Source organism: Schistocerca gregaria, chromosome 4 (assembly GCF_023897955.1).
Source record: "Schistocerca gregaria isolate iqSchGreg1 chromosome 4, iqSchGreg1.2, whole genome shotgun sequence".
Classification (NCBI taxonomy): domain Eukaryota; kingdom Metazoa; phylum Arthropoda; class Insecta; order Orthoptera; family Acrididae; genus Schistocerca; species Schistocerca gregaria.
In genome coordinates this window covers 185,703,687-185,992,044 of record NC_064923.1, presented here as the reverse complement: position 1 = coordinate 185,992,044, position 288,358 = coordinate 185,703,687, and positions in this window count along the sequence as shown.

The window sequence follows — 288,358 nt, the reverse complement described above, 5'->3', positions numbered from 1 at the left end:
ACGAACGAATGAGTGACGTAGCGGCAGACACTTGTTTAGGAGTTTCAATACGCCACCGCTGCATCATGCTTTATTACGTCAGACTTTAGTGCCGCGCAGTCTACAACAACCATCGCCATATACGTCAGTATCGTCTCAGTAGATAGCCATCAATGCAAGAGCTGTATTAGACAGAATCATGAAGTAAGGCTTATAGCGAATCGTACTTGGGGAGAACAGTGTAAGGCTTATAGCGAATCGCACTTCGGGAGAACAGACTATTATCTTGTACTGTATCAAGTAATGCATTAGAGTTTAATGATAGTAAGAAAGTACATGATACTCTGGTGGACGTGCAACGTTAAAAGTTAAATACTTCGTCTTGTTCAGGTAGAATAAAGTGATCCAATACTTGGTATCTGTTGATCAACTCGGTCTCCTCCAGCAGTAAACTAAGAACTCACAATTGTCCCGACAGCTGATATTTCATCCAGCACAACACACTTTGTGATCTTCTCTATGCTGACTTGTAGAAACTTCTTACTCTTCTCCTTCTTCTTCTTACGGATAATCTGCGGCTGGAGCAGCTTCTCCGCCCCCGTTCACCATCTTCTCCTCTCTTGACATTCCTCAATGTTCAAACTCATTGTTCCTATTGCCTCTTCCACATCATTTTTCCAGTTGCGTTGTGGGCGACCAGTTTTCTTCGGCTGGGATAGTATTCATCGTAGTGCCCTATCTTATTACGGAAATACTGAAAATGTGAATCATTCCCGTGCAGCCCTTAAGAACTGCTGACATGGCCTCTATCTTATTACTTTTGCAAACGTTTTCTGTAATCTGTCTTGAGCAGCTAGCTCGGCAGCACATATGCAATGGAAATATCTTAGGCTTGTAACACAATATAGGCTAGACCATATCAACAGCGTCAGTACAGAAACGGGAATTAGATATCATTACGTCAGTCATAACGTCATTACAGCAACTATGAACAAGAAAGTTAATAAATCAGTCAAGAAGGCTACAAGAGAGTTTCCGCTAGATAGAGCAGGTAATCAGTTATTAACATCCACTTCGATAGTGATTTGGCGTCACTTAGATGGATATAGAGGAATTATGGGCAAAGTTTAAGCATACTGTAAATCGTGGTCTTGAGAGTTAAGTGCCTAGTAAGTAGATAAAGGATGGTAAAGACCCACCATGGTTTAATAACGAAATTCGGAGGATGCTGAGGATGCAGAGACTGTTGCAATCTCGGTTGAAAAGGAAAAGCGTAAACCACGGTAAGCGAAGGTTAGTAGAGATTCGTGCATCTGCGAAAATACCTATGCGTGAAGCATACAATAGCTACCAACGTCACATCTTAGCAAAGGTTCTGGCAGAGAACCCGAGAAAATTCTGGTCGTATGTGAAATCACTAAGCGGATCTAAGGCTTCAATTCACTCAATTGCGGACCAGTCTGACGTGACAAATGAAAATGGCTAACCGAAAGCCGAAGTTTTCAAATTACACGTTTTAAAACTCATTCACACAGGAGAATCTTTCAAACATACCGTCATTTGATCATAGGACAGACTTTCGTATGGACGACATAGTAACAAGCATACCTGGCGCAGAGGAACAACTGAAAGATGAGAAAGGAAATAAATTACCAGGTCCGGATGGAAGCCCAGTTCGATTTTACAAACAGTATACGGCATTTGCCCCTTACCTATCTTGCATATATCGTGAATCTCTCTCCCAGCATGAAGTCCCAAGCGACTGGACATATTCACAGGTGACTCCAGTATATAAGAAGGGTGAAAGAACGGACTAGCAAAATTAGAGACTATCATAAATGATTTCTGTTTACTGTAGAATCCTTAAATATATTCTCACTTCGAATATAGACACATCAAAAAACTTTTGCATCACCTCGGCTCCGAGGGTTCCGAAACCCTTACAGAAAATTAGAATAGAGATCAAGATAAACATCATTTCCAAAACAGCTCATGAAAACCACACATTGCATGTTTCTACCACAGTACTTTCAGAGGTGGTGGTACAGATGGCTGTACATACCGGTACCACTAATATCCAGTAGCACGTCATCTTGCATTGCATGCTATCAATCGGAGGTTGGCATTCACCTATCGAACAGCCGTTACGGCGTCTTCCATGACCACCAGCGGCTTACGTCAGTCCCATATATTGCCACCCCAAAAGAGCCGGGAACCTCCACGTTGCCCGCCGCGGTTCATAGCGGTTCTAGACACTTCAGTCCGGAACCGCGCGACTGCTACTGTCCCAGGCTCGAATCCTGCCTCGGGCATTTATGTGTGTGAAGTCCTTAGGTTAGTTAGGCTTACGTAGTTCTAAGTTCTAGGGGACTGATGATCTGATGTTAAGTCCCATAGTGCTCAGAGCCATTTGAACCATTTTGGAACCTCCACCTTGCTGCACTCACTGGACAGTGTGTCTAAGGCGTTCAGCCTGACCGTGTTGCCTCCAAAAACGTCTCCGAAAATTGACTGGTTGAAGGCATATGTCGCACTCAACCGGTGAAGAGAACGTGTTGCCAATCCTGAGCGGTCTATTCGGCATGTTGTTGGGCCGATCTGTACCGCGCTCAATGGTGACCTGGTTGCAAAGACGGACCTCGGCGTTGACTCGGCAGTGAAGTTGCGCATCATGCAGCCTATTGCGCACAGTTTGAACCGTAACACGACGTCCCGTTGCTGCACGAAAAGCTCGGAGCCATAATCGTTAGGTGACGGTCATCTGCTGCAATAGCGGCCTTAGCGAGGCATGTCATCCACAGTTCCTGTCTCTCTATATCTCCTCCATGTCCCAACATCATTGCTTTGGTTCACTCCGAAACGCCTGGACGTTTCCCTTGTTCAGAGTCCTTCCCGGCACAAAGTAACAATGCGCATGCGATGAACCGCGGTATTGACCGTCTAGGCACGGTTGAAGCCGGCCACTGTGGCAGAGCGGTTCTCGGCGCTTCATTCTGGAACCGCGTGACCGCTACAGTCGCAGGTTCGAATCCTGCCTCGGGCATGGATGTCCTTAGGATAGTTAGGTTTAAGTAGTTCTAAGTAATAGGGGACTGATGACCTCAGATGTTAAGTCCCATAGTGCTCAGAGACATTTGAACCATTTGAGGGTGGTTGAACTACAGACAACACGAACCGTGTACCTCCTTCCCGGTGGTATGACTGGAACCGACACCCTCCGTCTAATAGGCGCTGTTCATGCATGGTTGTTTGCACCTTTGGACGGGTTTAGTGACATCTCTAAACAGTCAAAGGGACTGTGTGTGCGATACAATATCCACAGTCAACGTCTATCTTCAAGCGTTCTGGAAACCGGGGTGATGTAAAACATTTTTTGATGTGTGTAATAAACGTTCTTGAGACTGAGAAGCCCATGTCCAGAAATCAGCATGGTTTTAGAAAACATCGCTCGTCCGAAACTCAGCTGGCCCTTTTCTTCATGATACACTGAGAACTAAGAATCACGGGCAACAGGCATATTGCATACCTCTACATTTCAGGAAAGTATTTGATACGGCACCCCATTGGAAGTTATTAACGAAGGTACGTGTTTATGGAAAATGTTCACAGACACATGCGGCTCGAAGGCGTCTTAAATAGTAGAACCCAGCATGTTGACCTCATCGACGAGTGTTCATCAGAAACAATGGTATTGTCAGGTATGCCCCAGGGATGTGTGATAGGACCGCTGTTATTCTCTGTATGCAAAAATGATTTGGCGGGCAGGGTGGGCAGCAATTTGCGGGTGTTTGCTGATGATACCGTGGTGTACCGTAAGGTGTGGGAGTTGAGTTACTGTAAGAAGATGCAAGAAGACTTAGACAAAATTTCTGGTTAGTGTGATGAAGGGCTGCTAGCCTTAAATAAAGAAAAAATTGACAAAATGCCTATTGGCTTCTGTCTCGGGTTCTTCGGCCTACGTCTATCTAATGATTTTTCTTACGTTTCGCCAGCACGAATGGCTGGCATTGTCAAAGCTTCACCCTCCATTGCCGGTGGTGAACTGGAGCCGCAGACTGTATGTACCTGGCGCGCCAACGTCCGAGGGCTTCTCCGCGGTCATTTCCGGTGCGGTTCTCCTCTTGCTACCTGCGACGGTCGTTCGCTGCAGTACGGGAAGCCAGGATCCGTTTACCTTAAGGCTTTCCTCTTTCTTCTTCAAACTGTTCGCATGTTTTTGTATTTCTACAGCTTCTCTGAACAAGCGCGTGTGATAGTGCTTCTCTACAGCCAGAACTTCCGTGTCGGCGAATTTTATTACGTGGTAGGTCTCATTCAGAGCCTCCTCCGCCCCCCCTCCCCTCCACCGCTACTGCAGTTTCAAGGCAATGAGTTTGGCTTTAAGATTTGGAAGATCTAAGTCTCTAATCAGATATCTCAGTGAACTCATTGTGATTTTGTGTGGTTATCCAGACGACGACCTTGGTGTAAATATAGGATCAGAGTAACAGGATGATGATTCCAATTGTTTGGCTATACATATTGGTTCAACACCATCGTTGACGGTGGTACATGTTGAAGAACATGAGCTGGCAATCCTTCGCCTTTAACCACAGCGAATGAGAGAAGGATGTCAGAGTACATTATATTCCTCTTTCTATTGACACCATTCCTTGAGAGAAGTAGAGTACAAAAATAGGAATCCGATGCACGACTTGTGATTTTACGCCACATAGCAGGCACGTCAAATTCCATGCAGACTTTTACTATAGTATTCAGTATACATAAACACAAGGTGCTACGCACAATTTACCTCAGTCACCAACTTGAAAACCGAATTACAAAGTATGGGTATGTTCTACTTATTTTGTCAATAGTCGACTTCTCGAAGCACAAATGACATCTACATAGATACAATAGAACTTATGAGGTTTGTTAATCCACCTTCCGGGAATTTTTGACACTCACAACATAATTCTTCAATTTCTATACTTCACATACGTTCATTGCCAACCACCACGACACTCGTTCCTCTAAGTGGTGAACCGACCGAGCACAAGAACAACCAGCCCTGACAACCAACTGTTTAAATAGCGTCAGGTTTCTACACCTAACTATGCTCACGTGACTCGATGGTGCCCACGTGAGTCATGGTGTGAGGCAGTTGTAAGGTGTCAGGCAAATCCAACACCTTACATGAAAACCCTGACATGATAAGCAAATCCAGTAGTATGTCACATAGCTCCGAATAAATCGTGACATTAAATTAACCAAAGTAATACGAGTAACGAGTGGGCAAATGGAATACCACAGATATGCCTCAATGCATGTCGTACCGTCCCACCGTGAGGCAGACGCAGTTCCGTGGGGAGAAACGAGGACAGAAGCCGAGAGCAGAACCGTCTTAAGCTAGAAGGCCCTACGATAAGGGAGGGGCTGGACACCCACGCCGCCAGCCTACCTGTACGACTACACAACCCGCACGTTTTAGCGTCAGGCTTTTTCGCGTCTCTGTTACGTAAAGGATCACCCCCCAGCCCATGTTAAAAGCTAGAGCCCTCCAGAAAAACAGTATAGATCTTACGATAACACAAAAAGGGCCACTACCACCCGCAAGTTTTAGCGTGAGACTTTTTCGCGTCTCAGGTACGTCAAGGAACAACCCCCCGCCCATGTTAAAAGATAGAGCCCTCCAGAAGAACAGTATAGATCTTACGATAACGCTAAAAGGACCACACTAGCTGCAGGTTTTAGCGTGCGACTTTTTAGCTTCTCTGTTACGTTGCAAACTTTAAAAACATTGCCCCACCACGAAAAGTATAACGTTTCTCATTGGATAGACAGAATTTTTGTAGACGGAGCTTAAGGTTAACATTGAGACCCTGATTGGTCAGATGAAAACATAGCCGGATAGTTTTTTTTAACTACCTTCGGTAAATTGTAGTAAGGAGAAGTTGAGAGTGATTTCCGAGACGGCGAGCTGGATGGCTGGTGCGCCGGCCGCTGTCGCCCTGACGCTGCCTAAACACCGACAAGGTAATGAACGCACGCGATGCCGCATTTTTGAGCGCATAAGGCTTCACTCAGAACTGCAGAAGACTCATCTGTTACACCCCTTTTTTTTGCATAATACTAGTGTCGATCGTTCATTAAAACTCATGGTGTTCACATTTGCCACTTGAAGAACAGATCTGAAACGCGATGATTTTTCTTTTATACAGTTATTAAGAAGCCACATCAGCCACTGTAATTTACGACAAGTTAAATAAGTAATTAAAGATAATTGAGGGTCACTGTAGACCATTTTGATAGTTTTCTCTTTTGTGAAACTTAAATTAAACCTAGATTATAGATGTGATATGGCATAGGTCATCCTTCGATCGATTGTAGAACTTGGAAACCCATTCAGGGAATATTCGTTCACATTTTTGTTGAACGCAGTTGGTTTTTACCATCCTGTATTAAAACATTTCCTTTTATAAATAGTGCAATTTATAAATGATGTTTTGTGAGTAGAATAAAATTTCCAATGGTAAACTTAACTGCTTTTTCGACGTTATTTTACCAGCTAACTAAAAATAGGAAAGCCTTGAACCCTTTCCACTATATTTAGTTAGTATTAATATTCTTTTACAGGGAGTGCAGTGGAGCTGACGCTGAGATCATTTAGTATTTGGTTATATCATCGCTAGTCTCACTGAACTCTTCTGAATTCTACATGTCATGTGTGGTCTGGCGTCTCCTTACCAGCAACAGGTCCCAGGTTCAAATTAGTTAATTCCCTAAAAAACACGCTCAGAGCGTCGTTGCGCGAAAGTGGTAGGGAGACACGATATAGTACAAACAGACACCACCATGAATGTTTAGAAAATGACTCGATGGTGCCCACGTGAGTCATGGTGTGAGGCAGTGCTGCCAAATTATACTGCAATAATCTACCTCACTCATTTACGTTACAATGTCCCTGCATGTAGTTCTTGTAATGTCCCACACTTGTGACTCTCAATCGTAAACATCCTATTTATTTGTGATTCTAACCTAGGAGACAATGTTAACCATCCTATTCGTGTTCATTACATATCAATATACACTCCTGGAAATGGAAAAAAGAACACATTGACACCGGTGTGTCAGACCCACCATACTTGCTCCGGACACTGCGAGAGGGCTGTACAAGCAATGATCACACGCACGGCACAGCGGACACACCAGGAACCGCGGTGTTGGCCGTCGAATGGCGCTAGCTGCGCAGCATTTCTGCACCGCCGCCGTCAGTGTCAGCCAGTTTGCCGTGCCATACGGAGCTCCATCGCAGTCTTTAACACTGGTAGCATGCCGCGACAGCGTGGACGTGAACCGTATGTGCAGTTGACGGACATTGAGCGAGGGCGTATAGTGGGCATGCGGGAGGCCGGGTGGACGTACGGCCGAATTGCTCAACACGTGGGGCGTGAGGTCTCCACAGTACATCGATGTTGTCGCCAGGGGTCGGCGGAAGGTGCACGTGTTCGTCGACCTGGGACCGGACCGCAGCGACGCACGGATGCACGCCAAGACCGTAGGATCCTACGCAGTGCCGTAGGGGACCGCACCGCCACTTCCCAGCAAATTAGGGACACTGTTGCTCCTGGGGTATCGGCGAGGACCATTCGTAACCGTCTCCATGAAGCTGGGCTACGGTCCCGCACACCGTTAGGCCATCTTCCTCTCACGCCCCAACATCGTGCAGCCCGCCTCCAGTAGTGTCGCGACAGGCGTGAATGGAGGGACGAATGGAGACGTGTCGTCTTCAGCGATGAGAGTCGCTTCTGCCTTAGTGCCAATGATTGTCGTATGCGTGTTTGGCGCCGTGCGGGTGAGCGCCACAATCAGGACTGCATACGACCGAGGCACACAGGGCCAACACCCGGCATCATGGTGTGGGGAGCGATCTCCTACACTGGCCGTACACCTCTGGTGATCGTCGAGGGGACACTGAATAGTGCACGGTACACCTAAACCGTCATCGAACCCATCGTTCTACCATTCCTAGACCGGCAAGGGAACTTGCTGTTCCAACAGGACAATGCACGTCCGCATGTATCCCGTGCCACCCAACGTGCTCTAGAAGGTGTAAGTCAACTACCCTGGCCAGCAAGATCTCCGGATCTGTCCCGCATTGAGCATGTTTGGGACTGGATGAAGCGTCGTCTCACGCGTTCTGCACGTCCAGCACGAACGCTGGTCCAACTGAGGCGCCAGGTGGAAATGGCATGGCAAGCCGTTCCACAGGACTACATCCAGTATCTCTACGATCGTCTCCATGGGAGAATAGCAGCCTGCATTGCTGCGAAAGGTGGATAGACACTGTACTAGTGCCGACATTGTGCATGCTCTGTTGCTTGTGTCTATGTGCCTGTGGTTCTGTCAGTGTGATCATGTGATGTATCTGACCCCAGGAATGTGTCAATAAAGTTTCCCCTTCCTGGGACAATGAATTCACGGTGTTCTTATTTCAATTTCCAGGAGTGTATATAAAAAAACGGATACTTTCGCTTCAGTAAAATGTAAAAAGTGAAATTTTGTGGACTAGTGTAACTGCTACAGGCGAACATTATCTGGAAATTATTATACAAAGTTTATCCACTAAGCGGAGGATATGGTCTTCAAATTAAAAATGCAAAGGCTTAAGTGATGACTGTAGATCACAGTAACGAGAGCAGGCCTGACATATCAATAACGGGTCGCGAGTAACAGCAAATACTCTGTTCAAGAACCACAAGCGTAGGAGGTATACTTGGAAAATGACGAGTGGCACGGGAAGATTTCAGTTAGATTACATCATGCTCAGACAGAGATTCCGAAATCAGATACTGCATTGTAAGGCGCACACAGTAGAAGATATCCACTAAGACTAAGGCTGAGGTGCAATACTGAGGAACAGCTCAGTAGGCAGTACAGGTGAAGACGAATGGACATCTCTGAAAAGGGAAATCACAGAAGTTGGAAAGAAAGTTATAAGTACAAAGACGGTAACTTCGAAGAAACCATGAGTAAGAAACGAAATACAAAGAAATACAAAAATGTTCACGGAAATTCATGAATACGTAATAGAAGTCTTTGAGGAGTGAAATAAATAAGAACTGCAGGGGAAACAAGAGGAATGGCTCCATGAAAATTGTGAAGAAATCGAAATACAAATTATTATCAGAACCACTGACTCGACGTACTGGAAAGTGAAAACAACCTTTGCTGAAATTAAAAGCAAGAGTGGTAACATTAACATTACGAGTGCAAGGTGATTCCCATTATTAAATGCAGAGGAGAGAGTAGACAGGTGGAAAGAGTACACTGAAGGCCTCTCAGACGGGGAAGATGAGATCGAAGAAGAAAGAGAAGTCGATTTAGAAGGTATGGGGGACCTAGTATTGGAATTAGAATTTCAAAGAGCTTTGGAGGAGTAAAGATAGATTAAGGCAGAACGGACAAATATCATTAAACCATAATATCGAAAATCATTGGGGGAATTGGCAACAAACGAAATATTAAGGTTGGTGTGTAAAATGTTAGTTCAGGTATACATTCTGACGTCGCAAGCTGAAGATGAAGAGATAGGGAATGTGTATGAGGATCATAAATGGGTAATACAAGGAGGATGAAAATCTAGTGGTAATGGGGGACTGAAATGAAGTTGTAGGGGAAGGAGCAGAAGAAAAGGTTACAGAAGAATATGGGCCTGGGACAAGGAATGAGAGAGGAGAAATTGTAATTGATTTCTGTAACAGGTGTCAACTAGTAATAGCGAATACTGTGTTCGAAAATCACAAAAGGAGGTGGTATACTTGGAAAACGCCGGGTGATACGGTAAGATTTCAATTACATTACATCATTGTCAGACAGGGATTCCGAAATCAGATACCGGATGTAAGGCGTACCTATGAGCAGATACTGACTCATATCACAATATGATAGTGATGAAGTGTAGGCTGAAGTCTAAGACATTAGTCAGGGAGAATCAATACCCAAAGAAGTGGGATACGGAATTACTAAGGAATGACGAGATACGGTTGAAGTTCTCTAAGGCTAAAGATACAGTAATAAGGAATAGCTCAGCAGGCAGTACAGTTGAATAGGAATGGACATCACTAAATAGGGTCATGACAGAAGTTGGGAAGAAAAACTCAGGTACAAAGAAGGTGACTGTGAAGAAACCATGGGTTTCACTTCAATTGATCGATGGAAGCACGAAGTACAAAAACGTCCCGGGGAACTCAGGAATACAGAAATACAAGTCGCTGAGGAGTGAAATAAATAGGAAGTGCAGAGAAGCTAAGACGAAATGGCTGCAGGAAAAATGTGTAGACATCGCAAAAGAAATGATTGTCGGAAGGACAGAATCATCATACAGGAAAGTCAAAACAACCTTCAGTGACATTAAAAACAAAAGTTTTAACATTAAGAGTGCAACGGGAATTCCACTGTTAAATGCAGAGGAGAGGGCGGATACATGGAAAGAGACGGGATAGATGGAAAGAATACACTGAAAGCCTCTATGTGGGGGAAGATTTGTATGACGTGATAGGAGAAGAGGCACGAGATACAGTATCAGAATCAGGATTTAAAAGAGCTTTAGAGGACTTAAGATCAAATAAGGCAGAAGAGATGGATAACATTCCATCAGAATTTCTAAAATCATTGGGGGAAGTGGAACAAAACGACTATTCACGTTTTTGTGTGTAGAACCTTCGAGTCTGGCGACATACCATCTGACCTTCGGAAAAGCACCATCCACACAATTCCGAAGATGGAAAGAGCCGAAAAGTGCGAGAATTGTCGCACAATTAGCTTAACAGTCCATTCATCCAAGTTCTTTACAAGAATAATATACAGAAGAACTGAAAAGAAAATTGAGGATGCGGCAAATGACGATCAGTTTGGCTTTAGGAGAGGTAAAGGCACGAGAGAAGCAATTCTGACGTTGCGGTTAATACTGCAAGCAAGACTACAGAAAAATCAAAACACGTTCATAGGATTTGTCGACCTGGAAAAAGCGTTCGACAATGTAAAATGGTGCAAGATGTTCGCAATTCTGAAAAAAGTAGAGGTAAGCTGTAGGGACAGACGGGTCATATATAATATGGACAAAAGCCAAGAGGGAATAATAAGAGTGGACGACCAAGAACGAAGTGCTCTTAGTAAAGAGGGTGTAAGACAAGGATGTAGCCTTTAGCTCCTACTGTTTAATCTGAACACCGAGGAAGCAATGATGGAAATAAAAGAAAGGTTCAGGAGTGGAACTCAAATTCAAGGTGAAAGGAAATCAATGATAATATTAGCTATCCTCAGTGAAAGTGAAGGACTATTATATCTTGTGCTGAACGGAATGAACAATCTAATGAGTACAGAGTATGGATTGAGAGTAAATCGAAGAAAGATGAAGGTAATGACAAGTATTAGTGAGAACAGCGAGAAACTTAACATCAGCATTTATGGTCACGACGTAGGTGAAGTTAACGAATTCTGCTACCTATCCCGGAAAATAGCCAATGACAGACGGGGCATGGAGGACATGAAGTGCAGACTGGCACTGGGAGAAAGGATATTCCTGGCCAACAGAAGTCTAATAGTATCAAACACAGGCCTTAATTTGAGGAAGAAATTTCTGAGAACTTACGTTTGGAGCACAGCATTGTGTGGTAGTGAAACATGTATTGTGGAACAGAAGAAAATCGAAGCATTTGATATTTGGTGCCACAGACGAATGTTGAAAATTAGGTGGACTGATAGGATAAGGAACAAGGATTTTCTACGCAGACAAGAAAAAGTAACAGGTGATAGGACCTCTGTTAAGACACCAGGGAATGATTTCCATGGTACTAGAGGGAGCTGTACAGGGTATAAACTGTAGAAGAAGACACAAATTGGAATACTACCAGCAAATCGTTGAGGACTTAGGTTTCTATTCGTGGCTAGCGGTATCAACAGTCTCCTCGAGTGTTTAACATCTGTTTCCACTGATGATTGCGAGTCTGAGAGGCAAGTCTGAGAGGCATGAGCACAATTCGATCATGAGAAATTTTATAGCAAAATCTGCTCCATCATTGTCAAGAAAAAGCTCATCCTCAACCGAACTTTAAATAATCCCTGACCAACGCTGCAGAAATTTGGACGATGAAGATGACAGAGCATCGCACGTTTGATGCTCACGAAAGGTGGCGCTATATACGATTATTTCGAATTCTGTGAACAATAGCCGGCCGGAGTGGCCGAGCGGTTCTAGGCGGTACAGTCTGGAACCGAGCGTCCGCTACTGTCGCAGGTTCGAATCCTACCTCGGGCATGGATGTGTGTGATGTCCTCAGGTTTAAGTAGTTCTACGTTCTATGGGACTGATGACCTCAGAAGATAAGTCCCATAATGCTCAGAGCCATTTGAACCATTTTTGTGGACAATACATCGAACTAATGAATGGATCCTTAAGCAACTCGGCATCATAGCAAGACTGCCAACCAAAATCAGTTGATATATCTTCGTCACATTGCAAAAAGACAACAGGCAATAGAAGGAACAGTCATATATATGGGAAAAGCAACGTGCGAAGACGAGATGATACTTACCGTTGTGGTGGATAGATCAGATTAAGAGCCTGAGTAGGATCGGCTCTCAGCAAGTAAGTCGCAGTGCCCAAGACAGAGCTTCGTGGACGCAGGTCGTCAAGGGGATTACGACGTGATGCCTCTACACCCTTGCATGGGTTACACAAAAGAGAGATTAGACTACCCATCTTGCTCCCTGTAGGATATATAGATGCTTCTCAATATAGCTTGATAACAGTATGGATGCACGCCATTGTATATCGGAATTAATCAGAGAAATGGTACTGTTGTGGATTATACATATGTAACTGTAACAAAGATAGCGGTCGTGATGTAAGTAAATGAAATGGGTAGTGCGTTTTCTTAATTAATAATTAAGAAGTTACTAATAAAAAAGGATAAGACTTTATTGATGTTAATTTAATAGTTATTCCGTAATCTTTGAAGAATAATAATACTGTATTATATTAAAATAAATTAAATAATAGGATTGAGATTTCATTACTCATAGAATACTTATTACCACTGCAAAAGCTGTACGTTCAGGCAGAGGCTGTGCCTATAGTTCCACAGTACCTTCACAAAATTTCTTTTAAGGGTACATTTGAAACAGTAATGCTGACCGGAGTGTCCGTGCGGTTCTAGGCGCTACAGTCTGGAGCCGAGCGACCGCTACGGTTGCAGGTTCGAATCCTACTTCGGACATGGATGAGTGTGATGTTTTAGGTTAGTTATGTTTAATAAGTTCTAAGTTCTAGGTGACTGATGACCTCAGAAGTTAAGTCGCATAGTGTTCAGAGCCATTTAAACCATTTTTTGAAACAGTAATGAGTTAAGCTCATGTACGAAACTGCAGCAAGAGAATGAGTTTTTACTCCTTCAACATCTAAAATGTTATCATCAGGGTCGCTGGTTAAACCAAAAAACTGTCGTCTTTCGTTTAGTTTTTACTGATTCACACTCTCATCGAAATCTTAACAGGTCGACGAAATATACTCTAAAATTTTCTACTTGTTCAAATGTGTGTGAAATCTTATAGGACTTAACTGCTAAGGTCATCAGTCCCTAAGCTTGCACACTACTTAACCTAAATTATCCTAAGGAGAAACACACACATCCATGCCCAAGGGAGGACTCGAACCTCCGCCGGGATCAGCCGCACAGTCCATGACTGCAGCGCCTTACACTGCTCTGCTAATCCCGCGCGCCTTAAAGTTTCTACTTATTTTAGGTTGTGAGCTGTGAAGTGTACCATATGAAAGTGGCCCAACACAGACGACTTGATGACAATAGATTATCTCTTTACAAGGGACCGACTGCACAAGCTTATACCAAAGCATACGAAACATCTTTTGAATGCCAGAAGAGGATGTTGCGGAGCGGTCAGATTACTGCAGTCGCGTCACTTCTTATACAGCGTGGCCACACCACGCACCAAATGCACGGCTCCCTCTCACCATGCAACCGTGTCTTGTTTCTCGTGACCCTAAAAGTCACTTGATTGACAGAGTCGAATAGACGTTGTACTAATCGTGTTTGTTTAGAGCAGTGCGTCGCCACAGGGCATACTCTCTTTGTCAGCTCGCTTCACTTCGCAGCTGGTCTGTGGTCTTACCCCAGTAAGAACCAAAATGCAAGTATTGTTGATACTGTTTCATGGTCCACAGGTGTCACGTCGGATACTGTGGTGAAAGTTGCATAATATTTCTACAGACAGCTGCACATCATCTTCAGGCGCTTACTGACGTGTTGCAGCAGTGGTATGCCAATATATTCGCTGGCTCACTAGAAAGCGCATGCGACAACATCCAGTGCCCACTGGAGGAGAAGCGGGCCAATGGCCTCCGCGAGCCCGACGCAGGGAAACGCTGCCGCCAATGGTGGCACTCAATCGCGCGGGCAGACTGTTGGCGCCCAAATCAAGCATTCCGACTCCGATTCCCTATCTGTGTTGACTCGGATTCCCCGTCTGCGCCCGGAATGCATTAGTACCGACAAATGCTGGTTTCCATGCCTTTCTAAGATAAATCCCGAGGCTCTAGTAAACAGGTCGTTACTCGTACGTATTACGACACCTTCTTTAGTGATGGAGTGCCAGTACGTGGAGATGGCTGAAAATATATGTTTCTCCGTAGCTCATGCTATGTCCCGTGTCAAGACAGCAGACTTTTCTGGCTGATGCATTCTCATATGACGCCTATGTTCAGGGCATCGGTCTTTAATGTGCGACACTTCTGGCCAGTCACACTGGTACGGAATTATTTACATCTGCGGTCTCCTTAGACCCAGGTTGTCTTTAAAAAAAAAAACTATCATATGGACCTGCGCTGGAAGGTGGAAGACACATTTTACTTGATGTTTCTTAAACAGCCGGCCGATCTTCAGGGACACCCTAATATAAACTAAAGCGCCGAGGAAACTGGTATAGGCATTAGTATTCAAATACAGAGATATGTAAACAGACAGAATACGGCGCTGCGGGTGGCGACGGCTATGTAAGACATCAAGCGTCTGGCGCAGTTATAAGATCGGTGACTGCTGCTGCAATGGCACGTTATCAAGATTTAAGTGAATTTGAACGTGGTGCTATAGTCGGCGCACGAACGATGGGACACAGATCTCCGAGGTAAGTGGGGATTTCCCGGCACGACCAATTCACAAGTGTACCGTAAATACCAGGAATCTAATAAAACATCAAATCTCCGACGTGGCTGCGGCCGGAAACGGATCCAGCAAGAACGGGACCAACGAGGACTAAAGATAATCGTTCAACGTGACAGAAGTGCAACCCTTTCGAAAATTGCTGCCGATTACAATGATGGGCCATCAACAGGTGTCAGTGTGCGAACCATTCAGCGAAACATAATCGATATGGGCTTTCGGAGCCCTTGGTACACAGCCTAAAGCCTCCCCTGCACGCTTCAACACCGACAATCGACTGTTGATGACTGGACACATGTTACCAGGTCGGACGAGGTTCGTTTTAAATTGTAATTGCGGATGGACGTTTATGTGTTTGGAGACATCATGTCTCCGCGGACGCTGCACGTCAGCAGGGGACTGTTCAAGCTGATGAAGGCTCTGTAGTGGTGGGGGGCGTGTGCAGTTCGAATGATATGGGCCCCTGTTACGTCTAGATACGACTCTGACAGGAGACACTTACGTAAACATCCTGTCTGATCGCCTGCATGCATGTCCATTGTGCATTCTGACGGATTTGGACAATTCAAATAGAACAGTGCGACACTCCACACGTCCAGAATTGCTACAGAGCTGCTCAAGGAACACTCTTCTGAGTTGAAACTTCCGCTGGCTACCGAACTTGCCAGGCATAAAAGTTATTGAGTGTATCTGGGATGCCTTGCAAAGTGCTGTTCAGAATATATGTCTACCCCTTCGTACCCTTACGGATTTACGGACAGCCCTGCAGCATTCATGGCGTCAGTTTCCTCCAGCACTACTTCAGACATTAGTCGAGTCCATCTCATGTCGCGTTGGAGCACTTCTGTTTGCTCGCTTGGGTGCTGCACGATATTAGGCAAGTGTACCAGTTACTTTGACACTTCACTGTATAACACGTTTGTTTACTTTTTCGTATTTTATGCACTACCACACCGTTCATGCGATTGCGCTAAAATTTCGTCAAGCTATTGCCTGGACTTGCAAGAAGGTTATAGTTATCTTGAATGAACTTGCATTAGGTAGCTCGCGTATCGCCCCGACAAATTTTTTTGGAGAGAGCGCGAAGTGGTGAGATGTTTCCACGTGACAGAAACAAACAGATCAGCGTTTTATTGTGGCTTCAAAATCTTCCAGTGATAACTAGATCGACACACGTTGATGTCAATTCTTGCCTCAAAGCATCGCATCTTTCGACACACGTGCGAAAACGCACTTATATACTTGCTCATATACTTGCAGCGCGAAGCATCGGAAGTCAGATTTTAAATACAGCCATTGGATACAGGTTAAGAGGAAGTATCAGTTAACGCTACCACAAAATTTATTTCACTTTCATTGAACTTTTTCACCATTGTGTCATACATCGAACAATCAATTTTTTCTAAAATTATGACCACTTATAAAAAAATCACAAATAGCTTTGCGAAAGTGCTATTTTGGCAGGAAAAAAAACACCGACCTCAATGCAATCAAACGCGCAGTGCAAGAACAAATTACAGACGATTCTGTTACCTACAAACTGAATGATATCTTCAAGAATGTTGATGAAGTTGTTAACTATCCAAATAGGTTAATAAGTTCGTTGTACGTTCCCGGTGTGGCACCGCACAAATGGTCACTCAAAGTCGGCGTCCCGTTCTCTTGAGGAACATTAATCCACACTGATTGTATAATGGAAGAATGCTCTCTGTGTAGAAACTGATTCAGAATGTCATCTAGGCTACTACGGTATTCTTAATGGCAAATCTAATGGAAAAGACGTGCTCATCCCACGCATTCGCATCATTGCCATCGACATGCAATTTGATTTCAAACAACTGCTGTTGCCCATTCGACTTGCATTCTCAATGACCATTAACAAGGCACAAGGTCAATCACTTCAAGTGCGTTTATTGAATCTACAATATACATGTTTTTCTCATGTCGCGTTGTATATTGCATGCTCAAGAGTTGGACAGACAATAAATATATTTGGTTTTGATGAAAACGGGAAAACAAGAAATACTGTCTACCCTAAAGTACTTAAATAATAAAGTCAACAAAATGAAATTAATTTCGTTCCTTTATATACCATGCCGTTTCAATAAATGTGTTCATGATCGACAATAGAATAAATATCATTCCTAATTAAACAAGATAACTCTTTCAAATTTCAAACCAAATTTCCACAATTATTTCTTCAGCGCGGTAAACGCACCGGCTGCCAGCTAGTAGAGTATAAATAAAAGCCAACCTCTTGGAGATCTCCATTTTCTTCTGGCTATTCTTGAGATTTAGTGCGTGCAGGTTGAAATGTATCTCGAATCTGTTTATCAGAGTATTCGTTATGTACAAACACAGACCGGAAAAACCTAAGCTCTGCTGCTAAGTTCCCTGTATCTGACATAACGAGAGTCTGAAATACACCTCGGCGTTGATATGGGTGATGGCAGCTCGTAGCTCGTAGATACAGGTCAGTGTGAGTTATTTCATGGAACACACTGCGACCCAATGAGACGCGTTATCTTCTGCGGACCGAGGCATCTAAGAGTGGCAATCTCTAACAAGGCGCTTAGTAAGGTATGGCCTAAGTGAGGCCTCAGTAGCTATCTGTCTGTAATTACATGTATGCAGCCAAGAAGAATCCTGTACAACCAGTTAAGTACAATGTATATTATTTTTTACCAACGACTTCTAATTATTTTAGTCCCTGCAGATGCAGGCCATTTTGTTCCAGGCGCACTGTTTGAAGTGCTTTTTTCCTCGTAACTTGCATGAAATGGTTAGCTGCTGTAAGAGACAAAGAACTACCCACAGCAACACCATCCGTTTGCTCAAAATATTGCTCATTAAATAAAAAGTAAGGCATTTTGACACGCCACAGCTTTCCCTGACTAGACGCAGTAAGCAATGACTCGTCACTTGTTCAGTTTCCATGGTACGAGTATTACACGCCAGTCATCGCAAGAACATAGACCACGTAGACGCGTCGTGTTTAATCTCACTGATAAACAACTGAGAGACGCTGCGATATAGGGGTTGGAAAAGGGCCTAAATTGTGCGTCCGCTCCAAAGACCTTGTCATCACAGATTTTAACAGTGCCGTTGGGCAAATTGTCTTGGAACTTCACAGTGAGGTTGCTGGAGAAATATGGAGAGAGACTTGTAGCGCCGTAAATAGGATGTACGCACCAAAGCAGAACATCAACACTGGAGACAGAAAAGCACTTCATTCTTAAGAGAAACAGAAATATGCCAGTTGTCAAGGGGAACGCTGATGGTCTTCTGCCTGCAACATCTTGCTTCGGCAAAGTGACGGATTTACTGAATGATCTCAGCGTATTGTCGACCCCAGAAGTATGCAACTGATACAGTATAACTGACTAGATTTATCATCCTCATATCCCGCTTGTTTCTTGGACAAGCGCCAGTGCCATTACAACATAATGGGCAGCCTAAGATACATAAGAAACGGGTTATACTTCGCACCGCTGTGAGATATATAGGAATCGCAACATGTTACCTAGAAAAAGGTCTGGCTTATCTTCTGAGCCCTTTGGTAGGAAAATGTGAACATCATTTTCGAATCTCAGAAGGTTTTATACAGTTACTGAAGACTTAGTGTCTCGAAGCAGTGACATATTATTAAGTTCCGATGTGGTCATTTGTTCACATGAGTACCTCTGGTGAAGAACCTGCAGGAGATAAGCTGGAGAAGGACATCTTACTTCTATTAAAATATCTGTCTACTGAGACTTACTGTTTATTTACTGAACAACATTTTGAGAAAACTGACGGAGTTGCTTTGGGTACCTCTTTAACTCCATAGTAGCTGACTTTTTAATAGAAGACTTCCAGGAAAAGAACTTCAGTCAGCGGGTTTCAAACCAATATGTTTCTGGAGATATGTGAGCCACCCCTTTGTAATATGGGCACATGGCACAGCAACTCTTCCAGCATTTCTAGAACACTTCAGCTCCTTCCATCCGAACATTTGCTTCACCATGGAAATGGAGACAATGGAAACCTCCCGTTCATAGATGTCTTGGTCCGTAGAAAAGAAGACGGTTCCTTGGGTCACAGAGTGTCCCGTAAAGTAACTCACACTTACATATATCTACGAACTGCCATCATACATTACGGACTGATAGTGCTAGAATTATCTCAGAGAAAGAGAGATTATCAGCAAAGGTTAGCCTTCTTCACTTTGTGTCTGTACAAAATGCAGTTCAACATGCACAAACCAAATCTGAAGAACAGTCAGAGGAAACGGAGCCCTCCACGAGGTTGGTTTTGATACGCTTTGCTAGTGACGTCTCCTCGTTGATCGGTCGGCTGTATCACCCTCCAGCGCGAGTGCAAACGATGCTGGGTTGTGTTACTGATAACCTAGGTCTAAGGAGACAGTGTGATAAAGCATACATTGGCCAGACGTCCCACTTTAAAGACAGATACTCTGAACGCAGGCGTCATATCAGACTGGGCAGCCAGAAAAGTCTGCTGTTGTTGAATCGTGTCTTGACACTGGATAAACACGAGCTACGGAGAGACAAAGGTCTTTCCTCCCGTCGCCACGTACTGGGACTCAATTATTAAAGAAACAGACGAAATACGTGTAAATAACGAACTGGTTACTAGATACTCGGGATTGCAACTTAAAAAGGCATGGAAACCAGCACTGTGGTGGTACTAAGGCACCGTACAAAGCAGATTCGAGTGAACGCAGACTGGGAATCTGGGTCCGAACACTTAAAATAATCACCAACATTCTGCCCGCGCTCGTGCTGGACGGCGATTTTTTCCGCACGTTCTCATGTTGCGCACTCGAATACGGGGGCCAATTTCTCCGACAGGGGACGCTGGATTTCGTCGTGTTCTGTGATTCGTCTCGAGGCCCACTAGAAACACAGGCCGCGGGGCGTACGTCACGACGGTAGTCCTAAACTCGCTTTCTCGCTCAGCTCAGCAGACAAAATGCGTTTCTAAACATGTTAACTCGCAGCTGGGCGTGTAAGTACTAACGAGAATTGCATCTTCCACTGGAATCCACTGTTATGAAGTCTTACTGATTAACAGTACTACAGCAAAAATAATTTAAGATCAATACGTGATATAGAAGTATAATGGCACGTTTATTGCATTTAGACTCTTCTGCTTAACAGTACTCATTACATGCTGCAAGTGGTGCCTTGCAACTTACACTCCTGGAAATTGAAATAAGAACACCGTGAATTCATTGTCCCAGGAAGGGGAAACTTTATTGACACATTCCTGGGGTCAGATAAATCACATGATCACACTGACAGAACCACAGGCACATAGACACAAGCAACAGAGCATGCACAATGTCGGCATTAGTACAGTGTATATCCACCTTTTGCAGCAATGCAGGCTGCTATTCTCCCATGGAGACGATCGTAGAGATGCTGGATGTAGTCCTGTGGAACGGCTTGCCATGCCATTTCCACCTGGCGCCTCAGTTGGACCAGCGTTCGTGCTGGACGTGCAGACCGCGGGAGACGACGCTTCATCCAGTCCCAAACATGCTCAATGGGGGACAGATCCGGAGATCTTGCTGGCCAGGGTAGTTGACTTACACCTTCTAGAGCACGTTGGGTGGCACGGGATACATGCGGACGTGCATTGTCCTGTTGGAACAGCAAGTTCCCTTGCCGGTCTAGGAATGGTAGAACGATGGGTTCGATGACGGTTTGGATGTACCGTGCACTATTCAGTGTCCCCTCGACGATCACCAGAGGTGTAGGGCCAGTGTAGGAGATTGCTCCCCACACCATGATGCCGGGTATGGCCCTGTGTGCCTCGGTCGTATGCAGTCCTGATTGTGGCGCTCACCTGCACGGCGCCAAACACGCATACGACCATCATTGGCACCAAGGCAGAAGCGACTCTCATCGCTGAAGACGACACGTCTCCATTCGTCCCTCCATTCACGCCTGTCGCGACACCACTGGAGGCGGGCTGCACGATGTTGGGGCGTGAGCGGAAGACGGCCTAACGGTGTGCGGGACCGTAGCCCAGCTTCATGGAGACGGTTGCGAATGGTCCTCGCCGATACCCCAGGAGCAACAGTGTCCCTAATTTGCTGGGAAGTGGCGGTGCGGTCCCCTACGGCACTGCGTAGGATCCTACGGTCTTGGCGTGCATCCGTGCGTCGCTGCGGTCCGGTCCCAGATCGACGGGCACGTGCACCTTCCGCCGACCACTGGCGACAACATCGATGTACTGTGGAGACCTCACGCCCCACGTGTTGAGGAATTCGGCGGTACGTCCACCCGGCCTCCCGCATGCCCACTATACGCCCTCGCTCAAAGTCCGTCAACTGCACATACGGTTCACGTCCACGCTGTCGCGGCATGCTACCAGTGTTAAAGACTGCGATGGAGCTCCGTATGCCACGGCAAACTGGCTGACACTGACGGCGGCGGTGCACAAATGCTGCGCAGCTAGCGCCATTCGACGGCCAACACCGCGGTTCCTGGTGTGTCCGCTGTGCCGTGCGTGTGATCATTGCTTGTACAGCCCTCTCGCAGTGTCCGGAGCAAGTATGGTGGGTCTGACACACCTGTGTCAATGTGTTCTTTTTTCCATTTCCAGGAGTGTATAATCATTTTAGCATGGTTTACAAGGAGGCCCATGGACTTCCCATCATTATAGGACTAATAACAGTAAGATTCCATAATAGTGGATTCCAGCAGAATATTCAGTTTTCGTTTGTACGGACACGGCTAGTTACGAGTTAACAGGTGTAGAAACGTAGTTTGTATGCTCATTTGGGCGAGCGAGCGAGCGCAGGTCTACCTTCGTGACGTACGCGCCGCCGCCTGTCTTTTCTATAATGAGCCAGCGCATGTATTGGGGAGCCACTGCAGCAACCCATCAGTGAGCAAGATGAAAAGCAGCTGTCTATTTGAAATATTGTGCAGCTTCCACAACATTATGCGACGCAACGGCCATGAACCAATGAAGCATTTATTACGTCCGGGAAGTTTCAAACAGTATAATGATGTTTGTCTTTTCTTAAATTATAGTTCCTACGCCGTTAAGACACCACTATCTTTGGTACTGAAACATGTCTGCGTAAAAAAAAAAAAAAAAAAAAAAGCTTGCTACAGTGTCTTGCATAAAGCAGAATACCACTCCAGTTTTTCTCCAGTTTCTAACAAAGTTTACAAAGTTTTACGAAGATTCACCCAGAAATGTCTCACAGAAAACATCAGTCCACAATTTTAATGTGTAATGTCAGCTTCAGTAGAGTACAGTCGTGGATAAAACGAGTGAGACCCCTCGCCTTTCGTTATGCTGATCCGCACAGCTTTAAAATCTGCTACACAGCATAACAGGCAAGGTGACGAAGTGCTACCAACATACTATGCACAGGCGTGAAATTGAAAAAATATCCGAAATTTGTCAGACTGTTTTCAGTCATGTGTAAGGCTATATTAATGCTGATTAGTGTGTTAACTACAACATCTAAATATAAGATATAGACGAAAGAAGAATCGCTAATTAGTATGAACTGTACTAATAAAATGAATTTCAGCTTATCGAGATACCATAACTGTTTTAGTAAGACAAAGTACCCCAGAACGTTATGAATTAGAAAAATATTATGCGCATTCTGCCGCGGAATGGTCTGTGTCAATGTTCAGACCAGTCACACTGGATTCCCGTTGCTGACCTACCATGAAAGTGCGCAAATTCAGCAGTGAGTAAAGATTCATAACGAAATTCAGTTAAAAATAATTCAGTGCCACACTTACGTCAATTCAGTTATTGGTAAAAGCGGAAAAAGTAGACAGTAACATGTAAGAAATTCTACAAGAGTTTCATATCGACATCCACAGGGCGCCGGCACAGAATAAAGGTAGCAATAAAACGTATTTGGGTTCGAAAATTTCTTAACATTCCTTTACTGATAGTCTATCTGCCTCCATCGAGATTAGAACCGAAAACAAACCAGACCTCCTTTGCAGTGGCAAACACCTTTCACTACGCTTGCAGACAACCCAGGCAAACAGCCGTCGATTATTATCCCAGACATGAATAAGATGGCAATTTCGCAATGGAAATGACAAAATGATCTGCAGTTTCTGTTGCATTGAACTTTCTGGACTCAAAAATATGAAACGTCTACCGCTTATGTGACAACCATTCGGGATGTTTATGGAAGGAACAAAAAACTGTTATTAGCGAGTAAATTTAGTAGGATAGTTCTGCATCACCAAAGGAAATAAACGGCGATGTAGCTGCCAATCGTATTCTGCAATGTTTCGAATTCGAATTAGACGTGCCACACCCAGGAAACGTTCATTAGTCGAAGTGTTCCTTAAGGTAGCTGACAATGGGAATGCTCGCACATCTAAAACGCGGTGGCATTAATAGTGGGACCTGACTTACCACGTATATAGGAAAATGGATTTTATTTGCATTCCTGTAAATGTGATTTGGATCGAAAGCGTAGCTAGAATGGTATCGAATGCTTAGATACGATTAATATGCTGATATATCGACTGCAACTGGAACATTTTGAATAAAGAGTAGGAGAAATTATTACGCGGCCCTCATCTTCAGTAACTGTGGTAGTTTTTTTCGTTGTTACGATTTCGTCACGTAAATAGGTAAAAATGGAACCCTTCTAGCCTCACTTTCTTGACCGTCTGTCTGTCTACCCAACCCTTAAAACCCGTTTATCTCGAGTACGGGTGGACATAATAAGAGGAAATGTGTCGCACTTCCTGCGGTATACGGTCCCTTGGTGGTGTAAAAAAGTGAGTTATGTCAACGCAATCTAAAGATACGGCCATTTATGTAAAGAAACTTTACGCGAAAGGTCAAAAAATGGCTCTAAGAACTATGCCACCAAACTGATTAGGTCATCAGCCCCTATCTCTAGAACTCCTTCAACCTACCTAACCTAACAGACATCCATGTCCGGGGGAGGATTCGAACTGACGGCGCAAGCAGCCGCGCGGTCTGCGATATGACGCCGCTGAGCGCACGGCTAACCCGCGCCGGCAAGCTGTTAGTATCATCTGGTGTTGCTAAATAGTTATTCACTTCTGGTGAATGATTTTCTGCGCAGTTCATTTAAGAAAGAATAACTAAAATACATTTGATGTTACGGAAGAGGAAGGACGCCTAATTCATTTCCCCTTGTCTTTATTCATGATGTTAGATTAGCAATCTGAGCATGCGTACTATCCATAACCACACTTTAGATCCTAGTAATAGTCACAGATATGTGAATACAGCACAATGGCTTATACTTGAGGTATTTCGCTTCCCACGAAGTGGTGGCAGACGATGCTGTGGCGCCTTCGAAGCTCGAGTTTCTCCAGTTCTTAGAGCCATTTCTTGACCTTGCTATCTCGGCACATCAGCTGAGCGAACTTGCATAGTGTGTTGGTAGCACTTCGTCGCCTTGCGTGTTATGCTGTGTAGCAGACTTTAAAGCTGTGCGGAGCAGCATAACGAAACGGCGACGGGGTCTCGCTCGTTTTGTCCACGATTGTACACGTTCTTTGGCCACAATTTTTTGTTATCCTGTACTTTAGACGTATAAGGTGCTTAATATGTTCGAGAACCACGCACACAACCCTGCATTTTTCTTAAGAACGGGGATTGTAAGCCTTAGTTGGGCGTTAGTTCGGTTAGTAGAGTTACACACGAATGGTAACGGATTCAAAATAGGGTGTTATGCACCAATAGCTTATTACAATACAACAATAAAATTTCTGTACCAATTCTGACCTATGCAGGCCACAGTAGTTACTGTACTCAAAACCGACGTTGCTGTACAATGATGCACAGCCCGTCTTTCCGGGCACTAGTCTAGTGGGGCCGTTCAGATTCCATTTTGTCTTGCCCTCGTGAACACAGCGACTTCATCGCGACCAACGGCAGTACTAATATCGCGGAGTGGTAAAACAAATTCGCCATGGGCCAAGATCCCACGGCTCTCGTACTGCGACACGCGCTGGTAGCCATTTCTCCTTCTTACACTTTCTTTTCACGAGCATAATTGTAATGCTAGTTCTGAATGAGAAACCCGCTGCCTAATCTTTCCTTATATAAAGAATTTAGATGCCATTATTCACCACTAATTCGTGTGATTGCGTTGAAATGGCGATCATTTGCTTATCCAAGCTTTCATTCCAAGCTCACCCGGAAGAGTGACGATTGTTGAATGCCGCCTCCATCGTGACACAGCTTTTTGCCCCTGTGTTGTAAGTAGACAGTGTTATTGTCGCTAACAGCACTCTGCGCTTTCGGCAAGATATTCTGTGGCTGGACCGACTAAGCGAGTGGATAGACCACTGTATGGATATGTTTTTCGTAGTGGAGACCCATTTTGATAGGACCCGCAATGTAAAGGAAGATGAAATTTCTTATAAGAAGAGATGCAAGGAAAGGTATGATAATGGATATATGGTTGATAATGTTTGGATAGTGGAATTATTGACAACTATATAGTAATCGGAACTGGATGGCATATGAATAAGGGAAAATTTTCTAAATGCATTGTTTCCTCTTCAACAAAATCTTTCTTTTGCTAATCATATGCCTCCTAGTAGTTAAGAGACTGTAGTGGTTAGAATATTTTTATTTAGCTGGCTGTTGTTGCAACATGCTGTAACCGTTGTAGTTCGCGTGATAAGATTTTCTGTGAGGTAAGTGACTTATGAAAAAGAATGGGGTCTTCACTGTGATTGAAATGAGTTTAGGCAAATAACAGAGTAGGAGGTAGTTTCATATTTCTTTAATTTCAAAATTTTTGGATTTGTATTATTATTAGGATTTCTTGTAACTCAGGGATGTCCTTTTGTGATAATTATTGGAAGTCATGTTGTTAATGTATAGCTGACAGGTTGCGTTGGGCTTGTATGTTGTGGGTAATAAATGAATAGGTTAAGTCTGAGTTGTCTTTGTCACGGAAAATTCTATTAGTCAGTGCTTAATAAAAAAAATTAAGAATTAGTTTCAGTGTTCAGCGTACCTGTCAACTGTAATACTATATAAAAACAAGTTTTAGTTTAACGTTGTTACCGAAAATCTCTGAAAGTTCTTGACCGATTTTCTTCCAATTTATACACAATACTCTAACAAACCTTCAGTCGGAAGCAAGCTGATGTTTCAATGTATATTTTGCATAAATATATTTGTAATACATAAAGTGAAAACATTGTTAATAAAACTTCTTGGTCGATTTATTTCCTCTTTTTACACTATATTCTAATAATCTTACGGACAGACATAGGCTGCATTTTTTAAAATGTATATGGTAAATAACTGTATATGTAATAGGACAAGGGGAAACGCTGTTAGCAAAAATGTCGAAAACTTCTTGCCCAATTTATTTCCAATTTTTACACGAGACTTTTATAAACGTATGGACGCACATAGGCTATTTATTGCTAAATATATGTAATACTCAAACAATATTTAACATGTAATAGGGGAACCTTATTATCAAAAGTTTCGAAGAGTTGTGAGCAGTTTCACCTCACATTACGTAATCTGAAACAAAAAAATGTATAAACAGTAGTGTTCTGTTTTGTTTTCTTAGTTGCAGTCGGTTTTAAGTGCAAAGACGAACGTAACTGGAAATTTATGGTAAGGACTATGTGACCTAACTGCTGAGGTCATCGGCCCCTAGGCTTACGCACTACTGAATCGAACTTTAACTGAATTACGTTAAGGACACCACACACATCCGTGCCCGAGGGAGAACTCGATCCTCCGACGGAGAGAGCCGCTCGAGCCGAGACAAGACACCCCAGACCGCACGGCTACCTCGCGCGACAAAGAGAAATGTATTTATGGCTTATCGACTTATGATTAGAATATTACTGCACAATGGAGTCTGAATCATCCGAAACGTCGCCTTCTTACCAGTTCAAAATTATATAAAAGAATAAAAAATTATGAGAAATACGGTCTTTGGAGCTACTATCCTCAGAGAGCCAGCAGCTAGAGATCTCTCTGCCGTGCCTCTTGTATTACTGACCCTAACCGATTTACCCAATCATATTAAGTACCTCGTTTGCCAGCCGTCGTTTGCAGCAACATTAAAACAAGATTCAAGGTCAGACAGAGAGGGGAGGAGGAGATGGCGAGGTGAGGGGTAGAAAATGGACGGAGAGAGGGGTAAGGAGTATATGGGATTAGAGGTACAGAGAGAAGGTTGAGAAAGAGATGTAGAGCGGTTAGAGGTTAGAAGATGATTACTGTGGTGGGGCAGGAGTAGGAGATGGACATAGAGATGGGGAGGGGGAGGGGAGAACATGAACAAAGGCTGGGAGGGGAGGAGATGGAGAGAGAGAGAGAGAGAGAGAGAGAGAGCGACAAGGGTATTTGGACGTCTATACAATTCCCATACATATTTAGCAATTGCGAAGCATTAACGGATTCATTACTAGGAATATGAAGGTAAACACAGCCTTCTTCTCAACACAAATATAATGGAAGGTTTTGTCACTGTGACTTAGCTTAGTTCGAGAATTGCTGTCTGGCGTTAAAGAACGAAGTACTGTCCGTTATCGACTTCGCGTGCAAGTCGGTCTGGTATCTTGTCTAGATAGGACTGAACGCCGAGGGAAAGAACAGGCGTCGCGGCAGCCCCCCAGCGCTTTCAGCACTGGCCGCGATAAATGGAGACAAACCGTCTGCTTGTTCCGATGCGGGCACCGGCACCCTGGCGTGCCCCGGCCGGCCGGCACCGCTACACCGCCGAATTCTGCGAGGCTCGGCTCGGCGCGGAGGGCCGATCGATCGATGGCACAATATCTGGCGAGTCTCTCAGCCGGCGGGGTCGGGCCGGCGGTGGAATCCCAAGAGCTCCCTGCCCCCGCTTCCTCGCCGCCGCTACCGGCTGATTTAATGCACAGCGCCCGCCAGCCCGCTTCCGGCGGCGATAATTCCAATTTGCTGGCCGGCGCGTGACCGGAAGTCGCAATAACAGAAATCGCAATAAGGGTCCGCCGCAGGGCGCTCGTAAAGTCTGCCTTTGACATGTGTTCCGGCCTGCTGCCGCGCGGCAGATTAATTTTTTGCGAAACAAAGGAAGTGTCCTCCTGCCAGTCTGCCCTCTCGCAAATACCGGCTGCGAGCGATACTCAGCTCGCCGGCCGGTCATAAAAGTTAGTGTTCCACCTCAGCGGAATACCTCCGCAGATCGAATGCCTCAGCCACAATCCTTGTACTGCACGGAAACACTATTTGTTATTTCTGCGTTTTTCGTCTATGCCAAGTTTTAAATGAATCTGAATACCTAAAAGCAGCAGATATTAGCGAGAACGATATTTCTTATCTGCTCCGTTTCCAAATACACCCTAGAAGGAAAATAGTTCAGAACATACAGGGCTGCATTCTTCCCCAACCAAGAACGATAAGGGAGTGAAATCAAGGGAGACGAAGAAAATCCAACAAGGAAGGCTGTAGTGGGGGCAGAAATGAACGGTGTGCCATTACGGGGCATGTTCAGAAAATAAGTGTACTGTGACCAATACGTTTGTGACTATTACAGCGCCATCTATCACAAAGCGAAAAAAGTGGTCCAACTAAAACATTTATATTTCTTTACGTACTACACGAATATGTAATAAAAAATCAGGGTTCCTATTTTTTAAAAAAAAACGCAGTTGATATCCGTTTGTCCTATGGCATCTAGTGGGCCAACCATAGCGCCATCTGGTTTTTCCCTTCAAGCTAGACAAGTTTCTTTCTTTGTAGCTTTTTCATTTGACGCTTATTTCGTGGCCCGGTCACGATGAATGGACCACTGTGTATAAATTCGCGTTGTTGTGTCCAGTTGCGTGGAAGTTATCGATAAGAAATTCCGTCATTTGCGATCCACGTGCTGTGACTCGTTTCCTGCTCACATAAGGAATAACACCTACTAATAATTTCTCACGAATCAAAGCGGTGAAGGCGTTACAAACAGAACGAGTGTGTTTAAATGGTGTAGGAAGTTTACTGGCGGCAGAACAAATGTTCATGAGGAACAGAGGAGTGGAAGAATTTCCGTTTTGACTGATGAGTTGGCGCGAAAAATAAAGTAATCTATTCGTGAAGACGACCGATTGACAGTGGGTGAAATTTCTGCGATATTTCTACAGATCTCCCTTCTCTTACAGGTGGCACACACACAAAGTCGCTGGGATACTGTACAGTGTGCGAAAGTTGATCCCAAAACAGCTCACAGAATTGCACAAGAAAATCAGATCAGCACAGCCCGCGAGTTCTCGAGTAACTTGAATTGTAAGATGAGGAATTTTTATCATGTCTGGAGATGATTTGCGGATGGATCATTGGACGCCTGAGACAGAAGGACTGTAGCAATAGTGTCGTCACGCCAATTCCTTCTCTGCTAAAAAGTTTGAAACCTCAATTCAGATAAAAAAGAATTTGCCTCAGTGTTTTGGGATCGGAAAGGCATTATTTTAGTCGAATTGCTGCTTCAGCGGAAGATCACCAACACACAAAAATAATGAGAGGCCCTAAAACACCTAAAAAGAAGCAATAAAGAAAGATTGGAATGCTGACGAGAGGTGTGTGCTTGTTACACGTCAGTGCCCACCGCACAGCTAAAGCCACCAAGGTGCTCTTGGACTCATGTGTTCGGGATGTTCTGTATCGCCACCTGTATTCCCCTCATTTGGCACGTTCCGATTATTATTTTTCCACATGCCTGATTTTTAACTGATGATCAGCTGCAGACCGCAGTTCTGCAATGGGAGAAGGAGCTGGGGGGAGAGTTCTTAGTGGAGGGCATAAAGAAACAGTTGCCACGGCTCACCACATGCGTTGAACGGGATGGCGAATATGTGCAAAAGTAATCACTAAATGTATCGCCAATATCCTGTAAGTTATTTCAAATGCACCTTTTTCTAAAAAAAGAATACAAATCTCGTAATCTCACATTCCGAACATGCCTAACTGCTTCCATCGGTTGAGATGCTGTACCTGCAGTAGAAATCACATAGAACACCTTATTGGGGGTTCAGAGTCAGTATCATGTATGCAACAGGCACCCAGTTAAGAGATGCTTTGCTTAGATCGTAACAGGATGCTATAGCCCATAAAAAATGTTACTATTGCAGACTTAAGTCGGAAAGCTTGGAAGAAAGAAGATGTTGTCTGGTGGAATCTCTGCTCATTACATTTAGAGGAACTGTATTTTAAAATGACTGTTCGACTATTATGCTCTCACCTGCGTATATCTCGTGTATGGAGCGAGAAAAATAGATAAGAGAAACTATAACAATTCATCCCTCGCTCACTTATCAAATGAAGTATACAGCAATTCTATAATTTTGGAACAATGTATCCTCCTTCAGACCCTGAACAGTGGCTACATGTTGATTTTGCTCAATAATACAATGGAAGAGGACAGACAGCATAATATGGGCACGATCTACCCTCCTCCATACATTGAACAACAGCTTATGGGATGTTTATATGGATGGAGATACCGTGTGGAAAACACCCACTGGATGTCGGCACTCGCCGCTTCAGGTGATCAAAGCCACGGCCATTTTATGCTCTCGGAGTCACGATAAAGGTTTTGTCACTCTGCCACGAAAAATCATTTCTAAGCCTCACTTCTGGCGTATATGTTTTAGGGCGCCCTATTTAAACAGAGCTGATTTTATATTCCTCCCTGAGGGCAGCTGAAACTCACGGGCAGTCCATCTGTTCAATAATCATAATGCAACTTCTGCCTCAGAACATTATTTTTATTTATTTGGCTCGGTTCAGTCCCTAAGGATCAAGAGTGACTTGTTCCGTATGGCTACTTTCTTCCCAGTACCTCTTCAATCACTTGCTGCTCCTGGATTTTCTCTGCTTCTACAATTTCAGTTTTGATTCATGCAGCAGTATATTATATTGCAGAATGTGCTCGTGGATACTTGTCCAATCACTGGCTAATGTAAAAAGGTAGATTATCCTTGGCAGGGAGATTGCAGATGATGATTTCCCTTTATTTGTGCGATTTGGCACTTTGCCTTTCCGGATTACGAGTGTTTGTCTTAGATCGGAAACAGGCGACGATTGAATGCATAAAATGTAATCGTCGGGGCTGCAGCCTAATTGCTTATTTTGGAAATTTTAGTGTAAAGTGATTTTAGCTTGAATGGAAATAGCCTTCGGTTCCCATTTCTGTGATAATTTCTTACAATACAAAATGGTTCAAATAGCTCGGAGCACTATGGGACTTTACTGCTGAGGTCATCAGTCCCTTACAACTTAGAACTACTTAAACCTAACTAACCTAAGGACATCACACACACCCACGCCCGAGTCAGGATTCGAACCTGCGACCGTAGCGGTGGCGGGGTTCCAGACTGTAGCGCCTAAAACCGCTCGGCCACTCCGCCCGGCTCCTTACAATACAGCCCATTGTATTTGTGCATATTAAGAATCGAATGACAGTAAACGATTATATGTCTTTATCTCTGTGTATGTGTGTGTTTCCGTGCTTGCAGGCTTACACGAGGCGGAAGCTACCCTTATGAGGAACTATTCTATGCTGACGATTTGTAGTTTAAATCTTGAACAAATTAATAATTGATTACAATACTTGGACAATGCACCAAAAAAATATATCAACAAAAAATCGAAACTCCGTAGTAACTAGATTGCAAAACTCAATTTTATTCCTACCTACGACGAACTTGGTCATCCGACAACATTTAATTCCTAGTAATTGCTAAAGGTGTTCTTCATTCCACACGACTCCTATCTCTTTGCAAATGATATCCGCGCATTACAACGATACATTTTGTACTAGCTGTGCTGCCTAAGGAGAATTTTACTGCCATGTTTTTCATTCATTTAGTTTACTGCTTGAAAGTAGCTACATAGAGGACATTTTCTATTAGGAGTCATCCTAGATCTGCCAACGGCCTTGTCACAGACAGCAGAAAAGAGGATAAAGTTTTACATCAACCTCTTGCCCATTGTGTGAGAAAACGCCACTAGAATGTGGAAGAGTCAACCAGATCAAGGGAATGAGGATGCAGAACGAAATGGAAAGCACTGTGTTAAAGCCAGATAGCGTGTATGCATAGGCCATTTGACCCATAATTGAATATGTGTCATGATCTCTCCACTGGAAAAAGGGTCTGCGTTACACTCCCATTCGACTCTCCGGTAGGGAATTGCGAAGGGTGAGGTGACAGTGAGGAAAATGTTCAATAATCAAAAGAAAAGTGACGTTCTAGCAATCGGAGCATGGAGTGTCAGAAGTTTTAATGTGGTAGGGAAGCTAGAGAATCTCAAAAGGGAAATACAAAGGCGGAATCTGGATACATTGGGCCACTGATGCAAAATGGAAAGAAGATTACTACATTTGGTCAGGTAAATAAATGGTTTAAGAACAGCAGCAGAACGTCGTATAATGAAAGGAGGATTGGTCATGCATAGGTAGGTACGAAAGGGTGCGAGTTAGGTGCTGGTTCATCTTCTGGGTATTGTTATCATGGCCCGTTCAACGTTTTTATTCTTGACATTTCGCCCAGAGCTGCGCTGGAAGCCTTCAGAGATGATCATTTCTCCGTTCAGTCTTGCCCAGTCGGCAGACTGGACGTCGGTGAGAGACGTTGGAAACGGACATTTTAGAAGTTTACACCTGATAGAGAGAGATAATCCGTCTCAAAGCAAAACGTCAGTTATCGATTATCATCTTTCTAAGACAAAAAATACATATCAATTATGCATGGCTACTGCATCTCTCTGTCTCTCTCTCTCTCTCTCTCTCTCTCTCTCTCTCTCTCTCTCTCTCTCTCTCTCTCCCTCTGTGTGGTTGTTGCAGATAACATTAAGTTTCGGAAATTCCATGTTTCTCTCACTGAAGAGCAAGCTATGAGACCGGAGATTTTTCTGTTTTCCCTGGTGGTCTTCATTCTGTATTCACACTTTTCTTGGTATCTTAAATGGCGAATGTTAAAAACAACCTATAATTTCTCAGTAGTTTTGCTTTCAAGAACTTGCGAATAGGTCTTTGTTAACATGTTGCAAATATGTTCTGTAGCGAGTATCGATAAGCAATATAATTTCACTGATTTGTGACTCTCTCAGACATGGCGGCGGAAGCATGTTACTTCTGGTGGTTTTTGCGTACTCCTAATAAATCACAATACAATTAGTTGGGCCACGGGCGCGTATAGAATTGAAACACTGTTGTTTGCCGCATCCTTAAGGTGAGTAGACGCACGCTGGAGACGGCAGCAGCAGTCGGCAAATTTAGTGACAATGTTCCTCTTTTTCAAGTGGCTGCTAATAGGCAAAGAGTCACAGTAAGTTTCCTTCTTGTGGGCACATGCATTCAGTTTAGTTCTCTGTGCTACAATTTATATCATTCTATACTATGCTGGACAGTGTGCACATACATTTTACCATTGTGATTACTGAAATTCTCGACTCATGTCCCACGTCGGAAGCCAAGTGTCTCTCGTCATTTGCTTACTTAATAAAGTACATTTAATTCAAACCGCTGTAACTAATTTTTATTTTTTAAGCTATTTATTTAATATTTACGTAGATTTCTGGTTCAGGATTTATCTGAAACCGTATGCGCATGCATGATGCAAGGCTCTGCCATTTGTCAAGGAAATGCAGATGAAGTAATTCGCATGTTCCATAGTTTTCCACCATTAAAGTGATAAATTCTCCATCGACTGTGCTAAAAATTTCGGTTTTGAGGCAAGTTTTGTCGTCAATTAATAAAAATTTGTTCTGGTAGATTTTCTACAGGTTGTGTTCATGTTCCGCGAAACAACCTGTACAGTGCATCGAGTTGATGTTTCCGGTTTTCTGTAATAGTACTTGTTGGTTCAGTCCCATCAAATCACGTGATTATTCATTTATCTTTCAGGATATTATCAACAGGTCGCCATAGCCATTTCCAAGTACTCTGTTTCTAAACAGTGATCAAGGATCCCATTGCACAGTGTTTGACTAAACGTTGGCCACTAATACACTCTTGTACTTTTTACGAATATTTTCACAGCGGTGTTCAGTTACACATGCTACATCTGTCTTTCAATAGCTGAGCGATAATTTTAAAGGTGAGTTGCTGAGTTAATTTCTTATTCTTTTTCAAAGTTTGACTGTAGAGGGAATCTGTTTGATGTGTTATTAAGTTGTTTGTAATGAGTCATTTTTGTTGTGCTTTTCAGGCCAAAGATTTGTTTAATACAGCTCTCCATGCTAGTCTATCCTACATAAGGCTCTTCATTTCTGATTAACTATTGTAAATTAACTACTGTAACCTGCATCCTTCAGGGTAGGCTGACTGTATTCATCTCTTAGCGTCCCTTTACGATTCCCCCCGCTCCCCCTCCCACACACACACACGCACACACACTCTCCTCCCCCCATACTAAATTGGTGATCTCTTGATGTCTCAGAATGTGTGCTATAAAGAGATCCATTCTTTTAATCAAGTTTTATCACAAATTTCTTTTCTCTCCAGTTACATTCACTACCTTCTCATTAGCTACGTGATCTACCCATCTAATAATACTTACCATTTTTCTGCAGCAACACATTTCATAAACTTCTATTCTCTTCCTGTCTAAACTGTTTACCGTCGAAGTTTCACTTCCTTTTGTGACTACACTCCATACAAATGCCTCGAGAAAGGACTTCCCAACATTTAAATCTACATTTCATTTTAACAAATTTTTCTTTTTCGGAAACGCTTTTCTTGCCATGTCTAGTTTACATTTTATAATATCCCTACTTCGGCATTCCTCAGTTATTTTGCATCCCAAATAGCAATACTCATCTACAACTTTAACTGTATCGTCTCCTAACCTAATTCACTGCGTTACACTGTCCTTATTTTGCTTTTGTTCATATTCATATGATATCCTCTTTTCAAGATTCTATCCATTCCATTCGGTTGCTGTTCAAAGTTCTTTGCTGTCTCTGACAGAACTACAGTATCAATGGCAGATCTCATCAGTGTATAGTAACACCACGCGGCTTTGTATTCTGATTTTCTAAAACACTAGCCCACATCCTGCGACCTTTAGGCATACCCTTTTTGTACAACACCCCAGACCCAATTCTTCACAAGACAATGCACGAACACGTGGGGTTCTTGGTGTCACAGGACTCAGTCTTTTGCCTGACCCGCTCGTTTACAAGATTTGTTGCCAATCGAAAGTGCGTGGGATACGGTGAAACGAAGGGTGCAGCGCTGTCATCCAATGTCAACCACCACAGATGAACTTTGGAACCAGGAGAATGCAGCATGGATAGCTATCCCAGAGGACGCCCTTCACGCCTTATACGCGTCGATGACATCACGCGCGGAACAAGTTATCAGGACCCATGGCGGACCCCGTGCCTACTAGGCTACTTTCAATTTACATGTGAATACCCCATGAAAATTCGTCTGTTAGTTTTGGAGATTACCGTATTCAAGCAAACAGACAGGAAGACACGACGGTTTTACAATTTAACTGTTTGACCATCCGTTATCCTCATGTACGTACAAAAACCACAGAAGTATGTAAACACAGAAATAATTTAATTCAGAAAAAGAAGAAACCTGGGAGCGGAGAAAGGAAAAGGTGCACAATACAAAAGCGGCTCGCTGTTCCCCTCGTTTCAACACTCTGCCAATGCCGACATTACCTACTCTTCTGCGTAATGTCGGAAACCGCTACAGCTTTCACCGGCTCCCTGTTGCATCCTCCTTACGAGCCGATGTATTAGATAGAATCTGATTTCCTAACCACACAAGTCAAATATATATAAATATAAGGTGATAAGCTATCCTTAAGAACTGACTACCAGACGCTACAAAAAGAGAACATTGCAGCAGATAAGTGCATTTTCTCAGCAACAGTTGCGGCTGTGCGGAACAGAAAACGGTACCAACGGCCAAGTAAGTGTAATTTGTTTATATAATCTATGAAGTACACATGATGCAAACATATGGAGTACAATCTAATTTTGACTATAACAAAATTAGAAAACACAAAATACCTATATGTTTTTACACACTTAATTAACTATCTCATATAAAAAATTCCTCGTGAAAAGAATGCACCAAATAAGTGTATGTGACTACATCTGCAGAAAATATTGAACTACATTACACTAAAAAGATTGAGACTATTCAGCTTAAAAGAGCACATTGCGGTGAGATTGCTGATACTTGTGTGTGCTTGTCTTATCCAGCTTGCAGCGATGTGAAGTTCTGCAGTGGGGATCGTACCGGGACTGCTCAGGTCTCACGATCAGACTCCACAAATTACACTCAACATAAAACACACACACAGTATATGCATTAGTACATTTACAAATTTCTGAAGTATATATATCAATTTTAATTGTTGGCTTTTCTGTACTCGGACGCCATTTTATTATATTATAATTAACTAATTTATTTATTTAAGAAATTTTGTTTAAGAAAATTCTCCGCTTCTTATTTAATTTTGGTATCTTTAGTTATGTTTTCCAGTGGTTTTTTTAGGCTTTAGCTGCAGTCTTTTAAAATCTAAAGAATGTAAGTCTTTTGCTTTAAGCACCAGAGGACAGCTAGATATATGTCCCGCAGCGTCGATCTCGCTGATACTCCTCCTGAGAACTGCTCCACCTGAAATCTCAAAAAATGTTTATTTCGCGACGAAGATCGTTCGGAACAACTAGGTTCTATGCTGTTTGATGGGTATGGACTGATGTGGCTAGCTATTTTATCACCGAAAAGCTTATTGATTCTGAGATATTCTCTCGAAGAATATTGGCCATGAAAAGACGCAGGCTTGCCCTTTCATTCCACACTGCACCTCCAGTCGACCTACGTCAGGTGATATCTGAAGAATGTTGGTCAAATCTTTTATAAATTCATAAATATACACTCTGAATGCGTATTATTTTCTTGAATTTGTTTCCTGTACCATCGACGAACTAAACATTCACAATGGAGCTTAATAGCGTAGCACAAGAATAGCAAAATCTCTACAACAAAAACAAGTAATCGCTTGACATCGCGTCCTCAAATATATTTGGTTACTAAATTCAAAGAAATTCGTCTATAGCACCGAACATCCACTTCTCGCAGGCAGTTTATACTACTCTCGGTATCAATAATTCGCCGCACCTAAATCAAAGTTCTCCACCATTTGATATCCATCACCATACGCCCCGTTTTGGGCTCGGATTTTTTCTATAGAACAATACGGCGCTAAAACTGTGAAGCAAAATTAATCCCACTCTTTCCTACAATATTATTTAGTGACATATGCCGCGGTCGATGATTACTTTTGCCGCTTATGAACTTCGTGTAGCTTACATAAACACTCGCTACTTCTCATAAGGTTAAATATTTTGACATTAGCCGTTCAAGTAACTCTGTAAACGGCTCATGTGGCCATGGACTTCAATCAGAAGATTCTTCCCATTCGGGCAAGGGTTCCTAAGGCAGACCGTGAAAAACCTGGAACAAGGCTAATTTAACCTTATGTTCCACCCAGTAATTTACAAAAATTAATTAAAAATTTAAATAACAGATCTGACATTGTCTTTATATAGGATGTTCTGGCATTGGTGGAGTCGGGTAAAAGTGGAGATGTCTTGGTAGCGACGTCAGCACGTCTGTTGGAAGTTGCAGGACAGGTGTGTGTAGAGACCGAGAATGACCCTCTTGCTAGTGTGTGTGGGATGGTAGGAATGGTCAGGAACAAGGTTGATCCTCAGGTAGCTGGATCATACATACCCTCATAGGGCCGGCCATTCACAGGGCAGTGATGTGTGAACATGTAGCATACCCCGGTACAAGTATCAATAATAATAATCACTGATGGGAGAGCGCTGTGAGATAACGGGTTAGTACATATACTCTTCATTCTCAGGCTGCTGGTCTATATTCAGTGATTCAGAAGAAGTAATGTACATTTTATTACTCAATATTTGGGTAATCTTTCGCCACAATTACCGATTCCCTTTCTCGTTTATACATTTGTTGATTAATATCAGAGTACCATGTCCACACTCGTTGTCCTTGGTAAACTCTAGTGATAATTCTCTTTCGTGGCTTCACCTTTCTCTTCACAGAAGCACAAAATCGTTTCCGAATATGACACTCATGAGGGTACCCTTGCTTATTATCACACAGAAAACCACTCTTGTGTTTCACCACTAGTTGCTTTATACGACACTTTACCAGCACGCGTTCGTAATTTATTTTGTACCTTTTGTACTACACATGAAGTTCGTGGCTGTTCACGGAATCCATCAATACTCCGCAATTCTATCAGTGTGCGAAATTAGATTTAACATTTAGAGAATATAACTACGAATTTATCTACTTCCCCGAATCCACACAAATGCAGCCCAGTGGTTTCTCTTCATCATTTATCATACTTCAAATAATTACAATTTAATACCAAACACCCCTCAACGATCACTCGTATCCCTCTCAATCTGGTCCAGCAATGACCTTCCAAATGCTTTGGTTGGTAATATATCTCAACAAAATTTCCTGAAACTCCACCCAGTGAATTAACTTTAGTCTTTAAAATAATTATATATATATATATATATATATATATATATATATATATATATATATATATATTTTTTTTTTTTTTTTTTTTTTCGGGGTGCACTCAGCCTCGTGATGCCAATTGAGGAGCTACTCGACCGAACAGTAGCGGCTCCGGTCAAAGAACACCATCATAATGACCGGGAGAGCGGTGTGCTGACCACACGCCCATCCTATCTGCATCCTCATCTGAGGATGATACGGCGGTCGGATGGTCCCGATGGGCCACTTGTGGCATGAAGACGGAGTGCTGCTGCTGAGTGCTGCTTTAACATGTATATTACCATGTACCTAATACTAACAATTACATGAAAACTGAATCAGATATCCAATATAACGATATTTTTTACTGAAATTAGAAAAAAAATCATAATTACTTTTCCTTAAGAGTATACAAAATCACTTTGCTGAAAGAAAACATATACATTTACATAATCATTATAATTCATCTCTTATGTATCCCTGTCGACCCATCATATGAGGCAAATTGTTCATGATTTCCTCAAATGTATCGAGATATTCTATCCATCTTGTCTGCTTCGCGTGCCAACATGTTCGCATAAATCTATTTAAATCGCGAAAAGTTCTCTCGATATGGTTCGCGCCCGTGTTTATAGCTGCGTATTAATGTTTGTGTGATGTTGGCTCGAGCTAATGCATGCCTCCACCTATAACCAGTGAAATTTGTTGCATTGTCAGGTAACACTGCGTTCGGCTTTCCAACGCGCGGAATGTGGTAATTGAATAAACAGTTCAGAATTGGCCCTGCTGTAGCTGTTTTCATTGGATAGAATTTGACATATTTTTTAAATATGAACAAGAAAGCTACAATGTATTTATAGTCTCCTCTAGCCCAAGTCAAAGGTCCACATACATCCACTGATAAAACAGCTAGCGGCTTTTCTGGAATATGGAATGTAACAGGCCTTTACTACCGCTGTTATTTAGTTTTGTTTTCTGACACATTACACACTTTCTCAGTACTTTCCATACTTTTCTACGTAAATCTGGAGAGCAACAGTACACTCTCAATTTGTTCGCACATTTTCCAACACGGAAGTGTCACCAAGTGTTGTGAGTATACATTGTTAACTTGTTCTCATATTCCTCGGGTGTACATACACACCAATTCTGACTCAAATTACTCTGACGATGAAACTGTACATCATTCACTACCTTACAATACTGGTTTATTTTATCTTCTTGTGGATCTTCTAATTTTCGTTGAATCTCCATCCACCTTGGGTCACTTTGTTGGAGTCTCGTCATATCACAACGTATCTCTAAATAGTATGTTCGGTTTACTTGATCTCTCATCAATAATATTGGAAACTCATCATCACTTTCATCTGAGATGATGCCTTCTTCTAATCCTTCTCGAAGACGTGATAACGCATCTGTTACAAATTCTCCTTCCCTTGTATGCACGCAATACGAAATTGGCATACTTGAAAATAATATATAGAATCTTTCGAAATGTGGTGCTACAGAAGAATGCTGAAGATTAGATGGATAGATCACAAAACTAATGAAGAGGTATTGAATAGAATTGGAGAGAAGAGAAATTTGTAGCACAACTTAAATAGAAGAAGAGATCGGTTGGTAGGGCATATTCTGAGGCATCAAGGGATGATCAATTTAGTATAGGAGGGCAGCGTGGAGGGTAAAAATCGCAGAGGGAGACCAAGAGATGAATACACTAAACAGATTCAGAAGGATGTAGGTTGCAGTAGGTACTGGAAGATGTTGAACCTTGCACTGGATAGAGTAACAAGGAGAGCTGCATCAAACCAGTCTCTGGACTGAAGACCACAACAATAACAAAGATGGCTCTTGAATTTATTAAATGCCCTAAGAATTTCATTTTCTCCAGGCAGAAATGTGACTTTTTGAGATAAACTGTTATTCTCACACTAGAAAATCTCTCTAATATTCCTGTCAGTAGATTCACATGTTCTTCCCATGTACTTGTAGCACTCAAGATGTCATCCACAATTAGTGTTATTTGCCTCCTTAGTTCCGGTCCTAATATTGCATCCAATCTGGATATGAATACTCTGCACTGATATTCAAACCAAATGGGAGAACCTTAAAATGATAAATTCTTCCGGCATATACAAATGCAGTATACTTTCTCGACTCTTCATCTAACTTGACCTGCTAGTATGAAGGACGCAAATCCATTGTTGTAAAATATTTCCCTTCAATGAACTTTTGGATCAACTATTCTATATATTCTGGGTGAGTACGTACTGGTACACTAATTGTCTTATTTACACAAGCAACGAGTACAAGACGTACCTTTCCACCTGATTTGGAACAACAAGAAGTAAGGACTGTTTGAAGGTTCAGTTAGATTCCAGTGTAACATACTCGGTATATCTTGGTCCACTGCATTGCGTTGTCTCCCAGGGAGGGGATAGAAACTATGGCAGTATGTTTTGTGTGGCTTTACTTTCAAATAACATGTATAACCCTTAATGATACCGGATTGTTCTTCAAACACTCTAATATACTTGTTTAATTGGATAGACAGTTGTGTCCCATGCTCGTCCTTAAGGTGCTCTGGCTTGTTCAACTTCAGTTTTATCTGCCCGGATATTTCTTCTACTTGGATGACTTTAACCAAACTTGTGTTGCATTGCTGGCGTTCTTTCATTATTAACCCCAACTTTACTCCTGTGTAGTATCTTCCATCTTTTCCTTCTTTCCTTAACAAATCTACCTGGGCAAGGGCTCCATCGATCCAAAAATTTACATTCCCGGTAGAGAAGTCTATTTTGCGTCCTTCTCCCGGATAGTTTCTAAGTCCAGAACACAGTTGACTATTAATTCATTCACTACTAGGAATGGGCATGTTATCACTGCATTTCCTAGATCCAATTTTAGCATCGTCTGTGTCTTCACAGGTTGTTATCGCATGCCAAACGCTCCTTGTATTTCACCATGTTACGCAAGAAATTTCGATAATGGGGTGTTCTTCAATTTTATTAAATAAATTCATTGATATTCCGTTTACTGATGCGCCCGTATCAAAAACTGCCGTTACTGGAATATCCTATATTTCAAATTTCATTGCAGAAATGGGTTCCTATGAGTATTCCTCCATACATTTAGTTGTGCCAGCACAAAGCTCCTCTTCTATTAATCGTCCTTTGTTGTACCTCATGATATTTACATTCTGCTCATAGCCCCTATACCTTTCCTCCACCGCTCCTCTGGGGCGAGATTAGGTTGGAATCAGTTTTCCGAGCGTGATACATTTGCATGAATCGCACCCTCTCTTCCTGTACTTCGTTACCTCCAGTCATTACCCATCGGCACAGATGACTGTGTTTGGCTATTATTGTTTTGCCAATTTCTAGTAATTGAGCTCACATGAGACCTAGATTGCACCTTCTGTAGTGTCGATTATGTCTGCATTTCCCATATCTAAAATTCTTTCCATTACCGATAAGCGGATTACGATGGTGGTCGTGATTATCGCAGTGAGGTGGAGAACGATTAGCGTTTGTCTCCTGAATCAGCTGATTCCTCACTCTGCCGCCGTAAGCACTATTCGTCTGCGAGTACGCACTGTCTGTCTTTTATTTCCTTAATATTTTCCTGGATCAAATCAATCGAGTCCAAGACTAACATGAATTCTTCTACGTTCTCCTCCGATGGGTGTATAAACGTCTCTCTCGTTTTAGCTGGAAGTTTCGCCTTCAAAATCCGCAGAATATCCTTGTGCGTTATAGGTTCATCCCAGTATCTTGCTTTATAGAAATACTCCTCAAAGTATCGCCGTAGAAATGGTTCAAATGGCTCTGAGGACTATGGGACTTAAAATCTGAGGTCATTATTCCCTTTGAACTTTGAACTACTTAAACCTAACTAACCTAATGACATCACACACGTCCATGCCCGAGGCAGGATTCGAAGCTGTGACCGTAGCAGTCGCGCAGTTCCAGACTGTAGCGCCTAGAACCGCTCGGTAACAACGTCCGCCTATCGCCGTAGAATTCCTGTTTTTACACAGAATGGCTCCGGGTTAAAGACCTGTTTTCTTAATCGTTTTTGCACACCCCGTGACCAATACTTAGCAAGAAACGCCTTCTCAAATTCCTCGTACGTTTCGCATGTATCCATCATATCCGTGGACCGTAACGCACCTTCACCTTGAATATATCCTGAAACGTAACTGATCTTTAGCGCTCAGTCTTTGCCTTTGGTAATACTCCACGAAATCCACGAAAACCACTGGGTTTATGGATTTTGGGTCAGGTGAGAACGTCTGAAAATGTCTATGTTTCAACAATTTTTCCTCGATTAGCATTACAACGTACACATTATTAGCTTGCGGCTCTGCATGCATTCCGTTGTAATTTATGTTTCCCTCCGGCGAATCATGTTCGTTACCATAACATGATTCATAGCTTGAGCCCTGCTTTCGTTCTACTTCACGTAACTCGTTTCAACAGTGTTTTACTAACCCTCGCATCTATTCCATATCTCTGAACATATTTTCAACATAAAAGACTATTTCGTTGTTCCATTGTTTAAAATTCGTCCTTAATAGTTCTTTTACCTCTTTGAAGTCTTCTTTGATATTTTCTGCAATTGGTAAGCTGTCAATACGCAATTTGCTTACCACTTCTTTTATACTTCCATCTACACATCCATTACATGGTTTTCCTTATCTGATGCGCATCCATCTAATTTATTTGAGAAATCCTGTTGACTTTTGCTGAAGTTCTGTCGCAACAATTAATCACATCCAGAAGCTATGGTAGTCACAGTTTCTGTTAATTCCACAACGTAAGTTTCTACTTCCTCCTGCATCGATTTCGTGTTTTGCATTTCCTTGGTAATTTTTTCGATTTCCAAAGGAAACTGCTTTTGCGCATCTCTCAACTCGGTTATCACAGTTTAGTGTGTTGTTGCTGGCTAACTAAAGCCTAAATTGCAGCTGACAAATCTGTTTGCTTTTGACACAAGTCTGCTTGATTTCGTAATACTGTTTGTACAGTCAATGACATAACAATTTGCTTCTGTTACGTGTATTTCTGCTTGTGTGATACTCCTTGTACCACACCTGAGACAGTCGTTACGAAACTGACAAAACTCTTAGTTGTTATAAGATTTGTCTCCTATTGAGACTCGTATTTTTACCAATTTCCTGAACATAAGGTACTCTCTATTTATCCATTTTACATTTTGATCTAGTTTTGACCATAACAAAAGTAGAAAATACAGAAGACCTTTATATATGTACATACTTAATTACACTACCTCATATAAAACTACTTCCAGAAAAGAATGCACAAAAAAAGTGCCTATGACTACTTCTGCTGAAAATACGGAAATGGAGTGAAAATATATAACTATATGACACTATAAAAATGGAGGCTATTCAGCTTAAAAGACCAGACTGAGGTGAGACTGCTGATAGTTGTGTGTGCTAGCCTTATCCAGCTTGCAGCGATGTGAAGTTCTGCAGTGGGGTCAGGGCTGCTCAGCTCACACGACAGGAAACCGCAAATTATATTGTACATGAAACACACACACACAATATATGTATTAGCAAATGCACAAATTTATGAATATACATATATATAAGAAATCTATTTTAAGAAAATTCTCTGCTTCTTTTTTATTTTTGGTATCTTTAGCTTTGATTTCCAGTGGTTTTATTTAGGTTTTAGCTTCAGTCTTTCAAAAGCTAAGGAATACAAGTCTTTGGTTTTGAATACCACAGGAGAACTAGATATATGCCAAGATATCACTAATGAAGACACCGTTGTTATAGTGGGTAGGGCAGGTAATAGTATTGACAGAGATCCTGGGTATAGTATAGAGTGTGACCTAGCAAAGAGTGCATCAGCATCGAAGCATACTAGTGTTGAGTTTGTATCTGTTCTTGGGCGCCATGACCGACCTCATTTGAACTCCTTTGTCAAGAGAATTTGGAGCTGAAACGGCTGCTTATGTCGGGTGCAGGGTCACACATTGGTGTGGTTCTTGTTGATTCTCTCAAATAGGTGGGAGTCTACTAGGCATGGCCTTCACCTCAACAGGAAGGGGAAGGGTAAACTGGCTGGGAAAATAGCAGGAAAGTTAAAAGGGGGAGGCACTGTCATGAGTGGTAAAATACCAGTGGTTATAGAGTTAAGAAAAGACCCTTTCTTATGGTAGGGAGGACAGAAATAAACCGAAGTTGCAGAGAGGTGAGAACTGAGACAAATCTGCCGTTGGAGAAAGAAACAAAAAATCATAATTCTAGCTTTTTACATCAGCATAAACAGCTATTGGTTAAGAATTTTCAACAGTCAGTAGATATTTTAACTCTACCCATTTTCAACTCAGACAATGTGAAATGTTAGGTACCTTTATTGCATTAAAATATTCGACGACTGAGAAATAAAATTAATGAAGTAACTATGTCATAGAAGAATAAGGGTCTTCAATCTCAGCTGACATAATCTGCCTCTCTGAACATCATGTGACAACTGGTATAGAACTTTCAAGTGTTACAGGGTTTAGGTTAGCATCTCTCTTTTGTAGCTCAAAAAGGAGAAAGGAGGAGTTGCGCCATTCATCAGGAACTGTCATAAATTTAAGAACATAGAGATTCATAAATTCTGCCTAGAACAACATATGGAAACATGTGCAACAGAAGTAGAATTTCACAAAAAATCCTTCATAATATTAAGTGTATATGGAGCACCTGCAGGTAACTTTAATCTGTTCATAAACCAACTTAAAGCTGGCCCATTTAACAACCAAAAACAAAGAAATAGAAGTTTCTGGTGATTTCAATGTAGGTTTCCTTAAAGACTCTCCCAATAAGAACTTACTTGAGTTAGTAACAGAACCATTCAACTTAATTCCCACTATAAAGTTCCCCACTAGGGTAGCCAATTCCCCACAAACAGCCATTGATAATATCTTTATAGAAAACTGCAATGAGCAAAATTGTATTACAAAACCAATAGTCTCTGACCTCTCTGACCATGACATGCAGTTCCTTCTGTTAAATGTTAATACTCAACAGGATATAAAATCTGTTAAATCTAAGCTCAAGAGGGTAATCAATAAGCCAAAAATTGATTGGTTTAGGACCCTCCTCAGAGTCAGTCACTGGACTGATTTTTACACTACTCATGGCATGAATGAAAAATATAAAAAAATACAACACTTTTGCTAATAAAGTGCTTACCTTATTCGAACACTGTTTTGCCTGGAAATGTACCAAGATTAGAGCAAAGTCTACAAAGAAGCCATGGATTAATCAAGGAATAGGGGTATCTTGTAAAACAAAAAGAAAACTCTATCTGTCAATCCGAAACAGTTCCAATGTTGATGCTACAGCACTTTACAAGAAATACTGCAAAATATTAAAGACTGTAATACGGACATCAAAGCAAATATATTACAAGTAAAAGATAGTCATGTCAGATAACAAAATAAAGACAATTTGGGATATTGTGAAGGAGGAGACCGGTAGAACCAGACATGAAGAGGAACAAATAGCATTAAGAATAAATGATACACTACTGGCCATTAAAATTACTACACCAAGAAGAAATGCAGATAATAAACGGGTAATCATTGGACAAATATATTATACTAGAACTCACATTTGATTTCATTTTCACGCAATTTTGGTGCATAGATCCTGTGAAATCAGTACCCAGAACAACCACATATGGGCGTAATAACGGGCTTCATACGCCTGGGCATTGAGTCAAACAGAGCTTGGATGGAGTGTACAGGTACAGCTGCCCATGCAGCTTCAACACAATACCAGAGTTCATCAAGAGTAGTGGCTGGCGTATTGTGAGGGGCAAGTTGTAGGCCACCATTGACCAGATATTTTCAATTGGTGAGAGTTCTGGAGAATGTGCTGACAATGGCAGCAGTCGAACATTTTCTGCATCCAGAAAGGCCCGTACAGGACCTGCAACATGCGGTCGTGCATTATCATCTTGAAATGTAGGTTTTCACAGGGATCGAATGAAAGGCAGTTCTACGGGTCGTAACACATCTGAAATGTAACGTCCACTGTTCAAAGGGTCGTCAATGCGAACAATAGATGACCGAGACGTGTAACCAATGGCACCTCATACCACCACGCCGGGTGATACACCAGTACGGCGATGACGAATACACGCTTTCAATGTGCGTTCACCGCGATGTTGCCAAACACGGATGTGAGCATCATGATGCTGTAAACAGAAACTGGATTCATCTGAAAAAAAAGGACGTTTTGCCATTCGTGCACCCAGATTCGTCGTTGACTACACGATTGCAGCGTCAAGGGTAATCGCAGCTATGGTCTCCGAGCTGATGGTCCATGCTGCTGCAAACGTCGTGGAAGTATTTGTGCAGATGGTTGCTGTCTTACAAACGTCGCCATCTGTTGACTCAGGTATTCAGACGTGGCTGCACGATCCGTTACAGCCTTGTTGATAAGATGCCTGTCATCTCGATTGCTAGTGATACGAGGCCGTTGGGATCCGTATTACCCTCCTGAACCCACCGATTCCATATTCTGCTAACAGTCATTGGATCTCGACCAACGCGAGCAGTCACGTCGCGATACGATAAACCGCAATCGCGATAGGCTACAATCAGACCATATCAAAGTCGGAAACGTGATGGTACGCATTTCTCCTCCTTACACGAGACATCACAACAAAGTTTCACTAGGCAACGCCGGTCAACTGCTGTTTGTGTATGAGAAATCGGTTGGAAGCTTTCCTCATGTCAGCATGTTGTAGGTGTCTGCACCATTTGTGAATGCTCTGAAAAACTAATCATTTGCATATCACAGCATCTTCTTCCTGTCGGTTAAATTTCGCGTTTGTAGCACTTCATCTTCGTGGTGTGGCAATTTTAAAGGCCAGTAGTGTACATTGGTGACAGATGTGTATAGTGTTGCAGAACTTTTTAACAAACATTTTATCACTGTTACTGAAAAGGAGGGGTTGTCAGGGTTGGTAGATGCTGCTATGGAATACCTGAGACTAAACATTTCAAGTAACTTCCGTATTATGAATTTGACCCTCACTACCCCAGCAGAGATAAAGTCCATCATAAAATCTTTAAAATCAAAAATATCTAGTGGGTATGATGAAATATGAACAAAGTTTTTCTGAGTGATTCTGAGATAAGTAACATATTAAGATATCTGTGTAACAAGTCGCTTATCAGTGGAATATGTCGTTAATGGTTGAGATATTCTGAAGTAAAGCCACTGTTTAAGAAGGGCAATATAGAAATAGCATCAAATTTCCGTCCAATTTCATTGTTGCCAGCATTCTCAAAACTTTTAGAAAAACTAATGTATAATCGCCTTTATAACCATCTTATTTCAAGTGACACACTGTCACAATTTGGATTTCTAAAGGGTTCTGATACTGAGAAGGCTATCTACACTTACAGTAAAAATGTGCTTAATTCATTGGAGAAACATTGCAGGTAACTGATATATTTTGTGATCTGTCAACGGTATTTGAGTGTGTAAATCACAATATCCTTTTAAGTAAATTAGAATATTATAGTCTAACAGGAAATGCTGCAAAGTGGTTTAAATCTTGTATCTCTGGCAGGAAACAAAGGGTGTTATTACGAAAGAGGCATGTATCAAGCTATCAGACATAATCCAACGTTGAACTAATTACACGTAGGGTCCCATAAGGTTCCATTTTGGGGCCCTTACTTTTTCTTGTGTACATCAGTGACCTTTCATCAGTAACATTACCAGATGCCAAGTTCGTTTTGTTTGCCAATGATAAAAACATTGCAATAAATAACAAATTAAGTGTTGTCTTAGAAAGATCAGCTAATAAAATATTTGTGGACATTAATCACTGGTTCCTAGCCAATTCTTTGTCACTAAACTTTGAAAAAACACACTACATGCAGTTCAGAACTTGTAAGGGGTGTCCTACGAGCATATGCCTAACATATGATGACAAGCAGATAGAAGAAGTGGAGAGTGTTAAATTCTTTTGATTACAGCTTGATAATAAATTCAATTGGGAGGAGCACACCACAGAACTGCTGAATCGTCTTAACAAATCTCTATTTGCAATGTGAATTGTGTCAGACGTAGGGGATATAAAAATGAAAAAGCTGGCATACTATGCTTACTTTCATTCCATAATGTCATACAGAATTAGTTTTTGGGGTAATTCATCAAGCCAAGCTAAAGTTTTCCGGGCACAAAAACGTGCAGTAAGAGTTATATGTGGTGTGAACTCAAGAACATCCTGCAGAAGCCTGTTTACGGAACTAGGGATACTAACTACTGCTTCCCAATATATTTAATCCTTAATGAAATTTGTCATTAAAATATATCACTTTTTCAAACCAACAGCTCAATTCATGGAATCAACACTAGAAATAAGAAAAATCTTCACAAAGATTTAAAGTCACTTAGTCTTGTACAAAAATGTGTGCATTATTCAGGAACACACATTTCCAATAACTTTCCAGCAGTCATAAGAACCTTAATAACCAATGATATTCAGTTTAAGAGAAGCCTAAAGGATTTATTGGTGGCCAACTCCTTCTACTCTGCACAATTTTAATGTAGTAATGTGTTCATTGTAAATAAGGATTATACTAGTTGTATTACACGTTTATTACCTTATAAATAAATAAATAAAGCTTTTTTATTTCAAATTCAGTGAATCTTTCATATAGTGTTCATTAAAAAAATTACGGTCATTCCACTGAGTACCTATGGAATGGTACACTAGCTTATTTATTTTAGTTGTAAATGTGTGTGATGTATTGTTGTTTTTCTGACATGTTCTTCATCCAGGAGGAACTCCTCACTAGGCATCAATTGGAATGAAGGTAAATCCAGTCTAATTTAATCTGTGTCACGCAGCATCGATCCCGCTGATACTCCTCGAGGGATCTGCTCCATCTGAAATCTCTGAAATGTTTATTTCGATACGAAGGTCGTTCGGCACAACTAGTCTCTATGTTATAAGATGCGTATGGGTTGATGTGGCTAACTTTTTTTATCAACGAAAAGCTTATTGCTTCTGAGATATTCTCTCTAAGAATATTGACCTTGGAAAGATGCAGTACAGCACTGTCATTCCACACTGCATCTCCGATCGAACTGCGTCACGTGATATCTGAAGAATGTTTGTCAAATCTTTTATAAACTGAAAAATACACACCTTGAATGCGTATTATTTTCTTTAATTTGTTTATTGTGCCATCGGCTAAATACACATTTACAACGGAGCTTAATAGCGTAGCACAACTTTAGCAAAATCTATTCAACATAGAGCACGTCCGATTTCTGTAATCGCTGGACACCGCATCCTCAAATATACGTCTCTGTTTACTTTTTCCGTAGCACGGAACATCCAGTTATCGCGTTCAGGTTATACTAGTCTCAGCGTCAATGATTCGCCGCACCTGAGTCAGAATTTTTCACCATTTACAATCCATTACAACGTGCAACAAGCGGACCACTATGGCACTTTCTCAGATTTACGTCCAACAGGTAGAAGGCCTGATGGTGTAGGGCTTTATGTACGCCTGGGCGCGGAGAAAGGAAAACCTGCACAATAGAAAAGCGGTTCGCTATTGTCCTCGTTTCAACACTCTGCCAATGTCGACATTACCTGCTCTTATGCGTAATGTCGGAAACTGCTACAGCTTTCACCAGCTCATGGTTGCGTCCTCCTTGCGAGACGATGTATTAGATAGAACTTGATTTCCTAACAATGCAAGACAAATAACACAAACATATATAATTATAAGGGGATAAGCTATCCCGAAGAATTGACTATCAGACACTACAAAAGGAGAACAGCAAAAGTGCGGTTTGTCAGCAACAGTCGCGGCTGCGCGGAGCAGAAAACGGTACGCACGGACAGGTAAGTGTAATTTGTTTTAATAATCTTTAAGTACACATAATGCCAACAAATACGAGTAAAATGGAAAGGGCATGAATTATCCTAAAGGAATAACGCAATATGTTCTAAAAGGAGATCACGGAAGAAAAGTTTTCGGCAACATGCGCGGCCGCACTACGCACAAACTGCAAAAGCAATGTTGTGTCTGCACCCATCAGCTGCAGACTCTACATCGCTTTTAAAGTATTCTACGGAAAGCAGTTCATAGATATTGGCCACTGATGGGATTGTGCATAGGATTGGAGTTCACAGAACAGCATCGTTTAAGGCATGAAGGCGATGTAATAAGTCACCGAAACTAGCTGCAATATAATAAAATAACATCAAAATAACGGCTTTAGGTGTTTCATTTTATTACGTAAATGAAGAGCCGGTGTCCCGCGAACGACCAGTCACAAGGACAGACAGGGGAAAACTAGACGGCGGAAGATCTGGAATCTGATCGCAAAAAAACGGCACACAGTGTAGCGAATCGTGGATCAAATCCCCGGGTTCCAGCATCATTTCAATTGAAAATATTTTCAATTCGCGAAGAGTGATGATTAGTTCAAGGGACTATTAAAGACTAACTACAAGTAAGATGGACGATCACTGTGATACAAAAAGATATGATGAACAAGTCGAAAAATAACAGGACGATTGAAGAAAAATCAAAGAGGAATGATGAGCGAAATATGAAACTCGAAGAGTAAGTTAAGTAGATGCACAATCACTTAGTACAGAATGCTGATGAACATGATCATAGAGACTGTGGCACTCTGGCATAAACACATGTTGATAATAAGGCCAAGAGTATTGAAACAGTTAGAGCATGGAAAGGATAATTCACAGAGGAGGTAGAGGTTGTCCAAAAAGTATCAAGCCCAAAATCTATGCAATAAAGGAAATAGATGAGCAAGTCTAAATTTTGACCGTCGACGTAGAAAGTTATCTATGAGTCATAACTCGTTGTCTGAGAGAACTATTCCGGCAAATTCGAGCCATCAGGAGTAGATCAAGGATTGCTGCAATTGAAGGAAATACATGTTCACGTCAATCGCTGGAACCAGAAGCGTTGAACGCATTACAGACGGAGAAACAGAGAAACAGCGACTTGGAAGGTAACGGAAAAGATAGCGATACGAGCATGGTGAAGCAGAAAAGAGACGAGAAGAAAAATTTTGAGACCGGACCTAACAGAATTTTTCCTATTAATGGCGGACATACACATTGATCTCCACTACCAAATTCAGTGCAACAGTTAGCGCATTATATTAAGACATCGACGAGAACCAAATAGGAAAACACTTCATTTCAGTACAAAAAAACTCTTTGTTTACGAGAACTTCAAATAGTTTATACCCCAAAATTCCGAAAGAACGTTTTCAAGAGGCGATGACGACATCATCGTCAGACGTATTAAGAATAAATTACGTTTTTGAGAATTTTTGTGAGAGGCAACCGCATAAACGCAAGTAATCACAGGATAATGTAAGACATATGAAGATATGAAGTGTGCATTCGCGAACGCGTACTGGTTGAAGGGTAAGCAACACGAAGTAGTTCGGAATTCTCATTGTAGAGACATACATAAATTTTTGATCTCCTGACCACATTCAGTATTTTAAAGACGTGGTTAGACGCAACCAATTTCTAAGCGACCATATGAAATTGAGTTGATTAGTATTTCTATAACGAAGCTGACCTATCACATACAAAGAGACATTACGACAGCAGGCAGAAATGTACAAGAGAGCAATATCTACTCCCGGAGCTTGGGCGTGACTCTGCTACAGGAGAGAAGGAGCCAGTACACTTTGCACACAGTGGCGCGTTGAGTAGCCCCTGTTCAATACGTCGGAGGAATATAACGTTGCCAATGGTGTTTCCAATTAGAAATTATGAACTTCTGGCCTATCCTATCCGTGCAGGATGTAGGTGGGGTCCCACGTGCCATTGGATATTCAGGGGCCATTGAGTAGCATGTCGTGAATTACGATTGTGTATCCATCTCTATTCCTCCGATTACAGCACCATCTGTTGCGAAACGAAGAAAATGCTTCAGACGAAACCTATGTAGATAATCGTAAACTGCAATAAAAAACGGGGGATCCCATTGAAGGTTTCAAAGTTGCCCCCGCCACTCAAGCACAGGGTGAGATGACGTGTCGATTGTAGTATCATTGGATGACCCACTCCGAGACAGACAAACTCGAATGTTAACTTCTTTTGATCCGATGCGTAGTTTTCGAGATATTTCAATGTCTTTAGTGAAAATGAATACCCTGTATATTTTGAGGAGTGTGCCATGTGCAAAGAAGTATACACGCTAATGTTATGGAAATGGAGAGTTGTGAAGCTGCAGATCCAGGAGAAGTTAAAATTTTTTACCTACCAAGATGTGTAAGGAGTAACAACTTTTGTAAGAATGTGCTGAGACAGTATAACCATGCTCATGTCTGTTAGAAGAAGTTGTTAGTGGGAACCAAGTAAACCGCAGTCGTAAAATAGTAGTCACTATTTTTACGTACGGGACAGAGCCAATCGTCGTCAGATGGTGTCATTGACACTGTGTGTGTGACGCCAGAGGAAAGGAAGAAGCATCAGATCAACATTGGAAGAAGCTGAAACGAGAATAATGTGTGTATATTATTGACGAAGATTTTCAGTAAGCCAGTCGTGAGTTAGAACTATGATGGAAGTACAGGAGATTAGTTGAGCCATTCTGATGCAGCGATGAGCTGTTGATCTGGGGTAAGTGAGCAAGTTGCGAGGTAACACAGAGCATGTAGATATTTCGTGTAAGTGAGCTAGCTGGATGTAGCACTGTACAAGGTTGATATTTGAGAAGATACGAGTATACAAATGTACGTGAAGATACGACAGTCAAGTGAGAGATTTTCTGTGTGTTGACGTTTTTATTTTGAGAGAGTTGGCTGATCTACTACTGAACGCACCTGAGGAAAAGGAACAGATGGGTGAACGATAAGGGATCAAGGAGAAGATCGTACTGCGACTATTGACAGGATGGACAGCTGACGTATTGGAAGAAACTCATATGAACTCAAATAATGAAAGGAGTTGTATTACAAGAGATGACATATTTAACATATAATTCATTCGTAGTGGGGAACATGAAACATCTCCAGCTGCATAATGGAAAAATAGCAATGATAGTTTCTGCCCAATCGAGATAAGAACGTGCATGGATTTCGAAAAAGACGGTCGTGTGAAACCCAGCTGGCGCTATTCGTCCACGAGACTCAGATGGCCATAGACACGGGTTCCCAGGTAGGTGCCCTGTTTCTTGACTTCCGCAAGGCGTTCGGTACAGTTACCCACGGTCGTTTAATGAACAAAGTAAGAGCATATGGATTATCAGACCAATTGTGTGATTGGATTGAGGAGTTCCTAGATAACAGAACGCAGCATGTCATTCTCAATGGAGAGAAGTCTTCCGAAGTAAGAGTGACTTCAGGTGTGCCGCAGGGGAGTGTCATAGGACCGTTGCTATTCACAATATGCGTAAATGACATGGTGGATGACATCGGAAGTTCACTGAGGCTTTTTGCAGATGATGTCTCCTTTTGTAGTGTCTGATAGTCAATTCTTCAGGATAGCGAATACATAGAAAGATAGATCCCTTATCATTTAGCTACAAAATAGCTGGTCAGCAACTGGAAGCAGTTAATTCCATAAATTATCTGGGAGTACGCCTTAGGAGTGATTTAAAATGGAATGGTCATATATTTAGTTGATCGTCGGTAAAGCTGATGCCAGACTGAGATTCATTGGAAGAATCCTAAGGAAATGCAATCTGAAAACAAAGGAAGTAGGTTACAGTACGCTTGTTCGACCACTGCTTGAATACTGCTATGCAGTGTGGGATCCGTACCATATAGGGTTGATAGAAGAGATAGAGAAGATCCAACGGAGAACAGCGTGCTTCGTTACAGGATACTTAGTAATCGCGAAAGCGTTACGCAGATAATAGATAAACTCCAGTGGAAGACTCTGCAGGAGAGACGCTCAGTGGCTCGGTACGTTTCGAGAACATACCTTCACCGAGGAGTCAAGCAGTATATTGCTCTCTCCTACGTATATCTCGCGAAGAGACCATGAGGATAAGATCAGAGAGATTAGAGCCCACACAGAAGCATACCGACAATCCTTCTTTCCACGAACAATACGAGACTGGAATAGAAGGGAGAACCGATAGAGGTACTCAGGGTACCCTCCGCCACACACCGTCAGGTGGATTGCGGACTATGGATGTAGATGTAGATGTAGATCTACCGCTTTACGTGAAAGGTCTCCTTAATGCTGCATGTCCAAAGGAACATTTTGTTGTACTTCATTACAACACAGGCACTGCAATTTCGTTTGATTTATTCAGTTAACGTTCAAATGGTTGTTTATTCTTTCGCAGTTCTAAGTATTAAGGAGTTAATGGATCTCCTGCCAGGTGGACAATGCTTACATTCAGTTTCCTCTACGTGATGTAACGAAAATGTTTTTCGGTGGTCAACACACACATCGGCGAGTACCGATACCAGCGACATCCATTGTGAAGCTCATATGTTAAGAATTCTTTCAGTGTTTTCTTGAACACGTTCCGATGATTTAGATGACAGGAATGCTTAGGTGAGTCTGGATAGTCACCGAGCAGCATGTCAAATACTTGGAATCCTAATGTCAAGTTCTAACCAGCGCAGCGCTTAATTGTAATTTGCGTAAGTGTTCATATTTGAGGAATGAAACAGAAAGTGTGTGAAATATCATTAACGCCCACGGCGCTCTTTCCCGATCTAAGCATTTAGTGGCCATCCGGACACTACATTCTAAAAGCGTTCTTTGAAGTATGGGCAGTTCTCGGCATCCTGAATTACTATACCACACTTCTTCCAAAGGCATCGCGAATTTCTGCTTCTTTACATCGCCTCCGGCGAAAAAATACTCTTTGCCAATGAACTGGAGAATGCGAAAAATCAATTCAAAAGTCGAAAAATGCATTGCTCAGTCGACTACACCTTATCAGTTTCGATCTGCGAAACACGGTAGTGCAGTTGATCCATCATCACGTGGATTAGGGACGGTTTTATCTCATAAGGTTGCAAATACTGAGCGACCAATAACATTCTCGTTCAAGACGTTGAACAAGTTCCAACTACAGTCTGCTCGAAAAGTAAGCCTTAAGCATACCTATTGCTTAACGGAATATCGTCAATATCTGCATGATGGAAAGCTGTCTCTGGTGACATCATAAGCCACTGACTGCTTGACTGCACAACACGAATGCTAAAACTTTTTCATTAGTTCTCTTAAACTGCTACTAAGAAATACTCTGGTGTCCTGCGACATAGCGTGCAAACTCAGTTACTATCTCGCTTACCTATGAGGGGCTATGATGAAATTTAGTGCATCAAAGGCTCTAGTCTACAAATTAAACAACCTCATCTGCATGCACTGCCAGATTCTCCCATTACCAAGAGATCGCACAAGTTACTGAACAGGATGACTCACTACGACCACTTAAACGTTGCATTCTAATGGGTTGTATTCGCAGTGCGTTATCACTTGACTTTACATGCAGTATTACTCGAAGAGAAGCAACAGCCTTTCTCTTCAGAATGATGTACCGTTACTGCACACTCCTAATGAACCAACGTGAGTCATAATTCTCTCATCATTGCATCAACTTTCCTTTAAAACTGTTACGTTGAGGATATTGTAAATCGTTAGAAGTTACCACATTGTACGCACTCGGGCTTGCCCAGCACATTCAATAGATGATTGCCCACTGCCATGCATCAGTGTTCAAATGGTTATTGGTTCTTCCACAATCCCGTGAACTGAGCAGCTTATGGATCTTCCAGCAGGTGGACGATGCTCACCTTAAGTTTCCACTAGATGCCTAACCAGGCAGCCCCGCGCTATGAAGTTTTCAGTTTGTTCGACCTGACAGTCCTCGGCAAGGCATCAGTTTAGCTTGTCCTTTCTGGAACACATCGTGGCTGATTATCGTCGATGCAAGCAGTACATATTCATTCTCTGAACATGAATTCGTCAAATAAAAGGACTCGCTTCTTCTTTTATGCAGAAGTTTTGCCATAAACAATCGTTTAGAAGAATTGTCTCGGTTTTATTCGTCGGAATTTCAAAAATAATGCACATCGAACGCTGAAGGCGAACGACTCGTTCGCACTTTCAAGGATCAGATGGCCAAGCGTCGTGCTTCGAACTTATGTGAAAATGATGTCTTGAGGTTTCTCATCACCTGTCACACTCTGCGTTTTGACGACGCTTCGTCAGGAAATTATTACACAGTCGTCGTCACTGCAGCCTGCTTCATCTGTTGCACCCTCTACAGCCTCATTTAGATGCCAACATCGCTACTAGGTTCCGCACGAAACACAACGTTCTACCTCACGTCTTTAACAGGCCTCAAAGATGGGATTCCGGCAGCATCACTCAGACGTCCGGGTGAGCTCATTGAACCATTCGCTGCCAATCTGTCTCACACTGACAGCGCCAGAATCAACTAACTTATTCTGATTATTATGGTACTGTCGTAGATATTTCATGCCTGCAACTCCGACTACTGCCACCGACCAGCCCATAACAGCACCTAACAGCAACTAACTTTTGCACGCTTGGGTCGTGTGGGGACTCTGGTGTGGAGGTCGATACCTGCCCGCCTTAGCGGTCGCTGCCGCCTCTGCCAGTCGCCATTCACAGGGACGTCAGTCTCTGATATCGAGCCTGCACCAGCCATATAGCCATACCAGCAGCTCTGCTGTTGTATGGGAGTACTGCCTACGGATTTCTGGCCCATTTTTCACGGTGGTTCGCGAGGTGAATGTTGTGAAGCCGGTTATTTAGTGCCATCGTGCCACAGCCTACTCCATCAGCAGAATCACTGCACAAACCTTCTCCACATGATCACCTGCTCACACACTACGCGACGACGGTGAGGAAGCGTCATGGTTGGAGGAGGGACGGGAGTAAATGCGGCACTGTCGGCCTCTTCGCTGACTGTACAAGGCGCGTTGCACACCGGTCTTGTTTCTGGAGAAGATACACTCCTGGAAATTGAAATGAACACCGTGAATTCATTGTCCCAGGAAGGGGAAACTTTATTGACACATTCCTGGGGTCAGATACATCACATGATCACACTGACAGAACCACAGGCACATAGACACAGGCAACAGAGCATGTACAATGTCGGCACTAGTACAGTGTATATCCACCTTTCGCAGCAATGCAGGCTGCTATTCTCCCATGGAGACGATCGTAGAGATGCTGAATGTACTCCTGTGGAACGCCTTGCCATGCCATTTCCACCTGGCGCCTCAGTTGGACCAGCGTTCGTGCTGGACGTGCAGACCGCGTAAGACGACGCTTCATCCAGTCCCAAACATGCTCAGTGGGGGACAGATCCGGAGATCTTGCTGGCCAGGGTAGTTGACTTACACTTTCTAGAGCACGTTGGGTGGCACGGGATACATGCGGACGTGCATTGACCTGTTGGAACAGCAAGTTCCCTTGCCGGTCTAGGAACGGGGAGAACGATGGGTTCGATGACGGTTTGGATGTACCGTGCACTATTCAGTGTCCCCTCGACGATCACCAGAGGTGTACGGCCAGTGTAGGAGATCGCTCCCCACACCATGATGCCGGGTGTTGGCCCTGTGTGCCTCGGTCGTATGCAGTCCTGATTGTGGCGCTCACCTGCACTGCGCCAAACACGCATACGACCATCATTGGCACTAAGGCAGAAGCGACTCTCATCGCTGAAGACGACACGTCTCCATTCGTCCCTCCATTCACACCTGTCGCGACACCACTGGAGGCGGGCTGCACGATGTTGGGGCGTGAGCGGAAGACGGCCTAACGGTGTGCGGGACCGTAGCCCAGCTTCATGGAGACGGTTGCGAATGGTCCTCGCCGATACCCCAGGAGCAACAGTGTCCCTAATTTGCTGGGAAGTGGCGGTGCGGTCCCCTATGGCACTGCGTAGGATCCGACGGTCTTGGCGTGCATCCGTGCGTCGCTGCGGTCCGGTCCCAGGTCGACGGGCACGTGCACCTTCCGCCGACCACTGGCGACAACATCGATGTACTGTGAAGACCTCACGCCCCACGTGTTGAGCAAATCGGCGGTACGTCCACCCGGCCTCCCGCATGCCCACTATACGCCCTCGCTCAAAGTCCATCAACTGCACATACGGTTTACGTCCACGCTGTCGCGGCATGCTACCAGTGTTAAAGACTGCGATGGAGCTCCGTATGCCACGGCAAACTGGCTGACACTGACGGCGGCGGTGCACAAATGCAGCGCAGCTAGCGCCATTCGACGGCCAACACCGCGGTTCCTGGTGTGTCCGCTGTGCCGTGCGTGTGATCATTGCTTGTACAGCCCTCTCGCAGTGTCCGGAGCAAGTATGGTGGGTCTGACACACCGGTGTCAATGTGTTCTTTTTTCCATTTCCAGGAGTGTATATTGGAACCAGCCACCGCGAGTTGCTGTTTTTGAGGGCTCCTCGTACGCCACCAGAAGACTCCGTATTCACATCAACTCACAGCCGGTTTCTAAATGACAAGTTCATCACCAGAAGGCTTTTCACAAGATACACTTAAACATAATCGCCAGTTTACTATTTTTATTCTCCCACTATAGCGAAATATTCTTGGTGTGTTGGTGACCTACTGTGGAAAACAATGTTAGACATGCCCTATGTGAACATAACTAATCTTCAAACTATGTAATACAGAGTAAACGAATATATGAGGTTAAGTGGTTATATGCGGATGACTTAGTTGTGGTGGCAGATTCGATTGAAAGTTTACAAAGTAATATTTCAGAGCTAGATCAGAAATGTAAGGACTGTGGTATGAAGATTAGCATCTCCAAAACGAAAGTAATGTCAGTGGGAAAGAAATATAAAAGGATTGAGTGCCAACTAGGAAGAATAAAGTTAGAACAGGGTGGCCAGTTTCAAGTACGTAGGATGCATATTCTCACAGGATGGCAACATAGTGAAATAACTGGAAGCGAGGTGTAGCAAAGCTAATGCAGTGAGCGCTCAGCTACGATCTTCTCTCTTCGGCAAGAAGGAAGTCAGTACCAAGACTAAGTTATCTGTGCACCGTTCAATCTTTCGACCAACTTTGTTGTATGGGAGCGAAAGCTGGGTGGATTCATGTTAATTGTACACAGCCACGATCTCACCACATCAGTTTTAGACAAACCAGCACTAAGATCTCTGCCACCTCTCTTGATATGCTGCGCTTCAGATCAGCTCATGTGTGAATGTACAACCAGAAATCACAGGGAGTAATATCAGGTGATTCTGACAGCCAAGCATTTGGCGTTTCCAAATGTGTTTCGGAGAAGCAGATGAAGTTCACTATCTATGGGCGGTGGACCCCTCTCTTGCTTGAAAACTGTTGAGCTCAATCGTCTATCTCCTGTAGGGCGGGTATGATGTGCTGGCGATGCATGCCGCAGTACGCTAGCCAATCACACTGCACGTCTTTGGTCCTTAAGCACCAGCCTGTTCAAGGACGAGTGAGACAATGATGAACGTAGACGTTAAGCCACACCATAAGGCAGGGGTGGGCAAGTGCGCTGCCCGCATGGTTGCCTCCAGGTATCGTGAGCCGCGAGGGATCGAATGGTTCAAATGGATCTGAGCACTATGGGACTCAACATCTGACGTCATCAGTCCCCTAGAACTTAGAAGCACTTAAACCTAACTAACCTAAGGACATCACACAATCCATGCCCGAGGCAGGATTCGAACCTGCGACCGTACCGGACACGCGGTTCCAAACTGAAGCGCCTAGGACCGCACGGCCACAATGGCCGGCTGAGCCGCGAGAGCAACCCTGAGCAGCTCTGTGGGAACGTAGTGCGGGTAGCAGAGCTGTACGATGTGGCTGGTCGATTGGGTATGCTCACTGCATGGGGGTAACCGTACCCCTGTGAGAGCGCTTCACGCACACAAGCGTGTATGGACAAGCTAACGTACGTGAAGCAGGTGGAACACACATACGTCCGAGTCGTTTCACGCGTATGTGGCATCCGTGAACTCGGCGCCGATGCATGGTAATCAGTAAGCCAATCATATCTGGCACAACATGCGTGTGTGGGACGTAGGTGTAAAACGTGCTTACCCGAAGTTTGTGTATCCTGTGCCACGCAGCGGTTGGCCATGTACGGAGAAACACAGTTTCGATCCACTGTAACACGTTCTACTTTCATGGCCTCAAATAGGATACAGACGTAAAGGGTTTACAAACAAACGCATTTGCATTGTAAATGTTACGTTATATTTACACAGACATGTGTATTTCAGAGGAGGGGTACTACGTATTAATAGGACATAGGTATCAATTTACAACACCTTGGATGTTTTTACAATGATTCTGAACTAGCGTCTCGATATCTGGTGTGAAATTACTGGTCATTAGGCGCGCTGCACTAGTCAGATGAACATCAGTAAGACTGCTCCTAAAAACTATACACACGAACAGCTGTTTTAAATAACAATGGAAACTGTTCAAGTGGGAAATATTTGTAGAAGCTTGCCAAGGTTTATGCAGTACGGAACTTCTTCAGCTCACGATTGCATTGAAAGTCAATGAGTTCCAACTGAATTTCAGAAGGCATATTTTCTACGTTACAAGCAAAAGGATTCGCAAAAAGGTTAACGTCGCATTGCAGTCGATTTAAGTCCTCAAATCTACTATCAAAAATGCCTTCGAGAGACTGTAGGACCGGTACAGACCCATCAAAATGTTCTTTGAGCCTTTCCTGTTCCAAATTGTTTTGACTAACAACTAGTGCAACCCTCGGGAAGTTTACACACGACATTTCTGACAGTTTCTTTGCCCACAAAAGCAGGTTTCTCTTTAATACCAAAATAGAGCCTTACAGTTCGCTAATTACCTTATTTCTACCTTGAAAAGCTACATTCAAGCTATTTAGATGCTTGGTTACGTCACTTAAAAACGCAGAGTCTAAAATCCACTGTGGGTTGTCCAATTTTTTCACCGGTTTTCCTGTCGCATCCATGAATAACGCTATATCTTTACATAAAATTAAAAAAATCGTTCTAAAACAACACCTCGATTCAACCAGCGTACTTCACAAAAAATATGGAACATCGCCGCATTCATATTTGAGATCTGCCAGGAACAATATGAATTGTCTGTGTCCCAATCCGTGCGACTGTTGTTATAACCACGTCCATGACGCCAACTACTTTGGAAAATTTTGCTAACAAATTAACACGGTGAAGAATGGAATGTATTGCTGGTATTACCTGTTCACCGACAGCTTTCAACTTTTTTCGTATCAAAGCAAGGACACCAGACTTACGGACAATCATTGCAGGAGCCCCATCTGTTGCAATCGATGAATGTTTTTCATACATAGCTCGTATTTCTCTATTATATGTTCTACACACGAAGGTATATCGTCGGCCGTTGTTGCGTATGCATTGGCACAAAATCGAGGATCTCCTGAATCACATTAAACTGAGCATCAATTCCTCGCAAAGAGACTGCAAGTTGAGCGACATCCCATACATCAGTGCTTTCGTCCAATGCTAATGAAAGGAAAACCAAATCTTTGATCCTGTTTCTCAATTGAGCTTCCACATGGTGGGCCATTTCTACAATGAACCTGCAACCCGTTCTCCGTGAAAGAAGAACGGTTTCAAAAACAGGAAGACTTGACGGGCAAAAAATTGTTGCGGCAGCAACAAAACATTCTTCCATAAATTCTCCATCGCCCAGGGCCGTGCTATTTTAGCTATTTTAAGAGCTACGTGATAGCTTACTGTCATCGCTGCATCGATGTTTATGATGAGCCTTTCGTCCTGTAAATACGTACAGGAAAAGGTAAAAGTGCTGGAAAACGCACATTATACGTTATGAATAACAGAAATTATGTGAATCAGTGTCATAATTATCTACATGTATAGGTATGCCTTTCAACTTTTTCTGCTTTAGTTCGATAAGTTTGGCTTTTCTTTCTTCATAATTCAGACCGACTATATCCTCCTCGTGAAGCAGTTGATAATGTCGCTTCACATTATACTTCTTCCATGAAGACAATATTGCACTGCAAATGAAATACTTAAGTCGACTTTGCGTACCAACAAAAAAGTATTCTTCTTCCCACTGTGGATTAACGAGTATGGATTGAAAGGACTTTCGTTTCAACGATTTTAACTCCTCCTTAGCCATTTTCCACCCACTAGTTCTTTTTTATCGCAAACACCGAATCCAATGTCTACAAACGACGTGAAGTAAACGGACCGAGAGGCTCCCGCGGTGCAGTGACGTGCGTGGCTAGGCGAGTAGATGGTGGGGGTAGTGCAGCTGGTAGAGTGGGGGAGAGCGGCGGGCAAGCCTTGCGGGCATCTGCAAGCGCCCGCGCTCGCTAAACGGTATTTACCCAGACCTGCAATAACGTGACACGTTTACGATAAAGTAGAACTTCATACGCAGTGGAGATGAAAATCCCCATACTTGGCAATTCTGTGTGTTCGCCTCACCAGTCAGAGAAAGATTTGCTTCGTCTGTCCGTAGGACGGTGAAGGGCTGGCGCTTGTCAACTTCAATCCCTACGCGAAAGTGAAGAGCGAGGTCAACACGTCGTCGTGTGTCCTGTGGTGCAAACTGCTGTACGATGTGGATCTTGTACAGATACAGTATGAGACTGGTCTGAAGCATCTTCCGTATATTGGACAACGGGATGTTTAACTGTCGTGACACAATACGCGCACTGCCTGTCGATCGGGAACTGCGCGAAGCTTTGTTTGCCATTGCAATAGTGATTTCGCCAACCACCTGTGGTGCAACCGGCATCTCCCCGGAGCGACGCCCAGTTCTCCAGTAGATTCGGTCATTATGCTCTGCACAGCAGGTGGAGAAACAGGACCCTTCCGTAATCCTTCCAGCCAGTGATATTCATGAAGTGCAGCTGCAGCATTGCTGTTGTTTTGATAATAGAGCTTTACCAATAATGCCCTGCTCCTCTTGTCCAAGCTCCTGTTGACATGTCAACAATTGCACCACTACTGGTTAGGTGTATGACACCATGAATCACGAGGAGTGATCACGACACTTGCTTGCCATAGTTGGAACTGGACGGAGGCGCTGTGGCGTATGGAAATCATGCAACCCATACTCCGGACATTAATGCTACCCAGTTTCGTACACGTACAGTAATTAGTTTTAGGTACAGTAAATAGTTAGGGAAAGTTTAATTATAACCACCCGTATATTCAGTATAAGCATACATAACTCTGCAACCTTAATCTCATTGCAGTGCCGTGGAAGATATGTAAAGTCTTACTGGCCTCGTGTTAGGATTCTAATATCTCACTGTACTATGGACATGATTCGTTCCACTGTGAGGAATGGAATCCTGCGCATTCACACTCTTCTGGACGCTCATGGGCGCCATATTGAGCCCCTTTGTAGCTTTAATGGTACCGGTATGTAATGGTCTTAGATACCGTAGTAGCACATTAAATTTGTTTTACCTGAACTGAATCTGCATTATTTATCTTCTCCATGTCCTTGAAATTTATGCTACCAAGTTTGGTCTGCATGCAGTAATTAGTTTCCGTGTTATAACGTGTTAAATATGGAAAGTATAATGTTAACCACTCGGCATTGAATGCATTTACGTTTTAATCATTTTGTATTGTTTCATGTGTTTTAGAGTTTTCATCCAGCTGTCGCACCGATAGACAGAGCAAGTAAACCTAACAACCTGCCAACTTAACAAGGCAATGCTCATTCCGACATGTCGGAATATGCCCGGAAAATTTTTTAACAGGGGGGATATGCGAAAAGAAAGGCGGTGTTAATGTATTAGCTGCTAAGACGCGCTGTAAGTATTAAATAAAAAGTTGAATATTTCCATATTCTTAGCTCGTCAGGTGGCTGGTGAAATGTACACACCTAACGGAGATTTAGCGGTATGTATAAGCGCAACACGGCGAGCGCATATCCGTGGTTGACAGCTCATCGACAAACCTATAATACCGTTCGCCGTGATCGTAATTTGTGAAGTGAATGTCTATTTTCAATTATAGTTTCTCTGAAACAAGTGTCCGGAGTTACTGTTCACTCAAATTTTAACTCATTTAGTATCCATCATGATTACCAGTTGCTCTTTTAGTAGCGTAAATGTTTGCAATGGAGATAAAACTGAATAAATATTCATTGTGTTTCAAGCTTAGTGTTAATCAGTGGTCAAATCCGGTGCTGCTTCGTAAAATCTGAATATAAATTGTTTAAATGAAAGAAAGACTTACACGAAGTAGTAAATTCACGCCAAACTGAAACTCGCAAAACTGTGAACACTGGCCGAAAGATTTATTGTACAGGGAAGGCACAAATTCTCATTATCCCCTCCCCTCCCCAAACAACATATACGCTTAAACTTCAATAAATAACACGAAGAACACTTCTTTAGAGGAGTTTCCTTTAATTACGAAGCACATAGAGAGGCACATGAGAAGCTATCTACCATTCCTGATGGAGACCTACGAGACTGGATCCTCCAAATTGCAACTGAGTTCAAGACAAGTGATATCAACTCTTCTTCGGTCTGGTTAAGCAGATTCAAGGAATCAAACAGTGTAGGAAATCGAAAAACAGCAGATTTTACGTAGAGTAAATGCCGTTAATCCATAGACGTTGTGATGCCGAAGCTCGCTGTTATCCCCACAACTGCGATGTCTGACGCCCCACACCTGCTGTTTCGTGAAAGTAATGCGGGCAAACCAGTTTATCATTACAGTGCGAAGAAAGTTCGTCTGTTGTTCAATACATTAATGCTACTACATATCCATAGATAGTAATAACAGTGGTAAGTGTGAATGGATTACTGTTTTCACAGGTTTAAATCTGCCTTCATTGACATCAACGTATACTGATTACGGAAATAGAAGAAAGAACAATTTTTTGTATTTCATCCGAAACTGTTTGTAACAACCTCCAGAAATTAATTAATTTTTATTGTTGGACTCTTAGCTTGAGCGTACCGATATAGCTGTCTTTCAAGAGGACGACTAAAACCCAAAGAACGAATGACACACTGGATAAAGAAGTTTCTCTTCTGTGGACGGTATTATTAACGAAATTGTTGTACAATATAATTTCAATCAGCTCGGAGTTCTCTGAGGCTTATCAGGAGAATAGTATTCTTAAATTTCACTCATTTGAGCATTATCAGTTTGCGTAGGCCAGTTTTACGGAGTACTTTAAGTATGCTCGGTTATCAGCATATAAATAATAGCAACGGCCAAAATCATTTCTTAAACCACCGCAGTTCTGTCCAAATAAAACTATTAATTGTTGCGAAGAGCCTGAGAGAATTGATTTTTCTTTAATCAGGTGTGACTGATGTAAGGAAAATGTTTGTTTTCCTCATTTAAATGGCATGGTCTTATTGTGAATACTATGGAGAACAAAGAAAAAACTGTTCCCGTGTTATCTAAATACAGGTTATTCACAAACTGTCATAAGAACTATCCTACAGAAATTACGTACGTGAAAGAAATATTTCATTTCACGATGGATAGAAGTCGTCTGTAATGTACCATCAAATCCAGCCTTGATTTATTTTCCTCTGCTAGTCATCTTTGAAAGAATTAAACATGCAACCTGTTATTTGTCGATACGAACTTTCTCTTATTCAAAACATTAATGACACGTGACATTTTTTATATGGTTTAGGTGTTTCAAATTCGCTTGTATCCCTTCGGATATTAGCACCAGATGGCGATACGGTCCCTTGTCACAGACTCTACATCTACATCTACATGTATATTCTACAAATCGCATTTAAGTGCCTGGTAGAGGGTTCATCGAACCACGTTCACAATTCTCTATTATTCCAATCTTGTATAGCGCGCGGAAAGAACTAACACCTATATCTTTCCTTACGAGCTCTGATTTCCCTTATTTTATCGTGATGATTGTTTCTCTCTATGTAGGTTGGTGTCAACAAAATATTTTCGCATTCGGAGGGAAAGTTGGTGACTGGAATTTCATGAGAAGATTCCGACGCAACGAAAAACGCCTTACTTTTAATGATGCCCAGCTTAAATCCTGTATCGTTTCTGTTACACTCTCTCCCAAATAGTACAAAACGTGCTGCCTTCTTTGAACTTTTTCGATGTACTCTGTCAGTCCTGTCTGGTAAGGACCCCACACCGCGCACCAGAATTCTAAAAGCGTGCAGACAAGCGTAGTTTAGGCAGTCTCCTTACAAGATCTATTACATTTTCTAAGTGTCCTGCCAATAAAACGCAGTCTTTGGTTAGCCTTTCCCACATCAATTTCTATGCGTTTCTTCCAATTTAAGTCGTTCGTTATTGTAATACCTAGGCATTTAGATGAATTTAAGACTTTTAGATTAGACTGACTTGTCGTGTAACCGAAGTATAACGAATTCCTTTTGGCACTCATGTGGATGACCTCACAATTTTCGTTATTTAGGGTCAACTTCCAATTTTCGCGAAATTGAGATATCTTTTCTAAATCGTTTTGCTATTTCTTTCGATCGTCTGATAACATTATTAGTCGATAACCAACAGCGTCATCTGCTGACAACCTAAGACGGCTGCTCAGATTGTTTCGTAAACAATTTATATACATAAGCAATAGCCTATAACACTACCTAGGGGAACGCCAGAAATCACTTCTGTTTTACTCGATGACTTTCCGTCAACTACTACGAACTGTGACCTTTCTGACAGGAAATAACAAATCCAGTCACCTAACTTTGACGATAGTCCATAAGCACGCAATTTCACTACAAGACGCTTGCCTTGTCAAAAGCCTTCCCGAAATCCCGAAATACGGAATTGATATGAAATACCTTGTCAATAGCGCTCAACACTTCATGTGAATAAAGTGCTGGTTGTGCTTCACAGGAATGATGTTTTCTAAACCCATGTTGACTGTGTGTCAATAAAGTTTTCTTCGAGGTAATTCATAATGTTTGAACACAATGTACGTTCCAAAATCCTGCTGAATACCGGATTTAACGATATGGGCCTACAATTTAGTGGATTACTCCTATTACCTTTGTTGAATATTGGTGTGACCTGTGCAACTTTCCAATCTTTGGGTACACATATTTCGTCAGGCTTACGGTTCTATATGATTGTTAAGTATGGAGCTAATGCATCAGCATACTCCAAAAAAAACCTAATTGGTATGCATTCTGGACCAGAAGACTTGTTTTTATTAAGTTATTTAAGTTGGTTCACTATTCGGAGGATATTTGCTTCTACGTTACTCATGTTGGCAGTTCTTCTCGATTCGAATTTTGGAATATTTACTCCGTCTTCTTTTGTGAAGGCATTTTGGAAGGCTATGTTTAGTAACTCTGCTTTGGCAGCACTGTCTTCGATAGTTTCTCCATTGCTATCGCGCAGAGAATGCATTGATTGTTTCTTGCCGCTAACATACTTCACATACGACCAGAATCTCTTTGGATTTTCTGTTTCGTTGTGTAAACTGTTATATGCATCTCGCATTGAAGTCCGCGCTAAATTTCGAGCTTCTGTAGCAGATCGCCAATCTTTGGGACTTTGCGTCTGTTTGAATTTGGTATGTTTGTTTCGATGTTTCTACAACAGTGTTCTAATCCGTTTTGTGTACCAAGGTGAATCAGCTCCGTCGTTTCTTAATTTATTTGGTATAAATCTCTCAATTTGTGACGATACTATTTCTTTGAATTCAAGCCACCATCTGGTTTACACTTATATTATTAATTTTGAATAAGTGCAGATTGTCTCTCAGGAAGACGTCAAGTGAATTTTTATCTGCTTTTTCGAATAGTTATATTTTCGCTTATTTTGGGAAGATTTGGGGATTGCAGTATTCAGTCTCGCTGCGACAACCCTGCGTCCACTAATCCCTGTATCGGTTTTGATGCTCGTCATAAACTCAGGACTATTTGTTGATGTGATGTCAAGTGTGTTTTCAGAACGTTTGCTGTTCGTATGGGCTCATGAACTAACTGCTCGAAACAATTTTCAGAGAATGCGTTTAGCACAATTTCGGATGAAATTTTATGCGTATCTCCAGAATTAAACATGTATTTTCGCCAACATGTAGAGGTTAAATTAAAGTCACCACCAACTATTATCGTATGAGATGGGAACGTGTTTAAAATCAAACTCAAGTTTTCTTTGAACCTTTCAGCAACTGTATAGTCTGAATTGGAAGGTCAGTAAAAGGATTCAGTTATTACTTTATTCCGGTTGCCAATATGACCTCTGCCCATACAATCTCACAGGTAGTATCTACTTCAATTGCGCGACAGGTTAAACTAGTTCTAACAACAACAAACACGTCACGGCAACCGTGTTAAGCCTATCCTTTCGGAACACCGTTAGGTACTTCGCAAAAATTTGGCTGAGCTTATATCCGGCTTTATCCAGCTTTCAGTGCCTATAACGATTTGAGCATCAATGCTTTACATTAGCACTTGGAGATCGAGCACTGAGCTTTAAGAGCTGTAAAAACCGCTGTCATAAGCGGTTCTTCGTGTAACAGAAACAAGTGACTCCAGCAAGTTTTAAAACATTTGACCAGGGTGTCTTAGGAAACTCTTGACAGTGCATTTTTTTCGTTGTGTTGCGCCTACATAAGAAATTTCATGGTGAGTTTCGACATGTTGGATTGGACGAAGGTAATGACGAACATCAGACATGCTATCACCTGTAAGTTCAGCGTCAAAATTGGTGATCAGGAGTTTCAGTAAGTTAAGGAGGTCTGCTGCCTCGGAAGTAAAATACAGCTATGGATGAAGCAAAGAGAACAAGAAAAGCAGAAAGAAGACTTCGAATATTAAACATAGATCCTAACTTGAGAAGCTATTTCTTAGGATGTACATATGGAGTGTAGCATTGCACTTTCATGAGTTATTGACAGGAACACCAGAACACAACAATCAATGTGCTTGAAACTTGGTGCAATAGGAAGATGTTGAAAACTAGCTAGAGTGATAAGATAAGAAATGAGATTTTCGCATGATCGATGAGGCAAGTCGTGGGACCCACTGACAATAAGAAGGGACATATTGATCGAACATGTGTTAAGATAGTAGCGAATAATTTCCATGATATACAGGAAGCTGTAGAGAGTAAGAACAGCAGTAGAATGTCGAATTTGGATCGCACTCAAAAAAATAATTAGAGACGTAAGGTGCAAGTCCTACTATGAGGTGAAGGGGTTCGCAAAGAGGAGGAATTCGTGACAGACTGCACCAAACGTGTCAGTTGACAAATTACTAAAAAAACGGACAAGTGCGAGTAGGGCTCGCACTCTGAAGTTTTCGTTCAAACTTAATTTTGCATATTGAAAGTTCATCACCTGTGAGTTTTGATGAATGGGTTTGCTAGTGTCAATATATATGACATAAACTGCTGTATCCTTTACTTTCACTCACTTAGAATCTTAAAGTTTTTACACTGTTAGCGGAATGTAAACCTCAGTATGTGTCATAAGTTACGAACGTTCATACCTCGACTTGTAACTGAGAAAAAAGGATGCACAGGCAGATGGACAGCAAAATGTTTCTGTGACTGTTCAGTTTTTACAGATTGAGATACGGAACAAAAAAAAAAATGTTACCAAGACTATATTGGCCAACGCACAAAAGAGCTCTGATCAAAGAATCATGCTAGCCGGATGGTTATCGCTTTAATGAGATTGCGGAAGCTTCATGTAGGAGTTGTCAGATGAATCAGTACTAGCGGTGTCCAGTAAAATAACTGTGATGGCAGAGATTTAATGATAGTCTGATAATGACTGATCGAGACGGCCACCACGGTCCTTGATAAGGAACCCTTGCACGTCTGCTGCTATATTTAAAATACGTCTAGAGTTTGATTGAAATATTTATTGTCAAATAAACGTTGATGCTAGCGAGTTACAGATGTATACCCTGTTTATTCAGACAGTGTCAACGATGTCTTAAACACGGTGTTTATTATACACTTTCTCTTCCTTTCCACATCCCTTGTGTCATCCGATCAATACGAAATTAATGTCGTTACCGAACTGAAGTGACGGTGTGTCAGCAGAGTTATACACACATACACACACACACACACACACACACACACACACACACACACACACACACACACACACATAGAAAGAGCAAAGAAGTGTACAGTAAAAGTCGTAAAGGCATCCAGAGAGTATCAAGCAGTCGCTTACTTATAGTTCATTTTGCTATCGGTGGTATGAGCTAAAGCACACAATGATGATATTAAACGTTCCATATTATCTTAGAAATATTGTTTATCGGAATTAAAATTAGATTGAGTGACTGGTGAGATGGAACACTGCAGTTTCTCATAGTGGTTCATCATTTCAAGCAGCAGCCTAAAACTGATATATTATCTTTCCCAGTCCGTAAAACGACTAGCTATAAGACAATCTTTATTAGGTGAAAGAAATTTAGCCCGAGGGCAAACCAGCTGAAGTTCAACTTCAGATTCAAGTGCGAACCATACAAACAGTCCCAAGGACACTAACCAAATGATATCGTGTGTCAATATATTAAGTTGTCTGAAACGAGGTGCTGACACTGTAACACAGTAATGAACCAGGTTCCTATGCTATACTCCATTGCATTTTCCGTAGTAAAAATATCGTCGTAGTGTCTTAGCAACACTATGGCGTTTCCTGAATTTTCTGGACATAAACGCCATAGGCAATTCTCATCAATCTATGAGTGGTCATTAGACCAACGTTTAGAAGGCCGAATGTCATGTAACAGCCAACCAAAGGACCTGGAATAAATGTTGTATTTCTCTCCTGTTTGCTATTAATTTAAAGTTGACAAGGTCTGAGCAAGAATCACAATGCCGTCGCGACTTCATGAGTGGGGTCACTTTGTGAAATTATTAAACTGCAATTTTCTTTCATTTATATCTACAGAGTCTATATACTGCTGATTCTGTACCAAATGAGCACAGCACCGTTTATTCAGGCACTTAATTCCAAAAGATCTTCTAAAATTTCGAAAAAGAGGTGGAAGCTGTATGGAACGACGGGTAAAATACAGTAGAGTCAAGAAGGGACAATATGAATCGAAAACAAAGAATCAAATGCTGGCAATGAAAAGTCTACAAGAAAGAGATGCACACTTCCTGAACTCCTTACTCTGCACATTGAAGATGCATTGCTGGAAATAGCCTCAGCAGTGCCACTAAAATTCAGGGTGAAAGAATATAATTCGCTGGCTGCACTGTTATATTCATTGTGGAAGGAAGGAATGAAAATGGACATACTGAGTCAATGAACAGTCTAATAAGCACGGTATAGCAATTGGGGTTAAACAAAAGAAAGATAGCTACGAGCAGTAGCACAAATTAAAATAGTGAAAAACTTACAATCAAAATTGGGAGCCACGAAGCTGACGAAATGACGTAAATTTGCTATATTAGAAGCAAAACAACGTATCCCGGTAAAAGCACGGCAGACTAGTAAGGGCAAAGATGGCATTCCAGGCCAAAAGAAATCTTCTGGTATCAAACACGTCTTAACTTGAGGAAAACATTTCTGACAATTCCACAATATACACTCCTGGAAATTGAAATAAGAACACCATGAATTCATTGTCCCAGGAAGGGGAAACTTTATTGACACATTCATGGGGTCAGATACATCACATGATCACACTCACAGAACCACAGGCACATAGACACAGGCAACAGAACATGCACAATGTCGGCACTAGTACAGTGTATATCCACCTTTCGCAGCAATGCAGGCTGCTATTCTCCCATGGAGACGATTGTAGAGATGCTGGATGTAGTCCTGTGGAACGGCTTGCCATGCCATTTCCACCTGGCGCCTCAGTTGGACCAGCGTTCGTGCTGGACGTGCAGACCGCGTGAGACGACGATCATCCAGTCCCAAACATGCTCAATGGGGGACAGATCCGGAGATCTTGCTGGCCAGGGTACTTGACTTACACCTTCTAGAGCACGTTGGGTGGCACGGGATACATGCGGACGTGCATTGTCCTGTTGGAACAGCAAGTTCCCTTGCCGGTCTAGGAATGGTAGAACGATGGGTTCGATGACGGTTTGGATGTACCGTGCACTGTTCAGTGTCCCCTCGACGATCACCAGAGGTGTACGGCCAGTGTAGGAGATCGCTCCCCACACCATGATGCCGGGTGTTGGCCCTGTGTGCCTCGGTCGTATGCAGTCCTGATTGTGGCTTTCACCTGCACGGCGCCAAACACGCATACGACCATCATAGGCACCAAGGCAGAAGCGACTCTCCTCGCTGAAGACGACACGTCTCCATTCGTCCCTCCATTCACGCCTGTCGCGACACCACCGGAGGCGGGCTGCACGATGTTGGGGCGTGAGCGGAAGACGGCCTAACGGTGTCCGGGACCGTAGCCCAGCTTCATGGAGACGGTTGCGAATGGTCCTCACCGATACCCCAGGAGCAACAGTGTCCCTAATTTGCTGGGAAATGGCGGTGCGGTCCCCTACGGCACTGTGTAGGATCCTACGGTCTTGGCGTGCATCCGTGCGTCGCTGCGGTCCGGTCCTAGGTCGACGGGCACGTGCACCTTCCGCCGACCACTGGCGACAACATCGATGTACTGTGGAGACCTCACGCCCCACGTGTTGAGCAATTCGGCGGTACGTCCACCCGGCCTCCCGCATGCCCACTATACGCCCTCGCTCAAAGTCCGTCAGCTGCACATACGGTCCACGTCCACGCTGTCGCGGCATGCTACCAGTGTTAAAGACTGCGATGGAGCTCCGTATGCCACGGCAAACTGGCTGACACTGACGGCGGCGGTGCACAAATGCTGCGCAGCTAACGCCATTCGACAGCCAACACCGCGGTTCCTGGTGTGTCCGCTGTGCCGTGCGTGTGATCATTGCTTGTACAGCCCTCTCGCAGTGTCCGGAGCAAGTATGGTGGGTCTGACACACCGGTGTCAAAGTGTTCTTTTTTCCATTTCCAGGAGTGTATTATGTGGTGGTTCGCATCAAACCGGTAGAGGGCTGATGGACACCTACCTCGACCCCCTCCCCCCGCCCCCCCCCCCCCAAAAAAATCAAAGAAAGGAAAGCTCTTCATTTATGTATCTTGTTAGATGGAAACCGGAACACATACTTTGACACTGGAGGAAAGGCAGAAGGCGTTTCGTATTCAAAAAGAAGAAAAAATAACCATCTCCTTAATGGAAGAACACTTTTGTACGCTTGATATTCAGAAAGCTGCTGTACTCCTAGACCTTATTTACACTCTTTCGATAGCGACAACTTGTCTTTAGAATATTCACTCTCATTAGCTGCGCTGAGTAAGACGCAGGACCTCTCAGTGCTAAGAGCTAATTAACAGCCACGTGGCACCCTTCAAGGCAATGTAAGAGTGCCTGAGTCACAACTGGGAAGAACATTTTCCTTCTACACTTGCCGAGGTAGGTGGAAGAATAGTGGCGTCTGTACCTGCTCAAGTATATTAAAATTACAGTCTACGTGGTTTTAAAAGGCTCTTCCGAAAGAGCTTTCAGCTAAGTAGTCAGGAAGGAGAAAACAACAAATAAGAATAAAACTAGTGCAAGCGAGTACATCGTTGACCTCTTACATTTAAAACTGCAAGCCACTGAGAACGGAGAAATCGGTAACGAATTTTAATAACAATGAACGCTGTCTTAAAACCTAAGGGCAGGCATGATGTACTGATTTCTACTCCAAATTTACATATACATGAAGAATCAATTATTGCTGGAAAGCCTTAAGAGCACAACAAAATTACACTTTTCTGTCACTGAATAGTCCTCTGTGAGTTTAAGTAAACATGTTGTATGTTTTGATTGTTTTTGTATTAATCTGTAAAGGTATTTGCTTATTTAATTATATCGCTTCCAGCAAGCATGATTATTTTTTCTTTCAATCATGATCTTTTTTCTTTCACTTTTTATCTTATTTACCCGTGAAGAGACGGTCTTCGGCGCCTGTCTTACGTGGACCCAGGTTTTCATTCAAACATTTTTTTACGTAACTATATTGTTATGATTATTCAGTGCTGTAGTAATACAAATGATTCCAGATTTCCGTGTATCAAAAGGCAGTTGGAATAACATGATCGTCTATGAGTGAATGATAATAACAACAAAATTGCTTGAACTACTATTTTTACTCCTAATACTATCAGTGGCAGTATAAAATGTTAACCTATTCACATGTGTGTAAAAGTGAGACACTGGTATAATAACAGAGCAAACTCAGAGATACAGAAATTAGTCAGAAATTCGTGTAGACTGATGTAGATAGGACCTTGGGAAATGACAAAGCTCTGATGGTCTAGTGGAATTATTAGTTTTGGGGGGATAATGAACTGAAAACGAGAGCTGGCATAATTACGGGACAATGTACTGATGCCTAAATCTGCAGGTTTTTATGACACCTGGCCTAACTTAAAAGTACTGTGGTGAAATTTGCAGGTAAGGATAGGATTCCAGCTAGAAACCGGTGACATAATACTCAAATCTGTTCTGATCCTTTAATTAAAATAACTTCTGTATAAAATAACGGCCCACAGCCTTGCCACGGATACGGGACATGCGGCTCCGTAAAATATTACAGGTAAAATGTTTACGTGATCCATTGAAAGCTAAAAATATAAAGGTAACTCTTATAAACCCAATCATGAGAAAATATCATTCGTGGGTGTCATGTGGCGAAATGTTGTTGTCTCTTCGTAAGGAAACGTAAATTATTTATTATTTTTTACCGCAAATTATTGTATCTGAAATGGTAATCGATCGCCTTGAAGTGAATCACTAAACTGGTAGACCACAAATTACGTTGTCGAATGTTTTGTAATAGTCTGGAACAGTCGGGAAGATTCCAGAATGTTCACCAACATCCCTGGAGTTCCCAAATCACTGTGAAGCATTCCAGAACACTCTTGAATGTTGTGGAATGTTCTGGAACATTGTGGACCATTCGAAGCCTTTTTGGCATGTTCTGGAAACCACCACTGGTAAGGGTGTATAAAGCAAGACCCGTCGTGGATTCCAACATCAGTTTCTTATCAGTGACGAAAGGAGTAAATAAAAACAAATAGTAAAGTGAGAGTAGTCAAAGTGATACAGTGACTGAATACAAATCGAAAATAAAGTGTGAAAAGTGTACTTATTATCTGTATTAATGCAAAGTTGATTTGTTTTATATTTTAGACAGTGCTCAGACGTAAAAGTTCATGCTAGTTGTGAAGCAAAGCTCCAAAAACAAAAAAACATAGCGAAAAAAACGAAACAGGTGAAGAGCGCGATGCACATTAAAGTTCTCAACGAACGACAATGGGCACCGTGGTAATCAGAGAAACCAAAGAACAAAGAACTGAATGCGCTGAAGAATCACGAATTGTGACACAGTCCTATAATAAAAGACTCTGAGCTCAAGCCAGCCACGAATATATCATCGTATGAGAAACCTGGAAGAGGACAAGTAAACACAACAGCCTCACGAATGAAGGATTCCTCTACTATACGATGAAAGAATATAACAAACACAAACAAGTCGTAATCGGGAAAATGGATAACATCTGCCAAATTTGCAGCGCAAAAAGTTCAATAGAGAAACACCAGGATTCTGTTGCAAGCATGGAAAAATTCTATTACTACCACTGGAAGCTGCTCCGCAGAAATTTTTACGTTACATGACAGGGGAAACTCCAGAATAGAAACACTTTCTTCCAAATACGAAAGCTTACAACGCCTGCCTCCAAATGATTTCTTTCGGTGTCACTTCGATCAACACATAACAGAGATGAAATCGATTATGTTTTTTTTTCATCCAATCAATAACAACACGGTATCATTACTAACACTACCCAAAGCAAACAATAAATTTCTGCAATTGTATTTCATCGGAAATCAAGAAATAGAAAACGATCAACGATGCACAAATACCAGTGGATTGACATGAGAAGCAGTCCAACCCGTACAGGGGATCTTACACAAAATCAACTAATTGACATAATCAAAACCGCACCAGATCCTATGATTTCTGATGACTATAAAGTTACAATTCCAGTCGACAAAAGACCATCTGGCGAACAAGGACTTCGATTTAATGCACCTCAGATAGACAAAGGCGCCATCATGATTGTGGGCAAGGACAACATAAAACCTGACATAATTCTTACAACGCTTTGCACAGACACACCGTTCATATGATGGCATCCAGTATCCATTAATATTTCTACACGGAGGGAAGGGATATCATTTTAACGTGAGACAAATCAAACCTCAATCTGGCGTAGGAACAACCTCTTATACTATTATAACAACTACTGTAAATAAAATATATTTCCAATAAAATTTTGTACCTCACATACTTTAAAGTTTATCCTTTTATTCCAGCTACAACACAATCTCTTATCAACTCCCTGAGCGAGGCAGGGTATCCCAGCCATTATTTCAATAACTCGCCATCTCTGCACCTGAGCCATGACCTAATTATGATTTTCTATTACACAAATGTTTTTGCAAGTTCATCAAACCTTTTGGGTTGGTATTAAGTGAGGAGAAATGGGTGTGCTGAGTTACAATTAGGTATCTGATTTAATTTGTGTTCATTTTGCTTTTACAATCGGCACCAGTAACAATAATATCCTCATCACTAAGTCGTTTTTATTTGCTGCAAGGATTAGAGCAAAGCTTAAAATTAAATTCTCATAGTTTCAACGTCATACAAAACAATTCTCTCTACAACAAACACAACGTATCTCCTCAAAACCATACTAAATATAAGACACAACAAACTATGTTCATCTAAAAATGTGACACATAATAGTAGCAGGATAAATGTAAGCAACATGTTATTTGCTACACAGTAGGCACACGCAAAGGGATGAGCAGAAGTTAAAAGGCTTAGAAGTCCCCTCTCTATACTAAGCAGTCACATTAAACAATCTGCAATAGTTTTTGATATTAGGGAACTGATCAGTTCGCACATAGAAACAGTAATAGAAGGGAAGATGGAGAAACAAGGCCAGAAAATAAAGATTTTGATGAACAGAAACACAAAATTACTGACAACATACACCTTCACACAAACATATAGTCTTTGAAAGATTTACTAATCTATGACAAACTGAGTTCACAATAAACGAAGAAGAACTAGTCTAAAAAATCACAATTTAAATTTGCATGTCACACAATAACAATAATATATTAGAAAGAACAATATTACTATCTATGACAACAAAAAAACTACAATAGATAAAATGGCCAAAGGAATGCATGAAAACCTGAACACACACTATGACTATGTAATAGTGACAAAAGCAGACAAGGGAAGAGTGTTAGTCGTCATCTATTTAACGAACTATATCGATAACACTGGGCTAAAAGAGACCCTACACAAGGATTCCAAACAGATGAGCTAAACCTAAATCAAATTCAAATTCTCACAAACGTGAATAAAAAGAACAACACAAGTAAACCCCACTGTACCCACATTCAGTGGTTTGCAAAACATTCACAAGTCGCATACGTTTATCAGACGTGTGGCATATCGTTTAGCCAGACACATGGATACTTTTCTACAAATACACTACACGTATACAAACAACGGAACCTTCGAAACCACCAGTTACCAAATCCACAGAAGCAAAGATATTCATATACCTGACACAAACACACTCCTCTCATCACATCGAAGTACACAAACATACCAAATGAAGAAACAAACAAGGTAGGTGGAAGACCACTGTGATCCCCAACCATTACAACAGAAGCTCAGAAATAATATGTCTCAACCATCTTGAAGGAAAACACAGATCAAAATGTATCAAGTTTGAAAATGAATTGCCGGCCGGAGTGGCCGTGCGGTCTAGGCGCTACAGTCTGGAGCCGAGCGACCGCTACGGTCGCAGGTTCGAATCCTGCCTTGAGCATGTATGTGTGTGATGTCCTTAGGTTAGTTAGGTTTAATTAGTTCTAAGTTCTAGGTGACTGATGACCTGAGATGGTAAGTCGCATAGTGCTCAGAGCCATTTGAACAATTTTTTAAAAAAATTTATTCTGTATGCAACACGAAGGACTCCCTGTGGAATCACCCATAGTTGCCTTAGTGAAAAATTTTTCCCTTACTTGTAATGAAAATAATCTTTAAGAAATAATGAAATGTAAACAGTAAAAAGTGATGTGTTGATGACATTGTTTACGTTGTAGGTAAATGCATGTCTGGATACTAATGTTAGACACAGTATCAGTGCTCACCAAAACTTTCATTTGTTACATGTAACTGACTAAAATGCTCTTCCTAGGCGTCACAATTGACAGCAAAAACCACAAACGTCTGTTTGCAGTAGACGGAAAATCTCCATCAGCCTGTACAGCAAAACTCAACAGATCAAACCATCTGACGGCACTCAAACATAACAGCCTCAGCATCTTCCTAAAGAGATTGAGCAGAATCCCCATGGATAAAGACAACTACAGATAAGAATCAAACATCATCGCACAGATTGACACAGAAAATGAAGACGGGTGATAGCTTGTACCAAAAACTAGAAACATAAGTGACACCAAACACACGAAACAAAATTACAACCCAACACACCAAAGTCACCATACAACAAAGAGCAGACAATGCACAGAAGACGAAGAATAGTCAAACAACTGTAAAATATGGCACACACTGACTTTTGAGAACTAAATATCATACAGAACAGGGAACATCATCAGAAAACAAGGAAAACATGTTGTATGCAGAACAAACAATACATTGCAGAAAAGACCAGAAAATTACAACACCGCTATGAATAAATTGAGGAAAGAAGATATATACGAAATAACGGGCAAACATCGTTATCCAGGACATACATGTAGAAATTTCAGAACAGTATACTCGGAACATTTAAGACCACTTAAATGTGACGACACACACTGCACATTTGCGGACCACCTAATTGAAAACACTCACCACCCTAGTGTCATAGAAAAAGACCTCCACAATTTGAAAGAAAACGGTAAACATTTGTTCACGTAATAATAATGGAAGAAAATCACGAAGTTCGAAAAATCTGTATATCAGGACACAAATGTTATCGTTGAACAAACAGTAAGCAGCAAGAAGCCTCATTCAACCCTTTAAGCGACCTACGAAACGGCAAGCAATGTAAATCATACACAGACACACAAAGCTCGAGCGAGTACACACACGCACACACACACACACACACACACACACACACACTCTTAAACACACATACGAAAATGAAAAAAACCTCAAAACAAATTCAAATATCACAGTCTACAGTCGGAAACGAACTAGTGCAACATGCGACTGGTTGCAGGGAATCTGAAAACTAAATTGTGATTGAAATGGAAGTAAACCACAGTACCATTTCTCCAGTATTCAGCAATGTAGAGGTGAAAACATAAGTAAACTCTGAAACTTCCTGGCAGATTAAAACTGTGTGCCGGACCGAGACTCGAACTCGGGACCTTTGCCTTTCGCGGGCAAGTGCTCTACTAACTGAGCTACCCATGCACGACTTACGAACCGTCCTCACAGCTTTACTTGTGCCAGTACCTTGTCTCCTACCTTCCAAACTTTGCAGAAGCTCTCCTGCGAACCTTGCAGAACTAGCACTCCTGAAAGAAAGGATATTGCGGAGACATGGCTATGCCGCAGCCTGGGGGATGTTTCCAGAATGAGATTTTCACTCTGCAGTGGAGTACCAGGAAGTTTCATATCAGCGCACACTCCGCTGCCGAGTGAAAATTTCAATTCTGGAAACATCCCCCAGGCTGTGGCTTAGCCATTTCAACGCAATATCCTTTCTTTCAGGAGTGCTAGTTCTGCAATTTTCGCAGGAGAGCTTCTGTAAAGTCTGGAAGGTAGGAGACGACGTACTGGCGGAAGTAGAGCTGTGAGGACGGCACATGAATCGTGCTTGGGTAGCTCAGTTTTTAAAGCACTTGCCCACGAAAGGGAAAGGTCCCGATGTTCGAGTCTCGGTCCGGCACAAAGTTTTAATGTGCCAGGAAGGTTTATATCAGTACACACTCCGCTGCAAAGTGAAAATCTCATTCCGATAGTAAACTCTGTTTATATGCACAATCTAAACTGTAAATAAGAAACAGCATCAAATACTTGTCCAAAAAGTTTTACAATTGTCCAAAGGTCAAATTAAATATAAAAAGAACAGAAATTCAGAATTTACAGAGAAGTACGACTACGAACAAAGTATAGCTCAAGGCAAGTTAATTACAACAGTGATTTGTGTAAGAAAGGAACAAAAATCACTATTTTACAGGAATATATAAACTTAAAAGTTGTAATATAAACAAGAAGTTAGATTTAGGTGTTGTGCTGTGTTGCAGATGACATGATGTAATAATTTAGACCTGTGGCTGAATTTTCTTGACAGCAGGGCACATAAAATGTAAATAGTTAACCATTCATCTAATTTAAACAACGAAATACCATGTAGCTTATTCCTAATCCAAATAAAATTTGTATGTATATATTTCAGGAACAACAAAATAGAAAAGAAAAAAAATTACCGAAGATGCCACAACTCTGGTGATACATGTTTGAATATCAAACGTTACAAAATCTCTGCTCCTGAAGAAGGGCGGGACTTCTCTAGTTCATTATTATTCCAAATCTGTTGGTCGGCGGGAGCAGCTATATTTCCAACAAATAAGTAAGGGTATTGGTTGATATACTAGAATAATCATTTCTGTTCGTTATATGAGCCACTAAAGTTTCTTGTTGCAGTACAGTATGTGCATATATTCATGTAAATAAGCACTATGAAATGTAGTAAGTCTCAGCTAGAAAAAATGGCACACTATTGAAAGCACCGAAGTGCATGTACATCTCTTGTGTTCTAGCTCTAGGTAGTCAAAATGAATTTCGATCTACATATGCAATACATGTCGCAACGTCGATTTACGTGTACGGAAAGCAGGGAGGGATGAGTATGTTAGGTACTTTTCTGTTGGTCTTCTGACACCATTTGGAATGAGTATTGGATATCATGAAGGACGATTCATAACGGGATGCTCCAGTAATTGCTAAGAAATAAATTGTTCCCATATAAATCATTTATAGCTAATAAAATACATCAAATCTCTTTGTGGTTACACGGAATGGAAACCTGTTCCTGCAAAACACCGTATGAACAACAGCAAAACCATACAAAGTTCGTTCTTTCTCAGATTCTTTTTTTCCATCAACGTTCTTAAAGGTTTTAGTTCGGCGGAGACTCCTCTTTGTGGGCCAAAACTCTTCATTAGCGTTTGCATCTCACTTACTCAATTATGTGTTGAATATCTTCCAAGCACTTCCTTTCATTATAGTTTTGTCCACCATGTGTTGTAACGTTCTTTTATACAAGTTTTGATGTTTCTTGTTTGTCAATGAAAATGAAATGCGCAATGTTTGTATTACACTTATTGTGTGATGTGTTGTTGAGCAGATGGTGTGCTTAATCAGTTTACTGTCATCAAAAAAATATTAAACAACTTAATTTGGAAAACCAATATACAATGCCTGTAATGAAATCAATCCCTCTGAAATCTATCCACTCATGAGCCCAGAGTTCTAGGGCCTTTACTTGAGAAACTGACAAAATTCCCTGTGCAAATACACAGTCAAATAAATTTTTCTTAGCTCTAGAGTCGCAACGGATGTAGTCATGGTATTCTGCTCTCTCCAAATTAGGCAAAAAAATTATGTAATTTTGGCACAGTGAATTGCAAAACCGGCCATAAAATAACTTCACACAAATATCAGTAGACTGGCTGATAAATGAATAACACTGCAAAAATTCAGTGAAAATACTCAATATTGGCTCAGCGCTGTGCAATGCTGCCCACATTGAAGCTGTTACAAGCATTAACACTTTTTCGATTCTGGTACATTAATATTTTTATGATTCTGATTGAAAAATCATTTCTTTGAAAAAATATTCACTGGGTTGAAATACACAACATACAAGAGGATGAGTACTGGTAAGGGGACATCCTAAGACCAAATGCTTAAGTTTGAAAATTGTATTCAGAATAAAGTTTCTGCGTCACAAAATATGATATGGAACACTTTACATTAACTTCAAAATCAGTGATATTCTCAGATGTTCTACAGTTCTCTCTTAGTATCATAATTAAAAACACTTGGATTGTTACACAACAAAAGTCGTTGGACAAAATAGATTCCAAAATTAACTTCTCTGTATCAGGATTACAAAACACGCATTTTAAATTGGGTTTACCTAATCGACCTATTCTCTAAAATTGATGGAAAATACCTGGTTCCTACATTCAAGGACCAGTACTGTAAGAATTAGCGAAGGCCACATTGCATTGCTGCATACTTCAAATTAAATATACAAAACAAAATTTCGTTACCTTCCAAATCTGTTTCCACTTGCTTTACCTTTGAGTTACAGTATCAATTCATTACTCTTCTCTAGTCCCATGAACAATGGTCAATATTGTTAATGATGTCTATCACTTCAATTCTTGATAATTTTATAGCATTACAAATTAATGACAGACCATACAGTTTTATAGAGACAACTACGATCTAACATTTACTGGCTCTGTGTGAGTATAAGCAATATCATTCGTCCATAGGCCAACAACTAAATTCTCCCAGCTAGCCACGAGCTTTGTCTTACATCACACCTTCAACAGATTGGAACGGCAAATGCTACTGTGCTCCGCGCGACCCTAGTTACAATCGATTCTGCCACTCAGGCAACATCTTTGGTTCAAAGATGATAAAAATACTATCTCGTCTACATATGACAATCGTTTTAGGTTATTTTTCATGAATTATATCACAAAATGTAGGTCGACGTATAAGTTGACGCCTCACAATGTGTGTGTGTGTGTGTGTGTGTGTGGATATCAGCATATCAGCATGGAAGAGCTTCCTTGCAGTCATAAGAAAAGTTCTGCAAGCATGTCCGTTCTTCTAGTCAATGGTTTCTCTCCTTGACGATTCTCTGGATAACCTCCTCATTTCTCATCTCATCAGCTCATCAAATTTCTGTCGTCCTTGTATATCACCACATTTCAAACACTTTGATTCACCTGTTTCCCACTTTCCCAACAGTTCATAAACAACCGTCTTATAACGCTGTGCTCAAAACTTCCACATTTTAAGTCCAATGTTTGACATTAGTAGATTTCTATTGGCAAGAAAGTAGGTCTTTCCCTGTAATAGTCAGCTTTTAATTCCTCGTTTCTTCGTCCGTCGCGTGTTACTTTGCTCCCAACATAATCCATATATTCGGCCCAAATTTTGATGTGAAGCGAATCATCAGTCACATTTTCTCTACTCCTCATTATTTTCGTTATTCCATGCATGCTTATTAATCTACTCATTCTTCATGTTCCTCGAAGACGGCACTGATACCATCAAATTGTATGACTTTTTTTTTTGAGTCATTAGTCTTCTGACAGGTTTGATTTGGGCCGCCATGAATTCTTCTCCTTTGCCAACCTCTTCATCTCATTGTAGCACTTGCAACATAAGTCCTCAATTATTTGCTGGATGCATTTCAATCTCTGTTTTCCTCTACAATTTTTACCCTCTACAGCTCTTTCTAATACCATGGAAGCCATTCCTATGTTTGATGCTAGTAGACTTTTCTTGGCTAGGAATGTACTTTTTGTCAGTGCTAATCTGCTTTTGATGCACTCCTTGCTGGGTCCGTCATTTGCTATAGTCTTCCTAGGTAGCAGAATTCCACAACTTCCTCTATTTCCAGGTTCACAGATCTGTGATTTTTCTTTAGTCTTGCTTCCATTATCAACTATAACCTAAGAACTGCCTCTATGGTACCTATAGCTTTCCTAATGACAAACTAATAATCGTCCAATGTATACTCAATTTTCTTTTCAATTCTTTTGTATTTTATGCTTGTCAGCAACTTGGATGCATGAGCTGTTAAGTTGTGCCGTAACTCTTGTCAGCTCTTGCAGTCTTCTGAACGGAATATTTGATACTTTTACTAAAGCCAGAGGGTATATATACAGACTCATAGATTCTACACACGAAAGTGAAAAGTCGTTTCCAGAAAATTTTAACAAATTATGATGGAATGTTATCCATCCCTACTTCCTTATTTGATCTTATGTCTTCCAAAACTCTATCAAATTCTGATTCTAGTACTGGATCCCCTACCTTTTCTCTGTTGACTCCTGTATCCTCTTCTATCAAATAAGACGAATCTTTCCCTTCATATGGGCCTTCAGTGTCATCTTTCCACCTATCCGCTCTCTCCTGTGCAATTAGCATTGCACTCTTAATTGTACCGAATGTCGTTTTCACTTGCCTATATTCGGAGTCAGTCCCTCACTATCATTATTTCTTCGATTTCGTCACTTGCTTCATGCAGCTATTTCGTGTTAGCTTCCCCGCACTTCCTGTTTATTTCATTACTCAATGGTTTGTATTTCCATATTCCTAAATTCCCCAGAACATTTTTGTACATCCTTCTTTCTTTGATCAACTGACGTGTCCTTCTCTTATTCACGGTTTCTTCGCAGTTACCTTCTTTGAATCTATGTTTTTCTTACCAACTTCTGTGATTGCCCTTTTTACAGATGTCCATTCCTCTTCAACTGAACTACCTACTGAGCTATTCCTTTCTTCAGTATTTTCAGTCTTAGATTACTTCAAGTGAATCTCTTCATTGCTTAGTACTTCCGTACCCCACTTGCTTATTGATTCTTTCTTGCTAGGCTCTTAAACTTCACTCTGCTCGTCATCACTACTACATTCAGATCTAACTCTATACCTGATACTGGTAAACCTTATAATACAATATCTGATTTAGGAATTTCTTTCTCACAAGGATGTAATCTAACTGAAATCTTCCCATACTTCCCGGCCTTTTCCTTGAATACCTTCGCTTCTTTTGATTCTTGAAGAGTGTATTTGGTACTACTACCCAAACGTTGCCAGTGTTGGTTTCCTGTCGATTCTAATGAGAACAACCCCATCATTGAACTTTTCACATCAACTCAGTCTCTCCCCACCTCCCTATTCATAACGAATCCCACTCCCGTTACACCATTATCTGAGTCTGTTAACATTACCCTACAAGTCATCAGTCCAGAAATCCTTGCCTTCTTTCCATTTCATTTCAGTGGCCCCCACTGCATCTAGAGTGAGCCTTTACATTTACCTTTTTAGGTTTTCTAGCTTCGCTACCACATTCAGACTGCCGACATTCCAGGTCCAGACTCGTGGAACGTTATCCCTTCGTTGGTTATTCGTCGTTTTTATTATGGTTACCTCCGTATTGGCTGTCCCCTTCCAGACATCCAAATGGGAAACTGTTCCAGAATCTTTTGCCAGTGGACAGATCATATTCACACTTTTTCATTTATATGTCACAAGTCCTATGAATACACATTAGTGTATTTAATGCAGTGGTTTCCATCGTCCTCTGCATCCTCATCGGTGAATCTTCCGCTTTTAGGTGGTGCTTCCCATCCTAAGGGACCTCTTTGATAAGCCGTTGGCAGCATGAGAGTAACTAATGCCGGAACTCTTAAGCCGCCAATGCTGATGATTTTTATTCAAAATCTACCCGGTGGTTGGGTTTCCGTCACTAATCAAAAACGCTACCCCTAGACCACGAGTACAAGTCCAATTCATCTTACAGATGAACTCTTTCTTTTTATTATTCGTGTTAGTAACGTGGATAAATTTCTGTTAAGCTGATTATGCGATACTTCCCCTCATTTTCTGCTCTTGACATAGTTTGTGGCTGAAACATTGTCAAAATCGGATGGCAATTTTAAGGTCTCATAGAGATACAAACTGGTTTGAATAATCGATTGGTTGCCAGTTCCCTACAATCACTTCGCAAATTCGGAAGATCATCTTCCCAATCCTTGCGAATCTCTGGCAGCCTCTGATTTTAACACTGGATTCCATGATTCTTGCAAATCGACATCCATTTCTTACATTCCAGCCCTCGTAGAGACCGTGAAGCTTCTATAGTCCGCACTCTCCAAGCATTTAATAATGTAGTTGATTTAGCATCGTTAATATTGACGCCTTTGTTTCATCTTCATAAAAATTTGCTTTTTGATATGCTGTATAGTGAATCTGTCATGGCAAAGCCCATTTCCGTTTCGATTTCCTGTATCCATGTGGCAACGAAAACATTGGTTCCTCCTGTAATACATGAATGATAAACCGTCGCACACTGCTCATGGAAACTGCCATCAGCTGGGTCTAAATTTCGCACTTCAGCGATAGTTTCCCAAACTTGAAAAATGGGACTAAGTGCGTCTTACCTGGAAGGCTACACTAACGCCATAAAATGTGTGGAACGTTCTTCAACGTATTCTCATCAGCAATGGCGGCCGAATATAGTATGAGCTATCCTGAATATGCCAATGGCCTTGTGAAAGAGGATAGAGGTTAAAGCCACTTTCATGCCACTGGGGTAGGAAAATTCCCGAAAATGCGGAAGAAACACTAATGATCGACACATGATGCTTTTCCACTGCATTAAAGACAAAAAAGTTTATAGACCCGGACACCTAATCTGTAACTGAAAAAGAATCGTGATCATCTCTCCATTCTCAAAAGAATCCGAATTAGTCCCCTACTCGCTTCTCCGGAAGGGACCGAGAAGGAGAATCTGACAACGAGAAAAAGATTAAATAGTCAATGGAAGGGTAACATTCTAGGCTTAGAATGTCATACGATTGAACGTAGTATGAAAACGAGAATGTGTCCAAAAGCAAATACAAAACTTTAACATAGATATAGTAAGGGTCAGCGTAGTCAAATGGAAAAAAATAGGCTAAGTGAGAGTATAATTCGAGCATTGAGGGCTCCCTACAAACTTAATTACACTGATGAGCCAAAACATTATGACCACCTACTTAACAGCTTGTTTGTCCGTCTTTGGAACGAGATACATCACTAATTACGAGTATCAGGTGAGCTGTGGCAGTGCTAACCACAGCTACTCAAAGCTCCTAGGAAGCTAGGGATCTTTCCTGATGGACAATCTTGTGACTTGCACATCATTTCAGTTTCAACTGAAGAACAAATTTAAGAATAACAATATAAAATTTTAATTCGAGGGTTTCTCCTCTGAAGAAAATATACAACTACCTTTCACAAATTGCAGAAGTTCCTAACTTAAAATACTAAATTATTTACACACGTTAAGCTAATGAATCTACCACTTGTAAAAGCAAACGAATTCGGTACCATAAAAACTTTGATTTAAATCAGTTGCTACCTGCATCAAAAAATGATGAGGTCAGCTCTAAAAGACGACTGGATGAAGTTGCTTTGTAAACATATTCACGAGAAAGGTTAACAACACCAACTGAAAGACAGCAATAATAAAATGTTTCAGCGAGTTGCTTAGTTGCCCAAGGCGCCACATGGAACCACGGTGAAGTTGCTGTCAAGTAGATCGCCAACAGCATGGCAGGGAAGCAACGGTCGGGTCGGCGCGGCAAGGGAAACCTACAACCGACCAGATTACCTTAAAATAAAAGTTTTAACAATTCACACAAGCACACCAACTATGCACCCAGTAGGAGGGATAAAAATGGTACAAAACAATAAATTTAAAAAAAATAACTTTGCCACCGAAGGTGCAACTTGATTTTAACTTCTAAGAAAAGTCTTACGCCGAAAAGGTGGCAACTTTATATACTGAAATGAACATTTAAATAAAAACCCATAAAATGCAATTTTATATAAAATACTACAATGTTGGCCAAAAAGTTTAAGATGCTCTATAGTACTCAGATACCGCCTCTCCAGATGATAGGCAAGATCAAAACGTATTTCAGAAATTGGGCTGTTACACTCCAAGCAATAAATTCGTTAAGACACCAAATCTGACAAACATGACAGAGGCAGCTCCGAACGACAGACAGACACTAGCAGCCTAACAGTTGCGAACGAGAGACAAAAATCGTTCAAATGGCTCTGAGCGCTATGGGACCTAACATCTATGGTCATCAGTCCCCTAGAACTTAGACTACTTAAACCTAACTAACCTAAGGACAGCACACAACACCCAGCCATCACGAGGCAGAGAAAATCCCTGACCCCGCCGGCAATCTAACCCGGGCGTGGGAAGCGAGAACCCTACCGCACGACCACGAGATGAGGGCAACGAGAGACAGAGGAGCAAGCTGGGGACGAGAGACTGACCAAGAAAGCAAGTAGAATTTAACGAGAGTAAATCACAGAACGTATCACCAATCACTTAACTTCTAATTAATTGCGATTTTTGGAGAAGAACTGGCGCAGCACCGCCAAATCGCTCTCCCGAACCGTCCGCTGCCAACCGCTTCAACGGACGCAGGAAAGCGGGCCGATCTCCCATGTTTCCTGGTGCGCACCAACCTACCGACTGCCCGCTGCTCCGTCCGCGACTGCTGCTCCTTCGTGATAGCACTGCTGGTGCGTCTCCAGCTCACTTCCAGACACACGACGGCAGAAATACTGACTTGGATCCAACCATTCAGAGGAAATACCCCACTGGCAAAACGACATCCCTGCACCAGGAAAGGACCAAACCAAGCTCCACAAGATGGCAACTGAAGGGACCCAGAAGCGCTCGGAGAACCAGTTACACCACGGCGTCGCAGCTCTCACCGGCCAGACTGATGTCGTGGGTTGACTCTTGTTGCTCTCGCGTCGACCGCGAAGCCACTATCCCTCGCTACACTGCGCGGCCCACTGGATTCACGTGGCGTCCTCACGTGCGCCGATGCTCAAGACGAACAGGGCATCTGTGTCTTAGTGCGCGACCGACCAACCAATCGATCCAACCGGCCTTAAAGGTTGATCCGAACCACAGACATACTGGCACTCCAGACGACAGACAGACACTAACTGCCGCACAAATGCGGACGAGAGACAGACCAGCAACTGGTGACGAGTGACTGACCCAGAACCTGATCAACTGACCAACTGGCGAGCTCATAATGCCCCTTAAATGGACTTGAACAGGCAACCTTTCCCCTTTCCCACCAGAGGGAGACACTAACGCTGCGATTGCCACAGCGGCGCCACCGCCAGAAAGGACGGCGACTGCTTCACAATACGTGCTGCGGCGCGCTCTCGAAACAGCTATTTTTACCACGGCTCAATTGTAACAGCCCCTGAGGAGCGCCCGAGTTGCGTTTCGCCCTTTTACATGCCTGACAACTTGCAACCAAACGACGCACGTCGCGATGCAGTGAGGGCCAGACAAATCTTACACTTACCTAGGTTAAGGTCTTATACATGTATCAACGAGCAATTCGACCGCTTTTTCGTGGCCTTGCCAGAACCCAGCTCAAAGCCTGGTTATCTGTCACCAGGAGAAGATACTTATGCTCAAGACGAAAGTTGAACTTTCCTAAGGCAAATATAATTGACAGGGCCTCCAGTTAATAAATATAGAACAATTAGATCCGGGACCAGATAAACGTCGTGACTTGTAGGCTAAGGGCCTCCTTTCTCTCTCCTCCTCCTGGAATAAGACGGCTGCAATATCCGCATGGGAAGCGTCAGTTTGTACGACCCAGTCCTTATCCAAATTCGGTACAGCCAATAATGGTGGATTAGAAATGGCAGCCTTAAGTTCTTGAAAGGCAATTTGCTGTGCCTCGCCCCAAACGAACCCCCTATTCTTCTTACGAAGGTCGTTGAGGGGAGCAGCTGTTTGGGCAAAATTCGGTATGAACGTGTGAAAGAAATGCGTCATTCCCACAAAACGGGCGATTTCCTTCTTGCTCCGTGGATGGTGAAACTCTTGCAAAACCTTAGTTCTTTCCTCATCAATGCTGACCCCCTTGACCGAGACCAAGTGCCCAAAAAACGAAATCTGTGTCCTACAATGGGTAATCTTCGACGGTTTGACGGTCTGCCCTGCCGAACCTAACCAGGCAAAAACTTGATCCAGATGATCTATGTGATCAACTAGGGGTCGACTATAAACCACTACATCGTCAAGGTAATTGACTCTCACAGACAAATTTCAAATCACTCAGAATGGGATCTAGTAAACGAGACAACACAGGTGCATCCGTGCGCAAACCAAAAGTAACTCGATTGAATTTGAAAAGGTTCCAGTAGGTGTAAAATGCTGTGATCGGCTACGGCACTTCCGATATGGGAATCTGGGAGTACGCCTGGTTTAAATCGAAGATGGTAAACACGGTCGCGCGAGAAAACCAAGTGAAACAATTGTGTAAATATGGAAGTGGCACAGATTCCAGACTACCTTCTTGTTAAGACGACGGTAGTGTATAACAACACGAAAATCTTTGCCTTGTTCTTTCGGAACCAAGAAAACGGGTGTAGCATACGGCGAGGTGGATGTCCTAATTACCCCTTCCTGAAGCATTTTATTAATCTTTTGCTTTGATATCCCCATCTTCGGAGGTGATAATCTATACGGCACCTGGCGGCCGGGAACACTGTCAGTCAAGATTATCTCGTACTCCAACAGTATCGTCTCACCTATCCTCTCGGGCAACACTTCTGGGTACCGTTCAAGGTCCTGTTTCAAACCCCGCATTTGCTCAGTGGAAAGATGACCCATCTCCATCTGTACATTAGCCAAATGGTCGACACTGGCCCACCTGGACTCATTACATGAAGAAAGCGACATGACAGAATCAGGAGGATATTTTAAATGAAAAACACCGGCTGCATAATAAATAACCAACCCGGTACGTCCCGCAAAATCGCATCCCAGTATCGCGGGTATCTTCAAATTCCTAACAATGATAAAGTTATGTGACCAGGAAAAGCCATATATATGCAAATAATGCCGCACCTCCTCTGTCAAAGGCAGCTCACGGCCGTCTGCAAACCGACATCTTTGCGCAGCAGGGAGTGGTAAGGAAAATTTACACAAATTTCGGAATTCTAGGTACCACGTATGGTCAACCAGAGAAACCGATCTACTGGAATCAACTAAAGCATAAAGCGGCGCATCTCCAATCTGAGTACAAACACATTGCAAGGGAGAATGACTCAGACCCTTAATCGCCTAACAGCTCAAAGGCAAGTTACGATCTTAACTATCCTTACCTCGCCCCTGGAGTCAGCTATTCGGCGTAGGGCTCTTGCACATGGGACACTGCCGCACCAAGTGATCGGTAGCTTGGCAACGAAAACATCGTAACACCCGACGGCTATAGGACTCCCTTTCTCTCTCACCACTAGAAATTACCACGCAAGGTCGTTTAGTTTGGCATTGCGGACGTTGATTATAAACTAAGGAGACCTTTTCTGCGCAATCAGTTAGCTGCTGTGACTGTGCCACAGAATCCGGACGTTGCGCAAATGTTAAGCGCGAACGATCATGAAGACGCATCCCCTCAAGCAGATGTTCAATATTATCTATTTCTGATACCGACATGTCAAGAGCCAGAACTGCAGTACTCACTTTATCAAAATATTAGGCTAGTGTCTCCTCGTCTGCTAGTATTCTCGAATAGAAACCACACTCTGCTACCAGTTGAGCTGTTGTAGTGCTAACCACAGCTATCCAAGGCTCCTGGGAAACGAGGGATCTTTTCTGGTGGACAGACTTGGGTCTGGTACATCATCCCAGTTCCAAAGAAGAACAAATTTCATAATAACAATGTAAAATTTTGAGTCTGAGTTTTGTCCTCTTAAGGAAACATACAACTGGTAATCACAAATGCAGAAGCTTTTACTTAAAATTCTAAATTATTTACACCCGTTAAGATAATTAATTTAACAATTGTAAAATAAAACAAATTCAGAATTTCAAAAACTCTAATTTAAAGGAAATTCTAGCTGCATCAACAAATGAAAAGGTCAGCTCTTCAAAAGGATTCAATGAAGTTGCCTTGTAAACATACTCATGATAAAGGTTAACGACACCAACTGAAATACAGCAATAATAGAATGTTTAAGTGAGTTGCTTATTTGGCCAAGGCTTCGCATGGACCCACAGTGAGGTTGCTGTCAAGTAGGACGCCAACACCACTGCCAGGGAAGCAACGGCCGGGCCCACACGGCAAGACAAACTGACAACCAGCCAAACCAGAAAGAGAACGGCCAAAATCTATAAAAAACTAAAGTAAAGTTAGAATACACAATGAGAGACCAAATACACAAAAATGATTACTACATTAGTACAGGACCCAAAGAGGGCGTGAGAGTAAGACGGGCTGGCTCAAGCGACAATGTTGAGTGCTTCCAGTTACGCAAAGGAAAGATGTCCAGCATGAGATGACGGACCCGCAATCGTTTCGCAAGCAAACGCGCCAACTAATGAGCGCCGTCCACCCGGCCCACGGCAAAACGGCAAGAATGGCGAGGACGGCGAGGCCCAAGCACAGCCGATAGAAACGAGGGCCTGCCTTCAAAACATGTTGCCTCGTCAAACGCCTTCAAATCATATTGCCTCGTTGAACGACAAGCCGTAAAACCAAAGGCAGAACCGTCAGAGATACAAGACCAGACGGGTGTCAATGTCAGCGACGCAAGTGGAGCATACCTGGCACCAGTCGCTACTGCTCATCAGGGATCTAAAGTTTGTTATAGGTATGTTGATGTATGTTGCATTACATGTCTACGAAATAATGGGCCAGTGATATGCGTACGCGGTGAAGATGCTCTATAGCGACCCGGATGAGTTCCATAGGATTTATATCTGGCGAATATAGTCGACGAGAAATCAACAGAGTTCACTGTAATACTTCTCAAACCACTATAGCACGGTTCTGGCTCCGAGACAAGGACAATTATATTGCTGAAAGATGACTTCGCCGTCGGGGAGACACCAAGTATGTAGGGGTGCAGGTGATTCGCAACTGGCAGCGTGTCTTCGATTACTGCCCTAGATCTAATGAAAATGAAAAAGAATTTCTCCTATAGCGTTATACTGCTTGCAGCAGCCTGAGTTCGTGGCGCGCTGTATCCCATTGTTGACGGCGTTTGTAGAAACGACCATCGAGCTCATGTAGCATACATGTGACTCACCCAAAGAGCCGTCACGTCTCCATTGATCGTCGATCGAATCCCGATGGTCCCGTGTCCAATGAAATCGTCATTGACGATGTCGTTGGGTCAACATGTGAACACGTAGTGCGGTCTGCTGTGGTGTTCCATGTTCAAGAATGTACGATGGACGGTATGCTCCGAAACACATGTGCGTGCATAAGCATTGTGCTCTTTCGGCAGAGATGCCTCAGATCATCTATCCGACATTACGGGGCAGACAAGCTTCCGAACCTCACTTTCTGTGGAGAGTCCGCGACATCCAACCATTTCCCCATCTGCTGCCCATATCTTTCCTCTGGTAATCCGTTATCGGTGTCTGTTCCGCTTACATATTTTTGTTACCGCGTCATGTGTCCGAAAAGCTCCAGCATCCAACTGCGTAGTTGGCAGCACTCATAATGTTTTGGCGTGTCATTGTATGTATTTATATAGCTTTTCCATTCCGGGAATTTAACATCTCAACGATTTTTGCCTGTTATCGATATAAATGCTGGGAATATATTGGTTCCTGGAACTCCAAGACCGTATCTAAATCTCAACAGTAATTCTTCATACTAGGACGGATGTACAAAAACAAGCGACCAGGGGGGACTTTAGTGAACATATTTAGAGGGAGAAGATTAACAAAACAACTACTTACATTTTATGATTGCATGGAGATCATGGATTCTATGTACATATTCTCAAATGACAAAAGATATATTTTATTTGATGTAATTACAATTTAACAAGTTTCATACTTTTTACATTTGCTTTACTGTGAAACCTTCCTTCTTGCAGCGTTTCATGATTCTAGCTCATCGGGTTTTCATGAGTGAATATCAAAGAATATGACATACGAGGGACTCGTAAGTGGACCAATCTTTTGACTACATTTCCTTGGAAGCCTAATTTTCTACACCGCCAAGAAACCACAGACTTTCGCATTTGATATAAATTTGAACTCGATACGCCTAACTGCTCCAGAGAATAAGGGGTCTTAAACGACTGATGAAAAATGTCTAAAGAAATTTTTTCATTTGATATGAATACAAATTGACTATGTTCGGATTTTTTTCCTTACTTGTTCTGTGAAACCTTACTTCTTGCGAAATTTCATGATTCTGAGTAAACAGGAAGCACATAAAAGGATCTGAAGAGTGAGTGTGTGAATTTTAGTATGTATGTCATCAATGGCCAAGTCGTTTGACTGCATTTATTTAGAAGTTGAAGTTTTTACACTTCCAAGGAACCGTACACCCTAATTCCAGACATAAATTTGAACTTAAGCGTTCCTATAGAAAAGGGTTCCTAACAGTCGGACCTACAGACAGTCGGACAATAAAGTCATTCTATAAGGACTCTGCTTCTACAGACTGAGGCACGGTACCCTTACAGGACAAGGATTTTTCGTTAGAGGAATACAGGGTCAAATGAACAGTGAGTGAATGTAGTATAAAGACACTAGGATTCGTCATTACTAACGTAGGGTACAGACTGATTTACTGTGAACAGTTCAGTGATACGGTTGTCCTCAGCTTATTCGACAACAAACCAACGGCGACAACGATAGTTCAGGTATACATGATAATTTGCAAGCAGAAGATGAAGAGACAGAGAAAGTTTATGAGGAAATTGAACGAATTATACAGTGTGTAAATAAAGATGAGCACCCAATAGTCATGGGTAAATTGGGTATTGTTGTAGTGACCGAATAGAAGGAAGTGTTATTGGAATAAGAGAGGAAAAAGGCTATGTGAGTTCTCCACTATTTGAATGCTAGTGATAGCAAATACTCTGTTCTAGAAGCACAAGAGAAGGAAGCACGCTTGGAAAAGGATCGGAGACACGGGATGTTTCCCGGTGGATAACACCATGGTCTTTCAGAGACTCCAAGGTGTACAAAGAGGCAGATATGGATTTGGATCACAATTTAAGAATGATGAACAGTAGGCTCCAGTTTAAGAGAATCGTACGGAAGAATCAGTGTGAAATGAGGGATACTGAAGTACTGACGAAGGATGAAACTCGTTTGAAGTTCGCTAAAGAAGTGGATACTGCGTCAGGAACACCACAGTAGGCATCTCAATTGAAAAGGTGTGGACATCTCTAAAAAGGGCAGTCACAGATGTTGGACAGACAAACACTGGTACGAGGAAGGTAACTGCGAAGAAATCTTGGGTAACAGGTAAAATATCTCGACTGACCGACGAATGAACGAAGTACAAAAATGTTCAAAGTAGAACAGAAATACAGCAATATAAATCAGTTGAAGTGAATTAAATATGAATTGCAGGACAACCAAGGCGAAGTGGATGCAGAAAAAATGTGAATAAATAAATAAAAAAAAAATGCTGCCGGAAGGACTGACTCGGCGTAAAGAAAAGTCAGAACAAAGTTCGGTGAGATTATAAAACGATGGTGGAAATATTACATTGGATAGAAGACGAATGGATCAGGTGATAGAAGAAAGAGTTGAAGCTGATGATGAACAGGTAAAGAATCGATTATTAGAACTAGTCGAGGAGACTCAGAAAGCGGTACTTACAATCGTCCAGATAGTTGCTGTTTTTCTTGACTACGGTAAAGCATTCGATACAGTTGCGTACTGTTACCTTATGAACAAAATACGACAGTACTAAATATCAGACAAACTGTGTGATTCGATGAACGTGTTTCTAGCAAACGGGACGCAGTATGTCATTCTTAACGGAGAGAAGCCTTCAGACATGAAATGACTCACAACGTGCCGCAGGCAAGTGTTGTAGGACCATTACATTCGCAATATGCATAAATTTCCCAGTAGAGAACGTCGCAATTTCCATTAAGCTTGTCAGGGATGATGGTGGTGTATACAGAAAAGTCGCTAATTTGGAGATTTCCTGCGAAGCCAGGGAAGACCTGCAAAGGAGCGACATTTAGTCCACGGAGTGGAAATTCATTTTCAGTATAAATAAATGTAACGTACTGCGAATAGATAGGCAGATCGTATTTTAATACCGCAAAACAATCATTGGATCAGTTACTTAAAGTATCAAGGGGAATGTTTATGGGACGACTGAACTGGAATGATAACGTAAAATTTAATCGGGAGTAAGGCAGCTGCAAGCTGTAGAGGCATTCGAGGAGCCCGCAGTAAATGTAATCCGTCAACAAAGGACGTAGCTTACAAAATCAGTACTTCGGTGTTATCAGTGTGAGATCCGTAACTGACAGGACTGATAGAGGAAATAGTGAACATCCAAAGAAGAGCAGCGCTTTTCGTTAACGGTACATTTAGTATGAACGGGAAACGTCACAGAGACGATCTGTCAACTCCAATAGGAGACGCTGCAAGAGAACTGTTCTGCCCTACTGTGCAGCTTTTTGTTACAGTTCCAATAACGTACGTTTCTGGAAGAATCAACAAGTAATTCGCTTCTTCTTACGTACAACTCGCCAAAAAGGATAGGAGGATAAAGTTAGAGAGATTCGAACCCACGGGACGATTTACTGCCGTTCCTTCTTTCGGCAAAAATATTCGCGCCTAGAACAGGAAAGAGGGAAAGTGATTGTGGTGTACAAGGCCACACACCGCAAGTTGACTTGTGAAGCATATTTGTAGACTTAAGGTAAAGGGCATAGATAATAGTCCATTGGAATATCTAAACTCATGGTGATAAGGGGTAACTGAACGACAATTCAGATTGGTGTGTAAACTCTATGGGACTGACAAGATACCATCGGACTTTCTGGAAACGTTATCCACACAATTCCTCAGTTACCAGGATACGGGTAGTGTGAGAAATATCACAAAATCAGCTTAACAGCTCATGCATTCGAGTTGCTGACACACAAGGACTGAAATAAAAACTGAGGGTCAGTTTAGCTTTACGAAAGGTGAAAACATCAGTGAGAGTGCGTGGCATAGCGCTTGAGAATGGAAGGAAGACTGAAGAAAAATCAAGACTTCTAACAAGCATTCGCCAATGTAAAGTGCTGCAAGATGTTCGAAATTGTGACAAAACATTATGAATTATACGCAAAGATGTGTAACATACAATATCTACAATAAGCAAGAGGGAACAATAAGACTGGAAGACCAGGAAGGAAGTGTTCTAATTAAAAAGAATGTAAGACAGAGATGCAACTTTCGATCCTACTCTTCAAGCTATACGTGATGAAGTAGTGCTGAAAATAAAAGAACGATTGGAGAATGGGACAAAAATTCAGAGAGAAAGGATATCGGTGATAAGACTGAGTTATGACATCGCTCATATGAAACAAGGTGAATAAAAGTATTTGGATCATCTGAATGGAATGAAGAGTCGAATGAGGACAGAATATGAGTTGAGAGAGACCGAAAAAGCATGAGGCTTAGGAGAATTGAAAATGCCACGAAATGTAACATCAAAACTGGTGGTCACGAAGTACAAGAGGTTTGGGAATTCTGCTACCTTGAAATAAGATAACCTATGATCTACGAATCAAGGAAGTCATAGGAAGCAGACTAACACAGGCAAAAAGGGCATTCCTAGTCAAAAGAACACTAGCGATATAAACGTGCACCTTAATTTGAAGAAGAACCTTCTGAGAATGTATGTATAGAGCAGAAGATAATCGAAGCGTTTGAGATGCAGTTCTACAACAGAAAGCTGTAAATTGAGTGGTCTGATAAAGATTTCGGAGGTTCTCCGTAGAATCAGCGAAGGTAGGAACAAATGGGTTACACAAACAGGAAGCAGGGACTCGATGATTGGACACGTGTTAAGACATCAGGGGATGACATCCATTGTAGTAGAGGGAACTGTAGAGTGTAAAAAACTATACAGGGAGGCAGATGTTGGAATATACCTAACAAATAAATGAGGATGTAAGTTGTCAGTCCCACTCTGATACAGGGCGGGCACTAGGCAAGTGCAAACGGTGAAACCTCACAGGACCTCACGCTTTGAGGGGCGCCGCGCAAAACATTAATAGGTAATTTGGAAACTGTCATCAGTTGTTTTGTTATTACAGATAAAATGAAACAATAAAGTAAACAATAAAGTAAAGCCCACGCAAAACATTAAAAGGTAATTAGGAAACTGTCATCAGTAATTTTGTTATTACAGATAAAATGAAACAATAAAGTAAAGTGTATCTGAAACTACTTTTAACGAAAAGTAATTACATCTATTGTGACACGACTATGGCCACTGGAGTGCGTCTCGGAAAATTATGTCTCCATAGGACCCGAGGGAACCAAGGGCTATGATACTGATGTGCTTTAGCAATATCTATTGTCAGCACCTGACTGTTGTTCATGTGTAAATTAAGAGCTACGCGATTCAAAGTTTCTCAGCGCCTCTCAGCGCCCTTTCTGTTCATTATTGTGGCTAACAATCAAGTATTACATTCTTCCGCATGCAGGTGTTTCCCACAGAACGACTTTCGTTGTCGCCAGTTTAAAAGTACTAACTTAAGCAGTTCAGGCCATCTCACTTCTTGTGTGTGCATCTGTGTGAAGCTACATTGTTTTTGCCAGTCCTGTGAAGTTCAAAATACCAACAGGGAAATGTCTCATGAGAGGGACAGGTTTATAAAATACGATTGAGTTGCTCAAAAGATCAAGAGAAAACTACATACAACATGAAAAGTTTTTGAACTCAGAAAAAGGCGCTTTCAAAAATTTTTTTTCGACGAACTACTTCAGACAGAAATAGAAGGTAGAACCGATAGAGGTACTCAGGGTACCCTCCGCCACACACCGTCCGGTGGCTTGCGAAGTGTGGATGTAGATGTAGATGTAGATGTAGACAGTGAGGTTTGAAGTATACTTAAAGAACAGTGACGTTAACAGTAGTCTCTGATCATGTGTTGCTCTACATACAAATCAATGTGAAGCACTGGAATGCGAACCTCCTGCTCTCGTACATTCAGGTATGCGTAGTCACAAATTTGGACGCGGGCACTTAACCTAATACGTTAACATACTCCATCATGTATGAGATTGTACAGAAAGGTCCTACTAAATATTGTGTATTTTAGTACCCTTCAAGTGAGAAGAAGAGAAAATCTTCAGCTGATTTTTACATAATAACTTTATCAAATGAAAAAAAAAAACGTGGTCGTTAGTGCCCTAAGTATACAAAATCTACCAACAAAGTTTCTTTTTTATGTTGTACGCTTTTGAATCTCCTTCAAGCCAGCTGTCAAGTGATGGACGCTGTGACTGGGTTCGTTTAGGAAATAAGCTACAAGAGCATGAACAGTCACGTAGCCACATAAGCCGTACAAAAACTGCGTAGAATCTGAGATAAGTCTGAAACAAAAAAGTGGTATGGATCAAATTGACCTTGGACTACTGGAGAGAGCGAAGGAACATTGGCGTCAGGTTCTAAAAAGAGCTATACTCACCAACGGACAACTAGCTCCAAATAGTATGGCCTTAAGGGGAACCAGCGACTAGCTCTATTACGAAAATGCTAATTTTCTTGGTTTGATCGAAATTGTAGCAGAATTTGCCCCCGTTTTGAAGGAATATTTAAGGGGCGGGGGAGGTTCAATACTCAAGAGAGTCATGAGTATTGTCTAGGGGGAAATCATTCAAAATTAATTCATAAATTTGCTTGTCAAAAAAGTAAAAAACAACATTGTTAATTTTGTAAAGGAAAGTAAATACATTTCTGCCATACTTGATTTTAGTCCTGATACAAGACGGAATGAACAAATGACATTTATTGTTAGATTTTTAAATTTATCAGAAGAGGCAGTGACTATAGAAAACATTTCCTCGAGTACCTGAACGTCACTTCAACAACAAGAGAAAGTTTGATTAAAATCCTTTTTTTCAGAACTAGATCAACAAGTACTTGTTACTCATGACTGCAGATAATGGCACTAATATGAAAGGTTATCGAAGTGGTGTCCAAGGCAGACTCCTAAAATGAAATCCATTAGCAGTAACTGTAGCCTCCGTTGAAGGAGCTTTTCGCGTTTGAATTTTATTCAAGTATTATTTCAGCAGTAACACATCGCAAGAACTCATGTCTTATGCTGCTCTGCTGCAAGTGGAACACGATGTGGTTTCAAATTTAACTTTGAAGATATTAATGATGAATTTGCTCATCAAAAAGCAGTGAAATGATGTTTTAAGTAGACCGTGTAAAGCAGAAAACCCTTTGTGTTTATAGCATACAACTGCTCTAATTTCTTGTAAATATAGAGCACAGTCAGGTGATGAAAACATTTAGGTGTATATCCTGAACAGCACTTGTGAACCACATTTTATTTTGAATTTCCTGACTGCAAGGATTCGCATAGCTAAATTACTTTTAATTACTAACATTTTAGTAATTACCATACCTGGTAACATTCCTTCCCTGATCAACCATTTTACTATCACAACTGTAGGTCTGCTGTAATAACAGTCTTCTGATATATATAGTGTTCTTTCGAACGTGACCGAGGTGTATAACCTATGTCGCAGGAGGGTGTTATGTTGGAGTGGAGGGGAGGAGGATTCTGGAGAGCCCGGTGCGGGTATTTTGCACATGGCCCTGCTCCAGCTAAGGCTGGCCCTGCTCTGGGAGACAAAGGTTGGTACAGGGCAGGAATTCGTTGCGGTATGCATCAAACGACTCCGAAGTTGGTTAAATAAAACTGGTGCGAGTTTACCGTCGAAGCCTTAGATTTTCGATGGAACGCTATAAACGAATAGATGGATACACAGTGGACTGCAAATCTGTATGTCATTAGTTTGTCATACAATGTCAGAAGTATCGTTCATCTCATATATACTCCTGGAAATTGAAATAAGAACACCGTGAATTCATTGTCCCAGGAAAGCGAAACTTTATTGACACATTCCTGGGGTCAGATACATCACATGATCACACTGACAGAACCACAGGCACATGCACAGGCATGCACAATGTCGGCACTAGGACAGTGTATATCCACCTTTCGCAGCAATGCAGGCTGCTATTCTCCCATGGAGACGATCGTAGAGATGCTGGATGTAGTCCTGTGGAACGGCTTGCCATGCCATTTTCACCTGGCGCCTCAGTTGGACCAGCGTTCGTGCTGGACGTGCAGACCGCGTGAGACGACGCTTCATCCAGTCCCAAACATGCTCAATGGGGGACAGATCCGGAGATCTTGCTGGACAGGGTAGTTGACTTACACCTTCTAGAGCACGTTGGGTGGCACGGGATACATGCGGACGTGCATTGTCCTGTTGGAACAGCAAGTTCCCTTGCCGGTCTAGGAATGGTAGAACGATGGATTCGATGACGGTTTGGATGTACTGTGCACTATTCAGTGCCCCTCGACGATCACCAGAGGTGTACGGCCAGTGTAGGTGATCGCTCCCCACACCATGATGCCGGGTGTTGGCCCTGTGTGCCTCGGTCGTATGCAGTCCTGAATGTGGCGCTCACCTGCACGGCGCCAAACACGCATACGACCATCACTGGCACCAAGGCAGAAGCGACTCTCATCGCTGAAGACGACACGTCTCCATTCGTCCCTCCATTCACGCCTGTCGCGACACCACTGGAGGCGGGCTGCACGATGTTGGGGCGTGAGCGGAAGACGGCCTAACGGTGTGCGGGACCGTAGCCCAGCTTCATGGAGACGGTTGCGAATGGTCCTCGCCGATACCCCAGGAGCAACAGTGTCCCTAATTTGCTGGGAAGTGGCGGTGCGGTCCCCTACGGCACTGCGTAGGATCCTACGGTCTTGGAGTGCATCCGTGCGTCGCTGCGGTCCGGTACAAAGGTCGACGGGTACGTGCACTTACCGCCGACCACTGGCGACAACATCGATGTACTGTGGAGACCTCACGCCCCACGTGTTGAGCAATTCGGCGGTACGTCCACCCGGCCTCCCGCATGCCCACTATACGCCCTCGCTCAAAGTCCGTCAACTGCACATACGGTTCACGTCCACGCTGTCGCCACGGCAAACTGGCTGACACTGACGGCGGCGGTGCACAAATGCTGCGCAGCTAGCGCCATTCGGCGGCCAACACCGCGGTTCCTGGTGTGTCCGCTGTGCCGTGCGTGTGATCATTGCTTGTACAGCCCTCTCGCAGTGTCCGGAGCAAGTATGGTGGGTCTGACACACCGGTGTCAATGTGTTCCTTTTCCCTTTTCCAGGAGTATATATATATATATATATATATATATATATATATATATATATATATATATATATATATATATATATATATCGACGACGTGTCTGTACAGTGTAGCGAGTAGCGAAGACACACGTTCTCCAAAGCCTCGTGAGGTTTCCGCAGTGCTCGTTCCTTGGTATCACGGCGTATCAACGTGTATCAACAGTCCAGGCGAACAGTCTCTATTCTTTCAGTCTCCTGTGGCAGTCTACCTACTGCTACATTCGCCTGACTGTTGTGCAGGGAGATTATGCATACGCTTCGGCTCGTGGCCTTTACCATAACAGCGACATGGTTCTGAACGCTATAACTAATCGTCAACATCTTGTATCCAGAAACGAATTAGCAAGGCATTTATTGCGCGTTGGCGTACCTACCCGATGTTATAATTCGCTATATGTGAGAGCGACCCCACCTGTCACGTTTTTGGTCACGGAAAACAACTGCTGTGTCGCTTCACCCTTGACAGGGGCACATGAAAGGCCACGGCCTCGGCGTGCTCCTTGTGTCGGACACACACAAAAGTGCAGCAATGGTGTCCACCTACATCTCGCGTCTTGTATGTCGCCGATCGCCAGTAGGAAAGCCAATGAACCAGCACTAACGTGCTTCCACATCGAACGACTAGGCCTCAGAGTCGCTGCCTCGCCCCAGCCCCCTCCCTCTCTTCCTCTACACTTCCCCCAACCTCTAACTCTCTCTCTTTCGACTCAACATAATTAATCAATTGTCGGTGGATCTATTCTGTTCTCTGCAACAAATGCCCATTACTCACTAAATTCGTAGTCATATTCTTCGCTTATGCAGTGAATTTTCGTAACATCCACAGCCTATTTCCATTTAAACTCTGATATCCCCAGAGGCATCTGGCGGGACAATCAATCAGCAGTTGTGGAGGGTGCCCCAAGGACACATCCGGTCTGGTTACTGCTGTTCCCTCTTAATTGCCCTTATAATTGCCAAGGGCCTGTGGGACGCCCTACGAAATTCGTATCGGAGTATCTCTTCATGCCTATGAAGGGAGAATTAGTCACAGGTCCTTCACATCCGTCTCTGCTGTATTTACATTTGTTAATTTCTTGGTATGTTCACAATAAAGGAAATAAAAATGCGCAACATCTTTTTGCTCTTTCGTTACTTTCGCTTTGTAAAGCAAATCAAAATTATAAGAGAAGAACTGTTCCTTCCTTTAAAAATATTCCCCTTACCGGTAGTTTACCAACACTGGCAATTAATCATTTCCCTTTTCCATTCCAGGACAGCCCTCGCCCTATACAGCTCTTGTATGACATGTTGGCACTTCGTTGATTTAGTTGTACTGATAGAAGGCCGAGAGTACCATCCATGGAAACTTGAATCTGTAAGCGAATGATGTTCTGTGGAACATACCAGAATTAAATGCCTATAAACAAATGTTCGAAGGAATACAATTCGAAAATCCATATGCTTAGAGCCGACAAGTGAAGCAAAATGTTCAGGAACTCCAAGCATTTACGTCTAATGGGGGTCATTGAAGTGAAATGGAAATAAGACAAGGATTTCTTCCCAGCGAATGTAGGCTAATATCAACAGCAGCTGAATATGGTATAACGGAAGTGAGATTCGTTATGAGTAGGAAACTGGGTAGAGACCGGTTTACTGTATGCGGTTTCTTGATAGGCTTTTTTCACCGTATTCGACAGCGAGCCAACGACGATAACGATAGTGAAGGTATACATGAGGACGTCGCAACCAGAAGATGAAGAAAGGAAGCTTATGAAGATACAGAATGGGTAATTCAATGTTCAGATCAAGATTAAAACTGAATAAACGTGGTAGACTGGAGTGCGACTGAGTTATACAATAAATTTATGCAAATAAGTTTCACATTGTGTTAGCGAATACTGTGTTCAAGAATCGCAGGACGAGGAGCTGTTCTGGGAAATGACTTTGACGCACGGGAAAACTACAGAGATTACAAAATCAGATACTGACTTGTAAGAAAAGTGGTAATTGACCCTGAATAAAGAAAAGTCTGAAGATATTCACATGAGTACTAAAAGAAATAAGCTAAATATCGATTACGCGATATGCCACACAAAGCTGAGGGCTGTAAATTCAACTAAATGCTTAGAGATTAAAATTACAAATAACCTAAATTGGAGCGATCACATAGACAATATTGTGGGTAGAGCAAATCAAAGACTGCGATTCATTGGCAGAACACTTAGGAAATGCAACAGGTCTACGAAAGAGTCGGCTTAAACTACGCTTGTCTGCCCTATTCTGAAGTATTGCTGTGCGGTGTGGGATCCACTTCAGGTGGGACTGACGGATGACATCGGAAAAGTACAAAGAAGGGCAACTCGTTGTGTACTGTCGCGAAACAGGGGAGATAATGTAACAGACATGGTACGTGAATTGGAGTGGCAATCATTAAAACAATGGCATTTTTCGTTGCGACGGGATGTTCTCATGAAATTTCAATCACCATTTTTCTCCTCCGATTGCGAAAACATACTGTTGGCACGCATAGGGAGAAATTATCATCACGATAAAATAAGGGAAATAATGGCTCACACAGAAAAATTTAAGTGCTGGTTTCTCGCACGTGCTGTTCGAGAGTGGAACGGGAGAGAGACAGCATGAAGGTGGTTCATTGAACCCTGTGCCAGCACTTCATTTTGAATAGCAGAGAAATCACGTAGATGCAGATGTAGATGTAGTTGTAGACGTGCCCAAAGCTGGTTTATACTCATACCACAATTTAGGACTGATACCCACTAGACTGAAGTTTAAGGGAATCGCGCAGATAAATTAGTGTGGGACGAATTGGAATATTGAAGTACTGAGGAACGATGTGCCATTTTTGAAGATTCTAAAGAGGTGAATACTGCGATAAGGAATACCACAGTAGGCGGTTCTGTGGACAGAGGAACGCTCATCTCTAAAAAGAGCAGCAACAGATGTTGGAAAGACAAAAATAGGCGCTTTAAAGATAAATGTGAAGAAACAGAAGATATATTTGACCTTGTTGACGGAAGACGTAAGTACAGTAATAGCCAACGGAAGACAGCATACATTCATGGAGAAGAAATAAAAACTTTGAGGTTCGGCGATGACATTGTAATTCTGTCAGAGTCGGCAAAGGACTTGGAAGAGCAGTTGAACGGAATGGACAGTGTCTTGAAACGAGGATATAAGATGAACATCAACAAAAGCAAAACGAGCATAATGGAATGTAGTCAAATTAAATCGGGTGATGCTGAGGGAATTAGATCAGGAAATGAGACACTTAAAGTAGCAAAGGAGTTTTGCTATTTAGGAAGTAAAATAACTGATGATGGTCGGAGTAGAGAGGATATAAAATGTAGACAGGCAATGGGAAGGAAAGCGTTTCTGAAGAAGAGAAATTTGTTAACATCGAATATAGATTTATGTATCAGGAAGTCGTTTCTGAAAGCATTTGTATGGAGTGTAGCCATGTATGGAAGTGAAACATTGACGATAAATAGTTTGGACAAGAAGAGAATAGAAGCTTTCGAAATGTGGTGCTACAGAAGAATGCTGAAGATAAGGTGGATAGATCACGTAACTAATGAGGAGGTACTGAATAGGATTGGGGAGAAGAGAAGTTTGTGGCACAACTTGACTAGAAGAAGGGATCGGTCGGTAGGACATGTTTTGAGGCATCAAGGGATCACAAATTTAGCATTGAAGGGCAGCGTGGAGGGTAAAAATCGTAGAGGGAAACCAAGAGATAAATACACTAAGCAGATTCGGATGAATGTAGGTTGCAGTAGGTACTGGGAGATGAAGAAGCTTGCACAGGATAGAGTAGCATGGAGAGCTGCATCAAACCAGTCTCAGGACTGAAGACAACAAGAACAACAACAACAATGTATCAGAGATAATTTCATGACTGTGGTGAAGTTTGAAAATGGGGAATCGTTATATATGTCGAACCGTTCTTTGAATGGTTCACAGGTCAGTTTGTAAGAGTTTAGCGGCAATTACATGCTGGAAAATTAATTATGACGTAATCGGATAGTAGATCTGTGTGTCTCTGGCGCACACAAAGACAATGTCCCATTATGAGGAACAAATTATTGCAATAAAAGTTCGAAAGATCAGACATCACGCATTCAAATAATATTGATTCGCTTCAGTGGGCAATAAATCCCTGTCTCCGTTCAGCTGGTATCATTAGTTATTTCCCTTTTGCTTCCTTTCTCCCTCCTCCCGCTTCAATTTACCCAAAATTATTGCAGCACCTAGACGTTGTTGCGTTTCGATTCGTTTACGAATTTGGCAGAAATCGCATCCCATGAAAATTTGGAATGGAGCTGCACTCAACTGACCAATGTGCACGCCAATCTCTAAACTCTTCTGCTTCCAGTGGTGAAACGCTGTCGACATTGAACGTCGCAGAAATAGAAACGAATTGTCTGCTCAAAATGTTTGTTGATTCTTCCACATATTAATAATCAGCGCCATGCACCCTGTTAACTTTGCTAGCCTTTCGGGAGGGCAGTATTCAAAGAGCGATGGAAACGGGTGCACTTGTAATTGCGTGCTCCTTTGATGTGTGACAAGTACAACAAATCTGCAGAACTACGTGGAACTTTTTTCCCATCTCCTTACTGAAAATAATAGCATGACGGAAATTAGCACGCTTGCTGTATAACAAAAGTTTGCTTGGTATGAGGAACAATTAGGTGAAACTGACGAAAGACGTAACCGGTGTAGTCACACAAATTGGCAGACTTAACCGATTTATGAGAGAAGAAGAATAGGTGGATTGGGAGGAGACGATCATAAAGATGCAGACACATACATCTTATACTTTCTATAGCCTCTATGTGTTCCAGCATGTTCTTATTAAATGTATTTACTTGTTTTGTATGTCCATATTCAGTAGTCATTAGACTCTTACTTCTTTGCTGTAGGTCAATATTCAGTAGTCATTAGACTATTCATATCATTCAGCGTATCATGTAATTATTATTTAATTTCATTGAGAACAAAAATTTCATCAGCGAATTACATCAATGATATCGTTTCACCCCGAATATTAATTCCACTATTGAACCTTTCGTTTTCTTCGAGATATTGATTGAACAGTAGGGGCGGAAGACTGCTTCTTTATCCTCTACCATTTTTAGTCTCAGCACTTCGTTTTTGGTTTCCAGTCATACTATTTCCTCTTGGGTCTTCAACATAGGCTGTGTTACCCGTTTTCTCTGTAGCGTGCTATTATTTTCTCAAATCTTCAAACGTTTTGCACCAGTTTATATTCTCAAACGCTTTGTTCCAATGTGAAGCGCAACGTCAGAACTGTCTGTCTTGTGCCCACCTTCCTAAATCCAAATCGATCATCATGTAAGATCACCCTCAACTTCGTTTTCCATTCTTTCATATATTATTCTTGTCAGCAACTTGGATGCATTAGCTCTTAAGCTGACTCGGCGATAGTTTTCACGCTTATCATCTCCTGCGGTTATCGGAAACGTGTGGATGGCGTTTTTAGAAAACTCTGAACGCATGTCGGATCTCCCATACCTTCCACATACCAAAGAGGATAGTCATTTGGTTGTCCCCGCCCCAAGTAATTATAGAAATTCCAATGGAATATTATCTATCCCTTCCGCCATACTCGATCTTAAGTACTCCAAAGCTCTTTTTAATTGTTGCAATAATACTAGGTCCCATATCCCTTCCACGTCGACTCCATCATCTACTCCTAACACTCAGCGTTTAAAAGTGGAATTCATAAGGCACATTTCATGCTACCACCCCTGTTTATAATTTCACCGAAAAATGTCTAGTCATATAGGCCAGGTCTGTCATTAGTAAAAGTGAGAACATTTCTAAAATGCCTAAAAACGTTGCAGGATTACATTCATGAATCTTATAGCAGAGCTGCATATAAAACTGCTAACCAATAGACAGGTATGCGCCAATCTATTGTGGCAGTGTGCAATAAATATCATACCTGATCACTGGTTAGCAGTTTCATATAAAAGCTGTGTTATAAGGTCCAGAAAAGAAAGTCTGCAGCATATTTAGGCGTTTTAGGGATGTTTTCACTTTCACTGTTGACAGGTCTGGCCATTATGACTAGATATGCTTTCTCGATAGGGACGTCTATTTCGTGATAGCCTGATATCTTTTGACACGTAAATAATACACTCCTGGAAATGGAAAAAAGAACACATTGACACCGGTGTGTCAGACCCACCATACTTGCTCCGGACACTGCTAGAGGGCTGTACAAGCAATGATCACACGCACAGCACAGCGGACACACCAGGAACCGCGGTGTTGGCCGTCGAATGGGGCTAGCTGCGCAGCATTTGTGCACCGCCGCCGTTAGTGTCAGCCAGTTTGCCGTGGCATACGGAGCTCAATCGCAGTCTTTAACACTGGTAGCATGCCGCGACAGCGTGGACGTGAACCGTATGTGCAGTTGACGGACTTTGAGCGAGGGCGTATAGTGGGCATGCGGGAGGCCGGGTGGACGTACCGCCGAATTGCTCAACATGTGGGGCGTGAGGTCTCCACAGTACATTGATGTTGTCGCCAGTGGGCGGCGGAAGGTAGACCGTAGGATCCTACGCAGTGCCGTAGGGGACCGCACCGCCACTTCCCAGCAAATTAGGGACACTGTTGCTCCTGGGGTATCGGCGAGGACCATTCACAACCGTCTCCATGAAGCTGGGCTACGGTCCCGCACACCGTTAGGCCGTCTTACGCTCACGCCCCAACATCGTGCAGCCCGCCTCCAGTGGTGTCGCAACAGGCGTGAATGGAGGGACGAATGCAGACGTGTCGTCTTCAGCGATGAGAGTCGCTTCTGCCTTGGTGCCAATGATGGTCGTATGCGTGTTTGGCGCCGTGCAGGTGAGCGCCACAATCAGGTCTGCATACGACCGAGGCACACAGGGCCAACACCCGGCATCATGGTGTGGGGAGCGATCTCCTACACTGGCCGTACACCTCTGGTGATCGTCGAGGGGACACTGAATAGTGCACGGTACATCCAAACCGTCATCGAACCCATCATTCTACCATTCCTAGACCGGCAAGGGAACTTGCTGTTCCAACAGGACAATGCACGTCCGCATGTATCCCGTGCCACCCAACGTGCTCTAGAAGGTGTAAGTCAACTACCCTGGCCAGCAAGATCTCCGGATCTGTCCCCCATTGAGCATGTTTGGGACTAGATGAAGCGTCGTCTCACGCGGTCTGCATCTCTACGATCGTCTCCATGGGAGAATAGCAGCCTGCATTGCTGCGAAAGGTGGATATACACTGTACTAGTGCCGACATTGTGCATGCTCTGTTGCCTGTGTCTATGTGCCTGTGGTTCTGTCAGTGTGATCATGTGATGTATCTGACCCCAGGAATGTGTCAATAAAGTTTCCCCTTCCTGGGACAATGAATTCACGTGTTCTTATTTCAATTTCCAGGAGTGTATTTTGTACTTGAAAATGGCCATAAGCCGAAATCTGGATCGTATAACAATAAAATAAAAATTATTTCAATCAAATGTCGGCAGCATCATTTAAAAAAAGAACAAACCCTTATTTGGCATCAAGGACCTTCCTGGCCTCTGACTGTCGGAGACGTATGAGACAGAAACGCCAGTGTCATTGCTGAAAACAGTCGAGTGGCGGTGGCCATTCTAATCACATCATTATAAAGAAATTTGCTAAGTCCATTAAACCTTTCATTCAGTTAACTGCATCTCTAAGACTGATTAAAAAAGTGGAGCGGCTGCGACCACAGTGTACAGATTTGCAGCTTGCGGCTCCAGGAAGTTGTTGAGATACATTGCATTATTAGTCTCAGGAAGGTAGCTGAGTGCTGTCATTTAATATTAGTAAGAGCGTGAAATGGCATTCATTATTAATCTCATTCATGAGTATCACATCCTGTAAGTTACGGACTATGTAGCGTGTAAAGTTAACAATGCTGTGTTACTAAGTACAGTATGAAATAAATGAAATCCTTTTAAAGGTTGTTTAAATGCTCTTTACTGCAAGATAGTGCCAGGATTTCGGACAGTCCTAACGGATACACCATCACATCACCAATGACGCTATGTCTGAGCATCATCTTACGCAGTGAGAGGGACATCTTTAGAAGACACTAGATATCAGAACTAGAGAACAAAGATTCTTGTCCTAATATGCCGATCAACTTACCTATTTCTTCCATCAGTGGCTTACAGTAATTGCATTTATGTCTCCCTCACGCTCCATGTTTTGCATTCACGCAGAACATTGTTCCAAACATAGCTTCGTGTTAACGTTTTGTGATCGCAGTGTTTATATTTGTGGAGAAAGTTGGGGTATCTTTTTGCAGAAAGCCGTTTCGCTTTGTGTAACTCTTTCATCTTCCTTCTATTGGTCTCCAAAGACCAGTTCTTCAATAACCTTTTCGGTCTTTTAGAAATGCACCACATCCAATTTGCTGCACTTATCGGTGTGCAAGTTTTCTTTTTGTTTGTGTGCAAATTGTAGACAGCACGTGGTATACGTTTCGGCAGTCACAGCTATGTCGTTATCGAACACTTATTTTACGACCTTGCGAAACAGCTCCAATGTCTACACATTCTTTCACATCCATCCTTTTCTATTCACTTCACCAAATTAGTGTTAACAATGAAAACCATCTTACTTACCCTTTCTCTGATTTTGAGCTCTTCTATCATCCCTTCAGTTTTGACCACACAAGCCGCTTTCTACAAACGAAATTTGTATTAATTGTAGTAGCCAGCAAGAAAACGCCTTTTTATGTGCTACACATGATTATTATTTATATATCAAGATGCGTTCTGCCTATTTAAGAAGTCATCCTCAACGAGTCTCCTGTAGTATTAAACGATTTATTGTCTCAAATATTGTATCTTACATTTAAAATGGATCACAAAATATTTTGTAACAAAATGAAAAGGAACTTATAGCAAAACGTTTAATTCATTACTTCAAGATCAGGTATTTCTGGCCTTTTTGGAAAACCGGTCTAATGATGTGATTTTCCGTGTACCCTGTAATCTCATGGAATACCATTAATTGAACAGCCAGTTTTATTTCTGAAACTTCTGGACGCCCAACGGTTAGGTTATCAGCGGGTTTAGTTTTTATTAGTGATGCCAACTACATGATATATTTTGTTTCTGTGTACTGTTTGTCTGCCTGTGTGTAAGTGAATATGTGTGCATGTGCGTGAGTGCGTGCGTGCAGGTGTGTGTGTGTGTGTGTGTGTGTGTGTGTGTGTGTGTGTGTGTGTCAGGGCGCACTCTTGTATGTGTGTGTGTGTGCGTATAAACGTTTTTATACAAGAAAGAAAATTAAAGATTAATGAGATATACAATTTTTTATATGCACCTGCTTATTTAATAGTAGTTCCTTTCTGTCTTTGTTTTTGTATGTATTAGTTTTCTTATCAAGTCAGCAGGTATTTTATTTATATTTCTTTCTTTCTTTTTTTCTTTCTTTCTTTCTTTCTTTCTTTCTTTTTTGCATGAGGAAGTGCTATAAAGTAATGCCTCCTTATTTTATAAGTGAAAGCTCCTACAGATTTTCATTTAAAACAGAGGTTATTAACATTCTACATCTTATTCTTCATGTCCACATATTTGCAGCATTCTGTTGCTAGAGGGCAGCCTATTGTAGCATGTAATATGCGATGTGTAACATGACTTTGTCGGTGGTTCGGAAACAGTGTGCTGCAAAAATCAAATGTTCAGATGTGTGTGAAATCTTATGGGTCTAAACTACTAGGATCATCAGTTCCTAAGTTTACACACTACATGTTGTTGTCGTTGTGGTCTTCCGTCCTGAGACTGGTTTTGATGCAGCTCTCCATGCTACTCTATCCTGTGCAAGCTTCTTCATCTCCCAGTACCTACTGCAACCTACATCCTTCTCAGTCTGCTTAGTGTATTCATCTCTTGGTCTCCCTCTACGATTTTTACCCTCCAGGCCGCCCTCCAATACTAAATTGGTGATCCCCTGATGCCTCAGAACATGTCCTAACAAGTCAAGTTGTGCCACAAATTCCTCATCTTCCCAATCATATTCAGTACCCCCTCATTAATTATATGATCTACCCATCTAAACTTCAGCATTCTTCTGTAGCACCACATTTCGAAGGCTTCTATTCTCTTCTTGTTCAATCTAGTTATCGTCCATGTTTCACTTCCATACATGGCTACACTCCATACAAATACTTTCAGAAACGGCTTCCTGACACTTAAATCAATATTCGACGTTAACAAATTTCTCTTCTTCAGAAACGCTTTCCTTCCCATTGCCAGTCTACATTTTATTTCCTCTCTACTTCGACCATCATCAGTTATTTACGATACTGTCCATTTCATTCAACTGCTCTTCCAAGTCCTTTGCTGTCTCTGACAGAATTACGATATCATCGGCGAACCTCAAAGTTTTTATTTCTTCTCCATAGATTTTAATACCTACACCGTATTTTTCTTTCATTTCCTTCACTGCTTGCTCAACATACAGATTGAATAACATCGGGAATAAGCTACAACCCTGTCTCACTCATTTCCCAACCACTGCTTCTCTTTCATGCCCCTCGACTCTTATAACTGCCATCTGGTTTCTATACAAATAGTAAGTAGACCATAGCTCCCTATATTTTTTCCCTGCCACCTTCAGAATTTGAAAGAGAGTATTCCAGTCAATCTTTCTTCTAAGATTAGTCGTAAGGTCAGTATTGCCTCACGTGTTCCAGTATTTCTACGGAATCCAAACTGATAATCCCCGAGGACCGCTTCCACTACTTTTTCCATTCGTACGTAAAGAATTCGTGTTAGTATTTTGCAGCTGTTGCTTATTAAACTGATTGTTCGGTAATTTTCACATCTGTCAACACCTGCTTTCTTTGGGATTGGAATTATTATATTCTACTCGACGTCTGAGGGTATTTCGCCTGTCTCATACATCTTGCTCACCAGATGGTAGAGTTTTGTCAGGACTGGCTCTCCCAAGGCCGTCAGTAGTTCCAATGGAATGTTGTCTACTCCGGTGAACTTGTTTCGACTCAGGTCCTTCAGTGCCCTGTCAAACTCTTCACGCAGTAACGTATTTCCGATTTCATCTACATCCTCTTCCATTTCCAAAATATTGTCCTCAAGTACATCGCCCTTGTATAGACCCTCTATATACACCCTCCACCCTTCTGCTTTCCCTTCTTTGCTCAGAACTGGGTTTCCATGTGAGCTCTTAATATTCATACAAGTGGTTCTCTTTTCTCCAAAGGTCTCTTTAATTTTCCTGTAGGCAGTACCTATCTTACCCCTAGTGAGATAAGCCTCTACATCCTTACATTTGTCCTCTAGCCATCCCTGCTTAGCCATTTTGCACTCACTTTTGAGACGTTTGTATTCCGTTTCGACTGCTTCATTTACTGCATTTTTATATTTTCTCCGATCATCAATTAAATTTAATATTTCTTTTGTTACCCAAGGATTTCCACTAGCCCTCATCTTTTTACCTACTAGATCCTCTGCTGCCTTCTCTACTTCATCTCTCAAACCTACCCATTCTTCTTGTCTACTGTATTTCTTTCCCCCATTCCTGTCAATTGTTCCCTTATGCTCTCCCTGAAACTCTGTACCACCTCTGCTTTAGTCAGTTTATCCAGGTCCCATCTCCTTAAATTCCCACCTTTTTTGCAGTTTCTTCAGTTTTAGTCTACAGTTCATAGCCAGTAGATTGTGATCAGAGTCCGCATCTGCTCCTGGAAATGTCTTACAAATTAAAACCTGTTACCTAAATCTCTGCCTTACCATTATGTAATCTATCTGAAACCTGTCAGTATCGCCAGGCTTCTTCCATGTATACGACCTTCTTTTTATAATTCTTGAACCAAGTGTTAGCTATGATTAAGTTGTGCTCCGTGCAAAATTCCTTCAGGCGGCTTCCTCTTCCATTTCTTAGCCCCAATCCATATTCACCTACTCCGTTTCGTTCTCTCCCTTTTCCTACTACCGAATTCCAGTCACCCGTAACTATTAAATTTGCGTCTCCCTTCACTACCTGAATAATTTCTTTTACTTCATCATACATTTCTTCAATTTCTTCGTCACCTGCAGAGCTAGTTGGCATATAAACTTGTGCTACTGTAGTAGGTATGGGCTCCGTGTCTATCCTGGCCACAATAATGCGTTCACTATGCTGTTTGTAGTAACTTACCCGGACTCCTATTTTTTTATTCATTATTAAACCGACTCCTGCAATACCCTTATTTGTTTTTGTATTTATAATCCTGTATTCGCCTGACCAAAAGTCTTGTTCCTCCTGCCAGCGTACTTCACTAATTCCCACTATATCTAACTTTAACCTATCCATTTCCCTTTTTAAATTTTCTTGCCTACTTGCTCGATTAAGGGATCTGACATTCCATGCTCCGATCCGTAGAACGCCAGTTTTCTTTCTCCTGATAACAACGTCCTCCTGAGTAGTCCCCGCCCGGAGATCCGAAGAGGGGGCTATTTTACCTCGAGAATATTTTACCCAAGAGGACGCCATCATCATTTAACAATACAGTAAAGCGGCATGCCCTCGCGAAAAATTACGGCCGTAGTTTCCCTTTGCTTTCAGCCGTTCGCAGTACCAGCACAGCAAGGCCGTTATGGTTAGTGTTACAAGGCCACATCAGTCAATCATCCAGACTGTTGCCCCTGAAACTACTGAAAAGGCTGCTGCCCTTCATCAGAAACCACACGTTCGTCTGGCCTCTCAACAGATACCCCTCCGTTGTGGTTGCACCTACGGTACGGCTATCTTCTTCGCTGAGGCACGCAAGCCTCCCCACCAACGGCAATGCCATGGTTCTTGGGGGGACCACACACTACATAACTTAATTTATCCTAAGGACAAACACACACACCCATGCTCGAGGAATTCTCGAACCTCCGCCGGGACCAGCCGTACAGTCCATGACTGCCGTGCACGAGACCGCTCGGCTAATCCCGCGCGGCTAGTGTGCTGTAATCGAGTTTCGGATTCGAAGAGTTAGTCCACACATGGAACACCCTCTCCTTCAGCATGACAATGTCAGATGACACATGAGAACTGAGACAACTGTGACAATCCGACGACTTCAGTTCACTGTCATCGATTATCCCCCATGCAGTCCCGACTTGACACTATTCGTTTGCCATCTGTTTCCAGAAGTTAAAGAACACCTTCTAGGATTTCACTTTGATTGTAATGAAGTGGCGCAAGCTAAGCTGCGGCTATGGCTCGTTCAAAAAAGTCAAACATTCTACAGTGATGGTGCCAACAAACTGCTCTCACTTTGGGAGAAATGTGTTCATCGCCAGGGCGACAATGTTGTGAAATAAATATGTTGACATGAAGAATAAACACTTATAATGTTAATCACGTCTGTTTTATTTAAGAAACTTTAAGTGTTTGCACATAGAATTTCGGAAGCATTACTTTTCAGCCCGCCGGCGTATTTAGCCTATGACTGATTTCTCTCAAGTGTTCTGCAGACGTTGATTCACTGTGATATGATCTCTGTATCTGGTTCCTCTAGTTTATCCTCGATGCTTGTCATCACATGCATTGTATAGCAGTTGGTACGTTCCAGATTTCTGTTAATCTGTCTGTTTCTTTGTTATTTTTGGGATGTACTTTACACTGAATTCTTGTTCTGAAAGCTACTTTTATTCCTCATCTTTTCAAAATATATTTCTATGAGTGAGTTTGTGGTTGTATTTGGATGTATACCACCTTCAATATTCTTTCTTGATGTCATGTTCTTTTTCTTCTCGTTTCTGTTTTGACATTGTGTACGACTGTTTGTGCGGACTTGTGTTTCTGTGTGTAGCTGTATATTTATTATGTTTATTAATTCGATTTTTTAATATTTTTGTGTGTTATTACATCCTCTACAACCTCAACTGAACCACAAACGAAACAGGCATTCATTGACTACTTTATGACGGTGAACGACTGCATCTCCGAAAAATGCTATCTAAAGCATTTTACTTGTAACGCGGTCAAAAATTCTATCATGGTTATCGGATCAGCATCTACTGGACGTGGTAGGGTGACAGTCCAAATGTTGAAGCTTTTTATTGACGCACCATTGGGCAATATGATAGTTGTATTCAACCAATCCTTAACCAAAAGGTTTTTCCTGAGGCCTTGAAACAGGAACTAGTTAAGCTACTACTTAAAATGGGCATTGCCACAGAACTCTCTTCTTGCCGCCCTATTGTTCTTCACCTTGCACTGTCCCAGGCCTTAGAGTATGTAGCTCACAACCACCTAAAATACTACATAAGTACAAAAAACTTACTAGAGGAATACCAATCAGATTTCCGTGAATATCACAGCATTGCATTTCCGTTAATAAAGGTACCGGATGACCAGAAGCTTGCCGTGGACGCACAAGAGGCTGCTGTCACATGCTTCTTAGACTATAATGAAGCTTTGACAGCATCGACTTCGACATTTTACTGGCCAGACTTAACAGGCTAAATTTCTCGCCAACTGCAGTGAAATGGTTTCGCTCATACCTCGTATCAGTTTACCATCTCCTGCACTATAGAGCCACAATGGAGGAAAGTAACATCAGACGTCCACCAGCGTTCGGTATTAGAACGTATACCCTTTTCATTGTACATAAATGATGTGTAATCAGTTCTGGCCTGCTGCCTCTACCACATGTACGCTCATGATCTCCACTGCAAAACCAATAAACCTGAAGACAGCTAGCGAAAATTTGGAAGAAAAACCGAGCTCCTGAACTTCTAGGCATGTCACATCAAAGTTTTACATGTAAAGCCCCTTTAGCCATAAGAATGTTACTTATTTACTAGCATGGTCTGTCCGGAAGCCGAGAATTTTACCGCAGTCACCTAAGAAATTCGTATCACGGAAGTGGAACAACGCATTTCATATCGCGCAGCGCCGAGTACATTCGGAGGATGCGAGCAGACTTTGGGCGCTGCTGGTTGCCTTTCTTGCGTGTCTTCCTGGCATCGCTCCAGCGGTTGCAAAAATATAATGCGACCAGGGGCGCACAGCGGAGCGTTCTGTCTCTGGTAGTGGGAATCTCCGGCATACATACAGCAAATTCCAGGACTTTAGCAAGAGCGCTCCAAACGTATGTAGGTATTCAGCGTCTTTTGGAACATTATTCCTGGAAAACGGCGATCAAAAACCTAGAGTAAAAGTTTTGAGACAAATGTAACATAGGATCGTATGTAAGTTGTTACAACTTAAAATTTATGAAACAGGTGACCGTTTTCAATTGTGGTAATCATCATCTGTTTAAAAATTATAGTTACTACACTACTATACATGAATGCAATTATTGCAAAAAACATTTATAATGCTAAAGGTCCGAAAACAGTCAGGCGCCCTGATGTCTTGTAATGTAGTACACCAAGGCGGTGGGAAGTATTGCCTCACAAACTGCAATTCATGTCACTCCAACTTAAGCTTATAAAGATGTTTATTTATTTTTCTTTTCTTTTATTTTCATTAACAGTACAGAGAAACCCACCGCCTTGAAATGTAAGATGTGTCGAATGCTTCAAAATCTAATCGAAAAGACTTCTCATTGTTACAATCATATTGATATACAGTTTTAATGCTTTTTTGAAAATATAAAGCACATAATATATAACGATTTCTGAGGTTACAGAGAACTGAATGCTTAACAATTGTTAAAATGGTTCCACATAATTTGTTACTACCTAATTGATGAGAATATAATTTACATAATGCAAATTTCGAAGAAAAATAAAAAAAAGATAATGTAACACAATGAGCGTGGTGAAAATAATTTGTAATATGTAGAGGGAAGTGATATTCTGTGTATGGATGTGCAATACAGTCTAAGTAGCATGGTGGTTAATAATGGCTTATTTCTACGTATTTCAGATGGAAGGTCTCGGAACAACCTCGAGGTTTCCTCATCTGAAATGGTTTGTGCTAATGTATGCTTGCACAGATTATACAGATTAAATGCTGATAGATTATACAGATTAAATGCTGATAGAGCACTTCATGCATGGAATACATGAAGTGTACCTTTACATCAGAAATACACTTATGTAACTTGTTAGTACAAATAGATTAGTAGTTAGAACAATACATTATTACTTGAATTCGTTATTCCTTAAATAACTTAATACATTTCTGATATATATTGATCGTAGCTTTGAATAGAGAAGAGAATGTACTTCTGGCTCCACACAATAAGACGAGCAATACATTACTGCTTGTGTGCAATATACTTTAAACACTATGCAGCATGTAATTGGGGAGGAGGAGCCTGAGAATAAACGTACGTCGAGCCTTCTCGTCCCAAGCGACATTACCTTATTACTACAGTCTTAGTATGTGGTGCCGTTTCATGATTGTTGCGTTGTTTGTGACTGTGTTGTGGCATGCAGTGTCATTCATTGTTTGTTTTGGTCCCTTACATGTTGATCTCTTCTGAGTCATGTTCATTTAGTGTTCCTTCCTCGGTTTCGGAATCTGTGGTCGTGTTTGTGTAAGGCAACTACAGTCGTGTCAATTAACTGACGGAAGTGCTCAACGGAAATAAACGTTTGAATGGTAAACTGCTGCAAGAGCCTGCCGCTGTGACCCTGCGGCTCTAGGCGCTTCCAGCCGGAACCGAGCTGCTGCTACGGTAGCAGGTTGGAATCCTGCCACGGGAATGGATGTGTGTGATATCCTCCGGTTAATTTGGTTTAAGTTGTTCTTAGTCTAGGGGACTGATGACCTCAAATGTTAAATCCTATAGTGGTTACAGCCTTTTTTTTTGCTGCAAGATTCCTAAAATTGAGGCATTCAGTAACTGGGATTTCACACGATTTAACAGCCAGCTTCCATTTAAATGACTGTATTCAGTTGAAAACCGAGTGAAAAGTAAATTGCAATGATTGACCAACTAGATCTAACTGTAATGAATAAGAATAGCTAAAGCCTGAAGCACAATATACAGGCGTTATTTTCAATTACTGCGTAGGGATACCGGACAGCTGACAAGAGGTGCCATGTACGTGATCACACATATTTACTCATCAGATATAGCACTTCTGTAATACCCAGCAATATTAATTAATAACAAGAACACCGGTATCCTGGCTAGATAGTTGCTAATCGATAACTTCTGGGACTGCTGCAGAAGCAACAATGTGGCGTGCTGTAAAGCACTGTGTGTCAGACAGGAGCTTTCGGTTAATCACATGTATCGCAGGGATAGAACGCACATGTAGCGAAACATATTTGCCTGCAAGGTACAGTAGGGTGGCTGGCTGTCCAGCACAGTTGATAACAAAACATCAGACCTAGTATGTCTTGCAGCAACGCCTGTCATTGTTTGTCAAGAACTATCAGTACCTCAACAAATATAGTAGTGGTTCAAATGGCTCTGAGCACTATGGGACTTAACTTCTGAGGTCGTCAGTACCCTAGAACTTAGAACTACTGAAACCTAACTAACCTAGGGACATCACACATATCCATGCCCGAGGCGGGATTCGAACCGGTGACCATAGCGATCAAGCGGTTCCAGACTGTAGCGCCTAGAGCCGCTCGGCGACTGCGGCCGGCATATCATAGTGATAATGTGGGCTGCAAACGATTGCTCTCAAGTGGCCAGTTAAAGTTCTTCGTTCTGTAGTCGAGGAGAGCAGTCAGCTTATTCGGCAATCATGTTTCAGGAACTCATCCACCCGACGAGTACTGTGCGGTTGGGCATTGTCATTCTTGAGAAAACCCAGGTCCGATTGCACCATAAAAATACTCATACACAACTGTAAGGTACTACCATATACACGGCTGCTGCAACAGTGTGTGCTCCTAAAGCAAAACCGTACAAAAGGATACTGCTACAACCATACTGGTCTCTTCCCATGGCATTTGGAAAATATAAGGCCTTTCAAGTATGTATGATACAAATCAGGTTTCAGTCTCAACATGAAACTTCCCTACTGTTCCTCGGTGTTCTGAAGAAGGACTAGACAATACATTCGAACTGTCATTTTATAGCATCTAGCAAGTAGACACGGCAACCTAAAGGTTGTGTGACGCAGAGGTTTCTGCAAGTAATAAAGGTGTGACATAAGGTCACGTAGGAGGCTAGCGACCATTCTAGTAAATATACATAGATCTGTAGTTAAGCTGCCTAGGTCGCATAAAAAGCCATAGAGCAAGTGAAGAATAACTTTGTCGACCACAAAGTAATGCATGGCGCACTTCGGAATTATTTCCACGCTATAAATCTAGGTGCAAACGTGGCACAAGGACAAGACCGTTTCCAGTTGTGTAGCATGTGACAGACTTCTACCAGTCTTGAAGGGATATCCATTGTGCATGTTGAACGTCTCCTGAAACGTGAGACAAGATAGCAGTCCTTGAAATCGATTGCTACACATGGTTGACTTTGCCTACAATGTGGCTCAGCATTTCCTCCCTTCTGCGATATTTTCCGCAAAACTGTTGTGACGTTATGGGCTACTGACAACTTTTGTCACGTGCACACCTTAGTCACTTTGTAATCACCGCAACATCCAATGATATTCTACGTATATTTGCAGTACCATTATGTAATCATATCACGGCTCGAATGCTGTGGTCTACATACACTACGCCACTCAGAAACACAATACCGAAATTTGTATCGATACAGTCAGTACATACGCACTTAAGGCACGTGAATTCGGCAGTTAAACACGTTCCTACTGGAATGGAACATACTGAAATCTTAGGAGTGATGTCACCTACCTCCGCCGCTGCCAAGCATGTACTTCGGGTGTGTCTCGGCAAATCGCTTCCGTTGGATACAGCAGACCACTCGCTGTTCTTCCGACCATCCTGTGGCTTCATACTGCCAGAATGTTACTGCTGCTCCGAACACTATTGTGAAATGGAAAATTTCCTCTCCTCACATCCTAAGAAGGTCGATGTGGATTATCTACCATCAGTCGTCGATTCAACACAGAAGCTGCAACGTAATATCTGATCTTTATCTTGAAGCCAAAGCAAAAATGTAAGTCCTTGTGGAACACCCAGTTATTACATCTGTATAGGTAGTTAACTGTACATGTATCATAATCTGAGGTGTTCTGCTTGTCAAAGAGTTCGAAGTTTAGACACAGATATCGCTAAGAAACTATATGACGTCGGGTTCCACAGGTATATTATGTTTTACGAAAAGAGCTAAGTACTAAATTAATCTCTTCGTTGTTCCTATCTACACTCCTGGAAATTGAAATAAGAACACCGTGAATTCATTGTCCCAGGAAGGGGAAACTTTATTGACACATTCCTGGGGTCAGATACATCACATGATCACACTGACGGAACCACAGGCACATAGACACAGGCAACAGAGCATGCACAATGTCGGCAATAGTACAGTGTATATCCACCTTTCGCAGCAATGCAGGCTGCTATTCTCCCATGGAGACGATCGTAGAGATGCTGGATGTAGTCCTGTGGAACGGCTTGCCATGCCATTTCCACCTGACGCCTCAGTTGGACCAGCGTTCGTGCTGGACGTGCAGACCGCGTGAGACGACGCTTCATCCAGTCCCAAGCATGCTCAATGGGGGACAGATCGGGAGATCTTGCTGGCCAGGGTAGTTGACTTACACCTTCTAGAGCACATTGGGTGGCACGGGATACATGCGGACGTGCATTGTCCTGTTGGAACAGCAAGTTCCCTGGCCGGTCTAGGAATGGTAGAATGATGGGTTCGATGACGGTTTGGATGTACCGTGTACTATTCAGTGTCCCCTCGACGATCACCAGAGGTGTACGGCCAGTGTAGGAGATCGCTCCCACACCATGATGCCGGGTGTTGGCCCTGTGTGCCTTGGTCGTATGCAGTCCTGATTGTGGCGCTCACCTGCACGGCGCCAAACACGCATACGACCATCATTGGCACCAAGGCAGAAGCGACTGTCATCGCTGAAGACGACATGTCTCCATTCGTCCCTCCATTCACGCCAGTCGCGACACCACTGGAGGCGGGCTGCACGATGTTGGGGCGTGAGCGGAAGACGGCCTAACGGTGTGCGGGACCGTAGCCCAGCTTCATGGAGACGGTTGCGAATGGTCCTCGCCGATACACCAGGAGCAACAGTGTCCCTAATTTCGCTCAAAGTCCGTCAACTGCATATACGGTTCACGTCCACGCTGTCGCGGCATGCTACCAGTGTTAAAGACTGCGATGGAGCTCCGTATGCCACGGCAAACTGGCTGACACTGACGGCGGCGGTGCACAAATGCTGCGCAGCTAGCGCCATTCGACGGCCAACACCGCGGTTCCTGGTGTGTCCGTTGTGCCGTGCGTGTGATCATTGCTTGTACAGCCCTCTCGCAGTGTCCGGAGCAAGTATGGTGGGTCTGACACACCGGTGTCAATGTGTTCTTTTTTCCATTTCCAGGAGTGTACAATGCCATTATCAGGTGTCAATAATGATGTCATACGTGCATACACAGCATACTGAAAGAAATGTATTTTGCAGGAGATGATATGTGTCAAACCTAGAAAAACATACCCTACAACTCTATATTATCAAATATGTACTTTTTGGGAGGCGGAACATATTATCTGTGTCGAGAACGATCAGCACTCAGTGGCGTAAACTACCTCCCTCATGGCGTTCGTTAATCATTTTTCACTGGTTGTGATTGTCTCTGTCTTAGGAGGTGCAATCATGGACTGTGCGGCTGTTCCTGGCGGAGGTTCGAGTCCTCCCTCGGGCATGGGTGTGTGTATTTGTCCTTAGCATAATTTAGGTTACGTAGTGTGTAAGCTTAGGGACTGATGACCTTAGTAGTTAAGTCCCATAAGATTTCACACACATTTGAACATTTTTCGGCTCGAATTTAAGCTTTAATAACAAGCGGACCAATAGGTCTATCGCAAAATGATTTACACCAATAGTTTTTTTGTTTTATTCTGGGTCAGGTTATTGGAAGCAATTTTGTTTCAAAATTGAACACACATTTTTTATTTCAGATAATAGCGGGAATTATCTGGTTTTCGGCACCTGCTGTATAGCTTGAAATGTATTTATCCGATATTAATGAAATTTTAACAGGTTATATGTTTAAAGTTCTTACCTATTTCCCAAAGTAACTTTTCCTCAGCCCAGGATAAACATATAACAGAAAGCGTGGGTTTGTTTGAAGGTCTCTTTTGTAGTTGGAAGAAGCGACAGTCACTGTGACCCGAGAGTGTGATATGAATTTTATGAGGAGTGATATTCAACAATGGTTCTATGGGTTCTGGACAGTGGGAATAACAGTGGGTGCAGTAATGGAAACAGGTGCTTTATTGCTAGTCACAGGTAAACCATTTTCCAACAGCCAAGACGCATTTACTGTTTGAGCCGTGTTCGCTGTTAATAACGAGGTCCAGCGCGCGTAGAATAATTCTCAAATATCACTCGTTGATAAATCCACATCACATTGTATTATCACAATGGATAACGGTCTTAGAATCACAAAGGAGATCTTCAAGGCAAATCCCAAGCTTTCTGTTATGAGTTTATCCTGGACTCAGGGAAATTTAATTTCGGAAACTTATAAGTAATCGAAAAATTATGTAAACTGAGATTTCGACTACCAATACATGTGCCTACAGCCTATTGAAGTTTCAACAATATCGGACTAATACATTTCAACCTACATAGTTTTGAATTGAGCAGTTCGTACCTGAGACACCGAAAACTGGACAATCCTTACTACAATTTAAAATAAAAAATATATATTGAACTTTAAAACCAAAGTAGCAACGGCCTTGCCGCAATGGGTAAACCGGTTCCCGTCAGATCACCGCAGTTAAGCGCTGTCGGGCGTGGCCGGCACTTGGATGGGTGACCATCCGGGCTGTCATGCACTGTTGCCATTTTTCGGGGTGCACTCAGCCTCGTGATGCCAATTGAGGAGCTACTCTACCGAATAGTAGCTTCTCCAGTCAAAGAACGACTGAGAGAGCGGTGTGCTGACCACACGACTCTCCTATCCGCATCCACAACTGAGGTTGATACGGTAGTCGGATGGTCACTTGTGGCCTGAAGACAGAGTGCTGCTAAAACCAAAGTGTTGATATAACTCGTTATGCTGTAGGCCTGTTGGTTTGCTTATAATTAAAGCTGTCATGGCGACACGAGAGTCGTGAGCATAGAATGGAACCCACAGAGTCGCATTTTATGTGAATAAAAAATGTAAGTAGGTTTTTCTAGCAACTTGCACACACGCAAAAGGGAGACCAGCGAACCGTGGTCGATCTCACATAGTTCGGGTGCTAGACATGTAGGAGGTGATCCTTAAAAAAATGGAGCTCTAGACCGCATAAGACACACTGTTGCTTGGTCAGTTCTGGACAAGCATGTACTCTTGCCATATAATTTACAGAGTACGTGAGGTCTCAGGAAACAAGATCGCCGTGCCAGTACCATTTCATGAAGGAATATGATGCACTTTCATAAACACATTGTACAATCTAAAGTTCCAGTTTTGACATAGAAAACATAAACAGTGTCACGCGTTTGAGGATGAAATTCAGATGTAAATTTGACCTAACATATATTAACGATTGTTATTGGAATAAGGACGGATTAACCACACGTTTTGTGGGTTGGCGAAATCGATAAACATGAAGAATGACATCATTTTTTCCAGGCTGTTGGTTTAAAATAGCTGCACGGAGAACTATTAGCAAGTTCCGAGCTTTACTCATTGGAAAGTGCATGATACACACTGAAGAGTCAAAGAAACTGGTATACCTGCCTAATATCGTTAGGGCCCCCGCGAGCAGGAAGAAGTGTCGCAGTACGACTCGGCGTGCACTAGGCTACTGTCTGAAGTAATGGTGGAAGGAACTGACACGATGAATCCTGCACGGCTGTCCGTAAATCCGTAAGAGTACGAGGGATTGGATCTCATATGAACAGCACGTTGCAAGGGATCCCAGATACGCTCAATAATGTTCTTGTCTGTGGAGTTTGGTGGACAGAGGAAGTGTTTAAACTCGGAAGAGTGTTCCTGGAGCCACTCTGTAGCAATTCTGGACGTTTGGGGTGTCGCATTGTCCTGCTGAATCTGCCCAAGTCCGTCAAAATGCACAATCGACGTAAATGGATGCAGAGGTGATCAGACAGGACGCTTACGTACGCTTGTGTAAGCTTGGTATGAAGAAAAGTCAACTAGACTATGACCTAATATCTTCAATACCTTACAGTTACTGCATCTTTTGAGGACACTGATTTCCTTAAAGGAAGTAGTGACTGTTGGTCTCCTTGCGATCACATACCTTGCCGGCTGCTCTTGCTTCAACAACACATACATTACGGCAACCAACTAACAAGTGACAGTCGCTACAACGCAAATGGTTCCATGAAACGAAGGCATCAAAACCACTTACACCTTCGATGGAGAGCGTTGTTCGAGATGGCCTCGAGGGATGGGTCTCTCTGAGAAAATAGGCACCAAAGCAATGCGACCAGCAGCGCCCAGAATTGACGTCAGGCAGATGCACCACAAACTCGCGACCGTCCTGAAAGGCAGACCGGCCGCGCCGCTGCAGTCCGAGCCCGCGTGTTTTGCTCTTCGTCGCCTCAATCACGTCCTAGCGCCTCGTAGCGAGTCCGACGACCAACTAGCTGACCGAAAATACCCGCCGCCAGATCACAACAGGGGCAAACATCGTAGTACACCCAGGTAATCGATAATCGTGCCTAAGAACTTGTGTGTCAGAAAAGGTGCACCACGGCTCACTCATTTTCAGGAAAGACATAACACCTTGAACGACTAGAGTCAGGATCTTCATATTCACAGGACACGTAAATTAGTATGTACCGCAGAAATTATTAGCATTTCAGTAACTCGGTTCAGCATTAGTCCTGTTACCATGCAGACATAACTTGTTCTATGCGTGATGCCATCAACGCACATAAGGCGGGCATGGCGACCCTTGTTATAGCTATCAATGCTACAATCACAGTTTCAAAGTTCACCTACGGCGGTTGGCACTGGGTCACACCGCTACAGCGATCGTTTCGCCACATCACACACATTTTCGATTGGCAACAAGTATGGTGAGGTGGCGAGCCAGGGCAAAGGGCTGACATCCAGCGACATCAAAAAGGCACGTGGCCGTGCAGCAACACAAGGTCAGGCATTGTCTTACTGAAAAATTGGGTCTGGGGAGCTGTGCAGAAAGGGTATGCGTAGAAGTTGAACGATGTCATTCACGTAGGTCACACTGGTCACGCTGCCTTGGATACGTACCAACTGTGATTTGTGACTTTACCCAATAGAACATCACATCATAAGTCTTTGAGCTTGTGCTATTTGTCTTGTCCGAATGCTGTCCTTGTGATATCGCTCCCCCTGTCTGTGGCGAACCAAAATTCGGCCATCGTTTTCAAACATACAGCACCTAGATTCCTCCAGAAACAGTATCTGATGCCATTCCTATCGCCAGTCACGTCAGTAAATACATCTAACATCTTTCTGCAGATTCGTCAAAGGTAGGCAGAGAACTAGACACGCACACGTAACCGATGCCGTTATCAACGGCGACGGAGTGTCACCCTTGATACGGTACGATGTATTACACAGTTCCGCTGTTACGCTGGAGCCGAGAAGTACGCAGATCTGTACCGCATTGCCACTAGGATACTGTGTCGATCTTCTCGGGGACAGGTCTGGGTGGTACGACCTGATCCATCTCGTCGTGTTCTATGCCCCTACGTGAACCATTCTGGACGCACCTGTTGCACTGCCGAAACACTTCGTCCGACACGAGCAGCAATTTCACGGATAGATGCATCACAGTCTCTCATGTCAATAATGCGCCCTCTTTCAAACACACTGGTTTTATGGGATGGTACGGTTCTCGCATATGTCTGTGATGTATCTTGCACGTCCGCTCAAATCACACAGATCCATTACTGTCTGTTTACAGCGACAACAAGAGCCGCAAGCACATTTTACCGCTGGGTGGTGTTGCGCCGCGATATCGAAGTTAAAGTTGAGCCTGTGGGTCGACATGCTTCAGATACTAATCATTTATGCAGAGCATACAAATGTACACGTCCTACGAATATGAATGCCCTATCTCTAGTCGTTCAAGGAGTTCTCATTTTTATGAACTTTCTTTAGCTTTCTTTGTTTCTTTCTTTCACTTACGCCACAGTCCCGCAGTGATCGCAGGGTCGGCGTGATTACAACGGATTTGGCAATGTTAGTGTTAGGGATGGCCTTATGCCCTTCCCGCCGCCACCCCGTAACCCCCAGGACGGAATCAGTGTACCCCAACTGTCTGCGTCTAGTGTATATCGTGAAATAGTGCGGACGTATTTCAAGTGTTTGCGATGCCTGTAACTGAGGCGGAAAGTGGGGACCACCCCAGTATTCACCTAGCGTGATGTGGAAAACCGCCTAAAAACCACATCCAGGCTGGCCGGCACACCGGCCCTCGTCCTTAATCCGCCGGACGGATTCGATCCGGGGCCGTCACGATTACCCGAGTCCAGGAAGCAGAGCGTTTGCGCTATCGGCTACCCTGGAGGGTTTTCCAATTTTTCTGAGGAGAGTATAAATAATATTTAATCTTAAAATATAGGTAAGCACAGTCTGCAAGCACAAGAATCTGGGCGTAACGTGACAGTCCCTCTAACAGCGACTAGTTGCTTGCACTTTTAAGACAGCGACGTGACACGGAACCCCAGTTCGCCGCTGCGCTGTTGTCTCGCTACCCAGCTGCCGGCAACGGTTCTTCCAGACGGCCCACAGCCTTCCGCCCCCCCCCCCCCCCCCCCTTATTTTCCCTCTCACCCTCCACCACACTGTTCCACAGCTCTACGGCCCTCTAAAAGGAATTAGGGCGCAGCCAGCACGATTACAGCGCCCTGGGCGCGCAATGTTCACAAATTTCTCATTTAGAGACGTTAATTTGCTGCACGCCTTTACAACGTCATTCAGGCTACCGGCGACTCGCCATTATTACAGAAAAAAAGGTCTTTGATTCATTTGCGAGGATATTAAACTCTCGCTGCAGTCTTTTACCGCTAGGCAATTGGATTTTATTAATTAAATCGACCCTTCCTTAGAATTTTCATTACTTAGAATTAACTCGGTCCGTTTCTTTCAGATGCATTAAATACTTGCGTGTAAACGGCTAACAAATCTATAGCAAACTGTGTACATGTGAGTGTGCTTTAGTCTGAAATTCTCGACCGGCAGCAGAGCCGTGGAAACTTATTTATACGCGAAACACTCCAATCCCAACTAATTTTCTGTGGAATTAGTCAGATAGAATAGTTGACCAGCTTCATTACTAAATAAGCGTTCAAACAGGCAGTCTGAAACGGAAAAAATAATAGTACACATGTTAAACATTGCCCTTTAAGGAACTCAGGTCCATAACCCTATTAAATGTTCCTACTTCACGTATTTTCTTGTGCTCAGGTTATTCACTATTGTATGGTTTCGGACTGGTAATAGCCACACAAAGAAAAACAAACACAATAGAACTGTACGATTTTTTTGAAGATCTTGGACTGATAAGATAATGCACCGATAATAAACAAGTGAATCGTCAAGAGTTGAAGTGCGAAGACCAGAAGGTAATATGGAAGCCCGTGAGCAGTAACAACAAGTAAACGTTTATACGCTGTTGACAACGTTGTAGCTTATAAGTTAGGTTGTAACAACGTTCATAAAGGGGCCAAACTTCTGACTGACGTCCGTCAAATGCCGCTCATTAGAAGTCAGGCAAGTGTTGGTATAATATAGTCTTAAGGATTTCCCACGTCTTTTACATTGGAAGACCGCTGCCCCCAACAGTCATGTGTCAGGACCTGAGTCCCCTAACACGTACAATGATATGAAAGGTCATCAGTACCATTGTTGTTATGGAAAACTCGAAAAGAAAAGAAAATTTAATATAACTTTACAATACATATGCAAGTGCATTTGATTTACAGCGAGGGATTGTGCTGTGAAATCATTTTCCTTTCACATATTTCTAAGATGTGCAGCGCTCCGTTAATTGAAATCCTACTTAATCTTTCGGCAGGCTTTACAGCAGAAAGTGCAGACTTCTATTAAGTAGTTTTGTTTTTCACTACCAGAATACTTGTAACATGCGAACATTAGTTTATCATTACTGTTAATATTTATTTCTACATTTCCGTTTTCATGAAGTTTCTTATATTGATATAAAATTGTGTTACTGTTCCAATACTAATGACAATTACAATAACAGTATTAGAAACAAGAAAAGTAAACTGGTCACGCCCGAGAGGTAAAAAAATTCCTTTTAATTTTGTCACTCAAGTTCGCTGAAGATGACGGAAGGAAAATTATTGGACGAGAAGAATCCCAGGAAAAGCTACTCAGAAAGGGAAACTAATGCTGAAGGTGCGGACCATTATGGACGCAAAGATAGAGACGAACGTGAGTGCAGTCGTCATAATAACGTTTACGAAGCTGTGGTAACCGTTGATAGGATGATGTTTTTAGACAACAACATCAATTTCCCCCTTAAAAACTATGACAAAAGAAAAACTTTCAGTAGCCGTGATCGCACAAATTGGTCTTTATAGTTGAGAACTGGTGTCTAATGTTGTAACTGTAATATTCTGGTCATCCTAAAACTTTTGTTCCAAAATATGTTCCACTGTGAGTTAATAACCCATGCCATGCTGGCATGGACGTAGATAAAATACATCACATTATAAGCAGGTTAATTGCAAATAAAACTATTCACAATCAACAACCATATTTTACACATGGCCATGTTCGCACACGTGACCCAATATACACTCCTGGAAATTGAAATAAGAACACCGTGAATTCATTGTCCCAGGAAGGGGAAACTTTATTGACACATTCCTGGGGTCAGATACATCACATGATCACACTGACAGAACCACAGGCACATAGACACAGGCAACAGAGCATGCACAATGTCGGCACTAGTACAGTGTATATCCACCTTTCGCAGCAATGCAGGCTGCTATTCTCCCATGGAGACGATCGTAGAGATGCTGGATGTAGTCCTGTGGAACGGCTTGCCATGCCATTTCCACCTGGCGCCTCAGTTGGACCAGCGTTCGTGCTGGACGTGCAGACCGCGTGAGACGACGCTTCATCCAGTCCCAAACATGCTCAATGGGGGACAGATCCGGAGATCTTGCTGGCCAGGGTAGTTGACTTACACCTTCTAGAGCTCGTTGGGTGGTACGGGATACATGCGGACGTGCTTTGTCCTGTTGGAACAGCAAGTTCCCCTGCCGGTCTAGGAATGGTAGAACGATGGGTTCGATGACGGGTTGGATGTACCGTGCACTATTCAGTGTCCCCTCGACGATCACCAGAGGTGTACGGCCAGTGTAGGAGATCGCTCCCCACACCATGATGCCGGGTGTTGGCCCTGTGTGCCTCGGTCGTAAGCAGTCCTGATTATGGCGCTCACCTGCACGGCGCCAAACACGCATACGACCATCATTGGCACCAAGGCAGAAGCGACTCTCATCGCTGAAGACGACACGTCTCCATTCGTCCCTCCATTCACGCCTGTCGCGACACCACTGGAGGCGGGCTGCACGATGTTGGGGCGTGAGCGAAAGACGGCCTAACGGTGTGCGGGACCGTAGCCCAGATTCATGGAGACGGTTGCGAATGGTCCTCGCCGATACCCCAGGAGCAACAGTGTCCCTAATTTGCTGGGAAGTGGCGGTGCGGTCCCCTACGGCACTGCGTAGGATCCTACGGTCTTGGCGTGCATCCGTGCCTCGCTGCGGTCCGGTCCCAGGTCGACGGGCACGTGAACCTTCCGCCGACCACTGGCGACAACATCGATGTACTGTGCAGACCTCACGCCCCACGTGTTGAGCAATTTCGGCGGTACGTCCACCCGGCCTCCCGCATTCCCACTATACGCCCTCGCTCAAAGTCCGTCAACTGCACCTACGGTTCACGTCCACGCTGTCGCGGCATGCTACCAGTGTTAAAGACTACGATGGAGCTTCGTATGCCAGGGCAAACTGGCTGACACTGACGGCGGCGGTGCACAAATGCTGCGCAGCTAGCGCCATTCGACGGCCAACACCGCGGTTCCTGGTGTGTCCGTTGTGCCGTGCGTGTGATCATCGCTTGTACAGCCCTCTCGCAGTGTCCGGAGCAAGTATGGTGGGTCTGACACACCGGTGTCAATGTGTTCTTTTTTCCATTTCCAGGAGTGTATAATGCCTCTAGAGCAGCACGTTGTTGTGTTTGTCCGAGGAAGAATGAGGGAAAAACTACACATAAAGTGTTCTCGTGCGCCGACTGTTGATAAATTATCATGTGACAACAGCTTTCACTATTCACTAGATTGTTATCAAAAATTTAATAACAATATAACATGGTTTTCCATTGCTGAAAAAATGATTATAATTGCGGTATATCGAAAATTGTGGTATACATTGTCCCAGTACCGTGTTTGCGGCTAGTGTGCATAGGTGCAGTATAGTAGTGTTAAACTGGAAAGGGCTAATTTTTTTAAAGAATGACTTATTAGTTAGTAGGTGTTGAAAACACTTGATAGGTACGATTTTGTATATTTTTCTGTGAGATTAGGGTAATGGAAATTAGAAGTTATTCGTTAGTAAACAATATATTTTTGCATGACTATTTGTTATATAATCGCTACCAAATAAATTTTTATTTCTAGTACTATCCAAACCGGTATAGACCGACAGGTTATTTTGTATGAAGGTCGAAGCGTTGGTGGTTCATAAATTCCTTCCTATCTTAACTTGTGGAAAAATGTTTTGGGAGCACTGATTTCATTAATATGAGAGTTATACGTAATGTCAAGGTTAAGTCTGGTGATATCTTTGGCTGGGAGGTATAAGTGGAGTCAGATATTCGTTTATGGGGTCTGGTAGTGTTCAAACTGTCTACAATGCGCAGCTATAGAAAGCAATAAACTGGCCAATATCGCACAGAAAGCTGAAGTAAGTTTTTCATTGTGTTGCCTTCTTTTCGCCATAATATATTTCAACACATACTCAGTCACATGCTATTAAAATGTTAAAGAAATGACTGGAGATGGCCCGCGTGCCGAGTTTGTAATGATCAAGACCGCACTGCGCAAAAGAGGAATGGATTAATTCTCTTGCATCGGCATTCCTAGAATTGAAACACTTCTCTAGCACTCAAAAGAATCCCTCATGTGGGAAATAGTTCAAGGTTATACCCAGTCAAACAATTCCACGTTAAAATATGTACAGAGTTCCCTAAAAATTAGCATGAAAGAAAAGCTTTTCAGGAACATCAGGATCACTCGCTCAATGTGGTTGTTGTTTTTGTGGTCATCAGTCAAAAGACTGATTTGATGGAGCTCTCCATCCTTCTCTATGCTGTGTAACCCTCTTCATGTCCGAGTAACTACTGCAACCTATATCCGTCTGAATCTGTTTATTGTATTCATCTCTTGGCCTCCCCCTATGATTTTTACCCACGCTTCCCTCCAGTACTAAATTAGTGATCCCCTGATGGCTCACAATGTCTCCTGCCAACCGATTCCTTCTTCTACTCTGGTTGTATCACCAGTTCCTTTTCTCCTCAATTCTATTCAATATCTCCTCATTAGTTACGTTATCTATCCATCTCATCTTCAGCACTTTTCTGTAGCGCCGTATTTAAAAAGCTTCTATTCTCTTCTTGTCTAAACTGTTTATAGTCCATGTTTCACTTCCATACATGGCACCACTTCATACAAATAATTTCAGAAAAGACACTTAAATCTATACTCGATGTTTAAAAAAAGCTCTTTTTGTCATTGCCGCGCTACATTTTATATCCTCTCTACTTCGACCACAATCAATTACTCTCCTGCCCAAGTAGCAATACTCAGCTACTACTTTAAGTGTCTCATTTCCTCAGCATCATCTGATTCAATTCGATTACTTTCCATTATTATCGTTTTGCTTTTGTTAATCTTCATCTTATATCCTCCTTTCAAGACACTGCCCATTCCGTTCAATTGCTCTTCCAAATTCTTTGCTATCTCTGACAGAATGGCTACGTCATCGGTAAATCTCAGCGTTTCTATTTCTTCTCCCTGGAGTTTAATTACTACTGCAAACGTTTCTTTTGTCTCTTTTGCTGCCTTCTGAAAATACAGATTGAATAAGATCGGAGATAGGCTACAACCCTGCTCCACTCTGAACCACTGCTCCCTATTCATGCCCCCCGACACATTAGCTGCCATCTGGTTTGTGTACAATTTGTAAATAGCCTTAACCTCCCTGTATTTTACCCCTGCCAACGTTAGAATTTGAAGAATAGATGTTGTTGTAGACGGCAAGCTAATGCAGTGATCAAATCATGCCCGCGTTGTGTTACTAAACATTCGCGTGAGAATTGCCCGTCACCCCAAGCTGTTTGCTTTTATTGTAATAAAAAAGGACATGTTCAGAGCGTTTGCCTGAAAAAGCCCAGATCGGAAGCTCAAAACCGTTCCAGGCCCTTTGCTTCGCGCCGGAATCGGAATCTAACCAAGGCTACTCAGGCTCGCGAAACTTCGCCCATGGAAATTCATGTAGTTCATTCCACTCTGCTCAGTGCCACTCTCTCTAACAGTGACTGTGTTCGTCCCAAAAATAGTGTGCGTCGAGATCGCCGGAACTCCCGTCAACTCGCAAGTGATTATGTACCAGTGTCAGTTCACGCTGCACAGCCAGTCGCCCTTGTCGTCAGGAGGACAATAAACTTTTTGTAGACTTGGACATTAAAGGCAAAGTGATAGCATTCCAGCTCGATACAGGAGCTACAGTTTCACTGATCAATCAAGAGACTTACAAACTGCTGGGCACACCTCCGTTGCGTGCCGCAAATAATCGGTTAACCACCTATTCAGGTCAAGAGATCCCTGTGTTACGACAGTGCAGCCTTCTTGCAACATACAAAGGACGAACAAAACTTGTGTCATTTTACGTCCTTCGTTCTTCTTCTGCAGTGAACGTGTTTGGTTTCGATTTATTTCAGTTCTTTAACTTGTCTACAGTAAATAAGGTCCTATCAGTAAACCAGACGGTGCCTTCAGACAGTGTTTCTCGTCTAAGTGAAGAATTTGCCGACATTTTTGCACCAGGCCTCGGTTGCGCTAAGAACTATAAAGCACATTTGGAACTGAAACTAAAAGCGCAACCGACTTTTTCAGAGCGCGCAGTGTTCCCCACGCATTGCGTGATGAGGTCGCAAAAACATTACACGATTTGGAATAACAAGGTGTAATTGAACGAGAGCAGGCTTCTGTCTGGCCATCACCCCTATTGATTTTGCCAAAACCTTCCGGGAAGTTGAGACTTTGTGTGGACTTCAAGGCAACAGTGAATTCACAACTAGTGATTGCAACTTTTCCTTTACCCCGCCCGGAAGATCTTTTTGACAAACTGTGCCCGGGTAAATAATTTTCGAAGTTGGACCTCGCGGATGCGTACTTGCAAATACCGGTGGACGAAGAATCCCAGCACGTTTTGGTGGTTAACACGCATCTTGGTTTGTATCGATTCAAACGACTGCCATTCGTGTGTGCATCCGCCCCTGCATTGTTTCCGCAATATCTACAAACTGTTTGTGCGTCGGTCCCTACTGCAGCAAATCATCTGGACGATATTGTGATCTCCGGAAAGACGGAAGAAGAACATTTGGCCAATCTCCGAACATTATTTCAGGTCTTGCGACAAAATGGTCTTCGCTTGCGGAAAGACAAATGTGTGTTTTTTGCTCGGGACGTGCCATACGTGGGCCATGTACTCAATGCGCAAGGCATACATCCCAGTCCCACGCACCTTCGTGCCATACAAGAATTGCCGTCGCCGCAGAATTTGTAGCAGCTACAGATTGTGCTGGGAAAAATCAACTATTATCATAACTATGTTCCGCACGCCTCTTCTATTTCAGCTCCGCTTCATTGCTTACGCCGTTAGGGTGTTCCGTTCGTCTGGACGACGGAATGCGAACGCGCCTTTCGCCAGTTGAAATCGGCGTTGCTTTCCAATACTTGCCTTACGCCATTCGATCCCCAGAAACCCATTTTGTTGATGGTGGATGCATCGGATTTCGGGATCGGTGCTGTGCTTGCGCACAACGATGGATCGCACGATCGCCCTATTGCCTTTGCGTCCAAATTGCTCTCGTCTGCTCAAAGAAATTATTCACAGATCGAGAAAGAAACATTGGTTCTCGTATTTGGTGTTACAAAGTTTCACGATTTCTTGTATGGTCGTCACTTTACCATAATCACGGACCACAAACCTTTGACATCGCTTTTTCATCCGACCAAACCTGTACCCCCATGTACAGCGCAGAATTTCTTTCGCTGGTCTATTTTCCTCTAGCAGTACCACTACGATATCTTGTATCGGTCCACTGCTAAGCACAGAAACGCCGATGCGTTGTCCCGCTTTCCTGTTGCTGAGGATAGGGCATTCGATTAATCGGAACTTGCTTGCATGTTCATAGATGCGGAAACCGATGACGTGGTCGAATCGTTTCCGACTGATTTTCGTCGTGAAGCTACAGCCACAGCTGCCGACCCTGTCCTTGCTCCCGTTCTGCGTTTTGTTGCTGCACAATGGCCCTTGTCAAAGTCATGGATCGGGGACCCGTTGGTTCTCCTATTTTTTGCTCACAAGGAGAGACTTTTTGTTCGACGTGGTGGTTTGCTGTTGCGTTCTTATAATGATCAGTCCAGGGTCGTGGTACCACGTTCGTTACAGTCCTCTTACAGCTTCTCCACCAAGGACATTGGGGTATAGTGAGAACGAAACAACTTGCTCGTCAGCGCTGTACTTGGTTCGGAATCGATGCCGCGATTACGAATATGTGCTCTTCTTACATGGTGTGTGCCGAACAACGATCAGCACCACCACGGAAATTCTTTGCATGGCCAAAAGCCACTCCCCCTTGGCAACGCTTACACATCGATTTTGCTGGTCCATTCTGGAATGCTGGATGGTTGGTTGCGGTAGATACAACGGTGCCGCTGAACGATTGGTCAGGACTTTCAAGTCACAGATGTTGAAGTTGAAAGATTCGCATTCTTGGGAGGACATGTTATTGCCCTTTTTGTCCTCGTATCGCTCTCAGCCGCGAGATGGTTGCTCGCCGGAGGAGTTGCTCCACGGTCGGCCTCATCGAACCTTGATGTCTTTGCTACATACGCCGCATCAGTTTTCTATGCACCGGCAGACACCTGCTTTTTCTCCAGGCGACGTTCTCTACTATCGCCACTACCGAGGTTCACGGCGTTGGCTCGAAGGGCGCATTCTTCACTGCCTCCGACGTGCTATGTATCTGGTTTTGGGGGCCTCTGGTGAGGTGCGTCGGCATCTCAATCAGCTGCACCTCTGTCGTCGCACGGGATCTGCCGCGCGCCGTCTGCTTTCAGCGACGGTGCCGTCCGGTCCACGCCCTGGGGACCCATCTACTGGCTCGCCTCAGCCCCAGGTATTACCGACGCTGCCTTCCATTTTGCCCCATGGCGACGCGCCGCCACCGTCGCCGCCGCCGCCGTCTGTTCTCCCGCCGGCGCCGCCCGCAGTGGACGCGCCGCCGATCGCTTCCCGTGACCAGTTGTCCTCCGACAAGGAACTCTTGCCTGCTCCGGACCATATGTCGTCTTCGCCCGTCGGGTGCCCCGGCCAGATGGAGGTCGACCCTTCGGCCCCTCCTGTTTGTCTACGGGCGCATACACCGCATGTTGGCGTGCACCCTGGAGCAGGTTTTCAGGTGTTTCCTAGCTCCCCGCGGTCCGAATGGCAGGGTGCGGGTGGCACAGCCTCGCCTGTTGTTAGGCACCCCACATCGTCGCATACATCAACATGGGGTCCTTCCCACGACGGGCGGAAGCCTTATGCCACAACCGTACGCCGATTTGCGGGGGACGAATGTGGTGTCACCGCCAGACACCACACTTGCTAGGTGGTAGCCGTTAAATCGGCCGCGGTCCGGTAGTATACGTCGGACCCGCGTGTCGCCACTATCAGTGATTGCAGACCGAGCGACGCCACACGGCAGGTCTAGAGAGACTTCCTAGCGCTCGCCCACTTGTACGCTAGCGATGGTTCACTAACAAATTACGCTCTCATTTGGCGAGACGATAGTTAGCATAGCCTTCAGCTACGTTATTTGCTACGACCTAGCAAGGCGCCATGATCAGTTTCTATTGATATTGTAAATCATGTAATGTCAAGATCGACGTTCGTCATTAATGGATTAAAGTTAAGTATTCCACCAGCTACGTCCATTTTTCTCAATTCTAATTCCCTTGTCATGTTCCAGACCGCACTCCAGCCTGCGTGAGCTAAAACGCGTGCATTTCGGCCTCCTTTAGCAAAACGGTGTTGGCTCTCCTGCCAACCACAACAATCTGTCTTCCTTCTAGTGACACATGCTTCTAAATCCTTGCATTTGTCGTCTAGGCAGCCTTCTTAGCCATTTTGCACTTCATGTCAGTCTCATTTTTTAGAAGTTTCTACTGTGTTTCTCCTACTTCATTTACTACATTTTTATATTTTCTCCTTTCACCTGCTAAATTCAGTATCTCTTGTCTTACCTCAGGATTTCTATCAGCTCTTCTCTTTTTACCTAAATGCTCCTCTACTGCCTTCATTATTTCATCTCGCATAGTTACCCATTCTTCTCCTACTGTATCCTTTTTCCTGTTCTTGCCAGCCTCTGAAACTGTCTACAACTTCTGGTTCTTTCAGTTTATCCAGGTCTCATCTTCTTAAATTCCAACCTCCTTATAGTTTCTTCAGTTTTATTCTAGACTTCATAACCAATAAACTGTTGTCAGGGTTCACATTTGCCCCTGGAAATGTGTTACAATTTAAAACCTGGTACCTTTATATAAGCAAACTGAGACCTTCCGATGCCTCTAGGTCCCTTCCACATATACAACCTTCTTTCATGATTCTTAAGCTAATGATTAAATTATACTCTATACAAAATTTTACCAGGTGACTTCCTCTTTCATTTATTTCCCCCAGTCCATGTTCAACTATTATTTTTCTTATACATTTTCACACGATATAGATTCACTTTAGTGTTCATGTCTCCCAATGATTCGCAATGGTTTGTCACAAACAGAGCGGAATACATTTCTTTACCATCATACCATGTGCCGTTATTCTAATTTCATAACTGTTTGCATACTCTTATACGGCGAGAGCATTCACATACTTCATCCCACATAGGCAGTTTTTCAACATGTAACAGTTAAGTAGGGCGCCTGCGCGTGTATTTGATTTGAGGCATTGTCGCCTGTACTGTCACAAGACAGCGGACGTGTGTCGAAAACCACGTGATCAACTCGTCAGTGTTGTGAAGTAATGTAAATCGCATAATACAGAAACTGATATTATTTCCTCAAATGCTTAATTAATACGTGGTTTGAATACTGTGAAGCCTCAAACGAAGATCTTTTTACCGAATCGTACTTCATTTGCTCGCAGTGTTTTTGTTTACGGCAGCAAGAACTACTATCAAGATTTTTCTTATGTATCACTGAGAAGCTTCAGTAACACTACTAAACTCTACAACAAAGTAGTGTACAAATATGTTTAGCGACCGAACAACGCTAGTACCTATAAGCTTCATTGCTCTACCTGCTCGCAAAAGGTATTTGTAATTTACATTCTGACTACAAATGCACGCTTAATAGTGGCCAGATTTAAAGTGCAGTTGGTTACTTTCATGGAAAGGTATTCAGCACATACACGAGTGTATGTTCGTGTATGTGCTACCTTATCCGCGTATCGCCTTTCAAACCGAATTGCCAACACTTTCAGATACGAAATGTTACAGTGAGGACAGTGAACGGTGGCAGCCTATGTACTTGCAGACCATGTGCCACTGAAAAGTGAGTGATCGATATAATCTGTGTCGTATTCTACATGGATCTTGGTGAATATACAACTGAACTTCGCAAGTATCTTTTCGCAATTCGCCATGTGCAGGTAAGGACATAATGGTAAAATATCACAATGACAGCAATACCGAGACACGGATTGCTGATATCGATGCGTGCGTCGGCTGGAGACGTTCATGTAAAGGCTCAAAACGCATTCCTTAGGATGGAGTAGCGTTATTAGTCACACGTTATCCGTTACCCCTCATGAGCAACAAAACCATGGACTCGTCGTTGCAACTTGACTGCAGTACTATAGAGATACAGTCCTATAGCACCAAATACGCAAACATCAGAACCTGTGCTCATCATACTAATATTAAACTAAAAGCACCGTAACTTATGGGTCAATTACTTTCCAAGTAACCTAAGGTGTATTATATGAGACACCGTCTGACACTGTGCAAGATATTCTCATGCATATTTCAATTTTGTATCGAATGTTTACAAAATTAAATTTTTTTACTGCAGTTGTCATGCTCCGTACAAGCATAGTTTCAGCTCATTACCAGGTAAGGAGACTCTCCACCTGAACACAAACGATTTTCTTTTGCGTCTATCTTCTGCCTCGTTTGATGTAACACGACACCATTTCCTCTCCTGTTCCAGTCTCTTCATCTCAGAGTAGCATCTAGACACACAGTCCTGGATTATTCGTTGGTTTTACTCCGTTTTCTATGGTCTCCTACAGTTTCTGCCTTCTAATATGGAAACGTTTCCATGATGCCTTATGTAGGGTGTCCAGGCCGTTTCAAGAAAAATCAAGGGTAAAACCAAAGGTCTAAATCATGGGTCACCGTCTGTAGTCAGGTGTCCTCTACGATCGCTGGTCAGATTCCTCCTTGGGACATTTTGTTCATTGTTCTTCCGTAAATAACAATATGTTGTTTTTGTTGTGGTCTTCAGTCCTGAGACTCGTTTGATGCAGCTCTCCATACTACTCTATCCTGTGCAAGCTTCATCTCCCAGTACCTATTGCAACCTACACCCTTCTGAATCTGCTTAGTGCATTCATGTCTTGTTCTCCCTCTACGATTTTTACCCTCAACGCTGCCCTCCAGTACCAAATAGGTGATCCTTTGATGCCTCAGAACATGTCTACCAACCGATCCCTTCTTGTAGACAAGTTGTGCCACAAACTCCTCTTCTCCCCAGTTCTATTCAGTACCTCCTAATTAGTTATGTGATCTACCCATCTAGTCTTCAGCATTCTTCTGTAGCACCACATTTCGAAAGCTTCTATTCTCTTATTGTCTAAACTATTTATCGTCCAAGTTTCATTTCCATACCTGGCTACACTCCATACAAATACTTTCAGAAGCGACTTCATGACACTTAAATCTATACCCGATGTTAACAAATTTCTCTTCTTCAGAAACGCTTTCGTTGCCATTGCCAGTCTACATTTCATATCCTCTCTACTTCGAACATCATCAGTTATTGTGCTCCCCAAATAGCAAAACTCCTTTACTACTTTAAGTGTCTCATTTCCTAATCTAATACCCTCAACATCACCCGACTTAATTCGACTACATTCCATTACCCTAGTTTTGCTTTTGTTGATGTTCATCTTATATCCTCCTTTCAAGACACTATCCATGCCGTTCAACTGCTCTTCCAAGTCCTTTGCTGTCTCTGATAGAATTACAATGTCATCGTCGAACCTCAAACTTTTTATTTCTTCTCCATTGATTCTAATACCTACGCCGAATTTTTCTTTTCTTTCCTTTACTGCTTGATCAATATACAGATTGAATAACATCGGGGATATGCTACAACCCTGTCTCACTCCCTTCCCAACTACTGCTTCTCTTTCATGCACCTCGACTCTTATTACTGCCATCTGGTTTCTGTACAAATTGCAAATAGCCTTTCGCTCACTATATTTTACCCCTGCCACCTTCAGAGTTTGAAAGAGAGTATTCCAGTCAACATTGTCAAAAGCTTTATCTAAGTCTACAAACGCTATAAACGTAGGTTTGCCTTTCCTTTCTAAGATACGTCGTAGGTTCAGTATTGCCTCACGTGTTCAAATATTTCTACGGAATCCAAACTGATCTTCCCCGAGGTCGGCTTCTACCAGTTTTTCCATTCGTCTGTAAGACATTCGCGACATATAACAGTATGTCAACCACAATTATTTGTGACTTTCCCACATTAGTTATTGACAAATTAATGACATTTATCAACATTATTAATGATCTGCCACCATCATCTGATACCCAGTTACAACGATTTATTACCCTGAAATAACGATTATTTCCTCACCAGTCCCTTGGCCCCTCAGAAAGACTCCTCACTTGTGTCTTGCTCCTCATCGAAACTGCACGCACCCATCTTCCACATTATTTATCCTTATTTCTGTATGCATAGGGACTTGTTTCTTTTAACATTTATGTCAGTTGAACTGACGATGCGATCTGATTTTAATAGTTGAAGTATGGATTTGTAAATAATAACACTGAACTAGGATATCATGTTTTAATTTATTCATATTATTGACTTCGGCAAATCCTTGAATAGTAACAGTGTCTAGAAATTTTCCCATAGTAATTTTTTAAGTTATATTAGTAATATGCAGAAAAGGAAGTACTAAGTTCCCCATGGCAGTCTTCCATATTACTGTTAATTCATTGATTCAATTGTGGCTATTTGTTTGACACATTTTTCATTATTTAATACAACTGCTATTAACTCATATCATCATTCGTTGTTACAGAAGCCAGAACCTTTGCGACACTTATCAACCTTGTTGTAATAAAGGCTTTTTCTGTCTTTCTGTACCATACAAACACACACACACACACACACACACACACATATATATATATATATATATATATATATATATATATATATATATATATATATATATATATTCCTGGAAATTGAAATAAGAACACCGTGAATTCATTGTCCCAGGAAGGGGAAACTTTATGGACACATTCCTGGGGTCAGATACATCACATGATCACACTGACAGAACCACAGGCACGTAGACACAGGCAACAGAGCATGCACAATGTCGGCACTAGTACAGTGTATATCCACCTTTCGCAGCAATGCAGGCTGCTGTTCTCCCATGGAGACGATCGTAGAGATGCTGGATATAGTCCTGTGGAACGGCTTGCCATGCCATTTCCACCTGGCGCCTCAGTTGGACCAGCGTTCGTGCTGGACGTGCAGACCGCGTGAGACGACGCTTCATCCAGTCCCAAACATACTCAATAGGGGACAGATCCGGAGATCTTGCTGGCCAGGGTTGTTAACTTACACCTTCTAGAACACGTTGGGTGGCACGGGATACGTGCAGACGTGCATTGTCCTGTTGGAACAGCAAGTTCCCTTGCCGGTCTAGGAATGGTAGAACGATGGGTTCTATGACGGTTTGGATGTACCGTGCACTATTCAGTGTCCCCTCGACGATCACCAGAGGCGTACGGCCAGTGTAGGAGATCGCTCCCCACACCATGATGCCGGGTGTTGGCCCTGTGTGCCTTGGTCGTATGCAGTCCTGATTGTGGCGCTCACCTGCACGGCGCCAAACACGCAAACGACCATCATTGACACCAAGGCAGAAGCGACTCTCATCGCTGAAGACGACACGTCTCCATTCGTCCCTCCATTCACTCCTGTCGCGACACTACTGGAGGCGGGCTGCACGATGTTGGGGCGTGAGCGGAAGACGGCCTAACGGCGTGCGGGACCGTAGCCCAGCTTCATGGAGAAGGTTGCGAATGGTCCTCGCCGATACCCCAGGAGCAACAGTGTCCCTAATTTGCTGGGAAGTGGCGGTGCGGTCCCCTACGGCACTGCGTAGGATCCTACGGTCTTGGCGTGCATCCGTGCGTCGCTGCGGTCCGGTCCGAGGTCGACGGGCACGTGCACCTTCCGCCGACCACTGGCGACAACATCGATGTACTGTGGAGACCTCACGCCCCACGTGTTGAGCAATTCGGCGGTACGTCCACCCGGCCTCCCGCACGCCCACTATACGCCCCCGCTCAATGTCCGTCAACTGCACATACGGTTCACGTCCACGCTGTCGCGGCATGCTACCAGTGTTAAAGACTGCGATGGAGCTCCGTATGCCTCGGCAAACTGGCTGACACTGACGGCGGCGGTGCACAAATGCTGCGCAGCTAGCGCCATTCGACGGCCAACACCGCGGTTCCTGGTGTGTCCGCTGTGCCGTGCGTGTGATCATTGCAGTGTCCGGAGCAAGTATGGTGTCAACGTGTTCTTTTTTCCATTTCCAGGAGTATATTGTGCACACAGTCCACTTAAACGGTTTACATGCACACATAGTGTGCAGTCAGTTCACCCAAACGCACATTTACACACGCCTGTTTATAATATGACAAGTGGTCAGTGCCATTCCACATATACACAAGCATTTTAAGTTTATATACAAGAAATAGCTGTTTGTCTTTGTCATGTAACTGAATACAGCGCGTACGGGAAGACCTTGATACCGTTCTCACTTTCTCCATTTTCTTGCGTAAAACGGCATTATTCATGAACCCAAAAAAATCTTTCTCGAACTCAAAAGTTACAAAAGCCTTCTGTTCGGTATTAACATCAATATACTCCTTCAACTAGCATGACAGCTTGAAGGATATATCACACTAACTCTAACAAATTTCGTTCATAACTGAGGCATTACTGGAGGTTCCTGTAAGGAATTACACATCTCTGTTTAATCCCAGCGTTGTCGTCAGCTTAGGAATGCAACTGTTGAACGGGACTAGGCACTTAGGAAATAACGGCAAATAACGGTGTGCATCAAGTAAATGATCAGTATATGTCACTTCTCCCTCCACGACATATCCCTCGCCAGAATCAGCAGCCACACCCGAAAATTTACTTTATCTGAACATTTCCATATCGGACAGCCATCGAAATCCTCCAATCTGCCGAGAATATTGCATCGCGAGCCCATTTAAGTATCACTTGAGGGTACAAGATGTATCTCAAATCATCAGATGCACTGAGCTTCTGATCCATTTATTGGTTATTTGCCCTCTGTGAATCCCTCGTCAGGTAAAAAAAAAAAAAAAAAAACAACACGTCAATATCAGTCAATAGCTCGAATCTGATACATACCTTTTTTTTAACATGGTGTCCCACAAAACCCAAGCGTCTGTGTAAAAGAAGGCAGGATCCAGCGTGTACGTGGCCAAGCATACACTCTGGAATTTTTCAAAAATACCCGTAAGTAAACGTAAGCGCACATAGTTTACCATACTCCCTTAGATAAGGGATTTTAATTTCTACCAAACATTTATCACATGCCCATACTCCGCACATGTTATGGCATTGCTGTAAGATTAACGGTGAAAGTAGTTGTCAGGCAATGCTGCAGTGTTGAGCCTTTCCATCGAATCCAGGTATTTAAATATGAAGATCCATTCTTTCATCATCAGCTGAAACGTAGCATCATCAGGAAAAAAAATTGAAAATTTGTGGTAAGATCCTGTGGGACTAAACTGCTGAGGTCATCGGTCCCTAAGCTTACACACTACTTAATCTAACTTAAACTAATTTACGCTAAAGACAACTCATACAAACTCATGCCAGAGGGAGGACTCGAACCTCCGACGGGGGGAGCCGCGCTAGCCCTGCCAAGGCGCTTCTGACCACGCGGCTGCATCATCAGGATGTTCACATCGAGTAAGGTGCACGTCCTCCTGATTCATTATATCAGCAGTTTGTTGAAGTGGGGAGGGTATCAATCAGAGTGAGGCTAAGAAGTGCAGTGTGAGGCTTGTGGTGATTTTTTGGAGACTTTAATGCATTTTTAGATTCTCTCCGACAGGGCACTAACCTTTTCAATACCTATAGTGAAACTACCCAATTTGTATTTCAGGTTGCATGGATTGTGTGGTGCTATGCGGAATTTTCCTGCAAGATTACAGTGGTATGTATGTGAAGTTTTCACTCTCCTATATAACGTCAGACCACAGATATGACAGTGAATTGCTTTCTTGTATAATATGTAGTTCTCCTGCAATTTGGTCATGAGAATTTTGGCGAAGCAAATGTCATAAACACATCTTGCAAATAGTTTCAGCTCAGAAGGTAACGGTCTTGCAGGATTACCGCCAACGCATTAACGAAAATTATTCAGATTGTGCGCACAGACTAGTACACCACCTCGTGTGGTGTGTACCGCTTTGTGAAGGTTTATGGGAAGATCAGGGAGAGAGCATTTGAAGTCAGCAGATACGACGAAAGGACATCGCAACTGATAATGGATGTTTTTAAACCTTAAGAACCTTTCTGTCTCAGCAATGTACTGTATTGTGACTGGAGCAATCCATCACAGGCTTAGGTAAATACTTGCTCATAGAAAACTAGTTGAGACATCCAGGGCAATAATTCTTTCTACGCTCATGTTAATTGCTTTGGATGAAATAATGTGGGCCATGTTTTTGATATGCACATAGTGTTGATCCGCTCCTAGGGAGATAAGCAACAAATCTACATGTGTGTAACTCTGACCAGGTACATGGGAGAAGTGGAGGGGTCCGATGACTTTATGGCTTACTTCTTCCTGCACATTGTACTCTTCTTCTTTTGGCTTGGTTTCTTCCTTATTCCGGGACAAAATTGATGTTTTATGCAAGGATTCGGCCCTTAAATTTACAAAATTTAGGAAGGTCCTGAAGTTTAACAGAGCAGTTGATGACTTCTAATTAAAAAGGGAACAAATATTGGCAATGTACATCTTTTGGCGAATTTCTCTCGCAAGCTCGTAGTGATCAAGCAAATCAAGATTAGTTAGCTTTAATTTGGATATTAAGACAGAAATACTTTTCTGATATATCCTCTGTAAGAGGCATACTGAATAATACATCCCCCATTTTAACAGGTAACTGAGAAGAGAGTGGATGTCCAAATGTAGTACATGACAGTGCCTTACCAGATCCCCCTTCAGGCACATTGGTAAAATGGCCCTTTATGAAACTTCAGGTAAAATTTTTGGACCCACCGGGATTCAGGAATCCTTCAATATCACACCACTTTCCTCTGATAATAAATGGTTATTCTTCTACACCATTTCTGGGAATGAGTAAACAGCATATAACAGCATAACAAGTAATGATGGAGGTATCACCTATCATGGAGCACTTTGAGGATTACCATTTACAGAACAGGTAGCCACAAGTTCATGAAAAGAGTAGAATCTTGGAAACCTGCAAATAGAGTTACCTATGTGGCCATCTGAGGTCCTGTCTCAAATGCGCCTGCTACAACAGGGTAGCTAAATTGTCGGCTGCAGCTGAGCAGATGCTGCTGTGAAAAACCGACAGGAGGGACAGGGGAGTTCCTGTTGCCGTTAGCGTGTTCCATATTATTCTAGCTAGAGTCTGAGGAGGAAATGTATGGCAGGGGTGAGCAAGGAGACGGCCCCAAGCTCTGGAAACGTAGAAGTTCAGTGTTAGAGAATTCACACTATAGTTGGATGGGAGTGTGGTGTTGATGAAAGTCTGCCTATGGAAACCCTAGCATCTGTGGCATCTCTGAAATGAAAGAAAATGACGATATTGGCAGATGTCAAGTGATGATTCTGACAAAAATATGATATACACATTCAATCATAAAAAATAATTCATTGTCCTGCCCTGCAGTTTATCGACATCTGTATACACATGCCACATGGACACCATATCATCGCTGAGTAGTTAGAGTTTTGGGACTGCGGTAACCACAGCCATAATTTCCACATCAAAATCCATCAATCTGTTGCTGTTAACCTCATCATGTGTGCTTCCTATAAGGAAAAAGTGGAAGTCTAAATTTATAACACTTTTAACGTGACTTACACCTACTTATTCGGACGTCAACGACGAGGGGCCATCCTCAGGAACTATAGGTGGAGACGTGTCACAACAAAGTTGTTTTGATGTAGGTCCTTGGGTTTGGTTTCAATTCCCTTTGACCTCTCAGTGTCATCTACACTCACAAGACAAAGGAACATTCGGTAAGTATTAGTGTGCACGAATACAATATTTTTAACTGAACTTAACACCTACTTATTTAGTCACTAAAATCTGATTTATCTCCATCGAACTTAGGTGGAGAATGATGCCATTATGTCATTACAAGCATTGATCTGTTTACACAATATAAGGATCTTGTGTAAGTCTCCTAGAAACAACGAGAAAAACGATATAGTATAAGTATTGTGTGCATGTGTAAATTGTAGAAACACTTCTAAGGTGAATTGACATACATAATATATCCCTTCATTCTCGTCTGTATCATTCGGAGCCCCAGTTGATGTACGCTCGATGCTATGTTCAAATACAGTCGGCTCACACACTTTTTCGAAACCCAGCTGCTTAAGAGCTACACTAATTAAAAAACTCATGTACGTGTGAAGAGTAAAATGGATACACGCACACAATGTTACATAGCAATTTGACCTTCTGCATTTTTTTCTTTTGACTAGGCTCTACAGTAGCAATGTCCTAATTTAATAACCCTAAAAGAAACAATACAACGTCATACAACCACTGTAATGGATACTCACAACTAGATGCAAAAAAGGTGGCCAACAGTCTCCATTAATTCTCCTATAGTATCCTCACCAAAGAGTGTAGCTGCTACGATTTTGGTTACAATCGAATTTCCAAGAGTTTATATCTATGTACAGCAAAAAAGAATATATATGTAATGTACATAACACTAATGTGCACAGTCTGCGTACCATCGGTACTTCGCTAATCAAGGATATCCGCTGCTGTTACCTCTGTAATCTATGTGACACCAATTAACCAATTGCTTGATACTTGACGGCTCATTACGACCTCTGTCCACTGCTAGCTTGAATGCCTCCTGTTGGTGTTGTGGACATGCACTAAGTAAGGAGTGTGAGCGGAAGAGGGACGGATGGGAGTCATTATAGCAAAGATATGGATCACAAATGAAGAAATCCACAGATGTGAGCAGTTTTTGTTAAAGGACAGTTGTTGTGGAGCAGGGGCTAGAAAGGAGAATCTCTGAACCGGCGAAGCTGATCGCAAGTTGACGTTCTACTGTCGTGGGCACCTATGGAAAATGGCTGAAGAATGGTCAAACAACGAATAGGCCGTATGATATTTGCCGACCACGTCTCAATTTAGTGGTTGGAGGATACCCCATTGTGTAATGCAGGATAGGCAGCAATATGTGGCAGATCTGACGACAGAGTACAATGCTGGTGCAGGCAGAAGTGTTTCTGAACACACCGTTCAAGAACCATTTTTTAAACATAGAGCTCTATATCGCATGATCCCTGCGTGTTCCTTGTTTTGACCCAACAACATCGTCAGAATGGGCGCAGCATCACTGAATATTCACTGTTATGGGGCACTGTGAGTTGGGCTTCCTTCGGATCTGTGAAGGTCATCAATCATGACAGCAATGAGCTACATGTAAATTATTGCAGACCACCTGCATTCATTCACGCTCGAAGTCCGCCCCCTAGCACGATGACATCTTCCAACAGGATATCTGTCCGTGTTGAGAGGTCACAGTCGCAGTGGTTTGAAGGGCACTATAATGAACTCACATTGTTCTTTCCGCCAGCAAATGGGCCCGATATGCATCCAGTGAGATACATATCGAGCACCACCTGCGTGTACGTAAATCACCATCCCATAATTTGAGGGAATTGTTTGACCAGTGCATAGATATCTGGTGCTAGATACTTCTGAAATCCTGTCAAGGACTTTTAAAATCCATGCCAAGCATAATACCTGTTGTACTGTGTTTCAAAAGGGAAACAACACACTATTAAACAGATGGTCATAATGCTTTGTTTCAACAGCGTATACACTGGCCCTATGGGTAAATTGCGGGGAAGATAAGTCCGTAACTAAATCTGCATATTTGTGCCTGCTTGCGTCAAAATGTCGAAAATACGAATGAACCATACTAATTTTCGTGGTAAATACTTTTTCTTGTACGTGTCTGAAGTATATCAGTAGGTCAGTGTAGTGACCTAATAAAATTCGAATTACGTTGTTTAGCCTCATGAATGTGACATCTGCTTATGTTCGACGCCAAGATGCTGTAACCACTCATAGATTTCGGGTTGCATCTCTAGTCGTGGAGGCTATATAAAATGTAATGACGAACATGTAAAGTGGTTAAGTCGTTTTCGTAACGTGGAAACAGAGTGATTTATCTGACGTCCAAAACGGCACGATCATTGGCTGTTGAAGGACTTCTGAAACAGCTAAATTTGTAAACCGTTCGCCTGCCACCATGGTTAAGTATACCTTGCATGGCAAAACTGCACAATCTGAAATGGGCGCTGAGGAAACTATGGTGCCCTATGGCTGTAGCTGACAGGGTTGAATGACGGATGCTGAGATACGTATGGGCAGATAAACGTAAAGCAGTTGAGCAACTGACCACCTAGGGGCGTACCAGCAGTGTCTCCTCAACAACCATCCAGTGAACCTTGCAGCATACTGACCTCCACAGTAGTTACCCGATTCATGCATCCGTCCTGACTGCTCTCCATCGGAAATTAAGGCTGGAAGTAGCCCGCCAACGCCGCAACACGATTTCCAGTCATTGCCGACAGGTGACCTTGTAAGATGAATCACATTTTGTGCTCTATCAGGCAGATGGCTGCTAGGGTCTACGGCATGAAACATTTGAAAGAAAGCTCGCCAAATGAATTGTCGTCTGAGGAATTCATTCGTGGCATTCCCTGGATGATCTCGTGATTCTGGAAGGCACAGTGAATCAACACAAGTTTTTAATTAACCTTGGGCAACATGTCAACCCCCACATGTAGTTTTCTTTCGTCAGTACGATCGCATCTCCCAGCAGGAGTATGCAAATAGTCAAACGGCATGCAGTATACATGTGTGGTTCAAAGAGCACTAGGATGAATTTACTGTACCCCCCTTTTCACCAAATTACACGGATTTAAATCCAGTCGAGAATCTTCGGAACCACATTAATTGGACAGTTTGCGCTATAGAACCTAGTGCGGCTTGCCAAGGAACTGGAGCTGGCATGGCTCCAGATATGTGGCGGTACCTGAATCTGACTGAGTCTCTTCCACTACGTTTAGCACTAAAAAGTTACATTCAGGTTTCTGGTAACATTATTGTGACTGGGTAGTGTATTTCCCTTGCTACCTGTTGGAAAAATATTTACAAATCATTAGAGTGTTTTAAAACGCTTGAAACACACATCACACAGCAATGTATTATTAACTGTGAACAAAACGTATTAGAAGGTTGTGTGTTAAACATATCTCATTAGGCCACATCTCTGAGTTATGAGCTACAGCAGAATATCCTGACAGCGGACTGGCGTTATCTGCAGAAGTCACAAATACGAGACATCACAAAACATTCTGGAAGGGGACTGGGATTATTTTCAGGAATCACGCAACTGGATGTGTCCCGCCAATCCTAGCAAAAAGTTGCGGCCACCCACCTCATGCCGTTTACGCAGCTAGAGTGCTGCTGTAAGGGCCGCCACCAGCTTCTTTTTACGTCTCTGCAATGGAGGTCGGAATCGATACATCCAGCGTACAAATCAAGAGATTTTCTGATGCGTGGCCGAGAAAAACATTTTAGGCGCTCCGCCGCTCAGAACCGACGTGGAAGGGCCTTAGGGGGTGGCATATAGCATATAAAAAAACCACCCTTTCCCTTGGAGCGCTGATTGCCCCGCATTTCGCGGTCGAAATCTACAGCTAGCCGTGCAATGAGCAGTAGCATGACGTTCTTTACTAACTTTGCCACTGGTGACACCTTCCGGACGTTTCAACTTTCTCCATGGACATCATGGTCCAGAAACTCCACAGAAGGTGATCACACCCCTTTGGAGTGGAGTGCGACCGCAGTTTTTGCTCTGGTATACTGGGTGTCAAGACCAGGGACAGTTAATCGCAATTCTATGATATTTCAACGTGATCCGAAGCAGCAGAGAGTGCATATGCCTTTTCAACCCTCCTGTTTTCTGCCGTCCCGTGACTACATCGTAGAGGGGTAAGACGTTGAAACACAAGCGAAGTAAGGAGTAAAGCGTTATAAAAACCCCAGTTTGGGAACACTCTGAGTACCACCTACCTGTCTGTGTTCAGCACTTTAAATATGTACCTGAACAGAGACGACTCTTAGAAAGTTCTAGGCCGCTACATACAGGCAACCTCTTCGACAACCCCCTGATTTCACATGACCCACTACCAGATGAAAAATCAGCAATGCCTATAGGCACCCAGGAGTCTTCTCAATGTTCTGTCTGTATACGTACATTTATGTGGGGCTCAACAGAGGCGGGCGGATGGCACTGAGTATGTTGTCGAATGGTGGTCTTAGAGGGCCCCTTTGACATTCTTTATACTCTTGTGTCAATGATGCACACCTCCACGAATACCTTACAGCCTGGCACAAAGGACAAGGACTGCGAAAGCATGAGCACCCTTTCCTACTTCGGATCACGTTTATATTCCCTGGTAGTTTCACCCTGTACGTCAGAGGAAAAAAATTAGGTCTCGCTGCACTCGGAAGGGGTGCAAGGGATGCGATGGTGTTTCTGGCCCACGACGTCGTTAGAGAAGGGTTGAAGCGTGTTTAGGATTGTCAAGAGCGTCGTCCCGTTGCTAACCGAGCTGTGTGCTGCCGCTTTCGAGCACGAATCAACTGTCCAAAGGAAAGGGTTATTTCATTCATGCTTCTTATGTTACTGCCTAAGACCTTTTCGACTCCATTCTAAGCAGCGGTGTGTCCGAAATGTGTTCCTCAGCCACGCATCACAAAACCGCGTTATTTCAACGCTGCGCGTGGCGGTTCTGACCTCTATCACAGAGGGGTCAGAAGAAGGCTTGAAATGTGGATAAGAGAGGGTGTGAGGACATTTCCACAGCGTAACCCGTCCAGGATGTCACTGGGCACACTTATGATGAAATCTGATGTCAATGTGACCGTATTAACCCACTTCACACCTCACACGAAATTTTGAACTCAGGCCAATTTTTCGCACGTGACGACATTTCGCTGTTTGAACCGACGCTGAGCGCAGGATGTCACGTTTTTGCATCACTGCAGAAAATGGTTGTAGGCATCTTTGAATCAAATTTCAAACGCATACGCAACATTGGGAGACAATAATGCTACCTGAAAAATGTGATACTTTAATTGTTTTGCGCAGTGTAGATATTGAGAGAAAACATCATGGAGAAGACAGTTAACTCAAAATGAAACAAAATGTTAAAAGACAAGGATACATGCCAAAAATCGCAAAAAATCTGAAAAAAAACACAGGGTATGAGAAAAATATGGAGACAACATGAGAACTTCTTACTGAAACATAAATGCAGATTTAGCGGATGGTGACAGTGCAGGCGAAGGAACAGCGACCGTCAGAAATTGAAACTGCGAAACAACAAGTCGGGCATAGCTTATATGTTTTTGACGAGATTCACTCTATCCATGCAACCTTGTTCAGAACTGAGGTAATAGAATATGTTACAGCACAGGAACCACGAGTTACTGTAAAAGCGTCGTGTACAGTACGTTGGATGACATATTCTAGCGCAAATTGCATGAATGCTTGCACCATCTGGGCCTAGACAAAACTCGATAAGGGTCGTATATGTCGTACAAGTTTGAGATTAAAATTTAAATTTTTAGTTTTACTGTGTATTTTCCAAATTATTTTGATACCCAGACACGGTTTTTTTTAACTTATGTGCTACATTTGAACGCCCGAAGAAATGGCAACTATCTGCCATGGTTTAGTGCTATTATTGCTTTTGCATTACATTGTTTTATATTCGGCTTCCTGATGAGGTCTCAACCAAAGCATGTATACAATGAGCTTTGACTCGCTCATTAAGAAATGAGCTGTCTTGCTCTTTCATCTGAGAATGTACATCACTAAACTGTTTACGTTAACTGTACACAACCATCTTACTGACGTTAAACACCGAAGAGATTATGATACTGGGACAACTGCCCAATATCGTGTGGGGCTCACATTAGCACCGAGAACTGCCACAATACGACGTGACATGGACTCAATTAATGTCTGGAGTAGTTCTGGAGGGAACTGACACCATGAATGCTTCAGGGCTATTCATAAATCCGTAAGAGTACAAGGGGGTGAAGATCTCCTCTGAACAGCACATTGCAAAGCCTCCGGGATATGCTCAATAATACTCATGTCTGGGGAGTTTGGTGGCCAGCGGAAGTGTTTTAACTCAGAAGAGTGTTCCTGGAGCCACTCTACAACTCTTTACGTGTTGGGTGTCGCATTGTCCTGGTAGAATTGCCCAAGCCCGTCGGGAAGCACAATGAACACGAATGGATGCAGGTGATCATACAGGATGCTTTCGTGCGTGTCACCTTTCAGAGTCGCATGTAAACGTATCAGGATTCCGGTATCACTACAATTGCACTCGCCCCAAATCATTACAGAGCCTCCACCAGCTGGAACAGTTCCCTGCTGAAAGCCGTGGTCGGTGTCTTCATGAGGCTGTCTCCATACCCGTATACGTCCATCCGCTCGATATAATTTGAAACGAGATTCGTCCGACCAGGCAACATGCTTCCAGTCATCAACAGTCCAATATCGGTGGTGAGGGGCCCAAACGAGGCTTAAAGCTCTATGTAGTGAAGCTATCAAGGGTACGCGAGTTGGCCTTTGGCTCCGAAAGACCATATCGATGATGTTTCATTGAATGGTTCACACACTGACACTTGTTGATGAGCCAGCCGTGAAATCTGCAGAAATTTAGGGATGAGTTGCACTTCTGTCACGCTGAACGATTCTTTCCAGTCGGCGTTGGTCCCGTTCTTGCACGATCTTCATCCAGCCCCAGCGATGTCAGAGATTTGATGTTTTACCAGATACCTGATATTCACGGTACACTCTTGAAATGGTCGTACGGTAAAGTCCCAACTTCACAGCTACTTTGGAGATGCTGTGTCCCATCGCTTGTGCGCCGACTGTAGCACAACGTTAAAAATCTCTTAAATCTTGATAACCTACCATTGTAGCAGCAGTAACCGTTCTAACAACTGCAAGAGACACTTGTTATATAGAGGCGTTGCCGACCGCAGTGTGGTATCCTGTCTGTTTAGATATCTCTATATTTGAATACTAATTTCTTGACGCTTGATTGTATTTGATGGCGCGGCTTTAAACTGCCTGTTATTTGTAACTTGTGTCCCTCAGCTACGTATGTAACTTATGACGTTGTAAGTTGAACCTGTGAATTTATTTCATCGTTTGGAGTTGTTACGCATTTTATTTCCACAATTCTGAAGATGCTCGCCTTGGTCGAGTGAAATATTTCCTAGCAAAGAAAAATTTATGTGAGACATGTGGCTACCCTGCAATATTAATGAATGCTAATGATAGTCAGGGCTCCATGTGGCGCCATTGTATCTGCCCACGAACGGCACATGTGCAATGCTCTCGAAACATTGCTAGCGACAGCCGTGGGGAGAACATTGCACTGTGTAGTTGTGAGTACATGTTATCGGGGCTAAGTGAATCCCAACATGGTCACTTGTTGGTGATCTTATGGTGGGTGCTTCGATAACCAGGGTAGCTGGTGTGTTTGGTATTTAAAGAGACACAGTAGCGAAGACTCATACCGCATGCAGGAAAAGCGAAGAAATATCAGCCTTGAAGTCGCAATGTGGGCGAAAGTCTTTGTCGAATGATCCGACGGACGATCACTGAACAGGATTGTGAAGAAAAATGAGAGGACGACACATGCAAAAATCATTGCAGAACCCAATGTCCCACTCGCGAACTGTGTTAGCACCAAGGCAACACGAAGGGAGCTCCAAAAGCAGGAGCTGGAATTCCAAACCACACTTGAGACATCCAAATATCTGTACATGATAACATGGTGCCGAAGCTATAAACCCTAACTTTGGAACAATGGAACAAAGCGACTGACTCCTGTAAGTTTTGTTTCACACTGTCTCCAGCTTGTAGCCGAGTTTACGTATGGCGTAGGCCGTCCTTGGCTTACGATGCAGACTGATTACTGTTATGAGCGAAACATGATTTTGGGGGGGGGGGGTTCGATGATGATTTAGGCAGTCAAATGGTGGTATTCTGAAGTCATATTACGGCCGTAGATTATGTGACCATTTTAACTGATAATTTCCATCCTGTGCTCACGTGTCCGATACCTAGTGGCAATGATGTGTTCTAGCATGGTAGGTGCCCTGTTCATGCAGATCACTTCCACAGCCACCGGATCTCAATATTATTGAACGTTTGTGGTCTGCATTGGAGATAAGCGTTACCTGAACTTTCCAATAATTTTATTAGTAAGAATGAGATAAGATTACCTGCAAAAACATTCATGACCTGTATTTTTCTTTCCGAGACGATTGGACTGCCAATGCCAATGGTTTTCTTACACCGAATACGGAATGGTAATGTTAATGTATTTGGCATTTCCACCTTTTTGTCGACCCCCTGAAGTTGCTCGTGATAGTTAAGATATTCGGGATCGAATTCCCGCCTGTCATGAATTTTCAGTTATCATGATACAGGCCTAAAAATGCGATGGCTGTTACTGGAATGATTTCAGTCCTTTAATGGGGATGTTTCTGTGAGTAAAATCTACATATATAGGGCCTACATATCAGAAGTTTTCACTGCTGTAATGTAACGCAGCAGCAAACACGCATAAAATGAAATAGGCAAAAGGGAATGGTGGCTTCTGAAAATGAGATTGACAGGAAGTGCAATCTGGCAACGCTGGAATATCTAGACGAGAAATATAAGGCTGATTAAAGAGATATTTGGAACAAAGGGAAACACATGTATGAATATTAAGAGTTCATTACGCAGCACTGAAGGGAAAACTGAAATGCCTAAGGAATACTTTTTTTTTTTTTGCGTCAGCAGCCTTCTGACTGGTTTGATGTGGCCCACCATGAATTCCTCTCCTGCGCTAATCACTCCATCTTACATCTAAGAGTAGAACTCACACCCTACATTCTCATTTATTTGGTGGATTTATTCAAATCTCTGGCTTCCCCTATAGCTTTTACCTTCTAAAGCTGCCTCTAGTACCATGGCGGTCATTCTCGGATCCTTAATATGAGTCCCATCATTCTGTCCCTTCTTCTTATCAGTGTTTTCCATATGCTCCTTCCCCCGCCGTTTCTCCGGAGAACGTCATCATTACTTATCTGCTGGTTTTCACCACTCTTCTGTATCACCACTTCTCAAACGCTTAGATTCACTGCTGTTGAGGAATATGTAGGTGACCTACATAAGGAAAACAATCACAGTGAGAATATTATAGAAAGAGAAAAGGTAGCAAACGAAAATAAGCTGAGGGATATGATATTCTGAGAAGAATTTAACACAGACCCGACGAAAGTGAAGTCCAAACACGTCACAGGCTTATTGAGATCCGTACCCGAGACAGCCATGACGAAATCATTCCACCTTGTATGAAAGATATCAGAAGACGAAATACCATCAGACTCCAGTAGGAATGAAATAATCCCTATTCCAAAGAAGGAAGGTGTTGACATGTGCGAATATTCCATGTCAGCTTCTTAAGATGTAATTTCAAAATGTTGACAAAAAAATGGAAAACTTGGAGAAGCCGACCTCGGAGAAGATCAGTTTGGCATTCGGAGATGCGTAGAACATGCAAAACCATACTCACTACGACTTTTCGTAGGAGATAGTTTGAAGGGAATCAGACGTACATCCATAGCATTTGTTGTTCCAGAGAAACCTCTTGCCAATGTCGACCGGAGTACATACTTTGACATTTTGAAGGCAACGTGGACAAAATTAACAGGGATAAAACACCGGAACCGAAAACTTATCTACAACTCGTACAGAAACGAGACAACAGTTACAGGTGACGAAAGTCGTGAAAAGAGACCGTAGTTGAGCTGTATGTAGTTCCCCGAACATACCAGTTGGATATAACCATTAGATATCGGGCTTCAAGATATTGGCCGAAGTTGGATAGACCTCAGATAGTGTTGCAGATCACTGGGCAACCCATAGAACGTTGGAGTGTGAACACTTTGAAAAAAGAGTGGGACGACAGTGATAAGGGTCGTCCAATTAATTTTTCCGCAAATATCAGGGAGCGGCTACAATTGCCCCATACCAATCCCAACCGTGGCATGGTTCATTTTGCAACTGGGCATGGTGCTTGTCCCACGGACGTACAGCACAAGTCACTTGTAGAAAGCAATCGTTGAACATGAGGGGAAATTGTTCCCCAGAACACTTCGTTTTGAAATGCATTACATACAGACACTTACATAAGAACATAAAAAAATAACATAAATGCACTATAGGATGCACTGAAGAAAATGCTTCAAGTGCCTCTGAGCACTATGGGACTTAACATCTGAGGTTGTCAGTCCTCTAGAACTACTTAAACCTAACTAACCTAAGGACATCACACACATTGATGCCCAAGGCAGGATTCGAACCTGCGACCGTAGTGGTCGCGCAGTTCCAGACTGACGAGCCTAGAAACGCTCGCCCTCGGTGTGCGGACATTTGCCACGCCAGACATTTGCCGCGCTGGATATCTGCCACGATTTTACTTGCTCCAAAGGGTTGGGTCCCTTGTCTCCCCCCCCCTCCTCCTCCTCACCCCCTGCGCATTTAGTAACTTCACTTTAGTGGCACTGACATTAGTAACATTACCGTCGCTGTCGCGTAGAAAAGGTACTTACTGAGGCTATCCGTTGATTAACATAGGACCAGATTGTCTCTTTGGATTTTCCGCCATATTTCTATAGAGATTCGTTGTGGAAACTATTCAATGCTACTCGCATTGAAATCCGCACCAAATTGAGAGCCTCATAAAACTTCTCCAATCCTGGAGATTTTGCCTTCGTCTAAATTATACGTGCCTTTTTCGGTGCTCCTGCAGGAGCTTTCTGTCGTGTTTTGTATACCACGGGGGATCAGTTCCGTATCTTAATAATTTATTTCGTATTAATCTCTCGAGTGCTGTTGATACTATTTCTTTGAACGTAAACCACATATGGTCTTCACTTACATAGTTTGGAAGGATTGGAGATTGTCTCTTAGAAAGACGTCAACCGAATTTTTAGCTGCTTTTATAAGCAGATACATTTCGCGTTTAGTTTTGGTGAATTTCTTTGTTACGGAATTGAGCTTCGCTACGACTGTGTGTTCACTAACCCTGTATCCGTCGTTATACTTAGGATTATTTGTGGCTAAGAGGTCAAGTGTGTCTTCGTAACCATTTACAATTTGAATGGCCTCGTGAAGTAATTCTTCAAAATAATTTTAAAGAAATCATTTAGAACAATTACGGAAGCTGTTTTCTATCTACAGTAGGGTCTGAAAGGTATTTTTGTCAACATACGGAAGGTAGATTCAAGTCACTGCCAACTATAATAGTACGAGTATGGTACCTATTAGTGATGAGACTCAATTTTTCTTTGAACTGTTAAGCAACTGTCTCGTCTGAGAGCGGGGGTCGGTAAAAAAAGCCAGTTATTTAATTTATTCCGGTTGTCGAATATACCCTCTGCCCATACTAAGTCACAGGAACTGCTTCAATGTCGCTTGAGAGCTGGAACACATATTACATTATTTTTCCTTAAGTTGTGCTTCTTGGCCGGCCGCAGTGGCTGAGCAGTTCTAGGCGCTACAGTCTGGAACCGCGCGACCGCTACGGTTGCAGGTTCAAATCCTGCCTCGGGCATGGATGTGTGTGATGTCCTTAGTTTACTTAGGTTTAAGTAGTTCTAAGTTCTAGGGGACTGATGACCTCAGACGTTAAGTCCCATAGTGCTCAGAGCCATTTGAACCAATTTTTGTGCTTCTTGTTTCTGACGTACAAATCATTAGAATTACGGCTTTTCCCTCCAAAATCCAGGATGCTTTCTCTGTGACGCTGTAAATACCAGAGATAAAAAATGTAGAACAACTACGTAAGTTACAAGCACAGCATTCTGTACTACTTCATTTCCTAATTTCTAACATTTTAAAATTGTACGTCGACTTTGGATGACATGTATCATAGATGTTCTTATCTCTATTTAATGAACGTATTTCAGTCATCTTTTGAACATTGTCTCGCTACACCTAATTAACTAATGTTTCGCCGCAAGGGATATCGGATTTTCGAGAATAAATAATTTCAAACATTTTCATACCCATTTCTTCTTTCCTTATTGTCTTTTGGGTGTGCAGTTGTTGTAATTAAAGTAGGCACAAATGAAGTGATAAAAAAGAAATGATTAGCGTACATTTTCGTTCTCTTTACATTGTTCCTTTTTTGTTGCTCCAAGCCGGCCGCGGTGGTCTCGCGGTTCTAGGCGCTCAGTCCGGAACCGCGCGAGTGCTACGGTCGCAGGTTCTAATCCTGCCTCGGGCATGGATGTGTGTCATGTCCTTAGGTTAGTTGCGTTTAAGTAGTTCTAAGTTCTAGGGGACTGATGACCTCAGATGTTAAGTCCCATAGTGCTCAGAGAAATTAGAACCATTTTTTTTGCTCCAATGACGATGCACTATAGCAGTCGGTAAGCGTGAAAGGAAGCTACCGTACAGACAGAGGGATTTATATTTATACTTAGCAGAACTGATTACATACTGACATAATCGTCGGTATTGCTTTCGTTTCCCGAAAGGTATAGATGGTTCGATTTTGGAAAAGAAACACTGTATTTCGCCAAGTTGTTGAAGAAGAAGGTCCCTTACGTACTGGTTGTAATGAGTAAGATGTGGAGACGGCGGCTTGAAAGCGGACAGAAGAAGTACGAGGAAGCGCGTCCCTTACCTGAGGGATCGCTACTCAAGCTACCTGCCGATGGGGCAAGTCTGAAAAGGTCCGGCGTGGCAAAGGTCCGGCATTTCTCGACCACACCGGCCTGCTGCACTGAGGAACTCAGATACGTGGTCGCAATTGAAGCAGTCGTCAACATTTCTAAAGTACAACATAACACGTACAAACAGACTCATCAATACAGAAGGCCCATAAGACGAAGACAGGCCGATATAGATATCTCGTGTAGCTCCAATACTGACGATGATGTTAATGACAGTGATAACACTGACATAACATAGACACACAAAAGTATACTTAACATAAAACACAAAAAATCATACACAGCTATTTACATAAACATTAATCACAAATTGCAGTTTATATCTTATTATGAACGAATATAACCAAAGGTTTGTGCGTAGACGTTGTTCTAACGTGTACCCAACATTGTTAAGTAGTTACATAAATGTACACAGAATGTAATATAAATTTTTTATAGAGTAAGCAAGCAAAATCAAACAGTGTAGATATAGAACATTAACAGATCATGCATACTATGCAATTACACAAAATTAATGGGTCTAACACTTATAAAAGTTCTAGATTTATTCCACTAAAATGTTTTACAGTGGTTCATGGTGTGGGTTCCTGTAGTCATGTCCTAGTTCATGAACCACGGGTAACGTATGACTGGCCAAGTAAGTGGTCCCGACAGTCGGGATACCAGTTACTTTGAAATGCGGCTGGGGATCTAGGAGATATTCTGAGTCATGGTCACGTTTGTGCTCATACGGCAAAGACTACCAAATCCATCGGTTAGTCCCTCAACCGTTAGGGGTAAAACTCAATGGGACTCGGGGCAAGTAAGGCTAGCAACCTGCTTCCCTGGTACTTTAAATATGAAGCTGGCAACAATCAGAGCAAATAGCCTCGGACCTTTGGAGGTGACGGAGTCCCATTTCTAACTGACAAACCAGAGGCTCCTAAGATGCGACTTGGCAAACAAATGGTAATGAGATGGGAAGCGATTAATATCAATGGGGTCTACTCTGGGAAGAAGATAGAGCTGGCAGAGGCTGCAAGTAAGATGGGGCTGGACGTTTAAGCTGTTAGTGACATTCGGGTAAGGGGTGAGAAAGAAGTGGGAAAGAAGAGGAAGTGGGACAATACAAGGTCTACCTGTGAGGAGTCAAAGCAAGAATAGCACAATGGGTTGTAGGGTTTTACATCAGAAAAGAAATGGAACCCAGCGTAGTTGCAATAAGGTATGTAAACGAACGACTGATGTGGCTATGAGTGGCTAAAGAATGTCTTGGAACAGTAGTGTGTAAAAGTAGGATAAAGCAAACAGCTTGATGGAATGACACAGTCAAGGCAGCCTGTAAAAGGAAAAAGAAGGCGTATCAAAAATGGCTACATACTAGAACTCAGGTAGACAGAGAAAGTTATGTTGAAGAAAGAAAAAAAGCCAAACAGATAATTGCAGCATCCAAGAAGAAATCTTGGGAAGACTTTGGAAACAGGTTGGAGACTATGGGTCAAGTTGCTAGAAAACCATCTGGAGTGTAATTAGCAGTCTTCGAAAGGGAGGTAAGAAGGAAATGACAAGTATTTTGGACAGGTCAGGAAAACTGCTGGAGAATCCTGTGAATGCCTTGGGCAGATGGAGGGAATATTTTGAAGAATTGCTCAATGTAGGTGAAATTACGATCAGTAATGTTTCAGATTTCGAGGTAGAATGGGATAGGAATGATGATGGAAATAGGATCACATTTGAGGAAGTGGAAAAAATGGTCAATAGATTGCAGTGCAATAAAGCGGCTGGGGTGGATGAAATTAAGTCGGAACTCATCAAATACAGTGGAATGTCAGGTTTTAAATGGCTAGACAGGATAACTGAAATGGCCTGGGAGTCTGGACAGGTTCCATCAGACTGGCAAAAAGCAGTAATCACACCATTCTTTAAACATGGAAACAGAAAAGATTGTAACAACTACAGAGGTATCTCTTTAATCAGCGTTGTGGGTAAAATCTTCTCAGGTATTGTTGAAAGGAAAGTGCGAGTATTAGTTGAGGACCAATTCGATGAAAATCAGTGTGGGTTTAGGCCTCTTAGACGTTGTCAGGACCAGATCTTTAGCTTACGGCAAATAATTGAGAAGTGTTATGAGTGGAACATGGAATTGTATCTATGTTGGGTTCCTAGGAGGAAACTATTGTCTGTTCTACGAGATTATGGAATAGGAGGCAAAATTTTTCAAGCAATTAAAGGTCTTTACATCGATAGTCATGCAGCAGTTAGAGTTGACGGTAAATTGAGTTCATGGTTCAGAGTAGTTTCAGGGGTAAGACAAGGCTGCAACCTGTCTCCACTGTTGTTCATATTATTTATGGATCATATGTTGAAAACAATAGACTGGCTGGGATAGATTAAGAAATGTGAACACAAAAAATAAGCAGTCTTGCATATGCAGATGACTTAGTTGTGATGGCACATTCGTTTGAAAGTTTGCAAAGTAATATTTCAGAGCTTGATCAGAAATGTAAGGACTACGGTACGAAGATTAACATCTCCAAAACGAAAGTAATGTCAGTGGGAAAGAACAATAAACGGATTGAGTGCCAAATAGGAGGAACAAAGTTAGAATAGGTGGACGGTTTCAAGCACTTAGGATGCATATTATCACAGGATGGCAACATAGTGAAAGAACTGGAAGCGAGGTGTAATAAAGCTAATGCAGTGAGCTCTCAGCTACGACCAACTCTCTTCTGCAAGAAGGAAGTCAGTACCAAGACTAAGTTATCTGTGCACCGTTCAATCTTTCGACCAACTTTCTTGTATGGGAGCGAAAGCTGGGTGGATTCAGGTTACCTTATCAACAAGGTTGAGGGTACGGATATGGAAGTAGCTAGGATGATTGCAGGTACCAGTAGATGGGAACAATGGCAGGAGGGTGTCCACAATGAGGAAATCAAAGAAAAACTGGGAATGAACTCTATAGATGTAGCAGTCAGGACGAACAGGCTTAGATGGTGGGGTCATGTTACACGCTTGGAAGAAGCAAGGTTACCCAAGAGACTCATAGGTTCAGGAATAGACGGTAGGAGGAGTCGGGGCACACCAAGGAGAAGGTACCTGGATTCGGTTAAGAATGATTTTGAAGTAATAGGTTTAACATCAGAAGAAACATGCAAAATTTGTTTACTAAATAACCTAGTGGTAGCAGTTTTTATGTAAACTAACAAACTCAACTCACACTGCACTCTAACAAACAACAACGACTTATATTAGATAAGCATGGACTGAACAGATCACGTTTTCCTGGAGAGGGATGTTCATATGGATAGTTACTAAAAGTTACTTGAAGTTTAATACCAAGTCCCCTTCCCCAGGTAGGGTCGGTGAAGGTATCTCTACAGGGTGTTTCAGAAGTGATGGTCAATATTCAGGGATACGACAGGAACGACCAATTGAAACAAAAACGTCCAGTAAACATGGGGTCTCAAACACATACCTTAAGAGCTATTAGGAATTCTTTATCTTTGATACTGTGAACCAAATCTTTTCTACTACAAAGGCTTTGCTTTTCATATTTTGGGACGTGGCAGTATGGACCAAAACAAGAAAAAAATTGTCCAGTAAACATGTGCCCTAAAATGCATATGTTGAGAACTACGAGCACTCTTTCATTGGTACTTTGAAACATAACTCTTCTAATGAACAAATGCTGATAACGTTTAAGGTATGCACTTTAGAGCACATGTTTACTGGACGATTTTATCTTGTTTCGGTACATACTGCGACTTCCCAAAATATGGAAAGCAAGGAGCTTGTGAGTAGAAGGGACTTGTCACAGTATAAAAAAGCAAGAATTGCCAATAGCTCTTAAGGTACGGGTTTTAGACCCTATGTTTGTTCAAAAATGTTCAAATGTGTGTGAAATCTTATGGGACTTAACTGATAATATCAGGAATCCAGTATAACATCAAATCTCTGACGTCGCTGCGGCCGGAGAAAGATCGTGCCAGAACAGAACCAATAATGACTGAAGAAAATCGTGCAATGTGACACAAGTGCAACCCTTTCGTAAATTGCTGCATATTTCATTGCTGGGCTATCAACAAGTGTCAGCGCCCGAACCATTCAACGAAACATAATCGATATTTGCTTTCGGACCCGAAGGCCCACTCATGTACCCTTCATGTCTGCACCACAAAATGCTTTAAACACCTCCCGGACCCGTCAACAACGACATCGGACTGTTGATGACTGTAAACATGTTGCCTGATCGGGCGAGTCTCGTTTCAAATCGTACCGACCGGATGGACGTGTACGGGTACAACCTCGTCAATCCCAGAACCCTGCATGTCAGCAGTGGACGGTTAAAGCTGGTAGAGGTTCGATAATACTGTGAGGTGTGTGCAGTTGGAGTGATACTGGACCCCTGATACGTCCAGATACGACTATTAAAGGTGACACGTACGTAAGCGTCCTGTCTGATCATCTGCATCCATTTACACTCCTGGAAATTGAAATAAGAACACCGTGAATTCATTGTCCCAGGAAGGGGAAACTTTATCGACACATTCCTGGGGTCAGATACATCACATGAACACACTGACAGAACCACAGGCACATAGACACAGGCAACAGAGCATGCACAATGTCGGCACTAGTACAGTGTATATCCACCTTTCGCAGCAATGCAGGCTGCTATTCTCCCATGGAGACGATCGTAGAGATGCTGGATGTAGTCCTGTGGAACGGCTTGCCATGCCATTTCCACCTGGCGCCTCAGTTGGACCAGCGTGCTGGACGTGCAGACCGCGTGAGACGACGCTTCATCCAGTCCCAAACATGCTCAATGGGGGACAGATCCGGAGATCTTGCTGGCCAGGGTAGTTGACTTACACCTTCTAGAGCACGTTGGGTGGCACGAGATACATGCGGACGTGCATTGTCCTGTTGGAACAGCAAGTTCCCTTGCCGGTCTAGGAATGGTAGAACGATGGGTTCGATGACGGTTTGGATGTACCGTGCACTATTCATTGTCCCCTCGACGATCACCAGAGGTGTACGGCCAGTGTAGGAGATCGCTCCCCACACCATGATGCCGGGTGTTGGCCCTGTGTGCCTCGGTCGTATGCAGTCCTGATTGTGGCGCTCACCTGCACGGCCCCAAACACGCATACGACCATCATTGGCACCAAGGCAGAAGCGACTCTCATCGCTGAAGACGACACGTCTCCATTCGTCCCTCCATTCATGCCTGTCGCGACACTACTGGAGGCGGGTTGCACGATGTTGGAGCGTGAGCGGAAGACGGCCTAACGGTGCGCGGGACCGTAGCCCAGCTTCATGGAGACGGTTGCAAATGGTCCTCGCCGATACCCCAGGAGCAACAGTGTCCCTAATTTGCTGGGAAGTGGTGGTGCGGTCCCCTACGGCACTGCGTAGGATCCTACGGTCTTGGCGTGCATCCGTGCGTCGCTGCGGTCCGGTCCCAGGTCGATTGGCACGTGCACCTTCCGCCGACCACTGGCGACAACATCGATGTACTGTGGAGACCTCACGCCCCACGTGTTGAGCAATTCGGCGGTACGTCCACCCGACCTCCTGCATGCCCACTATACACCCTCGCTCAAAGTCCGTCAACTGCACATACGGTTCACGTCCACGCTGTCACGGCATGCTACCAGTGTTAAAGACTGCGATGGAGCTCCGTATGCCACGGCAAACTGGCTGTCACTGACGGCGGAGGTGCACAAATGCTGCGCAGCTAGCGCCATTCGACGGCCAACACCGCGGTTCCTGGTGTGTCCGCTGTGTCGTGCGTGTGATCATTGCTTGTACAGCCCTCTCGCTGTGTCCGGAGGAAGTATGGTGGGTCTGACACACCGGTGTCAATGTGTTCTTTTTTCCATTTCCAGGAGTGTATATCCATTGTGTATTCCGACGGACTTGGACAATTTCGGCAGGACAACGCGACACCCCAAAGTCCAGAATTGCTACAGAGTGGCTCCAGGAACACTCTTCTCAGTTTAAACATTTCCTCTGTCTACCAAACTCCCCAGAAACGAACATGATTGAGCATATCAGGGATGCTTTGCTACTTGCTGTTCAGATGAGATCTCCAACCCCTCGTACTCTTACGGATTTATGGACAGCCCTGGAGGATTCATTGTGTCAGTTCCTTCCAGCACTACTTCAGACATTAGGTAAGTGCGTGTCACGTCGTACTGTAGCCCTTCTGCGTGTTTGAGGGGTTTCCCTAACAAAAGTTGGCAGGTATACTAGTGTCTATGGCTCTTTATTGTATATCATGCTCTTACCAATGCGTAAAGCTCGGAACCTGCTAGTAGTTCTCTGTACTGCTATTTTAAACCAACAGTCTGGTAGAAATGATGTCATTCTTCGTGTTTGTCGATTTCGACAATCCACAAATGTTATGTATAATTCATCCGTTCTTATTCCAATAACAGTCTTCAATATGAGGTCAAATTTACATCCAAACTTCATCGTCTTGGTCGTCATACTCTTTATGTTTGCAATGTCAAAACTGTAACTAGAGAAGCAGACTTAGTAACTCTAATCACTTTCCAAATGACTGTGGATTGTACAGGGTGTTTTGGGAAAGCATCATATTCCTACAAGAGATGGTACCGGCACAGCGATCTTATTTCCTCAAACCTCACGTCCTCAGTAAATTATATGGCAACGGTACATACTTGTACAGCAACATATGGTCTTATGCATTCTAGAGCTTCAATTCTTCGCACATTGTTTAAGGATCACCTTCTACATTTCTAGCAAAAAAAAAGTGTCTGAAATCTTATTGGACTTAACTGCTAAGGTCATCAGACCCTAAGCTTACACACTACTTGACCTAAATTATCTTAAGGACAAACAAACGCACCCATGCCCGAGGGAGGACTCGTTTTTGTTTCAAATGGTCACTCTTGTCATATCACTGAATATTACTCATCACTTCTGAAACACCCTACATTTCTATTATTTCCTGCCTCTTTTATTGTCTTCCCAACTTACACCATAAATGTATAATTTCCTACTACCAAAATTATTGTATTTTTCCTTAAAAAGTAAGAGTAATTGCTGTAAGTAAATAAAAGATAACACCATAGTGCAGACAAAAGAATTCCATTCAGCCTCATCTCCAACACGAAGAACATTGTCCGTGCCCTGAGCTGCGTAGCACAATTTTGCTGCGCGGTGGTGGCCATGGGTACTGGCTAAGAGGTCTGCGCAGCGTACTACGACCTACATAAATTAATAAAATGGCAGGCTCTAGTAGTCATAATGTGGCTTGAAATTATATGGAGCAGTACTGACACAATGACCTTTACCACCTAACTGTATGACTTTCTTCACCTACGATATCCTCGACTTACTTTACCGACTGCGGCGCTATTTGACATAGCTACCTAGCGTCACGACAAGCATGGAACATTTGAGTAACGTGAGAGTGGCCACACCTGGGCGAACAGAGGGAAAAGAACATTAGGTTTAGGAGTGCCCGAGAATAAGGCAGTAGCAATCCCGTGACCTCCGTAACTGAAGACAATGGGCAGGAAGAACAATTACCGACCACCTTCTGGCAGCCGCAAGTCCGTAATGGTGATCACTAACGTCGTCTGAATGCAACGTAGGGGGAGGAGGTGAGGAGGAAGACGAGTGAGGGCAGAGAGGCGAGGGCGGTGAGCGCGGTGCTATAGCAGCATCGCCTGGGACCCCATTTTTCGAAGCCCCTCGGCCGCTCACCTCCCTCCTTGCTATTGGGGGCGGTGAGCGGCGCGGCGCAGGCGCTGGCCCGTCAAAGGGGCGGCGGCAGCGGCGACGACGACTGCGTAATTGCTTCCTCCCCCGGCGCGGTGCCGCTTCCTGCCCATTGAGGCGCGGCCCCTGGTCGGCGGCTTGCTTTACACCCAAAGAAGGCGCGCGAGTGCGCGAGGGTGGCCGCGCCCTCGGTCCCCGCGATAAGGTCGGCCGCCCTTCTCTGTCATCGGAACCGCGCCGGCCCGGCGTGTAGAGGCCCCGCTCACGAAACGTTTAACTCGCGGGCGCCCGGTGGACCCTTCATAATGAACGCCGCCGAGCGCAGGTGAAAGGGCTGGCAGTGGCGGCTCCAGGGATTTAACGAACAGCGCCGACCGGAAGGGCAGGCGGCCTTCTGACTCATCTCGCCGGTCGGGAGAGAAAGAAGCGTAGAGCACCAGCGGGGAAAATTTCGCTTGCCACGAAGCATGTCTCCAATTTAACAACGACGCAGAACAGAATACTCAAAAACATCAATGAGCATCATTTATCAGTGAATAATATACTGAAAGAAAGAATTTGCAAAACCGAAAAATAAGAAATGTAGAGTAGTAAAGTTTCGGGACTACATTTGTCTACGTAAAATATGTTAGTGATTAACACTGCAAAATCGCAGGTAAATATAAGCTTGGGATAAGCCATTACTAAGATAAAATGCTGTTACACCCGCCAGGTTAGCCGAGCTCACTAACGCGCTGCTTCCTGGACTCGGGAAGGCGCGCAGGATTAACGACGAGTGCCGGTGTGCCTGCCAGCCTGGATGTAGTTTTTAGGCGGTTTTCCACATCCCCCTAGGTGCATACCGGGCTGGTCCCCGCGTCCCGCCTCAGTTACACGGCTCGCAGATATCTGAATACTTTCGCACTATTCCATGGCTTACACTAGTCACAGACAGTACACTAATTTCTTCCCGGGAAAGGGGGGGGGGTTATGGGGTGGCGGCAGGAAGGGCATCCGATTAACCATGGCGACCCTGCGTATCCGTGGGAAACACGGCACAAGCGAAAGAAAGAAATGCAAAATGCTGTTACATTAATAACCGGGGAAATCGGCAGAATGGTGAATGCAAGCTTCCGAATCTGCATCCATAGTGTTGTACAAGTGCTCGATGTTGTTTGCAGGAGGAGTTTCACGCCTGTTGCACTTAGTCGGTCAGTACGGGGATGATGTCCCTTATGTCCTCGAATGAAGACAGATCAGGTGATCGAGCAGGCCAAGACAACATGTCGACACTCTGTGGAGCATGTTGGGTTACGAAAGCGGTGTATGGGCGAGCGTTATCTTGTTGGAAAACACCCCCGGTATGTTGCTCATCAATGGACAGCTCAAGAGGTCGAATCACAAGACTGACATACAAATTTGACGTGGGATAACTGAGACAGTGCTCCTGCTGACATACGAAATCGTACCCCAAACCACAATTCCTGGTGTACGTGCAATGTACCTAGCAAGCAGACAGGTTGGTTGCAGCTCCTCAACTGGCCTCTTTCTAACGACGAAACGGCCGTCACTGGCACCGAAACAGAACCAGATTTCATCATAAACTACGACTTACCTTCGTCCCTGCCCTCCAATAAGCTTCGCATGACTCCACTGAAGTCGCAAATAGTGGTGGTTTACGGTCAGTGAAACACATGCTACAGGGCGTCTGTCTCGGAACTGCCCTTGAAATAACTGATTGGTAACAGTTTGGTGCGTCGCTGTGGTGCTAACTGCTGCTCAGATTTCTGCTGCACATGCAGTACAATGTACCAGAGTCATAAGCCCAACAAGATGGATTTCCCTCTCCGTAGTGCACTTTGTCGTAGGGAGTCCGATCTTTTTGAGACAGTACATTCTCGTGACCACCACTGGCTTCTTCGATGGTGGGATCCCAAACATTCAAACAATATTCAAGAATGGGTCGCACTATCATTCCATGTATACGCCGTCTCCTTTGCAGGGGAGCTATACTTTCCCAAAAATCTCGAAATAAAACGAAATCGAATATTCGCCTTCCCTACTGTCAACCTGATGCGCTCATTACGTTTCATGTTACTTCCTCCGTAGCGAAAAATGTGTGTGTGAAATCTTATGGGACTTAACTGCTAAGGTCATCAGTCCCTAAGCTTACACACTACTTAACTTAAATTATCCTAAGGACAAACACATACACCTATGTCCGAGGGAGGACTCGAACTTCCGCCGGGACCAGCCGCACAGTCAATGACGGCAGCGCCTTAGACCGTTCGGCTAATCCCGCGCCCTCCGTAGCGCCTAGATGTTTAACCTATGTGGTTATGTCAAGCTGCGCCCTGCTAATGCTCTATTAGAAGTTACTGAATTAGTTTCCGAACTCATCCGCATTATCTTACATTCTTCTACATTTAAGCAAGCTGCAATCCATCACACGAACTAGCAAAATTTAGTCTAAGGCATCTTTTATACTCCTTTAACACTCAACAACGACGCCACAGTGTTCTCAGCAAACAGCAGTAAATTGCTGCTCGCACTGTCCGTCAGGTCATTTACATGTGATAAAAAGTATCCGCACACTCTCTAAAACATAAGTTTTTCGTATTAGGTGCATTGTGCTGCCACCCACTGCGAGGTACTCCATATCAGCGACCTCAGTAGACATTAGACATCCTAAGAGAGCAGAATGGGGCGCTCTGCGGAACTCACGGACTTCTAACGTGATCAGGTGATTGGGTATCACTTGTGTCACAGTCTGTACGCCCGATTTCCACACTCCTAAGCATCTCTAGGTGGCCTGTTTCCGATGTGATAGCGAAGTGGAAACGTGAAAGGACACGTACAGCCAAAAGCGTACAGGCCGACCTCATCCCCCAACTGACAGAGACCGCCGACAGTTGAAGAGGGTCATAGTGTGTAATAGGCAGACATCTATCCAGACCATCACACAGGAATTCCCAAATGCATCAGGATCCACTGTAAGTACTATGACAGTTAGGCGGACGGTGACAAAACTTGGATTTCATGGTCTAGTCTTAAAAATTTAGCAGGTAAATACAAAAAAAAACTAAGCTACAGACCTTTTTCCTGACAGTAATGAATAGTTGCCAGGTGGAAACAGCTAAGTATGTGTAAGTAAATTACCGTCACTCAAGTTATTCTTACAGAGTTATATACGAAATGCTGATAATTTCATTTCGAACGCGATTGTAAATGGTTGACTTAGGAAAAGTAGGCAAATGTTAGGGTTGTCCAGATTTTCTTTCTACACCAGTGACAGCCGAACTCCGTAGCCATGGAACTGCTCAGTTCGAAAGCTGCAGTATATGATCAGTCCATTTAATGATAGTATTGATAAGAATCTGTTTTATGACGTTTCTAGTGATAAAGCAGTGTTTTCACATATGACTACTTACTGTTAAGTCAGCGGGAAAGCAACAGGAGTTAACTTTTATTTCAGACTGCAATTCTGTTAGCGGAAGAGTTGAGAAAACGATATCATGAAACAAAGATTTTAGCATCAGCCACAGAGTACCTCCAGAGATTAGGTGAATAAAAATAAACAAGTAGGCCAGATATGCAATGAGGCGATTCTAGTTGGCTGCTCGCTTTTAACCTTGGAAAAAAGAAAAAGGGCACTGCCGTTTCCACTACCACCAATGCTGCCTGCTCTTTCTTAGCGTATCGGTGAAGTGTCAAAGTGAGACAAGGTCATATTAACTGCCACACTGAAATTTCAAGTCCACATCGTGCAACGAACGCAAATCAGAGTTGAAGTGTATGTTTCTCCCACGCACAACTTTGTCGTACTCTAGTACTGAAACCTGAACATTGTAAAAACCCTAAAATTTGCCCAATTTTCTTAAGGAAACCGTATACCATCATGTTCACAATAAAAGTAGTAAAATTTTGTCTGAAGCTATACGAGGAAACCTGATAAGCGTTATTTATTTACGCGAGCTTGCACGATCCGTTTGGTTTGGAAAAGACAGGCCACCTTACTTCGCCGCCTCATTTATATCTTTTACGCTTGATTGGTACTAAATTTTTTAAGAAACTGTATGAGAACAACTATCGAAAAAAATTACATTACGTAATTTTTGAAAATAGTTGTGTAGGCATATGGGACGGGAAGGCCGGCACGTTTTGCTCAAGTATACATTACATTGCATAAAATACACACTTTATTAGGAAACTCGATGAAGGAAGTTTAAGCTGGGCTCTTAGACGATGATGACGTGGTAGCACCGGTGCAACACGCCAGTATGTAGCACAGGTCTGTAACCAGATGTATATAGCGACAAGTAGGGAGCATGTGCTCCATATATGAGGGTGACGAGGTGCCCAGTAATCCTCCTGATACAGCCACTTTAAAGAAGAAAAATAGTTTGGGTCCCAAATTCAGAACTATTGCATGCGGAGGCTTGTTTATCGACAATTTTGAAGACCGAATGAAATGAAAACGAGAGCTCGACGTCCCACTTCTAATCACCACTTTGTAGTGTATTGTGTAGTTAGAATGGAAGACATGATTTGTCAGGGTTTCCTGAAAGACATTAACACAATGCAAATAACATAGTTATATTGTATGTCCGTATCATGGACGACTGAGCTTACAACATCGGTCTTCGTTCCAAAAAATTGTTACCAATGGACAGATAATTCACTCTTTTGCTTTAGTCCGATAGAAATTTCATAATTATTAACTGCATCTCCTACTAAAAGGAGAGGGTATTTTATAAAGAATATGTTTCAGATTTAGTTCCTCTTCGGATAGCTTTCTGGGAACGTTATATTTTGATTAACAAACCACAAAAAAGTAGAGTTTAAATTATATTTTCCGGATTTAATGACGTTTGAACATCACGGACGTTTACCCAAAGTATGCACTCTTCATAAATTGCTCCATGAGTAAGCTTTACTTAGACATTTCTTCATCAACATATATTACGTAAGTGTGCCTTGTAGTTTTCGTACTAATTACGCTGTAGGTAGTGGTGGACATCTGTTAAAGGCGAAGCTGATTACAAAAGGGTCTTTGTGACTTTGTTAGTGATGAATTGGAAATGGATCTCTTTGATGTCGTCTCCGTTTTCGAAAAGAGAGAGGTAAAAGAACACCCATAGGGTAACGCAAATGATTCCCCTGTTATGTCGTAGGTGACAACATCTATTTATTATTACTAAGTGGTGGTTTGTCGACACGAATTTCTCTGCGTTGGTGACATAAGAACCAATAAAAGGTCTGTGACCAAAAGTTGAAAGACGCAAAAAAGGGTGAGTAAAACTGCAGCGGTGAATGCGGAATGATAAGGAGAAACACAGGCTGATGACCAAGGTTGGTCTGCCCCGCAGGAGATACTGCATACATCAGCCCAAGGAGGAGAGTTAAAACACGACAGAGAGTAATTCAGAAGTGCGTCTCTGCAAGTAAACACGAGAGACAGTCACATGACCTCCGTCCCATGCTTCTTGACTCATTGTACAAATAATATTGGGTCTGTACGGTGCACAGATTTTCTGCTGTTTGCATTCCCTTAATGAGAAGAGACGTCAAACAGAATCTTCGTTGGTGCTGAGAGATGTAACATCCTAGCTTCAACTCTGTCCCTATACTTACCACAGGATTAACGATTTCAGACATTAAAGAAAATCTTTAATGGTTGTAAGAGATGCAGTATTTAACTACAATGTATAGAATTAGGGAAGCAATGTGTGTGCTACCCTGTGCAAAGACAATCTTCATATGTAAACCACAAATCAGAGCACCCTACTGTACATTTCATAGCTTAAACAAATGACATATGTAATGTCAACCATAAGTAAACTGGTCCGATTAATCAAACACAACAGGAAAGGGTAGAGCACATGAGCAGGGAACAATTATATACCTATTTCTCATGTTGCACATGACAATCCACCGTTCGATGCCACCTATAACACACTTTTTGGGGTACCGGCAGGAACGTGTAACCATAGTAGTGAATTATTGAATGGTGCGGGGGCTGTGCCTACTCTATCTTCAATAATGATGGAGGAGACTTCAGTCAAACAGCGCCAGTTTCAAACCTTCTCCACTGATAAGAAAAACTTTGACTCTGTAGTATTCATAAAACATTTTCGAAATATACTGCCCAGAGCATGGACCGAGAAACAAAAGATACAATTTATTGTTTCTCACATAGTAAGAGATGCTGCTCTATGGGCAACAAATGCGGCCGAAACTAGCTATACCTGTGAACTGTTTGAGAAAGGATTTATAAATAATAAATATATAATAAATTTATATAATAATAAGGATTTATAAAATAAAAGATTCAAGGAAGACTTAGAAAGGAAGTATACAGTCCAGAGGCATATAGTCGCAAACAATGAAGCTTAAGGAAATATTTCGAAAAATATATTAACAAAACGCGGTATTGGGACGATACGATCGCAAATCGTGATGTGATTAGATTATTAAGATCCAGACTTCCACCCAATATTAGAGAAATATTTACCCTTGTACGAGATAGTAATTTGGATAATTTTTTATCTGTCTTGGGTTCGATAGACCTAATCCGGGAAGACTTAAAGTTGCAAAATAACAATGGAAATGGTTACGAATATAAAGACAAGATCAATAATAGTAGGCAAAATAATTGGAATGATTGTGGTAATTGTGTTAAGGGGCGAAACCGAAATGGTAAACCTATGAATGGAAATCAGTCATGTAAGTCATCCGAACGATGATCAAGCTAATAATAATAGACAGGCTTAGAGAAACAGTTGACCTCAATATAGACGAAAACAGACATGAAGAGGGTTTGGCCCAGGCGGTGGCAATCAACAGCCAATGCGGGAAGCAGGGCCACAGGGAAACAACAGGTTTACAATGCCGCGGTATCAGAAACAGGCGAATCAGAATAACCCCGAAAGATACGCAAACAATAATAATAATAATAATAATAGAAACAAACATGGTCAAGCAGATACTTCAAACAACCCGGCTTGGCAGAACCAGAATCAAAGTGTGGAAATAGTGGATGTGACGAATGATAATGGTCCTAAATCAACTGATTCCACAAACTAAGGACGGCCGTAATTAGCTGTCCGTGGTTGGCTGTGGGACGGAGGATAGCTCACAGAAGACTAAGGAGAAACAGGATATAGTCAATGTGTTAAGATATAACGGTGGTTCCAGAATGAGATTTTCACTCTGCAGTGGAGTGTGCGCTGATATGAAACTTCCTGGCAGATTAAAACTGTGTGCCCGACCGAGACTCGAACTCGGGACCTTTGCCATATATTGTATGTTCTACTTGGAAGGTAGGAGACGAGATACTGGCAGAAGTAAAACTGTGAGTAGAGGGCGTGGGTCGTGCTTCGGTAGCTCAGATGGTAGAGCACTTGTCCGCGAAAGGCAAAGGTCCCGAGTTCGAGTCTCGGTCGGGCACACAGTTTTAATCTGCCAGGAAATTTCATACCAGCGCACACTCCGCTGCAGAGTGAAAATCTCATTCTGGAAACATCCCCCAGGCTGTGGCTAAGCCATGTCTCCGCTATATCCTTTCATTCAGTAGTGCTAGTTCTGCAAGGTTCGCAGGAGAGCTTCTGTAAAGTTTGGAAGGTAGGAGACGAGATACTGGCAGAAATAAAGCTGTGAGGACGGTGCGTGAGTCGTGCTTGGGTAGCTCAGATGGTAGAGCACTTGCCCGCGAAAGGCAAAGATCCCGAGTTCGAGTCTCGGTCAGGCACACAGTTTTAATCTGCCAGGAAGATTTATATCGATGGTGTTGGAATGAAGGAGGAACTTTTATTTGAGAACAAGAGATGCAACCAGGTAGATGGTGAGTTGATACCCGCTGTGGTTCAAGCTAAAGCTATTAGTTTACGTATTTACATTACAATTGATACAGGAGCCACTGTAAATGCGATGAGTTATGATTTCTGTAGGATGTGCATGAAGTGCCAGTGTTGCCAGTTCAGAACTGCAGAGTGTCATTGGTGCCCAAGCACAGGTAGTTAAGAGCTAAGTACAGGTGGACGCATTTATGGGAAATGGAGCATTTAATTTCACGTTCCTCGTTGTTGCAAAGGGATTGAGAATCACCTGTATTCTGGGTTGGGAGTTTTTGAGAGAATGGAAAGCCTATGTGAACCAGGGCTCATCAGTGCTTATACGAAAAATATTGATATTATACGACACAAAACATTTTGTAATGCTACTTACTCCGTTCCATGGTCGAAAAAGTAGGCAGTAAAATTAGAAAGAAGTAAGATGCTAGAATGGGGAATAATTGAGCCATCAATGTCACCTTACAGCAAACTGTTAGTAGCAGTTACAAAAGATATTAAATTTTTTTAGGAATAATGTGTATATATGTAATAGATGTAAGTTTAGATTAAGAATATTTCATTTCAGTAACAAATTTTCACTTTATTTGTTGTCAAAACGCAAGTTTCTTTCCTAGTATGTTTTGAGCAAGCAGTGAAGGAAACAAAAGAAGAAATAAAAAATTTGAAGTTCGCCGATTACATTGTATTCATTTATTTATGCATTTATTTTACCTGGCAAGATTAGGGCCTTCAGTCCCTCTCTTACACCTAACCAGGCATACTCAGATTGAACGAGTTACAGTTTCTAAATAACATTGAGGACATTTAACGCATTATGCAGTATTGATGTTAAAGAAAAAAATGGAGATTATAACAGTAGTACAATGATAATTATAACAATAAAAATAATTATAACAATCAAGAATAATAATAATAATAATAATAGTGACTATGTATATGAAAGTAAACATACTTTTCTTTTGTGAATGTCAGTCCCATTGTTAGTTGGGAATTTTCTCGTTATATTCTTGCAGCTTGTGAGTTATTCTTGTCGAGCAGAGACATAAGACGATAGAATGGGGTGAAAGAGATATATAAGAGGTAGATAGGTTAGAGGAAGAGAAAAAGAATTGTAAAATTCGAAGCTGTGATGGAGAGGAGAAAGAAAGAGATGGGAGGGGCACAACAATGGTGGCTATACTGTCCCTAATATGAAAGTTTTGAGTTCCCTCTTGAATGTTGAGTAGTTCTGGATAAGACGCAGATCACAGGGGAGTGCGTTCCATAGTCGTATGGCTGAGATGGAGAATGACACGGAGAAAGATTTTGTGTTATGTAAAGGTACAGCCAAGATGCTTGACGTATCCGACCTGGTATTGCGATTGTGGAATGATGATAGGTGTTTAATGTGAGAAGTTAAGTATTGGGGGCAACAGTGGCTAAGAAATCGATGAAGTAAGCACATCGAGTGGAGATCGCGTGCCTTATGTGGGCGTATCCAACCTACCTGGGAGTATGAAGGACTGATATGATCATACAAACGAATATTGCATTCATCACTAGCTCGAGGCATCTAGAATTTTCACTATTCGTGCCGTGTTGAACTACATCGCAGTAGTAAAGATTAGGCAAGACTAGTGTTTGGACTAATTTTTGTTTAACAATTGTAATTCTGTCAGAGACAGCAAAGAACTTGGAAGAGCAGTTCAATCGAATGGATAGTGTCTTGAAAGGAGGATATAAGATGAACATCAACAACAGCACAGCGAGGATAATGAAATGTAGTGGAATTAAGTCGGGTGATGCTGAGGGTATTAGATTAGGAAATGAGACCCTTAAAGTAGTATAGGAGTTGTGCTATTTGGGGAGCAAATTAACTGATGATGTTCGAAGTGGAGAGGGTATAAAATGGAGACTGGCAATGGCAAGGATAGCGTTTCTGAAGAAGAGAAATTTGTTAACATCGAGTATAGATTTAAGTGTCAGGAAGTCGTTTCTGAAAAATTTTGTATGGAGTGGAGACATGTATGGAAGTGAAACATGGACGATAAATAGTTTAGACAAGAAGAGAATAGAAGCTTTCGAAATGTGGTGCTACAGAAGAATGCTGAAGATTAGATGGGTAGATAACATAACTAATGAGGAGGTGTTGAAGAGGATTGGGGAGAAGAGAAGTTCGTGGCACAACTTGAATAGAAGAAGGGATCGGTTGGTAGTACATGTTCTGAGGCATCAAGAGATCACAAATTTAATATTGGAAGGCAGCGAGGAGGGTAAAAATCGTAGAGGGAGACCAAGAGATGAATACACTAAGCAGATTCAGAAGGATGTAAGTTGTAGTAGGTACTGGGAGATGAAGGATACAGAGAAGGATAGAGCAGCGTGGAGAGCTGCATCAAACCAGACTCAGGACTGAAGATCACAACAACAACAACATGTAGTCAAAGTTTTATGCACTTAATTTCATAACAGAATTTCTTAACAATATGTAATGACAAATGCAAGTGCATATCTAGAACTTCTGAAGGGACTCAAAAATTCATTAATCAGTCATGAGCGTAGTATACGTAACGGTACAAGCCATGAACCAGTCAAAAATGGGATCAATAGGTAGAACCTAGATAGTTGTACCTATCTAATGCATAAAAGATAAGATGTCACCAAGATCCGCTCACATTTTTAGTGAACTGAACTGTCAAGAACAGTGATTTAAAAAAATAACGCGGAAGCCGGGACATATTCAGAAGTCCTGTATTCAGTTAATATGACCATTTATTTGCATATATCCTAAGATGTTACAAACTGAGTTATTGAAGAAACCAGACCAGTGTCGAAAAGACCAAAAAATCTTCTAATTGACCCAGCACATTTAACAGGAAGGTTCTTCTGCTCGGGACCGAGTTCGAGTCTCGGTTCGGCACACAGTTTTAATCTGCGAGAAAGTTACGTTGTAATAAGTAATAATGTACATCTGCGTACACTGTGTATGTATTTCGCAATGTAAACCAAATGTTAAAGTGACTGTGTGTGAATGAGCGTGAGTGAACGTTGTGTCAATAAACTGTCTTCAGTGTGACAAAGAATAACGTCATTCATGGGAAATGTAGTGATGCACAGTGCTCATGAAACAATATGAACGGTACAACGCGAAGACGTTGGTTTCATCATAGTATAAAGTTTACATGTAGACCGTGACGAACTAAAACGTCTGTTTCGGGTAAAGACGTTATTTAACGTAGTCGAGACACATATGATTTAAAAGGACGTCAGCAAATCAATGAAAGGACTGGAAGAAGTCAACAATGGGAATTCGCCCGCGCAGCAAACATAACAGCTGATCTGTGCAAGCGTGTCTATAGAGAACGATTTGTGACCATAGAAACAGTATGGTGTGTGACCGAAGTAGTGAGACTGTATAAACAGCCTACTCTGCGGCACAGCAACTGTGCAAAGCTAAAGTTAACGTGTGACAATCTGCGCATTGAAACAATGTCATACAGCAACACAATACTGAAATATAAACTTCAACAAACGTGTGACAAACTGTGCTTTAACAGTGTCATACAGTAGATTTCGTATGTATTAATAAATAAACAATTAATTAATACGAAAATCGACATAAAATGGTGTTGGACGACACAATGAAACAGGACAAATAATCATGTGTTTTCCCACATCCACAGCAATAAATATCTATTGATTTGTAGTGAACTGATGCTTCTGTTTTCTGAATTCCATGAAATTTTATTGTGGGTCGGTGGCGAAGAACCGATTTTCTTTTGTCAAACATTTTCATTCCATGTTAACGGAACATTTTTCCTCTCTTTCGAAAAAGGTAAGTTAGGCGATACTTTTTGGTTTTCACCCGATCATTATGTTCTAATAAACCAGCTCTTGGACGTAAATGCATCCGGAACAATTGCACTAAGGCACAGGTTGCCGCTGAACAATTTAACAGGGGCCTTGTGGTTAAATTTAGATGTTAACTAGTTCAATTCTTTGATTATAATTGTATTCTCAGCCATTAGTAATAATCTGAACTACCTGTTGTACTAAGTTGTGAGTTGCTGTATTTAAAAGACCAGGTCGCTGTTGGTGTGTTTTAGCTGGATCTTGAGATTCCGCCGAGTGAGAACTCTTGTAATTAATAACTGACAATCAGTTGAAAAAATCAGTTTAACGTTGAAAATATTAACAGCCAACTGTCACCAGGGCTTTAGCCAAATTAAGATTGCCGGAAGGGACGGGTTGGGATCCAGTCTCACCTTGGTTGCCGAGTGAAATTAAGAGGTTGTATGCTTTGAGGTAAGCCTTAGCATTGTCATGTTTTTTCCTAACCTGTTTAATTTTTAAGCACAGGTGGGCATATTAACCGTGAACCTTTCGACATACAGCTTTCATATTAAAAGTTACGTCATGTGTTTCGAGTAATTGAATCACCCTTGTCATCAATGGTGCTTACATAGTTTTCATGTGTTACAGAAGGGCATTTAATAAGAGACACTGTATCGAGCGTGGTAATAAAAACAGTTGTTTCACCCGACAACGCGCGGGCAGCAGGTCCGGCCGTTTTGTAAATATTGTAATATTGTTTGCTGTTTCGATTTATCTTGCAAATGTTTATTCATTTTGCAATTTTTTCATTTTATATAAAAGAACAAATTTATCGTTATATATTGTTAAATAAATAGATTGCGTAAAAAGAAAGTTATATTGGTGGGTTTTCCCTTTCACTTTTTCCTTAATTCCCACATTTCAAGTTGCATTCCCACTTATTTAACTTCCACACTTACACTATTAACAGAACAATAGAAGTACTTCGTTCTGCCACATAACACTGATGTGTTGTGTGATTGATTTTCTGTATCAGGAACCCTACTTTGGAAGAACATTCGTCACAAAAATCAAATTCCTTTCAAACCTCAAAAGGCTGTTAGTTGCCCACCTTGTATTACAATAGCCTTCTCTCCCATACACTAGTCAGAGGTTCACCCTTATGAATTCCTACTCTGCTATAAGTTTCTCCTTCCACATGTTGGGAAAGTTCTTCGTTTAAATTCTGTTCTCTTCTAACCACATCTGTCACTGTCAATTCAATCTGTCCCTCTTTGTTTATCCCTTCCGCTTCTATAATACTAAACACGTAATCATATGTAATTAAATATTCTCATTCTGATAAAAATGAAGGGCGATCTGTTTAAGTGTTGAGAACTATTCAACAGGCGAGATCTAATATTTTTTATTTTTTATTTTTTTTATTCCAGACAACTGATTTCATCAGACTAAGTTGTCATCTTCCGGTCTTAAAATCTTTTGTTGTAAAGACGTTCATTTTACGATGACCTCACACACAAGATGTCAAGTGGATAAAAATAGCACATTACAATAAGCTTGATAAACTATTTAAAAACATAAACCACGTTGAGCAGTAGGCTATGTTCATATACATGTTGCTCAGAGCTGCTTGTTGCATCATACAAACATGGTGCACAATAGCACAATTGCCAGCATATGTAGATAGATGGGCTATTATGTACCGTGTTTGTACGATGCAGCACCAACTGTGAGCAATATGTATACTGACATAGCCCGTTACACAAGGAGCTTTATGTTTAAAATACTTTAACGACGAGAAAAATTGTACAATCTTCTATTTTTATCCACGAGACATCTCGTGCGTGAGGTCAGCGTAAAATAAACAGATGATTTTAAGACACGAAGTTCACAGCATAGTGAAAACGGTTGTCTTACATAAAAAACAATATTTTATGCGATCTTTGCTCTTAAATCATTTCTAATAATCAAATTTGCTAAAGTGGAATATTTTATTCTTAATACACTTTTTACTACTACTATTACTACTATTATTACTATTGCTATTAGTGCCAGCTACTATTTTCGTTACTATTATTATTGTGAATTACTATTATCATTATTACTGTCAGTTAATACAAATTTATTACTGTTACCACTATTGTTGTTGTTGTGGTCTTCAGTCCCGAGGCTGGTTTGATGCAGCTCTCCATGCTACTCTATCCTGTGCAAGCTTCTTCATCTCCCAGTACCTACTGCAACCTACATCCTTCTGAATCTGCTTAGGGTATTCATCTCTTGGTCTCCCTCTACGATTTTTACCCTCCACGCTGCCCTCCAATACTAAATTGGTGATCCCTTGATGCCTCAGAAAATGTCCTACCAACCGATCCCTTGTTCTGGTCAAGTTGTGATACAAACTTCTCTTCTCCCCAAACCTATTCAATACTTCCTCATTATTTATGTGATCTACCCATCTAATCTTCAGCATTCTTCTGTAGCACCACATTGCGGAAGCTACTATCCTCTTCTTGTCTAAACTATTTATCGTCCTCGTTTCACTTCCATACATGGCTACACTCCATACAAATACTTTCAGTAAAGACTTCCTGACACATAAATCTATACTTTATGTTGACAAATTTCTCTTCTTCAGAAACGCTTTCCTTGCCATTGCCAGTCTAGATTTTATATCCTCTCTACGTCGACCATGATCAGTTATTTTGCTCCGCAAATAGCAAAACTCCTTTAATATTTTAAGTGTCTCATTTCCTAATCTAATTCCTTCAGCATCACCCGAATTAATTCGAATACATTCCATTATCCTCGTTTTGCTTTTGTTGATGTTCATTTTATATACTCCTCTCAAGACACTGTCCATTCCATTCAACTGCTTTTCCAGGCCCGTTGCTGTCTCTGACAGAATTACAATGTCATCGGCGAACCTCAAAGTTCTTATTTCTTCTCCATGGATTTTAATACCTACTGTCAATTTTTCTTTTTTTCCTTTACTGCTTGCTCAATATACAGATTGAATAACATCGGGGAGAGGCTACAACCCTGTCTCACTCCCTTCCCAACCACAGCTTCCCTTTCATGCCCCTCGACTCTTATAACTGCCATCTGGTTTCTGTACAAACTGTAAATAGCCTTTCGCTCCCTTTATTTTACCCCTGCCACCTTTAGAATTTGAAAGAGAGTATTCCAGGCAACATTGTCAAAAGCTTTCTCTAAGTCTACAAATGCTAGAAACGTAGGTTTGCCTTTCCTTGATCTTTCTTCTAAGATAAGTCGTAAGATCAGTATTGCCTCACGTGTTCCAAACTGATCTACCCCGAGGTCGGCTTCTACTAGTTTTTCCATTCGTCTTTAAAGAATTCGTGTTAGTATTTTGCAGCTATGACTTATTAAAGTGATTGTTCGGTAATTTTCACATCTGTCAACACCTGCTTTCTTTGGGATTGGAATTATTATATTCTTCTTGAAGTCTGAGCGTATTTCGCCTGTTTCATACATCTTGCTCACCAGATGGTAGCGTTTTGTCATGACTGGCTCTACCAAGGCCGTCAGAAGTTCCAATGGAATGTTGTCTACTCCGGGGGCCTTGCTTCGACTCAGGTCTTTCAGTGCTCTGTCAAACTCTTCACGTAGTATCGTATCTCCCATTTCATCTTTATCTACATCCTCTTCCATTTCCATAATATTGTCCTCAAGTACATCGCCCTTGTATAAACCTTCTATATACGCCTGTTTTCCCTTCTTTGCTTAGAACTGGGTTTCCATCTGAGATCTTGATGTTCATACAAGTGGTTCTCTTTTCTCCAAAGGTCTCTTTAATTATCCTGTAGGCAGTATCTATCTTACCCCTAGTGAGATAAGCCTCTAGATCCTTACATTTGTCCTCTAGCCATCCCTGCTTAGCCATTTTGCACTTCCTGTCAATCTCATTTTTGAGACGTTTGTATTCCTTTTTGCCTGCTTCATTTATTGCATTTTTATATTTTCTCCTTTCATCAATTAAATTCAATATTTCTTCTGTTACCCAAGGATTTCTACTAGCCCTCGTCTTTTTACCTATTTGATCCTGCCTTCACTACTTCATCCCTCAAAGCTACCCATTGTTCTTCTACTGTATTTCTTTCCCCCATTCCTGACAATTGTTCCCTTATGCTCTTCCTGAAACTCTGTACAACCTCTGGTTCTTTTAGTTTATCCAGGTCCCATCTCCTTAAATTCCCACCTTTTTGCAGTTTCTTCTGTTTTAATCTACAGGTCATAAACAATAGATTGTGGTCAGCGTCCATATGTGCCCCTGGAAATGTCTTACAATTTAAAACCTGATTCCTAAATCTCTGTCTTACCATTATATAATCTATGCGATACCTTTTAGTATCTCCAGTGTTCTTCCATGTATACAACCTTCTTTCATGATTCTTAAACCAAGTGTTAGCTATGACTAAGTTGTGCTCTGTGCAAAATTATACCAGACGGCTTCCTCTTTCATTTCTTAGCCCCAATCCATATTCACCTACTAAGGTTCCTTCTCTCCCTTTTCCTACACTCGAATTCCAGTCACCCATGACTATTAAATCTTCATCTCCCTTCACTGTCTGAATAATTTCTTTTATTTGATCATACATTTCTTCAATTTCTTCGTCATCTCCAGAGCTAGTTGGCATATAAACCTGTACTACTGTAGTAGGTGTGGGATTCGTATGTATCTTGGCCACAATAATGCGTTCACTATGTTTTTTGTAGTAGCTTACCCGCATTCCTATTTTCCTATTCATTATTAAACCTACTCCTGCATTACCCTTATTTGATTTTGTGTTTATAACCCTGTAGTCACCTGACCAGAAGTCGTGTTCCTCCTGCCACCGAACTTTACTAATTCCCACTATATCTAACTTTAAGCTATCCATTTCCCTTTTTAAATTTTCTAACCTACCTGTCCGATTAAGGGATCTGACATTCCAAGCTCCGATCCGTCGAACGCCAGTTTTCTTTCTCCTGATAACGACATCCTCTTGGGTAGGCCCCGCTCGGAGATCCGAATGGGGGACTATTTTACCTCCGGAATATTTTACCCAAGAGGACGCCATCATCATTTAATCATACAGTAAAGCTGCATGCCATCGGGAAAAATTACGGCCGTAGTTTCCCCTTGCTTTCAGCCGTTCACAGTACCTGCACAGCAAGGACGTTTTGGTTGTTGTTACAAGGCCAGATCAGTCAATCATCCAGACTGTTGCCCTTGCAACTACTGAAAAGGCTGCTGCCCTTCTTCAGGAACCACAGGTTTTTCTGGCCTCTCATCAGATACCCCTCCGTTGTGGTTGTACCTACGGTACGGCTATCTGTATAGCTGAAGCACGCAAGCCTCCCCACCAACGGCTAGGTCCATGGTTCATGGGGGGCTGTTACCACTATTATACTTATAATAGTCATTATTCCTTTGACGCTTTTTATAATGTCTTTGGTATGTATTGTTCCAAGACAAATGTAAGAGAGGGTTTTAAGTACCTAATCTATTCAGGCTAAATAATCACTAAATAAATCAGTAATATGGAATTATTTCCGAGTAGTGCGAAAACTTCTCAAGTAACAGAATCTCGTAGTTGTTCTCAACGGCGAGTGCTCATCAGAGGCAAGGGTATCGTCAGGAGTGTCCCACAGAATTGTGATTGTACACTACAGTTTTCTGTATACATCAATTATCTGCCAGTCTGTGAGTGTTTGCTAATGGTGCTGTGATGTACGGCCAGATGTCTTTCTTGATGGGACTGTGTAAGAATACAAGATGACGTAGAAGAAATTTCTAATTGATGAGATCAATGGCAACTAGCTCTAAATGGAGAAAAACGTAATTTAATGTATAAGAGCTGGAGAAATAAACACAGATTGTTTAAATACAACGTTAGTAATGTGCTGCTTGACACAACCACGCCGATTTGATATCTGGGCGTAACGCTGCAAGGCGATATGAAATGAAATGAGCATGTAAGGATTGTAGTAGAGAAGGCGAGTGGTCGACTTAGGTTTGTCGGGAGACTTTTAAGAAAGTGTGATTCTTCTATAAAGAAGACTGCATATTACAAACTAGAACAATCCATTCTTGAGTACTAGTTAAGTGTTTGGGATCCGTACGAGGTCCGATTGAAGAAAGACATAGAAGCAATTCAGAGGCAAGCTTGTGTCCGGTGGGTTCGAACAACGCGCAAGTATTACAAAGATGATTTGGGAACTCGAATGAGAGTCCCTGGAGCCAAGGTGATGTTATTTTCGAGGAACTCAGTTTAGAAAATTCAGAGAACCGGCATTTAAAGGTGACTGCAAAATGAGTCTACTGCCGTCAACGGACATTCGGCGTAAGGACCAATAAGGTAAGAAAAATTAGCACTCGTACGGTAGCATACTTGAGGGCAATATTATGGAAATGGAAGAAGAAGACGAGAAGTGAGATGTGATACTGAGTGAGGAAATTGACAAAGCACTGAGAAACTCAAGTCGAAACAAGGCTCCAGGAGAAGACGTTCCGTTAGAGATGCTGATAGATAGCCTTGGTCGAGCCAACCATGACAAAACTCATCCATCTGCTCAGGAAGACGTACAACAAAGACGAAATACCCTCAGACTTCAAGAAAACTATAATAATTCCAAGTACAAACAGTGCGGGTGCTGGCAGGTGTGAAAATTACTGAACTATCAGTTTAGCAAGTAACGGCTGCAAAATACTAACATTAATCCTTTACAGAAGACTGGAAAAACTGGTAGAAGCAGACCTCGGGGAAGCCGACTCTGGATTTCGTTGAATTGTAAGAAAACGCGAGGTAATGCTGACCCTACGATTTACCTCAAACCTACGTTTACAGCACCTGCAGGCTTACAGAAGCTTTTGAAAATGTTGAGTGGTATACTTTCCTCCAAAGTTTAAAGGTGCCAGGCGCAAAATACAGGGAGCGAAAGGCAAATTAAAATTTGTGTAGAAACCAGATGGCAGTTACAAGAGTCGTGGGGCACGAAAGGGAAGCGGTGATTGAGAAGGGAGTGAGAGAGGGTTTTTGCCTATCCCCGACTTTATTCAGTCTGTATATTGAGCAGGCAGTAAAGGAAACAAAAGAAAAATTTAGAGTAGAAATTAAAGTCCAGGGAGAAGAAATAAAAACTTCGAGGTTTCGGATGACACTGTAATTGTCAGAGACAGTAAAAGATTTTGGAGAGCTGTTGAACAGAATTGACAGTATCTTGCAAGTAGGATATAAGATGAACATCAATAAAAGAAAAAAGAACATTATGGAATGTGATCGAATTAAATCCGGTGATGCTGAGGGAATTAGATAAGGAAATGGGACACTTACAGCAGTAAATAATTTTTGCTATTTGGAAAGAAAAATAACCGATGATTGTCGAAGTAGGGCAAATATAAAATGTAGACTGCTAATGGCAAGAAAAGCGTTACTGAAGAAAGGAATTTTGTCTACATAGGGTATAGGTGTTAGCGTCGGGAAGAAAGTATTTGTATGGAGTGTAGCCAGGTATGCATGTGAATCATGGACGACAAACAGTTCAGACAAGAAGCTTTCGATAGGTGGTGCTACACAAGAATGCTGAATATTAGATAGGTAGATCACGTAACTGTTGAGAAGGGTCTGGGAGAAGATAAATTTGTGGTACAAACTGATTGAAAGAAGGGACCGGTTGGCAGGACACATTCTGAGGGATCAAGGGATCAGCAGTTTAGTACTATAGGGAACAGCAGGGGGCGAAAGTTGTAAAGGGAGACATAGAGATGAATATAGTAAGGCCAGATGCAGACTACTGGCCAGATGCAGAGGCATGTAGATTACAGTAGTAACTTGGATATGAAGAAGCTTGCTCAGGATAGAGTAGCCTCTGGAGTGAAGACCATAGCAACAACGTTGGCATATGACCAGTGGTTCCTTGCTTGCTCTATATGCGAGTGGAACAGAAAAGGAAATGACTGGAGGCGGTGCAGGGTACCACGAGTAGCAAGTATGTTGATGTAGAAGGGTATATATGTGAGCTAGCACTGGTTAGTATGTCTCGAATGGCAGCTTTCCCAGCCCCAGAACACAGGAGCGACACGGGGTTGAGAATGGTCGGAGACGATTTCGCTCTCTCCGTTTTCTTGTCTAATCAGGTCACCCAGAGCTCTGGTTCAACTTTAAGAGTATTAATGCACTCTGAATACCCCATTCGCATAACAATGGCTGTATGTCAGTGTGACACCTGTTTCCGCCTATATGACGTCGTTCTGCTAATTGATACAGGACATTACGTCACCCCTGTAGAGCTGTGGCCCAACAGTACACTACTGGCCATCAAAATTGCTACACCACGAAGATGACGTGCGACAGACGCGAAATTTAACCGACAGAAAGAAGATGCTATGATATGCAAATGATTAGCTCTTCAGAGCACTCACACAAGGTTGGCGCCGATGGTGACACCTACAACATGCTGACATGAGGAAAGTTTCCAACCGATTTCTCATATACAAACACCTGTTTACCGGCGTTGCCTGGTGAAACGTTGTTGTGTTACGTCGTGTAAGGAGGAGAAACGCGTACCATCAGGTTTCCGACTTTGATAAAGGTAGGATTGTAGCTTATCGCGATTGCGGTTTATCGTATCACGACATTGCTGTTCGCGTTGGTCGAGATCCAATGACTAATAGCAGAATAGGGAATCGGTGGGCTCAGGAGGGTAATACGGAACGCCGTGCTGGATCCCGAAGGACTCGTATCACTAGCAGCAGAGATGACAGGCATAATATCCGCATGGCTGTAACGGATCCTGCAGCCACGTCTCGATCCCTAAGTCTACATATGGGGACGTTTGCAAGACAACAACCATCTGCGCGAACAGTTCGACGACGTTTGCAGCACCATGGATTATCAGCTCGGAGACCATGGTTGCGGTTACCCTTGACGATGCATCACAGACAGGAGCGCCTGCGATGGTTTACTCAACGACGAACCTGGGTGCACAAATGGCAAAACGTCATTTTTTCGGATGAATCCAGGTTCTGTTTACAGCATCATGATGGTCCCATCCGTGTTTGGTGACACCGCGGTGGACGCGTGTATTCGTCATCGTCATACTGGCGTATCACCCGGCGTGCCATTGGTTACGCGTCTCGGTCACCTCTTGTTCGCATTTACGGCACTTTGAACAGTGGACGTTACATTTCTGATTTGTTACCACCCGTGGCTCTACCCTTCATTCGATCCATGAGAAATTTTATATTTCAGCAGGATAATGCACGACCACATGTTGCAGGTCCTGTTCGCGCCTTTCTGGATTCAGAAAATGTTAGAATGCTGCCCTGGCCAGCACAATCTCCTGATCTCTCACCAATTGAAAACGTCTGGTCAATGGTGGCCGAGCAACTGGCTCGTCACAATACGCCAGTCACTACTCTTGATGAACTGTGGTATCGTGTTGAAGCTGTATGGGCAGCTGTACCTGTACACGCCATCCAAACTCTGTTTGACACAATGACCAGGCGTATCAAGGCTGTTAAAAAAAATTACGGCCAGAGGTGGTTGTTCTGGGTACTGATTTCTCAGGATTTATGCACCCAAATAGCGTGAAAATGTAATCATGTCTGTTCTAGTATAATGTATCTGTCCAATGAATACCCGTTTATCATCTGCATTTCTTCTTGGTGTAGCAATTTTAATGGCAAGTAGTGTATTTTACGACGTTAAAGCTGAAAGTGGTACGAACACTGCGCCATATGCAGAAAATGAAGTTGCGGTACCGTTCAGCTGGCAGCCTATAAAGCCGATAGGTTCAGTACCTCGGTTGCAATTTTTATTAGTTCTTGTACCTCTCAACCGAAAGTACAGTTCTAAATGTTTGTTAATTAATTAATAATAATTAAGTTGAGTTTCTTCCGACGATGAATTCACACCCTGGCACTATTTAAACGTTTGTTGCGATGCACAAAACAAGCATGCTCTTTCTGTTCCCAGACGTTACCTAGCCAAACATCTTCCAACATTGTTGTTACTTTAATGGGAAAGCTCTCTATTGACTTGGATGTAGTGAAAAGTATCGTATTACAGCTGAGATTTTTATTTCATTTCTCACATTGCTCAATGTTTCTTTGTGTTGCACAGCAAAGGCTACGACTAGTTGCTCGTCACAACTGTGAAGTAGGAGAAAATGTATCTAGTCCCCAATATGTTCTTACCTCTTCACCGCCAGTGGAATTTACGTGTAGAAAGCACTACCTAGCAGACATACCCGCACACACCTTTGCCTCATAGTTTTGGATTCTAAGGATGAACAAAGTGATAAGACTAATTGCTGTACTCAAAACAAACGATCAAATAAAAAGCGAGATAACGTAAGCAGCAGCTGAGAACTGAGGTTCTTCCAAATTAGCGGATTCCATTTCTCTTCCAAGTCCTCGGATTCCACTGTTCCTTCGTTTAATGCTCTTAAATCCCATAAAGTGACTGTAAAATTTTGGAATCGGACCAGTCAAAGTGGTTCCATTGTTAATGTATTTTTCGTCAATGCTTGGTTAAATAAATTCTTGCTTGCCTTTTATCATACGAACTGTGGATAATGTGTGAAACCTAGACTATTTTTATTTTCTGCGAAGAAGCATTTCATTTTCGCAAATTCTAATTTTAGCACGAACAAGTAGGATGAGAGCTGATCCATGAACTGGATCGCTTGATAACAATGTACACATGTCGATAGCGCTCTCGTGAGACAAAAGAATGACCTGTGGTACCGGTTTGACAGGCAGCTGACCGCTAGCTGAGGAGATGAAGAGCGATATAAACGTAGCGGCGAGAGAATCGTTAATCGATTGCGTGTTTGATGGGTTCAGGATTTCGACATGCGTCACACAGATTAATATCGCTCCCTCACTCTCCGTTCCATGGTCGGCGACCATGCAAGCGACCAGCGCAGTTAAAGATTTTCATGAATGTAATGGTGACAATCCACTTTGTTCACAGTTGGGCTGTTTGCTTCTCTTAATACCTCTCACACGTTGTGCAACACAAATTTGATATTGGCTTCCCACGAAATGAAATTAATGTCGATTATGTATATGCAGCTGAAATCAATATCATAAATGACGCAATAAATGTCTCTTACATTTAATCGCTCGTTACATAAGGATTAAGGTATTTCAATTGTCTCGTACACGCAAAGTGTTACGAGCAACCTGCTGTCATTTTAGTATACATGTTTAGCATGAGCTCAAATTTGTAGTACTTGTTGTTGCTGTCATCTGTTTGAAGGCTGGATTTATTCAGTTCTCCACGTTAATCTGTACTGGGCAAGCTTTTTCATCACGGTGTAGCCATTACAACCAGTTTACTTTTGAACCTGCTGAATATATTAAATCTTTTGTGTCTCTCTAAAATTCGTTCCTTGGTACCTCAAGGTGCGCCCTAGGAACCGACCATTTCCCTTAGCCAGATTGTGCCCTAACACTTACCCTCAGTTCGATCCAGTACCTCCAGATTTGTGATCCGATATAACAATCATCGTCTTTTAATGTCTTTCTGTAGCATCAGATCTCAAAACCACATAACTTCTCTTCTGATCTACTTGTCCACGTTTCACTTCCCTACCAGGTTACTCTCCTGGCTAATACCTTCAGGTCGGCCGCGGTGGTCTCGCGGTTCTAGGCGCGCAGTCCGGAACCGTGCGACTGCTACGGTCGCAGGTTCGACTCCTGCCTCAGGCATGGATGCGTGTGATTTCCTTAGGTTAGTTAGGTTTAAGTAGTTCTAAGTTCTAGGGGACTGATGACCACAGCAGTTGAGTCCCATAGTGCTCAGAGCCATTTGAACCATTTTTGTAATACCTTCAGAAATTTTTTTCTTGCTAAGGCCAGTACGCTTTTTGCATCCCCTCTTCTTCACTCATCGACAGTTATATAGTTACTCAAGGTGCCAAACTGATCGCTTACTTCTAGAGTGTCAACTATTACGCTTTTCTGCCTGTCTCACCTAATTTAATTCGGCTTCATAACATTCACCATGAACCACTTTTGTTGTTCCTCATGTTGTAGCCTCCTTACAACACACTCTACTTTACGTTCTACATACCTTCAATGTTGTTTGCAGTGTTATCGCCTAAAATTACGCCTTTTATTTCTCCTTCTGATCTTAAATTACGTTTCCAAATTTCTCTTTGATACCCCTCTCATATCGCTCAATGTACAGACTGAATAACATGGCAGACTAGCTATACCACTGTCTCAGTTCTTACATCACTTCAACAGATATAAAATCTGAAGCCTCTACAAATAACGCAAGATCACTATTTACCATTGGGTATATTAAAAATGCTGCGTTTTAGAGGTCCATTTTGCGCTTGTAAAGCTGCCTAACGCATCATCTATCCACTGAATGCATCTTTTGTCGTTTTTGTCGGTATTCTTAAAGTAATCATTTAGAGTAATTCTATGTTCTGTGTCATGTTCCAGATGTTTTCGGTGTAAATACAGTATGGCAAGGGAACGACGTAAGTCTGATATAGTTCCTGGAAGTTTAACTATCACTTGTAGTTCTTTTGGATCTGGTTTGGTACGTTCTGTAATATCCCATGAGCAAAAAGTTAATTTTTGGAGCTCTGAACACCGATTTCCGTACAGTAATCCTAAACCCAAAGTGGTACAATCGTCAAACACGGTAGTTAAATGTTGATTTCGTTCTTCTGGAGAGGTGGAAGCTATCAGCATATCATCTAATTATGCAAAATAGAAGTCTATATCCCTGAAAACGTCACGAACATATCTCTGAAAGTTAGTGAGTGCATCCCTAAGCCCAAACGGTGTGAGACTGAATTCATAATGTCCAAAGAGTGGGCTCACAGTACTCTTTTCCTTATCACTTTCAGCTAGTGGTACTTGATAAAAAGCTCTGAGGAGTTCTTTAGAGAATATTTTCTTGCTCACAAGAATAAAATTTACATTAGCTATGTGAGGAACTGCATAGCGCCCAAGAAGGGACCGGTCATTGAGACTTTTGATAGTGTCAGGTTGTAGGTCTTCTTGTATAGCTGTCACAAAACACAGTATTTTAAATTAAAAAATATTATTTGGAAACTACCATTAGTTACAAGAAAAATATAACAATGTCAAGAAAACAATTGATATCCAGATCTATTACTACGTGCATTTGAAAATGTCATTTGTTTTTAAAGAAACGTAATGTCAGCACAGAGAAGAATTATTTACGGAACTGTAGGTTGTAAACATAAACAAAATCCTATATCAGTTACTTAACAACTTTTTTTTCCAGTCATCAGTCTTCTGATTGATTTAATGCGGCCCGCCAACAATTTCACTCCTGTGCCAACATCTTCACCTCAGAGTAGCACTTGCAACCCACATCCCCGTTATCTGCTGGGTGTATTACAATATCTGTATTCCTCTACAGTTTTTGCTCTGTACAGATCCCGTGGATGTCAGTCACTGACGTCTTAACAGATGTCCTATCATCCTGTCCCTTCTCCTTGCAAGTCTTTTCCACACACTCCTTTCCTCTCCGATTCTCCGCAGAACCTCCTCATTACTGACTTAATCAGTACATCTAATTTTCAACATTTTTCTGTAACACCACATCTCAAATGATTCGATTCCCTTCTGTTCCGGTTTTCCCACAGTCCATGTTTCACTACCATACAATGCTGTGCTCCAAACGTATATTCTAAGAACTTTCTTCCACAAATTAAGACCCATATTTACTACTAGTAGACTTCTCTTCGCAGGATTGTCCTTTTTGCCAGTGCTATTCTGTTTTTGATGTCCTCCTTGCTTCGTCCGTCATAGGTTACTTTACTGTCTATATAGCAGAATTCCCGAACTTCATCTACTTCGTGACCATCAGTCCAGATGTTAAGTTTCTCGCTGTCCTCATTTCTGTTACTTCTCATTATTTTCGTCTTTCTCCGATTTACTCTCAAATCATATTCTCTATTCATTAGACTAACATTTCCATTCAGGAGATCATGTAATACTACACTGTCAGTCACGATATCTATGTCATCAACGAATCAATATCCTTGCTGTCCTTTCACCTGCAATTTTAGTTCCACTCTATCTTTCTGTTATTTCTGTCATTGCTTCTTCGATGTACAGATTGAACAGTTGGGCCGAAAGACTACAGCCGTTTATTACACCCATTTCAATTCGAGCATTTCGTTCTTGGTCGTCACTTTTATTATTTCCTCTTGGTTCTTGTAAATATTGTATATTACCCATCTCTCCCTATAACTTACCCCCCCCCCCCTATTTTCCCAGAATTCAAACATCTTGCACCATTTTACATTCTCGAACGATTTATGTAGATCGACAAATCCTGTGAACGTGTCTTAATTTTTCTTTAGTCGATACCGACTGATGATGTGCCGAACATCTCAGATAGTGTAGCATATTCCTCTGCCCCCGGCTAACAGTGATCCTGTTCATGATGAGCACGAGTCAATGTTCCCCTGTACTAGCTGAAAAGCTCAATGCTGACTAGAAAAGTGTACAGTAGTACATTCTTGTGTGTGTCAATGGTTGCATGCTTCGTATCGAATTTAATGTAGCTAGTTTGCGATACTTTACGCTTTGTTTGTAATTTGTCCTATGTGTTCGAAGAGCTATGTCACTCGTAAATGTGTACCCCAAGTTACTATTTCGCGTTTTATGTTTGTTTGTTTATTTTAATTGCCGGGTGTCTTTGTTGTGAATCTTCAAGCATTATGTATGCCGTTTTTTGTGCTGCTATGAATAATTTGTTTCGACTGTAGTATTGTTTTGGTTGTTGGTTCTGTGTAGCATTCCAGTGGCTTTGTTAGCTGATGTCACAACTACAGTGTCGCCAGCATAGGCAACGATCCCGTCTGAACGTTCATCTTCCTGGACTAAATTCAAGAGCGGTTCAGTTGTGATATTCCAGAAGATGGGTCCGCAGCTAGAGCCTTATGGACATCCTTTGGTAAAACTGTTTGCCGCCTTACGGTGCCCTTTTGCCAATCAGCCACTCGGTTCCTACTATAGTTTCGAAGATTTACAGTGATCAGGGTACCTATAGTTCTCGATGTCTTACATACGTTGCTGGTCATAGAAGAGAATCAAACACGTCGGCAATGTCAATCAGAATGGCGACTGCGTACTTCTGTAGCCTCCGTTCTACAACTTGGAAAATCCGATTAATCGCGTCGTCAATAGATTTTCCCGGTCTAAAGCCATATTGGTGCTGACTAAAGCCATGGAGGTCCTGGTGAGCTTGGAGGTGGTTACATAGAATTCTCTCACGGTTCTTACCCAATATATTTGACAAGAAAATAGGTCGTTTTTGGTTTTGATGGGGCCCTGTGAACCGTGATTTATTTTCAAAGAATATTCTTAAGAATTTATTTTATTTACTAGCGATTCATCAAGAACATTAACACATTTAATTTCACTATGTAAGCATGAAAGTAGTATCCAGGGAGCAACTGTGAAATCATAACGAAATTCATTTTAACAAATGGGAATTATATTCACTTTAATAGTGCCTAAAAGCATTTTTAAAAGAAACAGATTTAAAATTATAATCAGAAAGTACCCTCTAAATATCAAAGTTAGAATTTATTCAGAGGCAGAAAGAAACAAGTTTTGACTCTATGACCTTTCGGGCAGAGAACCTTGCCTCTCCCTTGCAATCGCCCCCCCCCCCCCCCCCCCCCCCCGTCTGAGGGATGGAAATGGTACAAAAAGCTAACAATTAAAATATTAACCTTTACACTAAAGTTGCAACTTCATTTTAACTTCTAAGAAAAGTCTTACGGTGAAAGCGTGGCAAGTTTACACACTAAAATGATCATTTAAATAAAAGCCCATGAAATGCAATATTATATAAAATTCTACAAGATTGTCCAAACAATAGTTAAGACGCTCTATAGTACACAGATACCACCTCTCAAGATCATAGGCAATAATATCAAAATTTCCAAAGATCAAAACATATTTCAGGTATTAGGCCATTACACTCCAAGCAATAAATTCTTTAACACACCAAATCCGACAAATATGACAGAGGCAGCTACTAACTTACGGTAGATTGATGGGGAGATTACCGAACAATCCGAACCGCAGGTTCCTCTAACCCGCCCCTACTCTACAAGGGAAAAACAGACCATCCAATTTACAAACAACCGACTTCCCGCAGGTGGGCAAACGCAGAAGAATGGTGGGACGATCCCAAAACAAAATGGCTGGTGACATCAACAAGAAAACAAGTAGAATTTAACAAGATTAAATCAAACAAGATATCACCAATCACTTAACTTCTAATAAACTGCGATTTCTTGAGAAGACCTGGCGCAGCACTCCCAAATCGCTCTCCCGAGCCGTCCGCTGCCAGCCGCTTCAACGAACGCAGGAGGGCGCGCCGATCTATCGTCTCACGGCGTCGCAGCTCGCACCAGCCAGACTGATGTCGTGGATTGACTCCCGTTGCTCTCGTGTCGACCGCGAAATCACTACCCCTCGCTATATGCCGCGGCCCGCTGGGCAGACGCTCAAGACGGACAACACATCTTGTGTCTCAGTGCGCGACCGACCAACCGATCGATCCAACCGGAAATGACCGTTGCCTGAGCAAAGTTGAACAGACTAGCGGCTAACGTGCAGACTCAGATGCAGGAACTAAGCCCCGACCGTGCGACCACTCACTGAGTTCTCTTACTAGCGTTGTGGAAAGACCCACATTTTGCCGGCTGTAAAGGTTGATCCGAACGACAGACATACTATCATTCCGAACGACACACAGACACTAACTGCATAACAAATGAGGACGAGAGACAGACTAGTAAGCTGGGAACGAGAGACTGACCCAGCCTGACCGACTGGCGAGCTCATAGCGCCCCTTAAATGCACGTGAACTGGCAACCTTTCCCCTTTCCCATCGGAGGGAGACACCAAAGCTGCGATTGCTACAGCGGCGCCACCGCCAGAAACGCTTGGGCGCTTTTCAAAACAGCAATTGCTACCACGGCTAACCCTGTTTGTGTTTCTTTCAATAACTACAATATTGGCTGTTTTCCACACTAAAGGCAACCATCCCAGCCTGAGGGTATCATTTATTAGATTTATGAGACCTGGTGCCGTGTCTATGTGTGGGTATGATCTGTTCATGGTGCTTTCTTGTCTTTCAAGTCAGAAGCTGCTAGCGCCACTTCCGCTCGCGCAAACTGGCAAGTGACAGTTTCTGAAGTGTTATATCTATAAACTGTCGCTGTAGAGTGTGTGTATGCTCGTGCATCTGCTCCTGTATCGAGTTTGTTGAGTATATATTGTGCTGTGTGTCTGTTCTCTTGTCACAGTTCCGTCATTCTGCCTCAGCGTAGCCACGGCAAGAGGAGAGTTAATTTTCTCAGTTATATATTTGTATGGTAGTCCCCATGTGCCTTGTGGTAGATGTACTCTGTCGTAGAGTTCCCAGTTAGTGATTAGTACTGTTTTGAATGGGAGTTTTTGCTTCCCTGTATTCGGATCTGTCTGTCCCGATTGGTAATTGCCTTCTCTTGCATCTCGTATCCTGTCTTAGTCTAGATAGTCGGAGCTCAAGGGAGCATCTCTCTCACTCTGGTTAGTGACTTTTCCGTATTTCTAAATCCCCTGAAATATGTAATTCTTGTATCAGTAGTGCCAACTGATCTTATACTTCTGGCATTTCTCTTTTATGTTGAGTTTTAATTTGTTTCTGATTTTGTTAGAATTTCCTAATTTCCTCATACTCCTCCGTATCAGTAAAGGTACCGGACTTGTATCATTCAAATCATCGTAGATAAATTTTTTAAGTGATCCGAAAGTTCATCTACTTTTCGCGATAAAAAGCTGATTCCCTACATGTGAAGTTGCGTGACCGTATCGGTAGATGCAGCGGACCCAGTTTTAGCCTTCAAGTTCTGTTGCTTGTCGCGAATAATCATCTGCAGTTCTTTTATGGATGCTGCATGATTCTCTAACGCTTTTGCATGTCTCGAAAAAATAGACTGATAGTGGTCACAAATTTGTGTTTTACATCTGCACAAATTTTTTGGCAGTTGGATTCGATTTTAAGTAACTCAGCGGTTAAAACTTCAGGTGTTTGTTTAAGCGTTTGCTCAATCAATTGGTAATGGATGGAAAAGTGACCCATCACAAACATTTGCCATATTGAATCTTCTCATATTTGCACGTCAGACTCAGAGAATACGTGGAATACACATGATCGCAAAGGCAATCCAACACATACTGAGTATTAGAATGCCATTTACATGGTTATGTCAACTGTAGCTTTTTACTTCACCTGGCCGGTACGAGAGGTTCAGCAGTGGCTCGCGCCTTACGCCGGAATTGTCCATCCACTGGCCACCGGCTACCAATGCCTACGATGGGCACAATGTGCAGCAGCGCCAATCTGGAGAAATTCGACAATGAGCAAAGTATCGAAAATATCACCTCATGCCATCTGCGAATCTAGAAATCTGTATCCGACTTATGACTGGACAAAATTTACCATACAAAATCTTTCACACCTCAAAGCCTGGATACTCGTCGACATCGAAATTTTCCACTTAACTAAAGGACAATGTATATTTCCCTTACGACTGGACGTAGTGTGTCTAATTTCCATCAACGTAATTTTCTTTGCACATGTCAAAACACTGACGACATTAACTTTACACCCCAACACATACACATTTCAAACATGCACCACAAATAGCGTTCATATACGTATAGCATCCGAAAAAAATATGGAATTTACACACTAACTCCTGCTAGGTGTCTCGATTCTCCTCAGTTCTTGGACATTATTTCTTATTTAGCCTTCTAGCCAATCAGATTCCAGAATAGATTGCAGGTATTTTCAGTCAGCGCTTCCGGAATGTGCTGGATCACGCCAAAACATTCTCCAACAATTACAGTGAAGCACAGGCTTAGAGCACTATGTGAAAATTTACAGTGCTCCCACACATGAAAGGGCTGGAAACACTTCACCAATATTGGTTGGTGCACTGTTATAAACGTTATAGTCGGCAGTGTGACAAAGAGCATGGGAGAATCTGTTTACGAAAGCCGATAAGAGGACGCTCTGTGTATCAATGATGTTACAGCCATATTGTCTGCCCTGTTTGTACACTATAGCAGATCCAGCTGAACTCTTGCATTAATACACTGTGCAGGTATTTACAAAATGAATCCATCTCCCATTACTGTACGACACACCCGTCAGTGCATTGAAATTACAATTTCCCATCTCAAATCTGTCTTCCGCTGACGACTAGGGCTATATAATTTTTTACAGGATATATCATAAAACTAACAAATAACTTTACTCCTAATTACTGCTCCAACTCGCGAATCATATATCTGGTAATCTATCCCTCGCTTCCACCCATCTGGTGACATGTAATTAATATTAAAATTATTGACTACTAAATTAAATTTATCATGATTGTCAATATGCACAATGAATAGCTTTCTCTGCATACACTTGCCAGTTCCCTGGAGTGAAGACGATGGTCTTTGCGAGGAAAATTGTTGATAAAACTTAGAGGACCAACATCTTAAGCTGACTGAAGAAGGCTTCTAAAGCTGCAGACGTACATTTCGCATAAGGACTTCGAAGTTAAGATACAAGTAACAAGCGCTCATATAAAGGCAAATAGACAGACTTTTTCTCTCACTCTATTTGCGGCTGGAACAGGAAAAGAAATGACTAATAGAGGTACAGGGTACCTTCCACCACACACTGTACAATGGCTTTCTAAATAAGCATATAGATGTAAATATACATTTAGGCTGTCTATTAAGATGTCACTCCATGCATTTATAGCCACAACAAAAGACTGAACGTTTGTTGCTGATTGTCTATCGGACAAAAGCTTGGTTGTTGTTGTGGTCTTCAGTCCAGAGACTGGTTTATTCAGCTCTCCATGCTACTCTATCCTGTGCAAGCTTCATCTCCCAGTACCTACTGCAACGTACGTCATTCTGAATCTGTTTAGTGTATTTATCTCTTGATCTCCCTCTACGATTTTTACCCGCCACGCTGCCCTCTAATACTATATTGGTGATCCCTTGATGCCTCAGAATATGCCCTACAAACCTATCCCGTCTTCTAGTAAAGTTGTACACAAATTTCTCTTCTCCCCAATTCTATTCAATATCTCCTCGTTAGTTACGTGATATACCCATCTAATCTTCAGCATTCTTCTGTAGCACCACATATCGAAAGCTTCTGTTCTCTTCTTGTCTACACTATTAATCGCCCACGTTTCACTTCCATACATGGCTACACTCCATACAAATACTTTCAGTAAAGACTTCCTGACACTTAAATCTATACTCGATGTTAACAAATTTCTCTACTTCAGGAACGCTTTCCTTGCCATTACCAGTCCACATTTTATATCCTCTCTACTTGTCCCTAATTTTCTCACTGCAGTCACTTCAGGAGACCTAAGTGAGAGGCTTGTTGGCCATAACACTTAGAAAACCGATGTAGAGCGCACTTCTCAACTTCCCTCTTGTCAGACTATCGCTTACTTGTTGTATTCTCATGACTTTTCCGGTATTCGATATATATCATTTGAATGGACCTGATTTCGACGAGTAAGAGTTGTCTCCCACCAAGTCACACAACCTTGCTAAATCTTTAGACGTTCCAAATGCACTCTTCCATTAGTAGAAGGCTGTCTAGTCCTCCGTCTGTTGCTGACTAGGTAGAGGTCTTCCATAATGAGAAAAATAACACGATAACGTACAGGAGGAAATTCACAACAATGCAGAATGTAAGCAGAGTGCACAAAGGAATTCAACAAGTGTAACACCTATAATCACCGAAGGCACTCACAGGTACACCTGTTCTCCCACATCTTTATCACATGATGGAAAACAGAAATGGAAAACGACCCCAGGAGGTAACTCGCAAGGAAAATCCTCCACCATCAGCGGTGCAACTAGGCTGGAGGATTCTTGGGAGCCTGGACCAGCATGAGAAAGACAGAATACAACAAGAAAAACAAAGACTACCTTTTCATGTGGTACTTGGAATGTACAAGACGCAGAAGGAAGAATAGTTAGAAATCAGATTGATTATTTACTGACCACTAAGCGACTTCAAGGCTGTTTACTATCCCCTTTACTGTTCAGTTTGTATCTGGACAAGATTTTTCGTTCCAGTCAAGACTCAGAATTATTTAGTATGGAGTGAAGATCTGGAACTTATGAGGTGCCAAAGACACAGCTTTATTTGATCCATCTGTAGCCGAGCTACAGATAATACTTACAGAAATAGATAAAGCTGGTCAGGTTTTGGTGTCAGAATAAATGGCAAGAAATCTAAATGGATGTTAATTGAAAGAACCCCTGGTCAAAGCGAGTCCCTAGTTATTAATGGTAGTAAAATCGAGAAAGTAACCAAATTTAAATATCTAGGATCTGTAACAAACTCGACACTTGATTGTGATGAGGAAATTAAGATTCGGTGTGGGATTGGCGAAGAAACGTTCATCATAGTCACGTGTTGTTTAACAATTAGAGGACGAGCTATGTAGCTATATCAACAAGCAAAGTCAGTTTTTTTTCTAATAATGAAAATCTCAGACAAATTGTGTTCAGTAGTAGTAGATTGGCGAGCATTGCACTAAGCTGAGCCATTTAGGAGCAGATACATAGAAAGCGTTATCCAGCGACACCATTATGAGGTAAGAACGTTTCAGTTTATTCAGGTTGATTTCACAGGGCCGTAAGTAGCGCTGCTTAAGTCCAAAATTTATCAGTTTTAATACTCAGTCAACTTATTTCCGCCAATATTTTTATATACGGGAAGGTTACAAGGTAAAATATTTGAGAGTAAACAATCCAACCGCTGCAACCGCCAGAATGGTGAATGAAAGCATGCAAAGGTACATGCATACGTGCATTGTGTTGTACTGGTACTGGGCGCCAGTTTGCGGGACGGAGTACCATTCCTGTGGCACTTCGTCCGTCAATACTGAGACTGTTAATGCTGGTTGTGGATGACTCTGGAATTGCCGTACGATGATGTGCCACATGTGCTCGTTTTGAGACGTATCTGCTGATCGAGCAGACCAAGGTAGCATGTCGTCGACGCAAAGTAGAGCATGTAGGGTTACAACAGCGGTAAGTGGGCGAGTGTTAACCTGTTGGTAAACACCCCTGGAATGCTGTTCATGAATGACATCAGAACAGGTAGAATCATCAGATTGACTTAGAAATTTGTAGTCAGCTTGCGTGGGATAACCACGAGATGGCTCGTGCTGTCATGTGAAATGGCACCTCAGATAATAACTCCAAGTTTAGGTCATGAGTGTGTAGCACGCAGACAGGTTGGTTACAGATCCTTCCTAGTCTCCCGTATAATAAGCACACGTTTATCACTGCACCGAGGTAGAAACAGCTTTCACCAGACAACACTACAGACCATCTTTCACTCCAAAGAGCTCTCGCTTGACACACAGTCGATAGTGGCGGTGGTTTGGGGTCAGTGGAATGCATGCTACAGGGCGTAAGGACGGAGCTATCGTCGAAGGAATCGATTTCTAACAGTTCGCTGTGTCACTGCGGTGCCAACTGCTGCTCCTATTGCCGCTGAAGATGCTCTTGGCCCTGCCACATCTTGGCCCTGCCACATCGCCGTCCGGAGACCGGTCTCCTTGTGATCGTACATTCCCGAGACCATCGCTGTCAGCAGTAATGTGTAGTGGCTACATTCCTGCCAAGTCTTTCTGCAATATCGTAGAAGCAACATCCGACTTGTCGCAGCCCTATTACACGACCTCCGTAAACCTCTGTGAGGTTTCGATTCACGCCTTGAAGTCAGTATTGACTAACACAGCGGAACCACGTTCAACCTCAATGCTAACACGCCCTCACGACCGTTACAGCGTGTACTTAAATCAAACCTGATTTACTTCCTCATAGTGGCTTTATTATCGCCCTCTTTTGCAACTGGCGCGAAATTTGAGCAGACGTCGTTGTTCAAATGTAGAAACACGCCCGCTAACTTCCGTTTAATTCGCAAATCTCCTTCCCAGTGTTAAGTGTTGCAATTGTTTTTTACGACAGTATGTACATATGGAGCCTGTTTTGTAGGAAATGTTTCGTCTGCACACACACACACACACACACACACACACACACACGCACGCACGCACAGTCTGAAAAAATCCACTAATGTCATTGAAATCCTTTGAATAGGTAGTATACTGACCTTCATACTCGATCTTGTGGTACGCACCACTAAGAGCTTATCTTTGAAATGACTGATGCGACAGAGCTCTATCAATATTAGCCTTACAATTATTTTTAGATGTATGTCTAAGATGTTGCTGTAAGAGTAGTAACAGTACACATAGAATGTCTACATCTACGTCACTACTCAGCGTTTCACATTTAGTGGATGGAATTGGATTCTTCGAACTACCTTCAGACTGTTTCGCTATCATTCCTCTCTCTAAGAGCGCGTAGGAAACATGTATACATAAATCTTTCTGTAATAGGTTTGATTTCTCTTGTTTTATTAGGATGAACATCTCTCCCTATGTAGGTTAGCTACAGTAAAATATTTTTACAAACAATTGAGAAAGTTGAACACAGATATTCCGTGAAAATATCTCCTCACAAGGAAAAACACCTTTGTTTTAATCACTGCCATACTGATCTCTGTAACTTTCTCTCCTCTATTTCGCAATAATATAAAAAACGCTCCCGTTCCTTCGACATCATTCTAATTTGCACTATCGCAGCATCGTTCCCAATGTTTTGAGAAAACCGCAGGAAATCCGATTCCGAAAGATTAGATTAACGAACGTGTACCAGTTTCTTTGGCTCTTCAGTGTATATGGCTCAATTGGTACACTTCAGTATTAAAAAAAGTGAGCTCTTTTGAAAGTTCCCATAGAATATGAAATTCAGCCGACAACAATGTCATTTACAAAACCTTCCTTCTGGTTGTTGTTGTTGTGGTCTTCAGTCCTTAGACTGGTTTGATGCAGCTCTCCATGCTACTCTATCCTGTGCAAGCCTCTTCATCTCCCAGAACCCACTGCAAGCCACATCCTTCAGAATCTGCTTAGTGTAGTCATCTCATGGTCTCCCTCTATGATTTTTACCCCCTACGCTGCCCTCCAATACTAAATTGGTGATCCCTTGATGCCTCAGAAGATGTCCTACCAACCGATCCCTTCTTCTGGTCAAGTTGTGCCACAAACATCTCTTCTCCCCAATCCTATTCAATACTTCCTGATTAGTTATGTGATCTACCCATCTAATTTTCAGCATTCTTCTGTAGCACCACATTTCGAAAGCTTCTATTCTCTTCTTGTCCAATCTAGTTAACGTCCATGTTTCACTTCCATACATGGCTACACTCCATACAAATACTTTCAGAAACGGCTTCCTGACACTTAAATCTATACTCGATGTCAACAAATTTCTCTTCTTCAGAAACGCTTTCCTTGCCATTGCCAGTCTACATTTTATATCCTCTCTACTTCGACCATCAGTAGTTATTTTGCTCCCCAAATAGCAAAATTCCTTTACTACTTTAAGTGTCTCATTTTCTAATCTAATTCCCTCAGCATCACCCAACTTAATTCGATTACATTCCATTATCCTCGTTTTGCTTTTGTTGATGTTCATCTTATATCCTCCTTTCAAGACACTATCCATTCCGTTCAACTGCTCTTCCAAGTCCTTTGCTGTCTCTGACGGAATTACGATGTCATCGGCGAACCTCAAAGTTTTTATTTCTTCTCCATGGATTTTAATACCTACTCCAAATTTTTCTTTTGTTTCTGTTGTCGTTGGCAGCAAAGCCAACCCGAATACCTAAAGGAGGCCGAAATGCACGCGTCTCAGCTCACGCAGGCTGGCGTGAGGTCTGGAACATGACAAGGGAATTAGAATTGAGAAAAATGGACGTAGCTGGTGGAATACTTAACAATTAGAATTGAGAAAAATGGACGTAGCTGGTGGAATACTTAACTTTAATCCATTAATGGAGAACGTCGCTCTTTATGGTACATGATTCACAATATGAATAGTACCGATACTGGCGCCTTGCTAGGTCATAGCAAATAACGTAGCTGGACGCTATGCTAACTATCGTCTCGGCAAATGAGAGCGTAGAAGTCAGTGAACCATCGCTAGCAAAGTCGGCTGTACAACTGGGCGAGTGCCAGGAAGCCTCTCTAGACCTGCCGTGTGGGGGCGCTCGGTCTGCAATCACTGATAGTGGTGACACGCGGCTCCGACGTATACTACCGGACCGCGGCCGATTTAAAGGCTACCACCTAGCAAGTGTGGTGTCTGGCGGTGACACCACATTCCTCCCCCGCAAATCGGCGTACGGTTGTGGTATAAGGCTTCCGCCAGCCGTGGGGAGGACCGCATGTTGACGCATGCGACGAGGTGGGGAGCCTAACAACAGGCGAGGCTGTGCCACAGCACCCTGCCATTCGGACCGCGGGGAGCGAGGAAACGCCTGAAAACCTGCTCCAGGGTGCCCGCTAACATGCGGTGTATGCGCCCGTAGAGAGACAGGAGGGGCCGAAGGGTCGACCTCCATCGGGCCGGGGCACCCGACGGGCGAAGATGACATATGGTCCGGAGCGGGCAAGAGTTCCATGTCGGAGGACAGCTGGTCACGGGAAGCGATCGGCGGCGCGTGACCCATGGAGGCGCCCGGCGGCTGCAGCGACGCGTCGTCTTCGGGCGTCGCCGGCGGGAGAACAGGCGGCGGCGGCGGCGGCGGCTGCGGCGGCGGCGGTGGCGGCGGCGCGTCGCCATGGGGCAAAATGGAAGGCTGCGTCAGTAACGCCTGGTGCTGAGGCGATCCAGTAGATGGGTCCACGGGGCGCTGACCGGACGGCACCGTCGCTGAAAGCAGACGGCGAGCGGCAGATCCCGTGGGACGACAGAGGCGCAGCTGATTGAGATGCCGACGCACCTCACCAGAGGTCCCCAAAACCAGATACATAGCGCGTCCGAGGCAGCGAAGAATGCGCCCTTCGAGCCTACGCCGTGAACCTCGATAGTGGCCATAGTAGACAACGTCGCCGGGAGCAAAAGCAGGTGTCAGCCGCTGCACAGGAACCTGATGCGGTTGATGTAGCAAAGACATCAAGGTTCGATGATGACGACCGTGGAGCAACTCCTCCGGCGAGCGACCATCTCGGGGCTGAGAGCGATACGAAGAAAAAAAGAGCAATAACGCGTCCTCCCGAGAATGCGACTCTTTCAACTTCAACATCTGTGACTTGAAAGTCCTGACCAGTCGTTCAGCGGCACTGTTTGACTGTGGCGAAAACGGCGCGGACGTCAGATGTTGAATACCATTGGCCTTGCAGAATGATTGAAATTCTGCCGACATGAAGTGTGGGCCATTGTCGGAAACAATAGTCTGTGGAAGACCTTCAATGCAAAAGGTAGCGGATAATGCTTGGATGGTGGCAGATGACGTCGTGGAAGACATCCGGACAACCAAAGGAAAATTATTGAATGAATCTACCACAACCAACCATCGAGCATTCCAGACTGGACCAGCAAAATCGATGTGTAAGCGTTGCCAAGGGGAAGTGGCTTTTGGCCATACAAAGAAATTCCGCGGTGGTGCTGACTGTTGTTCGCCACACACCATGCAAGAAGAGCACATATTCGTAATCGCGGCATCGATTCCGAACCAAGTACAGTGCTGACGAGCAAGTTGTTTCGTTCTCACTATACCCCAATGTCCTTGGTGGAGAAGCTGTAAGAGGACTGTAACGAACGTGGTACCACGACCCTGGACTGATCATTATCAGAACGCAACAGCAAAATATCACATCGTACCAAAAGTCTCTCCCTGTAAGCAAAAAATCGGCGACCCAACGGGTCCCCGATACGTGACTTTGACAAGGGCCATTGCGTAGCAACAAAACACAGAACTGGAGCAAGGACAGGGTCGGCAGCTGTGGCTGTAGCTACACGACGAAAATCAATAGGAAACGATTCGACCACGTCATCTTTCCGCATCAATGAACATGCAAGCAAGTTCGGAGGAATCGAATGCCCTATCCTCAGCAACAGGCAAGCGAGACAACACATCGGCGTTTCTGTGCTTAGCAGTGGACCGATACAAGATATCGTAGCGGTACTTCGAGAGGAAAATAGACCAGCGAATGAATTTCTGCGCTGTAAGTGGAGGTACAGGCTTGGTAAGATGAAAAAGCGATGTCAAAGGTTTACGGTCTGTGATTATGGTAAAGTGACGACCATACAAGAAATCATGAAACTTTGTAACACCAAATACGAGAGCCAATGCTTCTTTCTCGATCTGTGAATAATTTCTTTGCGTCGACGAGAGCAATTTGGACGCAAAGGCAACAGGGCGATCGTGCGATCCGTCTTTGTGCGCAAGCACAGCACCGATTCCGAAATCCGATGCATCCACCATCAACAAGAGGGGATTCTGGGGATCGAATGGCGCAAGGCAAGTATTGGAAAGCAACAAAGATTTCAACTGGCGAAAGGCGCGTTCGCATTCCGTCGTCCAGACGAACGGAACACCCTTATGGCGTAAGCGATGAAGCGGAGCTGAAATGAAAGAGGCATGCGGCACATAGCGATGATAGTAATTTATTTTTCCCAGCACACTCTGTAGCTGCTTCAAATTCCGCTGCGAAGGCAAGTCTTGTATGGCACGAAGGTGCGTTGGACTGGGATGTATGCCTTGGGCATTGAGGACATGTCCCAAGTATGGGAAGTCCCGAGCAAAAAACACATATTTGTCCTTCCGCAAGCGAAAACCATTTTGTCGCAAGACCTGAAATAATGTTCTGTGATTGGCCAAATGTTCTTCTTCCGTCTTTCCAGAGATCACAATATCGTTCAGATAATTTGCTGCAGTAGGGACCGACGCACAAATAGTTTGTAGATATTGCTGAAACAATGCAGGAGCGGATGCACACCTGAATGGCAGTCGTTTGAATTGATACAACCCAAGATTCGAGTTAACCACCAAAACGTGCTGGGATTCTTCGTCCACCGGTATTTGCAAGTACGCATCTGCGAGGTCCAACTTCGAAAAATATTTACCCGGGCACAGTTTGTCAAAAAGATCTTACGGGCGGGGTAAAGGAAAAGTTTCAATCACTAGTTGTGGATTCACTGTTGACTTGAAGTCCACACAAAGTCTCAACTTTCCGGAAGGTTTTGGCAAAGTTACTAAGGGTGATGCCCAGAGAGAAGCCTGCACACGTTCAATTACACCTTGTGATTCCAATTCGTGTAATGTTTTTGCGACCTCATCACGCAATGCGTGGGGAACATTGCGCGCCCTGAAAAATTTCGGTTGCGCGTTTACTTTCAGTTCCAAATGTGCTTTATATTTCTTAGCGCAACCGAGGCCCGGTGCAAAAATGTCTGCAAATTCTTCACATAGACGAGAAACACTGTCTGAAGGCACAGTCTGGTTCACTGATAGGACCTTATTTACTATAGACAAGTTAAATAACTGAAATAAATCGAAACCAAACAAGTTCACTGCACAAGAGGAACGAATGACGTAAAATGACACAAGTTTTGTTTGTCCTTTGTATGTTGCAAGAAGGCTGCACTGTCCTAACACAGGGATCTGTTCACCTGAGTAACAACTTAATTTAACATTTTCGGCACGCAACGGAGGTGTGCCCAGCAGTTTGTAAGTGTCTCGATTGATCAGTGAAACTGCAGCTCCTGTATCCAGCTGGAATGGTATCACTGTGCCGTTAATGTCCAAGTCTACAAAAAGTTTATTGTCCTGCTGACGACAAGAGCGACTGTCTGGTGCAACGTGAACTGACACTGGTACAAAATCACTTGCGACTTGACGGGAGTTCCGGCGACGTCGAAGCACTCTATTTTTGGTTCGAACACAGTCCCTGTTAGAGAGAGTGGCACTGGGCGGAGTGGAATGAACTACATGAATTTCCCTGGGCGAAGTTTCGCGAACTTGAGTATCCTTGGTTCGATTTCGATTCCGGCGCGAAACAACGGGCCTGGAACGGTTTTGAGCTTCCGATCTGAGCTTTTTCTGTCAAACACTCTGAACATGTCCTTTTTTATTACAATAAAAGCAAATAGCTCGGCGTGACGGGAAATTCTCACGCGAAAGTTTAGTAGCACACCGTGGGCATGATTTGATCGCTGCATTTGCTTGCCGGCGCGGCACACGTGGTTGAGAGCCTGGCGGCAGCGGCGCGGCCGGGCGCAGCGGGCTGTTTACTGCTCCGTGCAGCACGCCCGTCGGGCCGGTTAACCTGACAGACTTCTGGCGAAGTTTCAAATGAGTCCTGAGCAAAGTCAAGAGTGTCCTGCTGATCCAATATGTCCATCACTTGTTGAAGGGAGGGATTAACTAGTTTCAAAATCTGTTCCCTTGTACGAATATCAGAAGCGTTCTGTGCAATTGCATCACGTACCATAGTATCTGAATAAGGTAGGCCACATTGACACTCAAAAGCACAATCCTAGTAAGGCCTTGCAAGGTTGCAACCCACTCCCGATTAGTCTGACCTGCCGTACGTTTTGTACCAAAGAAGGTATACCGTTTGGCAACTACATTGACTGATTCTTGGAAATATGTATATAATGCAGACAAAATTTCTTCGTAGGACAGAGTTGCTACGTCGCGTCGGGGAAATAATTTGAGTATCACACGGTACGTGCTCACGCCGACGGATGAAAGAAGGAAAGACTCCCGCTCGTTACCTTGAATTCTGTAGGCTTCGAGATGGAATCCAAATTGGCGTGACCACACCTTCCAGCCTTCCGGTGCAGCATCAAAAGGTCGAAAAGTTGGTGCAAGAGCGTGTTGTGGCTGCGTTTGCGGTAAAGCGGATGCTGCCGCATCGATTTGCATCGCACGTTGACCCTGGACGAGCTGTCCAAGGGCATCCAGTAAGGCCTGCGTCTGCTGATTCTGTAAGCGATAAAATTCAGACAGTACATCTGGAGATTGTGGCGAAGCCATGACACAAGTAAATCAGAGCAATATCGATAAGAACGAGGTTTTGCCTCGTCGCCAATGTTGTGGTTGGCAGGAGGGCCAACCCGTATTCCTAAAGGAGGCCGAAATGCACGCATCTCAGCTCACGCAGGCTGGCGTGAGGTCTGGAACAGGACAAGGGAATTAGAATTGAGAAAAACGGACGTAGCTGGTGGAATACTTAACTTTAATCCATTAATGGCGAACGTCGCTCTTTATGGGACATGATTCACAATATGAATAGTACGGATACTGGCGCCTTGCTAGGTCGTAGCAAATAATGTAGCTGAAGGCTATGCTAACTATCGTCTCGGCAAATGAGAGCGTAGAAGTCAGTAAACCATTGCTAGCAAAGTCGGCTGTACAACTGGGGCGAGTGCTAGGGAGTCTCTATAGACCTGCCGTGGGGCGACGCTCGGCTTGCAATCACTGATAGTGGTGACACGCGGGACCGACTTATACTACCGGACACCGGCCGATTTAAAGGCTACCACCTAGCAAGTGTGGTGTCTGGCGGTGACACCACAATTTCCTTTACTGCTTGCTCAATATACAGACTGAATAACATCGGGGAGAGACTACAACCCTGTCTCACTCCCTTCCCAACCACTGCTTCCCTTTCATGTCCCTCGACTCTTATAACTGCCATCTGGTTTCTGTACAAACTGTAAATAGCCTTTCGCTCCCTATATTTTACCCCTGCCACCTTCAGAATTTGAAAGAGAGTATTCCAGTCAACATTGTCAAAAACTTTCTCTAAGTCTACAAATGCTAAAAACGTAGGTTTGCCTTTCCTTAATCTTTCTTCTAAAATAATTCGTAAGGTCAGTATTGCCTCACGTGTTCCAAACTGATCTACCCCGAGGTCGGCTTCTACTAGTTTTTCCATTCGTCTGTAAAGAATTCGTGTTAATATTTTGCAGCTATGACTTATTAAAGTGATTGTTCGGTAATTTTCACATCTGTCAACACCTGCTTTCTTTGGGATTGGAATTATTATATTCTTCTTGAAGTCTGAGGCTATTTTGCCTGTTTCATACATCTTGTTCACCAGATGGTAGAGTTTTGTCAGCACTGGCTCTCCCAAGGCCGTCTATAGTTCCAATGGAATGTTGTCTACTCCGGGGGCCTTGTTTCTACTCAGGTCTTCCAGTGCTCTGTCAAACTCTACATGCAGTATGTTATCTCCCATTTCGTCTTCATCTACATCCTCTTCCATTTCCATAATATTGTCCTCAAGTACATCGCCCTTGTATAGACCCTCTATATACTCCTTCCACCTTTCTGCTTTCCCTTCTTTGCTTAGAACTGGGTTTCCATCTGATCTCTTGATGTTCATTCAAGTGGTTCTCTTATCTCCAAAGGTCTCTTTAATTTTCCTGTAGGCAGTATCTATCTTACCCCTGGTGAGATAAGCCTCTACATCCTTACATTTGTCCTCTAGCCGTCCCTGCTTAACCATTTTGCACTTCCTGTCGATCTTATTTTTGAGATGTCTGTATTCCTTTTTGCCTACTTCATTGACTGCATTTTTATATTTTCTCCTTTCAACAATTAAATTCAATATTTCTTGTGTTACCCAAGGATTTCTACCAGCCCTCGTCTTTTTACTTACTTGATCCTCTGCTGCCTTCACAATTTCATCCCTCAAAGCTACCCATTCTTCTTTTATTCTATTTCTTTCCCCCATTCCTGTCAATTGCTCTGTTATGCTCTCCCTGAAACTCTGTACAACCTCTGGTTCTTTTAGTTTATCCATGTCCCATCTCCTTAAATTCCCACCTTTTTACAGTTTCTTCAGTTTTAATCTACAGTTCATAACCAATAGATCGTGGTCAGAATCCACATTTGCCCCTGAAAATGGTTTACAATTTAAAACCTGATTCCTAAATCTCTGTCTTACCATTATATAATCTATATGATACGTTTTAGTATCTCCAGTGTTCTTCCATGTATACAGCCTTCTTTTATGATTCTTGAACCAAATGTTACCTATGATTAAGTTGTGCTCTGTGAAAATTCTACCAGGTGGCTTCCTCTTTCATTTCTTAGCCCCAGTCCATATTCACTACAATGTTTCCTTCTCTCCCTTTTCCTACTACCGAATTCCAGTCACCAATGACTATTAAATTTTCAACTCCCTTCACTATCTGAATAATTTCTTTTTTATTTGATCATACATTTCCTCAATTTCTTCGTCATCTGGAGAGCTAGTTGTCATATAAACTTGTCCTACTGTTGTAGGCATGGGCTTCGTGTCTATCTTGGCCACAATAATGCGTTCACTATGCTGTTTGTAGTAGCTTACCCGTACTCCTATTTTTTATTCATTATTTAACCTACTCCTGCATTACCCCTATTTGATTTTGTGTTTATAACCCTGTAGTCGCCTGACCAGAAGTCTTTTCCTCCTGCCACCGAACTTCACTAATTCTCACTATATCTAACTTTAACCTTTCCATTTTTTTTTTTTTTAAATTTTCTAACCTACCTGCCCGATTAAGGGATCTGACATTCCACGCTCCGATCCGTAGAACGCCAGTTTTCTTTCTCCTGATAACGACATCCTCTTGAGTAGTCCCCGCCCGGAGATATAACTCTGGAATTAGGTTCGTCGGTCTTAAATAGTTACTTTCTACTGTAAGGAAAGTTGAAGATTTGAAAAGGTTTTAGGTGTTCATGTAGGATTTTTATTTTAACAAACGTATCATAAAGAAGCACAGAAACGCTCAGTACCAACCGGGGAAGACTGTAGCTAACCGCGTCGTAAATATATAAGATCCACACTTTCTAAATTCTGTGAGCCTACGTGCTAACATGCCATCTCGCGTATCAATTCTTTTCGCTCATTTGTCACTTAAGGATCACGAATACGAAAATTATTATCGAATTTTTGCATATATTTAAGGATATGAATTAATACATCAGACTGAAGTATATAACTTCCTACAACTCATAGCCAGCATCGTAACTGGTAACGAGCAACAAATGTCCGTAAATCCTTCGTATTTGAGGTATTAATGAATCTATAGCCGACTTTTTCATCCAAAGAGAATCAACAACTACACTGATATTTAAAACAAACCTCAGTTATTCTGGAATCTTAATGTACATTTTCAATAACCTAGATGACATGTTTGGATCATGCTGGATTGTATTTTGCAACTCCATCCAGTGTCTTAAATAGGTATCTGGTGTCCGCTGGGGAGAGGGGAAGGGAAAGGGGATAACAGTGAAGGAACGGGAAAAAATGAAGAGAGAGTGATTGGTAGAGAAATGAAGTAGGGAAGAGGAATGATAGTGATGTCATGAGCTTTTCAAGACGGATTGGTAACTCCATAAAAAATATAGTTATGTAAGAATTCTCATTAAAATGTTAGTAGTGTAGGGCAGTGGGTGTGTACACTGCATGGCATAGAATGATAAAATTACGAAATGTAGCGTGGGAAGGGGGGGGGGGGGAGGAAGGGCTGAATGCGGTGAAAGATGGGAGGGGGGAGGGGGAAGGGCATAAATAGTAGTATGGAAGTTACGCGTTTTACAAGTAAGAGTCTTACACTAAAACTGTAAAAATTCAATACTGCAAATGACTTTTCGTTAAAATATTAAAAGGGTAGACCTATGGTTCTATAAAAAGAGTACAGAAACGAATTATGGTAGTGGAAATAAAATAACTAAAGCTAGATTAGTATCTGAAAACATTAAGTATGAAACATTCCAAGTACGAACCCATCCTTAAAGCAAATCTCAGCAATAATTCTTGCCAGAAACCCTACAGGTTTGTGGTATATCTTAGTGTTAAACCTGAGATAGTTACAGGACAACGGCAGTTCTAGAAGCTCCTTTAATTCAACTTTTCTCCTGTATCCATTTATTCATGTTTTTTAAGAGTGGTTCATAATTATTTATAATAATTAGCGGACAGGCACATTAGTGTATAAATTCACCACATCTCGGGATACAAGGATGCAATCGCCTAACATTCGTACATTCGTTTAAGCAGAGCATTGAACGGGACATTAGGACTGTGCCTCTTGTTGGATGTAGCCTCGTGGATTTATTATTTTTGTGAAGCGAAATTCAATCGTAATTTTTATTTGCAAAGAAAATGTAGGCCAAAGAAAATAAATTGATATTCAGCTAAAAGTCATATTTCATATACAGACAATAATTATCAAATTAAACTCATATTAGAAATAGCTTCTGTTATTTCTGCTATTCAGGTTAATTAGAATTAAAAGTAAAATTTGACATTTTTCTGAACCAATATATACATATTTATGCAAAAAAAGTAAAGGAACATACGTCGTACTGGTCCAAAACAAAGTAGGAATTTATCCATCAAACTGCATCAACCGAGGAGGATCATATTACTCGCGAAATTGAGAGAGGCAGGTATTAAGTTTCATCGGATTCCATTCATCATTCCATTCCAAACTTATAATATGTAGACCAACTACTCTCATAGTGCCAAATGTTCTGATACCTGGAGTAGTGGAAATAGTTGTAAGATTCTCGCTGTGGAAGATCATAATGCTGAGCAATTCATCCAAACCTTACTGCATTTTTTTTTTAAAATCAGAGTGATAAGGACTGTCGCTGGCAATGCTGCGACAATGCCAGGTACATGAGTTTCATATACAGTGGCTTAGTTACACGACTTAAGAAGATTAGTAAATATGCAGTATACATTCCTCACTTTACACATTCATTAAATCTGTTTGCCGAGTGCATTGCAGAATGGTGTACAAACACAGAACGATATACATTATTGCCCGTTTCTACCCATCGATGAGGTCTTCATTTGAAATCACTGAATGAAGGTAGGTCAAAAATTTCTACTTTGAAAAGGTAGCCCGACGCTCGATGGTTGGCCCGAGCGGATGCTGCGGAGGCATTTGTATGTGATTTTACCACTATCAAGCAAGGTTCAGTTGATATGTGGAATAGCATTCATCAGAAGTTAATCGAGCCTACAGACCAGTTTAGAAGATTAAATAATGAGTATCGCTTGGAACGAAATCCTAGGACGCTTTCAAGCGACTACCACTTTGCTGCTGTAGTCTCATGAAGCACTTTATAAATCATTACACGTCTACATTCAAGGAATACGGTCTACTTTCATAATATTAAAGCGAGAGACAATGTACTAATCGGGTATGAAGAATGGAAGTACTATACCTCGTGACGACGCAAGCGAAATACAACTTATGAGCATTTCAGCGGCTCTCCTACACTCGATGAAGTTAAAGACGGTCAAACACGTCGACGAGGTAGTTATTATCATAGCTGATTATCAACATACTGCATTAGTTAAACGCATGGAAACGTATCATCTACTGACTAGTGGATTAGGAACACTTCTCCAGTTTATGTATGAAAAGCATAAATCACAAGTCCCTGGAAATGCAGTTTCATAAAGTTTTAAAGGAAAGTTCATTATAAAGGTGTTTCCCAAATGTAGAAATATTTTTACACATGTACTTGTCTTTTTCCAAATTAAAGCGCAACGAAAATAGGATAAGGAACACTATGGGAAGAGAACGTTAAATGAGATCACCTAAATGAAACTGAATGTAAATTGGTTAGAGACATTGATTTTACTAGTGTTATCTCTAAATTCACCCATATTAAATCGGAAAAGATCTTTTGTTAACTACTGTTTCATTTTATATCCTAAACTTCGAGGCCTCAAAGAAACTAAGGGCCCCTTCTTGATATTTTCTATGGTCTCCGCGCTCGCTTAATACATTATTGTTGCCCACTCATTAACTTTTCTCTGATGTTGTTGTCTAGCGCGTATTGTAGCATGAGCACTGTCATCGGTCCATAACCATTGGTTCTGGAAATTTGTTATTCCATCTCCTAAAACAGTGACAAACAACGGATGGGCATTTTGAGCAACAAACCGTTGTCAAATGTTCTCCCATGGCGGGTGATCGGCAGCCTAAGATGCTGCACACGTTGAAGGTAATGCGGATACATGAGCCATCAGTGAAGTACACTCTTGGAAACTGAAATAAGAACACCGTGAATTCATTGTCCCAGGAAGGGGAAACTTCATTGACACATTCCCGGGGTCAGATACATGATCACACTGACAGAACCACAGGCACATAGACACAGGCAACAGAGCATGCACAATGTCGGCACTAGTACAGTGTATAGCCACCTTTCGCAGCAATGCAGGCTGCTATTCTCCCATGGAGACGATCGTAGAGATGCTGGATGTAGTCCTGTGGAACGGCTTGCCATACCATTTCCACCTGGCGCCTCAGTTGGACCAGCGTTCGTGCTGGACGTGCAGACCGCGTGAGACGACGCTTCATCTAGTCCCAAACCTGCTCAATGGGGGACAGATCCGGAGATCTTGCTGGCCAGGGTGGTTGACTTACACCTTCTAGAGCACGTTGGGTGGCACGGGATACATGCGGACGTGCATTGTTCTGTTGGAGCAGCAAGTTCCCTTGCCGGTCTAGGAATGGTAGAACGATGGGTTCGATGACGGTTTGGATGTGCCGTGCACTATTCAGTGTCCCCTCGACGATCACCAGGGGTGTACGGCCAGTGTAGGAGATCGCTCCCCACACCATGATGCCGGGTGTTGGCCCTGTGTGCCTCGGTCGTATGCAGTCCTGATTGTGGCGCTCACCTGCACAGCGCCAAACACGCATACGACCATCATTGGCATCAAGGCAGAAGCGACTCCCATCGCTGAAGACGACACGTCTCCATTCGTCCCTCCATTCACGCCTGTCGTGACACCACTGGAGGCTGGCTGCACGATGTTGGGGCGTGAGCGGAAGACGGCCTAACGGTGTGCGGGACCGTAGCCCAGCTTCATGGAGACGGTTGCGAATGGTCCTCGCCGATACCCCAGGAGCAACAGTTCCTCTAATTTGCTGGGAAGTGGCGGTGCGGTCCCCTACGGCACTGCGTAGGATCCGACGGTCTTGGCGTGCATCCGTGCGTCGCTGCGGTCCGGTCCCAGGTCGATGGGCACGTGCACTTTCCGCCGACCACTGGCGACAACATCGATGTACTGTGGAGACATCACGCCCAACGTGTTGAGCAATTCGGCGGTACGTCCACCCGGCCTCCCGCATGCCCACTATACGCCCTCGCTCAAAGTCCGTCAACTGCACATACGGTTCACGTCCACGCTGTCGCGGCATGCTACCAGTGTTAAAGACTGCGATGTAGCTCCGTATGCCACGGCAAACTGGCTGACACTGACGGCGGCGGTGCACAAATGCTGCGCAGCTAGCGCCATTCGACGGCCAACACCGCGGTTCCTGGTGTGTCCGCTGTGCCGTGCGTGTGATCATTGCTTGTACAGCCCTCTCGCAGTGTCCGGAGCAAGTATGGTGGGTCTGACACACCGGTGTCAATGTGTTCTTTTTTCCATTTCCAGGATTGTATCTTCCATGTTAAATTTAGATCTGTACCACATGCCAGGGTCACTTGTCTTGCGCTGATACGTGGCACATGACCTTTATCGTTTGGTGTAGGAGCAACAAGTGATCTTCCTCAGTCAACAGTCAGCGATTCGGTCTAGACAACGCGATGATACACGCCACCAAAGGTTAAATTACTCAGTTCTCTCCGATCTAGAAATTTCTGATGCAGCCGTGCTTCCTCGTGTCCATAATCATTGCTACGGCCGTACATAAAAGACATGTGTGCCTATTCACGAAAAGAATATCTTCTCATAACTGAACGGGGCACTTTCAGTTAACTCACTACCTACAGTACATACACGCAAAGCAAGTGTTGAAAGCAGACGAACGATGAATGTGAACAAGTCTCCCTGACAACACAACGCCACAAAATATTATTGCAGTTTCGCACGAGTACTCATTATTACATACGTGTTACAGTTTCGAATTAAAAGAGTTATCTGCATAAATAATAATAAGACCTGAAATATAATCTGTGGTATTGTGGAAGCATAACTGCATTGCAATAGAAATGAATTGTCGTATTGAAAAGGGAAGTCTTTCATACTGTAGAAGTTAGCAATCTGACTGCAAGAATTTTGAACAGTATAAACTGCCTGAATAATTAAGTTGGACATGAAACCTTCAGTAACTGACTTTGCAAAATTTGATCACAAAAACTGTCTCTGAATAACGTAAGTTGACCCTGATTGAATAAACAAAACAATCAAAATGTTTTTTTCCGTACCTCTAATCTGCCCAAATCTGGAGAACGCATTGCAGTACTGTTATGGCTTGCGTGCCACTATGCTAAAGCTGCAAATTACTGTATCTGCACAGAGAGATTCGAGAGGTGCAATGAGTTTTCTGTTAATTGCAAATCGAACATACTTGGTTGCATCATCCATTAAAAGGAATTGTAAGAGAAAGGTTGGTAAGAAAATGAAACATGCGCATAAATGACAACACTGTTATTTGTGCAATGAGAAAAATTTCTCAAAGCAGATTTTAAATTTAATGGGGTTCTCAACATCCCAACAATACACTTTCCTATCTCTCAAATCTAACTACTTTCAGTAGAATAACCAAGTTCGTTCGATGGCGCAGCAATTGTAAAAAATAATAACCTCTTTATTGTATTTACCTCACATTGCATCATATTTCTTAATTCACAAATCAGTTTCATATTCATGTTGATTGAGCAAATGATAAATTTGAATCATAATATCGCCATAGCTTCCTCACTAAGCCTGCTTAAAATTATCGGCTTAACTTTAACGTAGCTGTACTTCGACTCCACTCGCTACCACAACTAAGCATTGTCTGCTTAGCTCAAACACAGCTAAATTTCAACTGCTCCCCTGCGCCCTCGCGCATCTCAAAGATACTAGCTTAACTTCTGCGTTACAGATTACCACATCGCTGCTCGCTTACAATCGATTCAGATACCAATAATTCACATACCAAAATTATACATGATACCTATCAAAATGTTATCATTCACTGTGTGCCGTTTGCTGTTACTGAACTCATACAAGTTACTAAGGTGTCGGAGAAATTCAGCCACTATTGAAGCATTTATTTCCGACTTTATCGTCCCGGCAAAAGCGTAGAATTTTGCTGCGCATTTTACAACAGAAGTGAATAATCGCCTTGATTCTCGCATTGCACTTCACAGAATCAGGTTAACCCGTTTCAGCTTAAGAACCATATATCAAAGTTGCTCCACGGAGAATCGATATCGCTTTCTACAGACAATGATTCAGGACCTTTATCCCTCCGTTTCTTCTGTATTATATAAACGTTCACCCGGAATCAGTTTCGGAAACGTGCATATCTCCGCTGGCGAAACTTGCATGAGACGAAAGATAACTGACAGTTCTTCCGTACGTAGGGATGCTATAAACAAGTACAAGGACATATCCTGACGCACTGCCCACAGGAAAACACGCTATCAGCTGAAAAGAGAGTAATTTATTGCCCGAAGGGGCCTCGATAGATACCCGCAGAAGCGAATATCTCCAGCACCGCCGCCCGCTTACTGTGTAGATACGACTCTCCGAGGTATTCAGACCATTTATCAACGAGAGAGAACTGGGTCATCGAATTTGTTCCCTTTTCTCCTTTTGTGGCTCACATTCCTAACAGCACTGGCAACTAATGAATCTGTGGACTATTTGCTGTAACCTCCTCACTTGATAAAGTTTACTGGAAAATTTCACGAGTTATTCGATGTCGTGCTGTGCGTGCAGGGGATATGGATTGGTTCAAAGTGTGATGAACAGATAATCTCTAACAGTTCTCGAAAGACGGGGAGACTGAATTACCTTCATACGTTCTAAAACAAGGTTTGAGAAGTAAGCAAGTTTCTGCTAGTCAAACTTAAGAGCATTGAAAGTTAACCTGTGCAAATAATGACACTCAACCGGAAATCGTATCTGGCATAAAGTGAGGTGTTTTCTAATACGTTTACTATACAAAAGTATGCCCTTTTCCTTTCTATTGTAATTCTTCCTTTGATACAGTACATAATTATGGTTGTTACCTGAAAGTAGTTCGGTCAGAACACGTGACCATTCCGTATCTCTTACCTTATATAACTATTGTGTAAAATGATCAGCTCCTTGATCCTTATTGACATAATATTTCACTCCATGTATGTACTTAATGGGCCGGCCGCGGTGGTCTAGCGGTTCTAGGAGCTCAGTCCGCAACCGCGCGACTGCTACGGTCGCAGGTTCGAATCCTGCCTCGAGCATGGATGTGTGTGATGTCCTTAGGTTAGTTAAGTTTAAGTGGTTCTAAGTTTTAGGGGACTGATGACTTCAGATGGTAAGTCCCATAGTGCTCAGAGCCATATGAACAATTTTTTGTTACTTAAAGTAAAAAGAAAGAAAAGAGTCGTGAAACAAAAATTTGCGTGTTGAATACCAATGTGATCAAAGTGAACTAGCAGTAATCAAACCGAGCTAGAAGTCACCTCTATCTCGACTGACGAAAAGTGTTATGCTCGTAGTTTAGGTACATAACTTCATCTTAGCCCATTAAAGGTTTTATTAATTACTGTACTACAAGATCCTCATAAATATTTCTTGCTTCTCAAATGTTAAAACTTATGATGTTATGTGGTAGTTTGTAATACACTTTTTTTGTTGTTGCCCAGTAACAAAGAGGTACGATCTCTTTAGTCAAAGGCACTGTTTACAGGAAAACGGTCAATTTAATATCATAGAGGTACAAGGTATCAGGAAAACGTGTTTTCGTTCATATCGCTAAAGAGATAGCCTCATTCATTACTAATATCAATCTCGTTAACATATTTACTTTCTAGGAAGCATTATACGACTCACTCAAAACAAGTCCCGAATCATTGTCTTTCATATGCACATTCCAACTGAGGAAAGATACTCCCTCACTGTCTAAAGAGCGTAAAGTAAATTTTTCAAAATCAGTTTATAACATAGATTGATGTGCTACATCGCATACCGTACATTTACATGAAATATGAAATGATCTCATTAAAATTACAGTTTCTGTAAACCTCTGTACAAACATACGGCGAGATTCATATGAAATAAAATTACCTGGGAGATATGGGTAGTATATTATAAACGCTATTCATGGGGTTATAATAGTCCCACTAGAAAACTCAACAAATCGAGTAAGCAGCTCAACCGTACCTCCTGTACAACAACGATCATGATCTTGAGGCCTCCACGAGTACTCAAGCCAATGTCACAAAGTGCTTCTCCATAATACTGGTGTATAACAAACATCACTCTCAGCAGATAAGTATCTGCTCAGGCATTGCTCCGCACCGGTAAGCAAGCGGAAATCCTTCCGATCAAATACGCTAGTCCAATCAGAACAATGAGTCCGGAGTGAGTTTCTACAAATGAAACGATCAGCTTGTGTTCACTAAAGAGTTTATCAACTTGGTCTCCTTTCTTATACAAGACCCATAACTATTATGAAGAAGAGTCATATGGAGACTAAAAGATTCATAGGGAGACTAAAAAGTAAAACGGGGCGTTCCCTGTTCTCTGAAACGTATTCTTATCATTTTTCACAAATGATATAACAATTGAATTTTCCGAACATCTTTAAAAGTTGTGAAAACTGAAGTGGTGATTGTTAAAAACATTAAATATACTTACGAAGGCCGTCTGTGTAACGTCAACTTGTTGCTGCCGGCGAGGCAGCCCCCACGAACCACATGTACATTTTGTGGGTGATATGATCTAGGTACCATTCCTCAAAAGATCACAGACACGCAACAGGATCAAATCGTTTTGATTCGGGCGAAAAGGCTTGAACCTAACTAATCATGACTGGGCACTCTTTCAGTAAAACTAAGGAAAAATCTGGCGCTGCCCCGCAACATATGACTTGTCACTGGATGACTGGTTCTTGTGTCTACCACATTGAAGTACGTTTCCGTGCGTGTCATTCGATACACGTCCAACCAGCATGGTATCATGAACTACACCTTAAACTTCAGACAATTATTTCTTCCGATCATTAATCTGAGTTTCAAGTACCTTATGTAAATTGACCTAATCTTTGGTTATAGCTGACATAGCTCGCTTTTTGTGGTTTGATCCGAACTGTTTCGCTTGGATGACGCTTCAGTACTAATTTCTTGAGGAGCAATTTAAAGCTCAAAATCTAATTCACAGTTAATTTGAATATTCTTCTCAGATATTCTCAGATATCCTCTCAGATATCCAAGGCACAACTTTGTAAAATGCAATGGAAATCGTAAATCGTTCTGACACAGCTGCGGCGAATTACTCATGCTGGTAGTAGTATAAACTGCCTGCGAGAATTGACGTTCCGTGTTGCTGAGCCATCTCTCTGGAATAAGCAACGAAAGATGTGTATTGGAGGACTCTGTGTGAAGCGATTACAGAGATCGGACGTGTTTTATTTGGGAAAGATTTTGCTATTGATGTGATACGCTATTAAGCACCATTGTGAATGTTTAGTTAGTCGATGGCACAATAAACAAATTTAAGAAAATAATACGCATTCAAGGTGTGTATTTATCACTTTATAAAAGGTTTGACAAACATTCTTCAGATACCACGAGACGTAGATAGATCGGAGGTGCAGCGTGGAATGATGTGAGAGTCTGCATTTCTTCACTGTCAATATTCTTCGAGAGAATATCTCCGAAGTAATAAACTTTTAGTTGATGAAAAAGTTAGACACATCAATCCATACGCATCATACAACATAGCACCTAGTTCTACCGAACGATCTTCGTAGCAAAATAAACATTTTAGAGTTTTAGACACTTGTGGTGGAGCAGTTCCGACGAAGAGTATCAGCGAGATCGACGCAGGGGGTGTATATCTAGCTCTCTCGTGGTATTTAAAACCAAAGACTTACATTCTTTAGATTTTAAAAGATTTAAACAAATTTGCTAAATAAATAAATTATATTGAAGTACAATAAAATGGTGTCTGAGCACAGGACAGCAAACAATTGTGACATGTCTTCCAGCTTTTGTGATACTGCTTGTACCACACCTGACATAGTCGTTACCGATAATGCCTGTACTAATCCATATATTTTGTGTGTGTTTCAGGTAAAATACAACTGTTCGAGTCCGGTCGTGTGAGTTGCGCAGTCCAGGTCCTCACCGCATAACTTCACATCACTGCAAGCCGGATAAGGCAAGCACACACAACTATCAGCAATCTCACCTCAATCTGTTCTTTTAAGCTGAATAGTCTCAATCTGTACATTGTAATATAGTTCTACATTTTCACTCCACTTCCGTATTTTCTTTACAACCAGTCATAGACACTTTTTAGGGCACCCTTTTCAGGAGGATCTTTTATATGTGATAGTGTAATTAACCCCCCCCCCTCCCCAATGAACCAAGGACCTGGCCGTTGGTAGGGAGGCTTGCGTGCCTCAACGATACAGTAGCCGTACCGTAGGTGCAACGACAACGGACGGGTATCTGTTGAGAGGCCAGACAAACCTGTGGTTCCTGAAGAGGGGCGGCAGCCTCTTCTGTAGTTGCAGGGCAACAGTCTGGATGATTGACTGATCTGGCCCTGTAACACTAACCAAAACGGCCATGCTGTTTTGGTACTGCGAACGGATGAAACCAAGGGAAAACTACAGCCGTAGTTTTTACTGAGGGCATGCAGCTTTACTGTATGGTTAAATGATAGTGGTGTCCTCTTGGGTAAAATGTTCCGGAGGTAAAATAGTCCTCCATTCGGATCTCCGGGCGGGGACTACTCAAGAGGACATCGTTATTAGGAGAAAGAAAACTGGCATTTTACGGATCGGAGAGTGGAATGTCAGATCCCTTAATCGGTCAGGTTGGTTAGAAAATTTAAAAAGGGAAATGGATAGGTTAAATTTAGATATAGTGGGAATTAGTGAAGCTCGGTGGCAGGAGGAACAAGACTTTTGGTCTGGTGAATACAAGATTACAAATAGAAAATCAAATAGGGGTAATGCAGGAGTAGGTTTAATAATGAATAAAAAATAGGAGTGCGGGTAAGCTACTACAAACAGCATAGTGAACGCATTACTGTGGCCAAGATAGACACGAAGCCCATGCCTACTACAGTAGCACAAGTTTATATGCCAACTAGCTCTGCAGATGAAGAAGTTGATGAAATGTATGATGAGATAAAAGAAATTATTCAGATAGTGTAGGGAGATAAAAATTTAATAGTCATGGGTGACTAGAATTCGGTAGTAGGAAAAGGGAGAGAAAGTCACATACTAGGTGAATATGTATTGGGGCTAAGAAATGAAACAGGAAGCCGACTGGTAGAATTTTGCACATAGCTAACACTTGGTCAAGAATCATGAAGGAAATTTGTATACATGGAAGAACCCTGGAGGTACTAAAAGATTTCACATAGATTATATAATGGTGAGACAGAGATTTAGGAACCAGATTTTAAATTGTAAGACATTTACAGGGGCAGATGTGGACTCTGAACACAATCTATTGGTTATGAACTGTAGACTAAAATTGAAGAAACTGCAAAAAGGTGGGAATTTAAGGAGATGAGACCTGGATATACTGAAAGAACCAGAGGTTGTAGAGAGTTTCAGGGAGAGCATAAGGGAAAAATTGACAGCAATGGGGGAAAGAAATACAGTAGAAGCATGGGTAGCTTTGAGGAATGAAATAGTGAACGCAGCAGAGGATCAAGTAGATAAAAAGACGAGGGCTAGTAGAAATCCTTGGTAACAGAAGAGATACTGAATTTAATTGATAAAAGGAGAAAATACAAAACTCAGCAAGTGAAGCAGGCAAAAAGAAATACAAACGCCTCAAAAATGATATCGACGGGAAATGCAAAATGGCTAAGCAGGGATGGCTAGATGACAAATGTAAGGATGTAGAGGTTTATCTCATGAGGGCTAAGATAGATACAACCTACAGGAAAATTCAAGAGACCTTTGGATAAAAGAGAACCACTTGCATGAATATCAAGAGCTCAGACGGAAACCCAATTCTAAGCAAAGAAGGGAAAGCAGAAAGGTGGAAGGAGTATATAGAGGGTCTATACAGGGGCGATGTTCTTGAGGAGAATTTTACTGAAATGGAAGAGGAGGTAGATGAAGATGAAATGGGAGATATGATATTGCGTTAGGAGTTGGACAGAGCACTGAAAGACCTAAGTCGAAACAAGGCCCCGGGAGTAGACAACATTCCATTAGAACTACTGACAGCCTTGGGAGAGCCAGTCCTGTCAAAACTCTACCATCTGGTGAGCAAGATGTATTCCTTACAGACGAATGAAAAAATTGGTAGAAGCCGACCTCGGGGAAGATCAGTTTGGATTTGGTAGAAAAGTTGGAATACGTGAGGCAATACTGACCCTACGACTTATCTTAGAAGTAAGATTAAGGAAAGGCAATCCTACGTTTCTAGCATTTGTAGACTTAGAGAAAGCTTTCAACAATGTTGACTGGGATATTCTCGTTCAAATTCTGAAGGTGGCAGGGGTAAAATACAGGGAGCGATAGGCTATTTACAATTTGCAGAGAAAGCAGATGGCAGTTATAAGAGTCGAGGGACACGAAAGGGAAGCAGTGGTTGGGAAGGGAGTGAGACAGGGTTGTAGCCTCTCCCCGATGCTATTCAATCTGTATCTTGAGCAAGCAGTAAAGGAAACGAAAGAGAAGTTCGAAGTAGGTATTAAAATCCACGGAGAAGAAATAAAAACTTTAAAGTTCGCCGATGACATTGTAATACTGTCAGAGACAGCAAAGGAATTGGAAGAACAGTTGAACGTAGTGGACAGTGTCTTGAAAGGAGGGTATAAGACGAACATCAACAAAAGCAAAACGAGGATAATGGAATGTAGTCGAATGAAGTTGGGTGATGCTGCGGGAATTAGATTAAGAAATGAGACATTTAATGTAGTAAAGTACTCTTGCTATTTGGGGAGCAGAATAACTGATGATGGTCGAAGTATGGAGGATATAAAATGTAGACTGTCAATGGCAAGGAAAGCGGGTCTGAAGAACAGAAATCTGTTAACATCGAGTATTGATTTAAGTGTCAGGAAGTCGTTTCTGAAAGTATTTGTATGGAGTGTAGCCATGTATGGAAATGAAACATGGACGATAAATAGTTTAGACAGGAAGAGGATAGAAGCTTTCGAAATGTAGTGCTACAGAAGAATGCTGAAGATTAGATGGGTATATCACATAACTAATGAGGTGGTACTGAATAGAATTGGGGAGAAGAGGAGTTTGTGGCACAACTTGAGCAGAAAAAGGGATCGGTTGGTAGGACATGTTCTGAGGCATCAAGAGATCACCAATTTAGTACTGGAGGGCAGCGTGGAGGGTAAAAATCGTAGAGGGAGACCATGAGATGAATACACTAAGCAGATTCAGAAGGATGTAGGTTGCAGTAGGTACTGGGAGACGAAGAAGCTTCCACAGGATAGAGTAGCATGGAGAGCTGCATCAAACCAGTCTCAGGACTGAAGACCAGAACAACAACAACAACAACAGTGTAATTAAGTGCGTACAAACACATAGTTATTTTGCGGTTTCTAGTCTTGTTATGGGCAAAACTATATCACAATTTAAAATGGATAATGAGAAAGTGATGTTCAGGAAATGGGTGAAAATTCAAGTTTAGAGGAGATAGAAGCTTCGTCTTTACAGGAGACCACTCCTACGGCTCAAATCTTAGAATAACTAAGACTTGTGTCATTATCGGTAACGATTATGTCAGGTACTGGTACAAGCAGTATCACAAAAGCAGGAAGACATGTCACAGAAGCAAATTGTTAAATCATTGGTGGTACAAACAGTATCATAAAAGCAAGCAGACTTGTGTCAAAAGCAAATAGACATGTCAGCTGCAATTCAGCAGTAGTTAGCCAGCAACAACAAATGTCAGATGAGATAACCGAGTTGTGAGATGCGCAAAAGCAACTTCCTTTGGAAATCTAAAGGATTACCGAAGAAATGCAAAACATGAAACCAAAGCAGGAGGAAGTAGAAACTCCCGTTGTGGAATTAACAGAAACTGTTATAACCATAGCTTCTGGATATGATCAATTGATACGAGAGAATTTCAGTAAAATGGTTCAAATGGCTCTGAGCACTATGGGACTTAACATCTATGGTCATCAGTCCCCTAGAGGTCAGAACTACTTAAACTTAACTAACCTAAGGACATCACACAACACCCAGCCATCACGAGGCAGAGAAAATCCCTGACCCCGCCGGGAATCGAGCTCGGGAACCCGGGTGTGGGAAGCGAGAACGCTACAGCACGACCACGAGATGCGGGCAGAATTTCAGTAAACATCAACAGGATTTCTCAAATAAATTTGATAAATGGGCATCCGCTAAGGAGAACCTGGTGATGCTATGTATAGACACAAGTATAAAAGCGGTAAGCAAATTGCCTATTGACAGCTAACCGGTTGCAGATAATGTTAAAGAAGACATTAAAGAGGTAAACGAAAAACTAGGGGCAAAGTTTAAACACTGGAAGAACGAATTAGTCTATTCTGTTGAAAATGTGGAATAGAGTCTAGGGGCAGTAAAAGACTGCACAAACGAGCTGCGTCAAATAGAACGAACGGAGGGCTCAAGCCACGAATCATGTTATGGTAACGGACATGCTTTGTCAGAGGGAAATATAAATTATAACGGAATGCATGCAGCGCCGCAATCTAATAATGTGTACCTGTAGTGCTACTGGAGGAAAAATTGTTGAAAGATAGGCAGTTTCAGACGTTCTCACCTGACCGAAAACCCATAAGCACAAAATAGTTCAAATGGCTCTGAGCACTATGGGCCTTGACATCTGTGGTCATCAGTCTCCTAGAACGTAGAACTACTTAAACCTAACTAACCTGAGGACATCACACACATCCATGCCCGAGGTAGGATTCGAACCTGCGATCGTAGCGGTCACGCGGTTCCAGACTGAAGCGCCTAGAACCGCACGGCCACAACGGCCAGCTTCATAAGCACAGTCGTATTTATACAAGGATTTTGTGTACTACCAAGGGCATGGACTGTAGCGCAAAAGATCAGTCACGTTTCAGGATATATTCAAGGTGATGGAGCATTATGGGCGACGGATATGATGGATACATAAGAAACGTACGAGGAATTTGAGAATGTGTGTGGTGTCCTTAGGTTAGTTAAGTTTAAGTGGTTCTAAGTTTTAGGGGACTGATGACTTCAGATGGTAAGTCCCATAGTGCTCAGAGCCATATGAACAATTTTTTGTTACTTAAAGTAAAAAGAAAGAAAAGAGTCGTGAAACAAAAATTTGCGTGTTGAATACCAATGTGATCAAAGTGAACTAGCAGTAATCAAACCGAGCTAGAAGTCACCTCTATCTCGACTGACGAAAAGTGTTATGCTCGTAGTTTAGGTACATAACTTCATCTTAGCCCATTAAAGGTTTTATTAATTACTGTACTACAAGATCCTCATAAATATTTCTTGCTTCTCAAATGTTAAAACTTATGATGTTATGTGGTAGTTTGTAATACACTTTTTTTGTTGTTGCCCAGTAACAAAGAGGTACGATCTCTTTAGTCAAAGGCACTGTTTACAGGAAAACGGTCAATTTAATATCATAGAGGTACAAGGTATCAGGAAAACGTGTTTTCGTTCATATCGCTAAAGAGATAGCCTCATTCATTACTAATATCAATCTCGTTAACATATTTACTTTCTAGGAAGCATTATACGACTCACTCAAAACAAGTCCCGAATCATTGTCTTTCATATGCACATTCCAACTGAGGAAAGATACTCCCTCACTGTCTAAAGAGCGTAAAGTAAATTTTTCAAAATCAGTTTATAACATAGATTGATGTGCTACATCGCATGCCGTACATTTACATGAAATATGAAATGATCTCATTAAAATTACAGTTTCTGTAAACCTCTGTACAAACATACGGCGAGATTCATATGAAATAAAATTACCTGGGAGATATGGGTAGTATATTATAAACGCTATTCATGGGGTTATAATAGTCCCACTAGAAAACTCAACAAATCGAGTAAGCAGCTCAACCGTACCTCCTGTACAACAACGATCATGATCTTGAGGCCTCCACGAGTACTCAAGCCAATGTCACAAAGTGCTTCTCCATAATACTGGTGTATAACAAACATCACTCTCAGCAGATAAGTATCTGCTCAGGCATTGCTCCGCACCGGTAAGCAAGCGGAAATCCTTCCGATCAAATACGCTAGTCCAATCAGAACAATGAGTCCGGAGTGAGTTTCTACAAATGAAACGATCAGCTTGTGTTCACTAAAGAGTTTATCAACTTGGTCTCCTTTCTTATACAAGACCCATAACTATTATGAAGAAGAGTCATATGGAGACTAAAAGATTCATAGGGAGACTAAAAAGTAAAACGGGGCGTTCCCTGTTCTCTGAAACGTATTCTTATCATTTTTCACAAATGATATAACAATTGAATTTTCCGAACATCTTTAAAAGTTGTGAAAACTGAAGTGGTGATTGTTAAAAACATTAAATATACTTACGAAGGCCGTCTGTGTAACGTCAACTTGTTGCTGCCGGCGAGGCAGCCCCCACGAACCACATGTACATTTTGTGGGTGATATGATCTAGGTAACATTCCTCAAAAGATCACAGACACGCAACAGGATCAAATCGTTTTGATTCGGGCGAAAAGGCTTGAACCTAACTAATCATGACTGGGCACTCTTTCAGTAAAACTAAGGAAAAATCTGGCGCTGCCCCGCAACATATGACTTGTCACTGGATGACTGGTTCTTGTGTCTACCACATTGAAGTACGTTTCCGTGCGTGTCATTCGATACACGTCCAACCAGCATGGTATCATGAACTACACCTTAAACTTCAGACAATTATTTCTTCCGATCATTAATCTGAGTTTCAAGTACCTTATGTAAATTGACCTAATCTTTGGTTATAGCTGACATAGCTCGCTTTTTGTGGTTTGATCCGAACTGTTTCGCTTGGATGACGCTTCAGTACTAATTTCTTGAGGAGCAATTTAAAGCTCAAAATCTAATTCACAGTTAATTTGAATATTCTTCTCAGATATTCTCAGATATCCTCTCAGATATCCAAGGCACAACTTTGTAAAATGCAATGGAAATCGTAAATCGTTCTGACACAGCTGCGGCGAATTACTCATGCTGGTAGTAGTATAAACTGCCTGCGAGAATTGACGTTCCGTGTTGCTGAGCCATCTCTCTGGAATAAGCAACGAAAGATGTGTATTGGAGGACTCTGTGTGAAGCGATTACAGAGATCGGACGTGTTTTATTTGGGAAAGATTTTGCTATTGATGTGATACGCTATTAAGCACCATTGTGAATGTTTAGTTAGTCGATGGCACAATAAACAAATTTAAGAAAATAATACGCATTCAAGGTGTGTATTTATCACTTTATAAAAGGTTTGACAAACATTCTTCAGATACCACGAGACGTAGATAGATCGGAGGTGCAGCGTGGAATGATGTGAGAGTCTGCATTTCTTCACTGTCAATATTCTTCGAGAGAATATCTCCGAAGTAATAAACTTTTAGTTGATGAAAAAGTTAGACACATCAATCCATACGCATCATACAACATAGCACCTAGTTCTACCGAACGATCTTCGTAGCAAAATAAACATTTTAGAGTTTTAGACACTTGTGGTGGAGCAGTTCCGACGAAGAGTATCAGCGAGATCGACGCAGGGGGTGTATATCTAGCTCTCTCGTGGTATTTAAAACCAAAGACTTACATTCTTTAGATTTTAAAAGATTTAAACAAATTTGCTAAATAAATAAATTATATTGAAGTACAATAAAATGGTGTCTGAGCACAGGACAGCAAACAATTGTGACATGTCTTCCAGCTTTTGTGATACTGCTTGTACCACACCTGACATAGTCGTTACCGATAATGCCTGTACTAATCCATATATTTTGTGTGTGTTTCAGGTAAAATACAACTGTTCGAGTCCGGTCGTGTGAGTTGCGCAGTCCAGGTCCTCACCGCATAACTTCACATCACTGCAAGCCGGATAAGGCAAGCACACACAACTATCAGCAATCTCACCTCAATCTGTTCTTTTAAGCTGAATAGTCTCAATCTGTACATTGTAATATAGTTCTACATTTTCACTCCACTTCCGTATTTTCTTTACAACCAGTCATAGACACTTTTTAGGGCACCCTTTTCAGGAGGATCTTTTATATGTGATAGTGTAATTAACCCCCCCCCCCCCCTCCCCAATGAACCAAGGACCTGGCCGTTGGTAGGGAGGCTTGCGTGCCTCAACGATACAGTAGCCGTACCGTAGGTGCAACGACAACGGACGGGTATCTGTTGAGAGGCCAGACAAACCTGTGGTTCCTGAAGAGGGGCGGCAGCCTCTTCTGTAGTTGCAGGGCAACAGTCTGGATGATTGACTGATCTGGCCCTGTAACACTAACCAAAACGGCCATGCTGTTTTGGTACTGCGAACAGATGAAACCAAGGGAAAACTACAGCCGTAGTTTTTACTGAGGGCATGCAGCTTTACTGTATGGTTAAATGATAGTGGTGTCCTCTTGGGTAAAATGTTCCGGAGGTAAAATAGTCCTCCATTCGGATCTCCGGGCGGGGACTACTCAAGAGGACATCGTTATTAGGAGAAAGAAAACTGGCATTTTACGGATCGGAGAGTGGAATGTCAGATCCCTTAATCGGTCAGGTTGGTTAGAAAATTTAAAAAGGGAAATGGATAGGTTAAATTTAGATATAGTGGGAATTAGTGAAGCTCGGTGGCAGGAGGAACAAGACTTTTGGTCTGGTGAATACAAGATTACAAATAGAAAATCAAATAGGGGTAATGCAGGAGTAGGTTTAATAATGAATAAAAAATAGGAGTGCGGGTAAGCTACTACAAACAGCATAGTGAACGCATTACTGTGGCCAAGATAGACACGAAGCCCATGCCTACTACAGTAGCACAAGTTTATATGCCAACTAGCTCTGCAGATGAAGAAGTTGATGAAATGTATGATGAGATAAAAGAAATTATTCAGATAGTGTAGGGAGATAAAAATTTAATAGTCATGGGTGACTAGAATTCGGTAGTAGGAAAAGGGAGAGAAAGTCACATACTAGGTGAATATGTATTGGGGCTAAGAAATGAAACAGGAAGCCGACTGGTAGAATTTTGCACATAGCTAACACTTGGTCAAGAATCATGAAGGAAATTTGTATACATGGAAGAACCCTGGAGGTACTAAAAGATTTCACATAGATTATATAATGGTGAGACAGAGATTTAGGAACCAGATTTTAAATTGTAAGACATTTACAGGGGCAGATGTGGACTCTGAACACAATCTATTGGTTATGAACTGTAGACTAAAATTGAAGAAACTGCAAAAAGGTGGGAATTTAAGGAGATGAGACCTGGATATACTGAAAGAACCAGAGGTTGTAGAGAGTTTCAGGGAGAGCATAAGGGAAAAATTGACAGCAATGGGGGAAAGAAATACAGTAGAAGCATGGGTAGCTTTGAGGAATGAAATAGTGAACGCAGCAGAGGATCAAGTAGATAAAAAGACGAGGGCTAGTAGAAATCCTTGGTAACAGAAGAGATACTGAATTTAATTGATAAAAGGAGAAAATACAAAACTCAGCAAGTGAAGCAGGCAAAAAGAAATACAAACGCCTCAAAAATGATATCGACGGGAAATGCAAAATGGCTAAGCAGGGATGGCTAGATGACAAATGTAAGGATGTAGAGGTTTATCTCATGAGGGCTAAGATAGATACAACCTACAGGAAAATTCAAGAGACCTTTGGATAAAAGAGAACCACTTGCATGAATATCAAGAGCTCAGACGGAAACCCAATTCTAAGCAAAGAAGGGAAAGCAGAAAGGTGGAAGGAGTATATAGAGGGTCTATACAGGGGCGATGTTCTTGAGGAGAATTTTACTGAAATGGAAGAGGAGGTAGATGAAGATGAAATGGGAGATATGATATTGCGTTAGGAGTTGGACAGAGCACTGAAAGACCTAAGTCGAAACAAGGCCCCGGGAGTAGACAACATTCCATTAGAACTACTGACAGCCTTGGGAGAGCCAGTCCTGTCAAAACTCTACCATCTGGTGAGCAAGATGTATTCCTTACAGACGAATGAAAAAATTGGTAGAAGCCGACCTCGGGGAAGATCAGTTTGGATTTGGTAGAAAAGTTGGAATACGTGAGGCAATACTGACCCTACGACTTATCTTAGAAGTAAGATTAAGGAAAGGCAATCCTACGTTTCTAGCATTTGTAGACTTAGAGAAAGCTTTCAACAATGTTGACTGGGATATTCTCGTTCAAATTCTGAAGGTGGCAGGGGTAAAATACAGGGAGCGATAGGCTATTTACAATTTGCAGAGAAAGCAGATGGCAGTTATAAGAGTCGAGGGACACGAAAGGGAAGCAGTGGTTGGGAAGGGAGTGAGACAGGGTTGTAGCCTCTCCCCGATGCTATTCAATCTGTATCTTGAGCAAGCAGTAAAGGAAACGAAAGAGAAGTTCGAAGTAGGTATTAAAATCCACGGAGAAGAAATAAAAACTTTAAAGTTCGCCGATGACATTGTAATACTGTCAGAGACAGCAAAGGAATTGGAAGAACAGTTGAACGTAGTGGACAGTGTCTTGAAAGGAGGGTATAAGACGAACATCAACAAAAGCAAAACGAGGATAATGGAATGTAGTCGAATGAAGTTGGGTGATGCTGCGGGAATTAGATTAAGAAATGAGACATTTAATGTAGTAAAGTACTCTTGCTATTTGGGGAGCAGAATAACTGATGATGGTCGAAGTATGGAGGATATAAAATGTAGACTGTCAATGGCAAGGAAAGCGGGTCTGAAGAACAGAAATCTGTTAACATCGAGTATTGATTTAAGTGTCAGGAAGTCGTTTCTGAAAGTATTTGTATGGAGTGTAGCCATGTATGGAAATGAAACATGGACGATAAATAGTTTAGACAGGAAGAGGATAGAAGCTTTCGAAATGTAGTGCTACAGAAGAATGCTGAAGATTAGATGGGTATATCACATAACTAATGAGGTGGTACTGAATAGAATTGGGGAGAAGAGGAGTTTGTGGCACAACTTGAGCAGAAAAAGGGATCGGTTGGTAGGACATGTTCTGAGGCATCAAGAGATCACCAATTTAGTACTGGAGGGCAGCGTGGAGGGTAAAAATCGTAGAGGGAGACCATGAGATGAATACACTAAGCAGATTCAGAAGGATGTAGGTTGCAGTAGGTACTGGGAGACGAAGAAGCTTCCACAGGATAGAGTAGCATGGAGAGCTGCATCAAACCAGTCTCAGGACTGAAGACCAGAACAACAACAACAACAACAGTGTAATTAAGTGCGTACAAACACATAGTTATTTTGCGGTTTCTAGTCTTGTTATGGGCAAAACTATATCACAATTTAAAATGGATAATGAGAAAGTGATGTTCAGGAAATGGGTGAAAATTCAAGTTTAGAGGAGATAGAAGCTTCGTCTTTACAGGAGACCACTCCTACGGCTCAAATCTTAGAATAACTAAGACTTGTGTCATTATCGGTAACGATTATGTCAGGTACTGGTACAAGCAGTATCACAAAAGCAGGAAGACATGTCACAGAAGCAAATTGTTAAATCATTGGTGGTACAAACAGTATCATAAAAGCAAGCAGACTTGTGTCAAAAGCAAATAGACATGTCAGCTGCAATTCAGCAGTAGTTAGCCAGCAACAACAAATGTCAGATGAGATAACCGAGTTGTGAGATGCGCAAAAGCAACTTCCTTTGGAAATCTAAAGGATTACCGAAGAAATGCAAAACATGAAACCAAAGCAGGAGGAAGTAGAAACTCCCGTTGTGGAATTAACAGAAACTGTTATAACCATAGCTTCTGGATATGATCAATTGATACGAGAGAATTTCAGTAAAATGGTTCAAATGGCTCTGAGCACTATGGGACTTAACATCTATGGTCATCAGTCCCCTAGAGGTCAGAACTACTTAAACTTAACTAACCTAAGGACATCACACAACACCCAGCCATCACGAGGCAGAGAAAATCCCTGACCCCGCCGGGAATCGAGCTCGGGAACCCGGGTGTGGGAAGCGAGAACGCTACAGCACGACCACGAGATGCGGGCAGAATTTCAGTAAACATCAACAGGATTTCTCAAATAAATTTGATAAATGGGCATCCGCTAAGGAGAACCTGGTGATGCTATGTATAGACACAAGTATAAAAGCGGTAAGCAAATTGCCTATTGACAGCTAACCGGTTGCAGATAATGTTAAAGAAGACATTAAAGAGGTAAACGAAAAACTAGGGGCAAAGTTTAAACACTGGAAGAACGAATTAGTCTATTCTGTTGAAAATGTGGAATAGAGTCTAGGGGCAGTAAAAGACTGCACAAACGAGCTGCGTCAAATAGAACGAACGGAGGGCTCAAGCCACGAATCATGTTATGGTAACGGACATGCCTTGTCAGAGGGAAATATAAATTATAACGGAATGCATGCAGCGCCGCAATCTAATAATGTGTACCTGTAGTGCTACTGGAGGAAAAATTGTTGAAAGATAGGCAGTTTCAGACGTTCTCACCTGACCGAAAACCCATAAGCACAAAATAGTTCAAATGGCTCTGAGCACTATGGGCCTTGACATCTGTGGTCATCAGTCTCCTAGAACGTAGAACTACTTAAACCTAACTAACCTGAGGACATCACACACATCCATGCCCGAGGTAGGATTCGAACCTGCGATCGTAGCGGTCACGCGGTTCCAGACTGAAGCGCCTAGAACCGCACGGCCACAACGGCCGGCTCCATAAGCACAGTCGTATTTATACAAGGATTTTGTGTACTACCAAGGGCATGGACTGTAGCGCAAAAGATCAGTCACGTTTCAGGATATATTCAAGGTGATGGAGCATTATGGGCGACGGATATGATGGATACATAAGAAACGTACGAGGAATTTGAGAAGGCGTTTCTTGCTAAGCATTGGTCACGGTGTGTGCAAAAAAGATTAAGAAAGGAGGTCTTTAACCTGGAGCCGTTCTGTGTAAAAACAGTAAGTCTACGGCGATACTTTGAGAAGTATGTAAATAAAGTAAGACACTGGGATGAACCTATAACGCACAGGGATATTCTGCGGATTTTGAAGGCGGAGCTTCAGGCTGAGACGAGAGAGAAGGTAATACACGCATCGGAGGATAATTTAGAAGAATTCATGTCAGTCGTGGACTCTAATGATTTAATCCAAGAAGATATTGAGGCGAGACCAGACAGACACAGCGCGTATTCACAGTTGAATAGTGCTTACTGCAGCCGCACCAGCATGCACTTCATTCAGGAGACAAATGTAAATCGTACTCCGCTGCACTGCAATAATTAAGACCAACATCGTAACCCGCGTAGCGGTAATGGAAACAATTGTAGATAATGGAAAAACAGACAGAATCGACACAACAGAAGGTACAATCCAGGTTGTAATGTGAACTCGAATTCTACGAATTGGCAAAACTATAACAGCAAGACACAATCTTCGGTGCCGATGGATAATTACTGGAAGCAGCGAACATCAGTTATTACAGAAGTGAGAGAGGATGCGGTTCATGCAGATGAATCGCGCTCGGGAAACTAATTCCGACCGAATCGTGCCCCGTAGGAGCGGCTGAAAAAAGGTATAGTGGTTATGAGCAGAATGTAAATTTGAAGAGGAGCTTTGTGCTGACACAACTAATTGTATGCAGTAATACTCATCGGAATCCATTTCTGCAATGAAAGTTGAAACAGAGGGTATTCCAGTAATAGTAGTTTTGGATACGGGCGCATCAGTAAACGCAATATCAATGAGCTTATTTAATAAAATATTGAAGAAGACCCCATTACCGACATTTCCTGAGCAACATTGTAAAATGCTATAAGCGTTTGTCACGGAATCACAACCTGTGAAGACACAGACGAGGCTAAGATTGGATCTAGAAAATGCAGTGATACCATGCGCGTTCCTAGTAGTGGATGAATTAATAGTCGACCGTGTTTTGGGATGAGAACTTACGGCCCGCATCTCGTGGTCGTGCGGTAGCGTTCTCGCTTCCCACGCCCGGGTTCACGGGTTCGATTCCCGGCGGGGTCAGGGATTTTCTCTGCCTTGTGATGGGTGGGTGTTGTGTAATGTCTTTAGGTTAGTTAGGTTTTAAGTAGTTCTAAGATCTCGGGGACTGATGACCATAGATGTTAAGTCCCATAGTGTTCGGAGCCATTTGAACCATTTTTAGAATTTATGCGGGAGAAGGAAGCAAAATTAGACTTCTCTTCCGGGAAAGTGGTTGACGGAGCCCTAGACCAGTTAGATTTGCTAAGGAAAGAAGGAAAAGATGGATAATATAGCAGAGGGGCAAAGTTGCAATTGATAATGAAAGAGAGCCGCCAATGTAAAAAAAAAGCTTGATTAAATTCATCCAAGTAGTAGAAATACCCTGACAGATAAAACTAAAGTTGAGCGAGCCAGAGCATCTTAAGGATGAGCATAGGACACTACTGTCTATCCTATTAAGCAAGTATATGAGAGTGTTCGAAGAACCACCCGCTATCATTAAGGGCTATACATGTCATTTGAATGTCAAGCCACACAGAACATACTGCCATAGTTTCTATCCCGTTCTACTGCAGTCCGTTTCTCGTTGTGCCGAAATCAGGTGGAAAGGTAAGTCTTGTACTCGATGCTCGTGTAATTAACACAATTATTGTACAAGTAAGTACTCACTCAGAAGATATAGATGAATTGATCCTGAAGTTCAGTGGAATGAAGTATTTTACAATAATCCGTTTGCATACTTCATACTGGTAGGTCAAGTTAGATGAAGAGTCAAGAAAGTTTACTGCATTTGTATATGCCGGAAGACGTTATCATTTCAAAGTTCTTCCATTTAGTTTGAATATCAGTGCAAAGTATTCATATCCTCATTGGATGCAGCAAGGCACCTGAAGTAAGGAGTCGGCTAACATTGTTTGTGGATGACATCTTGGTAACTACAAATCCATGGGAAGAACATATAAATCTACTGACACGAATATTACAGAGACTTTCTAGTCTGGGAATAACAGTTAATCTCCAAAAGTCACAGTTCCGCCTGGAGAAAATAAAATTCCTAGGGCATTAAATAAAGAGACATCTTACCAGATGAAAAGATGATGAGTGCGATAAAAAAAATTCCTGTTCCTATAACGAAAAGGCAGGTAAAAGGATTATTATGTCTTCCATACCATCTGATTTTCGGAAAAGAATCATCCACACAATTCCGAAGACGGCAAGAGCTGACAAGTGCGAAAATTATCGCACAATCAGCTTAACAGCTCATCCATCGAAGCTGCTTACAAGAATAGTTTACAGAAGAATGGAAAAGAAAATTGAGAATGCGCTAGGTGACGGTCAGTTTGGCTTTAGGAAAAGTAAAGGGACGAGAGAGGCAATTCTGACGTTACGGCTAATTATGGAAGCAAGGCTCAAGAAAAATCAAGACACGTTCATAGGATCTGTCGACCTGGAAAAAGCGTTCGACAATATAAAATGATGCAAGCTGTTCAAGATTCTGAAAAAAATAGGGGTAAGCTGTAGGGAGAGACGGGTCATATACAATATGTACAACAACCAAGAGGGAACAATAAGAGTGGACGATCAAGAACGAAGTGCTCGTATTAAGAAGGGAGTAAGACAAGGCTGTAGCCTTTCGCCCCTACTCTTCAATCTGTACATCGAGGGAGCAATGATGTAAATAAAAGAAAAGTTCAGGAGTGGAATTAAAATACAAGGTGAAAGGATATCAATGATACGATTCGCTGACATTGCTATCCTGAGTGAAAGTGAAGAAGAATTAAATGATCTGCTGAACGGAATGAACAGTCTAATGAGTACACAGTATGATTTGAGAGTAAATCGGCGGAAGACGAAGGTAATGAGAAGTAGTGAAAATGAGAACAGCGAGAAAGTTAACATCAGGATTGACGGTCACGAAGTCAATGAAGTTAAGGAATTCTGCAGAACCGGAGAGGAAAGGAGTATGTGGAAAACACTGATAAGGAGAAGGGACAGGATGATAGGACATCTGCTAAGACATGAGGGAATGACTTCAATGGTACTAGAGGGAGCTGTAGAGGGCAAAAACTGTAGAGGAAGACAGAGATTGGAATACGTCAAGCAAATAATTGAGGACGTAGGTCGCAAGTGCTACTCTGAGATGAAGAAGTTAGCACAGGAAAGGAATTCGTGGCGGGCCGCATCAAACCAGTCAGTAGACTGATGAGGAAAAAAAAAATGTTTTCCGTCGTTTTTTCGTTGGTTCATAGAGGATCAGTCGATGATTTCTGTGCCGTTACTAAATTTATTAAGGAAGAACGTGCATTGGAATTGGACTGAGGAATGTCAACGAGCATTAGAAGCAATCAAGCAAGCTTTGTCTAATGCAAAGTTTTTCTACCATCCTGAAATGTCCTCTCAAATTGGATAAATGGTGGATGCTTCATCTGTTGGATTGGGCATTTGTTTGCTCAAAATTCGAAAAATAGATGGCACGTTCACCTTTTGCCCAATATCTTTCGCCATTACGATACTGTCAAGTTGCGAGAGATCGTATACTGCCATGGTACAAGAGGCTCTTGCAGGAGTGTGGACATTCAAAAACTTATTCATATGGAGCGAGAACCGCTATGTATTGTGACCAACGAGCTCTTAGCTTTTTACAAACTTGTAAGCTATTACATGCAAGATTAGGAAGATGAACGGTCGCTCTTCAAGAGTACCAAGTCCGTACTGTGTACATACAGGGGAAGGAGAATATAATAGCAGATGCGTTACCCCGCCTTCCAGAATGATTAGAAGAAGGCATCACATTGGATGAAAATGAAGATGAATTTCCAGTATTATTGATGAGGGATCAAGTAAAACAAACATACTATTTATAGTTATGTGGTGATATGACGAGAGTCCAACAAAGTGATCCAGGATGGATGAAGATTCGACAGAAACTTCTGTGTGCACTAATTATATCAGTGCTGTTTGTGTCCCTCTTTTTTTTCCTTAACTGTTCCAGGTTTTTTAAAACGTCTTAAACTGTCCCATTTTTTAAACGAAATGGATATCCTACTTCAGAGAAGCATTATCGATATAAGCCAGCAAGGCTCAATCGCATGACTCGTACAGGGTGATCAGTCCTTGAATCAACTGCCACGCCGGCGTTTTTTTACCCCGTCGGCAACCAGCCATCTGCAGTTCCTCCCCTTCGAGTACAAGATCTTTGTGTAGAATTGTTGTACAGGCAGCACATGTTTTTTAGGCGCCTAAGTGCCGTGTATTGACAGAATGTGCTCGAAATGAAATGGCAAAGTGGGAGTATTCTATTCAAGAATGTTTATTCGAGTATGATTCAGGAGGGTGTACAGAATGAGCACGTGCCGTAAGGAGATGGCTCCAAGTGCAATTTCCTGACGTTGAAGCTCCTAATTGTAGTATGATTCATCGACTGGCAAATTAATTTCGTGAAACAGGAAATGTCCTTGACGGGAAACAACGAGACACAGTACTGACAGAAGAAACTCTTATTAACATGGGTACACTATAGAAACGCCTCCTAGATTATCAGTTTGACGTCTTTCTCAGGACAGTTACAATGTCACTTCGGATGAATTACGGTATTGCTGATTCGCATACATAATTTCTAAGATCGACCAATATACATGTCTTAACAAGTCCATCATATTAAAAGTACACGCAATTTAAAAATGTAAGCTCACTTGATCCAACGATATACTGATAGCTACATGTGGAAACCAATTTGTGGCCTCTTTTTGGCCTTTTAACTGCGAGAGAACGTACTTCAGCAGCGTTTCAGCAGGTCTCTGAAACGGCACATACAGCCAGCTTCTCTTTACAGGGAATTCATGACGTGTTTCAAGGTAGAGTTATGGCTAACAATATCTGGCCTCGTTGTTACACCGATTTAACCCTCTGCAATTTTTATTCCGGGCTCATTAAAAGAGGAAGCTTACAAATCAAATCCACACAATTTAGATGAACTTAAAACTAACAGTCAGCAAGAAATGCTTCCATTTGTGAAAGGGAACTGTAGAGTGTGATGAGCAATTTCATAAGCAGACACCGAGCAGGTTGACTCAGAGGTTGGCATACTGGACTCGTATTCGAGAGGGTGACGGTTGAAATACGTGTCCGACCATGCTGATTTAAATTTCCCGCGCTTTCCCTAAATCGCATAAGGAATATACCAGGATGGTTCCTTCGGAAGGGCTCAAGCGCTATCCGTTTCCCCCCTTCCTAATCCGAGGTTGTGTTCCATTCCTAATCACCTCGTTTTCGAATGGACGCTAAACAATTTTTTCTTCTCCTCCTCCTCCTCTTAGAGGAGTTGTCAGAAATGCTTGAACAGCATTTTCTTGCTTAATAAAAGTTAGTAATTAACTTTTCTTTTCAAGTGTTTATGGTATGTAATAACTTACATAACTTACGCGACAAACCATACTAGACTTACTGCAGATCTCTTGTCACCTGCGCTGCGTTTGTAGCAGCCAGTCTCGCCGGCCGCACGCCGCCAAAGCATACTTCACTACTCTTGCGCAATCCATACCTGAGTGACTTCAATGTATGCACTAATATTAATTGATGTTAGTACTGACCTGTTCATTTTTTATGTATCCTTTCTGTTGCCTACTATTGCAATGCGAATCGACTCCCAACAGCCAGGTGCGTATAAGGGAAGAAGAAACTTCGGTATCAATGTCCAGAAAGCACGAAACGGAGATTTCAGTTCACTGGTCATAGTTCCGCTCTCCACTTTATACGCCAACTTCAATTGTCAAATTTCAGTCATCTCTGGGATGTCTCATGGAAAAAATAGTTCAATTGGGTCTGAGCACTATGGGACTTAACATCTGTAGTCATCAGTCCCCTAGAACTTTGAACTGCTTGCGGTCACGTGTCTCATGGATTCAGGCAGTAAAACTATAGGGATGAAGAAAGAAAGATTAGTAGTCAACCCTCTGCATTCATCGTGATCATTAGATTGAACAGTAATATGATTTTAAGAGACAATACTGCAAATCGTTTGAAATGATTTCTAGATTCTCTTATATAGACTTGCTGTCTATACATCTTGATACACATCTTATTTTCTATAATGTATTCTCGCGAACCGTATACAGGGTTTTCCCCACGCAGACACAACAAAAGTATGGCATAGCGTTACTCCAACTTCAGTTTCTTAAATCTCCGCAACACTTGATTTTCATTTAACTATATTCCACTGCTGACAATTTGTTTAAATAATTCAGTCCCACCCAAAACTGATAATTTGACATGTAGTATATAAATTGTGAATTGAAACATATATCCTTAATACATAATCACAAAATAATTTCTTTCTCAATAAACGGAGATACTTTCTTAGCTTCACTGCTAATGGCGATGTCAAATGCTTGTATAGTGCCCTAGGTTAAACCCTTCTGTTTCTTCTGCAGTACCCTACGACCCTCGGTAACATCAGACTGTTGCAATCGGAAGCAAATAAGTTGGACATCATGGAAGCGTACAGTTATAGTGGTCAAGTGAAATGAAAGTTCATACAGAAGAAAATGTATGTTACTGCATAGAATAGTAACGGGTACAAAACACAAAATTTTTTTAACCTAGTTCACATTGTCACAGGTAATGTCAAGTCATCCTCTAACACCACAACTCTTTGGATGATCATACATTTTCTACGTGTTTTGCGAAGTTTCTTTTATTAGTTGTGTTGAATATCGTTCTTGTAATTATGTCGTCAAGTTACAGATGCTATTTCTTGTTTAAGAAAGAAAATTCGCATGGACTTTTAAAATTTTGTAAGTAGACACGCTTGTCTAGTCAGGGAAAACGTATTGTCAAAGAGTGTAATAAATTATATATGCATAATCGCTGGGCGTGCGATCGCACCAAAGAAGTAGCAGTTCGGATTCGCAAGGAGACGATTTGCGTCGTTGGTTGTGTGTATGAGCCGATGTGGCTATAAAGAAGTGCGGAGAGAAAAAGTCTGTTTCCGAAGTACCGAGCAGTGAAAACTGAAATGGTTGTTTGGCGGATGTTTAATATCGGCAAGCTATGGCAATTATTGGGCACAGTACAAATGCAGCAAGAGTAATTCAAAAGTACTGTGGGCCTTTGTTATTGGCTATGGTATAGAAGGAAGATCACCCTGTGCCCTATTTTACCGCTAAATGAAGCCACTCGACAAACCAACTCATGAATTGAAGTAGGATCTAGGTTTTTTATAACTAGAAGAGTAGTAGGCAGACCAGCGTAGTTAGAATTTTATTGCTTAAATAACATTGTTTTCGTGCATATTGTCACGTAAATAATTTTCCTAAGTCATCATTCAAGTAGTATCCATCCCATCCCTTTGCATGAACCGAGATAATCAGAAAATGAACTGATAATGAAGTGAACATTATTAGATTAACAAAACACAATTTTTACAGCTTTTAAACAATTAATTAATAATGAAATCTTTGGCTGTAGTATCAGTAACATCAGAAGTAGAAACCAGTATCAATTCGTTTGCTAAAAATATAGTAACTTTCATAATTGAAAAATTTGTAGTAAAACTTCACGTAATTTGGACAATGGATTTCATTGCCGATGCACAGTTCTAATTTATAGCTTGTGGTATAATTTATAACTTTTATTACAAAGAAATATCAGAATAACTGCCAGATAAATGGCAGTCCTTGCCAATGAGTAAATTCAAACAATCTTTCTGGTTGCTGCAATTACGATAGTCAGTATCACGATGAGTAACTTAACAAAAAGCGGCTGTCCACAGCCGGTAAACAATCTTACTTTAATTGATTTTTGAAAATTTATATAATAGGTTGTATATGTTTGCTATTTGATTATTATCTGACTACTGTGACATGTGTGGTGTGAAGTAACTGAAAGTGTGCGTGAAGTACTGTTCCTACATCATGACGCCAATAACTATTGCTTGCGAGTATAAAGCTCAGTTTCAATTTAATTATTCTTTTCCCGGTGAAGAGATGGCAACCGTTGGTTCTTTTCATTAATGACATACTTTGAAAACCTTTTTTCCAATTTTTCCGCTAAATACTGATAATTAAAAACTAGTTTATGTAATAAAAATATATAGAGTAGTTAACTAAACGTTGTTTCTAATCGTCATTGCTAAAGTACTGACCAGTGAGTATTCGCTTATAACTTCACCTACTTCTCTCAGTTTTTCACAGTTCTTCGGAGTTTAGGGACTTTAGTGCACGGTCTATAACAGTTCCGTCCGCTACTACCATACCATAACCTTAAAGTTGGAAGCAGGTCGTGAAATAAAACTATCTTCTTAAAGCAATTGTGGTATAAAGCAACAGAGCAGTGTTACCCTCTGAGAGGAAATTTGTTGTGTTGACACTGTTGTACCTAACGGAGGTGGCTTATCGGAAATGAAAGTCAGAATTACGTAAATATATGAACAGTAACAAACAAAATTTTTCCTATCTGCACTGTTAACTGATAAAGAAAACGGTCGCCAGCCTAACTAGGCAAGAGAATGATTAACATTCTCGTTCAAGAAAATAGTTATTAGTAACTTTAATGGATAAACATAACCTATACTTGGCCACACGCGAGTGCAATGAAATCTGACACATACATATGTTTACGTTAAGATTGAAGCTAACAACTGGAGCAGCACAAACACAAGAGAGACAAACACTTAGTAAACATGAACATATAATTTTCCATAAATGCAGTTTTCCACTTTTACTACAGTGGAACACAATGTTGACAAATTTGCAAGAAACTGACTCACCTTGTCAAATTTACTAAAGGTATCACTACGATCATTAACTAAGCAAAACTTTATAAGCCTCAATCTTAAGAAAGTTTAAATTTTAAGTTGGCAACAACATATTAATAAGCAGTTTTAATAGAAAACTTATTTTCTGCAAGCATCAATTACTTTAGTTCACTTTCTTGCCACATTAACTTTAACTTTCTTTTTACTATGTTCAAGAGGCATTAATCAGCATCATTAATGTTCTTTTAGTAGGGACACTAGGTAATCACTTTAGTTCAAACGGAGAGGAACCTGAGAGGTGTTATGATAAGCAAAAAATCAAGGTAGGTACATAAATTCAGTTATAAGTTACATTATATTTGAGCACACGAAAACATCCATTAAACTGATCCTTCACTGTACATTATTATAGCACTCCGATACAGTGATTGCGCAATGTGGTGGCAACTGCATGTTGGTAGGTGGATTTGCAGGCAGAATTGTTGGAGTCTGTCCCTTCTTGTTGGGGATGATGAATACCAATTCCAGAATCGTTCCAGCTATTTATCCATCCATCCGAGGCATTGGAAAGCGGCAGGAAAAGCCTCTCTCGGAACCTGTACAATATGCAACACTTACATAACAGTGCACAGTTTGGTAGCTCGTCCCCAACTGACTCTTGTTCCACCTTTTCTACCTAGGTCAACCACAATTTGCGCGCGCTAAGCAGTTCCGTTCCTGAGGGGAACTACAACAACTTTTACATACAGAATAACTAAGAATCCTAAGATTTCATAACAGATAACAAATACAATAGATAAAACAGAACATTTGCACATATTGACATTTCTACAAAAATTATTCACACAGAAATTACAATTATATAGAGTAAGTTTTGTTCCCTCCAAATGGGACAAAGAATTTAAACGACAGATACAATACTTTGCATAGAACCAAACCATGACATCAAAGTGTGTATAAAGAAAGGAGTATACAGTTCTGTGTTATCTACTCAATCAAACACATTTACAGAAGCTTAACGATGTAATATTAAATGATACAAAAGCCGAAATGAATCATTGGAGTATTAGAGCTACGCTGTTACAGGTCATATAGAAAACCCTAACAAGCCGGAGAGGTAGGAGAGTTATAATGCCACAGACAGAGGCGGGAGCAGGATGTGATCCAGTATGTTGCAAATGGGTGTGGATGACGACGCTGATTGCAGTTTACGGATATGCCTTCAGAAGAAAGTATGCTGTGACAGAAAACCAAAGGAAATGAGACAAGCATATTCATTAACTTTGAACATTTTGCAAGTGGCTGTATTTCATTCAAAAGGTCACATAGAAAGGGAGCGACACAGCAGTTTAATAGGGAGGATATCACCCGACCACACTACTACTGAGACGGGGTGCGTGTGGAAGGTTCCTCGTAGAACCTGGAGTGGGCCCGAGTACAATCCAGCAGCCAGCGCGAAATGGCCGCGCCTGCTTGCCACGGTCGCTCACCTCTCTTGTGCCTGCAGCTGCTGAGCCGACTCGACGGACGTCAGCTTTTGTAGAACACGCAGCTGAAGTAGCAAGCGCTGAAGGTGGCGAGGAAGAACGACTACTTGTAAACCTTGTAAATACACTCCTGGAAATTGAAATAAGAACACCGTGAATTCATTGTCCCAGGAAGGGGAAACTCTATTGACACATTCCTGGGGTCAGATACATCACATGATCACACTGACAGAACCACAGGCACATAGACACAGGCAACAGAGCATGCACAATGTCGGCACTAGTACAGTGTATATCCACCTTTCGCAGCAATGCAGGCTGCTATTCTCCCAGGGAGACGATCGTAGAGATGCTGGATGTAGTCCTGTGGAACGGCTTGCCATGCCATTTCCACCTGGCGCCTCAGTTGGACCAGCATTCGTGCTGGACGTGCAGACCGCGTGAGACGACGCTTCATCCAGTCCCAAACATGCTCAATGGGGGACAGATCCGGAGATCTTGCTGGCCAGGGTAGTTGACTTACACCTTCTAGAGCACGTTGGGTGGCACGGGATACATGCGGACGTGCATTGTCCTGTTGGAACAGCAAGTTCCCTTGCCGGTCTAGGAATGGTAGAACGATGGGTTCGATGACAGTTTGGATGTACCGTGCACTATTCAGTGTCCCCTCGACGATCACCAGAGGTGTACAGCCAGTGTAAGAGATCGCTCCCCACACCATGATGACGGGTGTTGGCCCTGTGTGCCTCGGTCGTATGCAGTCCTGATTGTGGCGCTCACCTACACGGCGCCAAACACGCATACGACCATCATTGGCACCAAGGCAGAAGCGACTCTCATCGCTGAAGACGACACGTCTCCATTCGTCCCTCCATTCACGCCTGTCGCGACACCACTGGAGGCGGGCTGCACGATGTTGGGGCGTGAGCGGAAGACGGCCTAACGGTGTGCGGGACCGTAGCCCAGCTTCATGGAGACGGTTGCGAATGGTCCTCGCCGATACCCCAGGAGCAACAGTGTCCCTAATTTGCTGGGAAGTGGCGGTGCGGTCCCCTACGGCACTGCGTAGGATCCTACGGTCTTGGCGTGCATCCGTGCGTCGCTGCGGTCCGGTCCCAGGTCGACGGGCACGTGCACCTTCCGCCGACCACTGGCGACAACATCGATGTACTGTGGAGACCTCACACCCCACGTGTTCAGCAATTCGGCGGTACGTCCACCCGGCCTCCCGCATGCCCACTATACGCCCTCGCTCAAAGTCCGTCAACTGCACATACGGTTCACGTCCACGCTGTCGCGGCATGCTACCAGTGTTAAAGACTGCGATGGAGCTCCGTATATCACGGCAAACTGGCTGACACTGACGGCGGCGGTGCACAAATGCTGCGCAGCTAGCGCCATTCGACGGCCAACACCGCGGTTCATGGTGTGTCCGCTGTGCCGTGCGTGTGATCATTGCTTGTACAGCCCTCTCCCAGTGTCCGGAGCAAGTATGGTGGGTCTGACACACCGGTGTCAATGTGTTCTTTTTTCCATTTCCAGGAGTGTAAGTAACTGACATCTAATAATGCTTTGTTAGCGTCGAAGATGTTTCACAGACTCCCGCCAGCTTGTTTGGCTCCACACTTTTGTCTCTGCCCGGCCCTCTGCAGTTATAGCTGCTGATAAAACGATCAGGATGTGAGGTCGTGATCCAGGAAACTCTTTTATTCCTGACGTTTCGTCCTGGGTGCGCTGGGCATCCTCAAAGGCGCTCCTCCGCTGAGTCTTGCCGACTGACCGGTCGGACGTCCGAAAGCGATATATATATATATATCATATAAAAGGGGGCGTGGTCGAAGTAACACGTCATAAGCTGACATAATCCTTGTCAAAGATAAAACATAACGTCGATGTCCTCTAGCCAAAATAAAATTGTCTAGCGATTCTGCAGAACAACCTTCCAAGTGTCCCGGACGTCCGACCTGTCAGACGGCAAGATTCATCGGAGGTGCGGCACTGAGGATGTTCAGCGCAGACCTGGACGAAACTTCAGGAACAGTAGAATTTCTTGGACACGACCTCTCATCCCCAAAGTTTTATCAGCACCTATGTCGTGCGGTGGTGAATGCCTTCATTCTATGAACTCTGTAGTTAACTGGAAATATTAACCCTGAAACTCTTCTACGAATAAGCCTTAAGGCTTATTAGACCCTAGATAAAAGTTGTAAGACAAAGATGAAAAATGTTTCTGCTGTTAATACCAGGACAGTAAAACCGTTTTGTAAGTGTCATAAAAGGAGAGTCACAAGAGGTAAGTTAGCAAGGGATTGATTAAATATTTTTGCATCATTTATATTGATTAAGCTCTTACGGACTGGAAGGCAACTGCTTAATTACGGAGGTGAGAGTAGAAAATGAAAGTATATATGCACATTCCACTATTTACAGACGAAAAAAATATTGTGGCTGTTGATAAGGAAGACAGAACTTTCTTTAGTGGAAATAAGTCCAAGATTACAATGAGTGGATGTTACCCTTACAGCGGATGAACGAATATTTAAGACATCCAGTACTAATAATGAAAATATCTTCAGAGTTACAAATAAGCGTCTGTACAAGACGTTTGGGGAAAGCAACATTTCATGTGGGGCAGAAGGGTGGACAATGCCAAAGGAACGGAAATATATTGGAGAATGTGTTGCAGTATAATTCAAGTGGATAGGAAACGTGGAAATGGATTTAACATTGGTGCAGTTGACAGAAACGAAGCCAACTAGAATTGTATGGTCGAAAGAAATTTGTGTGTGATAACAGTCTACCGTATCTTCCTTTGTCATCGGCGTTGTCGTTGTTGCCGTGAGGCACCGTTATACCAAGTGGAACGGCGCGTCGATCTTAGAGCATGAGGTATCGTAACCTTAAGTCATTGACAACACACAACGGTCACGGTAGCACCTGGTTTCAGAATAGCTGCAGTAGTTAGGATCTACGAACTACCCCCTCTTCACCAGGTCCCCAAAACTTAATTCGTAACGAGATCCCTTCGAAGCAAATTGTCATAACGATCGTCTATAAAGACTTCGTACAAAGATAAGAAATGTTACAGTTCATGGAATAATAACAGATACGACCAACGTGTCTTATTTCTTCTGTTTTATTCAACGTAACTTTGTTTACAGGTTTATTTCGCATTCACCACTCATTCACACTCTGATGTGGAGTATATGCGATTGCCTGAACCTAACTCCCAAGTTCCATCGAAACACTTTGATGAACACTTTTGGTTGCTGGGCACCAGCAGTCAATGATAATGATAGTTTTTTTTCCTTTTCATAAACTGGAGACCGCTCTCCGCGATATAATATTTTAAAAAAAGAAAAAAAACACGGTCTCAATACCGCGTCCCTCGTGATATGCGTATAGATTTATCCCGGAATTGACCGGCCTGTATGTATATTCAACTTAATGACCACACTTCGCTATCCGCGATTTCGTGTAACTAAATGTCCTTTTGTTACTCTGATTATATACTGTAGTTATTTAAAATTCGCCCCTATATTTTTTCACTACGCACAATTAGCACTTCTTTACTTATTTATTTCTAAGAGTAAACGAAAAAAAATATGCCTTATCATAGGCTTCCTCGATATAAAGCAAAACACCTCAATATGCCCAATTTTACCTCTTCTCATTGGATCGGCTACATTACTCATTAATTTACTACGTATTATTTCCAATAACACTAGTCAGATATCGCCGTTATATTTTAATTGCATTCAATAGCATGTTATTATTATTATGACCGAACAAATCGCGCGGCGTGCGTTTTTAACGATAGCTTTACACTCGCCCAGCATTTATTCATGCAATATTGTATATAAATATACAGACAGTACCGAAAGATCGATCTCTCTACCGTAATCAATAGAGGCAAATACGCTATTTAAGTTGAGTTACATCTATCTTGACTCGTATTGTTACAGCAGGATATCGGAAAAAGGGTGATCACAAAGCCTTTCAAGAAAACGGGAGGAGGTAGAGCTAAGATGGACAGCAGTGTACACACTGCGGGTTTCGTCCGAGAAACACAGCTGACAGAAGATGATTGTATAATCAAAGAGACAAGGAATTTCACTTGCGGTTGACGTGTGCTGCCAAGCAACTGGTGTAAAACAGGTTATTGTCCGACTATTCAGCATTGTTTACCATATTACTGATGTGTCCTTTGAAATTAAGAGCTCCAAGCTCCCTTAGGACTAGAGTGTCGGTGAGCGAGTGTACAGAGAGAGAGGAAACTTACCTGAGGCTAGACCCTCATCCCAGCCTCTGCTGCTCCACGGCCCTCTCGCCTGGAGGCGCGCGCCGCTATCGATCCTGGCCTCCCCTCCCTCTTCCTTCCCCCTCCCCCGCCCCCTCTCCCACGTCTCACGCGGTGGCCTCCAATTAGGCCGCTAATTGCTGCCGTTTCTACTTGTCTGTCGCTGGGGGCCGCGATCCTCTTAGGACAGACCCTGTGGGAAGAGGGGGGAGGTGGGCCACACCAACTCCGCACGGCGGCCAGGTGCCTCTTACCTCGCCTGAGCCGCAGTTGTGCCATTGTCAGCTCACGTGGTTCGTTTGCAGATTAGTGGCATGCTTCTCACATAAAGCCAACGTCTCGGGAGATTCCTGTCAACAGTAATGCTTGTGTGGGCCACTGATGGCAGTTTATTGCAGCTTCTAATCTCTCACAAGTGCAGGTTTGTGATGACAGTAAACACCCACCCCCCTCTCCCCCGCCTCATTCAGCTTTCAGCAGCCTAAGAATTTTGTGTTTTAACAATTACGTGAGGAGTAAATACATAAATAGCGTAGTCTTTTTGGGACAATTCAGAGTGTCTGTTGTCCAAAAACGTTAGAAAACTATGCTGCCCACACTCTCCATCAATTTCGAAACACAAAGTGACTGTGGACAAAGGAAAGAACATAAATTACAAGAATCCATGTAACTGTTTGTAAACATTTATGAAGCTCAAGCAGTACACAGCTAAATGAAATTACGACATTTTTAGGTTCCTCAAAACAGTCACCCTTTTATTTAATCACTGCCCTGCATACTCTTGGCATTTTATGTGTTATTTTGCCAGGTTTTCAGTTGGAATTAGTCACCATTCTTGGTTCAGGACCTCCCACAAGTGTTTTTCACTCATGATTCCCCGTTTCCGGGTCCTCCTATCCAACTCTTCCCATAGTAAATTCTAAAGGAATTATATAAAAATTTGAATGAATATATAGACAGTAGTTCAACTACCAAAGACTAATGAGTAAAGCACTTGCTGAATGAAAGAAGCTTTACGCTCTTCGTTTATTAGTTTTAGAACAAGCTACCTTTCGCTGTTATCCTGTCCTAGTGTTAAGACGTGTTGTGACATTTTTTTACTGATAAAACTGGGTTAAATAGTGAAAGTGATTTAAAGCAGAGCGATTTCGTCTTTTGTGATACCATGGGTCCCAGGTCCTGACATTCTGGAAAATCATTACTATTATTTTAATTTTATGCAGAGATTTTGGATGGAGGCGACGATCTTCATGGCGACGGTGCTCAAAAATAGAGGTACGTGAATGTGTTCATCTTTTTCCTTTCGTGGTCGCTACCGTCAATTTCAATATATCTGCGCGACATTCAGAACTTGCAGTCTTTCTTTTCATTTCATTTCGAAGTCCACGCATTTACGTTCTAAGATTAATAAAGGCATTTAACTGTAATTCTTTTTATCCAGGCCACGGGGGATGACTGCACTCAAAATGTACGTGCCTCTATCCCGTTCGTATTTTCGCATACATTTGAGTGTGTACATGCGTAACTATATTTAAGACTCATTTCCCACACAGTATTAACGCTTTTTTTCTTTTTTTGACCACTCATTCGCGAATGTACGTGCCCTCTTATTTGATGTAGTCAGTTTGCCGTATTCTTTAATAACATTCTTTAATAACATTGTTTCTAATATTCAGTGGCTTAGTTTCCACAATTGATCTTTGCCTGTGTCGCAACAGCGCTTCACGCGAAATATTTATTACGCGACATCCACAATAAATTTTATTTCAAAATTTCGACGACCTACAGCATAAAGATTTTTCTAACAATAACAATAGCAAAACATAGTAATATAAGAGGATTCGTTACAAGTTCGATTGGGCTACAATCGGGGGAGAGGGATGACCATTCCATGTTTTTCAAAATTTTCTGAACCTCTAGAGGTTTCACATAGTTCTGATACAAGCCAGCTGTATGTTTGGGGTCGTTGTCTTGCTGCAAGAGTAGCCCTTTCCCGTTCAGAAGCAAACAAGATGCTTTGGCATGTCGCTGGATAATGGCATGATAATCCTTTTGTTTCATTTTTCATCTACTTTCACCAAATGATAGACCTTATTCCCTCCAAAAGATCCCCATACCATTACGGATCCACCTCCATGCTTCACAGGTGGAATTGCGCAATGAGGATTTAAGCGTGCGTGGGGAAAGCGGCCTACGAACTGACGGCGTTTACTTCCAGATACTTAGAACTTGGATTCAGGAGTGAATATGTCTAGCTTTCAGTCCTTGCTGTCCATCGTTGGTTTCTCGTAGGCCATTGAAGCCTTTTATTCTTGTTCACTGGTCGCAACAGTGGTTTTCTAGCTGCTACTTAACCTTGGAGTTTGTTCTCTGACATGTGCCGTAAAATTATTGAGTCAATCACTGGTTTATCCGTAGTTCTCTTTCGTTCGGCAGTCAATTCACGGACGTGTTTGATTGTATTACTACCAAATACTTTTTCTGGTGTTCTGATTTTTTCCTGAGTGCTCCTGAGCAAGGATAATCACCCTAAGAGCTTGAATCTTGATTCATGTGTACAGTTTTGACAACTCCTCTTATGGAAATCTTCAATTTCTTTTAACTTTGTCGGACAGTATTGCCTTCTTGGTACAAAGTGAGTGTCATTACAGTTAAACCATAAGGAATCTAGTACTTTTTGGCCAATTGCTTTCGCTGCATGTGCTAGCTCTTTCGCGGCGTGTACTACCATCATGTAAACGGAACTACAACTGAACACAACTGTTTACACCGTACCTCTACACGGCCCTACCGTCTACTGGTACCACCTGGGGTGTTTAGTAGCACTGTTTGGACAAGTAAAGTGAGTGTATCTAAAAGTGAGCAATTCCAATGTACAAACCCCTGTCATTATTAATTGTTATTTCAGTATACTGTTCTGTTTTCTGACCAATAGCTCACACAGATCACTCCCACCTTGCTTCGTTGTAATGCGCAGCATGATGTTTTCAGACTTGTAGAGGGTAGTGTACTTTTTATAGGAAAATATGGTCCCTCATAAGGGAATTAGGTGGAGAAAAGTCATCTCTAATGAGGTATGTAACATAACACCTTTCCAAGAAGCGTTAAACATGAAGAAACACGCAGAATATTCAGACAATTATCGTCCAGTCGCGCTACTTAACAATGGTTACAAGATGCTAGAAATACTTCTGTACAATAGAATGTATCTAATATCTTATGCCATAATTCCTTTACACCAAGCTGGATTTCGTGTAAATCGAAACTGCATCGAACAAGTTCTCGTCTTAACATCATTTATAGAGGCAGGCTTCCAAAGAAAAAAGAAAACCTCAGAGTCATTCATTGACCTGATGGCAACATACCTGTCACTATGTGGTGGGATGAGTTAGTGTATAAGGTGAATCAAACCGTTAGGAGTTCGATGAACACAACTCTAACCGAAAACGTCTTTATGAATCGCTCCTTTAAAGTTAACGTTGGAGACGCTACAAGTAAATCCAGTTCTATAAAAAAAGTTCGTTGCAGTGTTCGGTTTCTGCCGCAGTTTTATTTAACTTGTACAGCAGCGACATGGGGTCAGGACGCTTCCTGCGAATTTTAGTTACACCGACGACCTACCGATGGCCAATCAAAACAACACAAGCGAATGAGGTGACCAAACGCTTAGAGATTTTGCTCGAAACGCAATAAAACGCAAGGCAGCTCATTCCATTTAACCAACAGAATGGCAACAAAACATTACGACATCAGTGATACCGCAAGTATAGTTGTGACACACGACTGATCCCTGACATTTAGGAAACATCTAAAACTAACAGGATAAAATCTGGTTTCATGGAAAAGCATTAAAGACACTGGCTGCAACTAGCTTTGAATCGAATGCAAACACCTTGAGAACTACAGCACAAGTCGTTGTGCACGCTGCCGCCGAAAGTAGCGGGGCAGTACCGCTCCTGGAACAATGGCGACGTTGTTCTCCTTATGTAAATTAACTGGCCATATGGCCTTGGGGCCTTACGTAAGCAATCCAGTGTAATTTATGACTGTTCTGTAAGAAAACTTTCAATCTGAGCCCTTAGTTTTGTTTCCTTAACGACCAAACGTTTTTAACCATATTTTATAACACAATATAATGATATGACTGTAATCTACATGATGATACTTTATGACCCACAATGGCAGGATCCCCTATCTTAGTTCACCGAGTTATGTCTGTACAAGTCCAATCACATTTACCACAAGGTATGATTCAAGAAGTGCCAGTCTTACCTTCACCATACCATACCACATAAATGTCAGGTTGATACTGCAGGTGACACATAAAGGACAGCTTGGGCTAAATTAATCTAATTTATGACTCGAAAATGGAGCCAGACAGTTGGAGACTACAGCAGATGTATGTCACTAGCAATTAACTTTTTCGATATTTGCTATTACGTATTGTGTGAAATGCCTTTTTCTGCAACATATTATTGTCTGCCATTGCTGTTTAGAGTTTTGTAACAATTTGTTACAGTTTTGCCAATTGTCTCCCAGTATTCCAAAGGCACATATAGAAATGAGAGTATAATTGTTTAAGAGTTAACACCATAGTGTATTATTTAAACAAATTACACAATATATTAATATTTAATAATTTGCACAATGCATTATTTAAACAAATAATGTGTATTCAATCTGTGTTCCACTGTGAGGAAATTTTTCCTGCATTATTAGTGCTCTAAGTACAATGACAATACTATTATATTGTCTAAGAGGACACTAACAAGACGAAATTATTGTGGAATGTAAATAATAGTTTGAATTCCCTTTAGGAACGTTTCTACAGGCAAGTACATATGTCTCTAAATGACATACGTCGCTCAGGATCGGAAGAGATTCTGGTTGGTTTCGGGCGGCTAGCGGAAATGGTAAAGACTGCCAGTCTTGCTTGCGAGACTGAGGCGGAGCTCACCATCTGCAGCATCATCGATAGGGCTGTCGGCGGTCCTTTGGTGTAGAAGAGTGAAGGGCCTGAATCAGAGGCTCCGGCGGTTCTGTGGCCGTGTAGGCTGCAGATGCTTTGACTTACGCCATCGGGTGGTGGGTTTGCGGGTTCCGCTTGATTGGTCAGTAGTTCACTAGACACAACAAGCGGCTACACGGGTAACGGGGTGTGGAAGGGACTGGGTGGTTTTCTATGTTAATGGGTCTCAGAAAACCACACAAAAGGCATCCGTCTAAAAAGGGCCAGGTAAAGCACAGTAAGGTATTGTAGATACCATCGGTATTTTAGTTGTAAATTGTCGTAGCTGTTTTGGGAAAGAATCAGAGCGTCAAGCCCTAATAGAAAGCACTGAAGCTCAAATAGTTAGAGGTACAGAAAGCTGGCTAAAGCCGGAAGTAAGTTCAGCCGAAATCCTTTCTAAGGATCCTACAGTGTTCAGAAAGGATAGATTAAACACAGTTGGTGGTAGAGTAGTTATTGCTGTCAGAAATAGTTTCCCTTGTAGTAATGTAATGGCGTGTGACGAGGGCCTCCCGTCGGGTAGGCCGCTCGCCTGGTGCAAGTCTTTCGATTAGACGCCACTTGCGCGTCGATGGGGATGAAATGATGGTGATTAGGACAACACAACATCCAGTCCCTGAGAGGAGAAAATCTCCGACCCAGCCGGGAACCGAACCCGGGCTCTTAGGATTCACAGTCTGTCGCGCTAACCACTCAGCTACCGGGGGCGGACTCCCTTGTAATGAAATTGAAGTAGATAGTTCCTGCGGAACAGTATGGGTAGAGTAGTACTTGACAATCGGACTAAATTATTAATTCGATCTCTTCACCGCCCTCCGGCTAAGAAGATATAGCTTCTCAACAGTTCAAAGAAAATTTGAGTCTCATTTCAAATAGGTACGCCACTCATACAATTATAGTCGGTGGTGACTTCAATACACCTTCGATGTGCTGGAATATTTTTACGTTTAAAGCCGGTGGCAGAAATAAAACGTTATCCTAAATTGTACTGCACGCTTCCTCAGAAAATTATTTTGAAAAATTAGTTCATGAGCACACTCCAAGTGTAAATGGTTGCGAAAGCATATTTGACCTTTCGGCTACAAATAATCCTGGACGGATAGGGAGTAGAGTGACGAATACACGGATTAGCGACCACAAGTCATTGCTGCTAGGCTGAATACCGTAACATCTATAACCATAAAAAAAAGCAAAGTACATCTAGTCAAAAAAGCTGATAAAAATGCTCTCAACGCCTTTTTAAGAAACGTCTTCACACCTTCCGATCTGAACATGGAAGCTTAGAAAAGACGTGAAATGATTTCGAAAAGATAGTATCGACGGCAATTGCGGGATATATAGGCCTACTACATAAATGATGGTACTGATGCCCCGTCGTACACAAAACGGGCCGATCGTTGTTGCAGAAGCAACTAAAAAAGCTTGCCAAATTTAAAAGAGCACAAAAGCCCTAATGTTGACAATGTTTTGCATAAGTTCAGAAAACAACCCTTTCTTCAAAGCGAGATGCTTTTAATAATATCCACACCGAAACTCTCGGAATCTGGGAGAAAACCCCATAGAAATTCTGGTCATACATAAAGCACACCAGTGGCAGGACGCAATCAATACCTTCACTGCGTGATAACAACGGTGAAGTCACTGATGACAGTGCTACTAAAGCAGAGTTATGAAACACGGTTTTCCTCAACACTTCACTAAAGAAGACGAAGTAAATATTCCTGCATTCCAATCAAGAACAACTGCCAAGATGAGGAACATAGAAGTAGATATCCTTGGAGTAGCAAAGCTGCTTAAATCAATAAAGGCAAGGCCTCCGGTCCCGATTGTATACCATTCAGATCCCTTTCAGAGTATGCTGGCACAATAGCTCCATATTTAGCGATTATATACAACCGCTCGCTCACAGAAAGATCCGTAATGCAAGACTGGAAAATGGCTCAAGTCACACCAATATCCAAAAAGCGAAGTAGGGGTAATCCGCTGCATTACAGGCCCATATCACTAACGTCGATTTGCAGTAGGGTTTTGGAACATATACTCTGTACGAAGAATATGAGGTACCTCGAAGAAAACGATTAATTGACACAAAGTCAGCACGGATTCAGGAAATATCATTCTTGTGAAACACTGCTGGCTTTTTATACTCTTTAAGCAATTAGTGCTATCGACAGGGGATGTCAAATTGATTCCGTGTTTTTAGATTTCCATAAGGCTTTCGATACCGTTCCTCAAAAGCGTCTTCTAACCAAACTGCGTGCCTATCGGATATCGCATCTGTTATGCGACTGAATTCGTGATTTCCTGTCAGAAAGGTCACAGTTCGTAGTAACAGACGGAAAGTTGTCGAGTAAAACAGAATAATATCCGGCACTCCCCAAGGAAGTGTTATAGGCCCAGTTCGTAGTAACAGACGGAAAGTTGTCGAGTAAAACAGAATAATATCCGACACTCTCCAAGGAAGTGTTATAGGCCCTCTATTGTTCCTGACCTATATTAACGATGTAGGAGACAATCTGAGTACCCGTTTTAGATTTAGATTTCTGTTTGGTGCGAAAAGTGTCCGGCACTCCCCAAGGAAGTGTTATAGGCCCAGTTCGTAGTAACAGACGGAAAGTTGTCGAGTAAAACAGAATAATATCCGACACTCTCCAAGGAAGTGTTATAGGCCCTCTATTGTTCCTGACCTATATTAACGATGTAGGAGACAATCTGAGTACCCGTTTTAGATTTAGATTTCTGTTTGGTGCGAAAAGTGGCAATTTACTCTGAAATAAAGAATAGTGTGAAGTTATTCACATGAGTACTAAAAGAAATCCGCTAAATTTCGACTACGCGATGAGTCACAGAAATCTGAAGGCTATAAATTCAACTAAATACTTAGGGGCTACAATTACAAATTACCTATATAGGAACGATCATATAGACAATGTTGTGGGTAGAGCAAACCAAAGACTGCGATTGATTGGCAGAACACTTAAAAGGTGCAAGAGACTGCTTACACCACGCTTGTTCGCCCTATTCTATAGTAAGAACTGTGGTGACACCGCCAGACACCACACTTGCTAGGTGGTAGCCTTTAAATCGGCCGCGGTCCGGTAGTATACGTCGGACCCGCGTGTCACCACTATCAGTGATTGCAGACCGAGCGCCGCCACACGGCAGGTCTAGAGAGACTTCCTAGCACTCGACCCAGTTGTACAGCCGACTTTGCTAGCGATGGTTCACTGCCTAATTGCTGAGAAGATAGTTTAGCATAGCCTTCAGCTACGCCATTTGCTACGACCTAACAAGGCGCCATTATCAGCTACTATTAATATTGTGAACTATGTACCACCAAGAGCGACGTTCATCATTAATGGATTAAAGTTAAGTATTCCACCAGCTATGTCCGTTGTTTCTAAATTCTAATTTCCGTGTCCTGTTCCAGACCTCACGCCAGCCTGCGTGATCTAAATCGCATGTCTTTCGGCCTCCTCTAGTAACACGGTGTTGGCTCTCCTGCCAACTACAATAAGAACGTTTATGAAATATTTTTGACAGGGAATAATACGTGTTTTGCGCGTGTGGTATTGTGTGCAGAAACTGTTTATTCTCCTTAAGGAAAAGTGTTACCACCTTGAATATCTGTTTGGTAAATTGTATGAGATCACTCTTGTGTATGAACTTTAACAGAATAACTATCTTCAGACAGGAGAGATAGCGATTGAATGGAACCCCTTGTTACGCTGCCGACCGCGGTGGTCTCGCGGTTCTAGGCGCGCAGTCCGGAACCGTGCGACTGCTACGGTCGCAGGTTCGAATCCTGCCAAGGGCATGGATGTGTGTGATGTCCTTAGGTTAGTTAGGTTTAGGTAGTTCTAAGTTCTAGGGGACTAATGACCACAGCAGTTGAGTCCCATAGTGCTCAGAGCCATTTGAACCATTTTGAACCTTGTTACGCTAATAATAAGTAATTGGATTTTGTTGGAGACCTGTTCACGAGTTGTAAAATAGCACAATGTAACCGCACGCCTCAGTGTGTGTGTGTGTGTGTGTGTGTGTGTGTGTATGTTCCACATCTCCTAAGCCACTGTACCTATTTAACCAAGCTTCGTTCACATATACCTCAGTGTTACGCAACAATTACAGTGGGGATATAAACAACCTACGTTCTTATGGGGTAGGCGTGGGAAAGAGGCACAGCCTGTACCAGACCTTCTTCTTCTTCCAGTATTTGAGAATGAGGGCACATAGCGACATGCTACAAACTTTATACATAATTTCAAACGTTTATGACATTTTTTCTAGCTGACAACCCCTACAAAAAGATGAAAGGAAAAAAGATTTCGACTGCACTTTTCGCAGACGTCATTCAAATATGGCTCTGAACGCACCTAGAAAAATATGTCACTATACGAAACATAGTTTTGGAGATATGACGTCATGAATAGTAGAACGCGTGTGAAATTGATGCATGACGCATTACGTTATAATTTATTACTTCTTAACACTAGCTGCGATAGCGCCAAATTTTACAAACAGTAGTTCAGCTATACATGCCGACGTCGCAAGCTGAAGATGGACAGATACAGGAAGTGTATGAGGATATTGAAAAGGTAATGCAGTATGTAAAGGGGGACGAAAATCTAATAGTCATGGGTGACTGGAATGCAGTTGTAGGGGAAGGAGTAGAAGAAAAGGTTACAGGAGAACATGGGCTTGGGACAAGGAATGAAAGAGGAGAAAGACTAATTGAGTTCTGTAACAAGTGTCAGCTAGTAATAGCGAATACCCTGTTCAAGAATCACAAGAGGAGGAGGTGTACTTGGAAAAGGCCGGGAGATACGGGAAGATTTCAATTAGATTACATCATGGTCAGACAGAGATTCCGAAATCAGATACTGGATTGTAAGGCGTACCCAAGAGCAGATATAGACTCAGATCACAATATAGTACTGATGAAGACTAGGCTGAAGTTCAAGACATTAGTCAGGAAGAATCAATACGCAAAGAAGTGGGATACGGTAGTTCTAAGGAATGACGAGATAAGTTTGAAGTTCTCTAACGCTATAGATACAGCAATAAGGAATAGCGTAGTAGGCAGCACAGTTGAAGCGGAATGGACATCTCTAAAAAGGGCCATCACAGAAGTTGGGAAGGAAAACGTAGGTACAAAGAAGGTAGCTGCGAAGAAACCATGGGTAACAGAAGAAATACTTTAGTTGATTAATGAAAGGAGGAAGTACAAACATGTTCCGGGAAAATCAGGAATACAGAAATACAAGTCGCTGAGGAATGAAATAAATAGGAAATGCAGGGAACCTAAGACGAAATGGCTGCAGGAAAAACGTGAAGACATCGAAAAAGATACGATTGTCGGAAGGACAGACTCAGCATACAGGGAAGTCAAAACAACCTTTGGAGACATTAAAAGCAACGGTGGTAACATTAAGAGTGCAACGGGAATTTCACTGTTAAATACAGAGGAGAGAGCAGATAGGTGGAAAGAATACATTGAAAGCCTCTATGAGGGTGAAGATTTGTCTGATGTGATAGAAGAAGAAACAGGAGTCGATTTAGAAGAGATAGGAGATCCAGTATTAGAATCGGAATTTAAAAGAGCTTTGGAGGACTTCGGTCAAACAAGGCAGAAGGCATAGATAACATTGCATCAGAATTTCTAAAATCATTAGGGGGAAGTGGCAACAAAACGACTATTCACGTTAGTGTGTAGAATATATACGTCTGGCGACATACCATCTGACTTCCGGAAAAGCATCATTCACACAATTCCGAAGACGGCAAGAGCTGACAAGTGCGAGAATTATCGCACAATCAGCTTAACAGCTCATCCATCGAAGCTGCTTACAAGAATAACATACAGAAGAATGGAAAGGAAAATTGAGATCGCGCTAGGTGACGATCAGTTTGGATTTAGGAAAAGTAAAGGCACGAGAGGGGCAATTGTGACGTTACGGCTAATAATGGAAGCAAGGCTAAAGAAAAATCAAGACACGTTCATAGGATTTGTCGACCTGGAAAAAGCGTTCGACTATATAAAATGGTGCAAGCTGTTCGAGATACTGAAAAAAGTAGGGATAAGCTATAGGGAGAGACGGGTCATATACAATATGTACAACAACCAAGAGGGAATAATAAGAGTGGACGATCAAGAACGAAGTGCTCGTATTAAGAAGGGTGTAAGACAAGACTGTAGCCTTTCGCCCCTACTCTTCAATCTGTACATCGAGGAAGCAATGATGGAAATAAAAGAAAGGTTCAGGAGTGGAATTAAAATACAAGGTGAATGGATATCAATGATACGATTCGCTGATGACATTGCTATCCTGAGTGAAAGTGAAGAAGAATTAAATGATCTGCTGAACGGAATGAACAGTCTAATGAGTACACAGTATGGTTTGAGAGTAAATCGGAGAAATACAAAGGTAATGAGAAGTAGTAGAAATGAGAACAGCGAGAAACTTAACATCAGGATTGATGGTCACGAAGTCAATCAAGTTAAGGAATTCTGCTACCTCGGCCGTAAAATAACGAATGACGGACGGAGCGAGAAGGACATCAAAAGCAGACTCGCTATGGAAAAAATGCATTTCTGGCCAAAAGAAGTCTACTAATATAAAATACCGGCCTAAATTTGAGGAAGAAGAGGATATACGTCTGGAGTACAGCATTGTATGGTAGTGAAACATGGACTGTGGGAAAGCCGGAACAGAAGAGAATCGAAGCATTTGAGATGTGGTGCTATAGACGAATGTTGAAAATTAGGTGGACTGATAAGGTAAGGAATGAGGAGGTTCTACGCAGAATCGGAGAGGAAAGGAATATGCGGAAAACACTGATAAGGAGAGGGGACAGGATGATAGGACATCTAAGACATGAGGGAATGACTTCCATGGTACTAGAGGGAGCTGTAGAGGGCAAAAACTGTAGAGGAAGACAGAGATTGGAATACGTCAAGCAAATAATTGAGGACGTAGGTTGCAAGTGCTACTCTGAGATGAAGAGGTTAGCACAGGAAAGGAATTCGTGGCGGGCCGCATCAAACCAGTCAGTAGCCTGACGGCCAAACAAAAAAGCACATAATTATACCAGTGAATGTGAATGGAAGATTAAATCACTGCACCACACGTAGGTCTGGCGTAACAACGTTATGAACAATGGGATGCACGACAAACTGCCGCATCAATTATTACGTCTTTGCTACTAACTCCAATCGGTATACATTCTGCAGATGCTATCTATATATGTCGCCAAACATATCTACAAAATTATTTGATTGTACTACAGTTATTTCAGGAGAAATGATATCATAAATATTTAGTACAGGGCAGAATGCTTTGTGTTACGGGCATGGACGCAATACTATAAATAAACACATTCTCAACGCCAGTTTTCCCCGTCAGCAAGTTCAGAAATTCATGGGCATCTCGAGCCCCTAATATGGGTGCTGTTTTATCTTCCCACGGACAGAGATGGAACGTCGTTGAATATACTCATCTATCGCCTACAGTGTTAACTGAACATTGGTTTACTGGGGAAACAATTTCTAAGAAAGTAATTGCGACTATGAGAAAAATTACTTGAAGCGCCAAAGGAACTGGTATAGGCATCCGTATTCAAATACAGAGATATGGAAACAGGCAGAATACGGCAATGTGGTCGGCAACGCCTATATCGACAGAAGGTGTCTACTGCAATTGTCAAATCGGTTACCGCTCCCACAATGGCAAAAAAATGGTTCAAATGGCTCTGAGCACTATGGGACTTAACATCTGTGGTCATCAGTCCCCTAGGACTTAGAACTACTTAAACCTAACTAACCTAAGGACATCACACACATCCATGCCCAAGGCAGGATTCGAATCTCCGACTGTAGCAGTCTCGCGGTTCCGGACTGAGCGCCTTAACCGTGAGACCACCGCGGCCGGCAACAATGGCAGGTTATCGCGATTTAAGTGGGTTTCAACGTGATGTTGTAGTCGGCGGCAGCGCAATAGGACACAGCATCTCCGAGGTAGCGATGAAGTGGGGCTTTACAGGTACGACCATTTCACGAGTGTACCGTGAATGTCAAGATCCGGTAAGACATCAAATCTCCGACATCGCTGCCGTCGGAAAAAGATGCTCCAAGAATGGAACTAACGACGACTGAAGAGGATCTTTCAATGCGACGGAAGTGCAACTCTTCTCCAGTTTTGCTGCAGATTTCAATGCTGGGCTATCAATGAGTGTCGGCGTACGAACCATTCAACGAAACATAATCGATATGGGCTTTCGGAGTCGAAGGCCTAGTCGTCTATCCTTGATGTCTGCGCGACACAAACCATTACGCTTCGCCTGGACTCGTCAACACCGTCAATGGAGTGTTGGTGACTGGAAACATCTTTGCTCGTGTGACAAGTCTCGTTTGAAATTGTATCGAGTACATGGACGTATACGAGTATGCAGACAACCTCATGAATCCATGGACCCTTCATGTCAGCAGTGGCCATTTCTAGGTGTTAGAGGCTCTGTAACGGTATGGGGCGCGTACAGTTGGAATGATATGGGACCCCTTATACGCTTAGGTACGACTCTGGTAGGTGACACGTACGTAAGCCACCCTGTCTGATCACCTGCATCCATTTATGTCCATTGTGCATTCCGTCACAAATTAGCAATGCCAGCAGGACAGTTTGACACCCCACACTTCCATAATTAATACAGAGTGGTTCAAGGAACACTCTTCTGCATTTAAACAATTCCGCTGGCCACCAAACGCCCGAGACATGAACATTATTGAGCATATCTGAGATGCCCTGCAAAGTGCTGTTCAGAAGAGATCTCCACCCTCCCTCGTACTCTTACGGATTAATGGACAGCCCTGCAGGATTTATGCCGTCAGTTCTCTACAGTACTACTTCAGACGTTAGTCGCCGGACGGAGTGGCCGAGCGGTTCTAGGCGCTACAGTCTGGAACCACGCGACCGCCACGGTCGCAGGTTCGAATCCTGCATCTGACATGGATGTGTGTGATGTCCTTACGTTAGTTACGTTTTAGTAGCTCTAAGTTCTAGGCGACTGATGACATCAGAAGTTAAGTCCCATAGTGCTCAGAGTCATTTGAACCAGACGTTAGTTGAGTCCACGTCAAGTCATGTGGCCGCACTTCTGCGTGTTTCCGGGGCCTTACACTATATTTTGCACACGCACCCGTTTCTTTGGCCCTCAGTGTATAGGTTCCATTGGATTTGTTACTTCGTGTCCCTTATCTCTTGGATTTCCTGACTAAATCTTTTCTCACAGTTTACTTGTTACCTTCAGTTTTGAACCAACTGATAGGAGATGATTAAAAATTATTACTGGTATCGTGCTTACGGCGCTGGCGGCACTCCATAGGCAGCGACTTCGGTAGCGGTGCAGTCGTGTCAGGTGCTGGCACCTGCTTGACGGAGGCCAAATAGCGCACCTGAAACACGTAGCAGGGGCCACGCGGAAGCTGCGGCCGGGTAATCCGCGTGAAAGGGCAGGCACCCTGCGCTGCGGGCCTTTGAACTAGCCAGCCGGCCGGAAGGTGGCGCCCCGTGCCGTTTTCTGCCTGCGCCGAGCGACGCCCCAGTAATCAAAGCGCCGGCAGGCCCAGGACCGTCTCCATGGCGACGCGCGGCATATTAACAGACACACCGTGCGCCCAGGCTACCGCCGCCGCCGGCAGTTCCGGCATAGTTAGGGCGCGCCCATTACACCGGCCCAACTGTTGCACCCTCGGCGTCAGCGAGATGGCTAAACAGCTACGCAAACGGACAGTTGTCGGGCACTACAAGGAAACTAGCTATCTACTCACCACTCTCCTGCGTGTGACAAACGCTTCATTTACAGAGAGTGAAAATTTGCGAGGTTAAAGAACTAGCACCTTTCACCTTAGCTGATGACGATCGAAGTTATGTTAGCCCTTAATAATTACTAATGACCCGTATCGGTAGGTTCTACGAGGGTGAGTCAAATGAAAACCTTGAATATTTTTAACATTATTTATTGCGCAGAACTGGTACAAAGCTGTATCACTTTTCAACATAATCTCCCCCACGCTCAATGAAACTCCTCCAGTGCTAACAAAATGCATAAAATCCTTTACAAAAAAATCCTTTTAGTTGTCCTCGCAACCACTCATGCACCGCGTGGCATACCTCTTCATCATAACGGAACTTCTTTCCTCCCATTGCGTCTATGAGTGGTCCAAACATATGGAAATCACTTGGTGATGAGGATTGGCGCCATTCAATTCGTTTCCGGTTGGTGGAAGCGAACCCAGGTTTCGTCCTCAGTAACGATTTTTGCAAGGAGGCCATCATCTTCTCGTTGAAAGCGCCCAAGAAGTTCTTCACAAGCATCAACACGTCGTTCTCTCATTTCAGGAGTCAGCTACCATGGCACCCATCTTGCAGACACTTTGTGAAACTGGAGCACATGTTGCACAATGTGGTGTGCTGACCAATGACTAATCTGTAAACATGCTGCAATGTCATTCAGTATCCCTTGGCGGTTTTCCTTCACTATGGCTTCAACTGCTGCAATGTTCTGTGGAGTCACAACTCGTTGTGCCTGACCTGGACGAGGAGCATCTTCCACTGAAGTCACACCATTTGCCAACCTCCTACTCCATTCGTAGACTTGCTGCTGTGACAGACATTCATCACCGTACTGAACCTTCATTCGTCGATGAATTTCAATAGGTTTCACACCTCACTACGCAAAAACCAAATAACAGAACGCTGTTCTTCCCATGTATGCATCTCCACTGTGCTGCCACCTACAGGCCATTCAGCACGCTATTTGTAGCACGCTTACCAACTTACAGGATAACGGCGCCAAATTTCGATTTGATATTACAAATCTAAGGTTTTCATTTGGTTCACCCTCGTACTATTTGTAAAAAGAAACGTATCGAATGAGTTACCTAAATGTGACGGAAATCGCGACGAACGAACGATTACAATTTAAGAAAAATTGGATGATTTATTTAAGACAAAGACATTCACAAATTCAACTTATCAATAAAATTGTAGCTCAACTCTGGACCTCATGCAAGCACTTATTCGCCTTGGCATTGATTGACGAAGTATTTGCATGTCGTCCTAAAGGATATCGCACCTAATTCTGTCCTATTGGCCTATTAAAACACCAAAAGCCTGAACTGGTTGCAGAGCCATACCCGTAATGCTTCAAATGGTCTCAATTGGGGAGAAATCTGAAGACATTCCAGGTATGGCAAGCACGGAGACAAGTAGAAACTCACGGGTCGTGCAGGTCGGCATAATGTTGCCAAAGTGTACGTCCAAGATGGCTTGCCACGAAGGGCAACAAAACCGAGCGTACAACGTCAGTGTACCGATGTCACGGACGACAAACATGGTACCCCAGACCATCAAAAAATTGGTTCAAATGGCTCTGAGCACCATGCGACTTAACTTCTGAGGTCATCAGTCGCCTAGAACTTAGAACTAATTAAACCTAACTAACCTAAGGACATCCCACACATCCATGCCCGAGGCAGGATTCGAACCTACGACAGTAGCGGTCACGCGGTTCTAGGCTGAAGCGCCTAGAACAGCACGGCCACACCGGCCGGCCCAGACCATCACTTCTGGTTTTTTGAACATGGCAGGCGGCAGTCAGGTTGGCATCGCACCCTGTCCAGAACATCTACAGACAAGTCTTCGCTGGTAATCAGGGCTCATTTGGAAGTGGCATTTGTCACTCAAGACGTTACTACTCTTGTCACTGAGATTCCGGGCCAAAGACGTGTTTGGAGACTGGCCGTACAGCAGTGGGATACTAACTTGACTGTCGCCCGCCGTACACCCGACGAACAGAAGTGATATTATGGAGAGCTATTTCATTTCTTTGGTTGTCGTCCGTATCACCCTTACAGCATAGCACTACGTTGACGGTATTCTACGCCCCGTTTCGTTACCCTTCATTGCAAGCAGTCTTGATCATTTTTTTTTTTTTTTTTTTTGGTTGTCAGTCTACTGACTAGTTTGATGCGACCCGCCACGAATTCCTTTCCTGTGCTAACCTCTTCATCTCAGAGTAGCACTTGCAACCTACGTCCTCAATTATTTGCTTGACGTATTCCAATCTCTGTCTTCCTCTACAGTTTTTGCCCTCTACAGCTCCCTCTAGTACCATGAAAGTCATTCCCTCATGTCTTAGCAGTTGTCCTATCATCTTGTCCCTTCTCCTTATCAGTGTTTTCCACATATTCCTTTCTTCTCCGATTCTGCGTAGAACCTCCTCATTCCTTACCTTATCAGTCCACCTAATTTTCAACATTCGTCTATAGCACCACATCTCAAATGCTTCGATTCTCTTCTGTTCCGGTTTTCCCACAGTCCATGTTTCACTACCATACAATGCTGTACTCCAGACGTACATCCTCTGAAATTTCTTCCTCAAATTAAGGCCGATATTTGATATTAGTAGAATTCTTTTGCCAGAAATGCCTTTTTTGCCATAGCGAGTGTGCTTTGGATGTCTTCTTTGCTCCGTCCGTCATTGGTTATTTTACTGCCTAGGTAGCAGAATTCCTTAACTTCATTGACTTCGTGACCATCAAACCTGATGTTAAGTTTCTCGTCTCTCCCTATAGCTTATCCCTACTTTTTTCAGTATCTCGAACAGCTTGCACCATTTTATATAGTCGAACGCTTTTTCCAGGTCGACAAATCCTATGAACGTGTCTTGATTTTTCTCCAGCCTTGCTTCCATTATTAGCCGTAACGTCAGAATTGCCTCTCTCGTGCCTTTACTTTTCCTAAAGCCAAACTGATCGTCACCTAGCGCATTCTCAATTTTTCCATTCTTCTGTATATTATTCTTGTAAGCAGCTTCGATGGATGAGCTGTTAAGCTGATTGTGCGATAATTCTCGCACTTGTCAGCTCTTGCCGTCTTCGGAATTGTGTGGATGATGCTTTTCCGAAAGTCAGATGGTATGTCGTCATACTCATATATTCTACACACCAACGTGAATAGTCGTTTTGTTGCCACTTCCCCTAATGATTTTACATTGATCTTACACTTGAGCAAGATAAAGCCCGCTCGTACACGGCGAGAGCTTCTACTGCTTTTCTTCGAGCTTCCCAAACTCTGCACCTGCCTGCAAGGTCGCCGTATCTCTCCCCAATTGTAAACGTTTACAGCATTATGGGCAGGGTCCTGCAACCAGCTCATGATTTTTATTATATAAAGCAGCATTTGGAAATAACTTAGCGTCGTATCCCCCAGGTGGTCATCCAATTACTCTGTCAATCAGTGCCAAGCCGAATCTCGTCTTACAAAAGGGCCAGCGGTGGAGCAATGCGTTATTCACTTGCTCAACTTGTGACGCTGTTTCTCTTGCATATATCTTGCACCTTCGCTGAAACTGTAATCACTTATTTACCGTACGCGAAAATCACATCTATCGATTTTCGTTCCATTCGGATGTTTCATTCGAGGTGCGTCGCCTTTTCTTTTCCTTTTATTTTCTTAAAGTGTGTTAAAATAAAAACATCTTCGTAAGTTAGGCTAACATATATAGTACTACAGTCAACAGTAGTGTAGAGAAATACAGCAAAACCTGATACTTTTTGAATATTTGAATTTTTTTAACTTATTTCACTGCTTTGTAAGAACAGTTTTTGCCTGGCTCGGGAAAGTCCAAAACACATTTTTATTATTATCATGCACGGCCTGTTACATTTACGTTACAGAAGAAGAAAGTGAACTCACCAAATACAGAAAAACTATCATGTTTTGAAGTAAATTTTTGTGACGGAGTCGACTATTTGTTTTGATATGACGTTTGACGCCTTAAGCCATCTTATCAATATGATTTAATTACATTATATTTTAATTTTATTTTCATATGGTACCCGATATTGAACTAGTCCTATATGAAACACAACTACCTGAAAGCAAATATTAGTTGTATTACGAATTTTACCAAGTGCATTACAGTTTGGAGAACACTTTCCAGAAAAAAGTAACGTTCAGACACTGTGAATTGAGCACTCCAGAGTATATTGAAAACGAGTCACTTGATAATTCATGTACACTTTTTCAATTTCTGCCTATTTACAATCCTTCTGGCCCACAGTCTCTCAGTCACGAAGTTGTGGCATATGGGAGGCTTTAGTAAGCAATGACACCCTCCTTGTCCGTGTGTCGAATGGATCACGTAACTGTGGCAGATCAACTAGACGATGAAATCGATGGAACGACAAAGGTTGTTTCGTTTTAGTGATGGCAGTGAAACTATGCTTGACTCATATCCGGACTGCGGTCTGCGTAAGGTAATAGTTCATAGCTGCTTTCTGAGCTTCGATATTTCTGATGCGCAGTTGGTCGTTGTCACGAGAAAGATAGCCCTGAACTACAGCAATTGAGATATTGTTGCGCACATTTTTCTCTGCACGTTTTTTATGAAGTAGGGATACTAACCTTTGTTCCATAATGAACACTGTTTCTCCTTATTTGTTCCTTGGTGGTCAGAAGCAAAGATCATCACATGTTTGAACTTAACACTGCGCACGTCGACGCTTTTTCTTTGTACGCAAGCGGAATTCTAGTTAGACTCATTTAATCGCCAGTTCAAAGTCTGCAAACCCCATTTTATCAACAGCGAAATTTCGATGTAAGAAAATTTCGCTTTGAAAGTCTAGTCCATATTTCAGAAGGCTGTAGTATCCAACTGTTTCGCCTTCTGTTGCAGTAATCAAGGACTCACTGGAAGAGTAACGTCTGGGCATCAGATAACATGATTGGTCAAACTGTTAACAATTTATTGTCATTTCTACTAGGCAATGGTTTAAAACTTTAACCCGTGCGGGCCTACATTCGCCATCATCAGAACCATAAACTGAAACCTGTAGGAGCAAATCACTTACTCGTTAAATGGCAAATTTTGACGTGTAATTGAAGGGCTGTCATGCTAATGGGGCTAGGTTATAATATGTACTTTCTGAAATGTTGAGAATCAACTTTTTCGGATGACAAGAACGTAAATATATACTAACTCCGCATTAACAATTGCTCATTGACTTTAGGAAAGCCAATTATCACTTACCATCACCTAAACTAAGATATAAACTCTGACTTTTATAAACAGATTAGTACTGAAATACTAAAGGTGTGAAGTCCACCAAAAAAAATTTGGAATATTTTTACCTCTAATAACCTTTTTTCATTAGGCTTGGCACAGTTCACTGTAAAACTGTTTGTGCATCCTAGGTAGGGTTCCATCATACTTTTGTTGCTTGTTTCCTGCGATGAAAATAATCCTTTTCCACCAGGGACCAAACTCAATGTGATCGTTTACAAATCTTCGCTTCGCCACGATTTCTTCACGGCTCTTGTCATTCCCATCACTCGATTTCACCTAATGCCTTTTTCATCTGTAGTTTCACCTAATGTCTTTTTCATCTGTATTACGCTGACGTAGTCGTTTTAATCCATAAGGCAGAACTTATATTAGCCTTCGTTTTGTTAATGGTCGTATTAGGTGCTGGTTGGGAGTGAATAAGATAACTGCCTTTCATTTGAACAAATTTAAGTCGTTGCTTATTGCGAGCTGTTGCAATGGTGTTAATTACAACAACAGGAAAAAGATACTTCCTCACCTGCACTCACACTTCCTTTTAGAGTTGCTAAATTTTCTGTTGTTTCCCCTTTGCTGAATTATTTATATTATTCACTATCGATTGTATTTCCAGTGATGGCATAACATTCACTCCACCACATTGCTGCCTCTCCATTGCACTTCTATAAGCATTCTGCAATCGCCTCACCATGACATTAACGCTACCCCTCAGAAATTGCTTCTCCACTACACGGGTGCTGCGCTATTACTTATGTCTGGAGGACATTGTTGCAGTCATTCTGCTTGTGTATATTTATGATTCTCGGCTACGGTCACCGCATGGCACCTCTCCTAGCTATCCAGTAGCTGTTAACCGACGCACTGCTGCCGGTTTACTGTAACCCTCGCGTCCTCACATTGACGCTGGGATACAGAAACTGCTTCTCCGACGCCTCTCCAATGAAATGCTCCCCTTAAGAACTGTGTCTCCATAACGGGTGTTGGGCTACTGCAAGTGTATCTTCGACATTGTTGGACTGTTACTGGTGGACTATTATTGGTGTGTGCGGTGGATGCTCAAACACTCACATCTCTGAACTGTGATGCTTGCAAGAGTTTAACAAGGTTTCGTCCCTGGTAGCCACTCTTACAAAAAAGAACGCTTTCTTGCTTTTCATGCCGCAAACATCGTTCACACACACCAACACCACCCTCTTCCAACATCGAAGTCAATTGTCGACTCACTAAGGCAGGCCTTTACGAAATGTAGCTGCATCATCGAGTCTTATGTGTCCTGAATCGCTACAAACGTTTTCCGTTGCTCCACTGGCTTCGGACGTCACTGGTTTCACTTTGCAATGACTATAAAGGCGGCAGCGTTATCTCGATTTGCGTTACACGGACTGAGAGCATCGGCAAAGAAAGCCACACCATGTGGGAATACACGTCTGTATTCACAAAATGCTGCTGAAGGTTTACAGTTACAAAGCAGCCTTCATCTAAGGCTATATGAAGATGGCATCTGTTCTTTCGGATATGTCCGAAAGAACAAATGCCATTGGTGACCGCGCATCTCTGTAGAATGTAATTACAATTAAATCAATAACATTAACTGCCGACGGGCGTTGATATATATCAATGGGGACAGTTGAAAATGTGTGCCCCGACCGGGACTCGAACACAGGATCTCCTACTTACATGGCAGACGTTGTATCCATCTGAGCCGCCAAGGGCACAGAGAATAGCCCGATTGCAGGGATTTATCGCCTGCACGTTTCCCTTGAGACCCACATTCTCAACTTATAGTCCACACACTACATTCGTAGTGTCCCTGCCATTATACCCATTTCTCGCACTAGACAATCCACCGAGACCCATAAGAGTTCAGGCAAATCATGTGCATCCGCACTGAAGAAGGCCATCAGCTGTTTACCGTTAACTACATGAAGATGGCATCTGTTCTTTCGGACATGGAATAGATCGTGTGATCGCAGTCAGTCTTGTCTGAATGGCGTCATAATAAATTTCATGTTAGTGGCGTGTTGAATAGAATGACGTCACAGGGTGCTGCTAAGTAATCACTATGCTGAATCCACCATTCCGCGATGAATTTCAACAGTCGCTGAGCAAATTAAATGACAACTGTACGTTTCAGCTATTACTTAGCAGCTGACTTTCTCTGACTGTATGCCTATATGAACTCAGTGTTTCTCTGATTCAGTTTGTCAATGGGGCTTATACAGTTAAACTGCTTTTGCTATTTCTACGCCAATGGCTGAGTATCTGCATTACACTGCCAGTTTCCTAAAATCGGGCATTATGATAGGATACTGGGTAAATCTTCCAACGTTATGGCAACATGTGGTGTCACCGCCAGACACCACACTTGCTAGGTAGTAGTCTTTAATTCAGCCGCGGTCCGTTGGTATACGTCGGACCCGCGTGTCGCCAACATCAGTGATTGCAGACCGAGCGCCGCTACACGGCAGGTCTAGTCTAGAGAGATTCCCTAGCACTCGCCCCAGTTGTACAGCCGACTTTGCTAGCGATGGTTCACTGTCTACATACGCTCTCATTTGCAGAGACGACAGTTTTGCATAGCCTTCAGCTAAGCCATTTGTTACGACCTAGCAAGGTGCCATATTCAGTTACTATAATCTGAACAGACAGTATTGTGAATCATGTACCGTCAAGAGTGACGTTCATCATTAATGGATTAAAGTTTGTAAGAGGTCCATAAGTAAAGAATTTGTTGCTAGCGCACTCGAGCTGATGTAATTTCTATGTATTCCTCACGCGCTGCCTGCGATACGTAAGCTAGAAGAGAATCTGAGACCAAAGAGCAGCATTGACTGCAGTAAGAACTGTATGTCAGTAGGAGTAAGTTGTTGCTAGCGAGCAGTCGTGTCTGGTGTATCGTGTTGGCTGGGCCGGTCGTGTGCAGCGATGGCGGAGCCTGAGCGTTGTAGGATAAGGTAAAAGCAGCCTCGCGCATATGTAGTATTGTTACATCAAGTCCCATGTAAATGTTTTTAAAAAATCTGTTAATAATAATCTTTCTCATAAAAAGTAACTTTTGACATTCATCTCAATTTAAAGAATTCACTAATTTCTCCAATCCTTGGCCATCCCGATTATTGAAAAGAAAAATCAGTTCTTTCCTTTTATATAAGACAAATCTATCGGCCAGCATTGCACTTAGCTGCGCCAGGAAAAAATTCTTAAAGGAGCAGATATATACGCGTTATCCGGCGACCTAATTAAGGTAAGATTTTTCAGTTTATTCAGAATGCTGCGTCATATCCCTGATAAATCATTCTGAATAAACTCAAAAATCTTACCTTAATTAGGTAGCCGGATAACGCGTATATATCTGCTCCTATAAGAATTTTTTCCTGGCGCGGCTAAGTGCAATGCTGGCCGATAGATTTGTCTTATATAAAAGGAAAGAACTGATTTTTCTTTTCAATAATCGGGATGGCCAAGGATTGGAGAAATTAGTGAATTCTTTAAATTGAGATGAATGTCAAAAGTTACTTTTTATGAGAAAGATTATTATTAACAGATTTTTTAAAAACATTTACATGGGACTTGATGTAACAATACTACATATGCGCGAGGCTGCTTTTACCTTATCCTACAACGCTCAGGCTCCGCCATCGCTGCACACGACCGGCCCAGCCAACACGATACACCAGACACGACTGCTCGCTAGCAACAACTTACTCCTACTGACACACAGTTCTTACTGCAGTCAATGCTGCTCTTTGGTCTCAGATTCTCTTCTAGCTTACATACCGCAGGCAGCGCGTGAGGAATACATCGAAATTACATCACCTCGAGTGTGCTAGCAACAAATTCTTTAATTATGGACCTCTTACAAGTTAAGTATCAAACTACTTCCGTCAGCTTTCTGAATTCTAATTCCTTGTCATGTTCCAGACCTCACGTCAGTATATTTATTCCCTCCTCACGCTAGCCTGCATGATATAAAACGCGTGCATTTCGGCCTCCTCTAGTAACACAGTGTCGGCTCTTCTGCCAGCAGTACACAACATACCCTTGTTATTTGTTACGTATTTACGGTTTTCGTTTGTAAAGGGCAGAGATTAGAGTGTAACGTCCTGACGACAGGAGGTCATTGGAGATGGGTTTTTCGTTCCTATAACGTGTGGAAAATAAAATAACACCTACCCAAACCTTGTGTCATAAGCTTCTTAGTCCACATCCTCCTCTCAGTGAATTTCCTCTGAACCTCGCCTCGGCTCAGGGTCTCTAGACCCGCAAAAACCGTCAGCTCGTTATGTGTGGTAATGGCACGGCCGCAAAACTTTTCTATCGCGTTTCAGTCCCTTTAGTCTTAATAATGAGGTCGGTCTTAATATCCGGCAGGCCAGCAGAGGGCGAATTACGAGGACAATGGACGAGCCTGCTAGAAAAGCTCGAGGCAGCAGTATGGTGATACGAGCTTCATTAGCACACGGCTCTCTGGGCAGGAGGAGAAGGAGGAGACGGCGGATAATACTGAGCGCGCCCCAGAACAGCGCTAAGTGGAGTTTATTGTACAGCTTTGCGATATACATTAGCGTCATATTAGCTCGGCACCGCCCGCCGCCTAATTAACGACGTCAAGTGCTGAGATCACGTCTGCAGGGGCTCCGCGGAAAGGTCGTGCCGTCTCGTAAAGGGGGCAGGAGGTGGGGTGGGAAGGGAGCGTGTAACTTGTCGGAAGTGTAGTGGAGAGGGTGTGGAAGGGGTAAATGTCAGTCAAGCGATCCCGTGCATGGCGGGAGCTGTGCAACGCCAGCTGCTGCGCTGCTAAGAGGATCTCTAAGAACATAAAAGTACAGGAAGTCTGGGCTAAGAGTTGTTTGTATTTCAGTATTTATAAGTTTATCTACTCAACATTCTACATAGGAGCTCAAATATTCATATACGTGATGGTGTGACCTCTGTTGCGACATGGACCACCTGTCTCAAATCTACAAGATCTCGAATCTTTGTTCTGTAAACATTGTCCCTGATAAACTCCAAGCGAGGAGGCCAAGCGAGGGGAACCCCCTTCCGATCCTACGCTCAGGTAACGTCTTCATTTAAAAATTCGGTAATATGGTAGTGGAGGGAGTGGGCATCATCCTGCTGGAAAATGACGTTGTGAGGCATTTGTGGAACTGCATAGCTCGCCAACACGTCGAGATAGCACTGCCCTGTTAGTGCTGCGCGTGCACCATACGACTCAGCGCCGTTCATGAATTCGTGAGGACCGCATCTTGGATAGTGTCTCTATCGACTGCGTATTTACCCAGATCCTTGTAAGTAGGCTGTTTAGGTTTTTGTGTGGGTAACGCCACGTAGCGCTCTGTATCAAAATAACTGACTGTGCTGTGTGCAGTCTGTGGCTGGTTTGCATTGTTGGAATATTCGCTATTGTAGTGTTGGGCAGTTGCATGTGAACAGCGCGTAGCGTTGCACAGTTGGAGGTGAGCCGCCAGCAGTGATGGATGTGGGGAGAGAGATGGTAGAGTTTTGAGAGCGGACGATCTGGACGTGTGTCTGTCAGAAAAAGGAAATTTGTAAGACTGGATATCATGAACTGATATATATATCATGATTTTTGAACACTATTAAGGTAAATACATCGTTTGTTCTCCATCAAAATCTTTCATTTGCTAACTGTGCCTACCAGTAGTTAGTGCCTTCAGTAGTTAGAATCTTTTATTTAGCTGGCAGCATTGGCGCCCGCTGTATTGCAGAAGTTCGAGTAACGAAGATATTTGTGAGGTAAGTGATTCATGAAAGGTATAGGTTATTGTTAGTCAGGGCCATTCTTTTGTAGGTATTATTGAAAGACAGACTGCGGTGCGAGAAAAATATTGTGTGTCAGTTTAGTATTGATCAGAATAAATAAAGAGAGAGATGTCTGAGTACGTTCAGTTTTGCTCAGCTGTTTGAAAATAAAATAACGTAGAGGTTTTCCAGAACTGTTATTTATAAAGTGTTTATAAGGGGATGTTTCATCCTATAGAAGGTTATGTTATGGTTGTGGGCCAGCGCCTCTGTAACTTAGCGTAATATAGTGCGATGACAAACCAAAGCGCGCTGGACTTTCGTATTCACGTTTGACTCTATGAGTGGTGTGTGAATACAATATCACCCTGTGACGTCACTCTGTTCAACACACCACTAACATGGAATTTATTATGACGCCGTTCATACAAGACCGACTGCGATCATACGATCCCTCTTTATATTATTCGTCCCTATCCACAAACACCTCTTTACTCACATTTACTCTAGCAGCTTTCATAATGTGTTGTTGTTTTCGTATTTGATCTGTCTTTTAGCAATGTTTGCCACCTTTAGTCTCGTGTATTGGAAGTTAATGGCGCTTCTTGCTCAGAGCGACATTACAGACTTTGTGGCGGTAGCTTTCATCAACTAATCCAGCATAGCCCGATGTGAGGGTATTGCTGATCTTAATTTTGACCCATTGTCAGAAAAGCCATTTCTAACAGTGGAACGTATTTCATTCTAAGTACAAGACCAGAATATGTCAGTTCTAACGAGTAGTTTTACTTAAAATACCACCATTTACTTGATTTTATAGTGCAGCAGCACCTTCTAAACCCAAATCACGGATCAGGATCTAAGGTCAAGGTTATATAGGCCATGACCCTGAGCCAGTAGACCTTACTCAAAGAGTCAAAAGGCAGGCCCTCTACCAGACAGTCACTTGGCTTTACCACTTTTATTATAAATATCTCACAATGTACAGTCCAGTTAGTGTAATTTAAGGTATACACATTTTATTATAATTTTAATGACTTCTCACCATTATTTAGTACTTAGTTATAATTATTTATTACCCAAAAATAATTATTTCACCACGCCACTCCTAAAAACCACTACAGTCCTCTCGTAGTATTAACCATCAGATTGACTCTTCACCTGTGTTTGATACACGATAACGAGAGCATTGTCGTAAAATGTCATCAGAGATCAGCCACTGCCCCAGGCAGAATAAAAAAAATAAGGCTCTACATGAGTGAGCACTTTCTCAAATCATATTTCTTTCTGTTTTCAACGCCAAAATAGTGTCTTCAGTTGGCACTAGATGACATGTTGGAACAGGGCATCCACCTATTTACACTCCGCAACCCACTGAGCCACAGCACATGGATGGGCTACCTGACATTTCTCAGCAGGGGACACAATTGTTTCCTACTGGCGCCACCTCCAGACACAACAAGAAAGGAAAATTGATGGAGCGGTTCTAGGCGCTACTGCCTGGAACCGCGCGACCGCTACGATCGCAGGTTCGAGTCCTGCCTCGGGCACGGGTGTGTGTGATGTCCTTAGGTTAGTTAGGTTTAAGTAGTTCTAAATTCTAGTGGACTGATGGCCTCAGAAGTTAAGTCGCATAGTGCTCAGAGCCATTTTTTTAATATTGATGTTTAGCTTTTATTAACCCATCCCGGTCCCTCGTTACTATTATTCTATGCATTGATACACACGATTTTCCTTACTTTCTACAGCACAACAGCTCCTGGTGCATGACTAGCAGGTATGTCCACAGCACTGTCGCTCATCGAATGGAAGCCGCAGCATGCAGATATTTCAGAACCGATTCTTCCACCAAAACTGCCGCCAAAAACTGTTGAGTTTCGGGTAAGTGGTCCTAGTGTACTACAGTTCTCCAGTGCCCATTATTTGACTGTTTCTGGATTCAAACATAAGTATATTAACACAAACAGTCGATGAGTGTGATGTAGAAACACAAATAAAAGATACTGAACATATTGTTAAACTGTGGATTAAGGAGACTATGCACCCGTGAAGAAGTACGTCGTGCATACCATACATCAATGATCATATGATGATTGAGTATTATCGCACATACTGTTCTCCTCCTGACATTCACCTCTTTGGTTTGAAACTGTCAAAGATAGGTATGAGTATGTCGCAAGTGATGTAAAATCAAGATACTTCTCCATTTATTAATGCCATTGAAGCCTTATGAACTTACATGATTTTAGTGGTGCATTACACATTGTGCCTAACGGACAGACTCGATGGCCATCATAAGTCAAGAGCGTATTCAGTGATCTTGTGCGCTATCCATGCGATTACAGTGTACATGTATATGGTTTAGAACACTGTTTAAATTCATGTGTTCATGCAATACCAAAATCAGCTGCTATCACCACCATAAGTGTTAAAACTATGAAATATGGTACTCCAGTGCCTGTGTTGTTATGAAGGACGATGTAATTTTCCTTCGACCATTCACACATGTCCAAAGGAACAGGTTTTGTGGTGACTACTGGTATCATGAAATACATGACATGCATTCGCAGTTGGAAATACGCTGTATAAGGAAATGACGACAACGAAAATTTGTCATAAATCGTGCATAGATAGCCAAACTGGTTAAGGTGACATCTTTCATAGAGTGCGATATGAGGATTCGAGTCAGTCTAGCACAAATGTTGATTGCCATTCCCTTTTACAGCAGACGGTCGTTCGTATTGGCAACTGTGAATATGTTTCATATAAATCCACAAAAGCTGCATTTACAGATGGACCTAAGTTTTACATTGCGTATGTCTGTCTGGAAGTTATACAGGACGAATTAAGGGGACACTGCAGTTATTATGGAAACACTGTACAACTGTTGAGTAGTGAAAAGAAAGAAGCACTTGATTTTTTAGAGATGATGAATTACTGCACCTAATGGATAATTTTTACTAGTATATCACAATAAGTATTAAGCAACATTTTCTAACAAAATTGTCCTATTTTCTCTCCAACTCTATCCCGTCAATTTAAATGTGAATTACTGAAAACATAGATCGATGCGTAAGATGTTTGTTTCTTAGAAGTTTTTACAAAAAGGGAATAGACCCATTAGCACCACCGCCAAATATCATGTTATTTAAAAACTTTACGCATTTAAACCATTGGCAGCTTACTACATTATTGGAAATTAACATTTAACTTCAATTAGATGTCTGATAACCTGGAGTCTAATACCACAAAATCGCTACATCTTGAAAAATAATTGTATTTTTCTACAACGTCACACACACAATATATCGCCGTTTCCTACGGGATAGGAATGTAGGAGGATGTACGCATTGCTTGACGAGTCCTTTATTACATAATACTGATTTAAATTCACTGTGAGAGAAGAAGGGTATAGAGTTTTTGTTATGCTCACCACAGTCCAGGGTCACATGCCACTATCCAGCTGGAGACACATTGAATGGGTTCTCAACAGCCAGGTGTGTGGCGCCTCTCCTCTTCAAATATCTGTTTTGGTTTCCATGGATCACAGTGTAGGGAGCCCTCTGTCCCTGTTGAACACTCGTCCATCCCACCAACATTATGATGCGACTCTCCTCTGCAGGCACACAGGAGGTGCTCATGAAATACGTAATTATATGTCGTTTGTCTTGCATTTTAACACTGTAAATGATATTGTCCCAAAGGTATGATACAGTATTGCTATTATTAACATTGCAGCATCCTGCACAGAGCTGCGAACACACATTTTGATCGAAACTCATTGTACAATAACCACAAAGGGAGTGCTAGGACCATTATATGTGTTTTATTAGAGTGCACACATAAATTACTATTTCACCACTGTATCTGTTCAGGGTAGGTAAACCGCTAAAATATATCTGTACAGAGATTTATGCAATACATGTGCAGATCGGAAACATTTTCTGACAGAGCCATCTCTTCCAACCAATATAATTATGTAAAACCAACTGGTCTGACCAACTATTTATCAAGGACTGTAGCTTTAGTGGAGTAATTGTTAAAGGCTGGAGTATTAGGAAAGAGGGATTAACATATCTTGCCTAGTTACAATATCACGACATCAACGTTGTGTGTGTAGGGTAGGCTTATGGTTTTAGCGGACACAGCGCAAAGTACTACTGAAACATTAAGCGATTGCTGTTCAGTGTGTCTGATTGACTCAGAAGGGGAGGCCACGACGTTTGGATCATGGATTTAGTTCACACTTTTTTCGCCATTAGCAAGCCATTAAAGCAACATAACGTGGAAGTGGTAAGGTGCACTTCTCTGGCAATTCAGAGAAAAGCGCAATAGAAATTTTTCATGGCTGTTACGTAACTGACGTATCTGTTTGAAGAATGTAGTAGTAATGAGTCGATGCTGTCATGGTAAGCGTTCGCGCTGTATGAGAGGGTCGTGGACAAAGCGACAATTCGAATCCTTATTAAGAATAATTTTTTTATCTACATTTTTTTCAACACTAGTCTCATTATTGAATTTATATGGCATTTACGAGGTAATGTAATGAAAACATCCACGCACATTTTGCCGGCCGTTGTAGTCGAGCGGTTCTAGGCGCTTCAGTCCGGAACCGCGCTGCTGCTACGGTCGCTGGTTCGAATCCTGACTCGAACTCAGCAAAAGAAGTACAGTCATCTTCAATGGTGAGCTTTTAAAGAAGCGGGTTCGAATCCTGCTTCGGGCATGGATGTGTGTGCTGTCCTTAGGTAAGTTAGGTTTAAGTAGTTCTAAGTCTGATGACTTCAGATGTTAAGTCCCATAGTGCTCAGTCATTTTGAACCACGCGCATTTTCATGAAGTTGTAGCAAATTGCATAAGTTATTTGACTATTTACTATTTTTAATTAAATTTTCAATGATGGACAGGTTTGGAAAGCCCCTAGTCAAACATTTGTAAGTAAATTACGTCATTCAGTGAAATACTACGTCACAATGTACCAGGCCAAATACTAATCTAGAATTACTCTTCGAATGTGCTCTAGATATCACACGTTGCAGGATGGTATTTGTCATACAGACACGAAAAACATGAATTCAAACGGCATCTACAAAATCGATTGAACGCAGTTTTCCCACATTTACAGTCAATGTTCAGAGTTTCTAAGGGAAAACACAAGAGTAATGTAGAATTAATCTTCGAATGTGCTCTAGATATCACACGTCCCAAGATGGTATTTTTTATACAGACACGAAAAACATGAGTTGAAACGGCATCTACTAAATCAATTCAACGCAGTTTTCCCACATTTATAGGCAATGTTCAGAGGTTCTAAGGGAAAACACATATCGTGGACATTTTGAAAAATTCTCTTTCTTCCGCTAACTTAGATTAAAAATTAAGTACGAGCGGGAGTCGAACCGGTGTGCCCTACACAACGGTCTTACGAAGCTCGAATGAAAACCACTTTTTTTTAAATCTCATTTTGTTCGTTTTTTCTTTCATTGCATCTGCTCGTGGCGGACGTCGCAAGACACCCGTCTCAGTTCGTCGTTGATCCATGAACTCAGTTTTTTATTAATGTGGACAGCTAAGACTGACCGAAAACGCTGAGCTACCGTGCCAGCAACACTTGACCACTATGAAGTCTAATTTATGTAGTGTACTCACAGATACATACGGCACATAACAAGCGTAAAATTTCTGTTGGGACTGTCTCGGAATTTACAGAGTAGTCTACCGTACTACTTGCAAACATTTTGTTGCTTTAATGGCCTACTAAGAGCGTACAAAGTTTGAAGAAAATCTGTGACCTCTAAGTCGTAGGCGCCCCTTATCACTACGTGAGATAGCGTCTTACACTGAATTCAAGCGCGATGATTTCGCTGTCATCCTGTTGTACTGAAGCCATGACGAAAGTCATCGAGATGACTTCCTATATACAGACAGTCATGCAAACATCTGTTATGTCAGAGTGCCTGCCAGTGATAAAGTGCTTCTGGAGCAGTTTAGGAACTGAATGTGTGACTGATTAACATACAGAAGGATTAAAAAGTGGTTTAACGCTCTTCCTCCCGGACTATGAAACACTGTCCCAAAGGATTTAATATCTGGGGGAAAATATTACCAAAGCACCTTAAAAACCAAGCAGTGCCTGATAACAGATGTATCTGTCTTAATTTATGTACAAAACACGAGAGGGCAGAGGGCATTCTGAGCCTTGTGTGGATATACACCCTTCGTATCTGATCAGGTTATAACAGTCTACGGATCTGACCCATTAGTTGAGTGGTCACCACGTCTGGCTGCCATGTAGCAGGCCTGGGTTCGATTCTCAGCTAGGTCAAAGATATTCTCCACGCAGGGACTGGGTGTTGTATTGTCGTCATCATAGATTCATCATAACCGACACCAAAGTTGCACAGTGCGGCGTCAAGAGAAAATATTTGCATCTCAGGTGCCGAACTCCCAGCCATCAATGCCAAACGATCACTTCATTCCACTTAATCACTTTACATTAGCTAAAACGTTGCGAAACCACAATAAAACAGTAAAAGAATGTCATTTCACATTAAGAGGAGCTGTACTATCTTATGATGAAATGAATAAGATACCGGTAAGTAGATTACTGTAGCTGGCCGCTATGACCTAGCGGTTCAAGGCCCTTCAGTCCAGAACCGCATTGCTGCTGCGTTCGCAGGTTCTAATCCTGCCTCGGGCATGGATGTGTGTGATGTCCTTAGTTTAGTTGGGTTTAAATAGTTCTACGTCCAGGGGACTGATGACCTCAGATGTTAAGTCCCGTAGTACTTAGTGCCATTTGTTTTTAGTTTTCTGTCCTCTGTACCAGAGATATTGAACTGACACAGCCAAAACGTTTCTGGTGCTGCAGAAGAGGTACGCAAGTAGGTGCCCAACGTTGCGGATACTCCTGGCAGAGAGGGAGGTTTGCTGTGATTGCTCACACTAAATGTAAATTCGTGGCTGATGACGGTTAGTAGACTGAGCGTGCTTGCAAACTAGTGATACTTAACATAAATGTTTCACACACAGTCTATCAACACAGGACGTCAGACACCGTGTATGCTAGGCAGAGTGAGCTGCGAGGAACTGTGGAAAGAATTAAATATTTAGGGGAAGAGTAGATGGAAACAATACTATTATTTCCCATGTGCAGCAGTACGTTATCTCAACTACACTATGTATTTCGTTGGTGACGGTGTGCAGGGCCAATGCTATGCTATGGTATCGTGTATCAAATAGCCGTACTGTGGGTGCAACCACAACGGAGGGGTATCTGTTGAGAAGCCAGACAAACGTGTGGTTCCTGAAGAGGGGCAGCAGTCTTTTCAGTAGTTGCAAGGGCAACAGTCTGTATGATTGAGTGATCTGGACTTGTAACAATAACCAAAACGGCCTTGCTATGCTGGTACTGCGAACGGCTGAAAGCAAGGGGAAACTACGGCCGTAATATTTCCCGGGGGCATGCAGATTTACTATATGGATAAATGACGATGGCGTCCACTTGGGTAAAATACTCCGGAGGTAAAATAGTCCCCTATTCGGATCTCCGGGCGGCGTCTACTCAAGAGGATGTCGTTACCAGGAGAAAGGAAACTGACGTTCTACGGATCGGAGCGTGGAATGTCACATCACTTAATCGGTCAGGTAGGTTAGAAAATTTCAAAAGGGAAATGGATAGGTTAAAGTTAGATATATTGAGAAGTACTGGAGTTCGGTGGCAGGAGGAACAAGACTTCTGGTCAGGTGACTACAGGGTTATAAACACAATCAAATACGGGTAATGCAGGAGTAGGTTTAATAATGAATAGGATAACAGGAATGTGGATAAGCTACTACAAACAGCATAGTGAACGCGTTATAGTGGCCAAGATAGATACGAAGCTCACACCTACTACAGTAGTATAAGTTTATATGCCAACTAGCTCTGCAGAAGACGAAGAAATTGATGAAATGTATGATGAAATAAAAGAAATTATTCAGGTAGTGAAGGGTGACGAAAATTTAATAGTCATGGGTGACTGGAATTCGGTAGTAGGAGAAGGGAGAGAAGAAAACGTAGTAGGTGAATATGGATTGGGGATAAGAAATGAAAGAGGAAGCCGCCTGGTAGAGTTTTGCACAGAGCACAACTTAATCATAGGTAACACTTGGTTCAAGAATCATAAAAGAAGGTCGTATACATGGAAGAAGCCTGGAGATACTAAAAGGTATCAGATAAATTATATAATGGTAAGACAGAGATTTAGGAACCAAGTTTTAAATTGTAAGACATTTCCGGGGGCAGATGTGGACTCTGACCACAATCTATTGCTTATGACCTGTGGATTAAAACTGAAGAAAAGGCAAAAAGGTGGGAATTTAAGGAGGCGGGACCTGGATAAACTGAAAGAACCAGTGGTTGTACAGAGTTTCAGGGAGAGCATAAGGGAACAATTGACAGGAATTGGGAAAAGAAATACAGTAGAAGTAGAATGGGTAGCTTTGAGGGATGAAGTAGTGAAGGCAGCAGAGGATCAAGTAGGTAAAAAAGACGAGGGCTAGTAGAAACCCTTGGGTAACAGAAGAAATATTGAATTTAATTGATGAAAGGAAAAAATATGAAAATGCAGTAAATGAAGTAGGCAAAAAGGAATACAAACGTCTCAAAAATGAGATCGACAGGAAGTGCAAAATGGCTAAGCAGGGATGGCTAGAGGACAAATGTAAGGATGTAGAGGCTTATCTCACCAGGGGTAAGATAGATACTGCCCACAGGAAAATTAAAGAGACCTTTGGAGAGAAGAGAAACACTTGTATGAACATCAAGAGCTCAGATGGAAACCCAGTTCTAAGCAAAGAAGGGATAGCAGAAAGTTGGAAGGAGTATATAGAGGGTCTATACAAGGGCGATGTACTTGAGGAGAATATTATAGAAATGGAAGAGGATGTACATGAACATGAAATGGGAGACCCGATACTGCGTGAAGAGTTTGACAGAGCACTGAAAGACCTGAGTCGAAACAAGGCCCCCGGAGTAGACAACATTCCATTGGAACTACTGACGGCCTTGGGAGAGCCAGTCCTGACAAAACTCTACCATCTGGTGAGCAAGATGTATGAAACAGGCGAAATACCCTCAGACTTCAAGAAGAATATAATAATTCCAATCCCAAGGACAGCAGGTGTTGACAGGTGTGAAAATTACCGAACAATCACTTTAATAAGTCATAGCTGCAAAATATTAACACGAATTCTTTACAGACTAATGGAAAAACTGGTAGAAGCCGACCTCGGGGAAGATCAGTTTGGATTCCGTAGAAATACTGGAACACGTGAGGCAACACTAGCCTCAAGAGTTCATTCCCAGTTTTTCTTTGATTTCTTCGTTGTGGACACCCTCCTGCCATTGTTCCCATCTACTAGTATCTGCAATCATCCTAGTACCTGCAATCATTTAGCTAGGGGCTCCACATCTAGAAAAAAAAGTGGAAGTCCGGAGCCCTATCTTCTCACGATTGTACGTTCTCGTGAGCACCGCTGCCAGCAATCATGTACGGTAGTTACATTTCTGCCAACTTTTTTTGCAGTATCGCAGAAGTGACATCCAGCTTCTCTTAGCCTTATTACCCGACGTCGTTGAAATTCTGCGCTGTCTCAGTAATGGCGACTTTGTTTCCTCAAAGGCATTCTTGTGTAACATCATTTCACCACGTCCAACTCGAAGGTAACTATCTCTCACGACCTTCACAGCTTGTATCTAAAGCAAACTTAATTTGTGTCCTACTAGGGCACGGCCGATTTCCTTCCCCGTCCTCCCCGAATCCGATGAGACCAATGGCTTGCTGTCTGGTCTTCTCCCCCAAACAATCCGACCCAACCCATGAAGTTAAGAGTTAGATTGTGAGTCGAAGCGTATTTGTTTTTATCCTCTAAATGTAGTTTCCGTGGCACCTTACCTGGTGTCTTAATCGTCATACAGCAATTATAGTGGGTCTTGTACAAAACGTTTGCACTACCATAGTACGAACTCAGAAAAAGAAGTACAGTCGTCTTCAATGGTCAGCTTTTAAAGAAGCGGGTTCGAATCCTGCTTCGGGCATGGTTGTGTTTGATGTCTTTAGGTTAGTTAGGTTTAAGTAGTTCTAAGTTCTAGGGGACTGATGACCTCAGATGTTAAGTCCGATAGTGCTTAGAGCCATTTGAACCATTTTTTGAGCATACTTGTTTTCTCTCTCCAGTTCATGGAAATCGGAATATCAGGGCAGAAAATTATTTATTTACCACTAACAGGCAAAGAAAAAAAAAATAGGACAAAGTGATAAACATCCGTGGGGTTGTGAAGCAGCTGAATGGGTTGAAAATAAATAAATCGCCAGGTCCTTATTGGATTCCAATTCGGTTTTACAGAGAGTACTCTACTGCATTGGTTCCTTACTTAGCTTGCATTTATCGCGAATCTCTCGCACAACGTAAAGTCCCGAGCGATCGGAAAGCCGCGCTGGATTAGCCGAGCGGTCTAAAGCGCTGCAGTCATGGACTATGCGGCTGGTCCAGGCGTAGGTTACAGTCCTCCCTCGGGCATAGGTGTATGTGTTTGTCCTTAGGATAGATCAATTTCCGCTTTAGTCATTGCGTCATCTCTGCTAAGATATTTGTAGGCTGTGGGTCGTCTTGTTTCTATCTTTGGGTACTGTGTTACCTCGCCTCATAATTTTCCCTTCTAATCTGCGTGAGATGAGAAACTTGCTTAGCACAAATAAGGTTAAGCAGTCTGTAAGCTTAGGGACTGATGACCTTAGCAGTTAAGTTTCATAAGATTTCACACACTTTTGAACACTTGCGGCTGGTGTGGCCGAGCGGTTCTAGGCGCTTCAGTCTGGAACCGCACAACCGCTACTGTCGCAGGTTCGAATCCTGCCTCGGGCATGGATGTGTGTGATGTCCTTAGGTTAGTTAGGATTAAGTAGTTCTAAGTTCTAGGGGACTGATGACCTTAGATGTTAAGTCCCATAGTGCTCAGAGTCTTTTGCAGCGACTGGAAAAGAGCGCAGGTGATGCGTGTATATAAGAAGGGTAGAAGGACGGATCCTCAAAATTTCACACCAATATCCTTAACATCGGTTTGTTGTAGGATTCTCGAACATATTCTCAATTCGAATGTAAAGAATTTCCTTGAGACAGAGAAATTTCTGTCCGTGCATCAGCACGGTTTTAGAAAGCATTGCTCCTGCGAAACGCAACTCGCCCTATTTTCACATGATATCTTGCAAACCATGGACGAAGGGTATCAGACGGATACCATATTCCTTGAATTCCGGAAAGCGTTTGACTCGGTGCCCCACTGCAGACTCCTTACTAAGGTACGAGCATATGGATTTGGTTCTCAAATATGTGACTGGCTCGATGACTTCTTAAGTAATAGAGCCCAGTACGTTGTCCTTGATGGTGAGTGTTCAACGGAGGTGAGAGTATAATCTGTAGTGCCCCAGGGAAGTGTGGTAGGTCCGCTATTGTTTTCTATCTACATAAATGATCTATTTGGTAGGGTGGACTGCAAAGTGCGGCTGTTTGCAGGTAATGCTGTGGTGTACGGGAAGGTGTTGTCTTTGTGTGACTGTTGGAGGATACAAGATGACTTGGACAGGATTTATGATTGGTGTAAAGAATCGCAGCTAACT